The sequence below is a fragment of the Lates calcarifer genome, linkage group LG7_1 (assembly GCF_001640805.2).
Source record: "Lates calcarifer isolate ASB-BC8 linkage group LG7_1, TLL_Latcal_v3, whole genome shotgun sequence".
Lineage (NCBI taxonomy): Eukaryota > Metazoa > Chordata > Actinopteri > Centropomidae > Lates > Lates calcarifer.
The window spans coordinates 726,878-937,592 of record NC_066839.1 but is presented as its reverse complement, the minus strand read 5'-3'; the positions used below and the strand labels follow the sequence as shown (position 1 = coordinate 937,592).

At 42.5% G+C, this 210,715-nt stretch overlaps 12 protein-coding genes, 1 long non-coding RNA gene and 1 other non-coding gene across 32 annotated transcripts; 12 read left to right on the top strand and 2 right to left on the bottom strand.

Annotated features, from left to right (window-relative positions):
• Positions 1 to 18,605: 18,605 nt before the first annotated feature.
• si:ch211-202p1.5 (uncharacterized protein LOC103909337 homolog) lies at positions 18,606 to 43,708 on the top strand. The gene is made up of 4 exons (XM_018674602.2): positions 18,606 to 19,366; positions 32,662 to 32,824; positions 39,525 to 39,644; positions 39,734 to 43,708. Exons 1-4 carry the CDS (start codon positions 19,306 to 19,308, stop codon positions 39,837 to 39,839), a joined length of 450 nt encoding a protein of 149 aa, XP_018530118.1. The 5' UTR covers positions 18,606 to 19,305; the 3' UTR covers positions 39,840 to 43,708.
• A 4,400-nt stretch (positions 43,709 to 48,108) lies between these two features.
• On the top strand, positions 48,109 to 56,493 carry LOC108882227 (NLR family CARD domain-containing protein 3). Of its 2 annotated transcripts, none has more exons than XM_018674600.2 (10): positions 48,109 to 48,276; positions 49,476 to 49,578; positions 49,690 to 49,887; positions 50,060 to 50,138; positions 51,714 to 51,912; positions 52,183 to 54,010; positions 54,169 to 54,342; positions 54,488 to 54,661; positions 54,790 to 54,836; positions 55,624 to 56,493. In XM_018674600.2, the coding sequence occupies exons 2-10, from the start codon at positions 49,490 to 49,492 to the stop codon at positions 56,145 to 56,147; spliced, it is 3,312 nt and encodes a 1,103-aa protein (XP_018530116.1). In that variant the 5' UTR covers positions 48,109 to 48,276; positions 49,476 to 49,489; the 3' UTR covers positions 56,148 to 56,493. The 2 variants fall into 2 exon arrangements, with proteins under 2 accessions (XP_018530116.1, XP_050927567.1); XM_051071610.1 differs by having other exon boundaries at positions 48,113 to 48,263.
• Positions 56,494 to 56,736: 243 nt separating this feature from the next.
• Positions 56,737 to 60,526, top strand: LOC108882228 (transcription factor E2F6-like). Its single transcript, XM_018674601.2, is given in 10 exon segments — positions 56,737 to 57,036; positions 57,795 to 57,971; positions 57,973 to 58,104; positions 58,254 to 58,300; positions 58,567 to 58,622; positions 58,740 to 58,926; positions 59,053 to 59,208; positions 59,426 to 59,540; positions 59,728 to 59,890; positions 59,976 to 60,526. Coding segments are annotated over 10 exon segments (1,158 nt in total). The 5' UTR covers positions 56,737 to 56,919; the 3' UTR covers positions 59,984 to 60,526.
• A 150-nt stretch (positions 60,527 to 60,676) lies between these two features.
• On the top strand, positions 60,677 to 102,718 carry LOC108882226 (rho guanine nucleotide exchange factor TIAM2). 4 transcript variants are annotated; one of them, XM_018674593.2, is made up of 24 exons: positions 60,677 to 62,137; positions 79,825 to 80,004; positions 81,525 to 82,733; positions 84,247 to 84,730; positions 85,014 to 85,189; positions 86,905 to 87,129; positions 89,909 to 90,094; positions 90,184 to 90,330; positions 93,665 to 93,730; positions 93,888 to 93,966; positions 94,063 to 94,152; positions 94,245 to 94,475; positions 94,554 to 94,660; positions 96,343 to 96,531; positions 96,624 to 96,692; positions 96,783 to 96,908; positions 97,025 to 97,133; positions 97,215 to 97,394; positions 97,525 to 97,643; positions 97,986 to 98,094; positions 98,202 to 98,260; positions 98,651 to 98,741; positions 98,881 to 98,968; positions 99,509 to 102,718. In XM_018674593.2, exons 3-24 carry the CDS (start codon positions 81,531 to 81,533, stop codon positions 100,056 to 100,058), a joined length of 4,683 nt encoding a protein of 1,560 aa, XP_018530109.1. In that variant the 5' UTR covers positions 60,677 to 62,137; positions 79,825 to 80,004; positions 81,525 to 81,530; the 3' UTR covers positions 100,059 to 102,718. The 4 variants fall into 4 exon arrangements, with proteins under 4 accessions (XP_018530109.1, XP_050927560.1, XP_018530112.1 ...); XM_051071603.1 differs by having other exon boundaries at positions 60,677 to 62,182; XM_018674596.2 differs by lacking the exon at positions 60,677 to 62,137 and adding an exon at positions 62,355 to 62,620.
• Positions 102,719 to 105,537: 2,819 nt separating this feature from the next.
• LOC108882217 (claudin-20-like) lies at positions 105,538 to 110,144 on the top strand. Its single transcript, XM_018674582.2, has one exon. It carries the CDS (start codon positions 107,354 to 107,356, stop codon positions 108,188 to 108,190), a length of 837 nt encoding a protein of 278 aa, XP_018530098.1. The 5' UTR covers positions 105,538 to 107,353; the 3' UTR covers positions 108,191 to 110,144.
• Positions 110,145 to 115,453: 5,309 nt separating this feature from the next.
• On the top strand, positions 115,454 to 117,973 carry LOC108882216 (interferon-induced protein 44). Its single transcript, XM_018674580.2, has 5 exons — positions 115,454 to 115,589; positions 116,191 to 116,229; positions 116,340 to 116,373; positions 116,610 to 116,805; positions 117,812 to 117,973. Exons 2-5 carry the CDS (start codon positions 116,193 to 116,195, stop codon positions 117,965 to 117,967), a joined length of 423 nt encoding a protein of 140 aa, XP_018530096.2. The 5' UTR covers positions 115,454 to 115,589; positions 116,191 to 116,192; the 3' UTR covers positions 117,968 to 117,973.
• A 2,326-nt stretch (positions 117,974 to 120,299) lies between these two features.
• Positions 120,300 to 132,275, top strand: LOC108882225 (interferon-induced protein 44). 3 transcript variants are annotated; one of them, XM_018674591.2, is made up of 8 exons: positions 127,423 to 127,445; positions 127,846 to 127,896; positions 127,987 to 128,020; positions 128,589 to 128,787; positions 129,242 to 129,388; positions 129,527 to 129,698; positions 130,866 to 130,966; positions 131,091 to 132,275. In XM_018674591.2, the coding sequence occupies exons 2-8, from the start codon at positions 127,848 to 127,850 to the stop codon at positions 131,256 to 131,258; spliced, it is 870 nt and encodes a 289-aa protein (XP_018530107.1). In that variant the 5' UTR covers positions 127,423 to 127,445; positions 127,846 to 127,847; the 3' UTR covers positions 131,259 to 132,275. The 3 variants fall into 3 exon arrangements, with proteins under 3 accessions (XP_050927588.1, XP_018530108.1, XP_018530107.1); XM_051071631.1 differs by lacking the exons at positions 127,423 to 127,445; positions 127,846 to 127,896; positions 127,987 to 128,020; ... (2 more) ...; positions 129,527 to 129,698; positions 130,866 to 130,966 and adding exons at positions 120,300 to 120,490; positions 120,563 to 120,596; positions 120,763 to 120,958; ... (1 more) ...; positions 122,017 to 122,188; positions 123,481 to 123,581 and having other exon boundaries at positions 131,091 to 131,452; XM_018674592.2 differs by lacking the exons at positions 127,423 to 127,445; positions 127,846 to 127,896; positions 127,987 to 128,020; ... (3 more) ...; positions 130,866 to 130,966; positions 131,091 to 132,275 and adding exons at positions 120,304 to 120,490; positions 120,563 to 120,596; positions 120,763 to 120,958; ... (2 more) ...; positions 123,481 to 123,581; positions 123,698 to 124,392.
• A 347-nt stretch (positions 132,276 to 132,622) lies between these two features.
• LOC108882213 (interferon-induced protein 44) lies at positions 132,623 to 137,469 on the top strand. Its single transcript, XM_018674578.2, has 8 exons — positions 132,623 to 132,839; positions 133,098 to 133,138; positions 133,235 to 133,268; positions 133,354 to 133,549; positions 133,993 to 134,139; positions 134,499 to 134,670; positions 134,842 to 134,942; positions 135,070 to 137,469. The coding sequence occupies exons 2-8, from the start codon at positions 133,108 to 133,110 to the stop codon at positions 135,235 to 135,237; spliced, it is 849 nt and encodes a 282-aa protein (XP_018530094.2). The 5' UTR covers positions 132,623 to 132,839; positions 133,098 to 133,107; the 3' UTR covers positions 135,238 to 137,469.
• A 45-nt stretch (positions 137,470 to 137,514) lies between these two features.
• arid1b (AT rich interactive domain 1B (SWI1-like)) lies at positions 137,515 to 174,023 on the top strand. The gene is given in 24 exon segments (XM_018674588.2): positions 137,515 to 138,750; positions 141,979 to 142,176; positions 146,308 to 146,475; positions 147,838 to 147,951; positions 154,629 to 154,875; positions 154,990 to 155,073; positions 155,278 to 155,430; positions 155,536 to 155,890; positions 156,211 to 156,399; positions 157,260 to 157,405; positions 157,536 to 157,645; positions 161,146 to 161,286; positions 164,660 to 164,869; positions 165,442 to 165,661; positions 167,509 to 167,644; positions 168,277 to 168,455; positions 169,017 to 169,161; positions 169,259 to 169,375; positions 169,566 to 169,647; positions 169,732 to 170,506; positions 170,598 to 170,728; positions 170,878 to 171,513; positions 171,516 to 171,579; positions 171,805 to 174,023. Coding segments are annotated over 24 exon segments (6,777 nt in total). The 5' UTR covers positions 137,515 to 137,631; the 3' UTR covers positions 172,863 to 174,023.
• Positions 174,024 to 175,394: 1,371 nt separating this feature from the next.
• tmem242 (transmembrane protein 242) lies at positions 175,395 to 179,779 on the bottom strand. Its single transcript, XM_018674589.2, has 4 exons — positions 179,559 to 179,779; positions 178,335 to 178,435; positions 176,397 to 176,534; positions 175,395 to 175,805 (listed from the first exon to the last, which is right to left on the bottom strand). Exons 1-4 carry the CDS (start codon positions 179,641 to 179,643, stop codon positions 175,692 to 175,694), a joined length of 438 nt encoding a protein of 145 aa, XP_018530105.1. The 5' UTR covers positions 179,644 to 179,779; the 3' UTR covers positions 175,395 to 175,691.
• An 88-nt stretch (positions 179,780 to 179,867) lies between these two features.
• Positions 179,868 to 191,738, top strand: LOC108882223 (palmitoyltransferase ZDHHC14-like). The gene is given in 11 exon segments (XM_018674590.2): positions 179,868 to 181,208; positions 181,551 to 181,711; positions 181,918 to 181,919; positions 182,349 to 182,453; positions 182,455 to 182,494; positions 182,583 to 182,720; positions 185,204 to 185,252; positions 186,280 to 186,382; positions 186,490 to 186,599; positions 188,666 to 188,774; positions 189,222 to 191,738. Coding segments are annotated over 11 exon segments (1,542 nt in total). The 5' UTR covers positions 179,868 to 180,927; the 3' UTR covers positions 189,666 to 191,738.
• Positions 181,299 to 182,701, bottom strand: LOC127142631 (uncharacterized). The gene is made up of 2 exons (XR_007813559.1): positions 182,564 to 182,701; positions 181,299 to 181,695 (listed from the first exon to the last, which is right to left on the bottom strand). It is a non-coding gene; the product is annotated as an uncharacterized LOC127142631 (long non-coding RNA).
• Positions 191,739 to 193,609: 1,871 nt separating the features above from the next.
• Positions 193,610 to 208,323, top strand: LOC108882220 (ribonucleoside-diphosphate reductase subunit M2). 13 transcript variants are annotated; one of them, XM_018674586.2, is made up of 20 exons: positions 193,610 to 193,700; positions 194,815 to 194,872; positions 195,116 to 195,184; positions 195,811 to 195,960; positions 196,066 to 196,182; positions 196,273 to 196,406; positions 196,489 to 196,583; positions 196,687 to 196,820; positions 196,906 to 197,010; positions 197,108 to 197,221; positions 197,738 to 197,977; positions 199,523 to 199,592; positions 199,896 to 199,931; positions 200,250 to 200,695; positions 202,926 to 203,371; positions 203,514 to 203,798; positions 203,992 to 204,392; positions 204,540 to 204,834; positions 204,977 to 205,388; positions 206,426 to 206,553. In XM_018674586.2, the coding sequence occupies exons 2-11, from the start codon at positions 194,849 to 194,851 to the stop codon at positions 197,888 to 197,890; spliced, it is 1,095 nt and encodes a 364-aa protein (XP_018530102.1). In that variant the 5' UTR covers positions 193,610 to 193,700; positions 194,815 to 194,848; the 3' UTR covers positions 197,891 to 197,977; positions 199,523 to 199,592; positions 199,896 to 199,931; positions 200,250 to 200,695; positions 202,926 to 203,371; positions 203,514 to 203,798; positions 203,992 to 204,392; positions 204,540 to 204,834; positions 204,977 to 205,388; positions 206,426 to 206,553. The 13 variants fall into 13 exon arrangements, with proteins under 13 accessions (XP_018530102.1, XP_050927576.1, XP_050927578.1 ...); XM_051071619.1 differs by lacking the exon at positions 193,610 to 193,700 and having other exon boundaries at positions 194,652 to 194,872; XM_051071621.1 differs by lacking the exons at positions 193,610 to 193,700; positions 200,250 to 200,695 and having other exon boundaries at positions 194,652 to 194,872.
• Positions 197,478 to 197,613, top strand: LOC127142687 (small nucleolar RNA SNORD94). The gene has a single exon (XR_007813647.1). It is a non-coding gene; the product is annotated as a small nucleolar RNA SNORD94 (small nucleolar RNA).
• Positions 208,324 to 210,715: the final 2,392 nt, after the last annotated feature.

The following is a 210,715-nucleotide window of genomic DNA, read 5'->3' as shown; positions in this document are numbered from 1 at the left end:
GCGGGTGATCAGACAATCAGAAGAGCCAATCAGAGGAGAGGCTCATTAATATTAATGAGACAAACACAAAACGACCAGCTTTTGGTACTTAGAACCACGAATAAATCTTCCTATTGATCAAATAAAACGTGGAACCTTTAAGTCAGGTAAGAATAAGGGAAAGAGAACACAGCATAATAACGTGTAAAGTAAGGTTAATAATAGTAATGATATTTTTAAAAATAATAATGACAGTAATTGCAATAAGACTACCAGTAACACAAACCCATTTTTAATGTAAGAACAGCCGTCGAGCAGGACTGTGGGAGCAGCAGGAGACATGACAACAGATCAGACTCTACAGCTCCAGAGGCAGAAATACCTACAGAAAGAGACAGAAGAGGAGAGAGAGATGAAGGGAGAGGACAGAGAGAGAATCACACAACCTGGACACTTCACACATGATTAGCAGCAGGTTACTATTGTAGCAGGTTCATGAACACAGACAGCAGATAAATCTGAGGAGTCGTCAGATGACTCGTGAGAAGAAAGAAGAAGAAACAAAGTCCTGATTCTCTCCTCTCTGGTTTTAGTGAGATATTGGTTCGTGTGAACATTTATTGAAATGAAACTGTGGGAGAGGTTTGGAGAGAAAAATCAGTGTTTGGTGGAGCTGTTAACAACTAACAGACATCTGACATGTGACCCTGATGGCACACTGCTGTTTGACTGGAAACCACTGGTTTGATCTGGAACAGTGTGTTGTGTTTTAAAAGCTTGTTACATTGTCCACTGTGTAAAATCAGGTAACTACAGCTATTAAATAAATAGAGTGGAAGTATTAAATAACATAAAATGGAGGTAAAGTACAAGAACCTAACAAATGTTCTTAAGTATAGTACTTGAGTAAATGTACTTAGTTACTGTCCACCACTGCCTAAATGTTTCACTACCCACTGACTGTGTGTGTGTGTGTGTGTGTGTGTGTGTGTGTGTGTGTGTGTGTGCAGACTGTGTTTGTAGTTGTTTGGGAGACAGCTTAAACTTCTCTCAGATTCCTCCAGCTTTCTGTTGTTTTTTCCGTGAGACTCGTCTTTTTCCCTGGAGAGGAGTCAGTCATCGACGGGAACCAGAACTTTTTGCCCAGCACTGGTGCCCACCTGGCATAAATTCACTGCACCTGGAAACATCACTGATGATGTACGTTAAAAGGTGTACATTCATAACTCATCTTCTTTTCACATTGAGTGTCTTTGTGTGGAGCCGATCCTCCATCTGACCTCCAGGACGGAGCCAGCTGTGGTCTCCCACCTTCCTCCGCACCTCAACACTTCACTTCATTAGCCAATCACAACACTGGGGTCCAACCTAAAGCATGTGGTGAAGCAGCTAATCCACTAAACACAGTGAGATATGTGAGGAGTGTGTCGCTTCATCTGCCAGGAGTCAGAGGAGAGAAAACACAACTGCTCCCACATCGTTCATCATACAGCGTATGGAGACGAGATGGTTTCACAGACACATACATTCAGACTGCACACACACACACACACACACTCAGAGATTCCTCTGGTTTCATTGGTTTCACTCTCTTGACTCCTGAAAGTGATTTTAATGCCACAGTATCTGGATAAAATCTGTGGTTTGGAAGCAGAGGAGCAGATCTGATCAGTGGTGCTTCTGAGGTCAGAGAGGCTGCTGCTGGGGGGAGGGGGGTGGGGTGAGGTGGGGGAGGTTTAGACAGTCCTATAAGGAAAAGAGGTGGGACTGAGCTACAGGGCTTTAGACTTTACAACCAGTCTGACACTGATGTAAACACACCACTGTATACAGCTGTTCCTTTTCCCTCCTGTCAACCCAGCTGGCCGAGGCAGACGACCCCCCCCACCCCCCATCCCCACCCCCCATCACCAGGTGCTGCTCAGGTTGTGACCTGTTGTGTCTCTCTCTGTGACACTGTGAGGTCTCTCTGACTCTGTAAAGTGTCTGGATGTGATGTTATGATTTGACACTATACAAATAAAACTGAGTTGAACTGTATTTGGAAGCTATGATATGACTAAGTACTGTAAAACTGAGGAGTGTACTGTTTGCCAAACCAGCACATCTGTCATGATTTTTATTGTTATTCATCTGGTTGAGGCCGACAGAGCTGACAGCCGAGTTGTTACGCTTCTTATATCAGATTACTGCGGCTTGGAAACAACGAAACTGAAATTCCCTCATCGCGACTGACAGTCGATTGGAATTGTCACCCTACCAGGACCCTGTGGTTCTGGGATTTGTTTTCTTTACACTCTCTGGATAAGCTGTTTTGGCGTGAGCTCCACTCACACCTGAACTCTTCAGATGACGACTGATGACGACTGACAGACTGTGTTTCCTCCATTCCTCTCTCCTCACGTCTTTTCCTCCCACCCCTCCTTTATGTCTCACATGAGAGGGACTGAGAGGGAAATGACCTGCACACCTACCTCTCATTCCCCAACCCATCCCTCAGTGCATCCTGAGTCTGAGCTGCAGTCAGACTGTGCACTTAACATTATTTGTGGTTGAGTTGACAGGTTTTGGCTGTTTGTGGGACACAGATATCCACCACTGTCCAACTTCACCATCAGTGGCTTTTCACCATTTCCAACATCAAATTAAAGAAACTCTCTGGTTTGAAGAAGTTTGGGAACCAGTGCCATAGACTCCAGTCTCCTCTCTGCTGTCCAGTTGTTCTGAAAGAAAAAACACAGAGACTTTAAAAGTGCAGCTCAGTCTCAGTCGTCCTGGGACGCGGCTGTAATTTTGATTGAGTTGCCTCATGATCATATCTGTAATTTGGAACTTGGGAAAAATGGAGGGGGGAGGCCCAAATCATTACCGCCCTACTCTCTCCATCGTTGACCTGTCACCCCCACCATGTCTCTGGAGTCTCTCCTTCTCCCTCTGTTCCTCCTCTCGTTTCAACATTTCCTCTCCTCCTTCTCCTGCTCCTGCTCAGGAAACGATCAGTACTCGAGATGAATCTCTGGAGTATGAATATACATCCTGTTTTATAATCAAACCCCCTCTGAACTGAGTGACCGAGACTAATGAATATGAATGAAATACTTTCACACTCCGTCAGGGGAATTGTCCTTTTCCTTTAAGAAGACAAATGGCAGAAAGGTCAAAGGTCGGGGTGAGCTGCAGAGCAGTAGCCTGGTTGGGTTATCTTGCTCAAGGACACTTCAGCAGAGTTTCTATTCAATCAATTGTCCTCCATTGTTTTCAGGGAATACAGAGCATGTTGTTACACGGGATCAGTGGATCCTGTATCCTGCCTGATTCTCCAGTCTGACCATCACACTGTTATTAAAGTGAAACTGATGTTAAATTAGACTCATTATGTGCTTCTCTAATTTACTGTCAAGTTTACAAGCTTCCAGAAATTAAAAAGAAAGGCTCTGTACATCTTTGTAGAAGAAAAGAAAAGTCACATGTTTTTATTGGTTTTAAATCTGCATCATTAACTCGGGCTGAAAATGAGACTCGACACTTCTTCTTCACCTTTAACCTCAGGTTTCTGTTTCTCTAAAAGGATGAAACAGCGCCCCCCTTGAGTGTGACGGCAGGTGAATGCTGAGTGTGTGTGGTGGTCAGAGGTGGTAATGCAGCCGCAGTCTGGTGAAGGTGAATCCAGGTGCGGCCGCCACGTGCCGATTAACAAACACAGAGTGACTGTCAGAGGTCCGAAACAGCGTTTAGACCAGACACGTCACGGGGCAGGCACGAGCTCCGTCACAGCTACAATGAAAGGATATGGACTCTTCATCTCCAGTGAAGACGGAGGATGGACAGACAGACGGCAGAGAGGGTGAGCTGGACACTGTGTTTCTGCTGCTGGTTAATGCTCTGTATCCAGTCACCTGCTCACTGAGGCTGAGCAGTGAAGGCTGTTATTTCCTCTGTGAATGTTGAATACTCAGCCTCATGTTCTGATCTGTATCAGAGCTGGATTCTTCCTGAGTCTGAACCCTCCAAGATTTAAAGAAAAAGATAGATGAGGGGAAAAGACCAAACTGATTCAGAACCTGCTGGGGTTTAACTTACAGTTGTATCTTTATAAATGAATGCTCTGATTCAGAAAATGTAATCCAGATGTTAGAGAGACTACACTGTGTAACTGTGTGTGGTGGAAGCAGTTTTTATACAACATTTAAATCAGTAGTTGATTGAAGTTTTCACCCAGCTGAAAACGTGAAGTTGAGCTGAACTAGTTGCTTCTCTTCAGGGCAAAGTTGTTAAACTTCTCTGCTGATCAGCGTTAACCAGGTGCAGGTGTTGTTTCTCTACAGCTGAAAATTCATTTTACATCTTGGTCATCCCAGATTATTTTCTGCACTTTACAGCACACTTTTCTGCAAAACGAACCGTGTACATACCCAGTATAAGTCTGGACTCCCACTGCCCTGCTGGCAGCTGTGTCGTCAGCTGCTGTTAACTCACCATAACTCTCTCTCAGCAGGCTGAAACACCTGACACCAGAGATCAGAGTATCAGAGCAGAAACAAGTCGCACTCTGATGATGTAAGAGAAATTGTTCGTGCCAAATCATTTTGACATGATGACGAGTCCAGCAGTCAGCAGACTCGCTGCTGTAACTCCCTCCTTTAATGACCCGGTCTTGATTACTGTGGTTCTGCTCGTGGTGGAAACACAGGCTGGTTCACTGGATAGAACCAAGGTTCCAAGAATCCTGAACAGAACTGGTTCAAGAACCAGAACTAATTTAGTGGAAGGCAGGCATCAGTCACAGACCTTCGTGGTTTCAGGGCCCTGCTGCTGCGGTCCAGTTAGAAACTATAACATCCTCCATAAATACTTTGGTAGCGGTTGATAAAATTTTAAAATCCTAGCACCATAGACCTGCATGTTCCCAGACTTCCTCTTCCATAAATTTTCTCCCTTCAGCTTGTCCCATCTGTCCCATCTCCATTTTTCTATCGTCATTCGTCAGATTTATTTTTACCGTTAACGTCCTCTCCACTGGCGGTAGATGAGAGGGAGGTGAATAAAGACTGCTTCATGTTGGCGTGCATGCTCAACTCCTCCTGCTGTTCCTGCAGGTGGACCATATGTTTGTGTGTACGTTGGATGTCAGGCTTGAATACACAGCATATATAATAAACTCCAGGACCTCTGTGAATGTGAACAACAACAACATAAATCACTCTCTCTTCCTCTCTGCTGCTCTCCCCTCACATCAGCTCTGCCTCTCCCCTTCCCTGTCGTCTCCTAACCTTTACTCTAATCACCCGCTCCTCTCTCCTCTTTTGTGAGCTGCTGATGGGAAACAGGTGCGGTCGGCCGTCAGTCACTACATATAGTTTTCTGTTTTGAAGTCAAAGTTCAGAAACCGTGCTGCCGCCTCAGACCCCATTAAACAGAGGTGAGGGGAGGGAGGATCAGACCTCGTAAACCTGCATTTACCGTCGATATAAAGTGATCAGAAGTGACGGGAGACAGGGAGGGCAGGGTTACACAGAGTCTACTCCTGAGCTGAAGTAAACCAGAATTTATGGAAGTGAAAAGAAGGAAGAGAGGTGAAAGGTCAGGAAATGATACGAGACTTGAGATGGATGAACATAGACGGATTCATGTTTTTAGCCTGTGTTTTTTAGACCAGTAACTTAAAGCTGCTTTAGTTGTTTTTTTTTTTTTTAGTTAAACTCAGGTCAGACTGGGTTTAAAGCAGAGCTGCAGTTGTTGACTGTCAGCTGGCATTAGAGCATTGAAGAACGACAATGAGTTCATTAGAATAGTTGTTGATTCATTATTTGTCAGTCGACTCATCGTTTTAGCTTCAGCTCACAAACTTTTAACTCTGCAGATATCCACTGTTCTGCAGTCAGAAGATCCTGTTGTTGTGGTTCAGTGACAGCAACAGGTGTGAGGAGTTTAACACCTAATTCAGTTTATGTGGATCAATCAAATCTCTTGCAACAGTTTAAGTCCAAGTGTTTTACTGCGACATGTCAAGCTCACTAATCACTGATTGTGACATGGTGTTGTTGTGGCTGACAGATTTCCAGCATCAGGCCTGAGAATGAACATCAGGACTAACAGGCCTTGTAACGTGACAGCGATGTGGCGTCTGGGACGTCTCACCACTTCCTGTTGAAGTCCAGCAGAATATTTTGCCCAGTGTGACGTCTCTTAACGACATGTTCCTTCATGTGGACCAGTAGGATGACAGAGAACTTTCTTACATTGTCACCTGTTGGTTTGTTGTGTGACAGTGTGTTTACTCTCCAACCACACAGACATGAACAGTGATTGGTTGGAGGGTTACGATGTGTGATTGAGAAGGTGGTTCAGCTGCTACTAATGCAGTGATTTTTCCATGAAGGAGATGCAGATCTTTCGGTGGTCGGTCTGTATGAATGTATAGATTTAGAGGTCCATATAAAAATCAGACATCCGTACTTTCTCACACATAAATCTCCGAGATAATCCCATGAGACTGAGCAGCTCACACATACTTCAGACCAGCTCTCTGCAGCAGACTGGGGATGATTGTTTGCTACAGTCAGACAGTAACATGGATGACTTATGATGAGTCTGATGCAGTTGATGGAGCTGCTGTGACTCCATGGAGCTGACTGTTGTTAAGTGGTGAATCAGCCCCAAGCTTGAAGGAATCTGAGATTTTATTTGTTTCACCAGTTGTCTGCCAGGTCCCGATCACAGAGCAGTGAACTGGTTAAATCTGTCACACTGTGAACTCTGTCCATGGCGTCTTGACGTGCTGTAACTGAGATCCTGATGCTGATCCTGTGCTGCCTCTGAGGTGGTGCAGCAGATTCAGGACATGAGGTGAGGTGAACAGGTGATGTCAAGGTGTCTGACTGTGGAGGGGAAGTCAGGTGTGTGGACAGTTCAGTGATTTAGATTTCTAAAACAGAACCATGTGTGTACAAGGTTTTAAAACCTGATGAGGAAAGGCTGTCTGCATATTTCTGTCTCTGTTGTTGGTCTGCACAGTCTTACACATCTGGCACCTGGTTTTACCAACAGATGACCTCAGCAGCAAACACACCTGCAGGACATTGACTCCACATGGAGGATTTAAAGCGTAGGTAGATACAACGCATGCTTCCTCATTTAAAACCTGATTAGCTTTCATTCTCTGAACAAACAAGAATATAAAGGTTTTATTCTGAGGCAGAATGAGAATTATTCACCAAGGAAGTCAGTGATGTCCAGAACAGAAAGCACAATAAACATCCAGCAGTAAACATAGACACAAACAGTGCAGGGAGGACACAGTGGCTCACAGAGACTCTGTGTAGAGGACAGTGCAGGACAGACAGTGTAATACACTCAGTATGTAGGCGCTGTCAGGCCAGGGCTGAGGGTGGTGCTGGTTCCCGGGGGATGAAGCTCTGGAGGGGGAGGGTGGTCCTGGTTCTGGAGGCTCTGAGTTTTCTTGATGATGGGCAGGCCGGGGTGAGACAGGCCAGATGTTACCCTCTCTCCTCTTCTGACCCTGGAGGTGCTGACCCAGGACCAGAGAGCAGTCTGTGTTTAGAGAGAGACGATGCAGAGCCAAAGCACCCAGTGATGGAGGAGATAAGTGATGGTGATGGAGGATGTGTTCACACTGGGTGGTGGTTCACAGCGCTCTGTTTCTCCATGATGACGGAGGCAGGACGGGGCTGATTATGGGCACTAATAAGAGAATAAAATATTATTAAAATATCATTGAGTGAATATAACAGTCATGTTATATTCAGGCTGTGCAGTATGACCAAACTCTCATATCACGATAACAATATATATCACAATATTTATAGTTTCTATATATTGACAACATGGAAGGCTTCTTTCTTACATTTTAAATGATAAACTCAGAAATGAATGGGACTCATTCATATCTGATTATTTTTCTCTTTTTATTTAGAACTTCTGGGCAGAAATATCTAAAATATAACAGGACACAAAACACCCCTTTAAGTCTGAATGCTAAATAGAAAGCACTTCAAATGAAAATGAGAAGTGTTCATTCTGTCGTGCCTCTGTTTGCTGTGCTGTGGGAAATCAGCAGTGAAGTCCTGATCCTCTGACACTGAGGTGAATAAAGGCCTCAGCTGCTGTTTTGCAGGTGATGGTCACGTTGTTTTTTCTGTCTCGGCCGTTTGTTTTCTTCGAGTGTTAAACTCAGCCAAGAGTAAAATGGTTTACTGGGTCTCTGGCTGCCATGAGTCCATTTAACAGCCAGTCAGGTTTTTATAGCCTCATCAAGTTACCAGAGTGAAACTAGCTGCTGTACACTTGATACTTTTTATGAAAATGACTCATGTTGTTGTATCCAGATGAGCTGTGTGTAGCTGTGGTAACTTTCATGTGTAATAAAAGACACACACTGGCAGCAGATAACAGATTTTCATCCTCTGTTCTCGTCCTCCGTCGTCCCTGCACCTGATGAGTCTCATCAGAACCTGGAACTCCATGAAACTGGACCACCAAGCATGACAAATTACATTTGTGTATTCGTTTATGTTTGAGTTTATGTTCTGCTCTTCTGTTTAGTGACTTTGTTGTGTTTGGTTCGTACAACACTTTAGATTCCCAGCGATGTTCAGATCACTGGTCCCCCCTCCCCCTCCCCCTCCCCTCCAGTGTTCGGATCATTCCTGAGTGTTAAACAATTTCCCTTTTTAATGAATCTTAAACACTGCATCAAACAAAACCAAGCAAATAGAAACAAACTGAATGAGAAACAGATCGTGGTGATTTCTTGGCTCCAGCTCTAATACAAGCTCAGAAATCAGTCACTGGATGCATGTCTGTTTTTCTTGGAGCTTGTGTGGTCTGAGGCTGCTTTAACCCCCGCCCCCAACACACACACACACACACACACACACACACACACAACTGGCAGGTCCGGATGCCAGAAATCTCTAACTTTAACTGACAGCATTACATAAGGCATTTTAGTGGTGGAGATAGAGTACACCTGCGCGGCATCAGTTACCCTGAGGTCTGCCAGTTCATCGGTTTGATTTAAACTGAGTCAGTACAGGTCTCTGGGATCAGCTGCAGACACTGGCTCTGTATGTTCAGCAGTGATGCCTCCAGTGTGATACTGAGACAGTGTTGAAGAGAGACCCGGGCTCTGCTCTGACAGACTGTGAGGGGAGTCAGAGGTGTTTGTGGAGGTTCAGGGTTGTGGGTTGTGGGTTGAGGTGGGTGTTTGGTACTCAGAGGGCAGGAGATGCGGAGGCGGCGTGGCTTCAGACCAGAAGCGTCTGCTCCCGGCCTCAGACTGTATGATGTGGTGTGTTCTCCAGCAGAGTCCCACGGGCTCACGGTCCAAACAGCAGCAACAACAAAGCTAGAAAACAGCCAGGAACACTTCCTGGATCGAAGCAGCCTCACTTTAAACACTGACAGCTAATTATACAAGTCCAGATGGAGCAGGCGGCCCGGCCAGACGACCACAGTTTAGAACGCAGTGGCACGTGTTTGTGAGCGTTCCTCACTGAATCTGTGTTGAGTTCAGTAGCTGAGGCAGAGTCGATCTGTTTGATCTCTGCTGAGGAGGAATTCACAGTATTTCATCCTCCTCGCACGTCTCCTCAACCTGGACCATATGCTCACGTTTTTCCCAGTGAGAGGAAAGGGAAAGATATCACACAGGAGAGACGAGGCAGACGGAGAGAGAGCGACTCCGGCTCGGTGTTATTCTCTGGATGAAACAGTGCCAGAGAAAAAGGCTTTATTAGAAAACCACTGCACATGGGTTTTATGACGGATCAGCATCACCAGCTTTGCTTTTTATTTCTGTGGAGCAAAGTACAAACACACACAACAAGATGGCGACGACGCCTCGGTCACACTAAGTCATATCATGAAGCTGCATTTTTAGGTTTTGTTCAGAATTAATGATTGAAGAGATTTTTTTATTTCCTAAAGGACTCATATCACTTTATGAAAAGTTCATGGAGACGAGGAGGCATCGCAGAGAAAAAGAAAACAAGATCATTTCACATCCAAAATCATATGTGTCAGTACACAGCTGCAACAAGACGTTATTGAACTGATCAGAGGAGCATTAATCAGCTGCTGTTTTGTTAATTCATTGAGTAATTTAAGTTTTTATCTTATTGACTAATTGAGAAAATTCTCAGCTGATAAAATGAAATGGTTGCAGCCCTGCAGTTTACAGTGTAGGTTACTGCAGGTGTGGAAATACTCTCAGACAGTAGCATTTTATTTAGTGGCTACAGAGAATATGTTACATAACCTCATCACCGTCCAGCTCCATTATTCTAAAGCTCAGAGGTCGTATCAGGAGTCTCACTGTTCCCATGAACACAGTGTGACTGATAAACCACCAGTTTGTTCACCCTCTCACTCAGATGATCAGTATGTCTGCACATCCTCGTGAAAAGACCTCATCATCATCATTCCTCTGAATGATGAAGCAGCAGATCACAGACTCCCACACAGAGCGCAGCCACAGTTACTCACCTCCGTTCAGCACAGTGCACTGTGGGAAAAAGCTGAGAGCAGATCACTCCTAAACTACACAACAGGTCTCTGTCCATCATGATCCCTGCAGCGCCACCTTCAGGGCATGAATGGTTTTTTACAATATTTTTCTCTCCACTTGATCAGAAACAGTCCAGCAGTGTCACAGAGAGAGAGGGTGGAGGAGCTGTGTGTGTCTCCGTGAGCTGATAATTGTCCTTTCTCCGTTTCTTTTCTTATGTTTTGTTTCTCTGAAGAACTACCCCACCCCCCCCACCCACACACACACACACACACACACCCACACACCTCTGTCTCTCAGGAATGTTGATCCAGTATTTGCCCAGTGGACAGTAAATATGAGGTGGATTTGCAGGAAGAATTAGGTGCTTTTCATACTCAGACCAGTCAGGACATTATGTTCATGGGAGCTCATCTGTCTTTGTCTTCTTTTAGTCCTGTCCACATGAAAGAACCAGCACGACACTGTGGCGTCTGCCTGTCTGTCTGTCTGTCTGTCTGTCTGTCTGTCTGTCTGTCTGTCTGTCTGTCTGCCTGCCTGCCTGTCTGTCTGTCTGTGAGCTTCTTAGGGCAAAGATGACGTACATTTTTCTACCAGAGCTGCCAGCAGGCTGGGCAGCTGTGGGCATCTGATTTCCATCGACCTCCAGATATCTTTTTATTACAAACAAGTAAAATGATCACAGTGATCTCAAAAAATTCCCCTTAGTTCCATCCCTACTTATATAATCAACACTGCTGTAGGACATTGGTCTGGTCTCATCTTCACAGTTGTAGATCCAGTACGAAGACGTCCATCTCTTTACTCTGTCACAGCTTCATCAACAGTTCAGGAGGTAATGGAAGTAATTTAATTTACAGAGCAGCAGCTCTGGTGAAATGTTTTTTCTAAAATCCAAAGTGTGTATTCTGGAGTTGGTGGTGGAGTGTGTTGTTTTGTCTCCAGCGGTAGAGAACAGCCTCTCTGCTGCTGCCAGGAAAAACCATTGTTGTCCAAAACGCTGTGCGGGCGCAGGACGTTTGAAATGAAACAGACAGTGGACTGAGAAGTTGAAGTTTTGTGAAGTGTGTGTTGGTCAGTCAGCTTCAGTGTTAGTCTGTAGGTGATGGGCTGACTTTGTATTGCAATCTGAATTATTGAGATATTTAATCCAAAATGTGCTCAAACACCTTTTCTGAAGATGAACTGCAAGTGACAGAAGAAACTTTGTGTTTCACAGTGTGGACACTGTTTAAACATTAGATGGGGGCTCACACTATTGATTATATTCCTGATTAATCAGTTTATCATTTTGTCTAAAAACACCAGAAAAATGAAAAATCATGGTGTCACAGAGGACGAAGAGCATCCTCAGATCCTCTCATGTGAGAAGCCTGAAACAGCAAATCTTTTGGCTCAGAAAATGACTAAAAACATTAATTTATTTTTTAATAGTGGCCAAACACATCAAAGTTTTTATGCTCTGTTTGCTCTGACTCACTGGATGTAGACTGTGGGTATAAGTCTGTCATTGGATGCCTGTTTCAGCCAACAAAATACCCTCGGCTACAAATGAGCTCAGAGATAGCAACCTACACACAAAGTTTTAGATCTTTTAATCACACAATAGATGTATGTAGTTTACTGTTTTTTGTGCACCCTGGGTTAACGCTGCCCAGGGCTGTGACTGGTGGAAGGAAATACAAACAAGCCAGAGTGTTTCTTCTCCATATAACCTGAAGTTATATCTAACAGTATTTTAATGAACACTTTTCCACAGTCATTTCTACTTTCTGTTCCACAGCTTTCTATTTATCTATCTTCTTTATTATTATGCACAAACTGCAGAGTAGACCTTAGTGAGGCTGGATTACCAAACAGCTTCAGGGCCCCTGATCCCCGGCGCCCACTGCATGTCAGTTCATGGTAATTTGATTGGTAGCAGATTTGGAAGGAAATTTGTGCCACTTCAGTTCAACACCAACAGAGACGAGTCCTGCATTTTTACTGTTGGCTCTGTCTTAAATATGATGTTTATTTGGTGCTCATGTGGTGTTTACAGCTCAGTAACAAGTTGTTGAAATGATCACAGAAACCCTGAGGCTGTGATAGGTTTCCAGCTCTGCTGTGTTGGTTGGATTCTGGCTGTATAATGAAGCTGCCATGTGTAATCTGCTGTATGCTCTGCTCTTACTGGGAACTAAATGGGTGATGGGTGACAAAAGTCAGTTTTAGCCCCAGGGGTCCCATGCTCATGCAGGTGTAATGTCTTCAGTGTGTTTATGGCAGACTGCTGTTACCACCTGAACACATTCTATTAACAGCTCCACCCCCATGTGACCAGTGGCAGAAGATAACCCCCACAGTAAATAAGAGGTAGGGACCTGTTTAATTGTAGGTTTTAACTGAACCATTTAGCTCATGTAACAGGAGATAATGACGAGGAGGGGTCATTATTGGTTGAAGGAAAAACCCCACCGCTCATCCCTCCACCCCCTCCCCCGATGCTCCTGAGCACCCTGACCTCACCCTTCCTAACCTCCTCCAGGGAACAATGGGACAGCTGATCAGTCAAACATTCCTCTACAGTCCTCAGCATCGTACGATCGTCCCGCCACACCCGGGGCAGATGGGAATGTTGAATTAAAAACAGCAGGGAGATCTAATCTGGTGTCAGATAACTGCACTGGAAGATAAAGACAAACACAGGACAATTATTATAATGGCCACACTGTAAAATCTCAGAATTTAATGAAATCAACTGATTTGTCCTAAAGCATCATGATACATGAACATGACAAACTAAATCTTTGACCTGTTTTACCAAAGTGATTCCTCTTCCTCCTTTAGGGGTCATAAATGCCTGTTCCAACAATCTGCCTGATTCTGATTGAGTTGTTCAGTCTTGACCGAAGTGACATTCCTCACCCTCAATCCCTGGAGCTGTGCTAACATGGCTAAAAATGAAGATCATTTTAACGTAATGAAGACTGGTGTCCACTTCAAATCCTACCCTCAACTTCTCTCAATCTAAACCACAGGCGGTAAACTCCTATTTATTCTCAATTTCATGGTACTCTTGTTTCTAAACTGGATTGATTGCATGTTTACTTTTTCCCACAGCCTAAGCAGATGCATTCATATTACTCCATTTTATTCAACCGTCAGTCCAAAGATATTCTATTATCGTATATGAGTCAACATAAGCAACAAATTCTCACATCTGAGAAGCTGGAAGCAGGAAATGTTTGGTATTTTTTCCTCTAAAAATAACAAACTAGTGGCCAGTCATCTTTTTGTCAGTTGACTAATCGTCTGATCATTGCAGCTCTGATAAGGAATATAAAGTCATATAATAAAGAGTAACCATTTCATTAGCTGTTTTGATTGAAATCCTGCCTCCTCTCTCCATGTGCAGGTCAGAGGTCATATCTGTCTCGCTCCTTCGGGGAATGAGTCTAGCAGTCAGACATTCCTGAACTCCAGCTCTCAGGAGAAAATATACAATATGACTATACATCAGGCTGCTATCTGTAGGAAAAATACTGTGAGATGTGCATATGTAACATCATCATGATGTGTTTATTATATTGAAATAATACTGCAACTGTCAGGACTGCTCTGTTCTCACTGGAGCCATCAAATCTAACATGTGGATAAGCTTATACTGTGGAACGATTGTACACACCAATACCACATTTTAAAGAGTACGGTCTAGACCTGCTCTACATTCAAAGTGCCTTTAGATGACTTTTGATGTGATTCATTAGGGGTCCGTTAAGGTTAGGGGACAATGATGGTCAAAGGTTAAGGGAAACTACCTTCACTGTCAGTAGGAAACAGAAAAAGAACCATCCATCCTCCCCGACCTCCTCGCTCTGTGGACAATCAGAACGCAAAGAAATCCACCATGTTTTAATTCTACCTTGTGTTATTTGTACCTGGAATGTGCAGTGAGCCATCACATTGGTCATCCTACAGCTGACCGGTATATACAGAGGAAACCTTAATAACAGTGGAGAGGCGGAGCATTTTTCAAGGTCAGCATCATAGATGATCATGTTTGTTTAACTGTTCAGAGCCAAAGTTTAGATTAATAAGATTAATATTTGATAAATCATGCAGTCCTATTCGTGACAGGTGAAAAAGAGTTCTCTGTGTTTTTACAGAAGAATGAACCTGAAGAATGAAATCTGTCCAGCAGCCAAGAATCACAGCTGTCACAGATGAAGAGCTGAAAGAGACAAAACAATGGTAACTGTCAGAGATTATTCTGATGCTTGAGTGTAAGTTTGTGATTTGATACGTTAATGTGGGTTCTGTGTGTTACTGTGTTTCAAGAGAAAAGGCCTAAGTGATGAAGACTCTGTTCTTCTTAGATTTCAGGGAAACTTTCCAAACAGGATGAGTGTCCATTTCTCTCTGACACGTCTCCTCTTCCAACTTTCCATGACAAGTCCATAAGAAACCACCAATGACTGAATGCACGCGTTTGAAAATATATAGTAAACACATTCAATTCAGATTCTTTGATTGCCGGAAAGTCAAACATACCCATGCAGTATGTTGGCTGGGCAGTCCAAACCACTGCTGGCTGCACTTCAACACTGACCAACAGGGAACTAGAAACCACTCTTTATATTGTCAACATGGTTTGAAGACAAAAAAAACATTCCTTTACTGCTGCTTTTGATCAACCGTATGTTATACACAAACTTTCTGGTACAATGTTACGCAATCCATACATTCTTTCAACTGTTTAATGTGCTCTGTGCTGCACTCCCAATCGGAATTTCATGGTTTCCTTTCCCTCAGTATGTTGAGGTATTGTGTCCTCTCTACTGAGGTATCGTATTCTAGATTTGATTTGTTGGCTCTGTCATGTTTACATGTCCATATATTGTTTTTACTGTTTTTTTCCTCCTTTCTCAGGAATTTTCCTCTTCTCCTTCCTTTATCTCTTTTCCATTTCTCTCTCCTACTACCTCTTCTGATTGCCCTCCTTTCTCCTCCCATACACTCCACTCTACTCCCCTCCCTCTCCACCTCTCCTCCATTATCTCACCTCTGCCTCTGTAATTGCACCGTATCTCGGGGCAATAGGAGCAACAGGCTGTTGTTTCCAGTTTCTCTCTGCTCTCTAATTATCTCACCTGAAGAACTGGTGAGAAGTCAAACAGCCAGCTAAATGACGAGCAGACACTCGCATAAAACACACATATTTTAAATGTCATTTGCACCCACTGAAAGAAATGTGTCTGTCTGACAGTAACTCAACACCTGCAGAGCTGACATTATGGAGGTATGAAAGAGGCAGTATTGTCTGTCTGTCGTCACTGTGCTCGTCACAGAGAAGCAAGTTGTTGAAGAAGTTTGGTGTCCTCTATTGCAGTGTCAAAACCTCACCAATGTATCTGTCTATGTTAAAGCTGAAGACACAGGCAGATAGATAAACTATTATTCGTCAAAAAATAGTTCTTTATTTCAACAAACAGGATACAGTGTGTTAGTCAGTGATCTTTAGAGGTGTCAGTAGGTAACTTTGGACAGAGTGCGGTTTCCCTGTGCCTCCAGTTTTTATGCTAAGCTAACTTAACTACATCCTGACCCCAGCTCTGTACTAAATGCACAGACAGACTGATATCCATCACAATTGGAAATAAAGTAAAAAGCCTCAGACCGGTTGTCAGGCCTGGTTTCTCATTGTTATTGGCGGGGGGATGTGCACTTCATCGACCCAAGGTTGGTTGTTGTCTTGGTGAAGCCGTGAATGTTTGCGGTCTCTTCCTCTTCAGCTTTTACCTTTCCTGAACATCACAAAGCAGGTGTTTTTGACTAGCTAGCAAAGCAACTTAAACCTGGTGGTTGTCGGGCTTTCAGTCCTCTGGGGGAAATCCTGAGCTCATTTCCCAAAAGGCTGAACTATTTCTTGGAAAACATTTAAACCATGATGAGATTCAATAAGTTCCATTTCCTGAATTTGTGTCATAAGAAAATATAGAAGGTAAAATGCTGTTCCAGTATAAATTAAGCTCCTTTTCTGCTGTGCCTTGTCCTTTCATGGTTGTTAAAGTCACTTCCTCTGCACAGAGCTTGCTATTTGCATCTCAGGACTCCGTGCTCATTTCAGGAAATTTCACAAGATCTGGTGGAGCAATTTTGGGGAAACCCAACCAAAAGGCTCACCATAGTATCTGCCTCCCAGATGTTTGGATTGTCCTTGTTAATCTCTTTATGAATCTGGTTTACCGCAACGACCTCTCCTCGGTTAGACTGGCAGAAAGACAGCGAGACAGCTTCCCCTAAACTGGGCCTAAAAAAAGATGAAAAGACAGACAGGAACACGGGGCAACCTTCTCTGGCAGTGTCATTTTCCTGCTCAGTGTACAGTATTTTCTTCCAATGACCTCTGAATAGTTTCTTAAGTACTGTAGGCAACTCCTCAGCAATTCAGTCCAAAACAAATACTCTGAGAATATAATCTGCCAAAGTAGTAGGGAAGCACACTTTTGGGGCTAAAATGATAGATGAGGACAGAAATATTATGCACTGTTAATTCACTTCAGTAACCTCTTCCAGCTTCTCCAGTTGAATGAGCAAACACAGATTTCAAACCCACAAATTTGCACCTGGCTGTTGCTACAGTCACCAATTCACTGCTCTAAATCATTGTTCATTATATATTATTAAACTGCATAGACGACACAGTCCTAACATCACTTTCAGGCTAGCTGCTGTTCCACTAGTTTCTGTAACGCAATACAATCTGTCAAACAGTCATTGAGGAAAAGTGAAAAGTGTTCTCAGAGTTTACAGTTCCTATTCCAAGACAAACGGCAGTATTAGAAATCAATCCTTTAAGTGTAACAATTAATTTTGGGGTTTCCTTTGATTTCTGGAAGGCTTAGTCACTCATTGGTCTAACAAGGTGATGAAACAGTGACTTACCACAACTTACCAAATTTCTGTTCAGTTGGACGTCAGTAGGTGTAGCCACCAGCCCGCTGACAGAGTTACTGCAGCCGATTCCTCTCTCAGAATCAGTCACAAGCATTTTTCAGACTCTTCTTCTTCTCAAACTGATCATCTTTGACAGCTGTTAGTTTTCTCTTGGTTTATTTCTGCAGTAAAGACGTCGGGGGTGAATACATCAGGGCGGCATGGTGGTGTAGTGGTTGGCACTGTCACCTCACAGCAAGAAGGTTCTGGGCTTCATGCAGGCTTCATGCAAAGACATGCAGGTTAATTGGTGACTCTAAACTGTCCCTAGGTGTGAATGTGAGTGTGAGTGGTTGTTTGTCTGTATATGTCAAGCCCTGCGATGGACTGACAATCTGTCCAGGGTGTACCCCGCCTCTCAGCATGGATACCCTCCAGCCCCCTCTGACCCTTAAGGAGAAATGGTGTAGGTGATGGATGGATGGATGGAGCTGGATACATCAGTCACTGCTGTTGGCTAGAATAAAAACAAATCCTCTTCCCAGAGGAAATCACTAGTTGTACTAAAAATGTAAAAAAAAAAAAAATGGTACGAGATGAAGGGCTGTGGTATCGAATCTCAAATCTCCTTTTATCCTTTTGAAAGAATGAATCTTGCACATGAATATAAGATTTCAAGATAATTTCTCTTGAAGTGAAAATGGTGAGGAAAGGGGAAGGTCAGGGAAATCACCACATTAGGAATCTTCCTTTCTGTGTCAATATTTCCACACCAAACCTCAGCATCAGGGTCGGTGCATTGTTTTCATTTTGATTTCAGTCTCCAGATTCTCGAACCATCAGCTCAACACATCAAACACATGTTGAAACAGTGTCATTTAACATATGAAACGAGCACTGTTTCTTCTCAAGCTAAGTCATATATGTAAACACTAGATAATTTGATGTTATAAAGTTGGACATCTATCTTAGATTAAACTCAGTGACAGCCATCCATCAGTCCTGTTAAGCTCTCAGTTCCTCCTCTCAGTTTTTTCCTCTGGTTATTGAACTCACTGTGATTCATTTTGTGCTGTAACAATAGTTTCTGCACAGTAACATTCCTGCATTTGTTCCTTCACAGACACACATGGATGAAGATGTGTACATACAAAACAGACTGAGCTGTTCCACATGTGTGGTGGACTCCACAAGGAGATCCCTCAGGGGGGAAAGAGAGAGAAGAGAGATTACTAGGAGAAGAGGAAAAGCAGCAGAGAGATGGACTGAGACAGAACCAGAGCTGAGTGAGACCACAGTGAGAGACACAGCCAGCACGGGACTGTGACACAGGTCAATACAGGCGGAGGAGGCTATGATTAATGACATTCAAGCTGTGGTGGTGTCTGCAGATCCAGCCTCCCCATGTGTATCCTCCTCCTCCTTCTCCTCCTCCTCCTCCTCCTACAGTTCACTCCTCTCCATCTGTTATGATACAGCTCAACACGACTGTGCTTTCAACCCGTCACATTGTCCTCCCTCCATCTGGAGACTACAGCAGCCTGTGGAGCCCCTTAGGATACAGTTCTACACCCTGAACCAGGGCTTAGTTCAGCACCGCACTGGGGTGGCAGCTGTCGCAGATTTCAACACTGACCTGACTGGATCAAATAGACATTTTTGGTGTGAAATTTTCCTTTTTATTCAGTGTTGACTGGGAACATTTAAGCTCAGGTGTTTGATTCACCAAGACCTTTTTTCTGCCCTGTGATTGAAAGGTGTTGTAAATATCTTTGGGCTTTTCCTGCTGTTGGAAGAAGGGAGCTGCTGTGAGGAATTTTACCTGAGGACTGAGGTGCTTTGGCCAGATTTCTCACCTGGACACAGAAGAGACAAACAGGATGGACTTCACTTACTGTTGGCTCCTCACCACAACTCTGATGTTGTTCCACCAATATCAAGGTAAAACCATCTTCATTATCTGACTCCATGGCTACAGTTAGGCTTCAGATAAGGAACAGAAGTAGAAAGAGAGTGCTCCTGGATGGGTGAGGTGCTTTTCTCTGGTACAACAGAGTTTGGATATAAGCTGCTGCAGACTCTGTTTTTAGGGTTAAATTGTTAAAGTGTCCACTCTTTTTGCAGTCTGTTACACTTGAGCATACATTATTACTTAAGCTGATTTTGAACATTTAACATCTATCATTTTAAAACATCACAAAGTAGCACAGTTCATTTAAACATATTTACCTAATGTATTCTTTTATGGCATTGTTGCATGTTTTTCTAAATACATTATGAATTAAGGAATAATAGTTTTAAAGTTCACTTTAGAGACTTACCTTTAACACCAGTGTCATTATCCAAAACAAGTCTACATGACAGGTTTATGGATTACAATCAGGGTTCATGAACATGGAGAAAATATATAGATGAGTAAATAAATAATACAGTCAGACAGTAAAGTTGGGGGGCGTAAAAAGAAATGTAAAGCTTTGAACTTGTCCTTTAACTTTCACTCAGTGTGTTTTAAAAAAAAAAAAAAAAAAGGGAAAGTTTGTCTTTGACTGAATCATTTTATTTTCCAACTCCTCAGTTTTATGTTTTTGGTTACAGCACTTGTGTAATTGTTTCTCTGTGCCCTGTTTTCACCACGCAGCATTGCCTCATTTTCTTCTAATTTCCACTTTTCCCCACATTTATATGACAGTGAGATGGGCGTGTCCCTGTATCTCCGGGGCCAGGATCAACTCAGGGCGGGAGTGTGTGTGTGTGTTTCACATTTTAATTAGTTAATTGGCTGTTAACAAACTGTTGATGTGTCAGTTACATTTTGGACTCGTCTGATCAGGTTCTTGCTGCCTTTAGTCAGTTTTAAAGTTCCTCACACAAAACAAAACCTTGGTGATAAAACATTACAATTCGTCCAAAGTAATGATTCAATCAGACGTTTGTGACTGTTAAATGTAAAAAAGACAAACAAACTCAAATGTAGCTGTGTGTGCTCAGTGGAAAGGCTGAGGAATGCAGTGGTAGACATCACAGGGTTTTTAAGGCTTAGCGCATATGGGAAATCTGGAATGTGTTACTTGATCTCACTGCCAGGGGTTTTACCTGGACAATCCTGGCTACACCTGTATGAACCCACGGGATAAGATACAGGCATTGTTGGCTTACAGAGAACCGTTTTTTCCTGGAGGCGTCTCAGCCTTAACGGAGTCAGTACCACCATGATGATGTGAGGTCAGTTCAGAGTCAAATCATCTTTGCATGTTGGGTAAGAAAACACATGTTAGTAGTATGCAGACACATGGTACTGGGGCAATGAGCCAAGAGTGAACACAAATAACTTGATGTAGCCCCTGGCTGATCCACAGGTCTGTGACCTGGATGATGTGGTACAGTTTGGATTTTACAACTGTACGTGCAGATGACTGTGTGGTAAAACCCATTTCATTTAGACTAGATCCTTTAAGAGTGTTGGGTGAGTTATGCAACACTCTGGTTGTGATGAAAACTGCAGTAATCTAAGCTGCCACTCCCTGGTCTAGATGTTCAGATTGGAAATGGCCCATAGTTTGTTAAAAACCCATAACAATGTGCTCATGAACCTTGATGGTGATGGTGCTGTAGAACAGAATTTTACCTTTTTGAGTAGTAAGTATGGGGCTCTCTCTTGCTTAAACCAGACCCGCAGTGATTTAATTTGGTGCCTCTATAAAGTTGGGAGCTTAAGGGAGATTTAGAAAAGTTTTATGATGAAGGCTTTCTCTTACAAAATCTGAAGTTTCCATGTCCAAACTGTCATTTCAGTAATTTTCTCAGATTCTGCAAAGCTCCCCCCAGCCAAGCCACGGAGGACATTATGTTTAACTGTTTTCAATTTGTGATCAGTAAATTGACTTGGAAGATGTAAAAATCATTCCTATGAGGATGCCCTTGTCTCAGTCACTTGGTCATAGTGCAAGTTGTTTGTTCTCCAGGGTATGAACCTATTAACAATCATTTAACTATTGGACAATATCAGCATGCTCCTTTTTTTTGAAATGGCCAATTCCCATAGTCCCACAATCCACATATGTAGTGAGATACCTCCTAATAACGCGCCTGTTAAGTGTGTAGACATGGACAAAGTAACCTGCCAGGTGGGGCCCAGGGGAAAATTGAAATGCTGGGCCCCTATTAACACACATTCCTTCCACTTAGTGAGTTTATTTATGCTAGAGGACCACCTGGGTCCAGGTTTGCTGTGTAATTCATTTAGGAATATGCAAAATGGTACAACATAAAATTTGATTATAACAGTTGTAAAAACTACATTTTTAGAAATGGACCCTCTTTAAGATCTCAAACAGGAGAGGATCCACCTCAGGGCTCGAGCTTCAGTGTGGTGTGTATTACCAAACAACACAGCTAGCTTAGAGCTTTTGGGACCCACTGGGCAGTTACCTGCTTTGTCTGCTTGGTGATCCAGCCTGAGGTGTACACAGAAGAAGACAATGTGGATGGAACAAACAGCAGGAGTCATTGCAACAATAACCTGATCCCTCACCAGCTTCCCACCTGAGAACAGCTGGGCTCATTTACCTCTGCAGTCTTAAATAACACTAAATTGAAAAACTGTAGCCTAGTTTGTACGCCTGATGGTAATTAGTGGCAGGCTTGGTAAATATCTCCATTAGTCTTGTTGCGTAATACGTCTGAAGATTCGTCAGGGGAGGTGGTGTTCAAAGAACAGTTTGGGCAAACTAGGGCCAATGTGTTGATCAGTAAAATCATCCCACACAATGGCTTGCTCTTCTCTACAAAAGTACTGTTTCATGCTAAGAAGTTTACTGTATTTTTTAAGAATTTAAAAGATATGGGTGTAAAATCTTGAGGCAGACCAGTATGTTGCCTGATGAGAGGTGTGTTGCTACTTAAGTTGACCTCATCATTATGAAATAGGCCATGTGGTTTACAGAGTCCTGACCAGCCCTGAATTCACTCATTTCCTCATGTTTAAGTCTGTGCATGCTCATTACTGTCGCAGGGAACTACTTATCACTGCGGTGAAAGTGCTGCTGCCTGCTGAATTCCTGGGCAGATGTCACCTCCATCAGGTTAAATAAATATTTTCAGGCTAAAGTCTTTGTTAGGTGTAATAGAGGAATATCAAAACACCCCTCTGTCAACATCTTGTCTCTCCTCGTGCTCTACTTTCCTGGCTGAGACTTTTTCCACTCTCCATACATTTCCACTCCTTTTTGTTCTCTGTCTCTCTATTTTTCTGTCTCCACTATCTGCACCACTCCTTTGGTCTTAATCTGTGCTGCCTGTTTTGGGTTCGTCATGTGTCACAGCCAGACATCTGAAGCCTATTAAGGTTTGCTGCAAAAAACAGCTTTTAAATCACAGGACAACACCAGAATATGTGTCTATAAGCACCTAGAGACTGAATAAAACCTAATAGCCCATATAACAACGGGAACAGTTGACAGAGCTAGTTAAAATGGAGATGTGGCCTTAAATACAATCTATGTGCCCTTTTTTAAACCCTCACAGTATTGGGTATCATAGATATCTTTGTCCACAGCGTGGCTCCAGTGGAGCAGCCATGTTCTTCCTTAAATCAAAATGGAGGAATCGAACAGTGGAAGCCTGCAATGGCTGCCCATAATATTTACTCTTAACTGAACCTGGTATATAGTCTGAAAATAATATGTCAGTAAGACTGTTGGTAATTTTTACATATGGTACAAAAAGAGGCAATACCAATAGCTAAACCCCTCTAACTGGAGCTTAGCAATCGTAACTAGACACAACAGCATTTGTCAAGCTTTGGAATAATAGATACTCAGCATGTGAAGAGTTTGCCGGCCACGAGTCAGTTATGTTATTTTGTAGGGCTACAGGTGATGCAACATGGAACCATTTTGTGCACCTAAATTTGAAGCATTTGGAGCATTTTGACCGAAAATGAGTTGGCTCTGAATCAGAAATGTTGGCTCCCAGCTGGAAACAAAAAGCATCCAAACACATTTGTTTGATTCTAGGCCCCAATCTTGGTCATATCTGACTGTGGTAGCTAGTTTTTTAATACTAATGTTTGAGCCATTTTGTAAGATTATGTACAACCAGTACACGTTAAGGCACAATGCCAGAAACATTGTTTTATCTTAATCTTGAATATTTTTCACAAAAACATAACCAGACAATAAATGTCATTTTTGCCAATAGTTGATCACTTGTTAACTGTGATATAACTGTGGATCTGGCCTCTGTAAATGTGTTATCTTTGCTGCAGTAGGAGAGTCATGCTGACAGCCATCCATCACAAAATGCTGTAATGAGTTTATACTGGCTCCTACCAACAGTTTTTAAAGTGATGCAACCATGTTATATTTCCTTTAACCCCACAGAGGAACGCTTCCAAGGGAAAAGAAGTGGTTCACACACTTATACATGAATACATCATAGAATGTTTATTCTCATGAGGATCATCATTCATTGACTGCGTTCTTTTGTGTGTCCTCCAACCCAGTGGTTACTAACATTTTGGCCTGACTCCTAAACTGAAACAGGATTTACTTGCAGCCATATGTTTATGTCTGAGTCCTGTAAACACTTAAAGATCGATTCTCTTTTCTCTTATCATCTCATTTGAGGCAAAACCGCACATGAAAAGGCACAAAAGTGTGGAAGTCTGTATCTTTCCTTACATCCACTGAACTCCTTTTAACTGGATTACTCTAAAAATTGGACTTTGAGATTATAATCCTGTTAATGGATTGTCATTTGTGCTCTGTAATCAGTGTTAAGTTACTTTAAGAGTAGGAACTGAAGTTACATCTTAGTTTAAAACACAGGTGTGGACCGGAGTCAAAACTGGAGAATCAAACTTGACTTTAGACTTGACATGACACCATTGAAATAGACTTGCAACTCAACTTTTAACTTTGAAAAGTCATAGTTTCTCTTGGACTTTTGGCTTTTGATTTGGGATGACTTAATATGATGTATGAGCCCAAAGATGATGAAATGTGAAAAACAGGGAAAAGACCCAAGGAACTCGGAGTCCTGAATATAATAAAAAAGCCTTTAAGGACTCTGTAATTGCCCAGAGCACATTTGCTGCTGCAATTTTCAATTTGCTTTTTGTTTATAAAGTGAAGACACACTCAATTTTTTCCACCTTTCAATTATAAAATGTCCTAAGTGAGGCTGGCAGCAGCCAATCACATTGTCCAGCAGGATGGGAAAGTGCTTTTGGCAACGCAGACCAGCAGACACACAAATAACAAATCATAGCTGGCTTCATGGTATATCTCTTGACTGAATGACTGAGAACTAAAAACAAATCTGAGACCTGATGGTACAAAACATATCTCAAGCACAGAACATGATATCACACACATTACATTAATCTTTGTCCTACAGTCTTACACAGTTGAGATGGTGCATTGCAATCACAGTTTTAGTTGTGAACATATCATTGTGTAGCTTAATGCAATGCTGAATAAACATTCAGTTCATATTGTCAGGCCATGAACAATCTACTAAATGAAATGAGCAGCTTGAGTTGAATGCAGTTTTGTTTTGATTTTGGATGGAGCCTTAGTTTGTGCACAAGAATTCTTAAATCCTTATCCTGAGTAGGGTGGGAACCACTTGCTGTTATGGCCCCTGAGAAACCCAGAGAGACATTTATGTGATATTGGGTTATGCAAATAAAAAATAATTTGACTTGACACGAAAAAATAAACATTTGTGTAGCAGAAACATGTTTTATCCTCTGTCTCTATTCTGTTACTCATCTCGCCATCCTGTAAAAATCAGAAAACATGCAGCCCCTTGGGTTGGCCCTGACCCCCATCAGGAACAGATGCCTCACCTTCACATCTTTACCCTAAAACAGGTACTGTCCCAGTTCTCACACTGCTGCCGGACTCCTGCTGGGTAACTGTCCTCAGTGGCCCATCAGGGATTATTGATGGAGAGGAGAGCCTGTTTCACTCCCATCAGTCCAATAAAATTTTTCCAGCCTGTCTGGGGATTCCAACTGGAGACATTTGGGCTTCAAAAACTCCAAATTAGGCAGAGAGTTTACATTGGCTATCACGCTGGCTTCAGCACCTTTATTACCTCTCGAGAAACTTGAGTCCACCAAGGCTAGAACAACACAATGGACGTGAAATGATCAGACTGTGTTCTTTAGTTGCTTACACAATACCACCACATAGGTTCATATGCATGCTGATACATGTGGAGGAAGCAAGTCTGTGTTACTGAATCTATGTTTTTGGGAGGCTTCTACCTGCAGAGTGAGTCCTGCCAATCCAAACAGCCAGCTCATGGATTAGGCAGCTGATCCAACTGTATATTGTCAAATATTATCAAACCCCATGGAGCCAGGCAGACTCTCTCATAACAGGGCAAGAAATTAAACTTTGGCTTGGCAGTCTCCAAACAATGTAGGAGTCTGAACAGGGGTTCTGCCTCTTGGGTTTTCCAACATTTTTTTTTTTTTCTGGCGCCATAGATGCAAACTACCACAGACATTTGCACGTGTATGCAAAGTATGCAAGCTTATGGCTTATGGGCACTTGTATTTCTATGCCTGGTCCAAAAAACAATAAAGTAATTATGGGAAAAGGAAGCATGCATTGCTGCTTGGAGGACTGAATGGGTGCCAAAAGTATAGGCCTGAAACTAATGTCTAGGAAAAAGTTGTACATATAAGTCCATAAAGTATGGTTCATTGCCTTCAGCAAGGAAACAGTAAACTTTCAGCTTAGCAGTCTAATGTCACATAGAAAATGTGGTTGGCATATATCCAAGTTAGGGGTTTGACCTACACTTAAAATGGAAAATGGTGGTATCATGACAGCTCTTTCACCATGTAAAATGGCGACTGAAGTGAATTACACTGGTGTGAAATCTCTGTTACAAAATGACTCCACTCTGGCTTGAGTTTCCATAAAATTCCCCTTAAGAATTTTTTTGGCTCCTAGAACATTAAATAACTTCTTAATTTTGTTAAGCATGGTTGTTGTTGTTTTTTTTTTTTTGTTTTTTTTTTTACAACTAGGGTATTATTATATGTGGTTTCTCTCCTTTTGACATCAGACCATGAACATGAAGTTAAGTGCCTGTGGTGTTTGTTTTAACATCTTTGTTCTCTGTATTAATGCTGTCACATCTGCTGGAAGCTGATCTCTAAGCCGCTGATGCTGTTGAAACTTTGGCTGCAGTGACATGGAAATCACTGATGGCTCTGAAAGATGGATTCAGATGTTTACCAGGATTGTTGCTCACATTGTGACAGCACATATTGTGGTCTGTTGGTGGCAGACAATGGCCATGTGGTATTAGTCATTTAGTTGGCCTAGTTTTCTAAGAGTAGCGTGGTCTAACCTCAATGGGAGTTTAACGAGGAATCATTGAGCTGCACAGAACTGAACCCCAACTGTGCCTGACAGTGTTAGCGCTTTGTTCTGCCCACTGAGCTACTCCAGGAAAAGAAATTGTAAATTTGAAAATGTAAGCTGGGAAGCAGCCTTGTAAGATCTTTTGCTAACTTCCTTTTGCTATGTAACCAGGCTACTCCTGTGTTGGAATAATACTACCTGCCCCCAAATACCTGGTTTCTTTGATTGTTTCTCATTCTCACCTACAGGAAATTTAGAGTCACCAGTTAGACTAACCTGCCTGTTTGGGACTCTGAGAGGAAACCCTTGATCTAAACATGACAAAACCACTGAAATGTTTTTACTGTTCTCCTCATTTGCTTATTTGCGGTATTTTTTCACCCCCATGACTGAGTGATGCAGGAACTGAACTTTGAGTTTGAAAGTGACTTGAAGTCTGGGTATTTTTCATTTGAAAATATATAAAATCTGAGAACAGTGTGTGATGAGACCCCATCCTGCCTGAAACAGGATAAATCTGCTTAATGGTTGTTCGGCCACAGGTGCCTGCACATGCTGATTTTAATGAGACTGGAGTCTCTCAAGTCAAGCTGTTATTCATTTATGAAATTATTGAAGTTAATCACTGCCACATGTGTCGTGACTAAAGTGTTAAGGAAGTGATTAAAGCAGCTGCTTCATAGGTTCGTGGTTTATTGCAGGTGATGAGTTTTCTGTTGTGCGTTTATGTCAAGGTTTTTTTCGCACTGTCATTTATAATAATTTTTTAAAATTATATTGTGATTTCAGTGACTTACTAAAACAAAAAACTATAATAATGATAATCTTGATAGTCTCCCAAATGGACTAGATGCAGCTGAAGGCAACTGATCTCCAAGCTGCATGTTTTTAATAATGGCTGTGGAACACTGGAAAAGCCAGAAACCGACAGACAAGATAATAAACTGTTCATTATGAAGTGAGAGTACGTCGCTGAGGACAAAACCATAGGTGATGACAGCTGATGATGAAGTTCAGCTTTTCTCTGCTGACAAACCTGATGGCTGATAAAGAGCTGAGTGGGTTGGGTACTGGGGGTGAGCCCGTCCATCTGCACACTGCAGTATATCTGTCAGCCCATAAAACTGAAGGAAAGTACTGAGCCATCCACCGTGTGATCCATGTAATGCCATCAGTTTTGGATGCCTTTCAAGTGAAGAAACCACACAGCTGTGTACAGTGTGTAAAGAAGCTATTTGTACGTTTTGCTATCACTACATAGCTAATGTTGGCATTAACAGTCTCAAAGAAATGTTGTTAGTTCAGCATCAAACTTAATTCCTCGCCAAGAGCTGTCTCCAGTGATGGAAAGTGACAGCAATGTTCGTGCTTCTATCACTTCATTACTTTTACTGAAGTTGCATGCTAGCCGGCCCAGCAGGCCTGCCTCATCACTTTCCAATAGTGACTCACTGTAGCATCCAGACTGGCCTGGAGGGCAGATTCTAACCTCTTGTATTATAAACTCAGTGATGGCCGAAGCTCTTGGCAAAGGACCACTGCTCAACTTTTGCTTCTGAAAAGGACCACAAGAGTTCACTTGAGTCCTTTTTTGGAGTTTTTCTTGTCAGTTTTTAATGACTGTTGGTACGTTATGACGTGGAGGACAAGATGAAAAATCTTAACAAAAATTTGAGTTAATACAAGAGGTCAATTGCTCCAAAGTTCTTCTAAGGTTAGCAATGAGGAGAGGCCATCACTTGATGATTTTCCCTGCTCTGACTGGGTGGTTCAACCTCCATCCTGTGGTCTCCATCCTGCTTGTCTAACCTTGTATGTGTAAACCATGGCCAGCTCTACACACTACCAGGTGGCTCTTACCGGGATGTGGCATGAAAGTCTCTTTTGTGCGTGTGTTTCTTGGAGGATATGTGATGCCCGTGGATGAGAGGCAAGACATCTCCATGCCGAATGGATTTAAACCTGTAGGATTCTCTTCAGCATCAGGACAGAACACCTCAGTTCAGCCAAGTTTGGTTTGGCAGTGCCAAAAATGACCGTGCAGGCCATTTGGAAGGTTGTGTTTATCTTCTGTATATTTGTGCTGTAAGACATTCTCCAGATAAGGAGTCAGTGTGACGCTCTCCTCTGAAACCTAAGAGTTCTTTTTTCAATCTGGAGAATGAATACTTTTACTTCAAACTGATGTAAAATATACTGGTAATCCACAAGCAGTAAGCACAGAAGACATATGAAAAGGCCCAGATGCTCTGTATGTAATCATCTTATCATTGATTAACTTGTGTTTTTTTCTGACATTCCTGCTTGGACAAACACCCCATTCATCAGGTCTTAATGATGTTGACCCCGCAGTGAGGACAGGAAGTCAGGGACGAGTCTGAGACTGCAAAGTGTTATCAAGACTTTTAATCCATGCTGGAGCGTAGGGGTTTGTTCCAGGAATGTGGTCGCTTACCATGTAGCTTCATTGAACCGTGACATTGCTCAGTGTCGGGTGATTCTTAGGCCCATCACAGTCACAGACCACACCAACATGGAAGGTATGATCTCACTTACACCCCTCACCAGTAAAATGCCACAGATAATCACACCTAAAAATATCAGCTTTTAGACATGTATCTTCAACATTCCTATGTTAAACATCATAAAACAAAGTTTCTGAACCTCAGAATTTCTGGAAGCCTCAGCCAAGAGTTTAATAATCCTCACAAGAGATTGATGCATTTTGCTACTGAAATTGTCTCTTCCTCTCTCTCTTACCTGTGACTTCTCTCTCTTTTTCTTCTTTCTTTCTGCTGTAGTTGTCATTCAGACCCAAGCTACCAGCTGATGTTGTTTAGCTCCACTGTTTAAGTCGTCTTTCATCTTGCTATCATTATTTGATTTGGACTTCAGTTTCAGATTTTTGCAAATATCATACACATTTAAAATTACACTTGTGACAGTCTCATTAAGAAGCTATTTGTTCTTATTTGGTTGTTGGTGATTACACAAATAGCTCCAAACTCTTTAGGTTAGGCTAGGCTGTTTCTGTCTTTACCTGCACTTCAATACTGGCACATAAATTTAAAACACCTACCTCATATGTTCCCTAAAAGTTCATCCATATCTTCCTGCTAGTCAGAACCCAGAATTTTTAGTGGTGTAAAAACAAGATAGAAACTCACATATATAGGATCACTCCAGTTTATTTTACTTGGCTGTGGCACTTGCTGTCTTTATAGAGATTCAAGGGAAATGAGGACAGTGTGTTTTGGGGCAACCAGCACAAGCCTCTCACAGTGTTTCAAACATTTTGACATGAATCAATTCAGGACACTTGTCCTGAGTTAATATACATTCAGTGTTTCTAACCAAAAGTCATAAGTGCCTTTGAGACTTAATATATGTGATCAATAAACTTAATTCCTTATCAGAAAATATGGTAAGTACATTTAAATAATTTAATGAATTTGCTCTTTTATTGCACATCTCATATGTTTTCACTAAGTTCTTGTGAGATAAATGAGATAAAATTAGAAAATGCATCGACCTATATGAGATTGTTTTTGAAGAGTCATATAAACTTACTTCATCACCACTTTTCTTCTCTTTCCTCATCCTCAGACTTTAAAGTGAAGTAAGGAGTTTCTGGCAACTAGAACCAGAGTCAAAGATAAGAAAAGCATCATGTTAAAAGGGGTTGAGAAACCTTCTTCTGTTTGAAGTCACAATAAAGACCAGGCCAAGCAGAACAGTAGCTCCATTATTCTCTCTGATTATCTGCGTCTTTATGATACAGTAATGAGAAGTTTTTGGCAGGCAGCAGCTGTGCTGACAGGTGTGTGTGTCTTGAATTTGAACACTGAGACTCAACCTATAACTGAAGATCCACAGGAGCAGCACGGGCTGTGTGGTGATTTTGGTTTAGAGGCCATGGTTGGAACTGCAGGTCCCACCATGCACTTTGGACACGAGTCAAGTTTTCATCCAAATGTAGAGCACATTTTACACATTCCACTGTTCTGTGAATGGTAGGAGCTGTTTAATGGAGGTAAACAGCAGGTGGAGCCGAGTCTCCAGTTGATGCCATTAAACCACTGCAGAGGAAGAGGACGTAGTGAGATGAGGTCATTAAAAGAGCTCAGACCATGGAGGACATGATGGAATTTCTGTTTGTTTCATGTTTTAACATGAGGAAGGCTCCAGTCTCCTCATCGCTCCACATAAGTGATGTTTAAGTCACAGTTAAGTCTGTTTCACTTTAGTCTTTATCGACGCACCAACTTCTCCTCCCCGGACAAGCATGAAAAACGTCCTTTGTCTTCCTAGCGTTCCCGCTCAAAAAAAAAAAAGTTGAATTAAGATTAAATGTGAAACATCTTAGTTTTTGTTTAATTTTTATATTTCAGGCACTTTTAGGGTGTTGTTCCAATATGCTGAGACGTCTGACTCTTGACTTCTTCACTGCTGTTGTTGTGTTTGAAGTCGTCATACCTCATAAATTGCTGGAAACTAAAGACAAATATGCAGAGCGTCCACAGCCACAGCAGTGTCCCGAGACGCCTGTTTCACTGATGTCAGACAGGGAGAGCTGGGACATGAGCATCTTAGACAAACAAGAACTTCTCTGGAGACTTCACATGAATAACAACCTCAGATATGTGATTGTCTGGGACACAGCAACATAAAGAACAGACCTGCACCATTTATGGTGAGAGGAAGTGTTATTTTGTGTAAATCGTGTAAATCCTTTAGACGCCCTAACATTCCCCTGTGTGCACTGAGAGCAGGATCAAAGGCTGTCTGTGGACTCTGTGGGCTTTATGGGCCTTGTGTGTGTGTGTGTGTGTGTGTGTGTGTGTGTGTGTATGTGTGTGTGCGTGCATGCGCACGCTTTTTTAATATGTACATGTTTGCATGTGTGTGTGTTGCGTTGTGGACTCAGAGTCAACAGTGAAACATTTCTGCTCAGGCTGTGGTGAAAAGGCTGAAAGTTGTTCACAGACGACATTTTTCTTTTCCTGATCTCACCAGATTACATCCACTTGTTTTTCAGACTCTCAGCTCCTGGTTCAGGTTCAGGGAAAGATCAGGGTCTGGTTTAGTACAGAAAACGTTCACAGTGACTCCAGACACAATCTGTTTATTTACATTGAACCAAAACCACCATCTTTATCTGAACCTTCACCAAAGACCTTTAGTTGTCTGACTCTGGATGTGGACCTGGTCTCTGCTGTTGATAGATGTCGCTCATTTACCTAAAATAATGTGTTGTCTCTGCCTCCTTCCTAACAGGAAAGAGAATCAGTTGTACAGAGAAGGATATTGTAGGAGACAGTGTTGCTGTGTTGGGTAGTGATGTGTCAGTCACAGTAGTCGATGTTTGCTGACCTGAACCTTTCTGCTGCTCTGGAGTGTTGATATTATTCTGCCCTGACGACGACCTTTTGGCTCAAACACTGAATGAATTAAGTAACTTCTGTCTCAGGACTTAAACTTTTCCACACACTTATATCTTTGTTACAAAATAACGGCCAAGTTGTCAATAGGAAGGTACAGATCAGATACAGACCTTCATGGTTCCTACAGGCTGATCCACTGACCTTTCAACATGCTAGCATCTTAACGGTGCTTGATGAAAAGACAGAGGATCACCACAGTCATTAGAGTTCATCCTCTGGGAGTCATGAATATCTGTCAGAACAAAGTATTTTTTTTAATTCATCAAGTGGAAGTTGAGACATTTCAGTCCAGAACCAGCCAACTGGACAGAGCAGAGCGGTGCAGATGTTGGTGCTAGAACATGATGATGAAAACAACATTTTAGAAGTGTGTCTAACCCCCTCCTCCACCTGTGTTTTCCAGCTTCTACCCTCTCTGTTACAAGCCCTGCGGAGGAGGAGGGCCCCCTGGCGCAGCTCACCCACACAGCCCACCGGAGAGAGAAACGCTGCTCTTGCGAGAACCAGAAGGACAAAGAGTGCATTTTTTTCTGCCACATTGGCATCGTCTGGGTCAACACCCCGAGGTGAGTTCACTGTCAGCAAGAGCAGAATGTTAAACATTTAAAGAGTTTATTTCCACAGTCATGAAACACTGGAGCATTGTGGTGAATGTTACAATGTTAAAATGTGATAATGAAACTAAACACAGATAAGACGCGATCAATAATCTGTCCAAAACCTCAGAGGGACGTACAGGGTTTTCTCTGCTGCAGTAGCTGGGAGGTTTCTGGGGGAGGATGGGAGACTTCACACACAGCTGCTCCAGTCCAAAACTAAGATAAACTTGCTCTGTTTTGCCAGGTCAGTGGTTTTCACAGTAGAAAATAATAGTTACAGGATTGTGAGCACAATCAATCACCAGTATTAACAAATGCAGTTTGTATTAGTCATTTTCTTATTATATCAACAGAGTACATTTAAAATGTTTGCAAACAACTGATATAAAAATGTGTATCCATCAAAAACTCTTAATAACTTTGGGTTTGGTGCTGTCTGTTGTCTGTCTGTTTATTAAAAGGCCTGTCAATCATGAATTTTGACCCTTTTTTTTTTTTTTTTTTACATTTTTGGTAAACTATTAATACCAAAGTATGAAAACATGTCAGTCCTCCAGAGGAAATGTGCTCCTGATGAGGATCAGATAAAAAGGCTGACACACAGCCTTTGGTTTCTGTGTTTGGTCTGTGAGAAAACCAGTGAAAATAAATGAAGAGGGTTTGGTCGGCTTCACAGTTGGCATGTCTCCCCTGAAACACAGTATGGACATTATGTTGTAGACACAGGACACTTAAGGCAGCACCACAGACCCCTTAAACCGGACACCTCTCACTTCAGCTGTGATGAGATGTAAAACAGGAGGCGTCACAACAAGAGGCTGTGAGACTGAAAATGATTGGACACTACACACATGTTGTGTGTCCACAGTCAGTAACTCATAACCATGACTTCTCTTTGTTTATTTTACTTCAACTTGTCAACCTGAACTCATCATATCAGTTGGCTGAGATCTGGATTTTTCTGAGACAAGGAAAGATCCTGCAAAGTCCACATTTCAGGACTAGTTATGTCAGAACACGTCCACAACACGAGAACTATTTTCCACCAGAACCAACCTTCAGAAGCTCCTGCAGGTTTAACTCTAAAACCTTTAACCAACTTTAAAAGGTTCACTGACGTGAAGAAACTCAGCAGTATTTTAACAGTCAAAACACATGGATCAAGAGCATTTAGGGCGCAGGGGTTTTATTTACTCCAGCTGCCTAAGTAGACATATATTACTGTCTTGATGAAAACCCATAACAAACACTGAGCCACTGACTTCAGACCAGGTTTCTGTTGGTCAGTCGTTTTCTGCTGCCTCAAGATATCAGTGTGACAACAATGCTCCTGACCACATTTCAGTTTAAGACCAACACGCCCATGAATGCTCGGATTATTTGCTAAACAAAGACACCTGTGTCGCACTTTGTGCCGCTCCCTCGCTCCGTGCTCTGTTATATGAAACAGATTAATAACAAAACTGATGTCAGAACAGCGTTCAGTCCCCTGGTGGTTTAAACTTGAATGTTTCCACAGTGAATTCCTCTCTGTATTATTTCATCTGCACAGAAAACGTATTTTTCATTTCCTTGTCCAGCTGGTGACATTTTGAAGTTGCCTGGCCTCAAACAGGAACCAGCTCCCTTCACAATTGGTAGCAGTTAACTTCATTTTAGTTCAGTATGCACAAGCAATGAGTAAGCAGTTAGATGTGGTGGAGCTAATAAGAAAGTGCACCTTTCCTAACGAAGGGTAATTTCTGCCATGTTTCCTCTTGCTGCTTCTAAATAGCTCATTTTAACCCTTTATCACAAACCCAGTGAGAAGACCACAAAGAGTCTGAAATCACTGTGGTTGGACCCTGATCTGCCCACAACCACTTATCTCCTCACAGCCTGCTCCCATTTCACTGTCTACAAGTTCTTCATAAGCCCACTTCACACTCAGCTGCCAGGACTGTTTATTTATTAATCTTGTCCAATCATTTCCAAAGCATCAGCAGTTTCAACAGATGTAACTAACCTGTGTGAATATTTTTCACAAAACATAGACTACGTTGCTTAAGACCAGACCAGACTGTAGGCTTTTCATGTGATGCTGATGAGATGCATTTGAAATTAATTAGTGTTAGGGAGAGAAAAGGAGGTGTAACCAAAATAGCTTCCAGAAGATGATCCAAAAACAGCTCCTGCAGTGGTGGGAGCCTCTCACTAAGTCTCAGATTGTTGGTTTAGTCTAAACATAGCAGTGTGGTAAAATGCAATCTTCCTGCCTTCATCATAAAGTTACGTTTTAAACAGCAGTGGCAGTGCCCACTGCGACTAACCATACCACTGAACCCCGAGGGAGCTCCTGACTGCTGTTTTCCTCCACAGCACGTCCTGCTAAAAATACCAGCTCCATTTAAATATGTAAACCAGATAACATGTGCTTGACATGGTGAGTCTGGTGATATTTTCATGTATTGTCAACAAATGCCATCTGCAAACCAAAGCCACACTGACTGTCTCCTGCTAATAAGTGTTGTCTGTGTATCAAAGCCTGAGATGTCTGATTCCTCTGATCCACAGAGCTCCACGGTTTCCCAGAACTATTAAAACACACCAGTGAACCACAGTGTTCCTTCATCACCATGAACACACACACACACACACACACACACACACCGTCCTGCTCCACAGAATTCTTACTACAGTCATCAAATGTGGATAAATCCACTGCTAATAATAGTCCCCAACAACTGCCACACATCCTCCTGTTTGTTTGATAAAAACTACAGTGAGTCTTTAAAAAACAGTGAAGATTCACACCTTCAGTAGGAACCAGTGATGACAGAGGGAGGTCAGAAAGTGTTGGATTTGTTTCTTTCGATGGATATGTTGACAGTCTGGTGTAACTTTATATTTTTAAAGGAGGTCCTGTTGTGATGAAAACTAGCTGCTGATTATCACCCATAACTGACACTGTTAAACTCTGCAGTGTTTCCAGTGTAAACGTTATTTTTTTAAAGTCAGATTTTTACACATATATTTTATATTACAGATTTGTTTTTGCAGACTCTCATTTTGACAGGTGTAAAAATATACACTGAAATCAGCGAGGAGTTTCATGCTTAGTTACAGATGGATGCCTGCAAACATCCAGAAAGGCCTCGATCCAAACCAAAGACAGGCTAATGGACAACAGCTCGACTCCTCCAGGACGAAAATCGCCTTTGGTGAACTCAAACAAATCCAGTTTACATAACTTCTGCCATTTGGTGGACACATTTATCCAAAATAACTTCCAGCCAGACAACATAAAAAGCTTTCATTTTTCTGGCATGAACATCCTTTTAAGTGTGAGCCAAACTCTGACAGTGTTACAGTACGTCTAAAGACTGTGAACCAGTTTCTATGAACCGAATGTTCAAATCAGAATCAGTCAGGACAAATCAATCAGGCGATGGCAGGCAGACTCACACAGAAAAAAACAGACATGTAGAAAAAATATCCACATAGCATTAAAGATAACGCGTATTTTAAACCAGGACCTTATTTTCTTATGTGTAAATGATTGATAGGAACAAAAACCTTTGGAATCAGTTCAGTATTGATCAAGGAGAGTGAACCAGGCCACAACCAACAGCTTACCAAGGAGTAAGATCCTTATAGTTTAACCAAAAACATCACTATATATCACTACCAGACTCCATTGACAAAAACAGGAATTTTACTGGGAGCTGCTGGAATACCACTGCCTCCATCTGTTAGTGTGTTTGTGTTACTGTGTGGTACTTTTACTTTTGTGAAGCGATCTAAATACTTCTTAAACCACTGTAAATCACACAGTGCTGTCATACACAGGTTTAAAAGGAAATATGTTTTACAATATCAGCACTGAAATCACTGGAATGTAGAAATGTCCAAAGTCTTGTCTGGCGCTGGGACTGCACATAAGCCATGACCCAGAATAACACACAGCTTTGAGTGAAGGTAAGTGGAGTATGAGAGTCCAACAGGATTTTGGTGCAGTGGAGCCATAAATCATCAAGCAACAGTTCAATAGTTCAGGTCACTTACATTTATTCATCCCTTTAACTGAATGGAGGAGCTCACTGACACTTAAGTAAAGACATAAAAGAGGAAGTGAAGCCAACAGAAGAATAACCAACGCAGGAGTAAACCTAACAAATTAAGTTAGAGGAAGCTGTGAGACTGCTGAATTCTGGAGGACCCCTGTAGCCCCTGAATGACAATAAAGCTCCTTGATACCTTGAGTGTACAGGAGCGTGGAGGGTGCTGAAGGAGGAGGGTACAGAGCAGAGGAAGGCTGGGAGATGAAAGGGTCATAACTGACCACAAAGTGGAAATGAGACCCAGATGTTGTTGCCATTTGATAAAAAAGAAAAAGACACAAAGTCTTTATTATGATCACTATTAAATGATTTGTCACAGCTGGACTGAAATCGAAATTCAGTTCCACTGCTTCTCCCTGAGACCTGAGCTCAAATATACAACATGATTGATGAATTCTACAAACAATAAAGCAGAAACTGTAGTTTTATTTCAGGTATACCCTTGTTTTGACATAAATGTAGTGCTGTTAAGCCACTGGCATCTGTTGGCAGTTCTCCCTGTGGTCTAGTTTAACCCCACCATTAATCCGGTGGTGGATCCCGCTCCAACGTGAAGCCGTCACGGCGGTCACACTGGCACCAGATGGATCAGCAGCAGGATGACTGACTGCACAGCAGTAAAATAAACTGGGCTGACTGTTTGTAGTGAGTCCACTGAAGCACTGAAATATGTGAAACACAATGGGGTGCTGCAGATACAACTAATACAGATCCAACCTGCACTAATGCCGATTTATCTGGACAATAAATCACTGTGTTTGTACTGTGGCTGTAGTGATGGTAACATCCAGAAGTCAGTTGGTGCAACACTTTGGTTCAGTGTTTGAAGGATTAGGAGAAATTTGTCACAGACATCAATGTTTCCTGTTAGAAAACATATTGATCCTAATGTAAGACAGTGTTTTTGTCTGTTTTAAAAAGTGTGGCTTATATTATGAGTTTATATTCAAGGATTTTTTGAATGTAGAGCACCAGTGCATGGTCTTCTACAGAGTGTTGCATTATGGGTTGTTAGTAGCCTTAATGTTGTTAGGTTAGTTTATAGTGAATCAGCTTTAAAAGGCTTTGGTTTGTCCAGTTTAACCTGCAGGGGTTTCTGTAACATGTTTTGCAGCCACAGAGGAAATGAATAGATGATGAGTTAAAATTAGTTCAGAGTATCTTCTGACATCTTTACCACAGAAATGAGCCACAGAGAAAATCTGACAGGAATTCCAGCTGTCACAGATGATGCAGCTCAGAACGACTAAAGTCTGACTCAAAGGAAATGATTCTTATGCTTTAACCTTTGGAGGTGGTTGTTGTGTTGTAGCCTTTAGAACTGATGAAGCCTTCTCAGGCAGGATGAGAGAGGAAACGTCTTCAAGAAAACTAGTTAAAAACTAACTCAAAACGACCACGACCTGGATGACTGCTAACCTACACAGACATATTACCTTTTATAACCTTGCAATATTTCTTACTGTGAATTTTGACCAGGAGACAGCAGGTCCTCCATGACAGTGACCGGCTACACCACGTTTTACAGTTTTTACTTTCCCCCATTTTCTTTTTCCAACTGATATTTTTTGGGGGGATGTCATGATTGCAGCAAGGAGGTCCTGGTTTGGATCTGTGCACTCTGTTGGTGTGACTGTGAGTTGATTGGTTACCTATCTGTACATGTCAGCCCTGTGACAGACTGTCAACCTGTCCAGATCATGATCTGCTTCTTACCCAGTTTCAGCTGTGATAGGCTTCAGTCCCCCATGACCCACAGCAGAGGATGTAAGGATCAGTGGTGTCTTTGAGCACTTGTGTAATTTAGCAAACTGTTATTTATCAGATAAAAGTAAAATCAAGTTTCCCCCCCAGTTTTACTTTGGTTGTCATGGTCATAAGTTGGAAAACTCACCAAGAAAGAAAGCCTGCTTTGTCTTCAGAGTTTTACATTAAGAACTTTTTTCTCCAGATTGACACAACAGTGTCTGGAGACTTTCTAGGAACTCTCCAGAATCCAGAAGTTACCATGTTGGAGCTGAGAAAAAATGGGTTCACCAAAAGAGTAAATCACAGGGGAACCCAGAGAGGGCCAAAGTCCTTATACCTCAACTGTTACCCTCCCAGTGACCTGCAGGACCACTCTCTAAACAACACTGTGCTTTCTGGTCTGAAGTTCTGCTCAGGTTTATACAGCTAAAAGTACTCAGCGAATGTTTTGAGAAAGAGTAGTCATCTAGTTATCTCCACAAAGATTCAGGTTTGTTACAACTTTGAAATATTTTTTATGGTTTTGTCCGTTATTTCTGACATTGTGCTCAAATGAGCTGAACTCTGAGAGCACACTGCGATTGTACAAGCAGAAGTAGTGAAGGTAATTAGTCCTTATCTGCTGATCGGGGCAGAATGTGGTGAAACTGCTGGCCTTTGGAAGAGATGAAGCACTGGGAGTAAGGAAAATGGTGACATAGATCAAGACACCAGCAGTGTTTGGTGGTGTCACATCAGACACCACAGGTGAGTGCAGCCCTCAGCACTGGTGACAGGATGTGAGTGTGAATGTTTAACAGTGACTCTCTGTCTTCCAGCCATGTGGTTCCTTATGGATTCGGATCGGTGCGACTCAGGAGGGAGCTCGGCCGCTGCGTCTGCACGGATACACAGGACGCCAAGTGTATGAACTTCTGCTCTGTCCCGACACAAACAGAGTAAGAACACACACACAGATGAATACACACACTCACAGAAGCAATGGAGAATAACTCACCTTTTTTTTCTTTTACAACACTTTCCACAGAGGGGAAAATGCTGTAGTGAAGAGGACGACCGACAAACAACTGAAGAGATACAGAGCTGCATTCTGGGAAAAAAGGAGCCGACACGCACTCAAACACCAGACCTGAGAGAGCGGAGGCACCACAGTAACACCAGCTCCTCTGAAACAAAGCCCTTTACATCAGAAATAACGATCTTGGACCCTTTCGTTCGTCTGGCTGCCCTGACGGCAGTTTGGACCTGTACAGTGTTTATGTAAATGTAATGATGGTGACGTATTAGATAGGTGTGCTGACCACTGACAAGCTCATCTTTTCTCTGTATCCAAAGCAGCATAAGCAGGAGTTCAGTGTCCTAGTCAGACATTTAACCTTTTCAGGGAGTTGAAGGAGTTGAACCTGTGACCTTTCTGTTACCGGATGATCTCAGCTGATTTGTGGCGCTGAGGGACGGGAAAACATTTCAGCAGTTAAGTCACAGCAGCCTTGAGGAGAAAGGCCCAGAAATTTACAACTTTTTTTGCTTTTTAAATTCTAAATTCTTCCCGGAAATATTCTGTGCAATCTGTTTCTAATCCACAGTCAAACACAGCTCTGGTGTTGTTGCCTGAAAACCTCACATCTCCACAATCCCAAAACCTTTTGTGTTTGTCCAAATGAGTCTCAGAGGTTTTTCTGAGGCCAAGGTAAATATGGTAAAATACTGAACACACAGATGAGTCTTGAAAGTTGTTTGATGAAGGTGAACACAGCAGCATGGTGGTGAACTGTTTTAATCTGTGTGTTCACATACGTCACCTGTGATATGAGATTTGACAAAAGGCTGTCAGAGAGCATTGACCCCTGTGATATAACTTCTATTCCATTCTATTTCTGTCTTCTACAAATTTATTAGAAAGGTCATAATACTGTATGGTAGTTAATCAAACTGCAGCTCATGGAACTTCACTGCAACTTCACAAAGAGATGTCAGAATACTTCCCTAAGATTTAATATGTAGATTTTGTTTTCCAAGATTCTTTGGAGCAGTTTCAACACCATGCACAATTTATTAGATTTGTTAGGTTTTTCCCCAGCTGTGAGCTGCCCCCCTGTTTCCTCTGCTCTGTGACAGAAAAGTGTCCTTCAACCGCACACTGAGAAATCCATCCGTATTTAGTCTGGATACTTTACTGTGTCACTTTTCTGGGCTGAACACACTTTAAGGTTAAAATCTGCTCAGAATCAGTGGGACGTTTGTTTCACAGCATATTGAAATGAGATGAACATCGTTATAGCTTCGAAAAGTGGCCGTTAGGTACAACCTCATCATCATATGCCTGAGCTGTGATCTGTTAGAGGTCAAACCTGTTGCACCTGTGACAGTGAGGCTGGTCAGGGCAGGTCGTCCTCCCTCTGTCTCTTCCTCTGAGCTTCCCCCTCACTTTGCCTCCAAGCACAAACCGTCCCAGGGTGTCATCACTTCTTGAGATGTGTCTGAAATAGTGAAGTTTCCTTTCAGTTCCATGCCAGTCCAGGCTTCTCTGTGTGGAGTTTGCATGTTCTCCCCGGGTTCTCTCCGGGTACTCCAACTTCATCCCATAGTCCAAACACATGCAGGTTAACTGGTGACTCTAGATTGATTGGTGTGAATGTGAGTGTGAATGGTTGTTTGTCTCTATATGTCAGTCCTGTGATAGACTGGTGATCTGACCAGGGTGTACCCCAACTCTCACCCAATGTCAGCTGGGGTTGGCTTCAGTCCCTGCGACCCTCAAGGATAAGCGGGATGGATGGATTATATTCTTAGAATCTGTCTGTATGACCATATCTCAGATCTGTCACCTTCATTTCATCAGCTACTTTAAAAGTCTATGTCTCACAGCCGTACAACGCTATGGACCAGACAGCATTCCTGACAAGTCTGATGTGTCACTGTGTGATTTAGTTCTCAGCTAATCAGTTCTGAGGTATGAAAAAGAAGACGGTTATTCCATCTTGTTTCTGATGTAGTTGTCTACTTGAACTTCAGCTTTTCTTCCCTACATAACTTTGGTCTAAAGTATAACATGTATAACATGAGTCAACCTTGAGGTGGAGTTGTGAGGTTTTCAGGTAACATCTTTGTCTGAATGTGAACAGTGATATATGTCTGAAAGCACTGTTGTTTTTGACGCATGCAGCAGCAGCAGCAGCAGCACAGTACCTGTGTGGGTCAGTGTGGAGCTCAGTGCTGCTTTCTGAACGTTTTCCTCCCAACATGTCAGAAGACGTAGAACTGTTAATGTTAATTTACTGTACACTGAAGTATATTCACGGTGAATAATCCTCATCTACGCGTATGAAATATAATCAAAGTAACATTTAACTACTCTGTACAGCTTCAAGGATCACCATCATCACCATGTCCTCAGTAGTATACCTCAGTCTGTCGTTGAGAGCAGGGAGCAGCTGGTTGGTGACCCAACCTTTAGCCAGAGGTGACAGGAACTGCTGACACTGATCACCGGTGGAGCTGTGAGCTGAAAGGAAGCCATATAACTGGTCTGCAGGTTATACAGCCCCTTCACACCTGCCATAAAACCACAATACACTGGGCCCCTCTCACTTTTTAGCAGTAAATAAAGTCAAGAATCTGTAGTTTCTTCAGGCACAAACAAGAAGGCCTGATGTTTAAAACCTGAGCAGAAACAAAGGGAAACTATTCACCATCCAAAACTAAAACATACACCTGCTAACACCACAGATACAGAACAGTGAAGAACAGTGGTTCATGAGGGAGATAAATATTTGGTGGAGTGATCAATCATGTTGTTGTTAGACTTCTGATATGGACCTTTGACTTTCAGAATAAAAGCGGTGGGGTATGATAGTGTTAAGGTGATGCTAACATTGAATCAAAACTGACAGATGTATTTTGACACACAACAGAACTTGGATATTAGCTAACAGGCTGTGACTCGCTTACTTTCAGTTTATTAAGTACAGAATATGAGATATTATTCTTCACTATTTCTCGTGACAACAGTCGTCAGTCTGTGCTTTCATTTCAGTTTCCCTGAGATTTACGTTTATCACACGTTTTATATTCAACATTCAGACTCAGACTGAGGGATGTGGAGGTTGTGGCGATGGATCGGATGTCTGACTGTCATGCTCCTGTTACAGTTAACATTCAGCTCGCAGTACATTAACCACAATCTCTCATTACCATTAACCACACGAAGAGGTAGGAAGCAACGACTGAAAAAAAGTCATCAAATGATTTTGCAGAATCACTGACACTGAATAGCATCACATTATTTTCAAACTGTTTTTTACTGAATTCTAATTCTACATTTTTACTCTCAATGTCAGATGTATATTCTTAAACTGCACAGCAGCTCAGCAGCTGTTCAACAGTTTATTCATCCATTCACTCAGCTTATCGATGCATGTTTGGATTTCTGATATTTGTATCATATGACACCATAGAGCTCTGAATACCTCAACATTGCTGGTTTAAAACTCAGTTGTATCAAGGACTGAATGTAGCTCTAGGCGGACAGATTCCTCTCAAAAAAATCTACATTTTAAAAAGAAAAAATCTGTAAAAAGAAAGTGAAATGAGCTGACTTGACTCTTAAATAGCCATCATTACTTACCCACATTATCCTATAATTACCCTACTGCTCTCTTGCAGTTTACCCACAAATAACAGATTATCATCAGCAAATAGTAACATGATGCTGGATTCATCTCCACAGGGACGTCAGAGGTCACAGTGAGCTGACAGGGATTCAGTGTCACTGCTGCAGGGTGAAGTCAGGGATGTTGAGCTCCTTTCAAACCTGGACTGTTGGTTGATAAGTGTCCTGTTATTTTGACGCCACGAGCTCAGCTACTCAGTAAAAATGTAACACGATCAGTCAGCTTTGATTACATTCATGCTGTTTTGTATTACACTGCACCCACACAACGATGAACTTCAACAAAGGCTGTGTCCAAACCACCACCACCCCACCCCCGCTCTAACAAATTTGTGAGTGGTTAAATGGAGCAGTGAAACATTCAGAGAGTTTGGTTCCAAAATGAACTTTACATTCAGTATTTAGTTCCAATACTCAGAGGAGTTTGTCTCCAGCAGACATCTCCACCTGCTGAGAAAAACAACGCTTCATGTCACATAATTAAAAACATCATTCTGTTTTTTTTCCTCCCAAAGTGCAGCAGGTAACTCTCCATCACGTAAGAACAACATCTAAGACAGATGATATTTCATATTAGTAATATACAGTATATAACATGATGGAATCCAGAGGTTCGTTACAAGGCATGAAACAGATCTGATGATTCCAGATGTTCATATCTTCAGCCAAAAAGTGACAAAACTCCACCTGTGAATTAGCTTCTGTAGGATGTTCTGAACACAAGCCTTTCAAAATGTATAGCATCATATATGTATGTAGATTATTTTATTGCAGGATATTTATTTTGTTAAAGATTTTTAATTACATAAACATATTAAAGACAACAGTTGAATTCTGTATCTTGTTGTGATTTTGTGATTCTTGTGGTGATCCACCTTGTGACTGCAGCACTGGGCAGAGGGCAGTTAAGTTTCTTGATGATGCACTGTTGAAATTTACATGCAGGAGCGTTTCAAGACGATCCTGTGGAAAACCCTTCAAACTGCCACATGTCTCTGATATTGACGACATTATTGTATGACATAAATCACTGCTTCAGGCTCTGGCTCAGCTCCTACTCACTTGTGCTTTTCTCCCAAAAACTTTTAGAAATATGAGCCAAAGTGAAACTGGACGCTCCTGGATTTGTTCCAGAGGTAAGAAAACTTTACCCAGAAGGACACTGAAAAAACAAATACTATTGTTGTTTTTGATTTATCTATACAATACATATCTCTGTCTGTAGCCGCCTTTAACAAAAACCATTTCAAATCATAGAAAAGCAACAGCATGTATGATAAACTGTATTTAATAAGCTCATTCCATCAAAGTCAGAGCCACAGACAGAAAATAAAATATTAAACTCTGCTCAGTTAGAACTTTGGGTCTCGAAACATCGCTACAGGAAGGAGTTTCTTTTAATATCTACTAAACAGAAACACTAACGTTAACATAAAGTCAGACACCTGCTGTGCCATTCTGATAAATCCTATCACAAAAGTGAAGCAGATTTTTCTGTTTCATGCTTCTGAATGAATTCATTGCTTTGTTCATTTACAGAAAATTATTCACTGTCTAGTCTGACCATGTATTTATCATCTACATAATTAATTTCTAGGTTTGGTTATCAGCGTCCTCTCACAGGGAGAAGGTTCTGGGTTCAAACCCCGGTTCAGTCAGGGCTTTTCTATGGAGGTTTGCATGTTCTCCCTGTGTGTGTCTGAGTTTCCTCCAGCTTCCTCTCACAGTCCAAAGACATGCAAATTAATCAGTAACTCTAAATTGTCTTTAGGTGTGATTGTGAGTGTTAATGGTTGTTTGTCTCTTTATGTCAGCTCTGTGATGGACTGGTGATCTGTCCAGAATTGTCTCCAGCCTCCTGTGGCCCTCAGAGGATAAATATTTCTGACATTTTATAGCTCATATGATTCACAGATTAATCAAGAAACTAATGAGAAGATTAACTGACTGTGAAATGAGTGAAATGGAGTCAAGATGGATGTATATGATATTGTATCATTTTGGAATGTTAATGAGCAGAGGATTAAGTGGGCAGCATTGGGTAAAACTAAATAACAGGTCTGTTGCACTATAAGAGGTAAGAACGATTTAGTATTTGTGGATTTTATGACCTTGCATCATCTTAAATCCGTAATCCTTAAATCCTAAACATTGGCTGAGAGGCTGAACCTGTGACCCCGCAGGTGATGGTTTCACCAGTGGTCATTGTTGGAGCAGTAATAATAGTCTACACAAAGGTCAAAGGTCAAAGGCACTTCAGCATGTGGGTGATTTAATTTTATTGGCCCATTACTTTTCAGTTTGACTTCACTCTTCAGATATTTACAGACGGGACAGCTGTTCTTCACAAACAACAAACAAATAGTGTCTGATCGAGCTGAACTTGATTTGTTGTCCACGTGTTACAAAGCTGAGACTTCAAGAGTGGTCCTGTGCTGAAAAAAAAAAACATCTGTTTATGCTGAAATTTGAAATGCAACCTTCAAATGTAACCACATATTGTTCTGCCAGCTCCAAATTTCCTCCAGATTCCTGAAGTCGGATGAATTAGTCATCAGACAACAAGCTGTTTGGTGTCGGTTCAAGAAGGAATCATCCTCTGGAGCAACTGGCTGCCATGTTGTGGACAGAGGAGCCTGCTGCGTCAGGATGAGGTACAACAGCAGTAAAAGTTACAGAGGTGTGAAGTTCAATTAAATGACTACAGCAGTGTGGGCATTGTGGGCAGATCAAATCAATAATCAATAAATCATCAGATTGAGTAGCTGTACTTGACATTTACAGGGAAGCTGAGCTCTGTACATACAGTACAGTCACATCTGTACAGATACACAGTTACTATATTTCATAATTAAAGACAACCAGATAAGACTTCACTGGAATCATTTTTATTTGCAGAACTGAGGAGAATTCGTTTTTGACAAGTGCTCACCCTGTCTGTTGCAACATAGAAGCAGAGTCAAACTTACAGTATTCTGGAACCTGGACTTTATTTCCCATGTTCCCATCTTCATGTTCATGGTGGCAGGTTCACTGTTCTTGATCAATACTGAGCGATTCTAAAGATTTTTGTCCCTATCAATCATTTATGTGAGTGTTTCTAACTGTTGTTATATTAGCTGTGCAGCCATGTTAAATTGTAAATATGAAACTATTCTGAAACACTGCTGATCCTTGATCCTCTGATTTTACTTCTCAATGACTCAGTTGCTTCAAAGTTCATGTCAAGTCATCATCCTGCTGCAGAGTGAACTGAACCATGTGCACCTTTCAGAGGGTAGTATAAGTGCTCTTAAGCAAGGCACTGAACCCTCTGCAGCCTGCAGTAGAAAACTGTGATGGAGGATTTCCCTGCACATCTGGAAGAAGAAATCATTATGTTAATAGTTGTATTGTTATGATTTATTGAAAAAAAAAAGTGTTTTACTCCAGTCTGAGATTCACCACACTGTTTAATGACAGAGAATTCATTAGGGAAATGATCATTTCCACCCACAAACCACAGAGGTGAGAATTTACAAAAGAAAATAAGTATAAATGATGACAGAGGTATTTATGTTCCATCAGTATCAGCTGGTTTTCATCCTGGATGTTTTGCAGTGCAGGAGCAGGATGATCTGATTCCTTTACAACACTGCCACCTGGTGGACAACCACAGCTTTTTTTTTTTTCCTTAAAGATAAAATGGTTTCTCTTCCTGTTCTGGGTGATCTCCGAACACAAGGCACAGACTCACAACTGAGGAAATTTTCCAGAACAGAGGTAGAACTTCAATTATGAGCAGCTTTTTTAACATTTTACAGCTGTTTTCATTCATCCAGAGGAATGAAAGGGTAAATCCATCTTGTCTCAGCAGCAGCCACTGACACTCATAACAGTGGCTGTGTCTGTCTGTGAGCTGTCAGGGTTAGATTTCCTTCTTTATCTGGAGAGAGGACAGAAAATAACTCATGTAATTGTTGATGCATACATGACACAGCTCTGTCTCTCTTCCCTCTTCACAACCTCTGTTCCACCAGTTTGTCATTCACTGATTTTTAGACTTGGACTCTGAAGTTATGAGGGTGTGACTCTGTCCTCAGATCAGATTGACTCAGACTCCAGGACTGACGAGGGAGAATGAGCAGCTTCTTCTCTCCAAATGTTTCCTCTACACCATGAAGGTGGAAAGTGTCTGTAAGTCGACCTGCAGGAGGTGCTTTTTATCTACTTTTAATGAGGAAATACATTTTAAAATGTTTAATGTAACACACAGATTTTATTTATTCCAGCTCTTTATTGAGCATTGGTCAGTGATGAATGAGTGAATCACACTGAATTAAATGGAATACTGTTAATTCAGTGACTTTTTCTCCACTCCAACCCTTTCACTGCTGCTGTGTTTTTATAAAGGTAAATGTTCATAGTCTGCACTGACTCGCTGTCACCACTGGATCAAAATGGAGGCTCTGCTCTGATTACTCACTGCTGTAGTGAATCACAGTATCAGAGATTATAATGGAGGCCTGTAGTTCACCTGTTTTGGACTGACCTCCAGTTAACAACCATGACTCTGTCAGTGCTGTTTGATGTTTGTTGTGTTGAGTTCCATCCACTGAGACCTGCATATATCCACACTGGTGCACCTCATTTCCATCTGTCTCTGCTGAGCTGATATTCAGTGCGTGGAATGGTGAATTGCCACCATCTAGTGGACAGGTAATAGAACTACATCATCTGGTCTAGAATTCTCCCAACTTTATCAGAGCCATTTTTGAGGAAGTAACGTCGTCCTCAGATCAGATTGACTCAGACTCCAGGACTGATGAGGGAGAACAAGCAGCTTCTTCTCTCCAAATGTTTCCTCTACACATGAAGGTGGAAAGTGTCTGTAAGTCGACCTGAAGTGAGTTCAGCAGGTGAGAATCCTCCGAGAGAAATCTGTAAATGTCTGATCAACAGGAATCACTTTGATCACACTGTGTTGCGTCACTGAAACACAGTAGAAACGGGAGGGTAGCCATTAGTACTTTCGTGTTTTCTTTAGAAACATTTATCATTGTTCTTAAAAGTGTTAAAGTTAACTTTGAACGGACGGAAAAACGTAACTTCCTAATTCGATTTCATCTGATTGTTTTTGTTTTCTTCTGCTGTTTTTTGAAAGTGCGTAGGCTACAGGTGAAGGTAAACATTCAGTACTGGTTAATAATACTGCTTTGTTCACTGTGAACTGTGAACAGCAGTTGTTGTTGGGCTTTTAAACTGAATGTCTGCTGTGAATATCAAACTTCATTGTGATATAAGTCAGAGCTGGCCTGGGGCAGGGCGCGGTGGTGCAGTGGTTTCCACCGTCCAAAGTCCAGAGACATGCTTAGGTTAATTGATAACTCTAAACTGCCCGTAGGTGTGAATGTGAGTGTGAAGTGTGGTTGGTTGTCTGTATGTGTTGGCCCTGCAATGGACTGCCGATCCGTACAAGGTGTATCCCGCCTCTCGCCAAATGATAGTTGATAGGGTCCCAGACCCCCCGAAGCTCCCGAACTGGAGCTGTTTTAAAGACCGGGGGAGGACACACATAAAAATCTACACCCATTTTATCCGTTAAACTTTGCATCTTCGAAAATCTGGGTGTAACTGTGAAAACTATTACTATGTGTCTGAACTGTATGTGAATTAAAAATAACCTCCTATCCATGTTCCTCTCTTTTAGCGATGTCAAATCTAATATCACAAACCAGCCAACTAAAAATGTCAATAAAGACTAGACTTTATATGTTTTAAGACATTTTCAGATCATTTGCATGCAAAATTCTGCACATACACTGCATCTAGCACATTGCTGTGCAAATTAAATAATACTTCTCTCTCTCTTTCAGTCGCAGAAAATAATATCTCTTTTCAGTATTTTGTCTTTTTGATGTTTTCTGTCCTCAGCCACAGACATGACACATGATGTTCACTTCTCTCTGCGTCCATTTTCTCACCTGACCAAAAAAAAAAATTATGTAACTTTGTAAACATTATTGCACATTAAAAATGTCAAACTATCCTGAAATAAGTATTGTGTCCTGTGATGTAGATCCAGTTGTAATGATGATGTTGTTGTGTTTGTGTGAAGGTGGAGGCTCTGCTATGAATCAGAGTGAGGACAGAGAGGAGGGAGTCCCTCCCTCTAAAACCACTCTGTGTGGGGAACATGAGAGCCAGACCAAAGCTCAGAGGTGAGATGAGGATCTCTACTGTCCATGACTCTTCTCCATGTCAGAGCTCAGCACACACATCACTCTACCATCATTATTCACACTCACTGCTCTGTGTGTGTTGTGTTTCAGCCCAGAGCAGCAGAGACCAGACTCTCTTGGACCTGGACCTGGACCTGATCCTGATTCCAGCTTTGTGTCCATGAGGAGTGACAGATCTAAGGGTCGTCTTATTGACTTTAAGAGTGGAGAGCAGTCTGATCTAACCAGCTGTGTGTCCATGAAGAGTGACCGGTCTAAGGGTCGTCTTATTGACTTAAAAGAAAACAGGTAAAGCTGATAATTCTGCAGTTGTCCAATTCTACTGAGAAAATGTATCAAATCTTGGTCTAACACTTCATCCAGTGTTGTGTTTCTATTAATATTCATAGAAAACAACACCTGTCAACAAGCTGTGTGTTTGTGTGATTTGATGCTCTAAACCTTCATCTTCTCTCCACAGAGTTCTGCAGGAGAGCTCAGAGGTTCCCAGTGGTCAGTCCACCGAGCAGCATCACACAGACTTGGACTCCATATTTATGGTGTGTAAATGTTCATCCACAGATTCTACTGCTGATTACAACGGCCACCAGTTAATACTAAACTACTGACAGTCTCATGCTGCACTCTTTAGACTAGAAGGATTATTATTAGGGAGTGGTGAGCAGGGGCAGAACTACTTCTTCAAAAGTGTTATTGAAGATTTTAAGATTCAAAGATTCGTTATATACATGTAAAACGTGTGATGAAGCGTTACCATCTAACATATCATTGAAATATTAACTGCTCTGTGTACTAATCCAAGGATCAGTGTGTGTGTGTGTGTGTGTGTGTGTGTGTGTGTGTGTGTGTGTAATATGATCCAACGTGTATTTATTCTAACAATAAATGTGAAGAATATACACATAATGAACCACAGAACAATTCTCACAGAACAAATAGTAGCACTATGTTATCTTGTCTTCTCTGCAGTAACTTGACATTGGTCATTCTGCTGCCTGTGGTGATTTTTCAAATGCTGATACACTGAGGAGGAATAACATGAGACTGACAGAGAGCCGGTAGAGACAGACACAGCTGATTAAAACTGATTTGTCCCAGTAGAAAATACAAATACAAATTTAACTAAATGTTTGCTAGTTCTACCATTTTCTCTTCTTCCTCTCTCTCCTCCTTTGCTCAACCGGGTGTTTTGCAACTTTAGAATATCAGCGGCAATAATTTCCCTGCAGCGGGCCACCGCTACATAATGTGTATAGCAGAAACACTTCAGATATAAAGTTGGCGTTGGTCACAGTTCCATTATCTCTCTTGCCAGCCTGTTGACACTGTCAGTCAGTTTTAACTCGTCATACCACCAGTAATTTGTCCATTCTCACGACTAGCATACAGTTCTCACCTGACACCGGAGTGGACAGAATCGGAGCGACTCACACTGCCTGCCTCATGCTGTTACTCTGTTCTCTGTTTTCATCAAGTATCTAACTCCACAGTTAGTTTTGTTGTTGGATCATTTCAAGACAAGATGTGGTCATAGAATTTCCAGCCTCTTTGTGGAAACTTTGTGGAATAGGATGACCATTTTGGCTAAGCCACACTAAGTGTGTCTCTACATGGACTCTTACTAGTTTGTTTCCTCTAGTTGCCTCGGCCTAATGGTGTTCCCCATCCTGGTTTCAGTCCATGGCAGAGGAGGAGGCCTCTGTTATGAGCCCCGTTGGTGCTGTTCTTTTTCCTTTTGTTCATCTCTCAGTTGCCCTTAGCAACTCAAAATGTTTCTTCAAATGTCATAGTCAGAAATAGTTCCCTGATTTTTCATGGTTAACTTAATGTTATGATGAGACCATATTTTTCTGTATTTGTTGGGGGTTGTTGGGATGGATGATCTGGACCTCTGCTTTTTTACCATCAAAGCAACTAGAAATTATGTTGAAATCAGTTAGCTTAGGTCAACAGGTAGTCATGACTTGGTTAACTCTGTCTATGTAGTTATGAAAAGAGATGCTACAGTGGCAGATGGTACAGAACCATCAAAACACTGGTGATGGGTGATCTGATGGTACCTGATGAAGTTTTTACTGAAAGTGAAGTTTACACAGTATATTATTCTGTTCCAGCCGCTGGAGGAAAACATTGTCACTTTTGTGAAAAAAGAGCTGAAGAGAGTCCAAAGAGTTCTGAGTCCAGATTATGATGAGGACGTGCTGAACAGTAAGGAGGAGGACCAGACGAGCAGCAGAGAGGCGTTTCTGAAGATCACAGTGAACTTCCTGAGGAGAATGAAGCAGGAGGAGCTGGCTGACTGTCTGCAGAGCAGTAGGTTTTTAACAGATTTAACATGATGGAGAGAGGAATTGAAAGCAACATGATAGAAGTTTACATCTCTAAACTCTGCTTCAAATATGCTGCACTCATCTGCATCAGATCTATTAATTCTTCTAAACACAGTCACAAGCTGTTTGTTGTCCACTGATGAGGTTTATTATTAGTAGACTAATAGATAGATAGATAATATATTTTAAATGTTTACCTTTTCTTAAGAATTGCTATGCAGATACTAATATCAGCTGTTATTTGTTCATTTAGGAACTGCAGCTGCAGTGTGTCAAAATAAACTCAAGTCAAACCTGAAGAAGAAGTTCCAGTTTGTGTTTGAGGGGATCTCTAACGCAGGAAACCCAACCCTTCTGAATCAGATCTACACAGAGCTCTACATCACAGAGGGAGGGACTGGAGAGGTCAATGATGAACATGAGGTCAGACAGATTGAAACAGCATCCAGGAAACCAGACAGACCAGAAACAACCATCAGACAAGAAGACATCTTTAAAGCCTCACCTGGAAGAGATGAACCAATCAGAACAGTGATGACAAAGGGAGTGGCTGGCATTGGGAAAACAGTCTTAACACAGAAGTTCACTCTGGACTGGGCTGAAGACAAAGCCAACCAGGACATACACTTCACATTTCCATTCACTTTCAGAGAGCTGAATGTGCTGAAAGAGAAAAAGTTGAGCTTGGTGGAACTTGTTCATCACTTCTTTACTGAAACCAAAGAAGCAGGAATCTGCAGGTTTGAAGAGTTCCAGGTTGTGTTCATCTTTGACGGTCTGGATGAGTGTCGACTTCCTCTGGACTTCCACAACACTGAGATCCTGACTGATGTTACAGAGTCCACCTCAGTGGACGTGCTGCTGACAAACCTCATCAGGGGGAAACTGCTTCCCTCTGCTCGCCTCTGGATAACCACACGACCTGCAGCAGCCAATCAGATCCCTCCTGAGTGTGTTGACATGGTGACAGAGGTCAGAGGGTTCACTGACCCACAGAAGGAGGAGTATTTCAGGAAGAGGTTCAGAGATGAGGATCAGGCCAGCAGGATCTTCTTCCACATCAAGACCTCACGAAGCCTCCACATCATGTGCCACATCCCAGTCTTCTGCTGGATCACTGCTACAGTTCTGGAGGATGTGTTGAAAACCAGAGAGGGAGGAAAGCTGCCCAAGACCCTGACTGAGATGTACATCCACTTCCTGGTGGTTCAGTCTAAACAAAAGAACGTCAAGTATGATGAAGGATCTGGGACAGATCCACACTGGAGTCCAGAGACCAGGAAGATGATTGAGTCTCTGGGAAAACTGGCTTTTGAGCAGCTGCAGAAAGGAAACCTGATCTTCTATGAATCAGACCTGACAGAGTGTGGCATCGATATCAGAGCAGCCTCAGTGTACTCAGGAGTGTTCACACAGATCTTTAAAGAGGAGAGAGGACTGTACCAGGACAAGGTGTTCTGCTTCGTCCATCTGAGTGTTCAGGAGTTTCTGGCTGCTCTTCATGTCCATCTGACCTTCATCAACTCTGGAGTCAATCTGATGTCAGAGGAACAATCATCATACTGGTTAATTGGACTTTTCTCCTCCTTGTGGTCTAAAGTCTTCCCAGACAAACCTGAACCAGCACATCTCTACCAGAGTGCTGTGGACAAGGCCTTACAGAGTCCAAATGGACACCTGGACTTGTTCCTCCGCTTCCTCCTGGGTCTTTCACTGCAGACCAATCAGACTCTCCTACGAGGTCTGCTGACACAGACAGGAAGTAGCTCACAGACCAATCAGAAAACAGTCCAGTACATTAAGAAGAAGATCAGTGAGAATCTGTCTCCAGAGAAAAGCATCAACCTGTTCCACTGTCTGAATGAACTGAATGATCGTTCTCTAGTGGAGGAGATCCAACAGTACCTGAGTTCAGGAAGTCTCTCCACAGATAAACTATCTCCTGCTCAATGGTCAGCTCTGGTCTTCATCTTACTGTCATCAGAAAAAGATCTGGACGTGTTTGACCTGAAGAAATACTCTGCTTCAGAGGAGGCTCTTCTGAGGCTGCTGCCAGTGGTCAAAGCTTCAAATAAAGCTCTGTATGTGGCTATATACACATAACACACACACACACACACACACACACACACATATACATACAACTATATCTGTTTCTTTAGTTAAGACAAAAAACATTTCTTTGGATTTCTTTTCTTGTTTGTTTGATTGTTTGTTTGTTTTGCTGATTCCTCTTCAGACTGAGTGGCTGTAACCTCTCAGAGAGAAGCTGTGAAGCTCTGTCCTCAGTTCTCAGCTCCCAGTCCTCTAGTCTGAGAGACCTGGACCTGAGTAACAATGACCTGCAGGATTCAGGAGTGAAGCTGTTTACAGCTGGACTGGAGAGTCCACACTGTAAATTGGAAACACTCAGGTGAAGATTTCACTCTGGTGACGTACAACTACTGAATCAATGTGACGATGATCTACAAAGAATTCGAACCATCTAACCATTTGCTTTGTGTGTGTGTGTGTGTGTGTGTGTGTGTGTGTGTGTGTGTGTGTGTGTGTGTGTTCAGTCTGTCAGGTTGTCTGATCACAGAGGAAGGCTGTTCTTCTCTGGCCTCAGCTCTGAGTTCCAACCCCTCCCATCTGAGAGAGCTGGACCTGAGCTACAATCATCCAGGAGACTCAGGAGTGAAGCTGCTGTCTGCTGGACTGGAGGATCCACACTGGAGACTGGACACTCTCAGGTAAGAACTGATTGGACAGACAACAGCAGCTCTCACTGTTTCTCTGACTGATGAACTCTGCTTCATGTTTAATGATGGATCTGAGTGAAGGTGAATGAAGTTGATTCTGTCTCTGTCTCTTCCTCCAGGATGGACCATGGTGGACCACAGAGACTGAGACCTGGTGTGAGGAAGTGTGAGTGTGTTTTAAGTTTGATTCATGAGAACACAGATTTTTACATTTTCTTGACCATAGTAACAAAGATGAATTTCTCCAGAGTTTCATGCAGGATTTGGCTTCTGTTTTCTGACTGAATACAGCGATCCAACAAAACTATTAAATATACACATGGTTTTCTAGAGCAGTTGCAGGTTATGAGATGCAAATGGAAAATAGGCTGAGAAATGTATAAAACATACATCAAACACACTATAAAGTGCTCAGTGGTTGTGTGTAATGACAGCTGCTCTGACATTATTAGAGAACTTATCACTGAGGCATGATGGGTAAAACTCTCCACTGACAGGTCTACAGACTGCTGAAGCAGACACAATGTTTTGTAGCAGAGGACAGTTTGAGGTTGATGGTCAAGGTGTGACTTGTGCTGAATGTGAGCTCTGTGGTGGAGGTAATAACAGTTTTAGAAAGCAGATGGTTCAGAGCTTCTTTGTGCTGCAGTGGAAGATGATGAGCCAGTTTTATTAGTCAGACTTTATTCACTACATGTGTTTTGATGTGGATCTCCATTAGCTGTCATCCTCGGGTCCACACCAGAACAAAAAGCAGAATATTGCTGACATCTTAACTCTCATGTTCAGTCACTGTTGATGTTGGATTTTCATTTAAATGGAGTCAAACATTATTCACAGTTGAAGATGAAATGGAAGTTTGAATGATTTACTTTCAGTAATTGTCAGTAAAGTAGTTGATAAATCAACTGATGATAAACTGCAGCTGTGTTGTGTCTTGTTCTCTCCATCAGACGCCTGTGAACTGGAACTGGACACAAACACAGTGAACAGAAAACTCAAACTGTCTGACAACAACAGGAAGGTGACATGGGGAGAGGATCAGTCATATCCTGATCATCCAGACAGATTTGATGACTGTCCTCAGCTGCTGTGTAGAACTGGTCTGACTGGTCGCTGTTACTGGGAGGTCGAGTGGACAGAAGGTGTCCGTATATCAGTGACTTACAGAGGAATCAGAAGAAAAGGAAGCAGTGATGACTGTTTGTTTGGAGGAAATGATCACTCCTGGTGTCTGAGCTGCTCTGATGGTTACTCTGTCAGGCACAGTAATATAAAAACATCCCTCTCCTCCTCCTCCTCTGTCTCTAACAGAGTAGCAGTGTATGTGGACTGTCCTGCTGGCTCTCTGTCCTTCTACAGAGTCTCCTCTGACAAACTGATCCACCTCCACACCTTCAACACCACATTCACTGAACCTCTGTATCCTGGGTTCTTGATAGGGTTTGGTTCCTCAGTGTCCCTGTGTGATCTGTAGGTGTGAGAGTCTGTGGACAGAAACACTGACGGACTCCAGGTCAGTTGCTGAAATTAAAGTTGACTCTGTTCACCATCACACACACTCTGCACTGTGAAGCAGATCTGTCTCAGACTCAGACTCTAAACATCCATTTGTCTGATTTCATCACTTTGATGATCAACATTTGAAGACTTTTGTAAAATGATTTTCATTCAGTTTGATTCATATTTTAGTCTCAGTTCACTCTGCTGTTGTTACTGTCAGGATCCAATCAGCAGCATCCAGCTCTCTGCATGTTTTATAGAATGTCATGTAGAATGTAAATTTCTCCATTGTGGGACTAATAAAGGATTATTTTATCTTATATTAATGTTTTTGAAAATCCACTCAAAAATCATAACTAACGTAATTTCCGGACTATTGAACGCACCTGACTATAAGGCACACCCACTAAACTGAAAAAGAAAAAAGAAAAAGTGTGTGTGTGTGTATATATATATATATATATATACACACACACACAAATACATATATATCTCACCTGTGTGACCACAAGATGGCGCTCAATTACTCCTTTACTTCACTTCCCCTCGGTGGTTTTACATCCGGGTCACAGACCTTTCTATTTCCGATCTGAAAAAGTCCCGTGAAAACAGCGCGACGCAAACCAGCCCCTCACGTCTGTGTCGTGTGTCTGCCGTGGTTCTGAATCTGTACCGGTTTTGAACGGAGCTCGGATGTACCGTTAGTTCGGTTCGCTCCGGTCCGGGCGGAGGAAGAAACGGTTAGCATGGTGAAGTGTGTCGTCTCCGGGTGTCCGAACCGCATGGTGAACGTTAACCGGGGGATCTTCAACCGACCACCGAAGAGGTTCTTCAACTTCCCCAAAGACCCGGCCCGCGTCAAGGTACGGAACTAACCGGAGCCGAGATACCATCACCGGGGTCTGTGATTTACGAACTGTCCCGAGGGATTTGACTGGTTATCGGTATTAGCACATATTAGCTTAGCTAGCTAGCACCAACAACCACTGATTCAGTTTCCACTAAAGTTCTTGTTTTGTCTCTGACAGACTCAGATTGTTCTTCTCAGTGTCTGACAGCATGATGATAGGATTCCTACAGAGACAGAGCTTTTTATTAAAGAGGAAGTTAGTCCTTTTCAGTTTAACAACAAACATCTCTATATATCTCTACCAGACTCCATTGACAAAAACAGGGATTTAACCAGGAGCTGCTGGAATACCACTGCCTCCATCTGTTCAGTGTGACTGTGTTACTGTGTGGTGCCTTTACATCAATCAAAGAATCTGAATTCTTCTAACACCACTGAAAGTCAAACCGTAACACCCAAAAACACCTGAAAACAAGCTCCAGGTGTAAAACCCAGTAGTTATCCTGTACATTTTGATTCATAATGGCCTTAAAAAGTTGCAAGTTTTAGCTGTTGAAAGCTGCAGAAACCATGGATGTTAAAGCACAAGCAACATTGTTGGCCCCTCTAAGAAATGTGGAGAAGGGAAATGGTCTGAACAGGTCAAAGCTCCAGTGACCTTTGTGTTTAAAGTGTCGTAGTCCACTCTCCTGACAGCGTCCAGTTCAGGGGTTTTAGCCACAGACTGGACTGGAGAACTAGTCGGTCTAAAGCCAATGACTCTGTTGTCAGGTATGGCTGGCGGCGCTGAGGGAGACGGACAAGCAGGACTCCACAGAGCAGCATTTAATCTGCGAGGACCACTTCCTGCCAGAGGACATCTCCACCCAGGGGATCAGCAGCGACGCCATTCCCATCATGCCCCCTTACCTGGACGGACAGCTGGGCCTGATCAGCCCCTGGGGAGCCTGAGTCCTCAGAGGACGAGGAGGAGGAGGAGCAGTGGGCTGCCCGAGGCTGTGATGATGATGAGGACGATGATGAAGGTGGAGGCGATGCTCCTGCTGCACCACAGCCTCCTGCACCAGATCCACCACAGCAGGTCCGGTTTTCTAACATTATTAAGTCTCAGTCAAAGTTTTGGTCCTGATCCGGTTGACTGTCTAACCTGAGGTCCTTATATTTACATCACCAGCACATTAAAGCAGCCATAAAGGATGTTTTTGAAAAGTTTTATTTGCTGCTCTCCAGGGTCCAGGTGGAGGTTTGGAGAGTCCTGCAGAGACTGAGACGACCAGGTAACAACTGTCTCTCTTCCTGGTTTTTATGTTTTAAGATAAATCTGTAAAAACAGCGCCCACCAGTGTTCGTTTGTTAAAACTGACCATGATGCATCTGTCTCCTGGTCTTTATACAACATGAGAAACACCAGGTCTGACCTGTCCTGCTGAAGTCCTCCACCGAACTCTTCAGACAGTAAAACCCCTACAGATGGTCAGGGTACAGATTGTTGTCATGTTGGGACGTCTGAAGTGAAGATATTTTGTCATCTTTTTCTCTCCAGTGCTGATCTGCCACAGAGGAAACACTCGATCCCGCCCAAGAAAGTTTCCAGACAGGGTGAGAGCTGCTTTCATATCAGTCGGTAACTGTGTGAGGTGAATGTGAGTCAACTGTTAAATCTGAACACTCAGATTTAGAACTAGTTTTGCTGATTTGTCGCCTCGCTGTGTTCAGACGTGTCTCTGGGGCTGCTGACTCGCGGGTTCCTGGAGCTGCTGCTGGCAGCTCCCAACGGCTCTCTGGACCTCAGGCAGGTCGCCTCGAGTCTGCAGACCCGCAAACGGCGAGTGTACGACATCACCAACGTCCTGGACGGCATCAACCTGATCCAGAAGGAGTCGGCCAACAGGATCAAGTGGACGTGAGTGATGAACAGAGAGGACGTGTTTTAGACAATGAACAAGCGACCAGTTTTCTCATATGTTGAATTTCCCAACTGATCCAGACCTGTTGTTCAAGTCATCTGACTCTGACTCTGTGTTCGCAGAGGGAAGTTTCCCATCTCTAACTTCCTTTGGAAGAACCAGCAGAGGTTCCAGAGAGAGCTGGAGAACCTGAAGCTGGTGGAGGACACGTTGGACGGCCTCATCAAAAGCTGCGCCCAGCAGCTCTTCGACATGACAGACGACGTGGAAAACTCTGTATATCCTTTCACACCAGACAGAGGTCAGAGGTCAAGAGCAAGCACGAATGCAAGAGTAAGAGTCTGAACCCCAGGGTGCTCCCAGCATGCAATGCAGCTCCACAGCTGTATGTCAGCAAAAAAGTAAAAGTATCAACAAAAACTCAGGTGTGAATAAAATCCTTTGTTGTAAGGTGTTGTGTAAAATCGCAGCAGGTTTTCTTTAACCTTTGTTTACGTCGGCCTACGTGACCCACGAGGACATCTGTCGCCTCAGAGTGCTGCAGGATCAGACGGCGATCATCGTCAAAGCTCCAGAGGAAACTAAACTGGAGATCCCTCCTCCCAAAGAGGTGAAGAGACAGACAGACAGAAAATAAGCTGAATTTTCTTACTCCTTACACTTCTTTTCAGATGCTTTCTAAACCGATAAATCAGCGAATCAAAGAAAATAATCGGTATATTAATGGAAAGAGACAATAATTGTCAGAACAAAGACATTATAAATACTGTGTGTGTGTGTGTGTGTGCTGACACCAGGACAGTATCCAGGTCCATCTGAAAGCAGGGAAAGGTCCCATCATGGTGCTGACCTGTGAGGTGGGCTCAGGAGACGCTGCGACCTCTGACCCCGGAGAGACGGGAGGCGGCGGCTTCTTATCGATGGAGGAGAGTCGGATCAAGACGACCACCCTGCACTCAGGTACAAACTGTCTGATGAACCAGCAGCTCACATTAAAGACGTCTGCAGTGAAATCCTCAGTATTTGCATTGTGTTGTTGTTTCAGAGTCCTGAGGTCCAGTCACCTGTAGACCACCAGGAGGCGCCGGCTGTCCTCGGGCTTCAGACTCACACCTGGAACAATGAGCCTGATTGGATCATCTGCAGGTACCGACAGGGTCGCACTGAGCGTCTGAGAAAACACACAGCAGGTCCTGGTCACATGACTGAAGCATTAAGGAGGTTTCCTCTGAGCCTCAGCATCAGGTCAAACTGAAAACACCAGAATCAGAGTTTAGACCAGACGAACAAACACTATGATCATGAGTCATTTTCATTTGCACCAGTTCCAGTTTTTAACTGAACTCCTGGAGACGCTTGTCGAGCGGAGACGAGTTGACGTGACACTGTCCTGAGCAGAGCAGGTGAGGATGATGATGGACTCCCAGCTGTGCCTCTGCTGTGTCTCTGCTCCACTGAACCCTCACCTCCACTGTCCAGACTTTTCCTCTTTGTCTCTGATTCTCTCTGTTTTGGATATAAACCTGTTTTTTTTCTTCTTGGTTTGAGACGAACCACAAAGATCATTTAATGAATAAAACATGAACTTGTATCAAACTGAGGAATCACTTCCTGTTGTCAGCCTGCCTGCTGACGGTTGCTGGTTTGATTCCCTGAAGCAGCAGGGTGGTGTTAGAGCGGTGTGCAGAGACCGTCAGCTGCTGAAGTGCTGCTGAGCACACCAGGACAGCCAGGTGTTACGACTTCCTGTACTGAGGTAAAAGTACAGTCCTGCTCTGACAGTGGTACTGAGGTCACAGTATCTGAGTACAGTCAGAGTAATCAAGTATTCAGAGAGAGAACATCTGTCACTGTGATTATTAAATATTATCAATAGATTATTACTGATGCATCAACTGTTTGATCTGCAACTAATAATTGATTTCGTTATTGATTATTCTGATTATTTTCAGGATTAATTGGTTGGTTGTTTTCTACGACTTCAGAAAATGGAAACGCTCATCACAGTTAGTATGAAGCAGCAGTTTGTTAGTAGCTATAATTAATAGTAATAATTAATGAAGTCTTCTTTATTCTCTGGCCTCAGTAGATGTGAGTGGGTTTCATTTTTGGACAGTTTGACTTTTTAAATGATATTGAAGTATATGAAAATAGAGACAACATTCTCTGTGGTCAGGAATTTAAGCTCATTTTTAATATTTGTGTTTCCTGGGACTGAGGGTAACAACAGTGTTTATTATATTTATGAATTCTTTGCTGCAGCTGAGATCAGGTGTAAATGACGGAGGAGGAGGGTCTGAGTTCTTTTTATTTCTAAAGATCTAAAAGAGTTGGTTTTTAATGATGATGTGTTCAGTGTCTCCTGTTTAATCCATGTTAACATGTTTGTAGTCATACCCAGGTGCAGCAGACAGGGGGCAGCAGTGAGCTGGTTAAAGATGATGTTGCAGCAGAACTGACTTTAATAACAGTTAAGATGATTATTGTTGAGTTATTAGATCCAGGAGGACATTCCTGAGTCTCTCACATCCTTATACTACAGGATAAAACTGAGTCATACTGAAAATACTAAAACAGTACCAGCAAAATGTAGTTACAGTGTTCAGAAAATGGTTTCTGTGTTATTTCTATTTATATATAAAACTCTCACTTTGTTAAACGAAGTTGGTCTAATCCGTCACAGCAGGACAAACATTTTAGTTTTCAGCGTCTGTGGCCTGAAACAAACAGTGATGTTGGTTTGTGTTAAAAACAGGATGAAATCTTCTCATCGACCTTTGTTTTAAAAAGAAAATTAGACTTCAGTTAAAAGTTAGAAAAGAAAATCAGCTGTTCGCTGTATTTGATGAACTGAATGTGAAACTCTAACCTCAGGTGGTGAATAAAGTGTAGAGAAGTAAAGAGTAAAACATTTCCCACAGAGACAGTCGAGGTACAGACTGACTGAAATACTCCTCTACTTAATACTGTACTTAGTTACTCTGCACCACCTCACTGTATCTCTGAGGTGAGGTTCTGGTGGTTCTCTCCTCCTCCTGCTGCTGCTGGTCCAGGTCCTGGTCCTGGTCCTGGTCCAGCTGAATGACCCCGCCCTCCCACCGTCGGGACGGAAACACGAGACTCAAACACAACAAGGAACAGCTCAGAGGAAAACACTGCTCCTCCGTCACTTCTCAGAGAAGACGAGAGACTTTGTGCGTCTCCTGGGTGAGTGTGTGATGTTCACACTGAAATAATGAAGCTGAGACTCAGGTTAGTTTGTTCAGATATTAAAATGTTTAATACCTGCAGTGTGTGTGGGTTTGAATAGCTGTGATTCCTCTGGTGTCTGTAAATGTTCCTGTCGGGACCTGCAGAGTGTGTGTGGTGTTGACTGAGTTTATCAGACTGTACTTTCCTCAGGATGAGCGCCCGTCACGTCTTTATTTTCTCCTGTTTCTGTTTAAAGTGAAGCCGTCCTCTTTGTTCCCTTGTGCTGGCGAACTGAAGCTAGTTACATAACATGAGCACAGAGCTGCTGTTCTCTGAATGAACACAGCGTTTGGATCTGTGTGTGTGGATCTGGATCTGTGGACGTGAGAGAACACTGTCGCTCCACATCTGGAGGGGGTGGGACGAGAGGATCGGTGTTATTCCCTCCACCTGTCAGAGGTTTAGTGTTGGAGCTTGGTCAGTGTGTGATGTGTGGAGGTGAGATGAATGAAGAGCTTTAATCATCCCTGAGGTCTGTTATTCTGCTTCTCTCTCCATGTTTCTCCTCTGTGGTCTCACACTGGTTTATCTTCCTCTGAGCTCATTCACTTGATGTTTCCCTGAATTTCACAGCGAGAATCTGAGCATGAAATTGCAGCTGTGTCTCTATTAGGGGAAACCCTGTTAAATAACCCCCCCACACACACACACACACACACACACAGCAGGCTGCCGTAGTGTCTTTGTTGTAATGTGTGTGTATGTGCGTGTGTGTGTAAAGAGCAGACTCATTAAAAGCTAAGTGGTGACCTGCAGAGCCCTGAAACCTCCAGGGACGTGAGTTCAAGACCTGAAACCCCAACACACACACACACACACACACACACATTTTTGTCACACAGTGGCCACAGCTATGTGCACACATGAATATTTCCTTCATTCACTTGTTGTCTAAGATGTAATTATGTCCTCCTCTCATGCTGTGGAGGTGTTTCCACAGCAGCTTCAGTCAGACTGATCCCACCGAGGTGCAGGAAGTCTTTCCTCTCAGCTGCCATCAGACTGGTTAATGTGCACATGTACAATGATCAATCAATGATTATATATTTATTGATTATTATTATTTTACTTTGAAGTCATTTTTTGTATCACAGTACAACATCTGTAAAGGCTTTATTCAATAAGGATCAAGTATCTATCTATCCAGCTGTTACAGCAACAGTTTGGTCGGTGAATGTGATGATACCTGATGCATGTGTTTAAATCCTCCTCTATGTGTTTGTACTCAGTTGGTTTCACCTGTGAATTCACGGCCAAAGGAGCCTGAAACATATCAATCCTGTTGCTATGGTTACCTGCAGTTTAATACACCTGGAGCGCTGCTGTCCAATCAGACACCAGGATTTGTTACGGTGTCTGTAAGAACGTAAAAGCGGTCAAACAGAAAACAAATGGTGAAGCTGTGTTTTCCTGTCCCACTGACCGTTTTCACCTCCTCTGCTTCATGACGTGTTTGACCTGGTTGTTTGTGTTGTAAGGTGAGCGGTTCAGGTGGCGGTGCGGCAGCGGGGAAAACGCCCTGTCCAGGCCGAACACTCGCCCGTCTGTGTCCAGAAAACCACACAGAGCTGTGTTTGCTTTCTGCTGGAAGCTGTGCGGTCCAGCGGGCCCACAGTCATGTCAGTGTTGTTAGTGTTGTAACACACTCGAGTGTTTTGACAGCATTTTCCTCCAGGATAAATAAATACTGAGAGAGAACCTGAGGCCAGACTCTGACGTCTCTGTGAGTCTGCAGGTTCAGACCTCAGACCCTAAACCTAACAGACCAGAGTCCTCGATATGTTGAAGGACCATCCTGCAGGCTGTGATACAGTTTCTATTCCTTCTTTTAGTTTGAGTCTTCAAATGTCAACATGCAGAGACTTGAAACCTGCTGCAGATTCCAGACTGAAACCTGCCCGAGGAAACATTACTCAGACTGATGCTGAAAGTCTGTTTGAAAGTTTCAGCTTGTATATATTGACCTGTGTTGTGCAGAGAGCTGCAAGGATGACGTATCTTTGTTGGCCAAGCCAGACGTTAGCATCTCCCTGGTCCACTTGACAAAAATCCAGATACAAAGCTCTGTGACAAACAGAAGTTTATGATACCTGCACATTTTGTTCGACGAGAACATCTGGATGTGACTGACGATCTCTGTTGACTCTTGTAGAAATGAGGTGAAACCAACGTCTGCCTGGAAAGAAAAACTGATGGATTCAGTTTAACATAACCAATAAAAACATATTGATTCCCAGTGGAGAGACGTCAGTGATCAATAACAGACACACTCCAGTGATCAGTGTGACATGTGCTGGACCAGAGACCATCTCTGATCTCTTTGTTCAGTCTCATCAACAATGGAAACTTGTTTTCTCAGTCAGTGGAGTGTTGGGTCCTGGCTCTCCATATGTCACCTTGCAGTCAAACAGCATGTCAGTGAATACTGAGTGGACTCATTAGTCTCTGCTGTGAGTTAATGAGAGTCCGTTTACACTGTGACCAAAAGGCTGGAAACAGGAGGAGTCATTGTCTCTGAGCTTCTGTCCTTTTCTAACTGAAGATCTGGGTTTGGTTGAGCTGTGGAGTCGAGTTTATCGTGTTCAGATGTGAATGTGGTTTTATCATTTTTCAAGAAGAAACTTTCTGAAACAGTTCACAACTTGTGATGAATATTTTTAGAACTGACGGAGCCTGTGGAAAGTCATCTTAGTTTTTCTGAACAACTTTTGTTTGTTCCATGTCCTGATGTTTCATTTTCTCTTCTTCAGTCTGATGTGATGCTCTCGTCCTGACACAGCAGCTGAAGTTAACTGAATGTTTATCTTCTTGAATCAAAGATTTACTCTGTTGATTTAAGAGTTTAACACATAATCCCTTAGTATTTTTTCTGTCTTTTACATCTTCATTCTTTTCATTATTCACGCAACATCAACAGGTCACTGTGAGGACCGTTTGTGTGCTGTGTTTTCTGGTGAGGACAGCAGAGCTGCAGCTCATGATTCTCCTCTCAACTGTTTGATTTATAAAACTGTTTCCCAAAATCTAAAATCTAAGTTGTTTCGTCCAACCAACAGTCCTAAGCCCAGAAACGTTTAGTTTGAAATGTAAAACAGAAAATCAGAGAATCCTCATTGGACAAACGGCAACCAGAAAATAACTGAGACTCCAGTTCTGATTGACAGGATTGTTGCAGATCAGTTTTCTGTCCGTTTTACCAATAAGTCTCTGTGTGATGCATGAAAACCTGTGAGAATCTTCAAACAGGATCCTGCAGTCCAGTGTTTCCTCTGCTCTGCAGTGATGCAGATTTCTCTCTTTGATCCAGAGAAATCATCACTTCTTCCTGATCTGCCTTTTATGAATCTGCCTCAGCAGAGGAAACCGGCAGCTTGTCTCTGACTGGATGAACAGACCCTTAAAACTCATTCAGCTGAAAACAAACAGTGAAACCAGTGGTTTGTTTTTCCTCTCGTCACAGCGGGCAGAGCGCCCAGCGTGGCCGCCACTGCAGCGTCAAACAGCAGCAGCAGTGGTAGTCGTAGTAGAAGAAGAAGTGGCTCTGTGTTCAGGTGGAATGTGTGGTGGATTTTCTACCTAATTAACTTTCATGTTGCCGTGCGAGGCCGCTGCTCTCTGCCCGATGCAGAGGGCCGATAGGCTCGGCCGCCCTGTGGTTCTGTCTTTAAGCCATCTGATCCAACAACACAGAGGCTTTGTTTGAGGCACGAGGGCGAAGCTGATAGGATCTGACTCAGCAGAGCAGAACTCAATTACAGCACAAAGTGAAGCAGCCTCGGGCTCATAAAACCAACTGGATCACAGGTTTATTATCGTCGTGGTGTGGGCACAAGGTCAAAGTGGATTCTTTTCACACTTCAATTCACAAGACTGTGACAAGCCTGGGATTATAGATCAGTGACATCATACTGTACAGAGGTCAAAGGTCGTCTTTTTCTCGTCCATGTTGACTTCAAAGTTTGAAAGTTCCTTCTTTAACTCAAAATCAGCAGAAAAAATGGAAAGTTTGACGATCAGCAGTTAAGCTAACTGTCTGATGAAGACCATGTGATGTGACCAAAAGCTCCAGGAACAGCTACTGAGTAGATCCTTCTTGTAACATTGTTTTGTCAACCAACTGATCAATCAGGAAATAATTAGCAAGCTTCTCGTTAAAATAGCTGCTGTATAAACAGTTGAATATTGGTTGTGTGTCTGGATGAAGGTGTAGCTGTCAGGACTCTGTGGTTGTAGCTTCAGCTCAGACTCACGTGCAGGTGAATTAAAGCCTCTTTGAGCTCCATGATCCTCAACGTCAACACAGGAAGTGGATGGAGCTGTGGACCAGCATACCTTAACCTGAGTTTAACAAGGCCAACACTGTTCTTGGCAACACCCCCGGCTCTTTCTGCTTTTTTCCACTTTGTGGTTTGGACAGGGCTGTTGTGGATTCAGCTGAGCTTCAGGCAGCTGAAAGACCGAGAGGCTAAATTTAAAGTAGAGTCCAAACACCTCGGGTTCCAGTCAATTCAAGTGAGAGCGAAGGTTAAAATGTTTTTTATGAAGCAGGAGGAAGAAAAGGATAATGACAAGACATGCAGCTCTCATTCTGTAATTCTGCAATTTTCTCCAGACAAGCAGAGTAAGCATCTAAATAATAGAGCAATCTCCCTGTGATAAATAAAAACATTAGAGGCCAGTGAACACACATTCATTCATCCAGCTGTGATTACTCAGAGGACGAAGGAAACTGTAAGAGCTCATGATAATGAGGTTTATTCGGTGCCTGCAGCTGTAATTTCAGGAGTCATCTGTCTGCACCACCGGACTGAAAGGCTTTGGTTAGGATGTTGGAGGGGTGAGGGGTGGTGAGGGGGCATTTTGCAGACGATGGTGGAAAAAGCTCAACGTGACCATGAAATGTAGTGGGAACCACAGCGGCCGTTCTGCTGCATTTGATGACAGTGGATGTAAATCATGAGCTGCAGCTGCATCTCTGACAGACGCTGCTTTCAAAGAAACGTCGGTCTGCGTTCGCAAGGTCTCGTCTTTCTTCGGTGTCACAGTGATAGTTGTCTGTATATCTATCGGCTCACTGCAAACAAGAGCTGATTCAGCAGCTTCTAATGGAGACTATTTCCCAAATCAAAAAGAAAAAAATCATGGCTCATGTTGTAGCCCACAGCTGAACTGACTGACTCCACAGCAACATTACACTTCATGTTTCCCACAGATGATCAGAACTGTGGTTCCAAAACTTGATGCATGTTTATGCCCCAAATCTAATTAAGATAAAGGATAATAATAGTGATGTGAGTTAAAAGTCCTTTAATATTATGATAAGGGAAGGTGGGGGGGTCAGACACTATCAGACTTCGAACCCGGTAATCTGAGAGTTAAAATGGATGTGGATTAGTGTTGTGTTGCTGTCACTGTGTTACGTCATCCCGCTGTTCTCAGAGCAGCTTCCAAACCAACCAACAACCAACCAGGATCAACATTTCCCTCAGCAGCTGCTTCCAATTACTCTCATAATACTCTCTCTCTTTTCCCACATCGATGATAAACTCACCCCTCCCTTGCTCACTCACTCTCCCCATCCACAGTCATACAAGTGAACTTGGCATGTGGTTGTTGACGTGTGTTTGAAAAGTGAAAACACTCACGCAGTCACATTCAGCTTTGTCAGGACACTAAGTCACTTCAGTCTCAGACAGTGTTTGGTTTTGATTCCCAAAACATCAAAAATTAAAAATGATCATGATTATATTTTGGAGATTTCTCACCTCCTTTCATTGAGTTTAAAGAGGCCTGTCTCCTTCTGGAAAAAGGGTGAAAAGGTCATGTTTAATTTCATTGTGACCTCAGGGGCAGTTTCTTTTCTTTCTGCTCTAATTTTTCATAAAAGCCTCATGTGAAACCTCCTCAGACTCTTCCCTTCTTAAAGAGGATTTGTTCAAATTTGAAAACACATATTCAGTTATCCTGTTTCCCATATCCTGGGCACATCTTTCCATCCCTCCGTCTGTACTTCCATCCATCCCTCCAGCTTTGATTCCTCAGGGAAAATCACTCCTGATACGTTGGGGTTTTTATTTCCACTGCGTTAGAGCAGCATGTCGATGGCGTGCTGGCTCTGTTCGTGGAGTTTTTCCTTTGTTGCTCATTGGGTTTTGGACTCTGGTTGGGTTTGGTAACGGTACACTGGGAGCTGACTAGTGAAGCTCCCAGACATACCTGGCTCTGGTTCACCAGCTCTGCAGTGGAAAAACCAAAAGAGCTGATACTGAGCTGCAGTGTGTTCATTGTTACTATGGTCTGAGTTTTCACTTTGACATTGAAGCTGATGTTAGACTGAATATTTCAGTCACTTTAAAGGACATTTTGCTGTTTTTATTAGAAACACTGATTTGATTCTGATACCTCAACTCAAGGTTATTTCTTTTCTTTATTATCTGTGTGTGCTTTCATTTCAGTATAAGATAACATGAGGTCAGGGATTCTGCAGCACTCAAAACTTGGTGTACTTCACATTGACAAATAAACTCAAAGAATCTCAACAGCTCTGTTTTGTTCTTATTGGTCGAGTTGATGCATCATTGGTTGGTGGGTAAATCCAACACATCACAGAGAAAATAGAAGCACAAAGACTAAAGCCTCAGTTATACTCATTTGCTAACAATTGTGGACACCATGGATGTGTAGTTGTTTTCATTTGAAGGACGTGTTCCATACACGTACAGCAGATTGTCGTCTACGTATTCTGCACATGCACGCTGTGGATCAAACCAAATTGGTGTTGTCCTTGCAAGGAGAAGAGCTATTGTTTTTTTTTTTTTGCTGTAAGACAAAGACAGTGAGGCAGTGGTGTGTGCAGCCAGGAGAGCTCATGTGCAGTTGATGTGTGGACCCCTAAGCTGTTAGATTATGAGTAGGGGAAGTTTACAACGTCAACACTGTTTGTTTGGCTGAGGATTAAACCATGTGATGTTTGGAGTCTTTAATGTGGTTTCTAACATGTGTGACATTCCCATCATGTTTCCTTTGTTGCTCAGTTTCTTCCATCCTTTCTTCACAGCAGTTTCTCCTCCTCTCTCTGTGTTTCCTCTGATTTCTCCTGGCATGGTCCTCTCCTCGTTTCTGACTCCAGTCGTCATTGTTTTCCAGCCTCGCTTTCTCCAGCTCTTGTGTAATAAGCAGAGAGAGAGTTTGTCCCGAGCTTCCTGTGGTTTCGGGTGACTCTCGCCCTCTCGTCGTTCAGAGCAGCTCTTACATAAGACGACAGAGCTGCTCAGGATTTAAGATGTTTGGTATGTTTTTATGTGACAGTGGTTTCTGGATTCTCTGAGGAAGATCTGGTGCATTTGAAACTGCAAAACAATACACAAGTGAGTTTTACTCCAAATTTAGATACTACTAGATAATGCGTTACTTCTGTGACAGAAAGGAAATCAGTCTAAAAACTGAAGTCTTGGAAAATGAAACGTATGATTTTGTAGGTGACGAGCTAAAACAGGTGTGACTTTGTTCCAGCTGTGTACGTCACGTGGAAACTTTTTTTTGCACTTTGTGTTTCCTGTTGGGGAATGAAAAGGTCTGAGGTCAGTACAGTGACAGCAGGACAGGAAGTGTGTGACGGGATGTTTGACCCTTTAGAGGTGTTTGCATCAAATGCCGCTCAGAGGAAACCAGCATGTCCTGTGTATGTGTGTTTGTGTTGTTGACATCATGTTGTTTACAACCAGGGTGGGAAATTCCTGCCCCAGCAGCCAGATGTTCCAGCAGTTTGTCTCCAGGACAGTTTAGCTGGGGGCCAACAGTCCTGACCTGATCTTCAAAAAGAAATTATAAATAACCGGGACCAGGTAAAAACCTAGAAAATGGCTGGACTGTGTGGGTGTGCTGACAGCATCGTCAGCCAGTGTTAACTCACCATAACAGTAGTTTCCACTTTAGTTGTGTGCGTTCCCATGTTTCTGTTTTATGGACCAAATGAACCAGACCACAGATGTGACATGAAGTGTGTGATAATGTTCCTGGGAGTGTGACTGGTTTGTCTCTGTGTATTAGTTAACAGACCGGCCACCTGTCTGCTCAGCCAGTCTGAGCTGAGATAAGCTTCTGCACCTTTTATACAGGTGTGTCTGGTCAAACACCTGTGTCATTCAGACCCAGCTGTGTGACGTAGCATTGATCCTGTCAGGTCACATCTCGGTCTCTGGACAAAACGTCTGCTCAGCAGAATTCCTGAACCTGTTTGTGCGCGTCGGCTGGTCTTTGGTCTTGGTCGGTATCAGAGGTGTTTTCTCAGCTTCAGTCTGGCTGCTCTGTCACATCAGGATCATTTCCATGACTCTGCCCACAAAATGCTCTGAAAACACAACAGGCAACAGCCACAGCTGCACAGTTTGTGTTTGAAACGCTTTGTTCACCTCTTCACTGTGAAAGCTTTCACATTCCTCTGAGGCTCAGCGGCTGTAGACCCTGACCTTCAAGGACCAGACCAGGCCGGTACAAACCTGAGTGCTGCAGACCTCAGACTTACCTGCTCTCAGGTTTTCATCTCCGATGCAGTTGAAAGACTCTGAGCTTGTTCACAGCTGAACTGAAGCTCTTTAATCACATTTTCAGTACAACAAAGAAAACATTGTTCTCAAGAAGCAGCTACAATGATTCAAGCAGAGGGTTGTGTTAGAGCAGTGATTCAGTTGGCAGACCTTTCTCAGAACACACTGTCTGCACTTAGAGTAAAGGTTATGGGGTTTCTTATTTTAGACGACAGCACCAGTGAAACAATGTCAGAGGCCGAGCTCGAGGGTGAACCAAGTTACCAGGCCATGTGTCACTGAAGTTCAGTGACTTTGACCACCGAATTCTAGACGGTTCATCCTTAAGTCCAAGTGAATTTTTGTACCAAATTTGAAAAAATTCACTAAAGGTGTTACTGAGATATCACGTACATTAAAAAGGGGCAGACGACTTGAGAACATGATGCCTCCGGCTGCAGCTGTGAAAAGTTTCGCTCCAAAAGAACAAGTTGTTTAGTTTTTGGTGCAATTTTTTCAGTGTTTCAGGATTTGGCATCTTTGTACTATTGGCAAAAATCAGCACTGTCAAATCTCTTTGACGATGCTTGACGAAGGTGTCTTGTAGATTGAAATGTTGCTTTATTAAAATTAGGATTTTTTCTAGTTCTAATTTCTGATCCAGTGTGTGTGCTCCACACTTTATCTTTGAACTATTCTCTCATGAACTGCAGCTACCTGAATGCAAAACATGACGCATGTGTCCTATACTTGTCTTTGTGTGTATGTAGTTGTGGATCCAACCAGCCTGTTCTCAGTTTGTTTGAGCTCCTTCAGGCTCTGTTTACTCCGTGGTTGGACTCTGTTGACACAAGCTTTGGGCTAACCGCTGAATCCTGAACATTTCTGTGTGTTTACGTGTATGTTGCGTGTGTGTGTGTGTGTTTCCTGGTGTTGATCTGTGGATTTAAATGCAGCATGAACAGGTCAGAGCCTGAAAACGCTGCTGTCTGACTCAGACAAATTAAAAATTAATGAAACACCTTCATCTCATTGAAGCAGCAGGTAAACAGGACTATCAGCAGTGACTCTGATCGGTGGTTATGTCTTCAGGCTGCTCTCAGACTGATCCATCCACTCTTTGTTTCCTCTTAGTGAAGACTTGTCTCAGAGCTTTGCTGCCAACATATGGCTCCTTTTACCCCACAAGGTTTTTGTGACCAGCGTCATTATTCTCTGTTTGTCACTCGTCTCCTCGCAGTCTGCTGCTTCCTCTCAGTGGGGACTAATCAGAGTTTTATCTCAGCGTATGTTGTTGTAATGGAAGTACCAGGACCATCGCTGAGTTTAATGTTGTTGTTGGTTTTTATGGTGGGAGGCTCCAGAGGGAATTAAACTGACTTCTGGCAGTGGTCCTGTAGGTTTTGACTCATTTAGCTGCAGAGAAACAAAAGACAAGAAGTCACTGTAAACTGCAGAAACTCATTTCACTTCACTGTTTTTATCTTAAGAGATTTCACCGTGTTGTTTAACACCAGGTTTAAATGGGGCCCAATTTATAATAACTTCATCATAGTGATCAGAGGAGTCACTCGTTACTGTTTTCTTTTTACTGACAAAGACCTCGAGCAACCGTGTGACTCCTCTTTGTCAGAACCAAAGACATAAGTAGCGTGATGTTGTTAAAGTGCTGTAACAACATCACAGTAATCAGATTTCTCCCCTGTCTTCAGCCTTATTTTAGATCCATGGTTTTCTTATTTTAACTGTGTCAGAGCTGTGGTCTCATCTTTCCCTCTCAGTGTGAATTCTACTGACGTGGACAATTGTCCATTGAACTACATTTCAGCAGCTGCAGGTGGTGCTCAGGTACACTTTTCCTGATGAATACAACACCGCTTCCAAAGATTTTGTCCCTATCCATCATTTACACCCAAAAACATGGAAAATAAGAGCGTCGGACTTCTCCTTTAAGTGAGGAAGATTTGTGCCAAAATCTAACCAAACCCTAATTATAGAGTTAAGGTTTGGTTAGATCCTGGTTGTTTTGGGCGATGGCAAATGGCATATTTTGTGGTGTGGTTTGGAGAACTTGTTGCCTTTTTTGGCAAATGCAATTTTAAACAGTTGTTTTTGTCGTACTAAAAACCTGTTTACAGACCTGGCAACACAGACACATGATCAGCTGTCCAGGAAAAATCTCTTATCACCAGCGACAGAAACCAGATTCTTGTTTACCTGATGTTTAATAAATCATTTTACTGTGAGCTGCAGTGAACACACTGTCCACCGTGAAGTGTCAGTGTTAGCATGTCACTCTGCTCTCCGACAGTGAATCTAGTGCTTGATGGATGCTCTGGGGGCAAGAGGGCCCCGCAGCAGCATCTGGAGACTGAATGAAAGGACCGACGCCGGGCACTCGTCTCTGCTTTGTCCAGGTCTCTCTCCAGGACAAAGGAGGATCTTCCATTCAGCTCTCACACACTTTACTTCACAGTCATTGAGAAGCTCACAGTTGTCTGGTTGGAGTCCAGTGATGCTTGTTACAGTGACAAAAAAAGTTGCTATGGTTCAGATCATTTAGATCATTTAGACACGTGGGTCCCCAAACTGAGGACTCTCTGGGGCCCCTCAGGGAGAGCTTTCCCCAGGTAGAGAAAATGCTGTAATGAGTGTCTTTGGTATTTCTGGGTCCAAACAGGAAATACAGATAAGTTTGAATATCTATGGCTTTTTGGACCTTGGGCTGTTTAATTGTTGTTTTGTCTGAACGTTACTGTAGCCTTGATCGTCCCCCATCATCGTGTCTCCTAGCAGCCGTTCACTGTTCAGCTGCTCTGATGGATTGATCGTCTCCGATCTAATCGAGGGTAAATTAAATGAAGTGCTGGTTGGTGTCAGGGAGGCTGACAGACTCGGGCCTCGCTGCACAGCTAAACAGACACTAATCAGATTTGATCCCAGGTCAAATGTAGTTTGGTTTAAGCAGCAGGAGGTTATCTGCAGGTCCTAAGTAAATCAGAGTTAGAGCACAGTCTGTCAGGCCTCAGTCACACTGTCCATCTAACATTTAGTTTTATATGTGAAGGGATATGATCAAAGCAACGTTTAAATTCCATTAGTAAGACACTGCCTTCAAATCACTGCCTCCCTCTAGAGAAGCCTGATCTTTGAGCGTCCTGTACAGACATGTTTGCACCAAATATGGATCCTGCTGTGACCGACCCCCGAGACTATTGTCAGAACCAGAGCTGAAGAGTCTACGTCCTCCACTTTTCTTCTGGGTCTTTGAGTCTCTCCAGAGGAGGAAGCAGCTGCAGCGGCCACACCAAACCCAACACTCCGGCCCCACCTGAGTCCGGGGGCCCCGCCCGTCTGCCCACAGTGCCAGGACAAGGACCCCAGTCAGTCGGGACAGGAAACAGACCCCCACCCAGCCCCGCCGACCCCCCTGGCCCAGGCACACTTCCTCTGATGGAGAGAAAGTGGCTGCTGGCTCCAGCCATCACCCCCTCCTCCTACTTATTGAAGCTCCTGCTTTGTGCGTTCCCATGGGGAGGTGGAGCGCTCATTTTGCTACTTGGCGTAAACCCCCCCCCACACACACACACACACACACACCTTCTCCCACAGAGCTGCTGATTAAGATTGTACCAGTCCAAGGCTTTTGAGGATGTGTTGTTGTTGAGTTTCTCTTTTTTTAGTTAAAAGCTACATTTAATGTTGCAATCTATAAATGTGCACACAACAGACAGAAAGTCAAGCAGTATTAATGTTGGTCAGAAGAATGCAGAAAGTTTCACCTCTACTTGTTTAGAAAGGTCATTGCCAGGAAACTCTCCATATCGCTCTCCCTCTTCAACATCTTTGCCTCCTCTGATCTGTTCTTTTTCTTTTGCTTGGTAGAGTTTCCACAGTTTCTCTGGTTCTTCCACCAACTGACATTTCCTCTACCTGGGGAAAGCTACTGATAGTGTCTCTCTGTGGTTTGCAGTAGAGTTTTATATCTGATCTGTGCGGCATCATTGCTGCTCCAATGCACCAGGAGTGAATCATCTTACGTCAACCAGCAATGATTGGTTTCCCAGAGCTGAGGAGTGAGGCACCCGTAGTGATGGAGATGGAGCAGGCTACAGCAGCTAAGAGATGGAAAAACCTAGGAAGCCTCCAAGAAAAGTTTCTGAGGCTCCAGATAAAAAAGAAACTCTGCGCTCAGAGGAAGGATTACAGTCTAAATAAAGAAGTGATCAACAGTGAGGACAAACACAGACTGTAATTTCTCTCCCTGTCAGAAAGGGGAGACAAACAATTCCGCATTGGAGGTTTCACTTTCATGACTCTTCAACCTCTCCTCCAATTTTGACCATCAGGACAAAATTTCTACTTCACAAAAACGTCTTCAAATGTAAACATGAGATTTATATGAAATTCATATTATTTGCTCCTATTTAATTTTCTAACCATCACATGCCTGTGATGTCATTGGAAGCATCTTATAAAACAGCAGAACACATCATCTGAGTCTCAGTCTTTGGACCCGCTGACCCGAGGGTGTGTTAATAGCTCCTGTCCAGCTCCATGGAAACTGTCAGGGCGGTGTTTCATAAATTATATCACAACACAATTAACAACATTTTTGTCTCTGTACGTCGTCTGGAGCTGTCATTGTGGAGTTTGGAAAGTGGAGAAACATTCTGGGCAGAAAACACGTCCTCCTGGACGACTGGCAGTCATTTGATCCATAAGAAACATGAAGGAAAATCAGAGTGTGGAGACAGAGCAGAGAAATACTGACTCTGACTGGCAGAGCTCAGAGGCACTGTGGCAGTGATCCAGTCTCTCTTACAGCTGAAACAGATCATCGATCCATTAGTCAGTCACCCACTGTTTTTGGCCTTAAATGACAGTAAAGTAAGGATCTTTGGATTTTGGACCATCATGAACTGGAGCTTCATCGTTTTCCTGGGAAACAAAATGTGTTTTGTTGGTTGCACCATTTTTCTGCATTTCAGTGAGAAGATCTGACCAGAAATATTTGGAAAATAGGATGAAACTAAACTCCAGTTTTAGCATCAGAGCAATCATTTTTATTTAACAGGACTTGAAGCAACTTTAATTTTCCACTGTTGCTACGCTTTCATCAGTGTCCTCCGATGAAGTTATTACACAGTTCCATCAGAACTCCTTCCAAGCAAACAGTGAAAATATTCTCATGCAACAGTAAAGTGAAGATCTTTGGGTTTTGAGCAGAACAAGACGTCTGAAAGTGTTGCATTGGACTTTTTTTTATCTCTGTCTAACCTTTGCAAATGATTCTTATTTTATTGTTGTGCAATATGAAATAACTAAAATATAGTAATGAACATAAGTAGAAATACTGTATAAATCCAGTGTGTGAGGGTGCTGGTGTGTTTGTGTATCTGCTGCCGCAGGAGGTGTTGTAGTTTCCTGCTATTTATGGATGATCTGGACTTCCTGTTTCCTGCGTCCACTCAGCCTCAAGACAAAAGCTCCAACACACTGAGAACTGAAAAAAAATTGCTTAACAAGGGATTTTTTTTGTGAGATTTATTAATTGTTGTTCATATTGTTGTAAAACTAAAAGCTTTAATGCAGAAAAGTTGAAGAAATCAAAAACACATTTTCAGGTTAATTTTTATTCTTTGATTATTTCCAATCACTTTATTTATGTCCGTTTTACCAGCAGATGTTTCACCAAAAACTTCTTTGAAATGAAAACTTGACCTTTCTACTTGCTGCCATTTTCTTAGTTCAGGCAGCTGTTTGTTCTGTGACACATCATATGTCACAAACCCTCAGATTTTGTAGTGTACTTCCATGTTCATCTTGCTGCCTTGATTTAGTTTTAGGTGTTTTAGAGAAGATTTATTTTTGTTGAAGAACAATTTTAGTCGGTTGATTTTTGTTCTAAATACAAAAATGTCTTTTGTCTTCAACTAAAATTGTTCTTCAACCCCGCAAATGAGGAGCACGCTCCCGGTCGTGCTCCTGACCTGACGCGCCTTCTTCGGTCTTGGAGACCTCTTAGAGAACAGGTGGCATTCCTCCATACAAACTCACAGGAGTTCAATCTGCACTTTAATCAGATTCTTTTCAATTCAAATCTGATGAATTCCTTCAATATGTTGGCATCACGCCTGCTCCGGGGGGAGGGGCTGAGTGGGAGGGTGTGGGGAGTGAGGAGGGTCTTTGTTTGTGAAGAATAGGAGGGGTCGCCCGTGGTGGGGCGTCCTGCGAGCCGGCAGATGGCCAATAGGACGAAGACGAACAGACAAAAGTGGACAGCAGACTTTCTCCTTTCAGAGCTGAACGTCTGAGCTCCAAGACACAAAACAGCACCGGCCTGAGGAGGGAGAGGGGTGAGGTGGGGGGAGCAGGCTGAGTGATGGGTGAGAGTCAATGGCCTGTTGCACACAGTTCAAACTTCACTGATGCTGTGAAATCTGTTGTCATAACCTCAAGCCCAGAAAAACAGACTTTCATTCATTTAGTGAAAGAGAACGTAAACACAACCCAGAGTCTTGATTTTTATGTGCAGGTTTCACGTACAACTCAGTAGTGTACCTGAATGCCTCATGCTTACATGCTGCTGTAGACCTGGTGGGAAGCAGAAGTTTTACAGTGATCAGTGTTCATGACTGTGGCAGATCTGTCACAGATCTTCAGTTCAAACTGAAGTGACCAAAACTAATATCGTCGTGTTTTTGTTGGTGACATCCTGCAGATACAAGGTTGTCAGTCCTGTTGGTCACAGGGTGTTTTAGTGACGTCCAGGTTGAAGTCCAGTTGTGACCTTTGACACAACAGCATGTCTTGTTTTCTCTCACTTGACTCTGTCATCTGTCTGTTTCTTTGTTAACTCTCTGGTCTTTAACTGACTCTTTCTCTCTCTCTTTGTCTTTGTCGTGGTCTCGGTAACATGTGGTGTCCTGATACTTGATGTTTCTTCCTGTATCAGGACACAGAGAAGTTATTTAATAGAGGAAACTTTTCATTGTGATGTTCTTCACCTTCACTTGGGCAGATGGATCCACAAATTGTGTGACTTGAGGCGTTTTTGGACCAAAACTGTTCTAAGGAGTTTCCCCAAGACTTCCATACCTTTTTTCTGTTTGTACTCACACTGCCAATAGGAACGGTGAAGCAACACGAGCCAGCCGGTGGTTGGTACAGCAACAGCGAAATTGTGCTGCAATTCCCTCGCACTCTCTAACACCTGGGCTTCACTGTCGGTCCATTCATCTGTTTTGTTCCATTTTTTACCAGTTATGAGTCATTTTAAAATGTTGCCAGTGCTGCATTGGCTCACGTTCAACCAATCAACGTACGCTAATATCAAAGAAAAATGATGATTGTTCCCGGTTCTTGCAGACACAATAAAAAAGGAGAGAATCCTTCAACTGTTTTTAGATCTATGAGAAAGTTTGTCCGATCTGTCTGAAAACACAGCAACTTTTGACTCTGCCAGTGTTTGTTTTTACCATAACCACTGTCTTTCTCTAACCCTAACCAAGACATTCAGCCAAATTTTACCCAAAGTAGAGTCAGATCAGAAAGAGATCATAGAGGTTTTGAAAACCTGCTGACGAATAGTTCTCATCTCTTTCTGATTAAATCTCATCCTCCTCGTCTCTGTTGGGGTGCACCAGCTGTCGAGGTTTCCCCTCAGCCCTTCCCTGTCTAGTTTGAATAAAACAGGTCAAAGGTCAGTGATGCATTTAGAGGTTAGCAGTGCATTGTGTTCCCTCCTCCCTCCCCCTCCTTCCTCCTCAGCTCTGACCTGTGGGACAGGATGGGCGGAGCCCTGCCTGAGCTCTCTGTTAGAAAACATTGAACCTCCAGTCCGCTGTGACCTTTAACTTCTCCTCGACTCGCTCAGGAAATGAGCACTTGTGTTTGGACAGCCTCAGCTCTTTATCGTTCTGCAGGAGATGTCTGGTTTTCTTATTATTTGTGATGGTGTTTGATGTATTGTAGATTTTATGTTGCAGCTGAGGTGTAAATCAGGGTAGAACAGACAAGAGGAAAGTGTTTAGGTGATCACAGGGCACATTGTCAGGAATTATCTGAATTATTATCAAGATTTATGAATCTGATGAGACAATTAACGTCAGTTTTCAGTAACTGATGCTCTGTGCTGTGGACATATTTCTGTTGGTACCAAAATGGCACGAAGGTTTGATACCCAGACATTTACATGTGGTCCTGTTCAGTTCAACAGGTGGATCGAGGCACTAAAACAAGACTGCAGTTTTCCTGTCCAGTCTCAGTTTGTGGTCAGATCATGTCTCAGTCTGTAGGGTGTTTTGACTCGGACTTGTCTCATTTTTGAAGATGTTTTTTTTTTTTTTGACTTTTTCAGTCTTGGTCAGAGTCAAAACGCACATACGACTGAATCAAGTCAAGAGTCAAAGCATCTGATTTGTTGGTCTTGGACTTGTCATGGTCTCTGATCTTGATCCCATTTTTTAAATGCTGTAACGATCATTCAGTTCAATCAAACAGACTACAACAACAATTGATTGTGATGGTTTTAGCTAAAAAAATATTTAAGATGATCATTTTAAGTCATTTATCAAGCAAATACTCTCTGGTTTCAGCTTCTCCCATGTGAGGTTTTGCAGGTTTTCTCTGTTTTATCTCTTTGTAAACTGAATATCCTCAGTTAGACAGATGAAGTTATTTGAATACGTTACTTTGAACCTCTGGGAAACCGTGATTTTAAAGACTATGATTATTTGATTAATCCATAATGAAGATAAACTATACTTGCAGCCCTGGTCTGTGGTCCTGCTGTATTGGACTAAAAACCTGGACTTGGACCGAGTTTCTTAAAATAGCTTCTGTCCGATGACCTCAGCCTGCTGCTCTCAGATTAATGCTCAATTAAAGAAAAAGAAAAAAATACGTGGAAGAAACTGAGAGAAAACGAGGAGAAAATCGCTCAGCATTCCTGAAAACCAAAATAAACAGAGTGAGGTCTGGTTTGAGAAAAAAAAAAACCTTCAGCAGAGACGTCATGGAAGAGGCTTAAGGGAAGGGGAGGGGTAGTACAAAAGGAAAGTCTGTGTGCTGAGGCTCATGAAGCCCCTCCCTCCCTCTGTTCTCCCCCAACAGATGAGCCGGTGTGAAGAGAGAGGGCGAGCAACATAGACAACCACTGAGAAACAGAGAGAGGGAGAGGGAGCGGGAGCAGCTGGAGGCGACAGAGAGAGCTTCAGTAGTAAAGAGAGAGAGAGAGAGGAGGCAGCAGGACGGAGCATGAAGGAGCTGCTGAGTTTCTGAAAACACACAAAGGTAAAACTCCTCTTTCTTTATTTATTTATACAGAGATGATCAACTTCTTTACTTCTCTTTAATGCTCATTTATAGACTCAAATATACATGTATTGTTTGTTGGTCAGTTTAAGGAGCAGCAAGAGAAATTCAGAAGTGGCAGAAGTATTGACAGTAGCAGCAGCAGCAGCAGCAGCAGTAGTAGTAGTAGTAGTAGTAGTAGTAGTAGTAATAGTAGTAATAGTAGTAGTAGTAGTAGTAATAGTAGCAGTAGTAGTAGTAGTAGTAGCAGTAGTAGTAGTAGCAGCAGCAGCAGCAAGCAACAAGTACATAACCCACAAGAAACAAAAAGGATTAAATATAGAGTTATATGTAGGCAAGGAAGGTTTATTTGTAACCTGTAGCACATTTCAACAATAAGCTGATTCAAGGTGTTTTCAAGACAAAATGTAAAAGTAACTATAAATATAAAATATCAAAAAAGCACAGAAATGAAAGAGTTAAATATAAATTTTAAAAAATGAAATAGAAGAATGAAAGTATTCTGCAGACCTACAGTTCTCTGAGAGTTTGTTTCAGATGTGTGGAGTTTAAAAACTGAACACTGCTAGTTCTGACTCTAGGGACAGAAAGCAGTCCTGGACCACCTGAGGGGTCTGGATGGTTCATAACACAGCATCAGTTCAGAAACGTAATTTGGCCCTGAACTATTCAGAGCTTTAGAAACCATCAGACAGGAAGCCAGAGTAAAGATCTGAGAACTGGACTGATACAGAAGTCCAGTCGACTGAAGATAAACTGGAGAGAAGATAAATACTGTGTATATGTTATAGTTGGAGCAGTAGGAGTTGTAATAAAAGTACAGCAGTCGTCTGATTCAGTAACTGGCATCAGTAGTTGTTGTTGTAGTTGGAGCGGTCATTAATATTGGATTACCAGCTGGACAAAATGGGGACCTCAGACTCTCAGGGGTCCTCCAGGTTTACTCTCTGGTCTATGGTCATCAGCTTCATTTCAGCTCAGTTAAGTTCTATTGGTTTTATTTATTTTATTCATCTCAGGGAACAATTGGGTCAAGTTTTGTCAGTGTTTTACTTTGACCCACCAGCTAACATGGAGGGGGCGGGGTTTACAACCTATACCACATCCCACCACTAGGGGGCGATCAAGAGGTTTTGGCCTCAGCTTTGGGAGATGTCATGTCATCCATCTTTACTGTCACTGGTTTATACACAGAGAGTGAGATGAGGAGGAGTGGGACGGGGGGCTCATAGATAATTTTAGCCCCGAGGACCCAGACAGGTTAAATCCAGCCCTGGCAGTAGAACAGATCATAGTGGTAGTAAAAGTTTTGGCAGTAACATTTGTCAGTTCTCTCGTCTGAGATCAGTCAAACGAGTCAATGTTTTCTCTTTGATGTCTGAGTTCTTGTGAACTGGCAGGGGAACAGCAGCAGTGGTAGTTTTTCCTCTGTCTGTCTCGTGAGGTCATCCTCCTTCATCCTCCTTCATCCTCCTTCATCCTCCTCCATCCTCCTCCAGGTTGCGATGGGAAACACAGACAGTCACAGCAGCTTCGTCTCTCCCACCAAGCCCTCCTGCTCGCTCAGGTTCTCCTCCAGGAGGGAGGAGGTGCCGTCAGCTCGCAGCTGGTGGAGGAGCAACCAGGGCGGCTGCAGGAACCGGGGCAGGAACTACTTGAACCAGCACTCCGTTGGGCCTCCATACACCTCCTGGCATTATGAACACGCACCCAAAGCAGCCAGAGGCAGCTCCAGGCTGGGAGCTGGGTCTCCTCAGAGGTACAGCAGAGGAGACTGCAGGAGTCAGTTTGGATACTCAGAGAGCGGCGTGGGGAGTAATGGGGTCTGTGGGGAGCGGAGGTCTGTGGAGAGTGGGGGCAGCCCCAAGGTGCTGCTCAGCAAAGACGGCAGCATGAGGGTGGAGTTCACCAACAGCAGGGTCGTCCCTGTGGAGCCACAGGGGTTGACGGGCCTCCCCACCATTACCTCCACGACCGCCGCCGCCCCAGTCGCCGAACCCTCCCTCCGCACCAGCAAGGGCAGCTCGCTCAGCTCGGACGGCTCCTGGTACGACTCGCCCTGGGGGGGCGGTGCCGAGCTGGCCGACAACGTGTTCGTCTGTGGGCAGAGCGTGGACAATAGCAGCGGCTACACCACCTACTCCTCCACTCGCACAGAGGAGACCGCCACCAGCAGCAGCGGCTACAACACCTTCTTCTCAGCTCAGGTGGAGGACATCTCACCTGGGTTTAACTCCACCCTCCTCTTCCCCACTGCAGAAACCAACGAGTTCACCTCCGCCGCCGGCTACAACACCTGCTCCTCCGGTCGGACGGAGGACAGCGGCATTGGGGACTCTGTGATCCTGCAGCCGGACCTGAGAGACTTCAGCCTGGTTTCCTCCCCTGCTGCGTCCCTGGACAGCGTTTACACCAGCCACCACACACTGCCCGCTTTCCCCCCGGCACCAGACACCACCCACCTGCAGCAGCAGCACAGGACCGCCTCCTCCTCCTCGGCGCTGCTGGATGACGTCATCCAGGAGGAGGAGGGCGCAGGTGGAGGTTTGGAGCAGCGTTACTCCTCCTTAACGTTGCCCTGCCGCAGGGCCGAGTGCGTTAGCGCCGCGCCCACTGCCGGGAACAACCGGAAAGACTTCCTGAAGAATCGAATCAGACGACTGAGCGACTGGACAGGAAGTCTGAGCAGGAAGAAGAGGAGGATCCAGGTAAGACAGTGGTGGTATGGAAGATTTAAAATGTCTAAATAAAAACAACTCAAACAAAGTAAAGTTAAACTAAATACACATTGTGATATTTATTTACTAATGTCATAATGAATACTTTTTAATAAATTTTTCTCATTGTGACTTTAATTTTGTGTCAATATCTGTCTGTTTTTTTGTTTTTTTTTATTTTTTTATTTTATGAAGTAATGTACAAAATGAAAAGAATTTTATTTAGGCATTTCAAATCTTCCATATAGATATTAGCTATGGCAATAAAAAACTGTTTTACAGTGTTAGTTGGGGTTATAGTGTATTGTTGTTCATTATTATTATGTGTTTTATTAAGTTTTTGTTCTTTTAAAAAATATTTGCACTTTTCTGTTTTCCATTTCAGGAGAAGTATTACAGAAGACTTTTTTAGAACAATATTTTTTGCCATTTTTCAGTTAAATTCTTATTTTGTGTAGAAGCATTCTCCATAGAGGTTGTAGTTGAGGTTATTATGGTAAACGTATGTCTGTAAATTATTTAACAGCTTTTGTCACCATGAAAATGCAGCTTAAACTAAGCTCAAACTAAAGATCAAATACCTAACATTATTTTAGACACAGTGACTGGACAAAACATAATAACCTGACAGTGTTGTACATTTCCATAAATACAACTGTACTCGTGATGTAATGTTCAGTCCACCCTCTGAAAACAGATCTGATCTCAGCTCTCAGATTCATGTTTGTCATAACACATGTCAGTAATCTGACAGTTCAGTTTCAGTGTGAGTTTTGGCTCGATTAAACGCCGCTTCCTGTTAACATTCAGCAGGACGAGGTCACATCCTGTCTGCAACCAGAGTGAAACAGACCTGAGTTCAGGCGACACTTTATATTGTTGTTTACTGCATCTGCATCTGTTTCCCTGGTGATTTTATCGTGAACGTGTAGAAAGACGTCAGTGATAAAAATATTTGTGCCACCAAACACACGTCTTTCAAAGGAGCAGCAACAACAGTAACGACTGTTTCACTTTTACCATTTAGTTTATGAAATATAAGTAAACAGTGAAAATGATCATTTCCCACAGCTCAGTTGGAGACCCCATGAATCGTCCAACCAACAGTCTGAGATATTTTACCATCACATACAACAGAGTAAAGCCACTAATCCTCATATATACCAGTAAATGTTAAGGAACACTCCAGCATCACTCTTACCTTTACTCCAGTCAAAACACTGGGCAGAGTGGTCCTTTAATATCTTACCTGGATTGTTCCTTTAAAGCCGACGGGGCAGCGTGAAGCACATTCACACCTAATTAACTGTAATGAAGGGGAAAGCTGTGGTCGCTAAAACAAACTCATAAACACATTTCACCCTTTTAAAGTAAATACAGCAAATAAATACCAACAGAAAGTGGTTGAGAAAAGCTGAATAAATCTGAGTTTCTTCCTCTTTTACTCTCAGATTTAGTGATGAAATAAAAACCAGATTAAAGCTCCCATGTTGTTTCTCCTCAGGAGCCTTATGGCAGCGACACCAGTGATGTTTTCATCAACGGGCTGAACTCTGGCCTGGTCAGCTGCAGCGCCCCGTGGTCCTCCAACCCCCTCCATGCTCTGAACCAGAACCAGTTCCCTCCGGTCCACTGTGGCTCCTCCAGGAGCCTGAACCAGAGCAGCGACGCCCAGCGGCAGAACATCTACGAAAACTTCATGCAAGAGCTGGAGACAGGCTGCAGCAGCGCCGCCGACCGGACCGAGCCGTCAGAGGGGGACGGAGAGGAGGAGGAGGAGGGGGAGGAAGATGAAGGGGAGGAGGAGATGGACGGGGGAATGGAGCTGGGAGGAGGGGAGCAGCTGGACGTCCTGTTTGAGAAGGAGCAGGGTGTGGTGCGACGGGCCGGATGGCTCTCCTTCAAAGCCCTCATCACCGTCAACAAGGACGGGAAGCTGGAGCTGGTCGCCCGACGCAAGTGGAAACACTACTGGGTCACACTGAAAGGTACGCTGAGGAACCGAGGAGAACTAACAATTTCAAGATCAGCCTTTCTTGACTCCCATAGAGAACAACAGCCAGTCTGCAGCAGACTTAACATTTTCTGTTTCTGTTTGAGTGTTTGAAAGAAAATAGATTTGGTTATTTATGTACTCAGTGATTAGTAAAGCTGAGCTGAAATAATATTGAATGTGTGAGGTGATAAACTATAAATACACAACGTGTCTCTGGAGTAAATAAAACAGTTGATGGTGGATGATGGGAACAGCTGATCTTTCTCTCTCCTCAGGTTGCACTCTGCTGTTTTACGAGACGTACGGGAGGAGCGGCGGCGCCGAGCAGGAGCTCTCTCCTCGTTACGCCCTGCTGGCCGACGACAGCATCGTCCAGGCCGTCCCCGAACATCCCAAGAAGGAGCACGTCTTCTGTCTGAGCAACTCGTACGGAGACGTCTACCTGTTCCAGGTGAGAGACGCTCACACTTAGCTGAGAGCAGGAATCACCAAGCAAACGTGGTTGTGAAAAAGATTCAGCAGGCGTTGGAGCGTCTTTGAACGCACCACAGAGAGGAGTTTACAGACTCCTCCCTCCACCTACAGACATGATTCACCAGCACCCAGAGTCAGACCTGAATAACTCTGGTCCTGAGACATTTTTAACATTACTGAGTAAATCTGCGGTGGTTTTCTCTTCATTCTTTCTATATTTGAATCGTCTCAGTTTGGTCTTGATTGTCTGCTGATTGTCTGCTGATTGCTGGCTGCGTTTCTCCTCCCATCACACTCTGTCATTTCACTTCCCAGAGTGGTGTGAATGAATGGGACGTAGTGTTGTGGAGGGTTGTGGTTTCTCTCCAGCACAGAGCCGTCAGCGTCGCCACAAACATGCTCACAGCCCCGGACACCTTTCAGGATTTCCTCTGCATCTGTTTTAACGATCCTGCTGGGGTTGTAGTCTAAGCACAAGAGGCTGAATTTGTTCAGTTAGAAGGTTTAGGTTTTAGAATATCATCTTACTGCCTCAGTTTATGACTATTAAACCACAAAAAACATGGCTGCTGTGTCTCTGACGTCACCTGAAGAAATGTTTTGGCTTCGCCTCCTGCCTCCATCTTTGTCATTTACTGAAACTAGAAAAACATGATTTAGTGAAAGTTGGAAGAGTGTAAAAGGAGCTGCAAGGTGGAGCCAGGCTAACAGTTTCCCTCTGCTTCCAGTCTTTGTGCTAAGCTAAACTAACTACAACCTGGATCTATTGCTGCACTGGACGAACAGAGATGAAAATAATTCCTCTTTTCCCTGAAGTTAAATGAAAATGTGTGTATTTATCTTCTACATGAAACTACAATAAATAAGCCCATATTGATCTATTGATCTTCAGCACTATGAGCAGAAACCACCAGGACTTGAGAGGGTCAAAGGTCACAGCACTCATTTCCTGTGTCCTCGCTGGCAGCAGCAGTGTTGATTCAACATGGGAACATTTATCTCTGTGATCTTCATCCTCTCGCTTTTTACGAGCTCAGAAAACACTTCTTTATTCCCAGAGTAACTCGCTGTTCTCAGCTGTAGAGTGTGTTTACAGACACACAAATCACACGGCGACCGATCCGTCTCCATCGTGTCTCCATGGATCCTTGAGGGTTGGAGGAGGAGGCGGGGTGAATGGTGCTGAGGTGTCAAGGAGCTTTTGTCGGGAGCTGAAAGGGGCTGAAGATGGAGGGTGGAGGAGGGAGAATGCCATCTAATGGGAGTCACGACACCCAGCTAATTACTGCAACAAATGCTCCTCTTTACGACAATGACCCCCGCAGCGAGCCGGTCCGTCCTCTGACACGTTTTCCTCCCAAACAAAAACACCTGTTAGTGTCATGAGATGAAAGCTGCTGTTTCAGAGAACTGTGAATCAGCATCCACACCATCAGGGGACATTTAAAGCCTCCTGGAAGTGCTGCTCTCTGCTTCCCTGTGTTCCTTGTTTTCACCTCAAATCTTCCCACCAAGTCCGAATTAACACCTGGAAGACAGTAAAGTTTATGACCGTCTTTTTATTGGTGGAAAACATCAACATGTCTGACTGAACTGTGAGTTTCACGTGCATGAAAATAGGTTTTATAAAAGACCTACATCTGATTTGTAACATGTTAATGAAGACTTTAATAATCCAACTTGTCTCTTCAGGCCACCAACCAGACAGACCTGGAGAACTGGGTGACAGCGATCCACTCTGCGAGCGCCTCCCTGCTGGCAAAGCGTCAGGGGAAGGAGGACACGCTGCGTCTCCTGCGCTGCCAGAGCCGTTCACTGCTGCACAAGATCGACATGGACGGGAAGATGAAGAAGATGGCCGAGCTGCAGCTGTCCGTCATCAAGGAGCAGAAGAACAGGAAGGCCGTGGAGAGCCAGGTCAGTGTTTACTGGGATCAGCTCTGTCCGTTCAGGGAGGCAGTTCAGTCAAAGTGGCCCATTAAGGTCGTTAGCGACTGTGGTAGGAATGGAAACCAGAACATGTCAGACTCTCTGAGATCTGCTGGGGTCACAGGTTCAATTCCCTTTTGGGTTCAGTTGATAGAGCAAGGCACTAACAGCAATCAGTTTGATCAGTGGTGTATGTGAACACAATGTGCAACCGATTAATGATTGAAGGCTAAACGTTAAAAAAAAAACTCTCACATTGCAGGTTCTCAAATGACAGTAATTTCTTCTTTTTCTGTGGTTTCAAACTAAACTGATTGAACAAGACAGTTGAAGACATCACTTTGAAACTTTCTCTGACGTTTTATTGATTAAAAAATGAACAGACTGATCAAAAAATGACCATCAATGCACTTCTGAATGTGTGTTCTGACTGTAAACCCTGTTCAGTCGTACAGTTTTTGGATGTAAATGATGATCTTTGGCATCGATGCAGTGTTGATCAAGAACAGTATATGCAGTCACCGCCGACAGCTGTTGCCTCTGTTGGTTTGTTTACATCCAAAAACACTGGAAAATATGGATGTGTTTCAGGCGATATTCAGACAGATCATCATGACAATCAAGAAAAATCTGAAAGCATGATGGTTTGATTTGGTGACCAGGTTCAGTATCAGACAAAAGGACTTGATTTCATGCTAGCGTCTCACCTGAACATAGACTTTATTGCTCAGTTTGTTATAATAAACTACACAGCTCATTGTGAGATGTTGTCCTGTGTTCGAAGCCTTTTCCTTGCTGAGTACAGACACAGTGAAGTTAGAGAGAAGCATGGAGACACTGAGCTCAGGTAAAAGTGTTAAAACCATCAATCCTGAAACTGGCAGCAGTGATGATGGATCTTATGAAGCTGTTACAGTCCTGCTGGCAGCATGAGCGTCTCTGAGATCCAGAGGAAACTCTCTCTGTGTGTAACAGTAGAAGTCATTACATAACAATCAGCCTTGAGGATGTTCTGGCAGCTGCAGAGTAAAAAAATGTCGGAGCTCAGTCTCACGTGGAGCAGAGTTTAATATCTCTTCCAGATGTTTGAGGCTGTTACCGGCAGCCTGAAACAACAAACGGTTTCCCGCTAACGATAGAGCCAGATGAGGCTGTTGAGAGTGACATCATCATGAACCAGATGTTGAGGTGGTGACAGCTGGATAGTGTCAGATCAGCATAAACCAGCAGCTCGACCAACCAAGGTGAGAAGAAACACACCCTCCACCAAACAGCTGCTGAGTGGAGGTTTGACCACCTCACCGTTTGTTTTATTGCCGCGTCTTATCATCAGACCTTTTCTCAAGAACCACCAAATACAACGAACCACAAAGTGTTGGGTGTTTACGACACTTTTATCCAGTAAATGTCTCCCAAATGAAGTGATGATGTGTTCCCTCCAATGTGAGGCTTCGTTTGTCAAAGGTCACATGGTTTTCTGCAAAATAATGCAACCGTCGAAGCCTTGACCTCAAACATCCCGTCATTACCTCTGAACACTGTCAGCGTGATCAGATCTGGTTTTATCTGCATCACTTCAGACGACTTTACTGAGCTTGGCTAACACCTGGCGGACCAGCTCTCATCGTAGCATCTGATCATCACTTCAAATATAATTCCCTGTGAACATGACATCTGTATTATACATTAGAACTGATCAGTGCTAGTCAGCAAAGAAATAGTTTGTGGCAAGGACTTTGTGATTTTGTGGTTATCCACCAGATTTCTAACCTGTTAGCTTTGAGTTGTGAGCGGCTGAATAGAAGCTTAAATCTTTAATCAAACGTCCAGTGTTGAGATGGAAACTAACGTCTGACAGTAAGAGACGAACAGAGAGACTCCAGATTGGACGAATCATTTAGCAGCTGGTTAATCTCTTTCTCTGAACTGTGAAACTGATCCCAGCGCTGCTGTTTGAACTCAGAGGTCCTCTGACTGTAGATTAGAGGCTAATCTTACTGCTCGACATTCAATTACACAATTACTGTGGGAGGGAGAGGAGAGGGAGGAGGAAGGGGGAGGACTGAGAACCAAACAGGTTGGTAAATTCTAAAGCTTGTTTGTTCCCTGAGAAGTGAACAGCTCTGAGGTCCTCTGTCGTATTTTACTGTGTTTTTAATGATGATGTCCATTTATTTTCATCTGAAATTTATGTGTCTGTACTGAAGTGGCGTGGGAAAGAGAAGGACGGAGGAGAGATGAAAGGGAGGACAGGATGGAGGGAGGAGGGGGAGGAGAAATTCCTTTCGTCGGTCGTGGGTTGAGATGTTAGATTAGACTGATTGGTGATAATCACATGCTGAAGGACAAAACCACCACAGACTTCCTCACAGAGAGGAGACAGTGTCAACAACAACAGCCAATAAACCTGAAGCCAACAAAATGATGTAAATGATCTGATCTTCTTTGCATTTCCACCTGGTGTTTTTAATGTGTTCTCACTCTTCTCTCTGAGGTCAGAGCTCTGTTCTCTGTGAGTTAATCTGAGGTGGAGACAGATCAGCTGTTCGAGTCAGAGATGTTTCTGTTTCTGTAGGAACTGTTCAGTTGAGCTCGGACAGCTCTGTCACCACAAAACACCAACAAACATCTGGTTTCCTGAGGCTCCAGGGACGTGAATCTTCCTCAGCTTCTACCAGTCACTGTAACTGTAGCTTCTTTCTTGAGGTTAGGTTGGGATCACTGGTCCTGGACTATCTGTAACCCTGTTGTATGATGTTGTGTTCAGATCAAGCAGTGGGAGCAGAACCTGGAGAAACTGAACCTGGATCTGTTCAGACTGAGGTGCTACCAGTCCAGTCTGCAGGGCAGCGAGCTCCCGAACCCCAAGAGCCTCCTTGCCGTCGCCAGCCGGCCCTCCAAGAGCATGCTGGGACGCCTGGGAGTCTTCTCCGTGTCGTCCTTCCACGCCCTGGTAAGAGCAGCAGTATCAGTAGAGGGTGGTGTTTCGACCCTGTTCAGACTGACACAACCTCTGATTGTGGACCTCCTCTACCTGCTCAGGTGTGCAGTCGAGACGAGGTGACGTTGAGGCGTCGTTGTCGGACCCTGTCAGGAGGAAGCAGCAGGAGGAGAGGGCTGCCGTCCTCTCTGAAGGCTCTGGACAGGCTGAGCAGACGCAGCAGGGACTCCAGTCACTCCACGTCCCAGGTAATAGACCGCAGGTTTATCACAGTTTATCACAGTTTTCTACGACTTCCAGATTTCACCAGTCATCTGTTGATTTGTGCGCCTGGACATTAATTTTCCCTGTAGTGACTGTTTAGACTCTCTCAGCTCTTGGTTCAGGTTTGGAAAAGATCCTGGTCTGCTTTAAAACAGAAAAAGTATTTATTAACATTAAACCTAAACCACCATCTTTCCCTGACCTTAACCAAAGAGCTTTCATTGCCTAAACCACAGACAGGACTCTGGATGTGAACCTGGTCTTGGCTTGTTGTCTGTCTTTGCTTCTAGTTTTCATCTGTCCTGGAAATGTTGTGTGACAAAGATCAGCTCCATAAGCACTTGGAGACTCTCTGCTTTTGCTTATTTTCCATCTCCTTCAGCTGCTGACTCTCCCTGGTCGTTTTCCAGATGAAACTCTCTCAGACGAAGCTGATCTCACATGTCGTTTTCTGTCTTTATGATGCTGATTTTTTGGTCTCTCTTCATTTGTTAAACCCTGTTGGAGCTCGGTGCTTCAGCTGAGGAGCGTCGGCCAGCTGAAGTTCCCATCATCCTCGGCTCCTGAGGGCCCCCTCTTGATAAACAGTGAGCTATTTTCAGACTCTGAGAGTCCAGAAGAGCATAAATCTGTCAGCCCCCCTCTCTCTGACAGCAGAGGGTTTGTTTTGGCTCAGAGTTTTGACAGAGGGACGCTGCACTAACACGACGACACGTGCTCTGTGTTGACATTCACAGTCTCTCACAGTGTAAATACAGTTTAATAGAGAGGCTGGAGGCAGAGCTGCAGGAGAGTGAAACCTGCTGCCCTCAGAGAAGGCACTTAACCTCCACTTTCTCTTTATCCTCCTCTGCACCCTGTGGCCAAACGTATGTGGACGCCTTGGTTTGACTCGGCTGTCTCATTCTCATGAACGACATATCTCAGTAATGCTTTGAGGGAATTTCTTCATATTTGGCACAAACATTCACTTGGACTCGTGGACGAACTCATTAGAGTTTGGTGGTCATCAACACAATCAAACAGTGGTATTCCAGCAGCTCTGGGTTAGGGTTAAGTCTGCTCTGTTAAATCCCTGTTTTTGTCAATGGAGTCTGGTAATGATATATAGAGATGTTTCAGGTTAAACTAAAAGGATCTGACTCTTTGACAAAAAGCTCTGTCTCTGTAGGAATCCTCTCATTATGCTGTCAGACACTGAGAAGAACAGTCTGAGTCTGTCAGTGTTAAAAACACAACATGGGAAATAAGGCCCACTTTAAAAAAAATACTGAATTATCCTTTAATGCTGCCTCCAAACATTCTGCAATCAAATCCCTCTGTGTCCTGCTTCAAAGCATCAAAACCTCAGACTCTGCTGAGGTCTGTGAGCTGGATCCGGTTCAGGGTTTTGTGGATCTGTTCTCAGATCAGCTTAGATGATACAGACTGAGGTTTTCCAGTCAGTCTCGACCCACAGAGACCGTCAGATCTGTCTCATCGCTGCGAGACATGTGGAGTTGATTGTTGCGTCGTCTCTGCAGGAGACGGCCCACACAGTTACCGAACTCAGTCCTGCCTCTGCTCGTTACTGTAAAAAAATGTTCTCACATGTTCCTCCTGGACAAATGTCAGTGTACATTTACAGTTTAGATATTTCAGCCACCATCTTTATGTGACTCACCTCAATCCATCAGTACAACAGCTCATCTGTTTTTAACCACTTGTTTTAAATGGTGATGACCCAACAGTTCATCAGAACACAGTAACGATAATAAGTAAAGAACCTGTGTCTCATAAAAACTAACTTTAAGACTCTGTAACAGTCTTCCTGTTCAATAGATTATAAAGAGGAAGATCATTTCTGTTTAACCAGAAACATCACTATGTCTCACCACCAGACTCCATTAACAAAAACAGGAATTTTACTGAGCAGAACACAGGAGCTGCTGGAATCCCACTGCCTCCATCTGTTAGTGTTTGTGTAAAATCATCGTGTTTGTCGGTGCAGTCTGGTACTGGTATATAGTGATGTTTCAAGTCAAATGCTAAAAGTTATTATTGACCTTTGATTCATTTACATGTGTGACGTCAGATTTGAATCCTGACTCCTGCAGCTGTGTGTTTACGACCTGTTGTAGTGTCGACGGCGATGACGATGTGTTTACTGTCAGTCGGTGGTCCTCAGACTCCAGACTGACTGCATCTCCTCTGGTTTCTGCTCCCACTTCACAAACCTGTAATTTCAGCACAGTTCAGCCCCATGTTTTTTCCCATGAGTCCCTGGGGCTCATTTTGGTTTTGATCCGGAACAGATTTTTTTTTCCTCGACAGATCGTTTTTAATTAAGTTAAAGATAGACTGTGAGGAGTTTATTTTTAGTTCAGTCCTGAGTCATGACTTCACCGACTCCCCGCCGCCGTCTGCAGCTCTGACATCTGTCTCTACATTCTCTTTATTTTACTCTAATCTGGGCTGCTGCAAACAATCCCAGAATGCATCAGAGTAGAAACAGGAAGTGGTAAAGGTGCCACCTGTCGCTCTGTAACTCGCTGAAGAGGAGAACAAAGAGGAGAGTTTGTTTAGACAGACAGCTGTTTCAGCGCAGCCTGCTGATCTGGAGGGGTGAGGAGGGGGGAGGAGGAGGAGGAGGAGGAGGAGGGAGTGTTTGAGGATTAAAAGGTCCGAGAGCCTTTTATTCTCCCAGAATTCCTTTGTCCCTGAGTGTTAATCCTCCTATAGAAGCAGAAAATGACTCCCTCCTCCACACCTCCTCTCCTCCCGCTGTCTCATGACCTTCTGCTCCTCCTCTCCTCTTTTAACTTCCTTCCTTCCTTCCTTGTCTTCCTGTAGCTGTGACGCCTCCTCCTCCGTCTCTTCTGTGTCCTGCTGCTTCATCTGTAACTTTCATTTACATCTTTTCCTTCTTTTTCTCCTCCTCCTCCTCCTCTCTTTGTCTCCCTCTCCTCCCCTCTCCTCACCCTTCAGTGAATAACCAACCAGTGTTTTTCACAGATGATGTGGAGACAGTGATAAATCGTCTCTGTTCTTGTTTCTTGAAAACTTGTCCTTGTTGGTGCATTTAGGTGCTCGTGAGAAAGTTAGATTTTTAAGACCACTCATATTTTCTTCACTTAATTGATCATTTTTGTGTTTTAACACCTCAGTAATTTGAGCTCAGTTTTTCACGTCCTGTTATTTGTCCAAAAAAAAAGAAAACTACGAATAAAAGTAGTTTGTCAAATGTTTTTCATATTTCTCTTTAAAATGTCTCTTTGGATGCAACTTTTCAGATAAATGAAGTTTAATGAAAACATGAAAATCTGTTTCCTCCTGCAGAGACTGGACTGTGTGTCCAAACAGAGGGAGGCGGCACCCCCTGCAGGACGTCCTGCTGCTGTACAGGTGCGTTCACTGACTCATTTACTTGCATGTTGTTCTTTGTCCATCAGCTCAGTCAAACAGAAAATGAAAAGAATCTTTCGACAGTTTATGGATGTTGTTAAATGGAATAAATCCCTCGGTGATGAAGACGACTCCTCTTCCTCTCTCTGTCCTCCAGGTGTGTGATGAGCAGCAGGTCTCGGTCCTCGGCGTTTTCTCTCTGAACATCTTTCGACCTCACGCAGCATCAGACTTTGGTGAGACATAAAAACTCTGAACTGATCTTCAGTTCAATCTGAACCTGCTTGAAGTAGATCTGTGTCACTGACCTGTTTCCTCGTGTGTCCCTGCAGGTTTCGCGGTGACGGGTCACGTGGACGGAGGCGGGAAAAGTCACGTCTACGTCAGCGAGGTCGACCCGCTGGGACTGTCAGCCAGAGAAGGTCCAACACCTGAAGCTAACGTCTCTGTGTGTGTTTAAAAAGTCCAGGAATTTAAACCGCTCTGTGACCTCTGTGTGTTCGGTTCCCATCAGGCCTCAGGACTGGAGACGAGGTCCTGGCTGTGAACGGGGCCGCCCTGTCCGGACTGGACCTGGACCTGATGCAGAGTCTCTTCAGCCACCAGAGGCTGCAGCTGCTGCTGAAGAGAGACGAGTCACCTGACCCCGAGGAGGAGCCTGCCGCCGCCGTCTGGCCCGAACCCGGGGAACCCGCAGACCCCTGTCAGCCCCCAGGCCTCCCGAACCTCCAGACCTGGACCACAGGTACAACAAATACAGAACCTGTCTTTAAATTCAGGTTAGAGGTCAGAGGTTCTCACTGTCGTCTTGTTGGTTTCACAGATTATCCGTCTCCAGGTGAAACTCCAGACGTCGTCCCTCCTCCTGTGTTTGACGACGTGTCGCTGAGGTCGCTGAGGTCGTCTGAGGACGGCGTGTCGACGGGACAGGTGAGGTTCAGTGTTTACAGCAGAACAATGTCACTGTGGTTTATTGTTTATTTCCTGAGGTCAGTTCACTTCCTCTTCTCAATCATGTTTTCATACGTGTCAGGTTCATAAAAAACCAGAATCTCATCCTCTCAGTGGATCTTTACTTCACTGGTCTCAAACCTAAACCTGTCTCCACCTGGTTCCTCCTGAACCTCCTCAGACCCACCTGCAGAAATCCTCTCCCACAATCCTCTTGTTCTTCCTGGAGCTCAGACACCATCTGGGTCACATGACTGATAATCCAGGCTTACACCTTCAGGGAGTGTGTGTGGAGTTTGTTTGTGAAGTCGGAGCCGAGGGGATTAATGGCGTCCGCCCGTTGAACCAGAGAGGACTCGTAGATGTTGTTCCCGACCGGCTCCTCCTCCTCCTCCTCTGGGGGCGGCTCCAGGAGGCGACCTCTGACCCCGGCCGAGGCGTCCCCATCGTCCTGCTCCCTCGCCATGGGGGCTCTGTGCTGGGTGCTGCCGGCAGAGGAGGACGGGGAGATGCTGCAAGAGGAGGAGGAGGAGGAGGAGGGAGGGGAGGTGTTCCCCGGCGTGGGCCTGGTGGAGCGGATGGCGGGGCTGCTGGACGAGGCGGCGTGCTGCCTGAGCTGCCAGCGGCCGCCCGACGGCCTCGTACTGCTGGTAAACAGACACAGAGAGCAGTGGGGGGGGCGTCGAGTTTCAGGTTCAGTCCTCAGAGACGAGGTGAACTCCTGGACGTTAAAGTGAAACGTCCTGGTCTCTCATTAAAAGCCGGGCGCCTGCAGGGCAGACGCAGCAGAGTGGTGAATTTATCAGACTGTCAGAGGTTTATTAGAGTCTGACAGCTCAGATTATGATGATGAATGAGGCGACTGCTCCAGTTTAAACCTCGTCCTCGTTCAGGGTCGAACTCAGACCAGGGAAATGTTTCCGTTCATTGTCCAGACACAGGAGGAAGTAACAGTAAAAGCTTCTGTACGTGTTGGTCTCTTGTGTCGTTCAGATTCAGGTGTCGTGTTTGTTTTCACAGCTTCAATCAGGATGATTTCTCCTCAGTAACAATCAATTAAAACTCATTTTAAAGCAAAAATGACAAAAACTCTCAGATTCAAGCTTCTTAAATGTGAATCTTTGGGTTTTTTTATCCTTGGTCGACTAAAACAATCAGACCAAGTCTGTGAGTTTGGGATTTCAGGAAGTTCACAGTTTTTATGAGTTTTTGTTGATGAATAATCTTCAGTCATTAAGTTTCAGTCATGAATTACATGTATTTGTTACATTTGGAGTCTAAGAATGGATTTATAAAATTAAGACTGAGTTTGACAACATTATAATGATCAGTGTCATGAATCTGATGTGATGTTTGGACATGGTCACAGGTTTGTTGTTCAGTTGTGTGAGTCTGCTCTGTTTCTGTTGTCGTACCTTTTCCTCTCAGTAGATCTGGTGATCAGAGAGGAGGCGTCGGCTCTGTTCAGTGTTTAACCTCCTGCTCAGTGTTAATCTCTCTCTGATCCCTCGTCTCTGTCGGCCAACTCTCACCTCCCAAAATCCTCCACACACTCTGAGCCCAGTTCCTCTTTAAGTCAGAGCAGTGATCAAGAGTTTGAGAATGTGTTCAGTCCCACTGTTCAGGTCATAGAAACATTAACCCCTCTCCTCCCTCCTCAGAACATGGAGCAGGTGTACACTCTGTACCAGACCTTCCCAGAAGGCCGAGCAGCGGACGTCGACATTCCCAAGAACCCCTACGGCAGAGAGGTCGGCCTGCAGCCGGCAAGCCCCGCCCACCTGAGCGTGTGTCAGCGTCTGCGTAAAGTCATCCAGGAACTGGTTGACACCGAGAAATCCTACGTCAAGGTCAGGACCCTCCAGACCCCCCAGATCCAGATCTGATCCAGATCCAGATTATTGTGTTTTATTTATCTATTGTTTTCTGTGTCGTCTGTCAGGACCTGGTCTGTCTGTTCGACCTCTACCTGACTCCGCTGCAGAAAGAGACTTTCCTCAGTAAAGAAGAGGTTTGTACAGAAACTCTTTACCCTCAGCCAATCAGACGTCAGGTGGTCGGTGTCTCTGACTCTCTCTCTCTCACTCTCTCTCTCTCTCAGATGGAGGCGTTGTTCGGCAGTTTGCCTGAGATGTTGGACTTCCAGAGAGTTTTCCTTCAGACTCTGGAGGAGAGAATCGCCTCCTGTCCAAACTTCAGCGACCTGGAAACACCTGAACAGTTCAAGGTGTCGATTCATCGCTTTCTGCTGCTCAACTGGTTTCAAGGATTTAATCAGATGTTATTTCTTTTTTTCCCATTTAATTCTTCATTTTATTTTCCTTTTTTCTTCTTCTCTTTCAGAAACTCCTCTTCTCTCTTGGAGGATCTTTTCTTTATTACGCCGACCACTTCAAACTCTACAGCGGCTTCTGTGCCAATCACATCAAAGTCCAGAAGGTTCTGGAGCGAGGTGAGTAAAGATCTCGTCCACATTCAGGAGGTGTTTCCTGGTTCCTTTGTGATTTTTTAACCTTTGAATCTGTTGTCGCAGCAAAAACAGACAGAGCCTTTAAACAGTTCCTGGAGGCGAGGAATCCAACCAATCAGCACTCGTCTTCTCTGGAGTCGTACCTGATCAAACCTGTCCAGAGAGTCCTGAAGTATCCGCTGCTGCTCAGAGAACTGGTGTCTCTGACCAACCCCGAGAGCCCCGAACACACACACCTGACAGGTACAACACACACCTTTACAAGTAGTCGTACCTGTTGAGGGCACCATCAGGGCTTCACACTGTTGGACAGTTGTTGATTTGTAGACATAGTTCTTCTCACCTTCGGTCGCGTCCCCTGTCGTCCAATCAGAGGCTCTGAGAGCGATGGAGAAGGTGGCGAGTCACATCAACGAGATGCAGAAGATCTACGAGGATTACGGCTGCGTGTTCGACCAGTTAGCTGCAGAGCAGAGCGGACCTGAGCGACAGGTGAGAATCACACCGTCATACCTGAACCTGTCAGTCGTTCAGAGTTTTATCTGAAAGCTCTGCTCAGCTGTTTTAGTGGGACTTACTCACTTCCTGTTCTGGTAACGCTTCAGTTTTCATCTGCTCAGAAATGACTGAATAATCAGATCTGATTGGTGGCTTATGACCTTGTCCAGGTACAAGAGGCACATTTATAACGACCAAGTTTGTTGTCAGAAACCTTTGACTCTGAAGCTGCAAACACAAAGGGTTGATGGCTGATCAATGATTAATCAATAAAGTCTACTTTTCCAGCACTAAATGAAATGAATGATTATTCTTTCCTGTGTCTCTGACTCTCAGGTGACTGATATCTCCATGGGAGAGTTTCTGGCTCATTCGTCGGTGGTTTGGTTGAACCCTCTGCCCAGTCTGGGACGTCTGAGGAAAGAACCAGAGCTCACACTGTTTGGTGAGAACAGACACACAACAACACAACAGTTTGTTGTTCCTCAGTGTGAGTGTTGTGAAGTGGGTGAACGTGCAGTAACAGTGTGTTTGATCCTGTCGTGTCCTCAGTGTTTAAACGAGCTGTCATCCTGGTTTATCGTGAGAACAGCAAACTGAAGAAGAGGATGGTGAGTGTCCTGGTTTTCATGCTTTAGTCCTTTAACTCTGAACCACGTGTCCTTTATGTTTATCAGGAGTTTTTTTGCATTCTAAGTGTTTATTGTGTTCTGTTGCATAAACTGAGGATAAATAAAGGTTCTTTTTGATTGATCTGATCTGAGACCTGACACAGAAATAATCCTCATATTCAACTTTATGTTTTATGTTGATGTCATGTAATTACGGTTTGGTGCATTCAAAGACACTCAGATATTCGACTGTCTTGCTGCTAAAAGAGTGAAGAAATGAAAACATGTAAAACCACCTGACAAATGAAATCCTGCACTTTATTGACTTCATTTAGAGAAATAATCAGCTCGAACTCTGTGATGTTCAGATTTGACTCTGTGTGTTTTCAGACCAGCTCTCGCTCAGCTGATCTGGACCCCTTCAGGTTCCGCTGGTTAATCCCAGTGTCAGCGGTCCAGGTCAGACCGGCCAACATCACAGGTCAGTGACCAATCACAGGGGGTTTCATCATCAGTGTTGTAAAGGTGTCGTGTGCAGGCGTCGTCCCGCAGGTGGCGCCATGCTGCAGCTTCTCTCTGATCCTCTGAACCTGACCTGACAGACTGTGGTGTGTTTACAGGCTCAGAGAACCCGTGTGTGTGGGAGCTGGTTCACAGCAGGTCAGAGGTGGAGGGACGACCGGAGACGGTGTTTCAGCTCTGCAGCAGGTAAAAAAAAAAACATCCAGATTCAGATCAGATCAGGTTTAAGACTCAGTTTCAGGATTCGTTTAAAAGGAGAATCAACTGAATCAATTAGTCAGTCAACAAAAAAATAATCAGCAGCATATTGATAATTGATTCTTCACCATGAAAGAAAAGTGAAACATCAACAGGTTCCAGATTCTCAAACAGCTCGACCTCCTGCTCCTGTCTGTTTAATGTGAGTAACTGAATCTTTGGGGTTTTGATTCAGACGTCACCTCAGATCCTGGTGTTTCACCACATTTTACAGATGAAACCTTTAATCAATTAATCAAGAAAAGGAAGGAAAAGGAAAAATACTGAAACTTTCTGGTTCCTTCTGTGAGCATTTTCTACTTTCTTCTGTTTTCTCACTGAATCTCTTTGGGTTTTGGTCTTTTGGTTCAGACAGTCGTCTCCTGCAGCTCTGTGAAACTGTGACGGACATTTTCTCTGTTTCCTGATGTTTTACAGTTTGAACAGTTGACGTCTTTCAGCTCTAACCTCTGTGTTGTTTTGTTTCAGCGGTCTGGAGACGAAGGCCAGCGTCCTGCGAGCTCTGCGCTCCCTCCTCAGAGAGCGAGCGCCCGTCGGCTCCCTGAGGAGGAGCCGGCTGTCGACGACGGAGAGGAGCGGCTCCTGGAGGAGGAGGCAGCAGAGGAGTCGAGCCGACGCCCACAGGACCAATCACCACCAGCCGGAGGAGAGCTGCAGACCTGACGGCAGGTCGGTCCTGGGAGACACCTGCTCTGAGCCTCTGCTGCCCAGCCACACCGCCTCTGACTCCTCAGGGAAGAGGACCAGACTCTGCTCTCTGACCAGCGAGCTGGAGGCTCAGCTGCAGAGACTCAACTTCACCGAGGAGGAGGAGGCCGAGCGAGGGGCGACGCCTACGAGCAACGACAAGAGACACAGCTCCAGTCTGAGGCGAAGCCCCAGAGGAGAAGCTGTGGAGCTGAGCAGTCTGCTGGAGAGAGACTTCAGTGTTCAGAGCATGACCTCCATGATCAACGAAGACTGTTTCTACGACTCCATGTTGGTCCAGACGGCGGCTGTTCCCACTCTGCAGGGCTGAAGACTGACACCTACCAAACTACTTCAACCAGGATCACGTAGTTCAGATGAGATCTGAACAGTGTCTTTGATACCTGAAGGTTCTCACACTTTCACAGGTGATCAGATGTTGACCAATCACACTGAGGGATTCAGAGCTGAACACTGAAACACTGTCACTGCTGGAGAGTCGTTGTGGACAAACTTCTCTTTCTTTGACCTCCTGAAGTCCTGAAGAAAACCTCTGGGAACTTTGAGAATCCTGAAGCCACCGTCTGATTGGCTGTGACCTCACCTGCTTCTGGAAACACACCTGTGTTTGCAAACAAACATGTTCTCATTCTACTTTAATTCCAACTTCAACAGTTACAACAAACGGATTGAGAAACTGAAACAGAGGTTTTCAGTTGAACATCAAAAACCACCACCATGTAAAGACACAAAACACAACAACAACAACAACAACAACAGGTTTTTAGAGGAAAAACTTGGGATTTTGGGAATTGAATAATTTGATATCACAGGAAAAACGTGTCATTTTAAAAGAAGAGTTTTGATATTACAGGATGTTTATTGTAATATTTCAGAGCAGAGTCTCTGTGATAAGATAAACTCCTGCACAGGACTGAAGTGTCACATGAGTAGAAAATACTAAAATAAGTTTTTTCTCATTAAAATCATCATCATGACTCCATCGTATACAACAAACTAAACTTCCTTCAGCCGTCGTGTTTCATCTACAAAGCAAAGCTATGAAGATCAAACTCAGACCTGAAGGAACCGACTGAATCTTCTTTCATCTCAGAGACAAACCACAAACCTCCACAACATTTTCAGGAACAACAGGAAGACGGCAGCAGATTTAATGAGATTTACTGATGAGAGAATTTCACTCTCTGGATTTACAGGTTTTTAAAGGACCAAAGTCTCAGTCGTCATCTTCAGTGACCTCCGAAACATCTGGAGCTCAGTTTGTTTTAACACTACAGATCCTGGAGTTTAAATCCTGGCAGCTCTGTCTTTGATGGATCTCCAAAAACATTTTGATATTTCTTGTACGTTCCTGAAGGCGTCGTTGTCGTGTTGAAGAAGCTGAAACCAGACGTTGTTTTCACCCTCAGCTGCCTGAACTCGTCTTTTCTGTTTCTGTTGTAAATGTTTTTCTCTGTACAGTTTTTCAGTCGTAGTTTTCTGTCTAACAGATATTTTCTTTGTTCTCGACAAAAGCAGTTTGCAGTGAACATCTGGAGCTGCTGGATTTGGATCAAAGCCTTTGTAAATCTGCCAGGTTGAATTATTGTATTTATATATTTGGATTGTTTTGTGTATTTCAGTTTTGTGACTGAGGAGCTGTAGAGACAGTGTTTTCATTTCAAATGAACTGTTCATGTTTTTTTTGTTGTTTTTTTTTTTTTGAGCTGTTAAAGTATTTGGTAATTTATTTTCTTAAATATTTGTGTACATCTTTTTAACGCTGTTCAAGTCCAATAAATGAAAAAAAAAATAATTTAAGATTTACTGATCTGAACTTTAACTTTTCTGTTTTTGTCTTGATCTGTCAGTCAGGTAGAGTCAGATGATAGTTAGCCTAGCTTAGCATAAAGACTGGTGGCTGAGGGAAACAGCTAGCCTGGATAAAGGTGTGTTCTGAAAGCAAAGTGAATTTAAACACCGGGCAGTTTGTGTAGTTGTTTGTTGATTTACCCAGAGCAGGCGATAACACAAACTGTTCAGATGTTAGCTAACAACAGACTCAGAGTGACGTCGGCTTCATTTTCCTCCTGTCCCTCTACTTCTTCCTCACGTCTCAGTGTGTTTATCAGTAAACTGAGGCTACGTCTGCACTAACGTGTGGATGGATGGAGTTTTAGGGACTCGAAAACTGTTTTGTTCTTTTTGAACGCAGACACTGTTTTCTCTCAGTTTCTCATGTTCTGTTCTTCTACAGGTTAGACTGAGTCTACAGGTCAGACTGAGTCTACAGGTCAGACTGAGTCTACAGTTGCTGCAGCAGGTTTAATGTTTGTAGTCTGAGCTGAGCAGAGACTCAGTGAAGGAGTTGGTTTTTTTCTTTCCTGACAGATTTACTGCGATTGTTTGACGATGTTTTTATTTACGTCCGTCTGACTTCACTTCAGAGTCTCAGGAGGTTTTAAATCTTCTGTTCTGGACACTGAGGAAATGAACTGTTTAAAAATGAAGAGTGTGATGTTGAGTCACTGCAGCTCCTGTTGCCACAGTTACAGCTGTTTATAGAAGAGAGAGAAAATCCTTCAACACAACAGCCGAGTCTGCGTCTCTATTTACTGATGGAAAACAGGAAACACGCTGAGAATTCATTCTGACGAATGAAGCTTGTTTTTAAAGACTTTAACTTCACACAGGACTCTGTTTAACTCCTGTCTGATGAGCATTTAATCCGAAGTTGGAAGGAAAACTAGAAGAGACGATTCGTCTTCTAATGATTAGAGCGTCATGTTTTCAGGTCGTTCGTCCTGTTCTTCTGATTGAGATATCTCTTTAACACCTTGAGGGAATTTCTTGAAATTCAGTTCAAATGTTCACTTGGATTAAAGGACGAACTCATTCGATTTTGGTGGCCAAAGGTCAAAGTTCAGATCTGATAATTATCATGCACCTAACGACATGTAGAATAAAGCAGAACGTGCTCCTCCAGATGTGTCAGGATTCACTTTATCTACAACAGATTCATTAAAACTGAAGCAGGAAAACTTGAGTCCAGACACGTTGTTGTCTGAGGCCCAGGTTTGACCCACGGGCCGCTGTTTGCCCACCACTCTCCTGTACAGTCAGTGTGTTGTGTTTGAGCTGCAGGAATGTGCTGAACCAGATTTCATTTGAACACACACACACACACCTGGGAGGGACACAAACACACTGACCTCTGACCCTCAGAGTGTGTGTGTGTGTGTGTGTGTGTGTGTGTGTGTGTGTAAGTGTGTAAGTGTGTGTGTGTGTGTGTGTGTGTGTGTGTGTGTCCTCAGCAGCTGTATGAGGATCGACACATCGTCTGTCTGCAGGTTAGTTTTTACTTTCTGATTTTATTCTCATCTCTTTTTTTTTCTTCATGTCCTTAAAGAATGTAAAACATGATTCACCTGTGTGTGTGTGTGTGTGTGTGTTCACTGTCAGCTGCTGGTTTGTGTTATCATGTTAATTTATCACCTTTACGACACAACAACACATCAAACTGTGAAATAATCCCACACACACACACAATTGATTTTTCTCTTAAAACCCTTTTCAAACTCCTGTTCGTTCTCTTTGTTCTTTTTTCTTTCCTCGTTGATCATTTATTTTTAAACATTTTAAAATGTCTTTTTTATCACTTTTTATTCAAACTTTTTTCCTCCATGTTGCTGTAGAATTCCTGTTTTAATCGTTTTCTTTGTCTTGTAAAGCAAAATGATTTTTATTAATCTTATAATTAACGTCCAGATTAAATCTCATACAACTGAACAGATGACATAAAGTAAATAAATAAAAATAAATATGACTAAAGACTAAAGACAGACCCACAGCTGAGGTGGTGATATAATCACAGCTCCGTCCTCTGCTGAGAAAATAACACTGAAATCTACAGAATAGACCTCAGTGTGTGTGTGTGTGTGTTCAGTGTAGATAAAGCAGTTCATTTATATTCCTGTCGCTCTGCTGATTGATGGCTAATGGAGCCTCGGGGGGTGAGGAGGGGGGAGGAGGGGGGTTGTTTCTGCCAGATGGTTTGATTCAGCTCCAAACTATTATCTGAGAGACTGTTGGGGTCAGAGGTCAAACTGTCTGCTTTAATGTGAAGCTAATTTCTGCCACGTTGGATTAAAGGCTGAGGAAACAGTCTGAACTCGTGTCAAAGAATCTGAACGTCGTCTGTAACATTTAATCTCTGCAGATTGACATCGTCACCTCCTCCTCACTCTGTCATTTCATGTCGACATTAAGCAGGAAGTAAAAACATGTCATTTTATCTTTAAATCAGATTGTGATGATTTATCCTGTAACAAACTTTAAACCAGATTCAACAGACTTAGTGAAGCTCAACAGAATTCATTAACAGTTTATTCAACCTGTATTTAAATTTTTCCTCAGAACCATCTTCACCATTGGAACGATCAATGATTCAAATATAAATAAATATATAGAATATCTACAGGAATTGAAAGAGTTCCAGATAAATAATTTGTTGTGTTTTCAGTTGTTTGTTCAGTAAATCAAAAATAAAAACCTTCGACCTCAGATCAACTAAAAGAATTAAAATCATAAGACGCTCAGAACCGCTCTGTTATCAAATATTGTGGTTTAATGTTTCAAATCAGAATCGTCAGGTTTGTTCAGTTATTAAATCTGACTTCATCAGATGAACAGTGAATGAATCCGAGGAGTCGTCATCAGTTTTCAGTGAGATGTTTATTGAAATGAAACTGAGAAGAATCAGTGTTTGGTGAAAAGACTTAAATCTCTTTTTTCTCTCTCAGCAGATGGAATCTTTCTTCATCCAGATGGTTTGAAGAGTGTGAATTCTGGGAAACCTGTCAGATCAGGGTAAGTCATGTTAAACTCTGCTGGTTTATTAAACTGAAATCTAAACTCGTTCATGAGATTTCCTCTTCTTTAACTGGAACATAAACGCAGCGTAAAGTAAATCAGGACACTGAGGTGAAATAAAAAGCTGAACTAAAAATAAAGAGAATGAATCTTAGTGGTGATGAGAGTGTAACTGTTGTCAGTTTGTCCTCGGACTCTGCAGCAGAACGACATTTGTTTCCTGTCAGGCCTCAGGCGTCGAGTCCAACCCTCCAGAGTCTGGTCCTGATAGACCGAGGACCCACAGAGCAGCTGGATGTGGGACAGACGCAGGTCTGCAGCAGTTATTATACATGAGTTAAAGCAGCAGACCACTGTTTTCACCCAGCTCTTTAATAACAGTTACTCATCAGCCAGTCTGCAGGAAATAATTTCTCTATTTTGAATTCAGGTTTTAGATTTCTGTTCTTCCAGTGTCACAGATGTGACAGTGTATTAGAAACAATGTAGGTTTAAAATAAAAATAAAAATTATGTCGCAGAGGAAGGAAAACTCAGTATTTCCAAAATTAAAGTCATAAATTTACAGGAAGAAAACTAGAATATTCTCTGAGATTATAAAATCATAAATATGTGAGAAAAAACTGAAGAACTACATCATTTCACTTTACGAGGCTGAATCCACCTTTTTATTATTTTTATATATGAAAAGAACATTTATTGTCAGTTTGGAAAAATAAAATGTAGTTTAGGTAGGGTTTTATTGTGTTTTATCCTGTTGTCACCACAGTTATTACTTTCAACAATGAGCAGTTCATTTCCATTTAAAACACATAAAAACAACAACAGAGGTGGTCAGAGCTCATGTTCGGATAATTAATGTTTCTCCTTTAGTTTATCAGCTTATTAATAAACACTGAACAGTGCTGTGATTGATCTGATGGCTCCAACCACAGTCTGTTTAATTCAGTCCATATTATTTGTCTTGATATCTTGATTATCATGTCCCAAGATAAATCTGATCCAAATATAAACAAAGCTGTAACAGTCTGAGAAGCTAAAGTCAAATGGTCGTAACTAAGAACGGTCACTGATCTGTCTTCAGTGTAAAAGGCCACAAACAGATTTCAACCCTCTGTTTCCTCTGAGCTCAGTTCAGAACCTCCATTAGAAACCTGCCCACATTAAACCCTCAGCAGCTCCTGGTTTGTCGCTGACGCTGACGTCACTCCTCTGCATCTCCGGTGGGAAACCGAGTCTCCATTGTGTTTTTATTTGTTGTGAGTTTTTGTATCAACACAACAACATTAATTAAACAGCGACGACGGGTGAACTGATGTTTTACATGTTGTATTTTCCCACAGAGGAAACAGAGACAGAAAACCTGTGTTTATTGTTTGCAGTTTGGTGGGAGCAGCTCGAGTCTGTGCAGGTCTGAGGCTGATAAGAACCCAGACTGGAGGATTATGGTAATAACAGGCTGCCACTGACTGACTGCTGGGTCCCATCACTACAGAGTGGGTGGGCGGGCTGCGGACGCTTATCACTGTGTTGCAGTGGGCGATTCTTCACAGTCACATGACGGGCGACACCTTGATTCACACTGCAGCTGGACAAAGAACAGCTCAGCGCTTTTATCACCAAACGAGGACGAAATGACGACTCGATGGTGCATGTTGATTGTCTTAAAAGCACGAACGATCCCGTCAGTCGACTGAAATCTGACTGTTTCTGAAAGCAAAGGGCTCTGACCAGCAGATATTATCTGTAATCATCAGTAATGAGTTTTCACCTTCATGTCGTTTTTAAGAGGCGGCACCGCATTTTTCAAATGGTCGTAAAACTCTGTGACTCCACGGCTCAAAAACAAAATCTAACCATTGTCAACAGCTGAAAACAAACATTTGCAGGTGAATGGCTTCTTTCTTGGTCAAAAAGCGACAAAGAACCATTTCTGCGGCGTACCCCGCCATCAACTCATCAGATAAGAGCGCTGCTCTGCGGCTCCTTCAGCAGAGCCGGTGACCTTCAGGTTCCAAACAAAAACCTGTTTCCTGAAGGTTTCTTCTGTTCACAGTGAGATTGCAGGAAAAAAAAGAAAGGAGGAGGTTTGGTGCATCTTTTTCCAGGACGCAGAATGGGATGAAACTGTATGTACAGTTGCCAAGGAGACGGCAGGCAGAGGGGTAGTTAAAGGCTGTTAACCCACACACCCTGTGTTTTCATTCACTCTGCTTCTGTCTCTCTGCTCCGTCCTCAGGAACCACTTCAGGAGACACAACACAGGTAAGACTCCAGTTTTCATACAACACTCAGGATTCATGTCTCCTCTTGTTGCAGCTGTGTGACTCTGTCAAGAGGTGAAGGTTGAATCAATGAGAAGAAATAACTTGAGTCTGTTTGAGCTTTTAGTTTTTGCTCTGCGGTCATGTTTCTTGCAGCTCAGAGGAAGCGGAGCCGAGGGACTCTGCAGCTTTAAATGGACATAATTGAGTGTCAATGATCATCACATCAGCTGCAGAGTAACTAATGCAGGCAATCATCGAGCTTGCACGTGCTCAACCCCCCCTCCTCCAAAACAGAAATCAAAAAAGTGAGAGAGAAAGGTTTTCCCATCAGCAGCCTCAGCTGTGCGTCCGTCACGCTCACTTCCATTCTCATTTCTCCTCTGGTTGCAGCTCGCTGGAGCCTGCGCTCAGGAATTATCTGCTGTCAGGAACCTGCCCGGGACGCCGCCGTGCCAACAGGGACCGAGGTGGGGGGGGGTTGCTGAGCCATGCTGTCCGCCGCCATTCAGATTCTGGCGTTCGCCCTTGCGCTCCTGGGCGTCCTCGGCGCCACCGTAGCCACCCTGCTACCCAACTGGAAGGTGAGCACCAACGTGTGGTCCAGCATCATGACCCCCATCTCTCAGATGCAGGGTCTGTGGATGGACTGTGTGTGGTACAGCTCCGGCGTCTTCAGCTGCACCATGAAGAACTCGATGCTGTCACTGCCGGCATATCTGCAGACCACACGAGCCGCCATGGTCCTGTCCTGCATGGTGGCGACGTTTGGACTCTGCCTCGCCTCCCTGGGGCTCAAATGTACCCGCTGGGGGGGCAGCCACCGAGCAAAGGGGCATACGGCCATTGCTGCAGGAGGCTGCTTCATCCTGGCCAGTTTTCTCTGCCTGGTCCCGGCGTCCTGGTTCACCAACGAAGTCATCACCGCCTTCCTGACCACGGACCTGCCAGAGAGCAGTAAATATCAGCCTGGAGGAGCTCTGTGTGTGACGTTTATCTCCGCTGGATTCCTTCTGGCTGGAGGGGTCATTTTTTGTTTGTCGTGTCCCGGAAAGAGAACGAGACGACCGGACTACGCTTCCTCCGCCAACCCTGACAGACCGGTGCTGTACCGAGATGAACAGCAGAGGCGGGAGCTGCAGACCGAGCGTGACCAGCCAAAAAAAAGACAAAACAAAACTGTCCAGCTGCAGATGGACGAGGTGAAGCAGGAGAAGGCTCTGAAGGAGAAACCTGAACAGGATCAGGAGCAGAGACTCTACTCGTCTCCGTCCAAACTCCCTCCAAAAGACATCAAGGACAGCTACAGCCTCCAGGAGTATGTTTAATCCTCAGGGCAGAGCCATGAAATGTGGAGTTTGTAGCTGAGACTTTCCGGCTCATGGGCTGGGGGAGGTGTGTTTGAGGGGGAATAATTACCAGATGTAGGAAATGACAGATTGTGGATTCAGCCGAATGTCTCAGAAATGAGACGGAAAGCAAAGAACATGAAGAGGAGAAAAATAAACCGCACAGGAACCAAACACTGTAAATCCTTTAAAAGCTGCCGCAGCTTTCTCATACCAAAGGTCTGAAGGCAAAAAAAAAAGAGCTGAACCTGCTGATCATAAAAAAAGAAAGAAAGCACATCCAAGCTCTGACTGATATTGAAAAACCATCATTTTCCATCTGTAGAGGCTGTCTGCCTTCTCAGATTAACTCCTGCTCATGCAGAGCCGGCCCAAAGCTTTCTGAGGCTCGAAGCTGCCAACCCCCCCTCCACCACCTAACAGACACAATGGAAAGAAATTATAACTATATGAGACAATTATAAGTTGTCAAATGAAATTAATAGATAAAAACATAGTAAATTTTATATAAACTGCACAAAAACCAGAGGATGATACAACGTTTAAAGACTCCAAATCCAGAGAATAGTTTTGAGGATGAAGGTTAAAACAAGTCGCTGGAAACATAACTGTAAAATATTCTAGATAATTTGTACGTGTAATACTACTAATGATATGCAGTCAAAAACCAGCTATTCAGAAATATTTAAACCAAGTAAAAACCAGGTGAGACCAAACCAACTGAACTGACTAAGCTCAACGTTAGCTTCACGGTGCATTCCAGTTTTAAATTTCTCAGTTCCAAGTCGGAAGTTTGAACCTGAACGCCTCCTGAGGTCAGAGCAACCCCGACATAAGAATTCAAGATGGCTGCTATTGACATCAATAATAGTGAACACTCTGCTAATGTTACTGTTTATAATGTAGAGCGTTTTTATCAACTGCTGTTGCCAACAAATGGCTAGCCTAAGTTACATTTGAAACGGTTCACATTCATGGTTTAATATTTCTTTTTTCTCAATCAGTTAAATTTGAACTGCGTCTTAAAAACGTTCTAAAGTGTTTACATTAAAACTTTACGTTAACAACTGAGATGAGACCAGCTATAAAGGCTCTGTGAGCGTCCATGTTTTTCCAACTTCTCAACTAGAACGCCGTCACTCCCAGTTCTGAGTTCGCACCATAAGAAACATCTAATCTGACTCTTTACAAAATGCTGTTTACTAATGATGAAGACTTTAGTTGGTGCTTTACGAAAAATCTAAAAATATGAAATTCAAGACATTATGCCAGTAACATCAGGCTAAATGACTACATAGCATCAGCTGCCTTAGCATAATCAAATGACTTTACACACAAACTTAACAATGGATTTACAAACCTGATGTTGTTTCAGTTTGTTTGTTATATTATAAAGGTTTAAATAAATCGTGCACAGGACATCAGAATAAGAAGCTAAGAGTGCTGGTCTAATTTCTTGTTCTTCACCAACAGACGATGGTTGAAAAAACCACATTTCAAAACCTTTTCTGCAGAGGTCACTTTTATGGAAAGTGCACAAAGTATATAAACGTAAGCTATTGTACCTTAATCTGATTTTGTTTTTGCTCAAGATGATCTAAAAATGTTCTGTAGGACTTCTGTTACAAATGCATCTTAAATCATGACAAAAACCGAATAGTGAGACTGAACTAGAGTTCAGATCTTCCTCCGGTGTTGGGGTCTGTTGTGTCTGCTTTGGGCCGGTTCTGAAATCAACAGTGATTTTTGGAAAACGTTTCCAACCATCTGTGCATGTTGTCAGTGCTTTACAGCTTCATTTAGTGACAGCTGCTGTTGTAGAGATTGTGCCTGAAGCAATAAAAAACATTGTTGAGCGAAATGAGTCCAGATCCAAAGCATCAAAACGTCTGCGTCCGCTCCATCTTTTCCCAGAGGTCCACAGAGAGGCGGGAGGTGCAGAGCAGCATGGAGAGAGGTAATGATGCTCTTTGCTTTCCCATTATCCTCTCACCATGGTTGGATGCACACTGTACACCCTCACCCGCCCCCCACCCTACTTCAGCTGTATGAGGATGTGGAGTCATTTTCAGGATGTAACTTAAAGCCTGATGGAGAGTGGAGAGTCCACAGTGTTGTGTACATGTGGTGGGCGAAGTGTCCTTTAACCTGAGGTGAGCTGTCAGTCTCACCTGCCAGAGCTCATTGGGAATAAAAAGAAACCACTGAGCTGAACGCCTACACCGGCCACTCAGGAAACGTCGATTCGCCAGCGCTGCAGTGACATTTCACTGTCAAACATGACAGTGACGCATTAATGTAGAAAACACGACACATTCAAGCACAAGCAACTGAAAAAAACCTGAGCAGCCAGAAAATAAAAATCAAAGCATGAAGACAAAAAAGGCATCACCAGGAAAATGCAGGTGCTTCTTTAGCTCAGTGTTGCTGCTTATAAACTCAAACCTCTTAAACCTAATTTAAAACACAGATTTTTGTTTTGATGATGTTCATCTGGACAATTCCAATGATGAGCTACAGTTGAAAACATTTTCTGAGAGCAGAGGTCACAGCGTTTCATCGGCCCAAAGCCTGAGCACTTGAACAGTTAGTTTGACTAATATTTTATTTACTGCAGGTTGGACTCTGTGACAGTAAATGTCATTTTGACTTTTACTCATTCTCTCTGCACCTACACAGTATGTGTGGTTGTGCATGAAATAAAATGGCTCTGTACCTTTACCTTGATGAATGAAATTCACAGGATCCACATTAAGTAAGCCATGTGTTTTTCAGCTCATAAAGTTACTACATGTAAGAATGTATGAATCGCTTTTCTTTCACCAATGTTTGAACAGATTGATTGTTCCTTGACTTCCTGGGTTGCCTATAAACAGACTGTGGACTGATTTTTGTCTAAAGGACGTTTATGCTCGCAGCTCATTCCCGAGCGCCGTGCCTCAAAGCTTCTCTTCAGCTCCTCTACAACGCAACTCTGTGCAACAGACTCCAATACAAACTTCTCGTGAGTACAAATTAAAACTAAAAGTTTTGTCTAGTGAAGCAGGTCTGACCAAACGTGAATGTGACCGATATCATGAGAAAGGTCAACATCAACTGGGCATTCGGATCCATGAACATAACGGCTAGTTGATTTTAGTGTTAGAGTGAGAAAACAGAAAACAGACAATGAGCCTTTTCCCGTTTTAGATTTTGGAACAATTAAATCAGAAAACAAAGAACGACTAGTATTTTTTTTATTTTTGTTTTACACAGGGAAAAGGGGAAATCAGTTACGGGATTAAAAACTGTCTGTTTCATTGTGCGTGAAATAATTTTTATTTTCCCCCGGAAGTCACTCAATGAACGACAGCACAGGATCCCCATAAGCTAGCACAGCTTTTTACTGTGCTGCCCAGCTAAGGCAAATAAAGCTAATCTTAGCTAGCTCTCTTTACTCTGCTAATGTGAAAACAGATTACTTTAGCTAGCTACTTTTGATTTTCTCTGGCAGAAAAGGATTGACAACTGAAACACAAAGATGTGGGTTCATAACAGGTGTTTCTGTCTCATCTTGTTTTTCGTCTCCGGTTTCTTATTCCAAAACGAAAAACGGGAAAAGGCTCGTCATCTCGTGTCTTTGTTCCCACTCCGGAACTTGGCTGTTATGTACACAGACCATTTGTTTATGGCATCAAACCCAACCCAGTCACTGTAACATGCAATGAACATGGATTAGTTCAACATGACCTATTGTGCTAGCTAGCAAGCTGTTAACGAAAAATTAAATTTCAAAAACCAGAATGGAGTTTTTTCTGTTAACAAATAAAACATGTCTGACTGAGAAACTCACTGAGCTCCCACGATTTAACCACAATATGTTTAAAACTGACACGGATGGAAATAACTAATTACATAAGATGGACACAGTTGTATACGTGTCTATTAGATCAATATACTGCAAGTTCAACGTGCTGATGTTTTAGTTCTGGCTTCTGCTTTCAGCTCCATGTGGTCAAGAATGAGGAACTATAGTGTTACAAACCACAAGGAAATAAGAAATCACACAGAACCATCTGTCTGATCAAACCTTTGACCGACGTGTTGTCTGCTCAGACCGCACCAGACCTGGTGTGAACACATTTTATTCCTTCCTGTTAAAGACCATATTTCAACTTTCAAAGAAATCACATGGCAGAACAGAATCTAAAAATACATGTAGATATATGTATAATTACCTGTTTTTTAGATAAGCCTAATGTGCTGATGTCAACTGATTCAACGGCTTCTGCTATGAATCCTTTATGATACTTACAGTCTGCTGTTTTGACAAAGTGTTAAACAGGTCTTGATTCAGCTTCAGATTCTGAAGTTGTATTTTGTGGTGTTATATTTATAAATTGGATAACAACAAGGTGTTTTTGTCCCTCTCTGAAGGCAGTAATTTCTTAATTTATGATTGCACAGAATATTTTATTAAGATTAGATAAGACACATTTCCACTAATGCTACATAGACAATGAATTTAGGGTGCTTTCACACTGACCTTGCTTGGTCTGGACCTTCAGATTTTTTTAGTTTGGTCTGAAACAAAATGGCAGGTGTGAAAGGTGCCCAGACCACAGTCCAGATCGCAGGACTAAAATCTGGTCTGATCAAAAGAGTTTGTCTCAGCCTGGATCAAAATGAACCATGGTTTGTTTTGTTTGCAGTGTCTCAGTCTATAGCCTAGGAATCTATATGATGTCAGATCTTAAATATTTAAACCTAATCCAAATTTAAGGCCATTAAAGAGAATTTAGAATGGTAAAATAAGCAGTGTCTTAATTATAAGTTAAGTTTTAAAAAAGGATCAAATTAATGGTGCTGCCCTTTAAACAAAGAAAACTCCTGACAGGAATTCCTCAAGTGGCCATTTTCACCAAAATCAATCAGGCCTGTTCTGAAATTAGACAAGATGTAAAGAATGTTTTCATGAGCGAAATGCTACAGAAAAAGGTAGGTGAGAACCAGATCAAGAGAAACGTGGGACAACACTAACAAGTCAGTTTTCTCCAAACATTTAATTTAGTCTGACTGTGTCAGAAGAACACAACACTTAACAGAATCAGAAAATATCACGAGTAAGTCACACTCTCACAGAGTTTTACCTAGAAATGATTCTTGATTCTTCTCCATGGTCCGGCTGGAGCTGGAAAATCCAGTTCCATCAACTCTGTCCAAAGTGTCCTGAAAGGCAGAATAAGTGCACCAGCTTGGGTGGACAGCACCCCCAATGGCTTCACCAAAGAGGTATGAAGAAGGTTTGATTGTGATGATATAGTGAGAAGGAAATCATCTTGACTTAATTTCATCCAGGGAACTGTACTACAGTTGCTATTTCACATAAGATTGGTGTCACTATACCACCTTAAGGTCACATTTTTAATTTGTAAATATATTTCTCCAAGAGAACTCAAACCAATTCTACAAGGGGTGGTTGATATAGTAAATTTGGTGATGGTAGAAGGTGATGAGTTGGACAGTTCACATTACATGTACGTGTAGTTCAACTCTTTGAGTGATTATGCAGAAAGTAGGAGTCTGAGGGTGCCAAATACGATTAACAGGATGGGTGCTGGGCGTGTTCAGATCTACATTTGATGGATGATCAGTGTCATTGTTGTTCACTGTCCATTAGACAGTGCTGACAATCACTCAAAGAGTTGAATGACAAATACAGGTTACAGGTCTAATACAGTCTCCTAAACTTTAGAGAAGCATCTCTGTTTCTTCTATTGGGTTCACACTTTAGTGTTCAGTTGAATGAATGCAAAGATAATGTGTCTCTGATCAGAAGCACCTGCAGTGAAGTTAAACCAGACCAAACAGGTATAATTACTGCATTCTTTCTGTGTGTTTCACAGTACACAACCTACAAGATCCAAACAGGTACCGCAGATTCCTTTTACCCTTTTGTCATAAATGACATGAGGGCTCTGACACACACCAGGTGTTACACCAGAAACATCCATGTGAGAGATGTTAGACTGATGCTGAAGGGACATGTTAGAAGCGGTTACAAAGTAGAGTTACTGCATTTTTAAAACTGACATTCTTTAGTTAAAAAACAGTGCTTTGATCTGTTTTACATTACTCTTGGTAATTGACATTAATTTTAAACTTTTAACTAATCTGACTTTGTTTTTCAGTTTGTTCCTGAATGTGAGTTATCAAAAGGTCATCAGTACTTCATCAAGACCCCAAACCCCAACAGCAGAGTGCATGTTCTGGTTTGTGTCATTAGTGCCTGCACAGAGACTCTGTCAAAGGAAGTTGTGGAGACGCTACAACACATCAGACGTGATGCCACTAAACTGGGTGAGAACAAAAATAACATCCTTTTTAACATTGAAAGTGATGGAAACGTCATCTTAAATTGGTTTTACATTCAAACAAAAAAAATTCCCATGAACTGTATCTTCCCTGTCAGGAACTACAGTTCTGAGATCAGCTTCAACAGCGACACTGACACTTTAATCCTGAACACCCTGTATCACATCATCAGCTTTGGAGATGACTTCCTCAACAAAAATGAAAGATGCTAAATCTTAGGACAAGTGTGAAAAAAACTGCTGAATTTAATGTGTACAAACACTTTTCTGTAACAATTAACAAAAGAACAGAATCTTAAGTGTTTAGTTTGTTTTTTCAAACCATCAGAACTAACCCAAACCCTAACCCACCAGACCACTAATTTTAACCTATTTTTTGATGCAGTGGTTATAGCTAACAGTAGCTATAAAACCATGTCAGTGGGCAGTAGCGTAAATTATCTTTAAGGCAGTAATGCATAAAAATCACTGCATGTCCCTTTTTTGATGACTCCACACTTGTCTCTCCTGCCAAAGTGTAAGTGTAAAATTATTTGGTAAAATCATATAAATCTTCTTTATTTCAAGCCCAGTTTCAACAACTACGAGCACTTACTCTACTTCAGCCATGTGGTAACACTGCTTCTACCCCTCAGTAAGAAAAGTGAAAGTGAAACCATTGTGACTGCTGATAGAGGATGTATGTAAACCACAGTGTCATATCCTTACGCTTTTGCTCAGGCAGCTGTGTCTCACGAAGTAGAGTGGGTGACCTGTTAATCGAAAGGTCAGTAGGAGGACAATATTTCAAAGTTCACGGATAACTTTAAAAAAAAAAAGTAAAAAATACCCAGATGAAAATGAAAGTATAAATCTGTGTTTGTGGTCTGAAGAGACTTCTCTGAAATGCTGTAACACATAGAAGTGGGAGGATCATTTAATATGTAAATGACTGTGTTGATGTCACTGATGGATACATAAGTGAGAACATTTAGTTGAAGACATTTTATTTTCCACATTGTTCCAGTACAACTTCAACAACACAGGTATGATCAGAAATATTGGTACCGTGCTAACTGCAGAAAAGAATAACAAAATATGATCATTGCAAGAACTGATATCAACACGACAACTTCATTTTCAACAACTTTAGAACTGTGAAATTTTGTCTGCTTAGTCTAATTTAGCCTCTTTATTTGTGTGATCATGTTTGATTTTGACGTTTTGTTTAGTCATTCAGTATGACTGATGCAACATTAATAGAACTCTTAGAAAAATGTTTTATATATTGAATAAGTTTACACTTTAATAAACATGTACTTTAATTTTTGTTTTTTTTAACTGACATTGACAAATAATGGTTTTCAGTAATGAGGGCTTTTATCCCTCAAGTCCACCAAACATTACCATTTATCATTTCTTGGGATTTGGTATGAGCTCTGGCTGAGAAAGTTGCAGGATATGGGGTAATTTGTTATAACTAATATGCACAAAAAGTTCCTGCACTTAGTGAGGGTAAAATGTTACTTTGTGTTTATTAATTGACTTTACACCTATTCTATCAAGGAGTACAGTAATTTCACTTTAACAAAAAATCAACATATAAGCTCAGAGTTTTACTGTGTTTGTACCTGCTTTGTTAATCAGCCATGGGAGCAGAACAGTCCAAAGCAAAACCAGCTCCACGTAAGACTGAACATCATTGTTCTTATTCATGGAAAATTACACTTTGTTGCATGACTGTATTTTTTAGTAACCTTGTGTCTTATTTAAATGTCTAAATGTCATTTTGTTAGTTCTCAGCGAACCATGGAGGCAGATTGACTGGGGGTAAGTTTGCCTGTACACAGCTGCCAATTTCTAAAAAAAAACTAAATCTTTCTTAGCACAAACTGTACAAATGTAACCTACTTGTTTTGAAGAACTTTTTTCTTTTTATTACCTTATTCGGTGACATACTGATTAAGTTCCCAGATGTCCTGTTACATCTGGGCATCAAACTGAACTGTAAACTCTGTGAAATGATATTTAAGTCTATGATGTAATTTAATTCCTTTTCTGAGCAGAGACCAACAGAGAGATCTGCAGTTTGTGAAGACCTACAAACCTCAGACTGAAGGTCAGCAGCTCAAGATTCTTCTTCATGGTCCAGTTGGAGCTGGAAAGTCCAGTTTCATCAACTCGGTCCAAAGTGTCTTACATGCTAGAATGTACAGACAGGCTTTGGCGGACAACATTTCTCATGACAGTTTCACCAAACAGGTATTAAAAAGTTTAAATTGTACTGATAAAGACAGCCACATTGCAAATATATTTTGGTACATAAAAATCTGTTTAAAAATTATAAGTATTTAAATTGTTATATTCTTTTTATTTAAGGCGTGGAAAGTGATTTTCAGAGGTTTGTGTCTTTCCAGTGAAAGGATTATAAAGTTCAATAACAAAACCCTGAGTTAGAATGAGAACAGCAGCGTAAAGTCAATAAAATCTTTGTGACAAAATGTTTAGACAAAAGGAAAAAGCTATGAATAAGAGATCATAGCTGGTCATGCTGCATCCTGCTTTTACCAGCATGACCAGTGCTGGTTTTCCAGAGAGGACAGTTGACTACCATCCAGGCTTGTAGTAAGAAAATAGAGGTTCCTAAACAAAGAGGGTACACTTGTTCCTCCACATGTGGTCAGATTCACCAAAACATTTTCAGTCCATTATTAAGGTCTGAATCTACAAACTCAATAGTGCCACCACAGAGTGAGAATACATTCACAGCTTGGCTCATCTGAGTAAAACTCATGAGAAATCCTATGTGTTGTCATTTCTATGTAGGATGTTTAGTTTTTTCTTTGTACATTTTGAATCGCAATCCATGACCTCGGATTTTTATGAGCTGGAGGCCTTTCTCATTCTCATAACTTTTACAGTGCATTTTATATCTGACTTGTTTGTCAGATGTTCACACAAACTCTAGTGTATTACTTCGTTTGGTTTGACTTTTTTAAGCCGCCATGAAATCTGTTGGTCAAACACCGGTGCATACCTAAATCAAACTTAGATAGATGAGGACAGGTAGTAAGTGCTCTCTTGTTCTACAGTAGTTTGGAGAATTAAAAACTTGATGATGATAATGAGCTTAACTGAAATAATGAAACCAAAATTATGAAAAAAAGATTACTACTTTCATAGTTTACTGTAGCTAGCTGGGCGGTGATTTATCTATTTTTGCTCTATAGTGATCATAACTGTGCTTTTCTCTATATGTGATTTATAGTACGAAACCTTCAAGGTCCAAAAAGAAAGCTCTGATACCGTCTATCCTTTTGTCTTCAATGACATCATGGGCCTGGATCCAAACAAAGGTGTCCTGGTTGATGACATCAAACTGGCTTTGAGGGGACACATAAAGGATGGATACAGGGTACAGTAGCTGAAAAACTTTTCAAAATATCTGTTTATTGCAACTGTGGTTTAACTGGATTGAAATTTTTCAGTTCAATCCTGAATCTATCAGAGGCTGATCCATTCTACATCAAATCCCCAACCTCCAGTGACAAAGTGCATGTTCTGGTTTGTGTCATTCCTGCTGACACATTACCTGTCCTGAGAGATGAAATCGTGTGCAAGGTTCTGGACATCAGAAAAGAAGCTACTCGCCTGGGTGAGAGATGGAATGTTTATTCAGTTTAGTCTTTTCTACAGTAGGTTTTAATTGACATCCTGCTGTAATACTCCACTCAGTATCTCTGGAGCCTCCTGTAGTTTGTGTTTTCCTTCACTGACAGAGAACAGGAGCTGAGATCTGTTGACATGTTTGTCAGTTACCAGACTCAGTAGATCTCTGCCTGTGGTCTTTGCAGGGATTCCTCAAGTGGCCATTCTCACCAAAATTGATAAAGCCTGTCCTGAAGTCAACCAAGATTTAAAGAATGTCTACAGGATCAAATACATGAAGGAACAGGTATGTTTAAATAGTAATCAACAATTGTTCAAATGGGAATAATGATGCACAGTTAAAGCCTTTCCTTATTTTTAAACACAGATGGAGAAGTTCAGTGCAGATGTGGGCATTCCAATGAACTGCATCTTCCCTGTGAAGAACTATCATGAAGAAATTGACCTCAACAACGACACTGATGCACTGATCCTGAGCACGCTGAAAGGCATCGTCACCTGTGGAGATGACTACATCAACTTCAAAAAGAATCAAGATGATTGCTCAACCAACTATGTTTGAACACAGCATGATGGCAAAAATATAATGTGACACTGAGCAGCACGAGTTCTAATGCAATCTTGGATTTGATTTAATTACTTTTTGCTTATTTCTGTTTTTAGTTTAAAGCTCCTTAAAACTTGGCTTAAAATTTTAATATTTCTCAATAACATTAAATATACATGACAAAATAGGCAGCCATCATCTTAAGGGATCATTTTATTGAGAGTTCAACACAAACACAGTATAATGCAATGTGATAATTAGTATTACCATCAAAATGTATTTGGGCTTTTTCAGAGTTAAACAATTTTTTCAAAAACTAGAAATGTTTCCATTTTTCATTCATTACTTACACAAAGAAAGAGAAACCTTCAATATCATACTTGTTTTGAAGCCTCTACAGGCTTTTACAGTACTAATTCAGCTCAACCCCAAATACACAAATTAAAAAAACATATTTCATTTGAAACACAATTTTATAAAGGATGTTAAAATAACATTTTAAAAAATGGACGGCTTTGTGGACTTCTTTGCATGGCATGAGTTATTCATAGTTTTTTCTTTGCTGGCTAATGTTTTATGATTAATTCAACATGTAAAGTCCAAACAACCTCTTCTATCTCCATCTTACAGCACCTCCCACAGACTGGAATATGTCATTACAGGTCAAAGGCAATTTTCAACAGATTTATGAATGACATTAATAATCATTGAGCTTTCAGGGACTGAAATGACAGTAACTGTGTATATAGTATGTCATTGAAAAATTATTGCTGTTCACTAATTTAACTTTTACAACTATCACAACGCCCATCACAAGAAACTAGAGCAAAACGTCTTCCACTGATTTTCCCTGGTTCGACTTAAAGCCAAGACAAAGGTTGCATGGGAAAATTAATAGCTTAACTTCACTCAGTGTGTTGGAGAATGTTTTAGGTTAGACCAAACTGTACTGAAATTTGTCAGTAGCTGATCCATCTACAGAAAAGCAGAAAAAATGTCAAATCTAGATTGGGACAAATTTATCATTTAAGAGTGAAACTTATTAGTGTATGACAACTTTAAAAATAATATCAATATATGCACATGTTGTGCATATCCAACTATTGAAAAAAATCCTGAAAAACAGAGTAGAATTTGTTTTTTTCACCTGAAACAACAGTAAACCATGTGACTGTACAGTTTAGCCACATCCATTTTAGCTGTTATCTATTATCTATTATCTCAGTTCTCCGTGTGTTACTGCACGAGTCAGCAACCCACTGTTGACTAACCATTTAAAGATTTTTTTCCAAAAACGTATTAAATTTCTCTCCACAATTTTCATTTACACATTTTGGGCATCAACCTATTGATCCGTATAATTAATTATATTAATTAATTATAGTTAATTTAATATCCCTACTTATGTCAGCTAACCTACAATTTCCTCATTAGCTAATGACATGATTACTTCTTACTGAGTGACATGTATGATTAGCTGTGGTTGTGCTATGTCCCCTTTATGTGGGTCTCAGTTGGTAAGTCACGTTTCATAGAAGAGAAAGTGAAACCATGATAGGAAGGGCAGTTTTATACTGCGTGATTTTTGCAGTTTTAGTGGTGGCTGTCTGCACTACAAGGATCAGCTGTAAGACTCAGACTCTTTGTTGCAGCTGTGAGCAGCTGAGTCAGTTCTTTACTTTTCATCAATGGGAGGAGAAAAGTCTAAACCTAAGCCTGAAGAACCCCCACGTAAGTTTGAAAGTCACATACTGTACCATGATGCCAACATTATTTCTTTAACATTTGTCTTTTACCTGGCAGTTCTTGATGAACCATGGAGGAAAATAAACTCAGGGTGAGTGTGTTTATCTGAATGTAAAAAAAAGTGAAAAAGCACGAAACATTTTTTTTCTTTTTCTATTGTCTCATTCTCTCTTTCAGTAACATTTCCGTTAACTCCTCAGTTGCTGCAGGTTATTTCAGTTTTTAGTCTAAACTGTGATGTTCTGTTTCCTGAGCAGAGACAAACAGCACGATCTACAGTATGTGAGAGACTACAAACCTCAGACTGAAGGTCAGCAGCTCAGGATTCTTCTTCACGGTCCGGCTGGAGCTGGAAAGTCCAGTTTCATCAACTCGGTCCAAAGTGTCTTACTCGGTAGAATGTACAGACAGGCTTTGGCGGACAACATTTCTCATAGTTGTTTCACCAAAAAGGTAAGAAGAATATTTAGCAGTCTACAGTACACCCTGTTTATATTTGTTATTTATATTAGAGATTATATTTATATAGTTCACTCGTAGACTTTCAGCAGGCCGTCGTGTATCTGCGGCCTCTCTCTCTCGGGTTGAGGAAAAATAAACTCTCAGTCTATTTAACGTTTTCTGGATAATTTAGAGGAGGCTGGTGTCAGTCAGGCGACTCTAAAACTTCAGAGTAAAACGAAGGATTATCAAAAATAATTATTCATATACTTTTGTTCCTTTGGCTTAACTTGACGTTGTTTAGTTTAAAGAAAGTTACTTGCAGAGCATGTGGTGGAAAGCACTTCCTGTCTGTGTGTCTGTGTGTCTGCCAAAGAGCACCGGAAAACACTGATTCTGAGCAACAAAAAAAACCCCCTGAACTATGACGACTGGAGTAAACTCAACTTACAGAAGAAGCACAATGAGTTGTAGGAACTGTTCATTTTCAGTTGTTCATGACTGTTACCCCCCATCCTTGGGCAGCCTCATGGGGCACATAACACTCTCACCACTGCTTCATGCTCAGCTGTAAACAGCCCCAGTGATCCTGGGAGCTGTGCTGTCAGGGGCAATAGCCCACGGGCTACCAAGGGAAATTGGTCCTAATTCTGCCTCATATTTTGCCTCGAGTGGTTAAGTGTATGGTTTAATGAATCAACACTGTGTAAAAAGAGAAGTAATCTAATGTAGTTTCCGGTGTTAGTTGGATATTGATTTGGTAATTCTTGCTTGTGATGAATATTAATTGCACCTTTTTTGTTTGTCACAGTACTCAACCTTCAGGATCCAAAGAGAAAACCCAGACACCTTTTACCCTTTCATCCTCAATGACATCATGGGCCTGAGCCCACAAAAAGGTGTCCAAGTGGACGATGTCAAACTGGCTTTCACGGGACATTTGAAGGAAGGCTATGTGGTACAGCATCCTTTAGGCTGAAATCCATCAACCATACTGCTTATGTTTTCGGGGGTTGTGGTGGGGTTGTTTAAATGACACTACTTACATACATTTTCATCTTGTCTTCCAGTTCAATCCTGGATCTAAACTGTCAGAGGGCAACGAGTTCTACAACAAATCTCCAACTGTCAATGACAAAGTGCATGTTCTGGTTTGTATCGTTCCTGCTCACACATTATCTTCAATGAGCGACGAAACTGTGCAGAAAATTCGGGACATCAGATTGGAAGCCAGTCGTCTGGGTGAGAGCAGAGATCAATATGATTATTCTTTCTTACACTGGGTTAACTAAATCAACCTTTTAGAAAAACAATTGTGGAGTGATATTACACTCTGAATCCTCTGACTATTAAACACCTGCTCACTGTAGGTTTGTTTGTAGTTTCATTTCCCACAGAACAGCAGCCATGCTCAGTTTGACCTCATGTTAGTTACAATAAGTTTATCTATATACGGTCATGTGGAAAAAAGTACACTCTCTTTGATTTCCATGTTTTTATGTATCAGGACCTAATAAAAAATCATCTGGTCCTTGGCAGGTCTTAAAATTAGGTAAATACAACCTCAGATCAACAACAACACATGACATTTTTCACCACGTCATTTCTTATTTAACAAAAATGAAGCCAAAATGCAGAAGTTGAAGTTGAACAAGATTCAGTAGCGATAACTTGAAGTTTGGCCCACTCCTCTCTAAACACTGCCTCAGCTCATTGAGGTTTGCAGACATTCGTTTACACACAGCTCTCTTAAGGTCCTGCCACAGCATTTCAGTTTGGCTGAGGTCTGGACTTTGACTGGGCCACTGCAACACCTTGATTTTTTTTTTTCTTTTTCAGCCATTGCTGGTGTGTTTGGGATCACTGTCCTGTTGCATGACCCAGTTTCAGCCAGGCTTAACTGTCAGACACACGGCTTCACATTTGACTCTAGAATACTTTGGTTTACAGAGGAGTTTATGGTCAACTCAATGATTGCAAGGTGTTCAGGTCCTGTGGCTGCAAAACATCTCCACTTTGGTCTTTTGGACTTTGTTCCAGAAGTCTTGTGGTTTGTTCAGAAGCAACTTTGCAAACCTAAGCCATGCTGCCATGTTCTTTTTAGAGAGAAGAGGCTTTCTCCAGGCAATTCTTCCAAACAAGCCATTCTTGTTCAATTTTTTTCTAATTGTACTGTTATGAACTTCAGCTGTTTTAGAGGTGGTCACGTTTGCTGATGATCAATTAATCCCAGGCATTTGATCAGCAGCACCTGGCTGCTACTTACCCTCTTAATTCCTATGGAAAAAGTAAGGGTGTACTTAATTGTTCACACGCTGCTTCTGAATTTTGGCTTAGTTTTTGTTAAATAAATAATGACAGTGTAATATGTCATGTGTTGTTGTTCATCTGAGGTTGTATTTACCTAAGACCTGCTAAGGACCAGATGATTTTTTTATTACGTCCTGATACGTGAAACCATAGAAAGAGGGTGCACTTTCTTTTTCACATGACTGTATATGGACTCAGTAGTTTTCTGTCTGTTGTCCTGGCAGGGATTCCTCAGGTGGCCATTCTCACCAAAGTTGATCAGGCCTGTCCAGAGATAAATAAAGATTTAAAGAACGTCTACAGGAGCAAGTACATGAAGGAGAGGGTATGTTTTTATTTGTGATTTGCACAGACATCAAACCACAGCTGACTGACTGAGTTTAAGAGTCTTGTTTGTCTCTGAGCTGTAACTGGTGAACTGACTGTATTTTTAAAATACAGATGGAGCAGTTCAGTGCAGATGTGGGTATTCCCATGAACTGCATCTTTCCTGTCAAGAACTACCATGAAGAAATCAAGCTAAATGATGATACTGATGCTCTCATCCTGAGCGCCCTGAGACACATCATCGACTGCGGAGAGGACTTCATCAACTGGAAAGCTGAATAATGTGCAGACAGATCCATAGTTTCATTTTACTTCTAAAATATTCCTTTTAATAATCACCTTAACCTTTTTATATCAGGGATTAATAACTAAATCTGAACACCTGAATTTAATCATTATCAGAACACCATTGTAATAATTTAAGGATCATAAAGTTGTACAATCTCTTATCTTGAAAATTAGAGACATTAGAGACCATACATTTCAATCACTATTGCGTATATCAAAGGGGGTAAGAATAGAATATGGAAGTGTAATATTGTTATTGTCCTCTTTGAGAATTTGTATTTTCAATTGCTTAATAATAATGATGATGATAATAATAATAATAATAAAATAGAATATGGGACGTTAAATAGGTTTAGATTCATTTTATTAAGATAGATAAAGATAAATACAACATTTTTAATTGGTATGGTGGAGATGTTAAAAGACCTGAAAAGGTCAGAACATTCTATTTGCATGTTATAAAAAGTGAGTCATTGAAAATAAAAATGTGAATAAACCATTATTAATGTGAACCTCCTGAAGATTCAGATTCAGATTCAATTCCTGAGGCTCAAACAACCTCCTCTGCAGCAAAAACTGCCTTTTCCGTTGGTCACAAGTTTACAGCGCCTCCCACAGGCTGGAAGACATTACTACACATTACAGCATGATGACAATTCTTAAGCAACAGGTTGATAAACGACATTACTGAACATTATTAACTTACTTTACTTATGTCCTATGGCATAGTTAAATAATTGCCATCTCATTTCCCCCCTCTTTCTTGTGTTGCCCTGCTGGGGGCAAATAATTTGAGTTGAACATGCTCGGACAGAATTCTTTTCCTCCTGCACCAGGCCGGAAGGTTAGAACAATGTGTTTTGCTAACAGAAAAACCCGCAAATTTTTACTCAATATACATAATTAATAATGTATATTGTCATAGACATGAGAGATTTTGCCATTTTAATGTTGTCATAAGAATGACCCACCTACTGATCAGTCTTCAGTTGTCTTCATGTGTCAGCTAACTTACCATCTCCTCACTAGCTAAAGATAGCATAGTAAAGTGCATTAACTGTTTGGTATCCATTCATCAGTTTAAAATGACTTGTAACAACAGACAAATGATAAACCAGTCATTGTAACTTTTAGCTTCTGTTCTCTTAAAAAGTTGTTTATTAATATTTAAACATGTTAGAAATCTGTACTTATGTGTTAGCTAGATCCTCTCAGTCCAATTGATCCAATCAATTTTATCTAAGAAATTAATTATGTCTCCTCTACTGATGAAAATCAAAACAACCATAAATAAATAAAACAAACTCTCATCTTATGTATCTAACTGTAACAGTACCTCTCTAACTAGCCTTTAATAAAGCTCACACAAATTACACTAACAGCATAGCATTAGGTTTTTAATTCAGCACGAAAGCTATAAACCTTGTTTGTATCAGCAGCCTCAAAAACAGTGCTTGTGTTAATGTTGTTTGGTCATCCATGCTGAGATGAGACTTTCTTTTTTTTTCCATATACCATCCAACACAATACCCACACTTGTGGTATTTGCAAGAAGTAAATTGTCTACTTGTGTGGTGTATTTCCAAAAATCACCCTGCATTTATCAGAGCTCACTGGGAAACACTTGATTAATACAGACATCCTGTCAGTCATGCACATACAAATATTTTACAACTGAGCTCAGACAGCTGGTTATGGTAGTACTGTCAGTGTGACAGCACTGAGCAGCTCCTTCAGCGATAGGTTGCTTCACCCAAAGTGTGTGAAGGAGAGGTATTGCAGGTCCTTCCTTCCTGCTGCTGTCAGACTCTACAACCAGCACTGATCCTAGTTCACCACATACTCACATGGACATTTTCACTAGGTTCTGCACTTTAATTAATCCAAAACAGCTGCTATCAGTCATTCACTGTGTGCAATTCCATTTTCAAATGTCCAATATCTGTATTTAGTTCATTTTCTGTCTCTATGTATAAAGTCCTGTGTATATTGCTCTTCTGTTAATATTTTTTATTACATTGTCATGTTTATACTGTAATATATAACAATATAAAGAGTACGGTCTGGACCTGCTCTATATGAAAAGTGACTGAGATAACTTTTGTTATGATTTGGCACTAATGACTTGGCTCCGACTTCTTTATGCTTCTTTATGTATCTAATAAACTTGTAATATAGTGCAATTAAAAGACATTACGGTTTATGATAGTCTTTACAAAGGAGCACTGTATTCAGTAAACAACAGTGAACTTCAATACAAGAGATAACTGCCTCCTCACTTTCATTTTTCATTCATGTCCATCCGTCAATAATTCACCAGAGTTTCCTAGAATGGTCAGAGAAGTTCGTATTCCTATTTATGACATACTGTCATAAACCAGTATCAGAGTCAGTATATCTCACAGTATTCATCAGACAGTAATCCCAGACAGACACTAAAGACCTGAAGAAACATTAACTGATCTGAATTAGTTATTGATTAAATTGCTGTATAAAGTTTGGCTGTTCAGCTGAACTGTAAAGTCAACAACAGCAGTGAGCATTGGGCTGTATGAATGGTGATGCATTCAGTTATTGTTGTATGTATGTGAGGTGTCTGTAGAACAGTGATACCTTTGCTGAATGTTGGGCTTGCTGAACAGTGAACAGTACCACCTGTTGTAGGTACTGAAGTGTAGCTGAATGGTGATGTGACTGCTTAGCTTGGGTCTTTGAACTGAGTCAAACAAAGTGATTAGTGATTTCCACCTCTGCAGCTGTGGTGATGGGGACCTGGCTGTAGACACAGGATAGCAAACCTCAGTCTTCAGGACATGTGACCTTCACAGCCGATGTATTCTGCTTCGATGGCAATTTCAATTGCTGATTTTCATATTTCAAAGGCAGGGTGGGAAGTAAGAGTTCTCATTATTTAAATTCTTATATTTGTAGTGGCCTTCTGAAATGTATGAATTCATTTATTTGTCAGAATTACAATCTCATGGTTTAGCTTTTGTACTTTGATCTCTGACACATAGTTCTGGAGCACTGTTCTATCAGGGTATGTAACCAATAAATCTACTGATCTTTGTCTCTGGACTGTGATGGTTCGACTCTACTATGTTATATTACTGTTAGTGTCTGAACCTTGAATTGCTATCAGCAGTGATGAACATCTAAAGAGTTCTGTTTACAGCTGTAGCTCGATGGCCTTGGTGTGAACTTTGTCATAAGATTATTAGAATGTGTGTTTTTTGCTCTGAAATTAATAAAAGATGAGAATGAAAAAAACTTTTGAGAAGGGCTGAATCACAGAGTAATGTACTGGTGTGACAGAGGTACAGATAAGGTACAGATGTGACTTTGTAATAACTCAGAAAAAAACAGCCTGATGAAAATGAAAATGAAAATGAAAATGTGAAAGTGACCTGGGGTGGACCTCTGTGAAATGACATCCTACTAAAGTAACATTTATAACAGGGGTGGAAGTATAACTTGATGTATGAATCACTTTATTACAGGTGGCTGTATAAATTGCCACAGCTAACCTGTAGATATACATTCTTCCATCTCTTCCATTAGAACAACAGCAGAGGTATGAATCTCATAAATCCATTTGCAGATTTTTAAATAATAAATTGTTCTTGTTGATTTTAAAGTCATGTTTTTCACAGAATAAGTTTTTGTCAGTTGCCTTAATCGGTTATTATTAGTTACAGTTGGTTTGTTTTTAGAGGGTCAGTGTTTCTGATTGTGCTTATTTATTTTATCGTCTTTGGTTGAGTTTAGTTCTGTTCAGTATGACAGACCTTATTCAGTACATTTTACACACTAAACACACACACATAGTGGCTATAAAATACATAGAATAAATATGCAAATTTTTAATGTTTTATTTATTTATTAAATTTTATTTTTGACTATTTATTTTAAGACTTTTTCACTGACATGTTCAGTCAACTCAACAATTTATTTCTGACTGTTTTGTTTTGCAGCCATGGGAACAGAGAATTCCAAACATGCTCCTCCCCCTTCACCTGCTCCATGTAAGTAAAAAAAAAATCTAATTATCATTCATAAAAAGTTACACACTTCTTGTAATGTTTTTGTCTCATGTGCATGTGTCTCTCTATCAGTGTTCGATAGACCATGGAGGACAATTGAGTGGGGGTAAGTGTGTCTGAGGCTTCTAATGTGGGACTGATGGACATGCTGCCTCTCAGCTTGTTTCTTTGTTGTGTTTTTGACTTTGTCTTTTGTCGTCTTGATTTAGTCTTGGTTGTTTTGATATGTTTTTATGTTAATGAATGCCATGGATCTGGCTGTTCTTAAGGTGTTTTCTGCGGTGATTTGGGTCAATGGTGGAGTGTTGTGCGCCACCAAAGGGCCACCCAAGGGTGGGGCTCTGTGCTCTTGAATATCTGTTCTTGTACCTTCATGCACAAGAACCACTTATTTGTGCTCTCAAAATTTCAGAGAAAACATTTCATATATATATAAACATGAATTAGCGAGTACAGTTTCAGTAGAAACAAAAATCTGACAACATAAATTAGTAATTTATACTCTGAAACATAATTTGAGAGAGTGGAGTATCTAAATGTGGGCACAAGGTTGAAAGAATTTCTTTTACTTCTGACATTTGCTGGGCTCCATGTCTTATAGTAACACAGTATATTACATTTATTGTCTGGGTTGTTGTCTGAACTCTAATGTAAAACATGTTTCCTGCCCCAAGCACTGGCAAAACTGCCAATCTGTTGTACTTGAAGACCTACAAACCTCAGGCTGAGGGTCGGCAGCTCAGGATTCTCCTTCATGGTCCGGCCGGAGCTGGAAAGTCCAGTTTCATCAACTCTGTCAGCAGTGCCTTAAAAGGGAGAATATGCACACTGGCTTTGGTGGACAACACCTCTCACGACTCTTTCACCACAACAGTACAGTATACTTACAGCAACTAATACTACTTCTATTTTATGGTTAAAAATCAAGTGATTTGTGTGTGTGTGTGTGTGTGTGTGTGTGTGTGTGTGTGTGTGTGTGTGTAAAGGAATGCATAATATAAAAGCATCTTTTAAGTAAATACAAATCACAAGAAATTCAATATGGAGTTGTGTGTTCTTACATATCTGTTTTTCTGACAATTTACCAATGACTAAAGACAGACACACACTACACACACTACTGGAAATTCTCCTCATTCTGTGCCAACAGTGAGTGTTAGTGTTAGCTGTCAGTTTTTCATATAATAAAAATGTAAAGTGTGAAAATGTAAAGCAGAATTGTTTTATTTTAACACAATGTGGAAAAAAAGAGTATAAATGTATCTTCCCTTGTCTTACATGGATGATATTTATAATAAATTACATTGTCTCTGTTTGTGGTTCGCAGTATTTAACCTACAACATCCAAAAAGACAAACCAGGGACCTTTTACCCTTTTGTCTTCAACGACATCAGGGGCCTGGATCCACAGAGAGGCGTCCTAGTGGATGACATCGAACTGGCTTTGATGGGACATGTGAAGGAAGGCTACATGGTACAGCATCCTTTAGACTCTGACATTGCTCTGTAAAAAAAATAATAATAATAATAAATAATAATAATAAAATAATAATAAAATAAATAAAAAGTGATGTTTTTACTTGTTTACATACATTTTCATCTTGTCTTCCAGTTCAATCCTGGATGTAAATTGTCAGAAGGCAACGAGTTCTACAACAAATCTCCAACTGATAACGACAAAGTGCACGTTCTGGTTTGTGTGGTTCCTGCTAACAAATTATCTTCAATGAACGACAAAACTGTGTGGGAAATTCGGGACGTCAGATTGAAAGCCAGTCGCCTGGGTGAGAGCAGAGATCAAATAGTTGCATTCTTTCTCTGAGAGACAGATACTTGATAACTAGTGGAACACTAACCTCCATAGCAATAACATTAGTGAATGTGTACATCACATCTTCTCTCAGTATCTTTCCAACACCATGTCAGATCTGTCTGATTCTAACATAATGGGTGGAGATTTCAATTGCATTTTAGATTCTGTTCTAACAGGCAGCACCCCCAAGCAAGCTCTTTAAAGCACAGTGGAATACTCAAAAATCTTATGCAATCCTATAATTTAGTGGATATTTGGAGGCTTCTCCACCTCATGGAAAAGGATTTTTTTGTTGTTGTACTAAGTTTTTAGCTCTAAATGGTCACCTCTCCTTCTGTGTTCATTCTGGGCAGACCAAAACCAGACTGTGACCCTGAAATGATTTCATCCTGCCTCCCAATTTTGTTGTTGCCTATTGGAAATATTCTGACTATCCATCCATCTATCCATTTTCTATACTGCCCATCCAGTAAGGGTTGTGGGGGGGCTGGAGCCTATCCCAGCTGTTATTGGGCGAGATGCGGGGTACACCCTATGCGGATTGCCAGTCCATCACAGGGTCAACACATAGAGACAAACAACCATCCCGAGGAAACCAGCTTTATGCCAGATAGACATATGTATTTCAGTCTTTGCTGCCTCTTCAAAATATTGTCAGCATACAGAAGAGGCTGTTGTTATTTCAACAGATGCACAACATATGTTTGATCAAGTGAAGTGGCGTTATACGATGTTTACTCTCTAGAAATTTAGATTCCGTCCCCCTTGAATTGAAATGGATGGATCGGGATCATTTACTCACATCCAACTGCCTCCATTATTATAAATCCAAAAATATTTCTAGCCCTGTCAAGGCTGCCCTCACTGCCCATTTCTGTTTGCAATTATCATTGAACCCTTGGCTACTAGCATCAGACAGAACCTTTTAATATCCCCCAGTGAAATGTACGTATATGATCTCACCTTTCGTTATATGCTGATGACATCCTTAAATACATCTTCAACAATTATTGACCCCTGTTATTTACAATTATTGTGTCTGTTGAGTAAATTGTTTAGTTCTTGCTCGTGACTTCATATCATTTAAAATGAGTTTACCTAAATGCTCTTAATATTTTTATACCTGTTGTCCTGGCAGGGATTCCTCAAGTGGCCATTCTCACAAACGTTGATCAGGCCTGTTCAGAGACAAAGAAAGATTTAAAGAATGTCTACAGGAGCAGGTACATTAAGGAGAAGGTATGTTTTTATTTATTATTTTGGAAGCATAGACATTGAACTACAGCTGAAATTGAATCCAGTGATGCAGTCACTAATTGAGCTGTAACTGGTGAATTGACCTGTTGTGATTTCTAAAATGTAGATGGAGCAGTTCAGTGCAAATGTGGGTATTCCCATGAACTGCATCTTTCCTGTCAAGAACTACCATGAAGAAATCAAGCTAAATGATGATACTGATGCTCTCATCCTGAGCGTCCTGAGACACATCATCAACTACGGAGATGACTTCATCAACTGGAAAGCTGAATAATGTGGAGCCAGATTCATACTTGTTTGATTTTGCCAAGAAATTAATTCACATATCCTCATTTAATGAAAATCCTAATAACAAATAAATAAAATAAATTCTATTCTACTCTTATGTATTTATCTGTGGTTAAAGTGTCCCATATACAGATGTTCTTCAATTGGCACAAATTTTTGGTATAGACTTTCAGTGATGTTTCTGTCATTATGTGTTTTAACTGTCTGAACATTACCTTACAAGCTAACAGCTGGCTTTGGCCACACAAAGTATAGCATTAAGTTTGCATGTTGACGGCTGATACTTTCTTTGTCAGTGTAATCAAACTACATTATTCAAATATGTTAGAAGTTCCTAGGTACTTGGAGACCAGATCCTCCCAGTCCAGCTGAAGTGTGTCTGAGAAAACAGCCCAGGCAAACTGGCTGTACACTTCAGATGCACAGGTTCAACCAGCAGGGGGTTCCACCCACCCAGCTTATAAAAAGGTTTTAGTTGATTTAAACATGTACATTGAATGAAGATTAGACCACTTTTCATAAATATAATTGTTTGTATTGTCTTGACTTGGTTCTGCTCAATGATTAAAGTCAGCCCTGTAGCCTTTCAACCGGTAAGTCCACCTATTAGCCATCTTGCTGTTTTTTGTTGGTTGTTGCCATCTGTTGGACCAGTGGAGCTACTATTGATTACACACCTTTTTTTACTCCCATTTATTTGTATTACATGTAGGATCAGGAGGAGCCTGTGTTGAATTAGTGTGTATCACTGCTGGGATGATGCATGTTAGGAAAGAAAATATAGAATAGACTCGTTTTGCAGTTAATTCTATACTGTTTTACTTCATATTATCGATATTAAAATGCTTAAAAGTAAAAAATGAATGCATTTATTTATTCAAAATATTAAATGATTATAATGTATTACATTTGCACCGTTTATTGACTGAATGCCAGAGTATTCATACAACAGCTGTGCTAAAAACTGGTTAGAAAAGTTACAAATGCTGCAGAATAATAAGAATGTGCTTCTTTTTATGAGCCAAAAATATGTAAACAACAAGAAAGTAAATCTACTCTGGTTCAGCTTCCACTCTTTGTCAGATTTTTGCTTCAATCAGTTTGGTACTACACTCTCTCGGCTACTTGTAATAGTTTGTTCTGAGTTATCTTCCTTTATTGTCTATGAATAACCTTTATTTTCTTGTCTGGTTGCAACAGTCACCACACTCATTCATTCCCCTTCCAGTAAACCAACAGCCTTCACCTACCAGTACACTTATTTCCCCATTCCTCTCATCAGCTGACAACTAATCTTCACCTGATCTCTTGAGTCTGTGTTTTATATTTGGATTCACCTGTTAAATATTTGACTCAGTCATGAGAATATTTTAATAGATAAATGTTCTTTTTGTTAAAGTGTCTGTGGTGAAAAGAGACTGAGGACAGTGTCAGGTGTTTTATTAAAGTGAAACTAAGAACAGGAGTGGTTAATTTCATACTGATTGTGACTGACTAGATTTTAGTAGATTTACTGCTCCTGTCTACATTCTCAGTCATAAGACAGATTCTTTTCAGCACAGCACAGGTAGGACGTCTCTGTGATATATAGAGTCAAATATACTGTTTATTTTTTCTTATTCTTGTCAAACTGATTAAAACATGTTACTGAAGATAATATCATCATTGTAGAAACAGTCAACACACAAGATGAAGTGTACAGACATTTAGTAATTCCAGCATTAATTCTAAACCTTCAAAAAAATAAATATAATGTTAAATATATTAGTCAATTTACTTTTCCACACATTTATTACTAAGGAAACAAAATTATTTCTTTAAACAGCTCAGAGTAAATGGGAGGGAAGAAGTCTAAACCTGCTCCACGTAAGTTTCCGGAAAACTGACCGTTAGCATTTGTTCAAAATCACACGTTGTTCAATGATGTCAAGTGTTTCTTCAATATTTGTCATCTACCCTCAGTTCTTGATTTGTCATGGAGGAAAATAAACTGGGGGTGAGTGTGTTTATCTGCCTGTTAAATTTTTAAACAACTGCTGCGTGTTATTTCACTGTGATGTGATGTTTTCTTCCCTGAGCAGAGACAAAAAGGGAGCTCTGGAGTACATCAACAACTACAAACCTCAGACTGAAGGTCAGCAGCTCAGGATTCTTCTTCATGGTCCAGTTGGAGCTGGAAAGTCCAGTTTCATCAACTCGGTCCAAAGCGTCTTGAAGGGCAGAATGTGCACACTGGCTTTGGCAGACAACACCACTCACGGCTGTTTCACCAAACAGGTCAGAAGAATATTTAGAACATATATAAATGTTTTTGTGTTCGTCGTGATTTGTTCCTCAGTTTCCTTTGGCTCCTGTCACCAGTCCCTGCTTACTACTCTCTCTGTTTGCCCCTTCATCTTCAGAACCTGCAATTTTCAATCTGCCCACCAGATGTCTCCAGAGTTCCTCTCTGTTCTCTTATCCATCTGCTCATCTTTTCTCACCAGTTCCCTTCCAGTTAATCTGTTTAAGTCTCTGTGTTTACCACTGTTATCTGTTACCTGTGTTTGGATTCCTGTGTGTCTGCTGGTGAGCCAGTTCTGATTCACTTCTCCACTGCGCCCTCGTTCTCTGCTGATAGAATGAGGAACTGTTGGTTGTCAGTTGTTCATATTATAAAAAATGTAAAGCATTTTGTGTTTACAAGTATTAATTGCATCTTCTCTGTTTGTGGTTCACAGTACACAACCTACAAGATCCAAAAAGACAACTCAGAGACTTTCTATCCTTTTGTCTTCAATGACATCATGGGCCTGGATCCACAGAGAGGTGTCCTAGTGGATGACGTCAAACTGGCTTTCACAGGACATGTAAAGGAAGGTTATGTGGTACGGTATCCTTTATGCTTCATTTACAGATTGTATCTAGATGTGGTTTTAACCTGTGCCCACATTTACACCTGGTATTTATGTGTTTCCAGTGTCCTTATTCTAATCCAGTCACATCCTCTTGAAGAATTCATGTGATCACTGGTTAATGGCTGCCAACCCTAACCTTAACAAAACTGCATATACACCCACTCCCAGTGCATCCCTGGCCAACTCCAGAGGTGGTTTGGCTGATCGGATCACAGTCCATCTTCCATGCACTTCCATGTACTTTCATGTGGTCAGAACACATTTTAATGTCAGCTGTAAATGAGTATTAAAGTGTCACTACTAACATAAATTTTTACCTTGTCTTCCAGTTCAATCCTGAATCTAAACTGTCAGAGGGAAATGAGTTCTACAACAAATCTCCAACTGTCAACGACAAAGTGCATGTTCTGGTTTGTATCGTTCCTGCTGACACATTATCTTCAATGAGCGACGAAACTGTGCAGAAACTTCGGGACATCAGATTGGAAGCCAGTCGTCTGGGTGAGAGCAGAGATCAATATGATTATTATTTTCTACTCTGGGTAAAATGAGTCTACAACATCATTGTGAAGTGATATTACATTCTGAATCCTTTGACTATCAAACACTGTCTCACTGTAGCTTTGTTTGTAGTTTATATACACTGTAGTTTTCTGTCTGTTGTCCTGGCAGGGATTCCTCAGGTCACCGTTCTCACCAAAGTTGAAGAGGCCTGTCCAGAGATCAAGAGAGATTTAAAGAACGTCTACAGAAGCATAATCCTGAAGGAGAAGGTCTGTTTTTATTTGTAATCTCATAAATTTTTACAGACACAGCTGAAGTTTAATTTAGTCATGCAGCCAAATGACTGAACTGAAAAGTCTTTGTCTGAGCTGTCATGTTGTGATTTTTAAAATGTAGATGGAGCAGTTCAGTGCAGATGTGGGTATACCCATGAACTGCATCTTTCCTGTCAGAAACTACTATGAAGAAATTGACCTCAGTGATGATACTGATGCTCTAATCCTGAGCGCCCTGAGACGTATCATCAACTACGGAGGAGACTTCTTCAACAGGAAAACTGTGTAGGATTTGCTCTTCTGTTGACTCTGTCATCTGTCTGTAAAATATTTTCCTGGAGAATCTCTTGAGTTTATATGTCATGATTGACAGAAAGATTTTATCTGAACTTTATCTGACATTATTCAGAGTGTAACTCACTAGCTTTGACTGCTGAATGAGGGCAGATCAGATTTACTGTGACAGTGAGGTTATTGTAACTGGACTGCAGCTGTAATCCGTCAGAAATACACGAGCAGTATGTATTATCAGGCAGCTCCAGCAGAGGGCAGCATGCTGTTATTTTCTGGTGGTTAAGTCTACATCTTCATCGTCTTCATCAAAGCTTCGCAAATTAGCAGCTCCAAGTGGGAACACACACCAGTCTGTTACATACTTAAAACCACTTGATTATAGTCAAACATGCTGAATTTTGTCCTTAAAAGCACATTGATTTCTGTATCTTAAATAAGGAAAATACATTGGCTGTTTTAGGTGAATGCATAAGAACAAAAATACTAAAATGAAATGACAGGTTTTGATTGTCATCAGTTATATGTCATTTTCTGTAAGGTTGAACCTCTGAATTCAGTTAAGGAGCTGATTTATTGGAATATAACCCAACTTTTCATTGGTGGAAAGCAACAAAAAACTAAACAAAACAAAAAAAAACTTAAATTAAAAAAATCCAATTTTTCAACACTGATGTATTCATTTATCATCAAACAGCAGAAAACATCTTTTTCGGTTTTTCAGAAGGACTGATGAAAGAGACTATCAACTGGAAAATACACTGTGTAAAGGAAGCTTGAATAACAGAGGGTTGGAAATGGAGGGAATCGAGCTCTGTCTGTTGAAGGTGTGGGGATAAATGTTTCGGGGCTGAAAACCCGTCTCGAGACCAGTTTGGGCTCCGTACGTCAGTCTGACCCTGATTCTGAACAGCCCTGAACGTCATTCTGCGTGTGCAGCTCGGTGTTTGGTGTTTGCTGTGTGCGTGGCGTTTTCAGCAGCAGAGCAGAACACAGTGTTTTCATCAGTGTGTTTCTGAGAGCTGCTGCTGCTTTCTGACCCAGTTTCCCTGCTTGACTTGACTGGGTTGTTTCCAGTGCTGCTGTGGGAGGTCCCTGCTGGGTCCCCTTCACAAACACAAACACAGCTCACTATGCTCTCTCATGTGTAGGCAACGCTTCCCTTTCTGACCGTGAAATTCTGCAGTAATCTAAGCAGCGTTCACATATTGTGACTGCAGTGAATTTTATCTAATCCATAACACCAACTAACCTCGTTATTATTTATGTCCTGAATACACAGTCACGAAATCTTTAAAAGGTTGATTTGAATATCTCTGTTTGATTGCACATCATGTTGATTTTATTCAGAGCAGAACATCAGTGACTGCATTTCCAACCCTCCTGTTTTTATGTTCAGTGGAAATGGTGGAAATTTGAAGATAAGTGCAAATATCGCAGAAAGGTTTTTATACTTGGCTGAGGTGAAGTTGATGTATCAAAAAATCTTGGCGTAAATGAAGCGTAAATGGCGTTGACCAAACTCCCCAGATCCCAGTCTGATCCTGGATCTGAAGGTCCCCCTTGTGCTGCCAAAAACAGCTCTGACCCATTGGGGTGTGGATATGGGACCTGTGGGGGTGTTCTGTGGATCGTTTGAGCTCTGTAGGTTGTGGGGTGGGGCTTGTTCTGGATCAACCCACAGATGCTGAATCAGATTGGGATCTGGGGAGTCTGGAGGCCAGGTCAACACCTTCGGCTCTTTGTCGTGTTCCTCCAGACATTTCTGAGCAGTTTTTGTGGTGTGGGGGGAGCACTGTCCTGCTGGGGGAGGCCCCTGACATTGGGGAGTGCTATTGCCATGGGGGGTTGTGCTTGGTCTACAACAGTGTTTAAGTGGATGTTATGTGTCAAAGTAACATCCAGATAATTGAAGGAGCCAAGGTTTCACTGTGCCCGGTCTGGTTCCTCTCTTCAGCTCTTTAGAAAAAGGTTCAGGACTTCACGAACCAGGACATTCAGATTAAGTCTAAATAAGCACTGATTGGTTTATGAAGATACTGAATATAATGAATAGATTTTTAGTTTAGAGCCTCTGTTTTACCATCAACCTGTTCAAGGAATGGTGATGGAAATTTGTCTTTTTGGCAAAATCTGGCATTTACATCCCACTCATGTCTCTGTGTGTAAATGTAATAATAACACTGGGTGCTGGGTGTTTACCTGTCCAACAATAAACTAGTGAATCAAAGAAACTACTTTAGAAACTACAAAGAAACTAGAAATTACTTTTAATATCTGCAGCATTAAGTTGGAGTTTTTTAAGTCAGAGTTTCCTCCTTGTCCTCCGTGCTTGCTCCCAGTCCACCTGGGTGACCGGTGGTGACTATCCGGGAGTCGGGCACCTGACCACATGGAGACCAGGATGCTCGGCGGGTGGAGAGTGAAAACCCCCGGCGGTGGTGGCGGAGCTGCTCCTGCTGCTGGAGGTGGTGCTGGTGCTGGTATTGGATCTCCTCCTCCTCCTCCATCATCATCATCACCATCATCATCACCATCATCATCCCACCACACACCTCCGCCGTTCAGCCACTTTATCCAGCGGCAGCACCACCAGCGGCAAACCCACAACAACAACAACAACAACAACAACAACATAAACAACAACAGCAGCATCCAGCGGGGACAGGGAGAGAGCAGCGGGGACAGACAGCACCATGGAGGAGAGGAAAACATCCTCCTGGTGGGGACCAGCCGAGCAGAGGAGCGCCATCACCAACACCAGCTGAACAGGAGTGAGGAGGAGGAGGAGGAGGAGGAGGAGCGGATGGATGCCAGCCTGGGATCAGCCACCAACACCACCAACAACAACCCTCCTCCGAGTGGGACCAGCTCCGAGTTTAATCATTATTATGGGAATGGAAGAGGAGGGCCTTGCTTTGATCAACATGGCGGACAACAAAGCCCAGGGACTGGGGTAACAGCGGCGCTCTCGGTACACAGCACCATGGACCAGGTTCAGAACTCCCACGAAGGCTACAACAACAACAGCCCGTACAACCACTACCCGAACTACCGACCCGGATACGGGACCAGTGGATACGGAGGCATGATGAGTCCCTCACGCCAGGGGAACAACCTGATGGGCCCGGGCAGCGGCAGCTCGGCCGCTGCTAACCACAGCAAAGCGGCTATGGCTGCTACCAGCTCCCCGGCTGGAGGTGGAGGCGGCGGCAACAGCGGAGGATTTCAGCGGTTTCCCGGACAGGGGCAGCAGCAGCAGCAGCAGCACCCGTCCGGGGCTACGCCGACTTTGAACCAGTTATTGACGTCTCCGAGCCCGATGATGCGGGGTTATGGAGGTGGATATCCAGACTATAATAATCCCTCCGCACAGCAGCAGCCGAGCATGGGGCTGGCTAAAGACATGGGCTCCCAGTACGGCTCGGCTGCTCACGGCTGGGGAGGACAACAAAGAAATCACCCGGCCATGAGCCCGGGGAATAACGGGCAGGGCAGCGGCAGGTCCCAGGTGAGTCACACCGCGTCAAACACCTTGTTTTTTGGTGATAAAGTCACCTGGATAATCAGAGACAGTCATCTTGTTCCGGCTAAACTGCTAGCTTGGCAGTTAGCCTCCATGCTAACCCAAATAGCTAACGTCAGTTAGCTGCTGAGCTAGGTGTGTTTTTTATTTCCACTGCAGATAGACGTCATTTACACAGCCAGACACTAATTGCTGGACATTTTTGACCATTAAGTAAATAAAAGCTCGTCTTTAATGAAGTAGTGACAGAATAATTAAGAAATAACCACCGCAGGAGTTAACAGTAGTTAGTAAAGTCATGGTTTTGGTTCTGTGTCCAAGGTGACTCCGTTTTTAGCTCGCTATGCTAAGCTAGCATTAGCATGTTAGCTGTAGTTACCAGGCCCGCAGAGGCTGCATGTATGTCTGAGATGAGTCCGCTGGCTGTGAGCTCTGTGAGGGGGTTTAATCAGCTGTTATATGTTAAATAAAGTCCGGGAACTCGGAGGTTTGGTGTGAGGAGCTGACAGTTAGCCTCCTGACAGCTCTTATCAACCCTGTCATCTACTAATTGCCCCTCATATGCTAATGATCTCCTTTGAAGTGATCTGAGGTGTCATGGCCCGTGAAGTTGTTTCTGTTGTTGGATGACAGACCACCCAGGTGGAGACGAGGGTTATCAGCGGGGGAGAGCTGCCGGTGAGGCCGCTCCTCTCAGCCTCCGGTCCGGCCTCAGCTCTGTTGGCTCGGAGCCCGTAATGGCCCCATCGCCACACAAGAGCCCTGACCTTCACACATGCAGATTAGCCATGTGCCCATTACCACCGGCATAACACTGGGGCTAAATATTCAGCATACTCCTCCACCCCACCCCATACCACCCCGCAGCAGACCGGACCTGCAGGCCTCAGCCCCTCCATCCACCCCCCAGTGCATCACTCCTGTCACCGGTCATCCCCGCTCCATGTCGGGGACATTAAACACACTGTGGAGGTATCAGAGTGGGAGGAAAGATGCTTTTTAATGCAGCCATTATTGTTGTCGTTATTGATTAATCAGCTGATCATACTCCCATCAACCATCAGGTCAAAAAAGAAAAAAATCTGCTATTTCATCAGCCGGACTCAGCCGTTTTTTGATGAAAAAATGATTCATCAATAATCAGAGTGATTGCAGATCATTTCTCTTACAGCTAACTGATATAATTGACTGATAGTTTCAGCTCTAATCTGCTCAGATGAAAACAAGATGACATGTTTAAATTTGTAGTTTCATCTGTCCAACAGTCAACAAACATCAATATTCTGTTTACTACAGTGTAAGACCAAGAAAAGCTGACAATGATCTGTGAACCTGGAAACGTCGCATCTTTACATTCTTTTGTTTAAAAATAACTTGAATTCATTTTCTTTCAGTCAACCATTGATTCATTGACTATTCAGTCTACTGGCATGAACTGGGTCTTGATAATATCACAGCGTACCACAGCTTGTGTCTGTAATGTCTGAGCTCAGTTATCACAGGATTTTAAAACGTTTTTTGTAAAGATGAATCTTTTTATTAACACTTACAGCTGTTTCAACTGTCTGGATTAAAGTTTCTATCCACTGTATCTGGAATAAAATGATTTTTAACTAAGACTCAGATAATTAACATTTTCTATCCATATACTCTAAATTATTAGCTATTCATAGGCACTCAATAATCCCTTAAAATGTTAGATAATTATATATAGAGTAACTTTTAGTCTGAAAACCATCTTATTTAAATGTTTTTTTTCATCAGTTGTTATTTAACCTGTTTCCCAGGTTCAGACTCTTCTTTCTGATCCAAGTGAACATAATGAACAGAAATGTCCAAATGTCTTTGTTTGTTTTGCAGACACGACAAAAATGAAAGTTCACCATCTGTCGTGTTTTTCTATATTGTTTTTTCCATTATTTGATTGTAGAACATTATCAGTAGGTTAGGAAGTGGACGTAAGCGTCTGCTTCATTTCCAAAACGAAACCCTGGAGTTTTCAGCAGCGTTTCCTAAAGTCTCTGCAGCAGTGTGGACGCCAGGCGTAACCATAGCAACACTGATGAGTTTTAAAACTAAAACATGTTAACGTAAATGTAGCCTGAGACTGCAGACGCCACATTTAAGTCAGCAGTGAGGGAACAGTTAAAAAAGACGAGGTCTGAACCGAACTGTGGATTACTCACTCGTGGTGTTTGTCTGTGAGCCGACTGTAGTTTTCTGATCTGAGAATCAAACTGTCAAACGTCCCTCTTTTCTGTTTACATCTGGATTATTGATCAGGTCTTTTCCAGCTCTGTCACTACAACCAGCTGTGAGGACTTGGCAGAGCTCCAGATCTGCTCCGCTTGTTTGTTTTTGAATCTTTATTTACTCTCCTCAGCTGACTGATGGAGTCGTGTCGTCCACAGAAACCATGAAAGAACAGGATTAAATGTCTGGATCTTTTTTCTTTTCTTTTCTTTCCAGCGTAAAATCCATAAATGGTTTCTATTTTTAGCTGCAGCCGTGAAACATCTGTTCTCACTGAGTCACTTCCCTCACCTACTATTATGTCAGTGTGTCAAATACAGTGTGTGTGAATATTAAAGCGTACCCAGGCGTGACTGTTGACTTTAGTTTGAAGTGGCCTCCCAGGCTTTCGGGTTGCTCACAGTTTGCTGCTCCAGTTGAATCTGCTCTGACATGAGTTTAGTCTCAGTTGAGTTTGGTTTTGTTTTTTTACCTCCACAAAAGACCCTCCTGACTCTGACTGAAGTACTTGATGTTAGTTATCCTGTGATGTGTTTACTGTCCTCAGAGAGCTGCAGAGTAGGGCATCAGGAGCCAGGGCGATGGGTAAACTCTTGCTCTGTTTGTTGATGTCAAGCTACATTGTTGGCTTCTGTGAATTCGCAGCAGTGCTGCACACCTAAAGCAATAAAACCACACAGTCTACAATCTAACACAAAGAATACTAAAGTAGAAATACCCCCCAAAAATCTGCAATGTTTTAGCCCTTTTAGTTGACCAATCATGACGTCAAGTGGGTGTGACATGTAACATGCTAACTTGGTTCTTGGCTTTAGGACTCATTCCTGCCCCCTGATAATGGCGCTAGATGTAAAGTCAGAGAATCATCAGTTATTCAGGTTCATCCTCGGAGGAACACGAATGTTGGAACCAAATATCATCACAATTCACTCACAACCACTCATCATTTCTCTCGTCCAGGTGCCGCCCATTGACCCGATGGCTATGAAGCGCTCTCAGCTCTATGGTATGAGCAACAACCCGTACTCCCAGCAACAGCAGCATGGGGCGCCATACCCTGGCCAGCCCTACGGCACCCCCTCCCCCCACAGATACCCGATGGGGATGCCCGGCAGGGGGCAAATGGGGCTTGGAGGGATGCAGTACCCTCAGCAACAGGTAGGAGATGCCCTGTCCACCTTTTTAAAGAACAAAAAACAACTTTATATCAAACTTTAAAAGGAAAAAAATCTGTTGTTGCTGAACTCGTATCAGTATCTTTGCACTTCCTCTGTCAGCTGTGATGACGGTAGTGTTGCAGGGAGAGTTCCCAACCAATTTCCCAACAGCCGAATGTTGAGAAACTGGTGAGTTGTTGTACTGTAGCAGCCTCTTACACTCACTACACAGCCTCAGTTTGTAAGTTGTTGTGGGATGAAACACTTGAAGTGGTTTGTGTGTTTGGAGCGGCTCAGTGTTTCCTGACGCTGGGATGAGTACACTGTGTTTTCAGAGAGCCGGTCGTTTGTTCCTGGAGTCGACCTGCTGATTCATCACCGCCTCGTCACCGTGGACGAGCCGCTTGCAGGACAACACGGCTATTGATGCTGTCAGACCACATGGCCGCTACAGAGAGGGCTGGGCCGGACCACGCTGGGCTGGTCTGGGTCAGGCTATTCTTGGTGCAGACTGGGCTCAGGCTATTTTTAGACTCCAGACCTCTGGTTTGGGTCTGATTCTGCTGCTCAGAGCAGATGGTTTATCAGTGTTTACTGACGTTTGTTGCTGCTTCTAATACGTCACGGACAAGAAAGAAAAGCAACTTAATCTCTACAGTCTCCCAGTATTTCTGTGTCTCTTTTTTTCTTTCGACTTTCTAGTAAAAGTTAGAAAACATGGTTTTAAAGTCTTGAGGAAACCTGACTGTCAGATCTCGGTTCCTGCTGATATTGAGGAGGTTTCAGGTGAACCCTCTGCGGGTGGTTTTCTCTGCTGTGGTCTTTGTTCTCAGGTCGTAGATTACTCAGATCACTGCTTTCTTCCCCCGGAGCTTCTCCTCCAACGATCCTCTGATCCTCATCTCCACAGATTCCTCCAGAGAGAGATTGTCATCACCCAGTAACAGCGACATTATTACATCATTACAGGTTGACAGAGGTGTTTTTTTTGTTCAGCCTGAGGGAACTTGTGTCAGTGTTGTCGTCCCAGCTCAGATGAAGACAGCCACAGAGGCAGAGAGACGAAATGTAATGACTTTTATGTGAGCGAGGCCCCAGATGGCCCAGGGACTCTTCATTTATTAACTCCCTGATTCCAGATGAAATTGGATGTCGACCAGTGAGCTTCCCCCTCTGTGCTGGTTAGATTGATCCTGGTCTTTGGTTCTAGGAGGTTTCCTCTCCACGGGCAACTTTCTGACAGAACATTTAGAGATTTTTTTTTTAAAGCCTGAAACCCTAATCTGGGACAGCATTCTTCATGTACTTTAAAGGAACAGTCTGAAAATTTGGGGGAATTGAATCTCTGAAAGTCAGGCTTCATATTTTTGTTAAATTTGATCCGGTTATCTTTGGTTGCAATTTTGCAAATGCACGGAAAAACTTATGTCATACTTATAATGGGTAGCCTTTTCCATTTTAGTGCAGACAAATGAATTAATTGATTCATTTTATTGCCCTTAAATCTGTCCTTTGATCTTATGGCATTACTACCAGCAGTACCAACTAAAAGCACAGTACTTGAGACTGGTTCAAATTCCCTAAATGATCGTCCTTTGTTACTTCTCTTCCTGTTCATATGTGCTAGAGTTTGAGGGTAATTTGACTTTTTTTAGGTTCCTTGAAGACGTTTGACCTCTCATCAGAAAGGCTTCCTCAGATCAGGAGAGGGAAAATATCCTCAAGCAACCTTAAAGACCTTATAGATTAACTGAACTATAGTTTGATCTGAACCAAGACCATCTCTTTTGGTAGGATTCAGTTTTGGTCTTTTGGTTCAGACTGTGGTCTGAGGGACCTTTCTCTTCTTTTTTTGGTTTGGACCAAACAATGAAGGTGTGAAAGCACCTTCAGCCCTTTAATCAGGGTAGCTTCTGGTCTTGAAAAGACTCAAAAAGAGTTCAGTTTTAGGTCTTAAAAAGTTTTGAAAGGTATTACATCTTGTCTCTTAGCTGCTGTAGATAGAAATGTTTGGTTTTAAATTTCAGGAGACATCACACACTAGAACTGTAGCAATTAGTCAATTAATTGATATAAACTGCTCAAAAACTGACTCAAACATTCTCTGGTTTCAGCTTTTAAAATGAGCTTTTCTTTGTCATATAAACAGACAAATGAACATCTCCAGCTTGGTCGAACAAAACCAGAACATTGAAAATCAGTTTTTTAATTTCATGGCCTGTTCCTGCTCCTCTTCACACTCTGTCAGTCAGTTTCTGGCATCAGCCCTGACTCCTGCTTTCATCACCACGCTGATATTACACCACAGTTGCCAAGTGTGTGAGCACATGCAGGAGGTGCTCTTGAGCAAGGCAGCTAATCCTCAGAGCAGCTCGAAGTGCTCCAGTTCTCACAGATTGCAGCAAGGTTGCGTCTTATTGCATTTTGTGTCAGTTTGTATTCCCATGGAGGGCGTGAGCTGTTAGGGGGATAACGATCTGATGGGAAAAGTCTATGGAAGTGTTCGAATACCTGGTTTAAATATAGGAACTCCACCTGTCTGTGCACCTTTTACTGTTTATATGGAGGCTTAGTATGACCAGTTTCTCAGTGTCAGTAAAGCAGAAACTGAATCTCCTCTGAGTGTAGATTCTCTGCTTTACTCACTGTTATTCCTGTTTGTTAACATGTTGGTCTTATGTCTATCGTATCATGTGTATCAAGCAAAATGTAATGTAAATGTAAAATGATCATTCAGAGACAAAGTTAGCAGCTCATCCACGTCTAGCTGAATGAGACGGACAAAAAGGCCTGACCTCGTGCTTTTCTATGTGGAGTCGCTTCAGTTAAAGTTTGTCTGTGCTTTTTTGGAAAAACAGGTTTTAAAAGTTGGAAAATGTTTTAGTTAGTAACACTGTAAACAAAAATGTTATTAAAATACAGTTGTGTGCAAAAGGTTTGGCTGCTGTTAAGTTGATCTGTGCAGTGACTGAGAGTGAATCTACCCACGTGCCTTTTTCAGATGTCTAATTTGCCTTCAGCTGCTAATTTTAATGTATTTTTCTTTTCGGATGGACTGTAGTTTAATTTATTTTAAAGTTAAAGTGAATGTAAAGGTCTTTAAAGCTGCCTGAATGTCTGAACTGTGTTATTTATCTATATAAACCTGGTTCTGGTCCTGGTCCTGTTTTATCTCTTGTCCTGGTGTGAAATCAGCAGGAATGCGTCTATAATCATAAATGTTGTCGACGGTCGTCATGTGCTTCTCCTGTGACTCTAATAAAAAACCAGCTGCTGCTCACATCAGAGACAGCACACACATTAACTGTGAAGAGGTCAGAGGTCAAAGGTAAGATGCCTCTACACCTGCACAGTGGTTTATTCCAGTCAGAGACAGACTGACGGTAGTCTTAGTTCTCAGGGGGATTTTCAGGAAAATAAATATATAGGTCACTTTCTAGGAAAACAGCAGAATGTGTTTCACGTGTTCAGCTGAGTGGAAACAGCTGAGAGAGAAAATACCATCACTACGGCTGCACAGTCCTGAATCTGTTCTCATTAGAGTCTGGATGATGGAGTTCAGATATAAACTCACCAACAGAGCATCACAGATCAGGAGAATCATATATCCATCCTGTAGCTTTATCTCATGACCACCCACGTTGATTATTTCCTCTGCGTTTGGCATCATCAACGGCTCTAATTCCTACAATACCCATCAGCCTCTGTCTCTGTTGCTATGGGGTGTAACAATGAAACTGAGACCAAAAACCACAATACGGGAAGATGGAACCATGTGTGGTAATTGACTGTTGGGTCCAGGCACTTAAAGTGGTTTTCACCAGCTGAACGTTGTATATTACCCATGATCCCTTTCTCCTTCTGGACCAGGAAGTGCTGTGGCTGTAACAAACACAACAAACTCTGTTTCAGTTTCCTGGATATCCGAGGTGGACTCTGGTTTTTAACTGATCTACAGTTCAGCTTCACTCTGAACTCTCTGGGTCTGACTCCAGCAGTTTAAGCTGCTGACTCTCACTCAGTTAGAGGGAGATCCAACCTGAAGAACCACAGTGACACAGTCATCCGTCATCATCGTGGTGACTCTTCCTCAGAGACTTGTTTCACTGATGTTTGCTGTTTGTGTCCTCAGATGGGTTCTCAGTACAGCCAGCAGCAGCAGCAGCAGCAGCAGCAGCAGCAGCAGAACATGGGCGGTTACTGTCAGCCCGGTCAGCCTCCGTACTTCAGCCCCCCGCAGCAGCAGCCGGCCGCCCCCAGCCAGCCGCCGTACATGCAGCCCCGCCCACTGCCGCAGCAGGTACGACCGAAAACTACAAAACTGCCTCTGATTAAATCTAGTTCACTGGAAATGAAACCAGAGAGCTCCTGCAGATGTTTCACAATAAAAGCCTCCAAGGGCTGCAGCTAATGATTATTTTCCATGTTGATTAATTTGTTTAGTCTATGAAATGTGATGGAGGTGACTTCTTACCTAACCTGTCATCTGACATCAAATCTTCACATTTAAGATCCTGAAACCAGGAAATGTTTGACATTTTATATTTGACAGAAACAATAAATCAGTTCATTCAAAATCAAATTCAAACCCGACTTATCGACAACTGATTGATTCATCAACTAACTAGAACTTTTAATGTGAAAGAAACTGATGAAGAGTTGAGTTCGGATTAACCAGAGACTCTACTTGTTAAAATAAAGTCGAATATGAATCTGAGCTAAATAAAGGCGGCTATCAGAGGTATGGAGTTGAGAATTGATCCTGAATCAGACTTGAATTGAATCATTCACACCCCCTAGAAGAAGAGAGATAATAAACCCTCTGTGTTGAGACGGAGGAGAAGCAGAAGAAGCTTCATCAGTTGTCTGAGAGAAATCACCACAGCTTCCTCTCAGCTCCGTGTTGTTGTGTTTTCCATCAGTGTCAGTCGACCTTCAAACTGTCGTCACGGAGGAGTCAATTCACTGCAGATAGGAAACATATACTGTGACATTAACCTGATACCAAACACAGACCTGAAAATAATGGACCCAAAACAAAAAGGTTGTGAGGAAAATCCAGAGGTTTTTGGACCTTTTCTCCAGGTGGACAGGTCTATTGGTTCATTCGGATGATGTGGTGGAAATGATAAATAGTTTTTAGCACTAGATCCAGAGCTGTTGTTGCAGTGATGTGAGGGTCCTAAAATACTTTGCACTGATGGATTCAGGAGACTAAGAGTTTTCACTTGATGTAGAATTAGTCCAGGTTGTGTGAAGACCTATCTAGGGGACTGTGTCACCTTAATATAATCAGGGTTTCTGGAGGTCTTATCTCACGTCCTTCGTCCTCTCTCTCCAGAGCGTTTCTTCTTCTGTTCATTCAGTCCAGGTGCTGCAGTCTTTAATGGAAGGGAAACCCCTGCAGGTGATTCTGTCAGGTGTCCAAGTCCAATCACAGCCACATAAAGCAGGATTTCCTCTGAGACACTGCGGCTCTGACGACCTTAATTAACCCTGTGAAACTGGTCCTGGTGAAGGTTTTGGATCGAGCAGCCGTGTTCGGTTGCATCATATGACCTGAAGCCCGCAGCGTAAAAAAAAGTCCAGGGCGTTTTAATGGATTGGTGTCGGCCTGAGCTTTGTAGTTTAAACTTTATTTGCTCCGTCCGTGTCGACGCAGGAGGTGCCACAGGAGGCGTACGGGGGCCGGGGCCAGTCTGCCGCTATGACTCCTGGGAAACCGAACCACGAGGAGATGAGTCTGAGCCAACAGGAGAGACCGTCCAGCCTCCCGGTGAGTTCAGCACAGAGTAACAGACCAATGAAAGTCGGTCAATGTCAGAAAATGGCCGACACTGATGGAATTCTTCTGAACATGTTTAAGGAAGTAAAAGATTATTATTTTATTATGTGTTTGTCAGACTTACAGCAGCGTGAATGACGTCTGTCCTCATGACACTGTGTTGTTTTGATGTGGGGATCGATCTTAAAGCAGTTTCCATTGATTGAATCTCAAAGCCTTTATTAGTGATGTATAGCCTGGGTGAATGAAACCACATCACATGTCCTGAAAACCATTTCTGGGTTTCAAAGCTTCAGTGAGAATCACCTGCGATTAATCGAAGCTTCGACTTGTTTCGAGAGAGTTTCAGGGTTTATACATTTATAGTCCTGTGAAGCTGAGGTTTGACTTTCTGTCCTGGTCATAAAAACCAGCAGCGAGCTGTTTGTTTGTGTCGTGATTCAGACTGAACATGTGTCCGACCTCCCCGTCGTCCGCAGGCTCTCATTGTTCTGTTGTTGTGGATAATGACAGCGTCCTCTTTTCTCTCGGCCTGAACCTTGCAGGTATCACGCTCTGAACGCCTGATGCTTCCTGCTCAGTCGAGAAACACGACTCGTGATCTGTGGCTGAACTGTCGATTATATTTAAAGAAGTTTAAAACTCAGCTCTGTCTGAACTTATGGTTCCTTTGAACCCTGACAGAAATCTGTCAGGCTCCAGGAGATCTCTTTAATTATTGATTCATTGATTATTCAGTTTTCGGTTGATTATTTAGTCCAGAATAAAAATATTGACAAGTCCCCACTGTAAGTAAATAAATTACACTGAAACCCAAAGACAAATGAAGTCAGGTTGGATAAAAAGGTCTAGTAATAGATCATAAAATAAAAGCTGAGAATAAATAATCTTAAAGTTTTCAATAAAGGTTAAAAAAAACATTTAAATGTCCAGGTTAATGGTTAATCAGAGCATCAATCTGCAGGTTTACGTCAACTTATCACTTTGTTTATTTTAGATTATTGATTGATTAATTAAATGAAAACATGGTGGATCAGTGTTGGTTCGCAAACTACGTTATTTCACACGTTTTTCCGTGTGATTCATTTGCATTTTTCAAACTGTTGTTTGAGGACTTTTACACAGCGGGTTCCCATGGATCCTTAAGATGTCTTAAAAAGTCTTGAATCAATCTTACAGACGTCTTAAAAAAATCATGGTAGACAGGTTATTAACATCTTACATCTTAAAATCAGCCGGTTGTAGAGCTTCAGCTGCTGGATGTTCACAGACGAATATTTCACACGCGCTGTTTGTGAAAAGACCTTAACATAGATAAGAAACAACAGTGGTCCAGTGACGGAGCCCTGAGGTTCACCTGTGACTGAAGGTGTTTCACAAACAGAGAAACATTTTATAGCTGAAATCTCCTTCAGCTCTGACTGTGAACGCTCCTCTTTCTTTCTTTCTTCCTTCTTTTCTTTCTTTCTTTCTTTGTTCCATCCCTGTGCCCACCAGTCTTTCTCTCCCTCCTCCTCGTCCTCCTCCTCCTCATCTCCCTTTAAACCAGTTCGTCCTCCCTCCGTCTCTTTCACTCCCACTTTTTCTCCTCTGCCTCCCTTTTTTCCTCTCTCTCTGTTTTCCTGCTGCCCCTCTCTCCTCTCTCTGTCTCTGTTTTTCTCGTCCTCTCTTTCTCTTTCTCTTTCGGTGCCTCCTTTTTGAAGTCAGGGTGCTGATGCAGTTGCCATGGCAACAGGCGGAGGGGAGACAGGGCTCTGTTGCAGGAAGGAAAAAAAAAAATCAGCAGAAATCGACTGCACCCGAACGCCTCACAGACTCTAATAACTTCAGAGTTGACGATGTTGAGATTGTTTCCTGAAGTTTCTCTCATCATTTCATTAGAAGTATTTTACCACCAGTTTAACCCAGTCTCCTAAACCTGTCTTAAAAGTTTAAAATTAATGTAAACCTAGGTCATGAAAGAAGTGTAAATAAATGTATTTATCAAATGTATTTATTTCTATTTTCATATGTATAGAATTATATGTAGAGAATTAATGCTAAGACAACCTTATTTGTAGAATTCGTGAGTGACAACACGTTCAAAATGCTAGAAAACAGTGAATATCTGTTTTCCACAGCTCGAGGTGACGTCTTGTTTTCTTCTGAAGGAAAATGAAATAACATTTTTTTTATTAAATGAACTGTATGAAGACATGAATGGAGAGAGAACTGAAATTATTTAAGCTCATGAAAATATTTTAATACAGCAGCACGAGAGAGGTTTTATTCAGGGGATAGTTTTTGAACTGCAGTTCCCATAATGCTTCAGGAGATGTAAACTGGAGTGGGGGAAACAAAGGGAGGAGAAAGGAGGAGAGGAAAAGGAGGAAGACAGGAGAGAAACAGAAAGTAGGGTGGAGGAGAAGCAGAGTAAGAGAAAGAAGGGATGGGAGAAACAGGAAGAGAGAGAGGGGAGAAGAGGGAAAAGAGGACAAGGAAAGGAGGTGAGGATAAATGAGGAGGAGGAAGAAGAGAAGGAAAGGAGGAGAATGCAGGGAGGAGGAGAGAAGGAGAAAGACAGCAGGAGGTGAGGAAAAGAAGGAGGGAATGTAGGAGATAATGAGGAGGAGGAGGAGGAAGGAGAACAGGTAGAGGAGGTGAAGGAGGAGAGGAAGGTCGAGCGAGGCTGCGGAGAAACACTCTCTCTCTGCAGCTCACTCTTTATAATTAGACTGTGAGTGAGTGAGTGTGTGTGTGTGTGTGTGTGTGTGAGTGAGAGAGGCAGCGCAGCAGCTGATTGGCTGAGCTGTTGGCAAGGGGGGGGTGTTGCTGCGCTGTGATTGGCTGGTGTGAGGCCCAGGGGCAGATGGGAGATTTCAGTGCAGTGTTTCTCTCCTCTTTTTCTCCTTCCTCTCCTCCTCTGTCTCCCTCCTCCCTTCTTTTCATCTTTTCTTCATCCACCTCTTCTTCACTCCCCCTCCTCCTCTTGTTTCCTTTGTTTTCTGCTCCCTCTTTTATTCTCTCTTTTCTCTCCTTCTCTTCCTCCTTCTCTCCCTCGTCCTTCTCTTTATCTTCATCTCTCCTCTGTCACCTTCTCCTCTCTCCCTCCTCCTGTTCTCTTCGTTCATCCTCGCGACTTTATTTCTCTCACACATTCATTTTCTGTGGTTAAATTCAGACCTCAGTGTTTTTATCGCAGCATTAATGTCGTAGTGTCTCTGAGCAAGGCACCAAGCCGCAGACGTTAGAGGAGGAATCAAACCGTCTGAGCTGAACAGACACACTTCACTTCAGTCTGAAGTGCAGCTGCTCTTGAGGTGAAGTGTCCTCGAACACATCACCATGGAAAGAGTGGAAGTGCTGCCGCTACAATAATGAACCACGTCAATTAATATATTAATATATTAATAAGTGTAATAACGTGAAAGACAAACTGACACAGATCATGAAGGAGAAATAAAACATATTCAAAACAGATCAGAAAATAAAAAACAGGTGAAATCATTTTGAAACTGCACGATACTTCAAATCTGTAACTTTCACAAAAACCATAAACATTTTAAGACACTTCCTGTTCAGAGCGACCTGGCTCTCACCTGTCAGTCACCTTAACTGGCGTTGGCTGTTACCATGGCAACAGCCTCTCATCCATCCTCCTCTTCCTCTCAGACATTTTTATACACTGACTTCAGTGCTCTTTGGTTGTTTTTTTTTTCCTTTTGTTCTTCATCTCATCTCACATAATGAAAGTGTTGGACGGCTCCCAGATGTTCCCTCCTCTGTCTCTCAGCTGATCGGCTCCTTCAGGGTTTTTCTGGCAGGAAATGATGCGTCAGTGATTTTTAATATCAGAGAAGGTCTGGACTTAGTCCTCAGTCCTCCTGTGCTCTGAGGAGTGCCTGATCTCAAACATCTGAGAACTTTTAAGTTTTAATTTTCATTCAGCCTTAAACTGTACACCAGGACAAGTCTTATACAAGCATGCAAACTTTGCACTGTTATAACAACAGTCAAACAAAAGCAAGAAATAGAGTAAAGAGCTCCTAAACCCCAGAAAGATTGTTTTTGTTTTCTCGTTGAACTCTTGTCAGATTTCCCAGCAGGTCAGAGCAGATTTACCTTCACCCTGTACTCACATAAAGAAGTTGATTCCAGACGAGCACAGGTCAATTTACTTTTACTTTTGCAGCAAATTGAAAGAAAAGCATGTTTGATGCCAAAATTAGACAACCATGTTAGGAGGCGTTACGTTTTCAGGTTGTCCGTCCATCCCATACCTCAGGCAGGCCTTGAGAGAATTGCTTCAAATTTAGTTCAAAGCTCAAAGATGAACTGCTCAGAATTTGGTGGTCGAGGTCACAAAACAAGAATTCATATGCTAATTATGATAAAATACATTTAATACCTTTTATTAAATTCCAAGTCTTCACTACATGTATTATATGAGTCTGGAAAGACACAACAATACAACTTAATTGGTTGACAGAGGCGTCCAACTGCAAGGCGGTAATTCAAGTTTTTATGTGTGTATAACTGGAAGTTAAACCGTATTTTCAGTTTTTTTCTCAGTAATCTTCCCATGAATTTACAGTTGTGTTAGTGGTTACCATGTTGTTGTGTTCAGTGTATTTAAATCAGTTTGTCAGTGTATCAGCAGCAGAAAGTGAAGGACAACGCCTCTCCTCCTGTTTCCACGCCTCCATGTTTAGTTGGTTTGGGTGAGGTTTTTTTTGGGGGGGGGGGGGGGTGATGACTGATGACGACGTGATGGTTTACATTACTCAGTCAGAGATGGGGGGAGGGTTCAGTTCGTGTGGAGGAAACATAAAGGGAAGTCTGTTCCTCTGTTCGTCCTCCTTCACTCCACAGAGGAACTGTGAATGAGCGATGAGGCCGGAAAACTCAATTCATCAAATTAGAGACTGAGAAGTTTTAATGAAACGCAGTAATTGTTACCATAAATCACAGGAGCTGTAGGAGAGTTTAGAGATGGAGGGGAAAGGTTGGAAGTCGTTCTGTAAAGGATGAAATAGACACTGTGTTGTTTCAGAGCTGAAACTGAACCAGAGCTTTTTTCTTTTGTTCTTTCCATCTTTCTTTTCTTTTAAACCCCTGTGGACAAGTAAAGCAGTTGAGCTCTGTATTCTCATGACTTACAGAGAGCGTTCACACTGCCAGAGTAAAGCTGGGCGATACAATAATCTTTCAAAAATTCCTCAATGTACCTGTTCAGCTTTTCAGTACAATCACTCCATCAGGCTTTAGCCACCCTGGTTATTTGACCCCTTTTACACTGGACAAAAAACCCACAAACACCTACTAACATCAGGCTTTTGTCTTCAATGGGAAAGGTTAAGATTGGCATTCATTCCCAAGGCAAATGACCCAGCAGTAGTCAGCTCCAGCTCCAGTAGTAATTTCCAGTACGATGACTGGGGGCTCCACTTTCAATGATGGCTATCATGGAGGTGAGGAAGGCTTGTTTCCTCCATCGGTTTGAACAGACTGAAATGAAAGATATAAAAATAACGGTTGTAATTTAGTCAGTAGTAGGCATGGACCAGTATGAGATTCTGACCGTGTGATAACCTTAAATATACCACGTTTTCAGAGTATCACGGTATTGCGATTACAGCTCTAGACACGCTAACTTTCGTAGCTGTTCATTTGGCATAGGGTGATGGGTGGTGCTCCCGTAAATGCAAAATAGTAGGAACGGTTTGACAGAAAATATTAGTGGTTTTGAAACCTTGACTTTTTCAAACCTCGGTGTACTTTGAAACAGGTAACTGGCCCATGCCCTGTCACTAGCTGCCTCCACACTGCCCTCTGTTGTTTACAAACCTTTCTGACTTGTTCCACCTGTGTTGATGAAGAAGAAACCCAACAAACCTTTTCCAGCATTTGAAAATGTAACGTCACCGCCCTACTGAGGAAACCGAAAGGCAACAGCAGCATTAGTAGCCAGGCAGCTCTTTGTCTTTCTCTGTTGGCTGCTGATATTTTCCTGCATCAAACCTGACACTGAATCACCGAGTGGATGTAAACCACTCTGAGGTTCAGTCTGACGTACAGTAAGAATCAGCAGAATCAGACCAGAGTTTCCACTCTGCTCTGTTGGTTTTGGATGGACTGTTTTAACATCCTCCAACTGAGACGTTTGCTCCTCCTCGGCTTATTAAGAGCCGCCAAACGAGGTATTTATGAGCCGTCGCTGAAGAATAGTCAATGATCCTCCTGTTAGTGTGATGGTGATGTCATATACTGAGCTGCAGCTGCGATGTTTCATTATGACGAGTCAGAAAAAGAACAGACCACAAACCAACAGGAGAATGGAAGTGGAAGTATTTTTAGAAATTGTTTCAGTCCAAAATACCATTCTGTATCTCCAGTAAGGAAACTTATGATTACTTTAACCTTCCCTGGTGGGTGGACGCCAGCATCTACAGTTTGTTTATATGTGAATCAAGTTTGTAAAGGCCACTGTGCTATTAACAGAAACACCTTCCCCCCTTCTGTCTTATGGTAGTACTTTTACCTATCAACCTGAAAGTTTTAGTTTGGTATTTTCACAGCTCTAATATCCAGAAAATGTAAATAAAATATCTCTTTTTAACTCAAAAAAATAAAAAGATGATAAATGAGTAGATAAAAATGTGTTGACGAGCGTCTCCTCTGTTTTTCAGGATCTCTCCGGCTCCATTGATGATTTGCCCACCGGCACCGAGGCTGCGGTGAGTTCAGGGGCGTCGGGATCAGGCAGCACTCAGGGCGACCAGGGGACTCCAGCCCGTTCTCCTTTCTCCCCCCACGTATCGCCTCGACACCCACCGCCAACTCGCGCTGGGCCCTCGCCCTCCCCCTCGCCATCCCCCGCCGGGTCCAGCAGCCAATCACGATCGGGACCACTGTCTCCCGCCACCAGTGGACCAGGTAGGAAGATTATGATGATGATGTTGATGATGGGACACATCAACACATACACACAAACCTAAATGTTCACAATTGGATCCAGTGGTATTAACACACTGTCTCTGTCTGTCTCAGGCACTCAGTTGACCCCTCAGGTCCCTGGTCCTGGATCAGATGTTGGTCCTCATTCCTCCCAGTCTGCCATGACTCAGGATAGAGGTAACACATACATCTTACAGAGAGATGTTGATCAATTGTCAAGGTCATTATGTCTTCATCTCTCTGATAAACAATCTTTATGGCTAGCAGTTTCCCCCTATTTCCAGTGTTTGTGCTAAGCTAGGCTAAACATGTCTTGGATCTCAGTCCTCCTGGTCTAACTGTGTCTTACCTGTTCCTCACTTGTCTTTGTCTTTTCATCAGGCTTTCCTCCTTCCATGCAACGTAGCACCCCGGGGCCTCAGTTTGGCCCCCAGCAGTCAGCACCACCTATGTCCCCTCACCCAGCGCCGGGGGGGGGCATGCACCACGGCTCCTACCAGCAGGGCAGTTCGTATGGCCAGTATGGACCCCCAGGTATAATCTGCTGCAACAACAGATTAAACAAGTAAAAATTCTGAAACTTGAAAAGTTTTACATAGGACGTTTTACATATGTCTCATCTTACCTCATCTTCCTCAGGTAACTACCCGCGGCCCCCTCACTATGGTGGGGCTCCCAGTGCCAACTACAGCGGCCCTGGTCCTGGGCCTGGCCCCGGTTTAGCCAACAGCCTGGGGTTGAATGCCAGCAGTCCGATGCACGGCCAGGGCCCCTCCACTCCGGCTGGTCGTGGCCCCGGGCCCGGCGCCGGTGGGAGATCTTACCCTGCAGGAGGGAGCGCCATGGCCCCCACCTCTCCAGGCATGCCGCAGCCTGCTGGTCAGGGTATGAGGCCCCCGGGGCCCAATGCCAGCCGCAAACCACCAGAGGTCGGCCCCAACATTGGGCCAAGTGCCAACTCTTCATCTTCATCCACAGCTGCTGCTCAGAACAGGTGAGGACCAAGTTAAAGAGCAAGGAAACCTCTGGAATCTGTACAATTCCAGATATTTAAAGATGTACATTTACTCAAAACTCAATGTGTTCATCCTGGGGGGGCCAACAAACGTATTGAATGGTTTTCCTTCCTCATAAAACATTTTTATATTGACCTGGGACTGGTCTGATGAAGAGTAAAAGACAGAACACTTCTTGTTAGTTATTTACTGAGGTTTGTATTAGACATTTTTGAAGTTAAACCCGATTGTTTGGAGCTGCTGAAGGTCCACAAGTTTTTGTTGCTTCTCAACCTCCAACATCCCTCCGTCTTTCCAGGCCTCCCTTTGCTCGTTCGCCCGTCTACCACAACCAGTCCTGGCCCGGGGGTCGACCTGCCCTCTCTCCTACTCTTCATCCCTCCCACCCTTCTCACCCTCACCCTCAGCACCATCCTCCTCTTCCTCACCCTCCTCATCACACCCAGCAGGGCACCAATGCTGTGCAGACCCCCCCTGAGCATTATGGGTAGGTTTGGTACCAGAGCCTGACAGATACAGAAGCGCAGCCTGAAGTTGTACCTTTTGTATTTGGTGTGTAGTCCTAAATCTTCTCTGCTTCTTCTCAAAAAAACTATAATTTCAGAACAAGGTTAAACCGTAATATGAAACTCAATATGAAAACTTACCGTAAACCAAAAAATGAAGACCGTGACGAACTGTCCAGAGTTTTAACAACTATTGAATATATTTGGTTTATTCTCACAATAAGAAACATAATGTCATTGAAAGATGAATTCCTAATCCACGTGATGAGCATCTGTCAGGCTCTGCTGCACACCGGAGAAGTTACAGGATGTTTTACTAACCAGACAGCTTCCTGTCCTGTCCTCTGACTGGACGACCGGCATAGCTTCAGAGGGGCTTCTGCTGATGTGTCTGCATCAGCAAATAAAACTAACTTGCTCTGATATCCACAGCTGCTTCAGCTTAGTTTATGCTCAGTCAGTTGAAAACAACTTAGTCATCACAATATGTCACAAGTGTCGAGTGACTGACTGTAAATTATACTTAATCATAAACAGTTAGTCACAAAACAAAATGAGGCAATACTAAGCAAACAAAATGGACCTAAGAGCATGCTGGGAAGCTGCACCCGGCTGACCTAACCTTCCACTGAGATCTTTTCACTAGCTTGAGAAGACCAGAACGGTTCATATAAAACTCTCTGTGTCTGCCATTTTCAGCTGAGCCTTTGTCTCCTCTAAGATGCTTAAATCTTCATCTTCTTCCTCAGCTTAACCTTCTGCATGTGAGCTGCCACCTCGTCAGTTTGACCCCACCTTTGTAATAAGTATTAAACCCCTCTTTCTCTTCTGTGGCGTCCAGGCAGGGCAGCTACCCAGGCATGGCACCAATGGGAGGAATGGGCCCCGGAGGCCCAGGAGGTCCCGCAGGTCCCTACAGCCAACAACCAGGCAGCAACTCTGGGAGGATGACGCCACAGGGACCCCCCTACAACACCCTGCCCTCAGGTAGGACCATAGAACCATAGCGCCTGTCAAAAATAATTTTAACAGTGGTTAGGATTAGGAGTACCTTTAGAATACTTGATTAACTGTATAGCCACCATTTGAAACTGGATCTATTGCCTGTATCTTTCAGGCCCAATGATGATTCCAGCAGAAGGGATGGGGGCTCATCAAGATGCCAAGCAAAGGGTTGAACTCGGCAAAGAGGGTGTTGGACCTGTTGCCGAACCACCCAAACCCAAGGTGCGTCCTTTGGCTTTGTTAACCAGTCACATTGGCTGTTTGCTCTGCCAATCACGCCAGCTGCCACCGTTTTTGTGCTCTTAGCATGCTCTAACAGATGCATGTGTGCTGAGCCCAGTGAAAGAATGCATCAGTGCAGGTTTATTGAATGGTAGTATTGACATTTCAAGGCTCCATTTAGGAGGTGGGGTTAGACTTTGACCATTTTTATTCCAAAACACAAGAACTTCACTTTTTCCCTGTTATGTAATTCTATTCAGAGGTTGGCGGATTATTTTAGCCCCAGGGCATTAAAACACTCCACTGACATTTTAGATAATTAGATATATTCTTGCATACATAGTCCATTAATCAACCTGCTTTTTGCTGCTTATGTGGGTTCTGGTCATGGTGACAGCAGCTTAAGCAGGGTAACTCAGGCGTCCTGCTCTTCCTGCTGATTGAATCAAGGCATTCCCAGGTCCTTGACAGTTCATTTCTGTCAAGTTGAATGTGTCCAGAGTGGGAATACGAAAGGTATCAAGGACAGATGCCGGACCTATCTCAGCTGATACCTTTCAGTGTGAAGGAGCAGCGGCTCTCCTCCAAATTCTTTAAGGGTCTTCTAGGTATTTTTTAGGGTATGCCCAGATACCCTGGAAAGGAACTCATTTTGAGTTCTTGTATCCACAGTCGTCTTCTTTTGGACAGTACCCAGAACTCATGACCACAGTGAAGTCTAAAAGGTTATCTTCAGCTTGACAGCTTCCTAGTGTCTACTAGAGGTGGTTTGTGTTGTGGCCTTGACAGGCACTTACAACCTTCAGTTCCTTGCAGATGCCTTTACAATTACAATCAACTTGACCTTGTTCTTAACATCTCACGGGAAATTTTCCTGCACAGAAAACCTTATTGATAAGGTGTCAACAAGACCGTCCCAGTTCAGATCTGTCGTCCAGGCTCCTCCACCACCTGCTGAGTCTCATTATCCAGTTGTAATCAAACATTGCCACGGATTGAATGTAAATGATGATCAATCTTTGTAGAACATGCAGTGCAACTGACAAAATGCCAGACATCTGCACTAAGCTTCATGGGTTGTTGGCCTGACTTTGGATAAAACAACCCCAACTCAGAGTCGTCTTACTTACTTGTTCCATAGCTTTGGATCGTATGCCACCAGTGGAGTTGTTTTGGAACTGTTCTAACTCTTTGTCACTCTGAACACGTCTGTCCTTGTTTGTGTTAAAGTTGTGATTCTGGTATTTTGAAACCTCCTTTGTTTACGTCACCTTGTGTTACAGCAGCTTTTGCTTCCTTTCATGGTGTATCACTGCCACCAACTGGTCCTGCCCTCTGCAGTTATGTCGACCTGTGTTTTATGCTTGTTCCAGCAGGACACAAGATGTGAATTATATAGGGACAGAGGAATCTTTAAAACCTTTAGATATTTCTTCTATAGATCTACCAAACTACCAAACTAAGTCGGTATGTGGTTGGTTCAATAGGGGCCCACATCTTGATGGTGGTTGACTGGTTGATTCAGCCCTGGCAGAAAGAGATGTTGACGTGACTTTGAGAATCTGAAAAAACGCATCTGTCAGGGTTTGTAAACAACTTGTAGAATAAGACTGTAATTCAGATTGACACGTCAACTTCTCAGTGCATTCTGTTTGTTGCATCCAGGAGAGGCTTCACAAAGAAAAAGATTTTGTGTTTGTGTGTACATTTTTCTACTTGGTGTTCTTCTTTGTCGTTGATAGTGTTGACCAGTTTGTTTCCAGCAGCACAGTGTTTGTTACACCTGTGATTATTTTCATCTGGGTTTGGCTCGTTTAGAAGTCTTATAGAAAACCCAAAATAACCAGTCCCTGCCAACATGAGCCAGAGATTTTTTTCTTCCTCTCTTGCTTGTTTCATCTTGTTTTTTCCCTGTTGTTTAGTTCATTCTCAGCTCAGCAGCTGGAGTTTTTAAAGCTCCGGCTTCTCCTCCTGCTGCTGCTGCCTTTTGACTTGCCTCTCCTCATTATCCAGTAGTGAGGAGTCGGCCTTGATCACAGCCGGCACAGATCTGTGTCTGGCGGTCGGGGGTTGCGTGAGACGACTCGGCTTTGTCTCAGCTTTGACTCGGGTTCACTTGATGAGAACTGGCTGCTTTGTATCTGCAGTTTGTCAGCGAGTTACAACAGCACAGCGCCATGTTTCTGCAGAGCACTGACACTCTGCTGCTGCTGCTGCTGCTGCTAATTTTTGCCACTTTTTATTTTGTTCACAAGCAGTTTGCTTATAATTTGACACTCTGTAGTTAGGTGTTTTTTTTTTTTTTTTCATGTCAGCTGTCAAAATGCTCGAGAATAGAAGTGAGACAACAGGAAATGTGAACTGGGTCGAAACTCTAAAGCTCAGTTTGCTGTTAAGATTCACAACAATTCCACTATTTTCCCAGATAACTGGAATTTGTTTTCTTTGAAGCAAACAGTGTTTTGGTTTGGATCAGGATTAAATTTTCTCTATCAGCCCCTCAAAAATTTATGAACTATTTAAATGGAGCTAATCAAAGGGATAAACTCAGTTCTGCTTTGCATTAATTATATGAAAGAGCCCATAAATTTTATACCTTAAAAGCAATAGAAACTTCCATATTTAGTGACTTTAGGGGTGAAAAACAAAGTGAATGCTGCCTGTGCTCCTCAGTCTGAGGCCTGCAGTCTGTTGCCAATTAAACTAAATTGAAGCACTAAATTTAGGGATCTGCTGAATGGATTAAACAACCAAATTATATCTACAGTTACCAGTTTTTTATTATTGTTATTATTGGGTTCTTCAGTCACAAGATTTTATACATATAACAGATTTTCAGAAGCCTCCTCTACCCCCAACTGTAGTAATAATAATAACACTGAATAAAGTGAGTGAGTGGATAAAGTTATATAAAAATAGATTTAGAAAATGTACAGAGAAAGACAAAATGCACCTAAACCTATCAATATTAATAAACTCCCAGTACTGACCTGCTTCCATGGATTTCCAGAACCAGATATAAAGTCTTAAAATGACCTTTACAGGGGTCAGAATCTAAACGTGTGGCAGGTTTTATCCAGTTGTTTATATGTGTGATGAAAGATGAGTCAATTATTAAAAATAAAAGTTTTTGTATGTCATTAAAAGTTGGTCAATCAGATTTTTTGAAGCCAGAAACGAATGAGTCAAATGAATCATGTTTCTACTCTCTGCTGTGTGATTTAACAAAGCCACATTAACCCAACTGTCCATCCGCTCCCAGCTGCTAAATGCTAAATGCTAACGCTGCAGTGTGAAGCTGGTTTCACTCCTGAGCTTCTTGCTTTATTCACTCTGTGAATGTCGTGGTGTGTTTGCTCTCAGCAACATGAAAACAAAAACCCGAAGAAGAAGAAGAAATCTCTCATTTTTCTACCTGGCCTCTCCTCACTACATGGCTCTGTTTGTGTGTTTGTGTGTGTGTGTGGGTGGTTTCTGTTTGTGTGTGTTTTGTGTCACAGGACAGCTACAGCTCTCAGTGTGTGTCCCAGCCCCCCACCCCCTCCCCCATGTCCCCCAGCTCAGCTAGTCTGTCCTCCTGTCATGGGGAGGACAGTGATAGCATTAGCAGCCCCGCCTGGCCCAAGACACCGACCAGCCCCGTAAGTGCCGCAAAGCACAACAACAGTTTTTCATTTTTGTGTATTTTTAAAAATATTTTTCAGGGTTCTACGGTGTTTAAATGTCAAGTCACGATACTCCGCTCTTTTTTTAAGGTTTTGATTTTAACTATGATGTTTTAGTGCTTTGGTCCTGACGTCACCGTAGAGCCCTGCTTCCTGCTGCTCATGTATGAAAACCTCGAAACTCCACATGCTGTCGCTTTCAGTCTCACTCTTATCTGACATGATTAGCTTTGGTTGTTTTATTCTCCTGAACCCGGAGAGCCCATGCCAAAACTAAATTACGTCATTCTCCTCAAATTACACAGATTAAAAACTGTGACTTTTTGGAGATGCAAGGTTTTCATTGGACAAAGCAGCAACGTGCTTGCATCTGATTTATTTTCTTCTTTTTGTAAATATTAACGTCCAAAAGCTGCTTTTTTATTGTAAATGTTTGTTTTGCATCTAAGTGTGACTTTCCAAATGTTTATTGTGAGACTTTCTCATTAAAACAAAAGTCAGATTTTACAGTTTAATGCAACAGAAGGACAAGAGCTCATCAGCATCGTGAAAACATCTGTTGAGATTTAATGAAGTCTCTAAAATAACTTGAAAGATTACAGGACTTGTGTCTGTACCAGTGATTGTAGATTAAGATGGACGACACGTCCCCACACCACAAAAATAAAGCCTAAATATTCTGAATAGGAACGCTGCCATCTTTGTGCTCGTCATTTGGAGACAGTCTGCACAGTAGTAATTGGCCGTTGGAGCTGCAGCATCAAAATTCTGCCCAACGCCCGGCCAACCAATTGCAAGTCATGAGCTGTACCACAGCTGGCCACCAGGGGGCGATTGAGATTTTTTTTTTTTATGGCGCTTTAAAGTCGTCCATCTTTTTATTTAGTCATTGGTTCATACAGAGAGCACCAAGTTTATCTCTCGCTCTCTACAGCTCAGGTGACTGCACGTCAAAATTTACTCTATCACCACATCCTGTGTGTTGAATCACAGTGTAAAGGTACAGCGATGGTGGGTTTTATCCATATTACCCAGTGTAACATGATGGTTTTGTGTGGTTGAGGTTTGGGTAAGAGCATGGGCAAGACTTCCATCTCTGCCAGTTGTTTACAACGGAAAGAATGTGTCATGGAAAAATGGTTTAATTGAAGAAGTTTCATATTTTGTGGGGTTGAATGGAAGATGAGAAAAAATGTGAATCTCTATATAAATTAACTGCCTTAAACCAAATGTTAAAAACAATGATTTTCTGACCGTTTTAATGAGAAAGTCTCGCTCTGTGAGCTGTTTCTGTTTCTGCTGCCACAGTGCTGCCCAACCTACTCTCAAGTGTCTGTGATTTCAAACTACTTCTACATACTGATGGAATTTTATGGTTTGGGACTGAAAACCAAGGTCCACTGATCAGTATTATTTTAGTAATGAACTTCTAAACTTGTAAAATACTTTACTTGAACCACTCGTTCGAGAATAACTGAACTGCTGGCAGTGTTAGTGTTTCTTACTGTAACCAGTGGGTGCCATTAGCTGCAAACCCTACAAACCAGACTTTACTGAGCACTTGATGAAGAACAGATTTCTGTTCTTGGCTGACAGGGGTGGAGTCTGAGGTGGTCTTCTGCTGTTGTAGTCTGTCCACGTCAAGGTTGGATGTGTTGTTCATTCTGAGAACCTTCTCTGCTCAGCACAGTCGTGGAGTGGTTATCTGAGTAACCATAGCCTTTGTGTCAGCTTCAACCAGTCTGACCATGACTGCTGCTGCTCACTGGATGGGTTTTGTTTTTGTATCCGGTTAAACTTTGAGATCACATTTTTTCTCCATTCTGATGTTTGATGACCTGTGTCTGCAGGGTTTTATAAGCTGCACTGCTGCCATGTAATTGGCTGATTGGATAATTACACAAATAACCAGGTGCACAGGTGTGCTCTGTGAAAGGACCTGACTAATATGAATAAAAGCCAAATGGATGTTGAGTTTTCAGAGCAAGACCAGACATGTTTTATTAATTTGCAGTGGAGTAACTAAAGGAAATGTTATGAATTCATTGACTCTCAGTTGTCTCACTGTTTGGATGAACAATATTTGTTGCTGGTATGAAACACACTTGGAAACAAAAAGGTTGGGTAGCACTGTGTTTTTATGTCATTGTGATGTGACAGTATGTGACTGTTGGGACTGCAAAGTGTGGATTAAAAACAGGTTGTTTTACTTGTTTTTATTAATGCAATTGTGATGATTTGCTGTTGTCTCAGTTTTATATCACAGTAAACTGAGGCTGCATCCACACTAATACATTTTAATTTTAAACTCATCGCCGTTGCTATTGTTATACCTGGCGTCCGCACTACTCCAGAATTATCGAGCCACTAAAACTGAGACCCATTTTAGTTTGAAAACTCCAGGGTCGCGTTTTAGTCTGAAGAAACGATGACGCAGACGCCCACGTTCACTTCCTGATTGAGTCTTATGAGTCACGACGTACCCTTCCCTGATTCCAGTCATGTGATCCATTTCAGTCTCGACTACCAGGGGCGAACACAACATGGATAACGAATTTCAAGTGTTGCCTAACTTGGTGTCTTTGCTGGCAGCTGTTGTGCGGCTAAATTCTTACTTTTTGTTGTTGCTGTGTCTCGTAGTATTTTCTGCAACTAAGCAACTAGAGAAGACAAACTACTCCCTGTTTACACCGACATGCACATGCACAGTGTACGTAAATGGTTATGTGATATGTATTTTCAAGCGTTAGTATGGACAGACTTTAATTCTGATATTGTCGAAACACTCGTTGTTATGTTTTAAAATGAAAACATATTCGTGTGGATGCAGCCTGAACATCTTTGTTTTCATGTTTTTTGGACCATACAGTTAATCCGTAATCAATATCAGGAAATAATTGCAAGTTTCAGGTCTATTTTAATGTAAATCATCTGCAGGAGCCAGTTTCATTCAGAGTAGCCTGTTTTCAGGAATTCAAGAGCAAAGTAGAAGAGGAAGATGTATTATTTTTATTTTGTCTGAGCAACGGCCCAAAACCCAAAAGTTTTTAATTTACAGTGGAATAAAACAGAGTAGTAAATCCTCATACTGAATATTTGGTTAGATTAGTTAAACAATTATTAGAATTGTTGTTAATTTTCTGTCGTTGGACCGATACTGAGACAGAGAATCTGTTGGGTCTTTGACACATTAGTACAAACACTTGGTTCGTCTCTGAAAACTGTGCAGCTGATAAACTTTATTAGTTCATATTAGCTGTTGATAACAGGTGATAATTGTGCAGTCCTCCTCTGCTCTGAATCATAAAACCTGAAGCTGACCCTGGTCCCCATGTCTCGCTCTCTCCAGAAGCCCAGCGTGGCCACCATGACCAACGAGAAGATCACCCGGCTGTACGAGATGGGCTCTGAGCCGGAAAGGAGGCTGTGGGTGGACCGGTACCTGTCCTTCATGGAGGAGAGGGGGACACCGGTCCCAAACCTGCCCGCTGTTGGAAAGAAGCCGTTGGACCTGTGCAGACTTTACCTGGCTGTTAGAGAGATCGGAGGCCTGGCCATGGTGAGACAATGAGTCAATTCAATTGACAGAAAATGAAATGGCAACTATTTTGATGATTGAATAATTGTTTTAGTTATTTTTTGTAAAATAAAACTGAGAAAGGCAGAAAATTCTCACCATTAAACTGCAAATGGTGAATATTTGTTCTCTTTCCTTGAAAAATGTCTTACATGATTAAACAATCATCAAACTAGTGGCAGATCATTTTTCTGTCCATCAACTGACTGATTCATCAACTAATTGTTGCAGCTTTATGAAAGCCATTAAAGTTTAATTTTAGTTTTTTATTATTTTTTTATGGAAACATTATGAGGGTCCTCTTGTCAATATCTTTAATGTACTAACCATTGTTGTAAGTGTCAACTGATTCTTACTGAAGGGTTATGAAAACCAGAAATAGACAACTGAAAGTAACAGCCCATACTAATGTTAGCCTAATGTAAGCTCACCTTTTTGTGTCGGAGAGCTGTCTGCTTGGTTTCATGGCTCGTCTCAGCTGTCCTGTTGCTGCGTGTTGTCTGGATGAATTTGGTCCATTAATCAGCCTCACCTTCCTTGTGTCCTCCTCTCAGGTCAATAAGAACAAGAAGTGGAGGGAGTTATCGTCCCTGTTGAACGTGGGGACGTCCAGCAGCTCGGCCAGCTCTCTGAAGAAGCAGTACATCCAGTACCTGTTTGCCTACGAGTGTAAGGTGGAGCGTGGAGAGGAGCCTCCGCCTGAAGCCCTGGGGCCCGCCGGAGACACCAAGAAACCTCTATCACTCCAGGCCAAGATCCAGCCGCCCTCCCCAGGTAAGAATTCACTTGTTCTCTGTTAGTTATTTACCACTGCAGGGGCCTGTGAACGAAAACTTACAGTTGTTCTTGAAACATGCTTTATTTATCCAGGTATGTCTGACCTCTGTAAAGGCTGGTCCTTGGTCCTTGGTTTGTTCACCTTGTTACGTATCTCAAGGAAGTTTAATCAAAAGCAACTGGACTTCGTTGTACAAGTCCAGTACAACTAAGTCCAGTTGCTTTCGATTAAACTTCCTTGAGATAACTATGACCTGGATAAATGAGAATATTCACAGGCACCTTGTTACGTAAATGTTCTGGCAATTTAACGAGTTGGTCTCCAGTCTATCTCAGCACGGCTAAAGTCTGAACCGAATGTCATCAGATTAACATTAAGTTACATACACCAACAGATTAAATACATGTCCTCTTCACCACTGTTTAAATTTATGCCTTAGTTATTATGTCCTTTTATAAAATGAACAATGATAATAATCAGTGTTCTGTTTTTCCCTGATGGTGTGGAGAAAGTAGGTTTGAAAAATACCCTGTGTACGACCACAGTAGTCATCAGGACAACTATCTCCCTCCTTATATTTTAACTTTATCTCAGCCAACTACAAGGATGAATAAATGAATATCCAGTAAAACACTTACCGTTCTGTCATCCTCAGTTTGTCCACTGTTTGACATAAAACTGATGATTCTCAAATAAACAATGAACCTGATGAGAAAATGTGTCATTGAATTCGCTGTCAGAAAATGTGGCAAACGTCCTCCACGCTCATTATAGTCATTAATTAAGCCTTTGACTGGGAAATAAGTTTCTTAATCCACCAGTGACGCAGCCTGAGAGAGGACAGAAAACACTCCTCTGGAGTCATTACTTTCCCACTCCCTCTCTCTGCGGACCAGCTGACAAATATCAGTTGTTACCACTGTGACTCTGTCTTTAAACATCCAATCATGTCTGAATAAAGCTGTAAGGAACACTTACATGACACTTCTGCATGACGATGATGAAGATGAAGTAATGTTACAGATTGACTCTGAAAAGGCCTTTAAAGAAGCCAGGCTGTCAGCGGTATAACCTCACACATAAACACAGCAGCCATCTGATTATGTAACAGTGAAGCAGAGTGAGTCGTCCGGAGGGGGAGGAGGGTGTGAATGTAAACATCAGTGACCTCAATCTGACCTAATTTCCCACGATACCTCTCTCTCTCTCGCTCTCTCTGTGTCCTTTGATCCCTCTCTCTCTCTGAACACATGTACTCAGAGTTGAGTGTACAGTGTTCAAACAAACCATCAGGACCTGAATACAAGTGCTGAAAAAAGGTATTATAATAATCTGGACCCCACAAGTACTAAGAACCAAGTGCATTAAAATGAACCCAGTATGTTAGGTTGGACCTCACCAGTGCTAAAATCAAGACGTGTATTTAGGCGGTCCCCCAAGACCACAGCACTTAAAACTGGTGTTGTTTGTGGACCCCGCAAGAACTGAAGACATGAAATGTATTAAAATGAACCCTACAAACATCATTGGCTGGAAATGGGTTAAGGTCCACGATCTCTGGAAATAGGAGATACAGGACAACCCCCCCAGCCAAAGATAAAAAGCAATTGAAACGACTGAAAACGATTCTCAAAATCCACTGAACCGTAGATTCGGAGAGTCATTACACTCAACATGGGTCAGATTAAGGCTGGAATAACTGGTCTTGTGTCTCATCCAGCTGTGTTCACTGGTTGCTCCTGACCCACCTACATGTTTATTTGATTGCCTGTGGTGTGAAGTTACATGACGACACGTAACCCTTGTTCTCAGCAGGTTTTCTGTCTGGTTTGTATCTCTGTAGCCAACTCAGGCTCCCTGCAGGGCCCCAACACCCCTCAGTCCAGCAGCAGCTCCCTGACTGAGGCCCCTGGAGACCTGAAGCCCCCGACCCCTGCCTCCACCCCGCACAGCCAGATGGGCCCCCAGCCTGGAAACAGGTAGGGAACGGGCCAAAATCCCCAAACCACCTGGTCAAACTACATTGTTCATTATTGAAATGTAATATTTTATGAGAGAAGTTTTTTTTTTAATCTCTTTGCTACATGTCAGTTTAAGGAAGTCCAAAGATTGATGTCAAAGATCACTCTTAATCTGGTGTGGTAGAGATATAAAGCTGAATATCGTCTGCATATTAGTTGACACAAGGGCTGGGCAATATGACAAAAAATATGATCCCTGATTTTTTTTTTTCCTATATTGATTGACATCAGTATTTATTATGATATATAATCAGAGGGTTTGAGGAGTGTCCTGATAATGACTGAAGCTTAAGGAAACCAGTGGGCTCATTAGTTAAACTCTGAGAATATAGTTTAACAAAAACAGAAAAACAATTTACTAACCAAACATGTTTTATCTGCCTTAACTAAACATTAAAAATTGACTTGTATCAAAAAATGTGAGTAAAACAAAAACCTGTGACAACATTTCTTTGACAGGACCTTCTATTTAGAGGCGCAAATTAGATTCTCTGCTTCGTTTTGATCGCTATTCATCTGGTGCAATAGCGCAAGTTATTTTTGCACTTTAAATCGCACAAGTCATAAAGCTGCTGTGGTTTTTCTCTCAGGAACATAGGAGGAGTGAGCATCCAGGACCCGTTCTCTGAGGGCAGTGACCCAGCCTTCCACAACAAGCGAGGCCCGGGACCCGGCGGTGCCCCCTACCAGCAGGGAGGAGGTCCAACAGACCCTTCTATGAGGATGCAATATGATGCCAACAAAGACCCGTACGGAGGACCAAGGAAAGGTGAGGAGAGAGAAAAACAAAAGCGTCTTCATTCTCACATTAGCAATAATTGTATTGGTACAAATGATATGGTATGTTCTATGGAACAAACTCTACAGTACACTACTAATCAGGACCCAGATGTCTGCTGGTTTGCCTTCCCCCCACCTGATCCAGAACCAGTTTCCACCCGAGACACAAAGTGAGACCACTTAACCAGTAGAAAACCAGCAGTAAAGGACCGGTGCTGTGGACTGAAGTGTCATAGCTCAGTGTTTTATTCAGAAATGAAATGATTGTGCTCTGCTGCCACCTAGTGGTCAAAACCTGAACTGTCCTGTGATCAGGCTGTACAGATATTAGCCTATTAACTGATATTGCATGTGCATTACATCATGTGAGATTATTTTCTAAATAATCCATCAGTTTTCAGGTTGATTTCTTTCCTTGAGGTTTCTATGACAATCACATCACATGTAGCTTTATTAAATCTCCATCACTGTTGGTAAAACACTCTGCACATTAACTAAAGTGAGACACAAATAAAAGTTGGAGGTTCTAAAAGTTCCTGCTCCTCTTCAGGTCCGGGGCCTGGTGAGGCCTTCGGTCCCGGTCAGATGCCCAGCGGTGCCATGCAGGACATGTACCCCCGTGGGCCACCCTCTGGGCCCCTGACAGGGATGGGCCCCAGACCCCAGTATCCCTACGGCCCCGGATATGAGCGGAGGTAAGATACTGGTCAGACGGACTGCACGTTACGCAGTTTAATAAACAGAAACTGTTAGAGACCCTGATGTTTCTGTTTGTGCGGTTGTGTGCTGCAGGCCGGACCATGTGATGGGGCCAGAGGGAGGCATGGCGCCCCCCGGAGGTCAGAACAACATGGGTCAGACTGGAAACGAGGCCGGCATGTACCCCACCAACAGATACCCCCACCAGAGGTGAGAGAAGGCCTGAGAGAGATTGAACCTGGGACAGAAACATCTCTATATATCTCTACCAGACTCCACTGACAAAAACAGGGATTTAACCAGGAGCTGCTGGAATACCACTGCCTCCATCTGTTAGTGTGTCTGTGTTACTGTCTATTTAAATAAATAGAGTTTGACTGGAGTCTTTCTCTCTCTTCAGACATGGACATGATGGCTATGGGCAGCAGTATCCTCACGGCATGGCCTACAGTTCCCATCAGCCCCTGTACCCTCAGCAGCAGGTGAGAGCTCTGACTTCAAGATGATGACAGGTAACCCAGCACCTGTAGACCTGATCCTGATCCTGGTTCTCTGTGTCCCTGCAGGGCTACAAGCGTCCAATGGAGGGGATGTATCCTCCCTCTAAGCGTCACGAGGGGGAGGGGTTTGGCGTGCAGCAGTACGGCTCTCAGCAGCCCGACATGTTCGGCCCCCCCTACGGCGGCGGAGGAGGAGGAGGCGGGGGCTACATGGGCCCTGAGCGGCGGCCGGTCCAGGGCCAGTACCCGTATCCGTATGGCCGGGACCGGCAGGGGCCCCCGCAGCACGGCATGATGGGCTCAGGTCCGCTGCCAGTGTCCGGGGGGCCAGGGGAGGGGCCGCAGGCCAACATGTGGCACCCCAGGACAGACATGGGCTACACGTACAGCAGGCAGGGCCAGGGGCCCCCCTACCCTAGCTTAAACCGAGGGGATGACCAGGAGGGCAGGGCCCCCCAGGACAGCCAGTGGCCCCCCAGCCATCCGGGCCAGCGCCAGCCGCCATACCCCCCCCACTCTTCCTCGTCCTCCTCCTCCATGCCCCCCCTGCCGTCCAGACAGCCCCCCTCCTCCTTCCAGGCGACGCCCACCGTCCCAAACCACGTGGCCCGCTCCCACAGCCCTTCCTCCTTCCCCCGGCCCATGGGGGGGTCACTGTCCCCAAACACCGCCCCCTACCTGCCCTCCATGAAGAAGCCGGGGCTCCCCGGCGTGCCCCCTGTCCCCCCGCCCACTCAGGGCCTCCCCCTCATCCACAGGGAGGTCAGCTTCCCCACCAGCTCTGTGGAGGCCACAGCCCCCAAACTGAAGCCTCGACGCCGACTCACGGCCAAGGACACAGGTCAGACGCACGCAGAGCTGCTTCTTCTGTGGTGTTTTATTCAGTCGTTATCGTTGATTTCTAAGCTCTGTGTTTGAATTCGTCCAATCAGGAACCCCTGAGGCGTGGCGAGTGATGATGTCACTGAAGTCCGGCCTGTTAGCAGAGAGCACCTGGGCTCTGGACACGATCAACATCCTGCTGTATGACGACAGCACCGTGGGCTCGTTCAGCCTCACACAGGTCAGACTCACTGTTATTAACTGTCATGGCCGCCGGAGGCAACGAGGCCTGTGATTGGTCGGTTTGGGCTGCTGATGGTGGAGTGAAGACAACATGGAGTCTGTTTCTTTTCACTAAACAACATCTCCTGTCCTCCTCTCCTACTGCAGCTGCCTGGTTTCCTGGAGCTCATTGTGGAGTTTTACCGCCGCTGCCTGATCCAGATCTTCGGCATCCTGGAGGACTACGAAGTGGGAACTGAGGGCCAGAGGACCCTGCTGGGACCCCTGCCTGACCCCCCTGAGGTGGAGGAGGAGGAGGAGGAGGTGTTGAAGGAGGCTCCAACTGTCTCCTCCGAGTCTAACTGCCAGTCAACAGAGGAGCAGAAGATCCTGGAGGAGGTGGAGGAGACGTCACCGCTCAGCGTCACCACTGCTCCGACCGTCGATGCTGAGGTGGTGAAGGACAGTGAAGCGGCCGTCAAGGAGGAGGTGGAGGTGAAGGAGGAGCAGCAGCAGCCGGAGCCCCGCCCCCCACAAGCCAGCAAGTACGACAAGCTGCCAATCAGGATGGAGGAGACGGGGGAGGAGTGGGAAGAGGTGGAGGAGCGCTGGGCCGAGCTCAGCCAACCCAACGGCTTCGTCAGCGGCTTCCTGCACTGGAAGGCCGGGGGAGGAGACTCCACCACCCACATCCAGACACACTTTGAACCCAGCACGGGAGACTTCACCCCCCGAACCCGGCGGAGAGGGAGGGGGGAGGAGGAGGAGGAGGTGAAGAGAGGGAGAGGGAGGGAGGAGGTGAGGGGAGGGAGGAAGAGGCGGAGAAGAACCTGGCAGCCGGGGAGGAAACTCCACCTGAGACAGAACAAGGTAAAAACAGGGGGGAGGAGGAGGGGGATGTCATGGTCTTCATCAGCGAATGACGACCTGATGAAGACCTTGAGGTGTGGGTGAAAGCTCTGGTGCTGCCAATAATATGATTGATTAGAATCATGAAAACAAACTTCAGATTTACTGTGGGTTAGTTGTAGTACTGTTGTTGCCTCTCTCTCTGTGATGATCATGTACTCTTCCTTCCTTCTGTTCTGTTCTCAGGCTCCCTGTCAGAGGTCAGAGGTCAGAGGTCACCAGCTCACAGCGAGGCGGCCCACAGTCCCATCAGCCAGCTGGAGGACGAGCCTCGCTGCTGGGACGAGGCTCCTCTGTCCACGGCCGAGTCCTGGCAGGACTCCCTGACCAAACGCTGCGTCTGCATCTCCAACATTGTGCGCGGCCTCTCCTTCGTCCCCGGGAATGACGCCGACATGTCGCGGCACCCCGGCCTGGTGCTGATCCTAGGCCGGCTGGTGCTGCTGCACCACCACCACCCCCGCAGGAAACGGACACCGCCCACCTACCAGCGGGAGGAGGAGCAGGGTCTGGCCTGCAGCCGGGACGAGTGGTGGTGGGACTGTCTGGCGGCGCTCAGGGAAAACACGCTGGTGACGCTGGCCAACATCTCGGGCCAGTTAGACCTGTCGCTGTACCCCGAGAGCATCTGCCTGCCCATCCTGGACGGGCTGCTGCACTGGATGGTGTGCCCGTCCGCCGAGGCCCAGGACCCCTTCTCCTCAGCGGGCGGCTTCTCCTCGCTCACGCCTCAGAGACTGGTGCTGGAGTGTCTGTGCAAGCTGAGCATCCAGGACTGTAACGTGGACCTGCTGCTTGCCACACCGCCGTTCAGCCGCCAGCAGAAGCTTTTCGCCACGCTGGTGCGGCTCGTGGGCGAGAGGAAGAGCCAGGTGTGCCGGGAGATGGCGGTGGCCATCCTGTCCCACCTGGCGCAGGGCGACTCCACGGCGGCGAGGGCCGTCGCCCTGCAGAAGGGCAGCGTGGGAACTCTGATCGGCTTCCTGGAGGACAGCGTGGCCATGGCCCAGTACCAGCAGAGTCCACACAGCCTGCTGCACGCCAACACGCCGCCAGAGCCGCCCAGCATCAACATGATGTGCCGCGCCGCCAAGGCGCTGCTGGCCATGGCAAAGGTGGAGGAGAACCGGACGGAGTTCGTTCTGTACGAGAGCCGGCTGCTGGACATCGCACTGTCGGCCGCCCTCAACTCCTCGGTGGCGGCCATCATGTGTGAAGTACTGTTTAAAATCGGCCGCTCGTGACACGAACACCAACACAGAGCGCGCTCGGTGGGGCTGGAAGCAGCTCCGACCATGTGACGAACTGGCTCCTATTATATTTTTATTTAAAGAACAGAACACAAATGTTTTTACATACAAATGAATATATATAGAATATATATAGCTCCTCTGCTCCATCCGCAAATGTTTATTTGGGATTTTTAAGTAATTTTAATACAAAAATATTTAATACTTGTATTTTTAATTTTTTATTCTTTTGTCAGTTTGTTGTTTTGTTTTGTTTTAACCAAAGTGTGACGGTGGAGAACACTCGGGTTCTGGCTCTTTGTGTTTTAAACGGACGTGGTTGTTTCTTTCGGTTTGCGGGGCTGTTTTTTTTTGGGGGGGGGGGGGTTAGTTAGATTTGGGAGCGTGGTCAGATTTATTTAAAACAGTGACACATGTTGTAGATAGGCCTCTCTTTTCTCATGTGGTATGACAGAGGAAACACTGATGTTCAGTCATGTACTTTGTTCTGGTGCAATAGGTTTGTTTTGGGCGTTTTTTTTAAATGTGAATTATTTGACCATCTGCAGTTTGACCATCAGTATTTTGCCGAACCACAGCAGTATCAAGCGGCAGCGGGGGGGTGGGGGGGCTGCGTCACTTTCTCTTTCTTAAGAACTTTTTCTGTCTCTTCCACCAATCAAATCTAAATTTCCCTCCACCGTCATCATCCTCCTGTAAATAGACGATGTACAGCTGAGCTCCAACATGGCGTCATGACTCGGTGACAGTAGCTGGTGATGCGTTCACGGTCGTCATTTATAATCACAACTCTGCTCACCTGAAGATTTAGTTTGTCTCTTCCCAGCAGGTGAAGACTTATTTTTTCTGTACTTTAAAGGAACAACCCTCAATTTTCAGGATGTTTTAATTGGGGTGGTGGGAGGGGGCATTTGATTTGAGAGACTGTATGTACAGGAGGTTCAGGGGGTGGGGAGGGGACTGTACTCATCATGTTGCTAACTGACACGACTTCAAAAACAGTTATAACAAATGTAAAGAGAGAAAAAAAAGAAAAATCTTCCAGAACATCTCCTGTTTGATTTGACAAACGTTGTTTCTTCAGTATGAGATCTTTATATGTTCCACGACATGTTAAAGAATAAACGTACATGAACTCTGGTTGAGCACTGTGAACGCAGATCTGGACTGGTTTTGTGGGAACGACTGGAGATCCAACAGAAAAAAACGGTTCATTTACACTTTTCAGTCATGTTCTTAAGCTTTTCTCACCAATGGAGCAAGAAAACATTTGTCCAGATGAAGGTAGTTAAGTTCATGTCAATCAAAGGGTTTGTCCTCTGTACGGACATCAGGTTGTCAGGATCCACTCCACCCTGTCAGACTGAGGTTCAGTGCTCATGTTTGGACTAGAGTCACAAACCACATTTACTAAAATGTAAAAAATGAATTGTTAAACTTGTTGGTCTTGACTTGTTGAACTTGTGGCTCTTGTCTTTGGGTTTCACTACAGACCTGTCTTTACTTGGGACTTGACTCAGACCTTAGTTTGTCTACACTTTATTCAGGATTTGACTTGGAGCTTGGAACATGTTGGGCCTAGGACTAGGACTTATTGATCTGGACATGGGGTTGGACTTGATACTTTTAGATCGTGACTTGGTACCAGTTGGTCTTGACTTGTGACTTGACTTCAAACTTAAAGATCTTGTCTTGAGGCTTGACATGGGCCTTGATTTAGGATTTGTTGGTCCTGACGTGGGACTTGGAACCGGACTTGGACTTGTTGGTCTTGACATGAGCCTTGTTGAAATCTTTCCAGACAAACTGATGATTTGGCCTCACCTTTACTAATGCTAATGTTGCTAATGCTAAGTTAGTAATCATATTCTTTGGTCTCCATGGTTAGTCCCAGCAGTCAGCTGATCTGAACCTTCAAGGCTCTCAGTCCTCGGCGACAGACCTGTCCAGTCTCAGTCTGGACTGAGGCGATGTGTCGTAATCGATGTGAACAGTCGTCTCAGACTTTATTTTGTCCGACTGAAGCAGAGATAATTTAATTTCACACTGACGCAGACTGGAATATTTTTAAACTTGGACTGTTCCTGTTGCACCACCATGTGTTTAAACTCCAAAACAAACCAGCTGACTTCCAGGACGTAAATAAGTAAAGTTAATAAAGGTTTAACAGCTGTCAACAGCTGAACTGTCACATATTCAAAGGCAAGTTTTACTTTTAATGTTTTTAGGCTGAAATGTGAAAGAGAAGAATAAAGCCAGTGAATTTTATTTAAGCTTTTATTTTGGCGGTGAGCTTGTTGTCCGTCAGACAAACATGAGCCTGAACCTCTGACCTTTAATGAACCAGTCTGGAAAATCTTGTTTTGACTCTGAGTTTTTTTGGCTTTTTCATCCTGTTTTTCAGCCTCTCCGACAGAATGTAAAACATCTCCAGTGACATTAATTTCCCAGCTTTAAAAACCTTGACAGCAGAGAAATATGAAGCTGAAATCTTCCTCTGGTTCCAGGACGAATCAGCAGAGTAAACATGTTTACAAAGACTTTATTAACGTTAGAAAATAAAAATAATTTTCCTTTAATTCACACAAAGAGATTTCAACTTAACAAACTTAACTCCAAGGTCAGACCAAAAACTCAAACCTGTACAAGTACTCAACCATTTTCAACCAGGACTGGGATTCTGGGGACCAGGACTGGGACCGGGACAGGTCCAGAGGAGTTTCCAGAATCTGCTCCCTCCAGAGGAACCAGCACAAACAGCTGTTGAGTTTTTATTTTTTAAATCTTGTCTCTTTTGATTCGTCCTCCAGCAGCAGGCCGACGTCACTTTGACTTGAAGACCAAGTCCCAGTCCAGAGGTTCAGGTCCAGCTGAGGCCTCGGCAGACTTTGGGATGGACGGGAAGAAGGACTGCATCTTCTGTCTGAACTCTGACAACTGAAAAGACCAGAACAACAAATCAGCACAGAGACCGGTAGAATTTAAATTGACAAATTTACAGAATTTCTAGAAATATTTCACCTGTATTTTTGAAATTGAGGGCTTTTCTCTTGAAAATTTTCCACTTGATTCAGGAATTTGAATGAAAATTTTAAAAAAAATTTTAACTTAATTTAACAGTTTCACTTTTTAAAATATTTCAACTAATTTGAGAAAATTTCTCAAAAATATTTTGACTTTATTCTTGAAATTTCAAAAAGTTTGAACTTAATTTCAAAATGTCATTATTTTAATGTAAATATTTCAACGTAATTGAAAAAAATGTTAAATCTTAAAATATTTAAACTTTATTCTTGAAATTCCAAAATATTCAATGTTAAAAACTGTTTTCTAAATTTTTGTTTGTTTTTGAAATCATACTTTTTTTAATAAAAAAAATTATTAGATACAAAATTTTTACATTTTTTCCCTCTAACTCTGTCTTTTGTCAGATTAAACAGATTTAACTCTGAACACACGCAGTTTATTATTTCTTATAATGAACAGATAAAGAGATGAACTCTGTGTTGTGGCTCTGCAGATACGTACAGAGTGAACACCAAGGATTTTCCACACGGTGAAACTGAGCAGACCAACTCCCCCCCAGGCAAACAGAGACCCCCACCCCAGAGCTCTGAGGGCCAGCGACGCTCCGCTCTCTGGGACGGCCGCCGTCGCAGCAACTCCCTGAGAAGGAACCAGAGCCGGAAACAAGAAAAATCATTTCAGTGAAAAAAGGTCAAATATCTGTAACACTGTAAACTAAAAAGTATAGTGACACCATGGATTCAGCAAGTTGCCGGAAAATTTAATCAGCTGAATGAGCTGCGATCAGCTCCTCAGAGCATCATGGATATTCAGACAACTCTCACTGTTTTACTGTGATACTGAAGAAAAGTTAAAAACAGGAGGATTCTGAATGAAGTTCTGCAGCTAGAAGGAGCGTCTGTTCTCTGATCAGGTTAATTGATGTTAACTGGCAGAGAATCATCAGAGATAACGATTTCCTCAGGAAGTGGAAGTTTCATTAAATCTAAAAATGTGTTTCATGTCTGAAGCATAATTAGGAGACGATGAGTCATAATTAGGAATAATGAGGTTAAAGCAGAAAAGGTCACAGTCACAGTGAAAATGGCCGACACGCAACCTTTCCTGCATCTCCGAGGTCAAAAGTTAAACTCCATAGTTGCTTTTACAATCTGATGATTTCAGTTGATTTCATATTTATTTATTATCATTTATTATTTTTCTGTAAACTTTTATCTTATAAAATTTAACTCACATAATTTTACAACTTGTCTGAAAAACACAAAGAAATAAAGTGAAAACAAAACAAAAATACAAAATTTAAAAAATAAATAAACAAAACTAAATATTGGTGCAACAGTAGAAAAATTAACTTTCCTTTTTGATTTAAAATTAAAAATATTTATTTCTCTTTGATCAACAGAGCCAAACCTCAAACTTTACTTAAAGTAAAAACATTTTCTTAATAACAATTTCTTATCTTTTAATTATAAATTAGTATTTGAATTGAAAAATGACAAGATATTTAAACTTTATTCTTGAAATTTAAAAACTTTTGAGCTCAAATCCAGTTTCATTATTTTAACTTAAAAATTTTAACTTATTAAAAAAAAAAAAACTGAACAACTTTTCTCAACGTACAGTATATATATGATTTTCTGTTTACTGATGTGTCTTTAATGATATTCAAACACAATTTTATTTTGTTTCCTGCTGTAATTTAAGTTTTTATTTTATAGTTTAGCTTAAATTGAAAGACTTCTTTAGTTTAGTGTCCACATAGTTTTAATAATAGTAAGAACAGTTTGAGGCTCAGACAGAATGTGAAGCATCAGTCACAGTAGAAACGTCTCCACCTTTAATCAGATTTCACGTTTTGTTATTTATCAGCTCGGTGGTCAAAGACTCGACTCAGACGACAAAGACGAGTCTGTGACTGAAATAGATCTGACAACAGTCGCTTGATTGTTCCTCGCGCTAAGTTTAACTCGGACGCAGACGTCCCTGCCTGCGTCATGTTTTAATCAGATCCTGTGAGCGACCAATAACCGAACAGATCAGGTCGACCTCTAGAGGAATGTGTCGAGACGATTTCACCACCAACGTTTTTTATTTAGAATTTATGCTCCGACACCAGTGGAAACTAAATCACATTACTAAAGTCCGTCCACTAAAGTTCTTGTTTTGTCTCTGACAGACTCAGATTGTTCTTCTCAGTGTCTGACAGCATGATGATAGGATTCCTCCAGAGACAGAGCTTTTTATTAAAGAGGAAGATCCTTTTAGTTTAACCACAAACATCTCTATATATCTCTACCAGACTCCATTGACAAAAACAGGGATTTAACCAGGAGCTGCTGGAATACCACTGCCTCCATCTGTTAGTGTGTCTGTGTTACTGTGTGACTTTCAGTGGTGGAAGAAGTAATCAGATACTTTACTGAAGTGAAAGTATCAGACCTTATTAAACCAGTCTGGGCTTTTTTTCTTGGCCAGCGCCAACGTGGAGCCAAATCCTGCGATCATCCCGGCAGACGCCACCGTGGTCAGAAATGCTGCACCTGTACACAGGAAGTCAGGTGACAACAGGTGAGACAAGAATCTGAGCGACATCTGAAGTTACAGTAAATCTGTGAAAACTGTTCTGGTCCTCTGTTTGATCATCGGATCGTCTTTAAAAACATCCTTTTCACGAATGAGGATCTGAACTGTGGCTGATTTGGACTGTCTTAAAGACAGGAGGATAAGAAAATAATATTTCATTAAGTACAATGAACTTAAACCACATGAGTAGCCTCTTGCTTTATTCAAAGCTCCCCAAGGCCAAACTCCATTGACTATTTTAACAGTTTAAAAAGACCTTGTTCTTTTACATTAAAACCTTTCTCATAAAACATAAACATGATGCTGCTCCAAGTTCACAGCACATACTGTGACTTTCTGTTTCATTCACTCAACAACAGATATTTCAAGAAAATTTGAACTTTTTAAAAACTGTGTAACACTGCTCAGTCTAGTCCAGTTTAACAGTGTCAGAGGATTTAACTAAAAAGAAATCAAAACAAAGTTCGGCGTTTAAATGATTAATTAGAAAATAACATCAGATGGAATCAACCCAAACAAGATGTGTGCACCTGAACCAAACTCCATTATATTATTTGACCATTTAAGACCCTGGGAAAGACCGTTAACTCACAAAACATAAAGAAAATTTAGATTTAAATTTGGATGAAGTATTGATGAACATGTAAAGAAGATGTGGGTGAACTGATGGATTATCCTCAGCCGAACTGAACAGAACAACACAGTGTTTAGGGAACAATCTTCAGTCATAATGTTTGGCTTATGTTGATTTCTTAATGACCACAAAAACTTTAAATGGTAGATATTTTGAATGGAGTCTGGAGTTACGTTTTTCACGCACGGCTGAAAAAACATCATATTTATGTCGAAGTGAGCTTCAGATTCAGCAGCGATGATAACCGATATTTACAGAGTGTTATGTATTCTGAGCTGCTATATCCATATTAAATTGTCTGATTTTTAAAAGGAGTTTGGTGCAGCAGAGGCAGCAGGCAGGTCGACATTGCCGTGACCTCGGATAGAAAACAGTAGAAAATCACAACGAACGTCAGAAAGTGGAAACAGTCGCGGTTGACGTGAAGCAGAAAACATCTGTTTTACCCTGTAACATCTGCAGTTTGGCCTCTTCATCTCCCTGAGCCGCTTCTGTCACATTCTCAGCCGTGTTTCCATCAGCTGCTGTCATGTTGCTGCGGTCCGTCTGCGTTTAAACACCGGGTAGAAACTAACCCGGTAGGAACAAGAAGAACGTTGGTTCGTGTGAGGCGCACACAAACTACATTTAATTGTTTAGGATCCAAAAACAGCGCCACGGTTTTTTATTTTAGTTTTTGGTCGAGTGTGTTTTTAGGTAGTAGACAGAATCCTGAACCAAAGATCGTATAATGCGTGGAATTGTGGTGGAAGTAACGAAGAGGTCTCACTCCGGGGGGGGGATGATTCGCGTTTTCAGTTTAGACCAGATTCTTTTATCATGTGTCTTTTATTTGTGTAAAAACTTTATTATATAATTTAAATAGATGTGGTACTGCAGTGTTTCTCAGTATATAGTAGCTTAAATTAGAAATACTCAAAGTACCTCAAAAAGTACTTTATTAAATGTACTTAGTTACTGTCTCTGAGTGAAACCAGCCGCATATATAAAAACCAGCTGCAGCTTTTCATTATTAATTCACCTGAGGAGGATTCCCTCATTGAACTGATGAACTCTTCACTACAGTGACGCTGGAACAAAATGACTAAAACAACTAATGAGTTATTGCAGATCAGTTTACTGTTGATTGATCCTTTCAATTGATTGATCAGTTCCTCTGTTTTATTAACTCTGAAACTTTGTTTCTAAATTCGCTAAACGTTTGTGTCACGTGATAAAAGGTTGATGACGCTGCAGCTGTAACTTCCTGTAAACTGAGGTTTGGCTTTTTCTCTCAGAGTGAGACCTCCTCCTCAGTACAGGATCTGTGCAGACCGGGACTCGGAGCTCCTCTGCGGAGGATCAGGATGCTCTTCACGTCCTCCTCCTCTTCCTCCTCCTCCTCACCGACACAGACCATCTGAACCTCCGGAGCCGCCGCTGTCTCCTGATCCGGATCGTCCAGAACCGGATCCGTCTCTGTCCCGGGATAATAAAGGCTGGATTATGTGAGGGGGAGGGGGGGGCTGTATGGGAACGAGGCGGGGGCGTTGTGGTTTTTTTATTTTATTCTTTTTATATTTTATGTTGGACCCCGTGCGCGTGCATCAGACCACGAGTTGGTGTTTGTTTACGAGAAATTACAAAATAAAAGCCGCAGATTCTGGATTTTAAAATGCGGGATTTCCTCCTGTTCTGGCTCCTGAGAGAAAAACCAGACCCGAGGATTCATGTTGGATCCTGACTGAACGCGCCAGCAGCAGCACGCGCACAGCTCTGATTCGACCCGAACCCGCCTCCGTCTTCATTTACCTGTCGGCTCACCTGTGAGGACACATGTCTCAGATCCACCATGCGGTTCTGGACCAGCAGCAGCAGCCGGGCCAGTACAACCAGATCTGCACCCGCAGCAGCAGCGGCTCGACCGCCGCCGCCGAGGAGCCGTCCGCCTCCTGCCCCGGACACAGGAGCCGGACCCCCCGCAGGAAGTGGCAGGTGTTCCCGGGGAGGAACCGGTTCTACTGCGACGGGAGGATCATGATGGCGAGACAGACCGGGGTCTTCTACCTGACCCTGGTCCTGATCCTGCTCACCAGCGGCCTCTTCTTCACCTTTGAGTGAGTCAACACTTATTATTATTATTATTGATGTTGTTGTTGTTGTTATGACGTTTAAACTCAGTTCCTTTAAAGGTCTTGACCTTTGACCTTTCTTTTTTTTGTTTTTGTTTTGCGTCTCTTCAGTCAGAGGTTCTGGTCCAGAGTCCTGGGTCCTGTTTCATTAGTTTATTTTATTCCGGGTCATGACGCTGTAGAACCACTGGTCTGGAGTCAGTTATTTTCCTCCTGGGGTCAGATTCACTTTAACACTGAGAATCTAAACTCCTGTGACGTGGTGTGTTCACTGTCGTCAGGTAAAAGCCCTCAGGTGTTCTGATTTTCCCTCCTGGTTTTCCGCAGCTGTCCCTTCCTGGCGTCCAACCTGACCCCGGCCATCCCGGCGGTCGGCGGCGTCCTCTTCCTCTTCGTCATGGGGATGTTGTTCAGGGCGAGTTTCACGGACCCCGGAGTCCTGCCCCGAGCCACGCCGGACGAGGCCGCCGACCTGGAGAGGCAGATCGGTAACACACACACACACACCACACACACACACACACACACACACACACTGTGTTGTTGTTTTCTGTCTGAGATGAATCTGAGGAAGATTTCACTCCTGACTCTGATTTCAACTTCTCCTCTAAACTGATCAATAATGAACTGATCTAATGATATGAGTCATTACAGGAAGTCGTTCAACACACTCCTCCAGTCAGAGTCTGTTCAGATGTGTGTGTGTGTGTGTGTGTGTGTGTCAGGAATGTGTCTCGTTGAATCAGTCGTTTCCACAGAAACTGAACGTCACCGTCGAAGCTCTCCGCTCTATTTATGGAACCCTCTCATTATTTTTTCTTTGCTTGTTTGTTTATTTATTTATTTCTGTGGCGGATACAGAATCTGTGGAGCTGTCAATCACCGCAGAGCCGAGGTTTGAAGGATGACCAAACATGGGCATCGATCTGTCTCAGCACAGAGACACAAAGATGTTGAAGTGTGAAGGAAGAAGATTCAGATTCACATCAGAGAGTCAGGGGCTGACACAAAGAGAAAACAGCGACAGTCAGACACTTTAACTGGCAGCAGTCAGACCGACTGTGTCTTTGTGTTTCTGGTAAACAGCTGAACTGTTGTTGTTTGTTTTGTGTTGTTGTTTTCCAGACTCCTCAGGGCTGCTCCAGACCTCCTCCTCGCACCAGAGAGGTCCTCATCAACGGACAGACGGTCAAACTCAAATACTGCTTCACCTGCAAGATCTTCAGACCAGCCGCGAACGTCGCACTGCAGCCTCTGTGACAACTGTGTCGGTCAGTCAGAGAGTGTGTGTGTGTGTGTGTGTGTGTGTGTGTGTGTGTGTGTGTGTGTCAGGTTCTGACCTGTTGTGTTTGTCGTCAGAGAGATTCGACCATCACTGTCCCTGGGTGGGAAACTGCGTCGGACGGAGGAACTACCGCTTCTTCTACCTGTTCATCGTCTCGCTCTCCTTCCTTACCATCTTCATCTTCGCCTTCGTCATCACACACGTCATCCTCAGTGAGTAACTCCTCCTCCTCCTCCTCCTCCTCCTCACTGTGATTCACTTACTGATTTCTTTATAAAAACACCTCAGACTCTTCAGCTGCTTCTTCAGATTCTTTATTCTACTGTAAATAAACACAGCTGCAGGTGAGGGAGGCAACGTAACGTCTGTGTAATGATTAGATTTACAAATGGACCAGACTCCATTGACAAAAACAGGAATTTTACTGAGCAGAACTCAGGAGCTGCTGGAATACCACTTTGTTTGTTTGTTTGTGTTGTTGTGTGACTTTCAGTGGTGGAAGTAATCAGATGCTTTAACTAAGTAAAAGTACCACACAGTAACACAGACACACTAACAGATGGAGGCAGTGGTATTCCAGCAGCTCCTGGTTAAATCCCTGTTTTTGTCAATGGAGTCTGGTAGAGATATATAGAGATGTTTGTGGTTAAACTAAAAGGATCTGACTCTTTAATAAAAAGCTCTGTCTCTGTGTTATTGTCCCTTTGGATCATTTACACCCAAAAACAGCAGCAGGTTTCAAATCTCTACAAACTGATTTTGGTTAAAAAGAACTGAAACTGTTGATTGATGATGTGTCAGTGAACCAGAGGTAAGGTCCTCAGTGTTTCAGCTGCAGCAGCTTTTCATCAGTGTAATGGACGAAACGAGGCTCAGCCATCGATCGTCCTGTGATTGACAGGCTGTCAGAGAGAGGCTGATGCTGCAGTCGGTTTCCTGTCATTGATCGATCGAACCGGAGCTGCAGCTCATAGTAGACTGAACCAGCAGAGTCTGATTAATGTTAGACTCTGTGTTCACCTGATATATGATACAGTCCAAACACCACGTTACAACCTGTTTGTCTCTGACTCTGACTCTTTGGTGGTTTTACTTTCATTTATCTTCCTCTCGTTGGTCTCGTAATCTCATTGGAATTTTAACCAGCCTCTGACTCGGTCTCCTGGGTGTTTGGACTTGGACTTGTCTTGGATGTTTTTACTCGTACTAGTCTCTGTCTCTTGGTTGTTTTAACTCTGACTCGTCTGCATCACTTGTCGATGATAAAGGAAACTCACCAAGTTAAACTGAAGCTGAGCAGACGTCTGCGATGGAATCTTAAACCAGCGTCTGCCTGGAAGGTGGAATAAAACTGATTGTTACTGTCTTGTCTCTGGATCTGAAACCTCTTCCTGATCCTCCCTGTCACGCTCGTTGACCTAATTCTCTGTGGCTCAGGCGGCTGATGTTGTTTTCCTGCCCCATGGGTCCAAACTGTCATGAAACTGGAGCCTCAGGCTGCTTCACATTCAAACTCTTAACAACTGGCAGACTGTCTGAGATAAACCCGTGTCTTCCTCTGAACACTGCGCTGCTTGTTTTCTGTTTTTAGCAGCAGAGCTATAAAAAGACTCAGCAGAGTGTCGTGACTTTGATCTACAAGATGTAAATTTAGAGATCAGTCGCTCTGTGTGCTGACGTCTTCGGCTCATTACTGGAACCCGTGTTGTTGTTGTTGTTGTTGATGTTTACGCTTGTTGTTGGGAGTTTTTCACCAGCGTCGAGGCCTGGAAGGCTGCAGCAGTTAGTCCTTCAGTCTAAAACTAAAGTCCAGTCTGGGGGAGATAAAAGCATGGACGTACTTTTTTAGACCTTTAGATGAAAGGAACAACCTAATCGTTGATTAAATATCTCAGTTGGACAAAGCAAGATTACACAACTTCATCACCTGACTGTTGAAAATACAGTCCTGTTGTGACCAACTAAAGTTTCTGATCCTTCCAGGTTTAGTTGATCAGATCATCTTCACAGATGAACACCACTGTTCTGATGTTTGAAGTAAGAAGCTAATGTTAGGCTATAAACCAACTACACCACGGTCACATGACGTCAACGTCTCCACCACTAAGCTTCCAACTGGTCATTTCATTTAGCTCTGAGCTCTTCTACAAAAGCCTTTCTTCTTAGAAAGTTAGTGAGAGTTTGAAAGAGCGTGAGTAGAAACACAACGAGGCTGTAAAGGTGGACTGGTGAGTAGATGGGTTTTCATGTTAACGTCCCCGACAACCTCTGTAGTCTCATTTAGACACTCGTTAGCAACCGCCTTTTTTAAGACACGTAAAAGCTTCAAACATCAGGAGTGGGGGATTTACTGACCCATTTTATGTCGGAGAATAAAACCTGAAAATGTCTCGAGCTTGTGTTAAAACCACAGACAGACAGCCTGGGTGAGACGTTGTTAATGCAGGTAGTGTTTTGGTGGTGGCTGTTATTATCATTATTTCTGATTTGGATTCAACTGCTGGAAAGTTTTGGACATGCAGTTTTTAATTTCAATGAGACAGGACATCCGAGACATCGGTGGCACCATACTTTATCTGGATGTACAGTTGTGTATCGTCTGCATAGAAATGGAGATTAGTATTGTGTCTAAAAGGGCTGAGGATAGACTACATGCTAAATATTATGAACTAACCTGACTCTTTTCTCTCTGCAGGATCGAACCAGACAGGTTTCCTGAGCGCACTCAAAGACAGTCCAGCCAGATATCCTTTCACTGTTTAAAGGGTGGGTGGGCCCGGAGACACCTCTGATGACTTTAGGATTAATTTAGACCTTTATTCAAGTGAAATTATCACCACTCAAACACAGGTTTAAAGCATTTTGTTTGTGGTTTCATCTCATTGTTTTTTTGTCTTTTCATTTTTCACTGTTAAAGATTCATTGATTAATCAAAACATTACGGCTCAAAAATAGCAGAGTTATTCTTTAATTGTGCGAAGCTGCAGAAACTCAGCTAGAGTCAGTGCTGACACAGAAAATCAAATCAGGCACTAATTACTTCCCATACACTCTCTGTCTGCCTGTGGGTTAATAGTGTGTGTGTGTTACTGATAAATCAATAACTCTAACACCAACCACAGGTCAATACGTCCCATCATGCATTGCCAAGGTCAAACCTTACCCCTGTCACACGCTCTGAGGGGCCACATCTCTGTTTCTACTGTTTTCTGTTTGCTTCCACTGAAGCTTCGAGCTCCCAGCTCAGTCACCTCAGTGTTCCTGGATTTGAAGAAGGTAGAACGAGGGAAAGGAACAAATAAAGATAAAATAAAAATAGACGGAGTCTCTAGCGTTTCCTGTTGGCAGTATATTCTTAGCGGTGCTTTATCTAATGTTCCCTGTGTTCCTGGAAACTTTCCTTATATTGATTTCCAATAATTCAGCTGCTATCCAGATGTTAACTACACGGATATGTTCAAAAACTTGAATATAACGAGCAGTTACCTAATAACTGCAGCAGCTAGTTCAACAGGTAAACGACTGCTGCTGTGAAAGCATGATCACATCCTCGAGAAAACATGTAGTTTTATATTCAGGCCAATGTGGTCATTCAAGAGCGTGATTATTTATTATTATTTTTCTCTCCATGGTACGTTTCTTTAAATTGGCTGAAAAATGTTAAATGTTTGGTGAATCTCATCTGAAGGAACTGAACACTTTCTGTGTTAAAACTTGAGCCTCAGTGACTCTGCTGTGTGATGTAGTTTTCTCCTTGACTCTGTTCTGAACTGTTCTGGAGGTGGTGGTGTGTTTCTTCTCCGTCTGGTCGATTGTTGGTCTGTCGGGGTTCCACACCTACCTGATCAGCTCCAACCAGACCACCAACGAAGACGTGAGTCTAAACTTCACCATTTCAGAATGATGACTTGTACTTATTTGTGCTTGTTAACTAGACCAGCATCCCTCTCCTTTTTTTGTCCTGGTCTGGTCCTGGTCCAGATTAAAGGGTCCTGGTCCACCAAGCGAAGTAAAGATAACTACAACCCCTACAGCTACGGAAACATCCTGACCAACTGCTGTGCTGCTCTGTGTGGACCACTGCCTCCCAGGTCAGTGACTAAACCCAGGACTATCAGGGATAAATTCAAGACCAGAACCAGGACTCAAACCTGTATGGAAACAGTTTTACTCGAACCCTCCATCATATCATCTTCATATTTTCCTCCTCCTCAGCTGACAGTGTGTTTCTGTGTTTAATGAGGACACTTTTCATTTGAGATCTTCCTCAAAGTAATTGCACTCGTCTTCGTCTCCTCAGTCAGTTTCTCGTCTCTCAGCTGTTCCCCTCCTCACTGCCGACAAAACCCAGCTGCAAAATTCATCAAGGAACAATCAGAGTCTCAGTCTGGATCGCTGCAGTTCAGCCTCCTCCTCTGAACATCTCTGTCATATATCATCATTACAGAGTCTGAGGGGAGATACAGGGCGGTGATTCACTCTCTCTGCCTTTGCTCTTTACTGCTGATCTTAACTGCTTCACTCAGCTGCTGAAAGTAAAGCATAATTATGTAGAGATTTAATTAACTGTGTGGAAACAATTTTTAAAAAAAGAGTTGCTTCAATGTAAAATCATGTTTTACTCAAACAAAATTTTCCTGAACTTTGTTGTATCAGGACTAAACTCAGGACAAAAGAAGTCCAACAGAAGTCCAGCAGTTTCCACTGTCCTCTCTGGTCTTTATTTGCAGGATCTGGTTTCAGACTGTGTTGAAAGCTCAGATGTTTGTTTCAGGTTTACTTCCTGTGACAGCTCTTTCCTCCACTTGTTCTAACAGTCACTCGGCTCGTGCCTTCCCTGCACCTTAATGAGAGCATGTGGAATTACGATTGCTAAAAATATCTGTCCCTGGAACAAGTTAACAGAGGGAAACATTCACATTTGTGACAAACTCAAAACTTAAATTTAAGAAATTTGGTTAAATTCATGAACATATTGACGTCTAAAACGCTCGTTAAAATAATGATGTTGATGTTGTGTCCACCCCCTGAACTCCTGAGGTCTAAACAGACTTGTGTTATTGATGAGCTGTGTCCAAATGTAGTTACCAGAGGAGAAAGATGCTTTGATTGATCGATTGATTGGCTGGTTGATTGACTGATTGATGCAGGCTGACGGGAGTCAGTGAGGAGGTGGAGGAGTCAGAGTGAATATATGAGGAGTGATGGATGACAGCGAGTGAGAGCTGCCTGGGGGAGGATATAAGATGGATGGATTTTCAAAATAAGAGCATATGTCAGCAGAGGAAGGAGGAGGAGATGTTTGATTTCTGGGACCAAACATATGGAGACTCATTCATTACACAGTGTTAGATCATCACCAGCTGGTGTGTGTGTGTGTGTGTGTGTGACAGCTCATTAACATGTTGGCTTCACCTGCTGACGCCCCAACAGGTGGTGACATCCATCTGCAGACACATGAAAAAGCTTTTTTTTCCAGGCCAAATAGAGAAGGAATATCAAAGTATGAAGATTAACTGAAGCATCCAAGAAGTTCCTACAGTCAAAGCTTCTTCTTATGACATTTTTAAATTTTTGGGCATCCATAGCCCACGTGCACAAGCCCCCAAAGACACAGAAGCTGTCGGCTTTATTGTATTGATCTACAACTCATTGCTTTTCAGTTGTAGGTTCAGATTCCTTCGGTGTTCATGGTTCAGGAGGTTTTTACTGGGAGCTGAATTCCCCTCAGAGGTCTCCTCCTCTCCAAAACAAACAGATCGAGTGATTAAAATCAGTAAAAACACTGAATGAAAAAGTTTCATGATAAAAATTTATGTTTTTCTGTGACGCTCTTGCATTGATACAGGACGTGGAGAGCGGCTGTTTGCTCAGGTTGTTCCTCTGATTACTGAAGATCCAGACGTCTGATGATTAAAATCCTTCATCCTGTTTAACATTAGAGTTAGAACATTAGAAAAAGTGACGTCAGGGACAGTGATTTCTATTCTTCATCTAAGGTGGAGATGCTTGTTGCATCACATAAAGGTGATGGTGGTGATGGACCATATACAGCAAAAACATTTCTTCAGAATGTTGTGCCAGTAAAGCTTGACTTTGACCTGAATTAGAGATACAGTTTAACTGTGAAGTGACTCACTATCTTTGTGTGTCCCAGTTTGATTGACAGGAGAGGTCTGATCCAGTCGGACATGCCACAGACCACCTCCCAGTCCAACGGGACCAGTACCAGCAGCTACGCCTCCACTCAGCTCCACAGTCACATGGTAGGTGGCGAACCAGAGTGACAGCTGATCAACACTGACATGATAGATGATATAAATCATCAGGACATGGAGGAAAAACCTGCTCAGCTCAAATGAAAGCAAGCAGTCATTTGTGCAAAACTGGAATTCAGTTACATTACAGTTTATTACTCATAAATTTCTGTATTTAACTTACAGGATAACTCTGGTATTTCTGAACCTTCCATCATTTCCACATGTTATTGGGTGTAAATGATTGATAGGGTCAAAAATCTTTAGTTGTATGTTGACTTACTTTAAACTATTTTATATCAGACTGCAAGGAAAGACTATCTTCATCATTAATTAACAGCCTGATTATGAAAGTGACCGACCCAGGAGTCATTAGGATCACATGGTGTGAATGGGGGTTAAGTCGGATGACTGAGAACCTACTCAGACAAACTCAGGAAGTCTCTTGTCTTTCAGTGTGATCAGGATCAATGTATCCAAAGCACCAAGTTCGTCCTCCAGGCGGCGGCCACCCCTCTGCTCCACAGTGACCCCGTGGTTCTGGCCCCTCTGCCAGGGAAGACCAGCACCTTGGGGGGCCCCTGCGCCTACCTGGCCCCCACCCAGCCATCCCTGCCGTCCTGCGGCGGAGACGTCCTGACGCTGAGAGACGCCACCGCTGACTCCCACTGCCACCACCACCTCCACCATCACCACCATCACCACCACCATCACTTTGTCAGCCCAGAGGAGACGCCGTGCACCACACCGCAGGGCGCTCTGCCCTGCCCCGCCCACCTGCACCTCCACCCCCAGCCTCACCCACCAGTCCCCACCCCCGCCGCCCTCTACAACCCCGCCAGTCAGGACGCTCTGCATGAGGACTCGGTCAGAGGGCTGGTTAAACTCAGCTCCGTCTGAACCAAACTGACCACACGTCTTTCATTTAACCTCAGTTTGACCTGTGTTTAAGTTGGACCTCTACATGGGACGTTTCCAGACACATTTTCAGTTTGTGCATAAAAAAGTGTTGATACAAACCAAAGTGAAACAGACGTAGTGAATGAATGACAACGTAAATGAAGCATGTGACTCGGTGAGGAGACAAAAACATTTTTACAACTTTTTTTGATCATTTTCTGGAAATTCTGTTAAAATTTGGATTGAAACTTGAGAGATGACATGACAGAATCCATCTGTCAAGGGCAAGTCAAACAGCTAGTTCCTTTTTTTTAAAGATATGGTACTATATTGCTCTCTGAAAGTTTGATGAAGAAAAGTAGAAAGTCTCAAAAATGGAAAGAGTCAAGTTAAAAAACCTGAACCTCCAAACTGCTGCAGACAGCTTCTGTCTTAATGGCAAATGTGAAGTTTGGTGGTTTTTAAAACCCTCTGCAGTTCATTTTGGTTCATTTCTACTGCCTCTGCATTCATTTTTATCTTTGTTAAACACTTTTTAAACTCTCCATACCTCGGTATATATTCTTCTCATTTTGCCATTTTAACAAAGTATAGAGCTGCCAGGAACCCAAAAATAAATGCAAAATGACACAGCTGATAGAAATGTACAAATCTTCAGTGATAATGACTCACAGTGAGTCGTTTCACTTTTTATACGCACAAATACAGCAGGAAAAATGCTAGAAATGAAACTATAGTAGTTTGTGTACATTTACAAGCAATTTTATCTCAACTGGTTTTTGTGCCTTTGTCATTGAAAGTCTGGCTGTAAAGAACTGTTTTCAACATTTCTTTTAAAACCATTTTTATGGTCAACAGAAGTTTTTAAAAAAGCATAAATATGCTCATGGACTCCAGAGGGTTTTAAAGAAAAATGTAACAAATGTAAACACCGGCATCAAGGTTTGCATGAAGTAGAAAGCATGCAACAAATCTGAAACTGTAAATCACAGACTCAAAACAATAATTTTGAAAAAAGAAATAATCCTAATCCTTTTTCAAGATAACCAGTTTCACCATTTTTTTGTCTGAGGTCAGCCTGCTGATGGACCAAAGCCATATTATATCCTCATTCACTTTCTGCTTCTGTTTATTTAACCATGTTTTTTTTTGTTGTTTTTTTTACCTCTCCAGGATCCTGATTTTATCCTGTTGAAGACAAATTCTGTTTCCTGCTAAGAGCAGTGAACATTTTATCCAGAATAAGCTAGTCCAGTGCCAAATGGACTGGGACCAAAGTCACGACTGACTGTTTTGGTTGTGAAGTCTGTGGAACAGTTAAGGATTGACTGTTATTCTCAGAAGAGCTAACTGACCCCACGTAAATCTTCAGGTTTTTGTTGGATTCTGCGGACAAACAGGAAGCAGAAATCAGAACCGAGTTTCCCAAAAAACGTCTGCAGACCAGAGTTCATGCTTAATGGCCGACCAACGATTTAAGGTGGCAAAGTTTTTCATCTCAAGTTCAGCTTTTGATGAACCTGTGGATTCACATCACTAACTAGTATCACATCTGACAGAGCGAACACTGAGTGAATGGACAACCAATGAGTCCAAAATGGAGGATGCTATGTTAGCACAATAACTGTGTGTTAACATTTTGTTTTATTGAAGCTCCTCTGTTGGAGTATAAAAGACAATAAGACACAGGAATCAGTTACTAAACTGTACAAGCTTTTTTTGTCCCTTTAACAACTAAGCTAAGCTAATGAAGGAGTTTTTTAACTGACCAGTAGCAAACTTAGTTAGCTCATAGCTTTATTTTCCCTCTTCAATATCTTTTTATTGAACAAAATTGTGTACAATGGGAAAGTAAACATGTCAAAAGAGAGAAAATGGAGCCAAACTATTGTAACTAAGCTAACAGTTAGCTCGCTAGCTATAGCAGTTCACCTACTACCATTCAACTGGTCTTTGCAATTGAGCTTCTGGCTTCATCTGTTTCTATTGGACAAGCGAATGTCACTTTGTGGTAGAGCTGTTCATACCTGGATTTAAAACAGGCAACATTTTGTGGAGATTTCAGTTTTTTCGCTCTCAAAGGATTTCCTTTGAGAGCGAAAAAACAAAGGAAAACAAAGGAAATTGTTGAATTCAACTTGAATCAGTGTTGTAGACCAACAGTAAGGCGTCGTGACAGAGCTGAGTGAATTACAAAACGGAGGAACCTACCGTAGACGTTATCCGTCCGTTATCATACATCTTTTGCATAAAATGTGTGAACTTATTGTCCCATTAGCAACCAAGCTAACTAGTTTGCTAACAAGCTCAGAAAGTTATTTTAAACTGCTCTTCAGTAACTCGAATGACATGACGAACAGTCTTGATGACAAAATGTCCATAGTAAATAGCCAGTTCAGAAAAAATAGTAAGAAGCTCAGGCATCTTGTGACTGCCTAGCATTAGCATGTTCCCAGCTTGTTTAGCAGTTAGCTTGCTAGCTGCAGTAGTATTTCGACTACTGCGTCACAAAGCATGTAGAGCAGATACTTCACAAAGACCTGTGGATGAATTTTGTTGTAATATGTTCTGCTTTAACTCTGGATCCACCTGAATCTCTAACACTGTTCACACTAAACTTTATTTTACATTTTAGTGAAGCAGAGAAAAGGAGAGAAAGCTTGTACAGCCAACAGGACAGCCAACAGTGTTTTCATTTAGCTGCTATGACAATTAAATGCTGGATTACATTAAGTAAAAACTTTTATTCTGAAGGTCAAAAACCATCTTCTCAATGTCATCAAATTTTATTACAATTTGGAAGCAATTTGATGATTTTATGCCAGTATTTTTCCTGACATGTGACCCCACAGGATGCTCTCTAAAAATATCAAATTTTAGGTAAATAAATAAATATACAACTCAGTATTTCTCCAGTTCATAGTAGGACATAAATTGTGCAATTTTGAGGTTGGGTTAAATTCACTTCCCTAAACAAAAACATTTAAAGACGTTAAAAAGTCTTAAATTTCATTTATAGAGATGTTGAATATAAAAGTCACAGTTAAGCAACTAAATGAAGTAGTAGTAGTCAGTCCCTCCCTTTCTTTTTCTGCTCCTTATCTGAGTCTGAGTCACATTAATTAAATTGTTTTATTACTAGACATCGTTATTTCATACAGCTGGGACAAAATGTCAATAATTTCATGTACTTAGTAAATAACTGTAGGTCTTATCGTCCCTGCTGGTTTGAATCCTAATGGTCTTGATCCTAAAATGGTCTTAAAACTTTAATTTGGTGAAACCTGCAGAAACCCTGTGGCAGCTGTCAGCGAAGTGAGATTTAACTAAAAACTGTAAATGCCTTATATATTAGTTTATTTTTGTTTTCAGTCAGTTTAAGATCACCCAGCAGTGACGCATGAAGCTCAGATAATCACTGACATGCTGGAGACAGATAACACTGGATGCGATCTTTTTCTTGGCAGGTGATGAACACTCACCTGAGCACTGCCTTCTGGGAAATGTAGGTGTAAAAACACAGTGCAGCTTTAGAGCTCTGGTGCAGCTGAGCTTTCCAGATGTTGACCAGACGCCCGGCAGCTGCAGGACTCAATGAATGAACTGCTTATCATGTTACCTTCACTCCAGTGATGATGTTTTCATCCATTCAGCTCAGGACACATGGGACCGGCTGATTGGACAACTGTGTGGATTAACAACTGTGGATTTCAATAAAACACTTTTTTAAATGGAGAACTCTCTTTGTTTGTTATTTAAAGATTTTTGTTTATTTATTTATTAAAGTAAACAACATGGCAGCAGCTTCAGACAGTCATCCAAACACGGTGGAAGTCTTCCTAGTCGCTAGGGGGCAACATTGACTGTAGACGTTAAACATTGTGTCGTCATCTTCCCGAGTAGTCAATCAGAGCGCTCGACTCGGCAGTAACCCGGAAACAGCTGTTTGCCTGCGGGGAGGAAATCCATTTAACAGCGTCTGATTTTAGAGGGAAAATGATCTGTTTCAGATCCTGAAACCTGAACAAATAAAAGGTACAACACGTTCAGATCATCAGAAACAGACACACACAAGAATCCGGTCTTTAAATCTGTGGTGTCGAAGTGAAGCGAAGAAACCGGCAGATTACCGGGTTGTGTTTCTTTGTTGTCTGATAATTTAACAGTTTTTAGACTAAAACCGTTAAAGTCAGCTCTAGTTTTCATACCTGACAACACATATAACAGCTCTAAATGCAGAGTTATAATAATGTGTGGTGTGTAAAAATAGTTTTTGGCGCTAAATTATCGTGGTGACAACGCCTTTATGTGACAGTAAACAACAGAAAGCGCGGCAGCGGGAAACAAACCAGAAATAAACAGTGTAAACACCGTCACATGCACATACTGTCACTTTAATAAAAGCTTAGATAAAAGCAGGTTGATGTCAGACGCGTTAAAACACTGACATAAGAACAGAAACACAGTTAATGTCGGTTCATATATTTATCTGGTTCAGTTTGAGGGAATATGAACAGATGTGTAAAACTGGATCATTAAATATTCAGACCACTTTGTGTTTACATGACAGTTTTATTCATGTGGAGCCATTTAAATGCAAATTAAACAAGTTACTTCTATTTACAAGCTAATATCGCATTACGGAAATCAGATCTCCTTTTGTGACTTCAACATTATTTTTAACTTTATGATCGTGTTTTAAAATGACAGTTTAACGGTTTGTAACTGATGAATATTTGTTCTTTTTGTCAGTCTGTGAAATGTTCCGTAAACGCTCATTTTAATAGTTCTGTAACACCGGTTTCTCGGCAGTTTTGTAACCCCGCACAGACAAAGGCGTTTGAATTTCCCGCAGCACTGCAGGCGTCACGTGAACGCGGCTCGCAGCCTGATTGGCTCCGTCGCAGCGTCAGTTTAAAGAGCCAGCGAGAGCTGCGTTCCTATTGGCCGGCCGCGTTCTAGCGCCAAGATTTCAATAAAAAGGCGAGCGGACAACAGAAGCCGCTTCAGTCTCCGCTCTTCGTCTGTGTCTGCTGCTCTTTAGTTTAGATTTTCCTCCTTTTGTCTTTTGCTACTTTTAGTTTCTTAACTTGTGTTTTTATTTGTCTGAACTGAAAATGCTTTCCGCTCGCTCTCCTCTCTCCGTCAGGGATGAAAACACACTCAGCAGTCAGATCAACAACATGGCGCTGGATAAAGAAAACACGGTGAGAAGGAGACAAACAGTAAAACTCACGTTTCATCTGTTCAACGTTCAAATCTGTTTTTATTTTAAGTTCACGGTGTTTTTAACTTAAAGCTCGCGGCAGCCATTTCCTGAGCAGCTCAGTCTGACTGACCCGGATTTAACTTGTGTTTCTCTTTGGCTGATGTGATCAAATCAAACGTATCGATTCTGCATTGATTCTTGTTTCTCGCTTTAATGATTTCCGGTCATTTTATCTTTTCAGCCTCCGAGTCTGAACAACACGCGCATCCTGGCGTCTAAAACCGCGCGAAAAATCTTCGACGATGCTGAGGTAAGTGACTGAAAATCAGCTGAAACCGGCAGGATTTTAAACTAATCGATCTGACAGGATCGATACTCATATTAGACTCAGTGATCGGGAGTTTGTCGTGTTTATTTCGATCATGTGGCGCCTAAAATGTCGGTTCTGGCGCCAACAGGGACAATCAGCTGATCCTCACCTGTCTCCTCTGCAGGTTTTATTGATCAGTGATTATTGGTGATTTAATGCTTTAATAAAGAGAATAAAGATTCTCATCAATAACAGCTGAGCTCAGGTGGAGAATATTATTGATCTGACTGTGATGTTTGTCTCTAATGTGATCAGGATCTTTAGGTTTTTCTACCAGAGAGAAAAGTTAAACTGCAGGAAGAAAATTAAACTGAGCTGTGCCTATATTATTGATTATATCACCACTGATCAATAATAATATTGATTTCTTTAAGAAAGTTTCTGTTTCTTCGATTTTTGGGTTTGTCTTCTTTAAGAGATTGATGGCATTTTCTGACAAATAACTGATTAATTGATTAAATAACTGTCAGATCAATGAACTGATTCAGTTTATAATGATATAAAACCACAAACAGTTTGGTATTTTATTTGTTTGTTTGTTGATGTCGTTGTTTGTTGTTTTTCAGCCCAAACCCGTGAAGAAGAGCAGCGGCGGTGAGGAGGAGGAGCCTCTGCTGAAGGACAACCCTCGTCGCTTCGTCATCTTCCCAATCCAGTACCACGACATCTGGCAGATGTACAAGAAGGCCGAGGCCTCGTTCTGGACCGCAGAGGAGGTAGACGTCACCACCGCCGCCACGGCGCTCAGAAATCCTGCAGCACTGAAGTGTTCCTGTGACCCTGACGCGGTCACGTGACGTTAATGTGTTGTGTTTGTTCAGGTGGACCTGTCGAAGGACCTGCAGCACTGGGAGTCTCTGAAGGACGAGGAGAGGTACTTCATCTCTCACGTGTTGGCGTTCTTCGCCGCCAGCGACGGCATCGTCAACGAGAACCTGGTGAGGACGACAACCTGAAACCCGATTATTATTATTAAACCGTTATCGGTTCCTGTTTCCTCATGTTGGTGTTTTCACTCTGACCACCAGGTGGAGCGCTTCACACAGGAAGTGCAGGTGACTGAGGCCAGGTGTTTCTACGGCTTCCAGATCGCCATGGAGAACATCCACTCGGAGATGTACAGCCTCCTCATCGACACCTACATCAAGGAGCCCAAAGAGAGGTGAGCCCCGATACTCTTACTGGTCTGTACTGGACTCTGCTGGTCTGTAATGTTGTCTGACGGTGCGTTCACTGACCCTCAGAGAATACCTGTTCAACGCCATCGAGACTCTGCCGTGTGTGAAGAAGAAGGCCGACTGGGCGCTCAACTGGATCGGCAACAAGAGCGCCACCTACGGTAAACCCGCTCCCTGTGACACCCCCCCCCAACGTGATGCTGGTGCTCCCGATTGTTCAGGTCTGGTATTGATCGTCCGTATCTGTTATTGATCTTCCTCCAGGAGAGCGTGTGGTGGCCTTTGCCGCTGTGGAGGGAATCTTCTTCTCTGGTTCGTTCGCTGCGATCTTCTGGCTGAAGAAGAGAGGCCTGATGCCCGGCCTGACCTTCTCCAACGAGCTCATCAGCAGAGACGAGGTGAGGCCGCTGCTCCGAGTGACCTTTGACCCTCTCAGGGTTTTTGGATCAGACGGTTCATATAAACTGTGTTTGCTGCTTTCAGGGTCTGCACTGTGACTTCGCCTGTCTGATGTTTAAACATCTGGTGAACAAGCCGTCGACAGAAACCGTCACCAAGATCATCAAGAACGCCGTCGCCATCGAACAGGTCAGTCCACGTGACGAATGCGTCGGTCCGTCGCCTCCTTCTGGTCGTGTTCGGTGGAACTCTGTTTGTTGACCTGTTTGTTTCTGTTTGCGTTCAGGAGTTTCTGACGGAGGCTCTGCCCGTGAAGCTGATCGGGATGAACTGTGAGCTGATGAAGCAGTACATCGAGTTCGTGGCCGACAGACTGATGCTGGAGCTCGGCTTCTCCAAGGTAACGACACCTGAACCGAACCACGGCTGCGTGTCGGGGGGGTGGGGGGGGGGGGCTGCGTGGTCGGGTCTGGATGATGACGATGAGTCGGGATGAAGGTTTAACTCTGACTCTGAGCAGCAGCAGCTTCACTTTCAGGAAACGCCAAGTTTCTCAGTCGTAGTTTTTATAAAGTTCAGAGGTTTGGTCGTTTATTCAGTTTTTTTAAGGATTTAGATTGATCTGGACCACACAGGGTCTGTAGACCGGGATCAGGTCTGTGATGATGAGACGCGCAGGGGTACGGACCTCAGCTGGTGATGGGGGCTGAGTGCTGCTGCCGACTCTGATCAGAGGACGAGTGGTTCACTGACGGACGACAGCAGCGCGAGACAGACGCCACACTGAACAGACCTGAACTACAGTACTGCAGTATTACTACAGTACTGAGTTTTCTCTTGGGCTGTGGTCTGATGTTTTGGTCTTGGTTCCAGTCTGAGAACAAACTGACCTCTGATCTGTGTCGTGTCTCTGCAGATCTACCGGGTAGAGAACCCCTTCGACTTCATGGAGAACATCTCTCTGGAGGGAAAGACCAACTTCTTTGAGAAGCGGGTGGGCGAGTACCAGAGGATGGGCGTCATGTCCGGCCCCACGGACAACACCTTCAGACTGGACGCCGACTTCTGAGGACAGAGGTGGACCTACACCCCCAACACTCAGTGACATATTTCAGCCAGAGAAACCAGTCGCTCCTCTGATGGAGGATGTTTCACAGTAAGTGTAGAAGATAAACTGATGGACTTTCACTATTGTACAGAACTTTTTATTAAATATCCTGCACCACAGCAGGAAGATGAGTTTAAACTTCATCTTTCAGCACTGCAGCCTGTTTCTGTAAATAAAACATGTCTTTTATCTGCATTATGTATTAAGATGTAAACTCCAGATTTATATATTAGTATTTTTAGATTAGTTTTGTGTCTTAGGTAGTAACTTTTGTTAAATATGTACAGTTTGAGTTTTTTATGCTGACTTCTAGTTTGTAATAAAAGTTATGTAAACTCTGGTTTTTCTTGTGTGATTTTGAAAAAGCAGCTGGTAAATCAATAACATGTCCAGTTATCATAAGATAACATGCTTATTTATAGCGTTTCCATTAGAAGCTGACAAATCAAAAGTAGAACTTAAGTCTTTGAAATCTTCACTCTATACTCTGTTGTATTTGACATTCTGATGAATCTGTTTTAATACATTTTTACATATAGATTTGTAACATTTCCTTTGAGGTCTTAAAGCATTAAATTTGATGATATTAGTGAAGTTTTCAGGTTTACTTTAATAATGTTATTAATCATAAATTAATTTAGAATGACTACATGTCAACAGCAGTTGGTTAGGGTTGTCTTACGTGAAATGGAAAAAAAAAAAACGTTTCACAAGTGAATGGCTATTGACATTTTTTGACAATTTCATGACATTTTTGCAGCCTTACTGTACTGATGTTTTTTTTTGTTTACATTTTTTTACTACATACTACACTGATAGTTTTTGACCTTTTTTGATGCCTTACTGTACTATGACAATTCTTTGACATTTTTTACCACATACTATGACAAAGAAAACTACTAAATTCGTTTGAGAAGCTTGTGGACTAATTGACAGCAGCTGTCCTTCTCACCATGTAGTTTCAAACACATTAAAACCCTCAAATAAAACATTGTCTAACAGTATCAAAGTACAATAGAAAAAATATTTTTTGTTGTTTAGTTTATTGAAATGTTAAATATATAAAGGAGCATACTCACAAAAGCTGATCATCACTGAATTAAATGACTAATGTAAATAAACCAACACAAAACAAAGACTGTTAATAAGAAAAGGAAAGTACCTTTACTCCTTGTTGAAATTTAAAACTGTCGTGGAGAGCTTTGAAAAATCTGATGGTTGTACTTGGTCCCCAGTGAACTTCTTGAGCAAGTTTTCTCTTTCATCTTTTTGGGTGTTGATTTTCTGCTCTAAGTTTTCTAAAATATTGTACACACATGGCAATAATATTTATGGACCATAATTATGTGAAATTGCACAGAGCACAGCTTTTACCTCAAGATATAATCACAACCAAAGTTTTTAAAATTTAAGTCAAACTGGTTACTTTGAGGATTCAGTGTCTTCTTCTGCTGATGTTCTGAAACACCCCATAATGTTTGGAAAAAGTTCTGGTTCAGCTGTAATGTTAAATATGTATGCATGTTTTGGGGTTAATAGGCCATAGTGTATTGATAATTTTTCCTTTGTGTTTTTCTCTTTTATTTCCTGTAGGTGTCACTACTTGGTCAATAATTGCAGAGAGTCCTCGTACAATAAAGATTTTACAGACAGAGGCCTCCAGGTAATTTAGAAACAGCATCACATCAACTGTTCAACACAGACCTGTATATGTTCAGTAACTGATTTTTAATCTGAATGACAAAAAATACTTAACTTATTAATAAAGTTCATGTGTGAACAGTTCAAAGGAAGAATTTAAACATCAGATAAAATCAGATTGCAGTATTACAGATACATATTTTCCCAAACTCTAAGAATGACAGTTTCTGTAAAGTATTGCAATGATAAATGTTTTTATTATATCTTTGAAGTGGTCGTTGGTCATTTGGAAAGACTGGTTTTAAATATGTTTTGTGTTTTTCAGGTGGAAAAGAGAAACAACTGGATTCACAAAGTGAAGGTAGGAAAATATTGTTTCTTCTTTTAAAACATATTTCTGGGCATTATTTTATAATGCATAATGATCCAACTTGCAACAAAAGTTGTCTATGTGGGTTAGGTGGTTGAATTCGTTGATAGACACACAATTAACGGTTGGGTGGTTCTTCAGGAGGTGACGACAGTAAACTGTTGATTTTCTGAAACCGTCCTCTGATGATTCTGGTGCAGCTGTAATGTTGAATATTTCTCTGTGTTTTCATGGTTAAACTGTTGGTGAGGAATAGGTAGTAGTGTATTGATCATTTTCCTTTCTATGTTTCTCTTTGATTTCGTCCAGGTGTCACCACTTCGTCCACAACATCGTCCACAATCGCAGAGACATGGTCCATGGTCGGAGAGACATTGTTGAGGATGAGGGAGACATCGTCCACGATCAGAGACATTGTCCACGATCGCAGAGACCTTGTCAAAGACGAGAGAGACGTTGTCCATGATCAGAGACATTGTCCCATGCTTCGTAGAGCTCTGCGCAAGAATCGGTAGTGACACTGTGGTTCCTCGATTCGACGGCATGACCGCGATCAGGAGACATTGTTAATGATCATAGAGACACCGTCTATGATCTCAGAGACATCGTCCACAATCACAAAGACATCGTCAATGATCACACAGACTTTGTTCATAATCTCAGAGACATTGTCCGCGATCACAGAGACGTAGTCCGCGATCACAGAGTCTTCATACAATGAGGAAGTTCTTTGAGACCAGGACAGAGGCCTCCAGGTAATTCACAAATGGCTTTAAATCAACTGTCCAACACAGAGCACTGACTTTCTTTGTGTTCAGTATTCAGTATATCAGAAAAGCGTAATCATAAAAGTAAATGATCATTTTCCTTTGTATGTTTCTCCTTGATTTTCTCCAGGTGTCACCACTTTGTCCACGATCACAGAGACATGGTCCATGATCGGAGAGACATTGTTGAGGATGAGGGAGACATCGTCCACGATCAGAGACATTGTCCACGATTGCAGAGACCTTGTCAAAGACGAGAGAGACGTTGTCCATGATCAGAGACATTGTCCCATGCTTCGCAGAGCTCTGCGCAAGAATCGGTAGAGACACTGTGGTTCCTCGATTCGACGGCATGACCGCGATCAGGAGACATTGTTAATGATCATAGAGACACCGTCTAGGATCTCAGAGACATCGTCCACAATCATGAAGACATCGTCAATGATCACAGAGACTTTGTTCATAATCTCAGAGACATTGTCCGCGATCACAGAGACGTAGTCCACGATCACAGAGACGTAGTCCACGATCACAGAGTGACATCGTCCAAACCTTGGTATTTAATGAATTTAGTACTGAATATAATAAAAACTGATTAATTGTGTCTATTAAATTAGAAAAAAATACTGACTGTTGCTCAGAGCTCAAGGTGACGTTTTCAGATGTCTTGTTTTGCTTAATCAACAGTATTTACTATTTATCATATGACAAAGAAAACTGTTAAATTCTCACCTCTCAAGCCTCTGTCTTGAAGCAAGTATTTGGCATTCTAGGTTTTAAAAAATAAGTATCAAAATAGTTGTCAATGTTTTGTCTGTGGACAAAGTGACTGTAGCTCTCCTCACCTTCTCACCAAACTATATCAAACACATCAGAACCAACAAACACTAAATGTTCCGTCTTGGATTGTTATTGTTCAAGATCAGTCAAAATGGGATTGAAAAATATTCAATTCAATTCAATTCAATTTTATTTATATAGCGCCATATCACAACAACAGTCATCTCAAGGCACTTTTCATATAGAGCAGGTCTATACTCTTTAAAATAGGTATTTACAGAGAGAGACCCAACAAATCCCACCATGAGCAGCACTAGGGGACAGTGGAGAGGAAACACTTCCTTTAAGAGGCAGAAACCTCGAGCAGAACCGGACTCAGGGTGGGCGGCCATCTGCCTCGACCGGTTGGGTTAAGAAGGAGAGAGAGGGGGAGAGGGGGAGAGGGGGAGAGGGGGTAGAGAATAGCGAAAGAAGAACATAGCATAACACAGGTTCCATATAATACGTAAGGTGATGCCAGTAATACAGCAGTAGTAATGATAGTAGTAGTAGTAGTACAGAGATAGTAGTAGTCTCTGTGCTGTGATACAACCTAAATCCTGACTGAAAAACCTCAAATAAACTATTGTCCTGTAGAAAGTCACACAACTGTTTTGCAACTGCTTTCTCCAGGATCTTAGAAAGAAAGGGGAGGTTAGATATAGGTCTGTAGTTGGTTAATACATCTGGATCTAGAGTGGGCTTTTTTAGAAGAGGTTTGATTACAGCTGTTTTATACGACTGCGGAACATAACCTGTTAACAAGGACAGATTTAACATATCTAATACAGGACTGCAAATTAAGGGCAGAGCTTCCTTAAGCAGCCTAGTTGGGATGGGGTCTAAGAGACAGGTTGAAGGTTTAGATGCTGAGATAATTGATGTGAGCTGGGCTAGGTCGATGGGAGAAAAGGAGTCAAGGTTAGGTTTTGCAGCTGACTCTATGGATCCTGTGTTATGGCATAAATCTGTACTGATTGAAGGCAGGATGTGATTAATTTTACCTCTAATGGTAGAGATTTTATCATTAAAAAAGTTCATAAAATCATTGCTGCTGAGGGTTATAGGGATGCGTGGATCTATAGAGCTGTGACTCTCTGTCAGCCTGGCTACAGTGCTGAAGAGAAACCTTGTTCTTATTATCCTCTATTAATGATGAGTAATAGGCGCCTCTTGCATTACAGAGGGCCTTTTTATATCTTTTGACACTATCCTGCCAGGCTAAGTGGGATTCTTCCAGTTTGGTGGAACGCCACACTAATGATATCTTAACTTCAGTTTGATTGGACATGAGACACTAGACTACACCGCACCGTTGACATGGTTAAACTGTTGGTGAGGAATAGGTAGTAGTGTATTGATCATTTTCCTTTCTATGTTTCTCTTTGATTTCGTCCAGGTGTCACCACTTCGTCCACAACATCGTCCACAATCGCAGAGACATGGTCCACGGTCGGAGAGACATTGTTGAGGATGAGGGAGACATCGTCCACGATCAGAGACATTGTCCACGATTGCAGAGACCTTGTCAAAGACGAGAGAGGCGTTGTCCATGATCAGAGACATTGTCCCATGCTTCGCAGAGCTCTGCGCAAGAATCGGTAGTGACACTGTGGTTCCTCGATTCGACGGCATGACCGCGATCAGGAGACATTGTTAATGATCATAGAGACACCGTCTATGATCTCAGAGACATCGTCCACAATCACAAAGACATCGTCAATGATCACAGAGACTTTGTTCATAATCTCAGAGACATTGTCCGCGATCACAGAGACGTAGTCCGCGATCACAGAGTCTTCATACAATGAGGAAGTTCTTTGAGACCAGGACAGAGGCCTCCAGGTAATTCACAAACAGCTTTACATCAACTGTCCAACACAGAGCACTGACTTTCTTTGTGTTCAGTATTCAGTATATCAGAAAAGCGTAATCATAAAAGTAAATGATCATTTTCCTTTGTATGTTTCTCCTTGATTTTCTCCAGGTGTCACCACTTCGTCCACGATCACAGAGACATGGTCCATGATCGGAGAGACATTGTTGAGGATGAGGGAGACATCGTTCACGATCAGAGACATTGTCCATGACTCGTGGTGACTCGGTCCCCGATTAGTCGGCACTGCCGGCGTTCAGAGACATTGTCGATGATCGCAGAGACTTTGTCCATAATCTCAGAGACATTGTCCACGATCACAGAGACGTAGTCCATGATCGGAGAGAGTCTACGTGCAATGAAGAAGTTCTTTGAGAACAGGACAGAGGCCTCAAGGTAATTAACAGCTTTACATCAAGTGAGGCCTCAAAAACTGTCACAGTAAGGTGTCAAAATGATTTGTGAAATGTTGTGGTTGAGCTGTAATGTTGGATATTTCTCTGTGTTTTCACGGTTAAACTGTTGATGAGAAATAGGTAGTAGTATATTGATCATTTTCCTTTGTATGTTTCTCTATGATTTCCTCCAGCTGTCAGCACTTCGTCCATGACATCGTCTCGAGACGTCGTCCTCGATCGGAGAGACATTGTTGAGGATGAGGGAGACATCGTCCATGATCAGAGACATTGTCCACGATCGCAGAAACCTTGTTAAAGACGAGAGAGACATTGTCCCATGCTTCGCGGAGCTCTGCGCAAGAATCGGTAGAGACACTGTGGTTCCTCGATTCGACGGCATGACCGCGTTCATGGAGACATTGTCGTTGATCTCAGAGACATTGTCTGCAATCACAGAGACATTGTTCATGATCACAGAGACTTTGTCCATAATCTCAGAGACATTGTCCGCGATCGCAGAGACGTAGTCCACGATCACAGAGAGTCTTCGTACAATGAAGAAGTTCTTTGAGACCAGGACAGAGGCCTCCAGGTAATTCACAAACAGCTTTACATCAACTGTCCAACACAGAGCACTAACGTTAAACTGTTTATGTTCAGTATTGAATATATCGAAAAAGTATAATCATAAAAGTAGTTAATCATTTTCCTTTGTATGTTTCTCTTTGATATTCTCCAGGTGTAACCACTTCGTTGACGACATCGTCCACGATCACAGAGACATGGTCCATGATTGGAGAGACATTGTTGAGGATGAGGGAGACATCGTTCACGATCAGAGACATTGTCCATGACTCGTGGTGACTCGGTCCCCGATTAGTCGGCACTGCCGGCGTTCAGAGACATTGTCGATGATCGCAGAGACTTTGTCCATAATCTCAGAGACATTGTCCGCGATCACAGAGACGTAGTCCGCGATCACAGAGTCTTCATACAATGAGGAAGTTCTTTGAGACCAGGACAGAGGCCTCCAGGTAATTCACAAACAGCTTTAAATCAACTGTCCAACACAGAGCACTGACTTTCTTTGTGTTCAGTATTCAGTATATCAGAAAAGCGTAATCATAAAAGTAAATGATCATTTTCCTTTGTATGTTTCTCCTTGATTTTCTCCAGGTGTCACCACTTCGTCCACGATCACAGAGACATGGTCCATGATCGGAGAGACATTGTTGAGGATGAGGGAGACATCGTCCACGATCAGAGACATTGTCCACGATTGCAGAGACCTTGTCAAAGACGAGAGAGACGTTGTCCATGATCAGAGACATTGTCCCATGCTTCGCAGAGCTCTGCGCAAGAATCGGTAGAGACACTGTGGTTCCTCGATTCGACGGCATGACCGCGATCAGGAGACATTGTTAATGATCATAGAGACACCGTCTAGGATCTCAGAGACATCGTCCACAATCATGAAGACATCGTCAATGATCACAGAGACTTTGTTCATAATCTCAGAGACATTGTCCGCGATCACAGAGACGTAGTCCACGATCACAGAGTCTTCATACAATGAAGAGGCCTCAAGGTAATTCGCAGCTTTACATCAACTGTCCAACACAGAGCACTGACATTAAATTGTTTATGTTCAGTATTCAGTTTATCAGAAAAGTGTAATAATATCAGAGGTAAGATGTAATTGTCAGACTAATCTGTTACTAGATGCAGTTTGGAACAGTAAACATTTTCTGTAAATTTAGAAGTAATATGTGATAAGAAAAGTATTATGTAATGGTAAAAGTAATCTAATATTCGAGGTAATTGATGCTTTACTGTGACATTTTTGACCACATACTATACTGTGGCATTTTGCTTCCATTTTGGATTACTATTACTTCTGCATTGCTTTTATATTACAGATTACTTTTACTGTTACCTCTAACATAGAATTACCTTTACCATTACATAATACTTTTCTTATTACATATTACTTCTAAATTTACAGGAAATGTGTACTGTTACAATGTCAAAATGTCAAATGTTAGTGTTATTGTTAAGGATCAGTCAAAAGGGGACTGTTAAATATCTGAACTTCAGTTTGATTGTACATGATCAGAAATTCTTGATTGTGTGTATGTGCTAGACACACTAGACTACACTGTACAAAACAATATCAATTTTACAAATAAAATATTGGAGTGAGTTGTTCACATGTGTGGTAATTTTATCTGTTGGTCAGATGGTATTTTTATCATTACAGTATATAAAGACTAGTTCTACACATATTCAATTTTACACATAAGCTGCTTAAAATTTACTTAACTGATAGTGTTTATTATTGTTGTGCAGTTCACAGTAACATACATGATTACTTCAGTGATTAGTTGATAGACACACGATCAATAATCATTTGACTTTTTCCCAAATATTTGTTGTTGGTTCTTCAGGAGGTGATGACAGTCAACTGTTGATTTTCTGAAACAGCCTCTAATGCTAATTAAAATGTTGTGGTTCAGCTGTAATGTTGAATGTTTCTCTGTGTTTTCATGGTTAAACTGTTGATGAGGAATAGGTAGTAGTGTATTGATCATTTTCCTTTGTATGTTTCTCTTTGATTTCCTCCAGGTGTCACCACTTCGTCCGCGATCGCTGAGATGTCATCCTCGTTCGCTGAGACGTCATCCTCGATCGCTGAGACATGGTCCATGATCGGAGAGACATTGTTGAGGATGAGGGAGACATCGTCCACGATCAGAGACATTGTCCATGATCACAGAGACCTTGTCAAAGACGAGAGAGACGTTGTCCATGATCAGAGACATTGTCCCATGCTTCGTAGAGACCTTGCGATAGAATCGGCGGAGACGGGGGTCACCGATTTGACGGCACTGCCCGCGATCATGGAGACATTGTCGATGATCACAGAGACAGCGTCTATGATCTCAGAGACATCGTCCACGATCACAAAGACACTGTCCATGATCACAGAGACTTTGTCCATAATCTCAGAGACATTGTCCGTGATCACAGAGACGTAGTCCACGATCAGAGTCTTCATACAATGAAGAAGTTCTTTGAGACCAGGACTGAGGCCTCCAGGTAATTCACAAACAGCTTTACATCAACTGTCCAACACAGAGCACTGACATTAAATTGTTTATGTTCAGTATTCAGTTTATCAGAAAAGTGTAATAATATCAGAGGTAAGATGTAATTGTCAGACTAATCTGTTACTAGATGCAGTTTGGAACAGTAAACATTTTCTGTAAATTTAGAAGTAATATGTGATAAGTATTATGTAATGGTAAAAGTAATCTAATGTTTGAGGTAATTGATGTTTTACTGTGACGTTTGACATTTTTGACCACATAACCTAACCTTCTAACCTTGACTCCTTTTCTACCATCGACCTAGCCCAGCTCACATCAATTATCTCAGCATCTAAACCTTCAACTTGTCTCCTAGACCCCATCCCAACTAGGCTGCTTAAGGAAGCTCTGCCCTTAATTTGCAGTCCTGTATTAGATATGTTAAATCTGTCCTTGTTAACAGGTTATGTGCCACAGTCATATAAAACAGCTATAATCAAACCTCTTCTAAAAAAGCCCACTCTAGATCCAGACGTATTAGCCAACTACAGACCAATATCTAACCTCCCCTTTCTTTCCAAAATCCCAGAGAAAGCAGTTGCAAAACAGTTGTGCGACTTTCTACAGGACAATAGTTTATTTGAGGATTTTCAGTCAGGATTTAGGCTGTATCACAGCACAGAGACAGCACTTGTAAAAGTTACAAACGACCTCCTGATAGCATCAGACAACGGACTTGTTTCTGTACTTGTCTTGTTAGATCTCAGTGCTGCTTTTGATATGATTGACCATCACATCCTTTTACAGAGGACTGGAGCACTTTATTGGTATTAAAGGAACTGCCACTAAACTGGTTTAAGTCCTATCTATCTGATAGGCTTCAGTTTGTACATGTTAACAACTACTCCTCCATGTACACAAAAGTTAGACATGGAGTTCCACAAGGGTCAGTGCTTGGACCAATTCTATTCACCCTGTATATGCTTCCCTTGGGCAATATTATCAGATTTTGATTCTGTAAGTTACTGTCTGCTGTGGAGGAAATACTCAGACTTTTTACTGAAGAATAATAAACAACACAAGTTAAAATCCTGCATCCAAAAATTTACTTAACTGATAGTGTTTTATTGATGTTGTGCAGTTCACAGTAACATACATGATTACTTCAGTGATTAGTTGATAGACACACGATCAAAAATCATTTGACTTTTTCCTAAATATTTGTTGTTGTTCTTCAGGAGGTGATGACAGTCAACTGTTGATTTTCTGAAACAGCCTCTAATGCTAATTAAAATGTTGTGGTTCAGCTGTAATGTTGAATATTTCTCTGTGTTTTCATGGTTAAACTGTTGATGAGGAATAGGTAGTAGTGTATTGATCATTTTCCTTTGTATGTTTCTCTTTGATTTCCTCCAGGTGTCACCACTTCGTCCCGGCCGATCGCTGAGATGTCATCCTCGTTCGCATGAGACGTCATCCCTCCGATCGCTGAGACATGGTCCATGATCGGAGAGACATTGTTGAGGATGAGGGAGACATCGTCCACGATCAGAGACATTGTCCATGATCACAGAGACCTTGTCAAAGACGAGAGAGACGTTGTCCATGGTCAGAGACATTGTCCCATGCTTCGTAGAGACCTTGCGATAGAATCGGCGGAGACGGGGGTCACCGATTTTGACGGCACTGCCCGCGATCATGGAGACATTGTCGATGATCACAGAGACAGCGTCTATGATCTCAGAGACATCGTCCACGATCACAAAGACACTGTCCATGATCACAGAGACTTTGTCCATAATCTCAGAGACATTGTCCGTGATCACAGAGACGTAGTCCACGATCAGAGTCTCATACAATGAAGAAGTTCTTTGAGACCAGGACTGAGGCCTCCAGGTAATTCACAAAACAGCTTTACATCAACTGTCCAACACAGAGCACTGACATTAAACTGTTTATGAATCAGTATTCAGTTATATCAAAAAACTGCATAGTATAGTAAGGCATCAGAAATTGTCAAAAAATGTCATAGTATTGTAAGGCGAGAAAAATGGTAAAAAAAAAAAAAGGTCATAGTATAGTTAGGTATCAAAAATCATCAAAAAAATGTCATAGTATAGTAAAGTATCAAAAAATTGTAATTCCTTCCAGGCACAGGCAGACACAAGTCGTTTCCTTGCTACAGGTTTATTCTCTCCGAATCCACCGGGACAGGACATGAAACCATGTTAACTTAATAAAAAAATATATACACAGCACATGAAAACGATAATTTACAGACAAACATAATACCTCGTTGGCTACATGCCGCAAAAGGAATAGTGTTTAAATCTTCATGAGTTTCTCTAAGAAAGTCTCCATCATACCAAAGTTCACTGCAACCAGCCGGCAACCTTTTCTGATGTACAGATGCCCATCCTCCTAGCCTTCCGCACCCATGCGAGAACAGCCCAACGAGATCACGCAAACACAAACTAAGACTTTCAAAATAAAAGCACCATATTTTACACACAAATTACAAATGACAAATACAACTCATATTCATAATTAGAACAGAAAAATAAACAATTTACACAAATCAAAATATAACAATTACAAAAATGGTCAAAATGTCATAGTATAGTGAGGTGTCAAAAAACGGTCAAAAAATGTCATAGTACAGTAAGGTGTTAAAAACCATCAAAAATGCATAGTATTGTAAGGTGTCAAAAATGGATAACAAATGTCATAGTATAGTGAGGCACCAAAAATGGTCAAAAAATGTCATAGTATGATATGGTGTCAAAAACCATCAAAAAATGTCATAGTATTGTAAGGTGTCAAAAATGGTTAAAAAATGTCATAGTATAGTAAGGCACCAAAAATGGTCAAAAAATGTCATAATATTAAGGTGTTAAAAATTGTCTAAAAATGTCATAGTATTGTAAGGTGAGAAAAATGGTAAAAAAAATGTCATAGTATAGTAAAGTATCAAAAATTGTAATTCCTTCCAGGCACAGGCAGACACAAGTCGTTTCCTTGCTACAGGTTTATTCTCTCCAAATCCACCGTGAAAACTAAAAAACACAGAGTTGACGGACAATACATGAAACCATGTTAACTTAATAAAAAATATATACACAGCACATGAAACGATAATTTACAGACAAACATAATACCTCGTTGGCTACATGCCGCAAAAGGAATAGTGTTTAAATCTTCATGAGTTTCTCTAAAACAGTCTCCATCATCCCAAAGTTCACTGCAACCAGCCGGCAACCTTTTCTGATGTACAGACGCCATCCTCCTAGCCTTCCGCACCCATGCGAGAACAGCCCAACGAGATCACGCAAACACAAACTAAGACTTTCAAAAAAAAGCACCATATTTTACACACAATTACAAATGACAAATACAACTCATATTCATGATTAGAACAGAAAAATAAACAATTTACACAAATCAAAATACAACAATTACAAAAATGGTCAAAATGTCATAGTATAGTAAGGTGTCAAAAATGTCAAAAAATGTCATAGTATGATATGGTGTCAAAAACCATCAAAAATGTCATAGTACAGTAAGGCACCAAAAATCATCAAAAATTGTCATATTATAGTGAGGCATCAAAAATGGTCAAAAAATGTCATAGTATGATATGGTGTCAAAAACCATCAAAAATGTCATAGTACAGTAAGGCACCAAAAATCATCAAAAAATGTCATATTATAGTGAGGCATCAAAAAATGGTCAAAAAATGTCATAGTATTGTAAGGTGTCAAAAATGGTTAAAAAATGTTATAATATAGTGAGGCACCAAAAATGATCAAAAAATGTCATAGTATAG

Excerpts from the sequence above, each read along its gene's own strand:
- si:ch211-202p1.5 (XM_018674602.2), top strand. The coding sequence starts at position 19,306 with ATGGACTTCACTTACTGTTGGCTCCTCACCACAACTCTGATGTTGTTC. Across the intron at positions 32,825-39,524 it reads GTCTGGGTCAACACCCCGAG|CCATGTGGTTCCTTATGGAT; the intron begins GTGAGTTCACTG and ends TCTGTCTTCCAG. Across the intron at positions 39,645-39,733 it reads TCTGTCCCGACACAAACAGA|AGGGGAAAATGCTGTAGTGA; the intron begins GTAAGAACACAC and ends CACTTTCCACAG.
- LOC108882227 (XM_018674600.2), top strand. The coding sequence starts at position 49,490 with ATGAATCAGAGTGAGGACAGAGAGGAGGGAGTCCCTCCCTCTAAAACC. Across the intron at positions 50,139-51,713 it reads ACTTGGACTCCATATTTATG|CCGCTGGAGGAAAACATTGT; the intron begins GTGTGTAAATGT and ends ATTCTGTTCCAG. Across the intron at positions 54,343-54,487 it reads TGTAAATTGGAAACACTCAG|TCTGTCAGGTTGTCTGATCA; the intron begins GTGAAGATTTCA and ends GTGTGTGTTCAG.
- LOC108882226 (XM_018674593.2), top strand. The coding sequence starts at position 81,531 with ATGGGAAACACAGACAGTCACAGCAGCTTCGTCTCTCCCACCAAGCCC. Across the intron at positions 87,130-89,908 it reads GGAAGGCCGTGGAGAGCCAG|ATCAAGCAGTGGGAGCAGAA; the intron begins GTCAGTGTTTAC and ends TGTTGTGTTCAG. Across the intron at positions 97,134-97,214 it reads CCAGAAGGTTCTGGAGCGAG|CAAAAACAGACAGAGCCTTT; the intron begins GTGAGTAAAGAT and ends CTGTTGTCGCAG.
- LOC108882217 (XM_018674582.2), top strand. The coding sequence starts at position 107,354 with ATGCTGTCCGCCGCCATTCAGATTCTGGCGTTCGCCCTTGCGCTCCTG.
- LOC108882216 (XM_018674580.2), top strand. The coding sequence starts at position 116,193 with ATGGGAGCAGAACAGTCCAAAGCAAAACCAGCTCCAC. Across the intron at positions 116,230-116,339 it reads CAAAGCAAAACCAGCTCCAC|TTCTCAGCGAACCATGGAGG; the intron begins GTAAGACTGAAC and ends TCATTTTGTTAG. Across the intron at positions 116,374-116,609 it reads TGGAGGCAGATTGACTGGGG|AGACCAACAGAGAGATCTGC; the intron begins GTAAGTTTGCCT and ends TTTTCTGAGCAG.
- LOC108882225 (XM_018674591.2), top strand. The coding sequence starts at position 127,848 with ATGGGAACAGAGAATTCCAAACATGCTCCTCCCCCTTCACCTGCTCCA. Across the intron at positions 127,897-127,986 it reads TCCCCCTTCACCTGCTCCAT|TGTTCGATAGACCATGGAGG; the intron begins GTAAGTAAAAAA and ends TCTCTCTATCAG. Across the intron at positions 128,021-128,588 it reads TGGAGGACAATTGAGTGGGG|CACTGGCAAAACTGCCAATC; the intron begins GTAAGTGTGTCT and ends TCCTGCCCCAAG.
- LOC108882213 (XM_018674578.2), top strand. The coding sequence starts at position 133,108 with ATGGGAGGGAAGAAGTCTAAACCTGCTCCAC. Across the intron at positions 134,671-134,841 it reads ATTGGAAGCCAGTCGTCTGG|GGATTCCTCAGGTCACCGTT; the intron begins GTGAGAGCAGAG and ends TTGTCCTGGCAG. Across the intron at positions 134,943-135,069 it reads GCATAATCCTGAAGGAGAAG|ATGGAGCAGTTCAGTGCAGA; the intron begins GTCTGTTTTTAT and ends TTTAAAATGTAG.
- tmem242 (XM_018674589.2), bottom strand. The coding sequence starts at position 179,643 with ATGACAGCAGCTGATGGAAACACGGCTGAGAATGTGACAGAAGCGGCT. Across the intron at positions 176,535-178,334 it reads GCCCAGACTGGTTTAATAAG|GGAGTTGCTGCGACGGCGGC; the intron begins GTCTGATACTTT and ends GTTCCTTCTCAG. Across the intron at positions 175,806-176,396 it reads AAATCCTTGGTGTTCACTCT|TTGTCAGAGTTCAGACAGAA; the intron begins GTACGTATCTGC and ends TGGTCTTTTCAG.
- LOC108882220 (XM_051071627.1), top strand. The coding sequence starts at position 194,783 with ATGCTTTCCGCTCGCTCTCCTCTCTCCGTCAGGGATGAAAACACACTC. Across the intron at positions 196,407-196,488 it reads ATCAAGGAGCCCAAAGAGAG|AGAATACCTGTTCAACGCCA; the intron begins GTGAGCCCCGAT and ends ACTGACCCTCAG. Across the intron at positions 197,011-197,107 it reads ACGCCGTCGCCATCGAACAG|GAGTTTCTGACGGAGGCTCT; the intron begins GTCAGTCCACGT and ends GTTTGCGTTCAG.